Genomic DNA, 288,358 nt, shown 5'->3' with positions numbered 1-288,358 from the left:
TCAGGACCTCAGAACTGTGAGGCGCTAACATCACACTGTGGGAGGGGTTTCACCACCAAACCAGCCATACAGAGCCCCCTGATGATCCGTTTGAGAAAAGGAATAGATTTCTCATGGGAAATAGGGTATCAGCTACTGATTGTGAAGAAGTGAAAATAAGAAGTTTTAAATCAGGATGATACCATTTATTGGCTAACTAAAAATGAATAAAAATAAGCAAGCTTTCGGCCTTGCAGCCTTCGTTGGGCTTATATCCTGTTAGTTTGCAGGCTGGTGGTACAGACAGCTTATATACATGCAACATCAAAAGGGAAAACAGATATTTTTTTCAAGCATAAATACATGTCATTAAGATGCCTTAATTCAAACCGACCATCTGAATGTGGTTAGAGGTTATTAGCTAAGATAAGGATCCTTGTTTACGCCCTGCTCACAGACCTGGGATTAGGATTGACCCAGAGGTATCGTAAATTCTTAGTTCACAAGTTCAGCTAGAATGGCTGAGAAAGTTTAAATATCAACAGTCTCATACAGGGCCGGCAGAGGCTGGAGAGGCTCCAGCCTCAGGGCGCAGTGTAGGAGGGGGCGCACAATTCATTCAGTTGTCATTCCCAATTGTATTTAAAGCAGAAAGAAATAGGAAAAGGGGATACATGGCAGTGACTGCAAGTCAGATAACTAGAGATTAAAGCGGAATATAACCCTGCATTTCAACGTTGCTCTAAAACATTATTTACAGTATATTATATGCAACCAGCAATTTTTTTCAGTTTTGTTGTTCTTCTATATTATACTATTAATTAAAAGCCCTTATTTGCAAAAATAACAGTAATATATCCTCATGACATCCACAGTAAAAAAGTTGATTCCCTAAGGTAACTATTTTTATGTTTTTGTTTTGTTTTTTAAATGTCACTTGTTTATACTATTGTTTTATTTTGGTAACTATGGGGGAGGGGAGGAGGTAAGGGGTTAATGTTTGGGTGATTTATTTATTTGTATATAACTTAATGTATGTGTATTTTAACTTTTTGGTCATTAGATGTCCCCTCACGTATTCCTGTGTACTGTGAGCAGTACACAGGAAGTTTGTGTGTTTACTTTCATTTTGTTAATATCCACCAGCATCTCACTGATGCTGGGATCATTGATTACAAGCACTTTGATGGGCTCTGGGAACATATTTTCCCAATCACCCATCAGTGTACCAACGGCAGCGTTGAGCATGCACGAGGGCCCCTTAAGCTAAGATGAAGTCTCAAGGGGTATAGATACTGTATACTGTCGCAACCCTGATAAGTGGTTAAGGTCCATACACACCAGATTTAAGTTCGTGTACAGTGGCCCCAATACCTTGGTGAGATATCGGGCATGCCAGATCATCTCAGCCGAATGCAGCCTGTTAGTTGTTTGCCCTGCATCATATGTCCACTGCTTTGCAGAATGTCACAACATGTTGCTAGTCTGCAGGCTAGGGACATGTCTGGACAACCTCAGTCACGCCCTGTCACCGAATGGATAGTGTCCCAATCCCTGCCAGCTGACCATAGTCAGAAATGTGTACGAGTCTTTAGAGTGTATGTGCCATGGGAGAGCTACAGAAGCAGCTATTGTAGACCTCCTAGAGAATGGTGTTCACCTAACCATGTTATTCTATGCTACCTACTTTAAAGAGGCATCAAAACAACATATAGAAGTGTGCTAAATCATTCAGGATACACAACTTATAATGATCCTGGTTTTAGCATCGGAAACACTTCCTCTATATGTGTTGCTTATATTGCTGTATATAGGTATTTAACCCCGCCCTCCCAGTGATGTTCACCTAGGCTATGATGCCCCTAAGCCTTCTCCTCCTCCCAGTGCACTCTGGGAGACCAGGTGTTATTTCTGCTTACTTCAGAAGACCCAGCAAACAAACATTCAACAGTGATGTGTCTTGTGGGCAGTAAAGATGTTGCCATCTGTGATAAATTGAAAAATCGGAGAGAGGAAAGATTTTACAACTGGAAAACAATGAGTAAATAATTTCTAAAGTAATATTGCAAAAAAAATAACCAATTGTTTTTATTATTTTATATCCATAAAAGATCCTCTGTAATGAGTACTTTACCTGTAAATAAGTGTGTAGATCAGGAGAATCAGTGAAGTGCTGGCACAGCTGATCTACATGCTTACCTCAAGATACTAAGAGTTACAGATTACCCAGCAAGCTCATGGTGAACCAGAACTCCTAGGAGTGTGTAAGGGGCTACAAAGGACCAAACATCCCTCTTACTAAAATGTTAAGCAGAACAAAAGTTTGCCACCTTAAAGGAGTTATCAGGGGATGACGTCAGGGTGACCTCCAGGTCGGCCTGAGCGGCGCTGTCAATCAACGCCACATGGGACGGAGCGGACTCCACAGGCGCATTAGTTCTCCGGGACGGAGCTGTGGGGAACGGCTGCGGGGAGAGCTGCGGCGAGGAACATGCTGGGAGCTTGGGGCTGGAGGAAGCCCCCAGTAAGTAGCACTTATTTTATTAATTTTCCCTGATGACTCCTTTAAAACAGAAGGTATTTGCGATAATTGAGGTTGGAGTGAGCATATGATGTCTCCCACAATGCATCACTGCTGAATATGCAACTCATACTTATGTTGTCCCTGTAAGCTAACCACACCTCCAGATCCACTGGAAATGCAATGATGTGTCAGTTTGTTAACTGTACAGAGCCGCAGTAATCCAACATGTATACAGACTGTTTCAGATGGGGTAGGACTTGAAACACCCAGAGCCAGCAAACTCATGGTGAACCAGAACTCCTAGGAGTGTGTAAGGGGCTACAAAGGACCAAAAAGCCCTCTTACTAAAATGTTAAAGCACCACTATCGCGAAAAAAGTAAGCAGGTAAAATCTGACAGAACCAAGGTTTTGGGACAGTCCATCTCTTCATGGGAGATTCTCAGGGTTTTCTTTTTCAACAGCATTTCCTGAGCAGCAGGATAGTAAGATACCAGCCAGCCTCCCTACTCACTTGCACACTATTTTGTCAGTTAGACTTTGCAACTGCTGTTCAGGAAATGCTGTTGAAAACAAAGAAAACCTTGAGAATCCTCCATGAGGAGATGGATTGGCCCAAAAGCTGTTGGTTCTGTCAGCTTTTAACTACCTACTTTTTTCGCGATAGTGGTCCTTTAGGCAAAACAAGTTTGCCTTCTTAAAACAGAAGGTATATTTCAGCATTGGGGCACAGCTCTGTTGCATACATGTATCGTTTGCAGGGATATATTTTAACATTTTCCCTGACATTTGTCAGGTAAAATGCTCCTCTGCAATGTAGTCATTTTATCCTTATTCTTTTTTTTTTTTTTTTTTTTTTTTTTTTAAGCAAGCACTGGGAAAATAACACTAGTTTTCAAACGTAGAGAAACCATTGCATCAAGTGTATCTGTACAGGCATGTGAGCACAAATAAACACTCCATACCAGGATCGGGATTATTGCATGCATGCTGTATACAGAGAAAACATACAGATCTGTATTGTGTGTTAATCATTTGTGCTTGTTCATCTCTTCTCTTCTGCTACATACTGAAATGTCTGTTTTTACAGTCATACAGTATATCATCCATAGTGAAGAGACTGGTAGATTGATGATCTGCCTCAATAAAATTCTGCATGCAGATCCATCATAAAACCTTGATATAAACTAGACACTGACAATGATTATAGCTGATTAATGGGTTTTGTAGGTGTTTCAACCTCATGGCTTAGTTGTGTCACATTTACTCCTTATTGTGTTGAAGGAAAAGAATAACTTAATGTCAGTTATGAATATTACAATTGCATGACTCAATCAGATCTAAAAAAAAAATAAAAAAATTTAGCAGCCTGAGAATGCAGTCTACCTTTAGAATTGCTCTAGTTTTCACCCTGACATCCTCTTTGTGCAGCTACCGTAGCTGGAATGCTAGTTAAAGTTTTTTTGATTTCCAGTATTCTTATGCCATGAATGTCCTTATATCTGAGTGTGTCCCCTGTCCCGATATGGGCAGATGTCTACCTGAAGTTGCAAATGTATCACTTACAGGATACCCGAAGTGACATGTGACATGAGATAGACATGGGTACGTACAGTGCCTAGCACACAAATAACTATGCTGTGTTCCTTTTTTTCTTTCTCTGTCTGAAACAGTTAAATATCAGGTATGTAAGTGGCTGACTCAGTCCTGACTCAGACCAGAAGTGACTACAGTGTGACCTCCACTGTTAAGAAATTCCCCTTTTTATCTCTTTATTGCTCTCAGAAGCCATTTTTTGCTAGGAAAGTGTTGGAATTTCTTATCAGTGAGAGTCACACTGTAGTCACTTCCTGTCTGAGTGAGGACTGAATCAGCCACTTACATATCTGATATTTAACTCTTTCGGGCAGAGAAAGAAAAAAAGGAACACAGCATAGTTATTTGTGTGCTAGGCACTGTACATACTCATGTCTATCTCATCATGTCACATGTCACTTCGGTTATCCTTTAGGGCTCGTTTCCACTTGTGCGGTGCGCGTCTGCGAGACCCGCACCGGCACTGAGCGTGTGTGTGCGGGATCGCAGGCGAATCCCATCAGCCGTGCCATGCACGGCTATGGGATTCGCTGCCTCCCAAGCGAATTCTGCGGGGGGGTTCCAGCCGAATCGCTACTGCAAGCGATTCGGCCGGCGGCACCATAGTCCCCTATGGCAGAGTTTCCCCGCGCGATTTGCCTGCAGAGAAACTCTGCGGAATCGCGGCGGTTTCCGCATAAGTGAAAACAGGCCCTTAAAGGAATACTTAAGTGTCCTAAAAAAAATGACTTGTACTCACCCGGGCTCCCCTCAGCCCCCTGCAGCTGAACGGTGCCCTCGCCGTGTCCCTCCGATGCAGCTGGACTCGCCGGCGGCCACTTCCGGTTTCGCCGTCACCGGCTGACAGGCTGGGAACGCGGCTGATTAGCCGCGTTCCCGGCCGCAATAGCGCCTTCTTTAATGCTATTGCGGCCGGGAACGCGGCTAATCAGCCGCGTTCCCAGCCTGTCGGCCGGTGACGGCCAAACCGGAAGTGGCCGCCGGCGAGTCCAGCTGCATCGGAGAGACACGGCGAGGGCACCGTTCAGCTGCAGGGGGCTGAGGGGAGCCCCGGGTGAGTACAAGTCATTTTTTTTAGGACACTTAAGTTTTCCTTTAATGCAGTGTTCATACTGCATTAAAAATAAAGTTCAGTTTAGCAGAACCATATGAGACAGGTCGACACATGCAAAGCCATAGGATCCATTCACATTAGTCCAGAATGGATCCGTTCGGAATGGAAGTATAGGATTAGCAAAACGCAAGTATGGGACGTGTACATTCTCAGTAACCTGGTCACCGTGTACATATTGTTAATTCTCACCTGTCACCATCCTATTCAGGTCTTCCGCTGTTGCTGCCTCCGCCACTTGGCCCTCTGCACCGGAGAAGAGTCGGTATACAGATTGGAGCCCAAGCAGAAGCATTGAGGCTCTCCACTGGATTGCAACAAACAAATGAGAATCTTCCCTGGTTTGAGTGATCTGTTGCAATTCAATGAGGAGCCTCTGTACTTCTGCTGGGGCTCCAACCTGTATACCAGCACTGCTCCCGTGCAGCAGATCCAAGCAATGGCGGAAAAACGTTAAAAACGTCAACTACTTTAAAAATAAATCTAAAAGTGTGATTAGGTGACATTTTTGTCAGTCGGAGGAGGTCCATACTGTTCTCTAGAGTGGTGAAATCAGGGCAGAAGTGGAAAACACCTTGAGGTCTTACTGCACTAAAATGTATCACTCCCACGTGAAGGTACATGACAGGATATAAGGGGTGTATGTGGGAGGGTTACTCTGAAATATTCTGAAAAACCATTATTAAAGGGGCCTTCCAGATTCCAGAATAATCTCTAGTTGCTAGAAATGTAATGTCAATTTTAAGCAATGCTATGGAGCATGGAATTGTCCGAATCAAGGGAACTAGTTCGTGTTTTTTGGGGGGGAGGGGGGGGGGAGGGGGGGTGGGGTGTTCTGGACTGATTCAATTCCAAGCTGTGTAGTATTGCAGAAAATGACCATAAAATGTCCAGCAACTAGAGATTATTAGCATCTCATTGACTATCCCTTTCTAGTTGCCAGAAATTCTATGGTTTATACCTAGGATTATCTGACACGTTAAAGATACCTTAGCGCTGGATAAAAATTAAAAATGCTGGGAGAAGGCATTTGTACTGTGCTGTCCTCATGCCCAACACTCTCTTCATTCTCCCTTCGTTTACACAGTATTTTTAAAAGGACACTAAACTGATTTTTGCTTTGGAAATATACAGTGGGTTGCAAAAGTATTCAGCCCCCTTGAAGTTTTCCACATTTTGTCACATTACTGCCACAAACATGCATCAATTTTATTGGAATTCCACGTGAAAAATCAATACAAAGTGGTTTACACGTCAGAAAAGGAATGGAAATCATACATGATTCCAAACATTTTTTACAAATAAATAACTGCAAAGTGGGGTGTGCGTAATTATTCGGCCCCCTGAGTCAATACTATGTAGAACCACCATTTGTTGCAATTACAGCTGCCAGTCTTTTGGGGTATGTCTCTACCAGCTTTGCACATCTAGAGACTTAAATCCTTGCCCATTCTTCTTTGCAAAACAGCTCCAGCTCAGTCAGATTAGATGGACAGCGTTTGTGAACAGCAGTTTTCAGATCTTGCCACAGATTCTCGATTGGATTTAGATCTGGACTTTGACTGGGCCATTCTAACACATAGATATGTTTTGTTTTAAACCATTCCATTGTTGCCCTGGCTTTATGTTTAGGGTCATTGTCCTGCTGGAAGGTGAACCTCCTCCCCAGTCTCAAGTCTTTTGCAGTCTCCAAGAGGTTTTGTTCCAAGTTTGCCCTGTATTTGGCTCCATCCATCTTCCCATCAACTCTGACCAGTTTCTGTCTCCCTGCTGAAGAGATGCACCCCCGAGCATGATGCTGCCACCACCATATTTGACAGTGGGGATGGTGTGTTCAGAGTGATGTGCAGTGTTAGTTTTCTGCCACACATAGCGTTTTGCATTTTGGCCAAAAAGTTCCATTTTGGTCTCATCTGACCAGAGCACCTTCTTCCACATGGTTACTGTGTCCCCCACATGGCTTGTGGCAAACTGCAAACGGGACTTCTTATCCCTTTCTGTTAACAATGCCTTTCTTCTTGCCACTCTTCCATAAAGGCCAACTTTGTATAGTGCATGACTAATAGTTGTCCTATGCACAGAGTCTCCCACCTGAGCTGTAGATCTCTGCAGCTCGTCCAGAGTCATCATGGTCCTCTTGACTGCATTTCTGATCAGCGCTTTCCTTGTTCGGCCTGTGAGTTTAGGTGGATGGCCTTATCTTGGTAGGTGTACAGTTGTGCCATACTCCTTCTATTTCAGAATGATCGCTTGAACAGTGCTCCGTGGGATGTTCAAGGCTTTGGAAATCTTTTTGTAGCCTAAGCCTGCTTTAAATTTCTCAATAACTTGATCCCTGGCCTGTCTTGTGTGTTCTTTGGACTTCACGGTGTTGTTGCTCCCAATATTCTCTTAGACAACCTCTGAGGCCCTCACAGAGCAGCTGTATTTGTACTGACATTAGATTACACACAGGTGCACTCTATTTAGTTATTAGCACTCATCAGGCAATGTCTATAGGCAACTGACTGCACTCAGATCAAAGGGGGCCGAATAATTATGCACACACCACTTTGCTGTTATTTATTTGTAAAAAAAATGTTTGGAATCATGTATGATTTTCATTCCAGTTCTCATGTGTACATCACTTTGTGTTGGTCTTTCATGTGGAATTCCAATAAAATTGTTTCATGTTTGTGGCAGTAATGTGACAAAATGTGGAAAACTTCAAGGGGGCCGAATACTTTTGCAACCCACTGTAGATTATCCAGAAGAAGAGCTTGTCCCTGTAGTTCTTGTTGCATTAATAAGTAATTACATATAGGGTTAGCCTTAACCTTTTTTCACCCTAAAGGGGAGTAGTCACCTAGAATGGTTTTCTGATCTGTCCCAAGGCTTAAAGAGAAACTCTGACCAAGAATTGAACTTTATCACAATCAGTAGCTGATACCCCCTTTTACATAAGAAATATTTTCCTTTTCACAAACAGACCATCAGGGGTCGCTGGATGACTGATATTGTGGTGAAACCCCTCCCACAAGAAGCTCTGAGTACCGAGGTACTTCTGGCAGTTTCCTGTCTGTGAACCTTGTAACATTGTGGGAAATAGCTGTTTACAGCTGTCTCCAACTGCCAAAACCGCAAGCAGCAGCTACATCACTTGCCAGCAGTAAAAATGTCACCATGTAATGTCAGAATATAAATCGGGGATTTAAAATATTTTACAATGGGCAAACACTGACTAAATCATTTATACATAATTATTGTAAAAATTAAGCACTTTTTAAATTACGGTACATTATTTTCACTGGAGTTTCTCTTTAAAGGCCGGGGGTACAATGATCACTGTAGCTTAAAGGACAACTGAAGTGAGAGGTGTATGGAGGCTACCATATTTATTTTCTTTTAAGCAATACCAGTTACCTGGCTGTCCTGCTGATCCTCTGCCTCTAATACCTTTAAATGAGAACTGAAGTCAGAAGAATATAGAGGCAGCCATATTCATTTACTTTTTAACAATACCAGTTGTCTGGCAGTCCTGCTGAGATATCTGGCTGCAGTGGTGTCTGAATGATACCAGAAACAAGCATGCAGCTAATCTTGTCAGATCTGAGAATGATGTCAGAAACCCCTGATCTGCTGCATGCTTGTTCAGGGGCTATGGCTAATATATATGTATTAGGCAGATCTGGTATTGCTTAAAAGGAAAGAAACATGGCAGCCTGCATATCCCTCTTGCTTCAATCGTCCTTTAACCATAGACCCGGATCAATATACAATATCCAGATCAGATGTTTTTCACATTATTGTCAGATCTGACAAGATTAGCTGCATGCTTGTTTCTGGTGTCATTCAGGACTATTGCAGCCAAATAGACCAGCAGGACAGCCAGGCAACTGGTATTGTTTAAAAGGAAATGAATATGGAAGTCTCCATATTCCTCTCACTTCAGTTGTCCTTTAAGATGGTTATTCCCCTTAAAGGGATACTGTAGGGGGTCGGGGGAAAATGAGTTGAAGTTACCTGGGGCTTCTAATGGTCCCTCACAGACATCCTGTGCCCGCGCAGCCACTCCCCAATGCTCCGGCCCCACCTCCGGTTCACTTCTGGAATTTCAGACTTTAAAGTCTGAAAACCAGTGCGCCTGCGTTGCCGTGCCCTCGATCCCGCTGATGTCATCAAGAGCGCACGGCGCAGGCTCAGTATGGTCTGTGTCTGCGCAGTACACTCCTGGTGACATCAGCGGGAGCGAGGACATGGGCATGCAGGCGCTGTGGTTTTCAGACTTTAAAGTCAGAAATTCCAGAAGTGAACTGGAGGCGGGGCTGGAGCATTGGTGAGTGGCTGTGCCAACACAGGATGTCTGCGGGGGACCATTAGAAGCCCCGGGTTAGTTCAGCTCATTTTCCCCCGACCCCCCTACAGTATCCCTTTAAAGTGAGATTCTTTAGTCAGTGCCATGTCTGTTGAATATTGCCGATGTTATCTAAATAAGAACCACTACTTTGCAAAAAATTTAATTAACACTACCCTTGCAGTATTCTCTCTTTTTTTTTTTCAAAATGTTCTATTTTATTTGTCTAATATAAATTGGCATGTATCCCTGGACAAAATATATCAGTAAGATGAGCCTTGAAAATCAATCGTAAGCTTAGTTTAACATTAAAACAGCAAATAAATAAAAATATATTCGCGCAATGACTTGGTCATGTCTCATGATTTTGCCCCGCTCTATAAAACGATGCGGCTCAAAGGCAAATTTAAAGATGTCAGGCAAACCAGGAAAACAGTGGAGATTTCAAAGATGTCTAGTTAGCATGTTCTCATGGATATAAAGCTAAAGAAGGTCCGTTATCGGCAAGATGGAGTATCTGTCCCCAAGTAGACAGCAACAAACTTAAAGGACACCTGAACTGAAAAGGGATATGGGAGTTCATGGCATCTCGGCGCGGGGCGAGCTGAATGGTGGCTCTCCCTGCTGCCGCTAAACTCTCCAGCGGCATTAAGGGCCCTTTTCCACTAGCAATCGCTAGCGTTCACGCTGAACGCTAGCGATTGCTGAATCGCAAAAAGCAGGAAAGTCCCGGCGATTGCGTTCACGATTTTGCTATGCTGTAGTGTTCATAGCAAAATCGCGGCAAATATCGCTCCGCAGCGTAATCGCGTTTGAGCCAAAAACGAATCGCGGTAGTGGAAATAACCTACCGCGATTCCGATGTTATTTAGCAAACCGTAGCGATTTAAAAAATCACTAGCGGTTTGTGATTTTGCGATTCAGCATCGCAAACGCCGCTAGTGGAAAAGGGCCCTAAATGCTATTCCCCCTCCGAGTTGTCACAACTCAGAGGGAGATGGAATTCGGGGTCTGGCAACCAGAGCCCCGAATTACCAATATGCGGGGCGCGCAGCATAGCATTGCTGCTATGACGTCTCCCAGCTTTGGTGCTCAGTGCCGTGCTCCTAAATCAGTGATCTGCAAACTTGGCTCTCCAGTTGTTGAGGAACTACAAGTCCCACAATGCATTTGCCTTTATGAATCATGACTGTGACTGTCAGACTCCTGCAATGCATTGTGGGACTTGTAGTTCCTTAACAGCTGGAGAGCCAAGTTTGCATATCACTGTCCTAAATGAACTGCTTTGGGGATATGGAGGCTCTCATATTTATTTCCTTTTAAACAATATCAGTTGCCTGGCTTTACTGCTGATATTTCTGGCTGCAGTAGTAACTGAATCACACTTCTGAAACAAGCATGCAGCTAATCCAGTGAGACGTCAGTCAGAAATTGTTGCATGCTTACGGCTAAAAGTATTAGAGGCGGAGGATCAGCAGCACAGCCAGGCAACTGCTATTGTTTAAAAGGAAATATATATTACTGCCTCCATATCAGTCTCATTCCAGGTGGCCTTTAAGCGCACCTCCCTGCCAGGAGATTATTTTTTTAAAAATGTGTAATAATTATGTAGTACTGGCATCTTCTGCAGCATTGTACATAGTCATGCCGCTATTTCTCGGAGGGGCTTACAATCAAATCCTTACCTTAGTCCAGTGATAGGCAAACTTGGCTCTCCAGCTGTTAAGGAGCTACAAGTCCCACAATGCATTTGCCTTTATGAATCATGACTGTAGCTGTCAGACTACTGAAATGCATTATGGAACTTGTAGTTCCTTAACAGCTGGAGTGCCAAGTTTGCCTATCACTGCATTAGTCCTATGCCCATCATAGCCTTTCTGTACACCTTCCATTTATTTCTCTTTTTCAATCCCCCTTTTAGTCCCCCCATCCATGCAACTGGAATTTGCTGTCTCTACATACATTTCCTCTTTGTACCGTATGTAGGCTACATACTATATGCATCACCTCTAGCACCTGAGCTCTGGTACACAGGGCTAAGTGTGGTTAGATCCTCGAACATGAAAGCAATATCTGTTCCTCTTAGATAACAGAAGCCAGGGGGAAGGAAGTCAGAAATATATTAAAGGATAATGGGGTATATGCAATATACTGTATTAAGCAAAATTATATGCATAATGTCTTACACATGATGAGTAGAGCATAATGCATTGCATGTAGTATATTGCATTCTGCTCTACTCATTGTGCGGTAAAACTTAATGCACGTAATTCTGCTTAATATAGTTTACTAGCGGACCCAAGCCTGTTTAAAAACAGACTCTAGGGTCTGTTTCTCACTGCGCCGCCCGCAGCATGTTACTGCGCGTGCGCGCACACCCGCCACGCGCGCACACCCGGCCTCCCGCTCAAACGCCCGTCCGGCTCCCTGGCCCCATCCTCCTGTCTCTGTGAGGCTGGGTCCGTGCTGCGCACATGCACAGTAGCAAAAAGCATGGACCCAGCAACACAGGGACATGCGTGATGCAGGGACACGGGTTTTATTATAGAGGATTGCATACAGTCCAATGTGCTTTACGTATGCATCATTTAAAGTCACTGAAAAGGCAAATTTTATTAACAGAACTCTAGTTTTTCCAAGTCCCACAGACTACTATCTTCTGTATCTGGAAGGCTTGGAAGCTTTCGCTTTAATGAAGGCCTGTTGAAATATGCAGCGTTGCTTGTGCCCTACTGGTTAGATTGTCAGGAGATCATTAAGAAATACATTTTTTTAAACCTGAGATTATATTTTAGCTGGGAGGAGGGCGCCTTTGATATGGTAGTGATGCATTGTGTCACAGGTTAGTAAGGGGACACTTTGCCACTAATGGTCAGCTTTCTTTTCACAGAAATGTATAAGGTATTTGTTAATGGCGTGATTATTCACTGGAAAGGGCAAAAAAAGTGTTATGAGAAATTATAATACCAATCTGTCAGTATAACAAATGGAAGTTTACCCCTCAGACATATTTTATGTGCTGCAGGCGACACAAATCCTAAGCATCACTGAATGCATAAAAACGCCAACATCTGGCCATATATATACATTTGTATATATATTTGGACTCCTGTATATCCATACACACACTATCCACAAGGTTTAGTCCACTATACTAAATACAAAAATAAAAAATACACTGTTTAGATGTGTGTGTGTGTGTGTGTGTGTGTGTGTGTGTGCGTGTGTGTGTGTGTGCGTGTGTGTGTGTGTATATATATATGTATATATATATATATATATATATATATATATATATATATATATATATATATATATATATATATATATATATATATATATATTTGTGTATTACATATGTGCATCATGTATGTGTACATGCGCAAACACACACACACACGTTTCTATCATTAGCAGCTAATGATAAATAAGAATCACACACGTAAGCAAGAATGGAGTTTGATTCCAGACAGGACTGATATAAATCTGTTCAAACATATTCAGCGCAACTCAACCACATCTATTTCTGTGACAAATAGAAGTAATATCCACATGCACTAAATATATCAGCTTGGAAGAATGCACATGTTCAAATTGAGGTCACTGAGGCAGAGAAATTAGTAAGATCGATTAATATAGAGACAAATGGCTTGCTGCTTTGTGCTGAGTTAGCACTAAAGGTCAGAGAAGGGCTACTTGGTACTTGCAGAAAAAACAATAACCAGAATAAATCACTATGATTTATTCCCGGTGTGACTAAATATAGAATATCATTGGGGTCACTGGTGAATGAGTAGTGCAGCAGCCTTTAATCTGTTGTGACGCAACTGTTTTTACGACTTTACGCATTAACGTGATGTCTGCTGATGTCACGGTGATTGACCTTCTCATTCTTATGGTTTGGCTTTAAGCAGCACAGGAAGTGTTTTGTGGCTAGCTTCCTTTTTTCTAATTTCTGGTTTTCCACTTAAAAAGTTGAGATTTTTTTCTAAATATGAAAATACAATGGCCCGCTTTCATCTACCGATTATCATAGATTTATAAAGTGCCAACATATACTGTGGCGTTGTACAAAGTAAGAAACAAAAATGGCGTACATAATAATACAGACAATGTTATACACCGATATACAAAATTGGTAGCAAAATACAGATTCCATACAAAATACAGCATTTGGTAATCACAGTGACTAAAGTAGGATGATGAATAAGACTTATAACAAATTCCAAGACACAAAAGGGGGGGGGGGAGAGCCCTACCCTTGCGAGATTACAATCTAAAGGCATAGCGGGGAACAAGAGGTGGGGTAGTATACAATATTCATACCTAGAGGCAGTGTGTTTTTAGTAGGAGTGCAACTTAGCCTTAGGACAAAGGGAGAATAGCCTAAGGTAGAGCTTATGCTTTTCGGAAAAGGAAACAGTAAATTCGGGCGCCTGAGGCAAGTGGACAAAAAGGGCGCAGCCATTCACTCCCATAATAAATATCGTTTAATGGGCGCCCAACAGGAAAAAAGGGCGCCGGAGAAAAATAAAGTTTTACAAGCGGCACCCGGAGACTTTTACTGTTTTATAACTGCTTCTCATGATTACACATTATTTATTTAATGATTTATAATTTTTTAAACATTATTTTTAAACGAAAAACAGTACAATCTTTTTTTTAAAACATTATTTTTAAACGAAAAACAGCACAATCTTTTTTTCAAACGTTATTAATGCTTATCACAGGGGGGTCTTAGGTTTAGGCACCACCAGGGGGGTCTTAGGTTTAGGCACCACCAGGGGGGTCTTAGGGTTAGGCACCACCAGGGGGGTCTTAGGGCTAGGCACCACCAGGGGGGTCTTAGGGCTAGGCACCACCAGGGGGGTCTTAGGTTTAGGCACCACCAGGGGGGTCTTAGGGTTAGGCACCACCTGGGGGGTCTTAGGGTTAGGCACCACCTGGGGGGTCTTAGGTTTAGGCACCACCTGGGGGGTCTTAGGGTTAGGCACCACCTGGGGGGTCTTAGGGTTAGGCACCACCTGGGGGGTCTTAGGTTTAGGCACCACCAGGGGGGTCTTAGGTTTAGGCACCACCAGGGGGATCTAGGGGTTAGGGGTAGGTACAGGGAGGGTTCTGTGTGAGAGTAGGGTTAGGTATAGCTTTAGTAAAATTCGTATTAATCTTTTATAAAACGTTATTATACATTTCACTTTTCAAACAGGGAAGATTAACGTTTTTACAATTGCCGATTTCATATACATTATTTAATGATTTATAACTTTATAAAACATTATTTTTAAACGAAATATAGCACAATTTTTTTTTAAACGTTATTCATGCTTATCATTTAAAACCCTGCGCCCTTTCTTCCCGACACCCTTTTTTAACGTACGCTTCGGAAAAAGTGAGTTGTGAGGGAGTGTTTAAAGATATATCAAAGGTTGGTGAAATGTGGAAGGGTATTCCACGGGAGAGGTGAAGATCTACACAAATGGGAGTTTAAAATTGTGTCTCTTCCATTCTGAAAAATAGGTTCCAATCAGGGCAATTAGTGATGATCTCTGTAGTGATGGGCATAAGCCCTTTAAGGAATGTAGAATGCTGTGTAATGAAGAGCACACTTATGCTGGGAATACACGGTTAGATTCTGAGCCATTTAGATGGCTCAATAGATAATTTCCGACATGTCCAATCTCTCGCCCGATCGTTTCCGTGCTTGATTTTGCATGCAGAACAATGGGAAAAGATAAGAAAAACAAATGGAAGATAAGAGAATCGGGCGCAAAATTGGGCGGGATAATCGATCGGGCAGGATAATCGAGCCTCAAAAACGTACCATGTATTCCCAGCATTAGTCACAAGGGGCGGTGATAAGTAGAAAATTAGGACACCTCTGTGTACTTCTCAGAGACATGGGCCTATATGCAATTACGATAACTTTTTCTCCTGAGTTTTCTTCTGGGCAATAATTTTTAATCTTCTCTTTAAAACAACTTTCAGCACTTTGCAATTGAAAAACTACCAAAAATAATAATAATAAGTAAAAGGGTACTGTCAAAATTATTTTTAATATTTTCTTGTTTGCTGGTGGTTCAAAATGTATTATACTTACAAGGTTTAAATGTATGACCTAGGTCAGGAGACAATTCAGGAAAAAATTATTTTTACATGGGACAATTAACTTTTCTCCTGAGTTTTCTCCCAGGAGAGAATGTATCATCATTTTTAAAAGATAACTTTTAAACAGTTAAAGAGGGGGATCACAGTTGGGTCCCCCGAAAAAGGACGTGGTTTTACCGCAGAATATTTTGGTTGTTAGTGTGCATTTTCATCACTGTCAGGCGACAGTCAGCTGACAGCAGCTGATTGTGAGCTATTGGAACGTGGTGTGCGATAAAGTAGTGCCTGCTGCAAAAAAATGCAAAAAGAATTCCCCTCTGTAGGAACCACGCAAATGTGAGCCAGCCATTGGTGAGCTGTCACATGGAACATTTTTGCATGCGAGAAAACTGCCTGTGATTTTCCCCAAGTGTGATCCCTGTCTACTAAAACTAGCTAAAAAAGTTATATCAAACTTATTTTCAATCATTTCTTTTTTGATGGGAGCTAAGCCATACCTCCAATGGCTGAAATATCTGGTACTCCTCTACCATTACTGGATGACCACTTTACTGCTTGTTTTACCAAGAGGTTAAAGCATATCTGTGAAGATCCAACTCAACCAAGTCATAGCATTTTCACCCTCAGAGTGGCTTGCAAAAGTATTCGGCCCTCTTGAAGTTTTCCACATTTTGTCACATTACTGCCACAAACATGAATTCATTTTATTGGAATTCCACGTGAAAGACCAATACAAAGTGGTGTACATGTGAGAAGTGGAACGAAAATCATACATGATTCCAAACATTTTTTTACAAATAAATAACTGCAAAGTGGTGTGTGCGTAATTATTCAGCCCCCTGAGTCAATACTTTGTAGAACCACCTTTTGCTGCAATTACAGCTGCCAGTCTTTTAGGGTATGTCTCTACCAGCTTTGCATTTTTAGAGACTGAAATCCTTGCCCATTCTTCTTTGCAAAACAGCTCCAGCTCAGTCAGATTAGATGGACAGTGTTTGTGAACAGCAGTTTTCAGATCTTGCCACAGATTCTCGATTGGATTTAGATCTGGACTTTGACTGGGCCATTCTAACACATGGATATGTTTTGTGGTAAACCATTCCATTGTTGCCCTGGCTTTTTGTTTAGGGTCGTTGTCCTGCTGGAAGGTGAACCTCCGCCCCAGTCTCCAGTCTTTTGCAGTGTCCAAGAGGTTTTCTTCTAAGATTGCCCTGTATTTGGCTCCATCCATCTTCCCATCAACTCTGACAAGCTTCCCTGTCCCTGCTGAAAAGAAGCACCCCCACCTGCCACCACCATATTTGACAGTGGGGATGGTGTGTTTTGCGTGATGTGCAGTGGTCTTATCTGACCAGAGCACCTTCTTCCACATGTTTGCTGTGTCCCCCTTTATCCCTGACCTGTCTGGTGTGTTCTTTGGACTTCATGGTGTTGTTGCTCCCAATATTCTCTTAGACAACCTCTGAGGCCGTCACAGAGCAGCTATATTTGTACTGACATTAGATTACACACAGGTGCACTCTATTTAGTCATTAGCACTCATCAGGCAATGTCTCTGGGCAACTGACTGCACTCAGACCAAAGGGGGCTGAATACTTACGCACACCCCACTTTGCAGTTATTTATTTATAAAAATGTTTGGAATCGTGTATGATTTTCGTTTCACTTCTCACGTGTTCACCACTTTGTATTGGTCTTTCACGTGGAATTCCAATAAAATTGTGTAATGATCCGCTCAGCTGTCTGCACAGACAGACAGCTGTTTGACCATTCCTTAGGTCTGAGGGCTGCAGGTCTCTGGAAAAGAGACCTGTCTTTGCTTTGCAAGTTTCAGACCTGTTCCGCTGCTGAGGAATTTGCATACATTCGTTATGCAAATCGCCTACCTGCCTCCTTTGAAGGCTGGCAGTATAAATACCATGTTCTCCCAGAATCCTTTGCTGGTCATCTTCATGGTTTGTTACTGATGAACTCTCCTAGAGTATCAGCCCTGTTTGTTTGTTAAAGAGTATCTTAGAGTAATTCCTTGGGACTGCACTAGGCATCCCTTCTAGTGCAGTCAGGTTGTATTATCTGTTTTGTCTGTGCGATTGCACGGTTGCCAGCGGTTGGCGATTGTGAATCGCTCTGTCTTGGGTTTGTCTTGTCGCCAGCGGCGGTCGACAGGAAATCATTCTGTGCTCTGTCTGGGAGTGTAGGCCAGAGCTGTGGTTGCTACTGCTAGCTCCATCTGTTTGTCTGTCTTGCCGTGTGGATCGCACTCGCTCCTGCTAGGCCTATTTCTGTACTCGGATCACACTTGCTCTGGTGGAAAAGAGCAGTGGATCCTGCTAGCTCTGTTCTTGTACTTGGTTCACACTTGCTCTGGTGGAAAAGAGCAGTGGATCCTGCTACCTCTGTTTCTGTACTTGGTTCACACTTACTCTGGTGGAAAAGAGCAGTGGATCCTGTTAACTCTGTTTCTGTACTTGGTTCACACTCGCGGAGAGAGCAGTGGATCCTTCCTGTCCTGTCCCTGAACCCGGATCGCACTCGCTCTGGCGGAAGAGCAGTGGATCTTATCTGACCTATTCCTGTTTCTGTTCGTTTGTCTGTCTGGAGCAAACGCTTGCGGTTGCCTGAGGTAAGGCAGTCGTTTAGCAAGCGTTCCTGTTATTTGTTCGTTTGTGTCATTTCTTAGTCAGGGTGGCGTGCTTGTCTCTGTTGCCCTTATCGTGCGGAGACAGCGCCGTAAACGCGTTCGCTGTTGCGAATGAGTGCGGTGTTCGCGTTTAGCTAGCGTTTGTTATTTTATTTATATTCTCATTGTTGTTTGCTGTGCCTTTGCTACTCTCGTGCTCAGTCTTGTGTCACTTCTGGCAATCGCCTTTCTCGCGATTGCGTTCATACTTTGTTTCTGCTGATGTGTGCTCACCGTCGCTGGGTGGCGACTAGTTTGGTGGACACACATTTATTCTGTCTCTGTGCTCTTTCTCTTTTAGGGTTATCCAGCCCTACATTGCCTTTATTCGTACAATTCCCATCTGGCATCTGTGGCCGTGCGGAGGCTGTGCTCGTCTGCACTCCACAGCTCCATCTGCCGTTGGGAATTGCCCTCTACTGGTGCATTGCATCCAAGCTGGGTACTTTATAATTATACGCTTGTGGAGGATTTCCGCTGTGTCAGCGCACTTCTTGTGTGCTGACCACGGAAATAGAAACCCGCAAACGTTCCAAATTGATTGTTTGTGGCAGTAATGTGACAAAATGTGGAAAACTTCAAGGGGGCCGAATACTTTTGCAAGCCACTGTAGGTGCCCGCCCCCAATTAGTTGGTGTGGGTGTGTATAGATTGTTCTGTATGAATAGGTTTTGGTGTTCAGACTAGTGAGCACTTGAGAAAGGGCAGACAGCCCGAAACGTTGTGCTTTCTTGCTGCTGTATAACCGCTGTTGAAAAGCAAATGAAAAAGCTGAAATTTATCACAGAAGGGTCGAGTCCAGATTGGATTGTGTGAAAGTCTGTATTGCAGGCCCGTGGACTTTTCTTTGTTATATGCTGAACATAAGTGTAAAGCAATTTACAGTACATTTTTAGTCTCTGAGACATGTTCTTCTTATACACATGTATCTTAAGTTTTACAATTTTCACAATAGTGGTCCTTTAACGACTGTCTTGGCTGCAGATTACCTAGCGTTCTACTTAAACATTTCTCAATATTTGTTACAGAAAATGTGAACTAGCAGTATGTTGAAATCTTTTTATTTGCCTTATCCGAATTTGTAAATGTTAATAAGCATCATTTTCAGATCTTCAAGGAGTCTATGTTTGTTGAATGACAGCCCAGCTCTGCAGTCGTCAAGAGGTGAGAGACTGTCCTGATATTAACTTAATTAGGATCTGGGATCTTGTACATGCCACAAAAATGTGTTTTGTTTTGCTTTTTTCTTTTTACTTGTCCCTACATTTTTACTATCCATCAAGCAAAACTTAAATAGTCGTTATTATTTGTAAAAAAAAAAAATGTAAACCCTGTTTCCTGCAGTTTTTACTACTATTTGTTAATAAACGTGTTAATGAGTAATGCAATTAAAAGTATACTTTATAAATACACATTTACTACCATATTACACTGTTTCCTACCGATTGTTTTCTTTCATATAAATAAAAATAAAACTTTGAAAATAGTCTTTTTGGAATATGCAAACCTTTTTTTTTCCTGTAACGTTATGTTTATAGAATGCGGTAAAATACCAAATTTTAATCTAAACCCCTTGAGCATAATTTGGCTTTTTACTTTAGCCTGGTGCAGTTCCGTTTTTTACCACATGAGGGCAATGTCTGTATGTAAACCAAATTGTACAGACTATTGACAGAAGTCAAACTTATCTTTGTATGTCAGAGATTGTATGTACAGTACATGATTGAGTTTAATTACCGATTAGTTCCATTCCCGCAGCAATCTTTATGAAAACATAAACATTTAAAGGTACATCATGATAGAGCTATCCATACATAAACATTGTGATTGTTATGTCTACTCTACATGGTTTCATAATAATACACAATTTCAGAATATTATCAGTTATAATATTGTAGTAAGTGATCCATAATAAATGTATTTAATGGACATTGACCCGTATCATATTTACTTTTCTCCAAGTTTATATTTTCAAACCTTATGAAATGCCTTTAAAGCTTCCAGCAAGCAAGAAAATACTCAAAATAATTTTGATATTACCTTACAGTATTACCTACTTTGTAATACTTTAATTGCTAGGTGCTGAAAAGTTCATTTTAGATGATGGAAAAATTTATCTCCCCCAGTGTTGGACTGGGAGGTGGAAAAACTGAGGAAATCCACCTGCTGGCCAAGCAGCAGAAACCCTGTGTTATCACTCCCAATAGAAAGCTATAGCAAGTCTTCAGTGTGAGTAGCAACACCTGATTACTGCTGCTTGGCCAGCAAGTGGATTTCCTCAGCTTTCCCACCTCCCAGTCCGACACTGATCTTCCAAGAGATAAAATTCACATTTTCTCCTAGGTGAATTCTCACATCTTACCAATAAAATGCCCTTTTAGCCACTAGCAAGCAAAAAAATACAAGAATAATTTTGACAGTACCTTTTTACCTACTTTTTAGTACTTTTTCAATTGCACTGCTGAAAAGTTATTTTCAACAGAAGATGAAAAATTATCTCCTAGAAAAAAAATTAGGAGTAAAAGCGAATTGGATTGCGTCCTTTGTGTTAAACAGTGTTGTTAAACAGTCATCTTCACTAACACACAAAAAACACTACCAGGCTCATTCAGTAAGGGATTGAGTAACAGGCTATAATAATTGCCACTTAGAATTAATCTTTCTTGTTGGCTGACTTCTGCAAATTGCAAGCATGTTACTATCAGCTGCTGCACTTTGTTTTTAAAGCCACCATAGTATTTAATTAGGAAGTATTTACTTATAGCTTTTTATCACTACATGGTGTCAGAGAAGCACAATTAAATTGTTCTTGGAGAAAAATATATATTTTTTAATTGTTTTGTGGTGTCCAGGGGTATAAGAACAAGTAATAAAGTTACAAGTTAAATAGGTTATCACCAGGGTTCAAAAAATGAGCCCAGTGTGGATAATCAGGACCCAGGTCCAGGGATAAACTGGTCTAAAGTGCTAATGCCTAGCCTAGTAAGGGCGGAGGGAGGCACACAAGACGCTCTTTACTCCATTGCTGCCTCCATATGCTGTCCTGGGATATGTATGTATAACACTTTTAGACTTTTAGTATTGCTTATCCTTATATGCACTGCCCATTATTTCCATTTGCAAATTGTCATGTTTTTTTCTCTTGAGCATATTTAAAAATATTCATCCTTTTGCACGCATGGTTTCTTGTACTAATTACTTTAGGCATTAGCACTTTAGACCAGTTTATCCCTGGACCTGGGTCCTGATTATCCATACTGGGCTCATTTTTTGAACCCTGGTGATAACTTACTGTATGCAGCAACCAGGGTTACTTGTTACAATAGGAGGTGAGGCATTTTTGATTGTCATTTTCTACATAATATTGTACTGTGGAGTGTTGCTGTATGCATGATTTTAATTGTTTGTTTTTTATGGTGTATTAACAGAGTGTTTGAATAAAGATTTGTTACATTTTGAGATGGTGATGCAACCTCTTTTTCTCAGGGTTTCTTTCTCTTCTCGTTTTCACTATAATAATAATAATAATGGCAGTATTTGTATAGCGCCTTTCTCCTGTCTGACTCAAAGCGATTGCGAGGCAGCCACTAGAGCGCACTCAGTAGGCAGTAGCAGTGTTAAGGAGACTTGCCCAAGAAACTCCTTACTGAATAGGTGCTGGCTTACTGAACAGGCAGAGCCGAGATTTGAACCTAGGTCTCCTGTGTCAGAGGCAGAGCTCTTAACCATTACACTATCCAGCCACTATCCTGTCCCCAGTGATGGGCAGAGTGGTGCACAGCTGTGGCAATCACTTACGGATCACCTGGGTGCCAGTTGGCTTCACTCCTTTAGCTCCGATGTGTGCCGGGACTCGATGTGGGTCAGGTGACAAGTTGGCGAGCCATACAAGGATGCAGTAAATCCGAGGGGAGCTTCAGGAGTGAAGACCGGTGCCCTGAAAATTCGTAAGTAGCTTCTGCTCCGCAAATATAGGAAGGAACACTCCCCTCTACCCTGCCAGGCATGCCAGTTGGTTGAGACTGCTGGATGCCTAAGTTCCGGTTTACCGGAACTTTACTGTATTTACCTGCTCCAGCACTGCATTGGATCTCCTCCTTCTGGAAGCCACAAACTCTATGCTGCATTCCCAGATCACTTGACATACATCAGTCAGCGGTATGCAAGCACAGAGCATGTTGCTGCCGAGAAGAAGACAAGACCCAACTCGGTGCTGGAGCAGGTAAATACATGGCCATTTCTACAGTTCTTTTCTGCCCAAAGCACATTCAACTACTGTGTAGTCGCATACTCTGTGTAGAGGTCCCCGTGTTAGCATATGTCCTAACTCTGGCCCTCCAACACGCATAGTACAAACATGCAAGCCTTCCTAGGAATTAGGAGCACATATCCTAATGTCCTCTCCTGGGACAGATAGAGCATCAAACTAATCCCCCAAGGGAGTTACCAAAATATATACCTCTGTACCATATGCACACAACAGCATAAGTTGTGTGTATGCTGACAATGGTCAGCACTGGATAAATCTTAGCCACAAGGCTCAAATACAAGCAAAACACAGACTCCAGACTCCTCACCCCGAGCTAGGACATTTAAATATTCTAATATGTTGTATGGAGGTGCTAGAGGGGGTGTGGCAATTAAAACCCTCTGCCCGCATGCAAATTCTTGTGTGAAGGTATTTGCTTAAGAATTTGCATGTGAGTGTGTAGGATATACTGTATATACACATCAAAGTACTGTGTATAGATGTGTTTATTCCCAATGTATGTGCCTTTAAGTGACCTTTATTATCATATGCTTAAAGGACATCCAAGGTGAAAATAAACTGTTGAGAAAAACAATTGTATCCATACTCCTCCTCCTAAAAATGATTTTTTTTTAGATATCCCACAGTTTTATTTTATATTTAAATCTAGTTTTTAAGTTTTTACTGTGTCATTGTCTCTGCTCAATGACACCTTCATTGAAATATACCAGAGCTCAAATGTATGAATAATTGACCATTTTTATCTCTTTTCTACTCTCAGAAGCCATTTACTGACAGAAAAGTCTTTTATGGCTGTAACTACTTTTCTGTGAGGGCTATGCTATAATCTTACCCAGTCCCGACCCAGACACAAACTGCATACTTGATGTTTAACTCTTTCAGGCAGAGGAAAAAAAAAGGAACACAGCATAGTTATTTGTGTGCTTGGCACACAAATACACATACATACTCATGTCAGGTCACCTCGGTTGTCCTTTAACTACTTGCCAACCGTGTCACGCCGATGGGCGTGGCCGCGCCAGCAGCCCCAGGATCGTCTAATGCCGATTGGGGGAAGGTCCTGCTGGCCTGTTTTGCAGGAGATTGCGCATCCCTACTTGAATGACGGAGCTCCGCTCCGCCTTCAGCCTCCCAGCGGCGCTGTACAGCGCTGCGATCTAAGGCAGCGCTGTACTGGGGACAGCTGTGTGACACGGCTGTCCCCTCCAGAGGCAGGGAAGTGATCGTCTGTCATAGGCTGAAGCCTATGACAGCTGATCATGGGGATTGGCGGGGGGGGGGGGGGGGGGGAAAGAGAAGAAGCCGAGAAATACAATACAATACAATACAATACAATAACATTTGTAAAGCGCTTGTCTCTCATAGGACTCAAAGTGCAGAGAAATAAATTAATCAAAAATATATTACAAAAATAACGAGAAGTATTTGTTAAAAAGAAAAATAAACATTGGGACAGCGATCAGACCCCACCAACAGAAAGCTCTGTTGGTGGGGAGAAAAGGGGGGGGGGAAGGATCACTTGTGTGCTGACATGTACGGCCCTGCAGCAAGGCCTTAAAGCTGCAGTGACCTAAGTGAAAAATGGCCTGGTCTTTAGGGGGGTTTAACACTGCGGTCCTCAGGTGGTTAAAGGTGCCCATTAATGGTACAATTTTTTCCATCAGATGCAAGCTTTTGACCCAATTTGAACGATCGTAACTAATTGGAAGGTAATTATCAATTGTTCCCATTAACAGAACAATTTAGGAAGGTAATTCGATCATAAAATCCAACTTTCGGATCGATAATTTTTCCTTTTCCAGTCGACCAAAGAATCGTATCACATTGATTTGCACCACAAATGGCACAGTTTTCTATACAGTTTGATCATAAACAGTGAGTTGAAAGATCAAATCTGAAGGAAAAATTGTACCATTATTGGGCACCTTTACTTAGATTACACCGGCATATTTTAAAAGCCTTTCTTTTTATTTGTAAAAAAAAAAAAAAAAATACAGCTTATTCAAGTAGATGACAAAAAGAAACAAATTAGCATGGTATAATTTGACAAAACCTAATATAACTGGGCTACAATTTTCAAAAAATACCATCCAGCAAAAAATACAAAATATACATATTTGTTTCTTACAAATTTTTATACGTTTCATTGATCCCCCATATGCTTCTATAACTGAGTTAGGAAGGATGTCTGCCGCTACAATATTACATAGAAAAGCAAAGGATGAGAGACCGAAATGGCAGAAAAGAGAAAGTAAATCATGTTTTATCTATTTTATTTAATAGGCTTAATATTAAAAATAAATGTTTATCAGGAAAATATTAACTATCAAACATGGAAACATAATTATCTATAGTGTTTAACCTGCTACTTTGGTTAGCAAGCTTCAAGTACAAAACTTACTAGTCTGATGCTTTGTGGTAAACATGACATAGAGTCACAAGTGTGGCTATCTGCCAGCAAGTCTAAAGGCCAGCAAGTCTAAAGGCAACTACCCACCTGGTGATACTTGCGGCGATGTTACCCGACGTCGGGCAACATCGTTGAACATAAGCATGTTTAATGATGTTGCCCCACGGTGATTGCGCATTGTGAAGCAATGGACTCGGCGGAACAGGTAGATCCCCAATGACTCCCACGCAAAGTACTGCATTTGCTTGAAGTCTTGTCACACCCGTCGTGTAACATTGCGCATACCCGCCGGCCAGAGGATGGATCCGGTGGAGTGCTCTTCGTCGGGGAGACATCGCTGGATCCATCTCCCTGCATCGTAAGGTGAGTTCGTAGCTTAAAGCTAATGGGAATTCGTTATTAAAGAGACTGTAACATCAAAAACATCCCCTGGGGCGTACTCACCTCGGATGGGGGAAGCCTCGGGATCCTTATGAGGCTTCCCACACCGTCCTCTGTCCCACGGGGGTCTCGCTGCAGCCCTCCGAACAGCCGGCAACAGACCCGACTGTAAATTCAATATTTACCTTTGCTGGCTCCAGCGGGGGCGCTGTGGCTGCTTTCGGCTCCAAAGTAGACGAAAATACCCGATCTCAGTCGGGTCCGCTCTACTGCGCAGGCAACGGAAACTTGCGCCTGCGCAGTAGAGCAGACCCGACGGCGATCGGGTATTTCCGCCTACTTCGGAGCCGACAGCCGTCAGAGCGCCTGCTCATGAGCCGGGAAGGTAAATATTGACGTCACCGCTGTACGGAGGGCTGCAGCAAGACCCCTGAGGGACGGAGGACGGCGTGGGAAGCCTCATTAGGATCCGGAGGCTTCCCCCACCCGAGGTGAGTACCCCCCAGTGGACGTTTTGACGTTACAGTTCCTCTTTAAATAAAAAAAAGTCAGATACTCACCTAAGGAGAGGGAAGACTCGGGTCCTAATGAGCCTTCCCTCTCCTCTCGCGGTGCCCTCGCTGCTGCGCTGGCTCCCCCCGTTCAAGGAGGACTCGGCTCCCAAGGCTTCAGAAGTCTTCGGGAGCCGAGTCCTCCCGAAGACAGGCGGCTCTATACTGCGCATGTGCAAGTGCGTCATAGAGGGAGCTCGCACATGCGCAGCTTAGAGCGGCCCGTCTTCGGGAGCACTCGGGCTCCCAAAGCATTTCCGAAGCCTCCCTTCGGCGGGGAAACAGCGGTATTTGACCGAAACGGTCGAATACCGCTACAGGGGAGCCAGCGCAACAACGGGGACCAGGAGAGGAGAGGGAATGGTCTATGGGACCCAGAGCGTCCCTCCCCTTAAGTGAATATCTGACTTTTTTTATTTATATATGGGTTCTCATTCACTTTAAGGGCTACTGTTATGGTAGTACCTTGTTTACTGCAACAGTAAAGCAACAATCTATTCTTTTACCAAAACATTTCCAGGTGGTGCACCAAAAGCAGCAACCTTTATTTGTAATATTTCATGTCTAATTTTTATATTTGTTTTTGGCACTAAACTGAATAAATAAAACCGCTATACCAAAGTTATACCTTCCCTCAAAAGCTCCTTGCATGAAAGTGCTGAATGTTCCTGAAAATTCTAAATGATGATAATGTTCATGATTTTCAGAATAACAGGGAAAAGGAAGTAAAACAAAGCTACTTCCTGAAAAAAACTCATTCCATTTCCTATTATCTTTTGCCATGTTTCCTCTTACATGTGAAATGTGTGCAAAGTGGTGCTGGGAGCATTGTTTCTCTCAGATCCTGTTTGTCTTATTGCAGTATTTCACTCTGTAGAGGTCAGCCATGCCAGGATCAATATTTTCTGTCAATGCTTTCAAGATTCTGTGAGCTCCACTCAGACATTATGAATGTTAAAAATGTCAGCCCCTCAGAGGGACTCTCAGTAAACATCAGTGTTCTGCTCTAGGAAGGACATGTACATCAAATTCCCATAGAAAACACAGTGCGTTGTAGAGGATGTAGTTGTGCTCCATGTGTTCATTTTTTTAAAATGCTTTTCATACTTTGTTAGCATGGACCAAGCTACAGTGAAAACCGATATTTTAGCGGTTCTGCCAGCATTGTTCCCTCATATACAGTGAGCCTACTGCTATGGGAGATGAAACTGGTAATGGCAGAATTGGAAACTAGGGCTCAAAACATTTGAGAGACCATTTACACTAAGGAAGATACTGAGCACATTATTCAATTTATATTTTTTCCCACCTAAAATGAACAAGATAATTTTGATACTACTTTTTCACAGTTTTTTTTTTTTTTTTTTTTTGGTACTTCCTCAACTGCTGAAAAGTTATTTTAAACAGGAGATGAAAAATGATCTTCCAGGAGAAAAGTTAATTGAACAGGAGTCATAAACTTTTATTAAATTCACTTTGTCTCCTGAGTTATCTCACAGGAGATGTTTTCCAGCTTTATCAATAAAATGCCCTTTAAAGATGAGATTGGAATTAGAATCCCTGGCATCCAAACTTACCCCAATGCTTCTGATTCCCCTCTCCCCATCCCCCACCGCATGCATACATACAGACCCCTTTCCCCATGGCACCTTCTCCCCACCTTGCAGGGTAGCATTGGGGGCAGTGTAATATTTACCTGCGCCAGCGCGGTTTCCTCAATTCTTCACAGCAGCCACATGTTTTAGCAGTATTAGAGCTTGTGGCTGCCAGAAAGTACTGGGTAGACCCAATGCAGTGCTGCAGCAGGTAAGTATGCCACTTCTCAACTGCATTGCTCTACAGGAGGAGGAACAGGACCCAGTAGCCCCTTGGTATCCCTCTCGTCTCCCATGTACATGGGAAATGGGGGATACACTTAGCAAGGAAATACTCAAAATAAGTTAAGTTTTTTTTACCTACTTTTTAGTACAATTCAGTTGAAAAGCTGTTTTATAGATTAGATAATAAATTATCTTCTGGAAGAAAATTTAGGAGAATATGTCATTGAGTCCTATTTGTAAATATTACACATTCCTAAAGATTTATCTGTCATTTTTGTCATTATTACAGTGATGGAAAAGTAGCCTAAAATAACTGTTCAACCAGGTTAAAACGTTCATCCCTTTTTATTTTTCAAATTCGATTACCGGTATATCCAGTGACAAAAATATTTTGTCCAAAAATTCTGAAATATTTGTAACCACTCTGAAAGTTATAAAAGTATTTTCAGTCCATGTAGATGGAAATTTGGTCTCCAAGAAATCAAGCTACTTTTCAACTAGACTACACTAAACTGTTTTAGTGTATGATGCTTAGGGGTTTGGTTTTTTTTTTGTTTTGTTTTTTGTTTAAACCATCTAGCTAAACTAAGAATATAGGACTCAAAAGATGAGGCAGTAACCTCAACTAAAGTTTATATATTAAAATGCTGACTGTAACCTTTGTCTTCTGATACAGCTGTGAGCTATTCCCAGTCTTCTTCCTGCAAAAGCAACTAATGTTGAAAGTACAGGCGCATCTAGATAGATTCAGGATCAAGAAGGTACCTGATCTGGATGGCATCCATCCCGGTGTACTACAGGAGTTGAGGTAAGTTATCGATAGACCAAAGTCACTATAGGTTCTTTTAAGAGAGTAATTTCCTTATGAGTGGCTTACAACTGATATTTTTCCATTACTGAAGGTAAAAAAATTATATTGGCACAGAATAATCTGATTTCCGTAATTCAACATGGGTTTACTTTTGTCTGACCAACAGACTAGGGGAGAATGCATGTGAAAAGACAGAGAACTGGCTAAGGAACAAAAAAGAAATGGCAAATGAAACATGGTGAAAAGGTCAACTCCTAGCAGTAGAGTTCTCCTAGCAGCATCTGATTGGTCAATGTTCAAGCTACATAAATTTTGCATCAACCCAGAATTATTTCCATCTTATCAACCATATCTATCTGGAAGTAATCTTAGCCCTGGCAAACTAGACCTAAATGCCAATGGTGTACACCGTTTGTCTGTATTATTTTGTACCCTATGTTTGTTTCTGACTTTGTACAGCGTCATGGAATAAGTTGGCGCTATATAGATCAATAATAGTAATAAAAGAGGAAATTAATCTAAAATCTTGTGAAAGTGAATGGGAACCACATTTAAAAAAATGAGACAGATACTTACCCAAGGAGAGGGAAGGCTCTGGGTCCTATAGAGCCTTCCGGCTCCTCTCCTGGTCCCCTCGATCCAGTGGTGGCTCGCCCGGTAGCAGTATTTGACTAAATTAAATAAATACTGCTTTACCCGGCCGAAGGAGGCTTCAGATATCTTCATGGAGCCAGAGTGCTCCTGAAGAAGGGCGGCCCTGTACTGCGCAAGCACGCTCTCTTGCACGCTCACGTGTGTGCAATATGGAGCTGCACGTCTTTGGGAGGACACGGCTCCGGAAGACTTCCAAATACCCTTTGGGAGGGGGGGATTGAAACGGGGGGGGGGGGGAGCCAGTACAGGATAGAGAGCACCGAGAGAGGAGACAGAAGGCTCTATACAACCCAGAGCCTTCCCTCTCCTTAGGTAAGTATTTGCTTCATTTTTTTAAAATGCGGTTCCCATTCACTTTAATGAAAACTGGAGAAAGTGCAGCTTAACTTGAGCAGAAGCCTAAAAAATTTAGATAATTTATTCTATCTGCATTTCTCAGAACTTTGCACAACAACTAGCTGGAACAAATCCTTTCATGGGTTTCCCATAATGAACTATCAGAAAACTGCTAGTTCATCTTGCAACAGCAATAAATAAAGTATCCAGTTCAGAATTACCTGTATGAGGATCACGCGGATAACAGCATCATTCTGTTGTGTCAAGATAAGAACAGCACATAACATTCTGACTCAGCATTCCTGAAGCAAGATGATGTGCCCAGTGTTTACAGCAAAGATCACTCACTTTCAGTCCTGGTACAGCATGCAGTGGTCAGCAATTTCCTAGCCAGGATCTCTGTATGTGAACAGATGGCCCTCTATTCCAAGGAAACTCCAGACCAGTAGCCCAACTGACACGTGCTCAGTGTTTTTATTCACTCCATAATCTTGTCCTGGGTAAATATGGCACAAAGTAAACCGGCATGTTTCATTTAATTGCCTGTTAGGCTCCCTGCACACTGCAAATCCGATTTGCGATTAGGATTTTCCCTGAATGCTATCAACAGAAAAACACAGCATGCAGTAACGATTAAAAATCAGAAATCGGAATCGCATGTAAAAAAAACAATCAAAAATTGGAATTGCATGCAGTGTGCAGGGGGCCTTACACAGAGATTTGATTTTTCTTTAGTACTTGGTTTTAACAGTATTTCAGGCGCTGTACGGCTTCACACTTATTAAAATGTATGTGCACTTTGCAAATGTGTGAATAAGAATTTCATTTTCGCATGTGGGAAAAAAGTACTCCTTGCAGCATAAACTTGCATGTCACATACAAATTCCCACCGACTTTCATTAACTGTAGTAAAAAATTGTGTGTTGGGGGCGTGGCGAGCTAGCCTGACGGATGGACGCTGCCTGAGCTAGCTCTGCACTGCCACGCTGCATCGGCTCAGATTAAACATATTTAGAGGCGACCTTTCTTACTTAACTTTATACCCCCGGATAGCTGAACACCTCAAGACCACAATGCCCCATAAACATCAGGAGGAGATTGACGAAGAAGCACCCCAGGGACTCCCACAGCGGACCCGAGGCTCAAACAAGATGGCGGGCGCAGCAAGTACAGGGGCGCGGAAATCTCGCAACACAAAAGCAGCCACTCCAGAATCCGAAGACGAAACTGCATCACAAACATCTCAAGCCGAAATACCTGACCGTGATGCCACATTACTCCATAAAATCAAGTCGCTGCTGCAACGCGAGCTCCACAGAGAACTGGACTCAGCTACCCACAAGTTAGCAACGCACTTCTCCCGCGAGCTCACTAAAATAGGCTCCCGAGTAGAAGACGTGGAGGAGAGACTTGATAACGCCACTACAGTTCTCGAGGCACACGACCAAGACATAGCTACCACGAAAGTGGACGTAGCCAAAATGAAAGCTGACCTTGCGGAAGCGCAACTTCGCCAAGAAGATGCGGAAAACAGGGCCCGCAGAGGCAATCTCCGGATCAGAGGCCTCCCGGAGTCCATTGAAGACATCAACTCCACCGCCACTGCCCTTTTCCAGGAGCTGGTACCCTCCATTCCAGTCGAACGCCTAGAATTCGACAGAATTCATAGAGCACTTGGCCCAAAACGCCCTGACGGCTTGCCGCGCGACATTGTCATTGCCTTCACTTTCTATAAGACGAAGGAGGCCATCTTGAAGGCCGCATGGGAAAAGAGGGACCTCGAATTCCAATCTCACCCCTACAAGATCTTCCCCGATGTGGCGCAAATCACCCTCCTAAAGCGGAAAGCTATGAAACCCTTCACCAACGTTCTCATCTCCCAGGGTATCAAGTATAAGTGGGGCCACCCATTCAAACTTATCTTCACCTACAATGGCCGAACCCATAGCGCAATCACCACGGAGGACGCGCAACGGCTATTTGAAAAACTCAAGCTTATTCTCCCAGCGGCGAAACCTACCCGCTCTGGACCCGGAGGATCTCAGAGCCCACGGCAATCATCCCCACCACAGTCGGAATGGAAGAGAGTCCCGGCGCAGAAGTCGCCAGTTCGCGATGCTTCGCCGCCCCATAGCGGGAGTCCCTGAGCTGTAACCCCCGCTTGCCTCCGCAACATCTCCTTCTACGAAGGTGCAGTCTAAGAAGAGCAATAGAACGATCATCCGGCAGTATGCTTAACTGTAAGTACATTACTATCTTCTCCTGCACCCTATAATAGCTAACTCCATGCAGGGGATTTCCTCCGGACTCCCCGAGTTTATCCTTACAGTCTGATGGACTGAGGATCCCACTATGTTATGTAGCCCTTATTATCCCGGCCCCGGATGGCGCACTACAACTACCTTTACGGAAGATTGCACATCGTGAAGATTGCTTCCCCCAGAGCCCACAGCAGACATTCCTTTCACCCTATGGCCCTGTTACAGACCTTTACCCCGTATAGCCACATTTTGCCGCCTCCTTTCCTGTGAAGCCAAGGCGCCAACCACAACACCCCGAACTTTGTCTATGGCTCTACTTGACTTTGTGGAAGATTGCACACCCTGAAGCGCACGACACCACCGGTCTATCATAACCTGGCAGGTTGTGGCTCTTTCCCTATATGAGGTCCCAACTCGAGAAACACTCTATGGACAGGACCTAAAATGGCATCTCTAAGCCATCAAAGTTCAGGAAGGCTAGGCTGTATTGAAATACATGATAGAGGGTAGTTAGCCTGGGTTAACTTATGTTACCTCCCTCAAAGTTCCGTTATATGCTGTTTTAAACCAACACTTAGAGGCCTTTGTTTTATGTCTCATGTTTTATGTTTCATTACTGTGACTCTTTGAATTGTATGTTTATAGATCGTGCCTATTTTGTAGATTGCACTGTAGGAATAGGGGGGCGTCCTGTGGTGGCGTCCGGCGCTGGGCCGCCCAGTACGGCAGAATCGGCCTCGGGCCGCCTTGCTCTTGGCGCCACTGCAGACCGCACCCTAAGGGGAGGCGGAAGGCCGTGCCGGCCGCATGTCACTCCAGGCTCGGCACCATCTTGTCTGTTCATTATAGATACCATAATAAGCCTGGCGCCATTGCTGAACATTATCGTGGGTGATTGTTTAAACATGTGTTTATGCCCTGTCATGGTCTTCATTTAGCAACAAATCCTCCCGCATATTTGGAGCACTGGGCCACCCCTAGACTCTAAAACCTGCCCCCACCCATCAGGCACGCTAGCGCCTATACCCGGCCTATCAACTTAAGATATACTTTAAGCCATACCGCTTAGTCCTGCAGACCGTAGCACGAGACGTTACGACCCTTTGGGCACTTGTGGCAAGTTCAGCCACGTGTCCTTTCGCTCCTGGCGTCATCCTGGCTACTGTCTCCGAGATAGGACACCAACGATATACACATATGGGTGGCACATACCATGCAATGGGGGCCGAGCACTGTAAACCCTTTAGCCACCTGAAAGGTAATCTATTAGTTTACACATACAGCCCACTAGGGCCCTTATCATAATTGCTACCCCCGCAATTGGCCCTACGTTCCCGTCATCCCTGCTCATAGCAATACGCAGCTACCTGGGAAGAGTCGGTGACGCTTTGCCCCCCGAGGGAGGCGAATAGCCGCATTGGCCGCTTCGGGCTCTGCACTACCCTATTACACTGCTGCGGAAGATACAGATTCCGTCCATTACTTATCAAAAGAATCCCCTTGGAATCCCCCACTGACCGAGACTAGCCGCTAATGTCACCCACTATATCATAACCCTCTCAGCCTAAGCAGTATGTAGATCAGGCCAAACCATCTTATGGCATCAGTCCCCAAGGGGGATTCCCTGGTAAAAGTACCACATACCCCTCCACCTATGCGCGCCTACTTGAGGGCTGTAGAAGGTGTCACCACCCCTGCTATCTAGAAAGCCTCCATTAAGCTGATGGTAAAGCATGGTGTCCTTGTTTCTCCTGGGTTACACAACACCCCTTATAAGCTTTAAATGACTCTAAGCCACGGGCACCACAACAACTTGCCCACAGGCTTCCCAAATTGCTTTCAGGAAATACCCAATGTGCTTCTTTTTTATAAGTAACCTGTGAGAATCAAATGGCCTCCTTCAAATACGGCCAGATTGAACGGCTAGATTGAACGGGTTTTCTACATGCCTCCTGCAACCCCACCTTAAGTCACATATAGATCCTGCCTCTGAGATCCCCTTTAGCGCCCAAGGTATCAGCTCTCCAATGTGCCTCTTTGCATTGGGAATGCTAATGCACTCCCACCCCCATTACCCAGCCATGCAGCTGGCAGTTACGACCCCCACTATGACTCCCAGTCGTGACCTACAGTCATTTTGGGAGATCTTCCTATGTCTCTCTGTTTGTTTCCCGGTCCTGGCCGTTTCTGTCTCCCCTCTTCCCCCTTCACCCTTATTTCTCTTTCCTCTCTATCCCTCCACATTTGAGTCCACGGGAGTTCCTTGGAATAACATCTACCTAACCCTACAAGAAACCAAATATGGCGTCTAATCCACTTCGTTTTATCTCACATAATGTCCAGGGATTCGGAGTACCACAAAAACGTTCCAAAGCATTTCAATACTATAAATCCTGCAGAGCAGATATTGTCCTACTGCAGGAAACCAGATTGTCCGTCTCTTCCTGCCCGAAATTCATGAGTAAACATTACCCCGAATTCTATACCGCCTGTGCCCAAGATAAAACTAAAGGAGTCCTCACATGTTTTAAAAAAGGCCTCCCATTTCACTGCGAGAAAAAGAGAGCAGATCCGGAAGGTAGGTACTTGTTAATAATTGGTCAATTATATGATCAGGACATAACGATAGTAAATTACTATGCCCCTAACTCACGTCAAGAACAGTTTTTTAGCCATCTACTGCATGTACTCTCTCACCACAAAAAAGGAACTGCAATAGTAGCAGGTGACACAAACGTGGCTTTAGATTACAACTTGGATAGGTACCGACCAGACACCCAATCTCAATCCACACTGACACCTCCACGCCCTACGGGCTCTAAAATAACGCAACAACTCCTGAAATACACATTAATAGACATATGGAGGGAACTCCACCCATTTTCCCGAGACTATACCTTCTACTCTAATGCTCACAATAGTTTCAGCCGAATTGATCACTTTTTTGTACCCCAGTCAATCATCCCAAATGTTACAGAAACCAAAATCCTCACGGTATCATGGTCTGACCACTCCCCGGTTTCTTTGACCTGCCTATCCTTTGTACCGAGAGGGACTAATCACCCTTGGAGACTCAATGACTCTCTCCTCTCCCAACAAGTGCACATAGACCAGATCAGGCAACACATCATGCACTTCTTCTCTGAAAACCAAGGGTCAGTAGCCTCCCCATACATTCTGTGGGAAGCACATAAGGCAACAATGAGAGGCCATCTCATAAGTATAGCATCCTCCCTTAAGCGGGAAAGGCTCCTTAAGGTCAAAAAAGCGCAGGCTAACCTAGAACTCCTGGAGGCCCGATGGAAATCTAACCCCACCATACCCAATAGGACTTTGAGAAATAAAGCTAGAACTGAATTAGACCTTTTGCTCAGCGAACAAGTAGAAAAACAACTCCGCTGGAGACGGCAGTTTTACTACTTTTACGCCAACAAGCCACTAACCCCTTTAGCCCGAAGACTTAAAAATAAGCCTCCTGTTACGCCTATCCACAGAATTCGTACACAGTCAGGCACGGTTACAGCTAACCCCAAAACAGTCACAGACATATTCTCCTCCTTTCTCACCAAGTTATACACACAATCATCATCCTTCCCTAGGGAGACAGCTGATAATCTTTTTTCTACTCTTCCGTTGCCCTCCCTTCCACAGTCTAGCATAGAGGCCCTTAATTTAGAGATTTCAACCTCAGACGTTCTATTGGCAATCAAGTCACTAAAACCAAACAAAACACCGGGCCCGGATGGATTCTCGGGCACATATTACCGTAAATACGCAGACCTATTAGCTCCCACGCTAGCACAATGTTTTAATGCCCTACGTGCTGGCATAACACCTCCAACTTCTATGTTGCAAGCCACAGTCTCGATCCCAAAGACCGAGCAATCAATCCTACAAGCCCACCAATTCCGTCCCATTTCACTTATCAATGCAGATCTTAAAATTTTAGGGAAAATCTTGGCGCAAAGGCTGAACTCTTTCCTTCCTCAGATAATACACAAAGACCAAGTAGGATTTGTGCCGGGTAGACAAGCCAGCGACAATACCAGAAGAGCAGCACACCTCATCCATTTCTTACGTTCCCGCAATATACCAGGGTTATGCCTATCGTTAGATGTATATAAAGCTTTCGATACCCTTTCATGGGACTACCTGGAATATACCCTGACTAGATGGGGTTTTGGTCCCCACTTCCTAAACTGGATTAAGATGCTCTACTCCTCACCTACCGCTAATGTTAGGTACACAGGCCATACCTCCAAATACTTTCAAATACAAAGGGGCACCAGGCAGGGATGCCCCCTTTCGCCCTTGCTTTTCATCCTAGCCCTAGAGCCGTTAGCTATAGCTATTAGGCAACAGGAAAACATCTCAGGCGTGGAATGTGCTGGAATCCATCATAAGACCCTGATGTTTGCTGACGACATGCTAATTGCTGTTACCCAACCCTTAATCTCTATCCCAAACCTACTAGCACTTCTAAAAGGGTTCTCACATATCTCAGGCCTCACGATCAACACCCAGAAATCCCTGACAATGAACATAAACTTAACCCCAACCCTCCAGGAAGAAATCTCTTCAATTTTAAATTTTCAGTGGGCCAACTCCATACCCTACCTAGGTATTATCTTGACCCCTAAGACAGACTCACTATTTGAGCACAATTACCCTCCGCTTCTCAAACAAATCACTACGCTAATGACAAACTGGTCTCACCTACCACTGTCCATGTTCGGTAGAATAAATACTATTAAGATGTCCATCTTACCAAAGATTTTATACTTATTTCGGACACTACCCATTGCTGTCCCACCCCATTTTTTGAGGTTACTACAAAACAGAATACTAGCTTTTATATGGGCTGGTAAAAGATCCAGAATTAACAAATCTACTCTACTAGCCCACAGATTAGACGGAGGTTTGGGAGTTCCTGACCTCCTTCTGTACTACAGAGCAGCAGTGGCAGCGCGCCTCCTGTCTCTTTACAAGATGCAGGATGCCCCACTTTGGAACTTTCTAGACATGCCCGACAGCCATCCCCTTAAACTACATACCCTCCTTTGGATTCCAAAACACCTTAGGCCGCAACATTTAAGTCCTTTTCTCTCCTCAGACTTGGCCACCTGGGACTCGTTTAGATACTCAGGAGGACTGCAATCCTCACACCTTCCTTTATGTCCAATCATACATAACCCCCTTTTCCCTCCGGGTCACGAGAACCCAGACTCCTTCAAGTGGTGGTTGGACCACCAATTCCTTCTAGTCAAGGATTTCCTTACAGGCAGAGGCCCCCTTTCGTGGGCAGATATTAAAGAAAAGCACGACCCCCCGCCACAGGAATACTTTAGGTTCCTACAGATAAAACATTGGATCTCTGCTCTCACACGAAACAAGGAGTTTCCACTGTTAACCTCTTTTTTTGAGGGTATGTGCCTTAGAAATCCATCCGGCCCCGGCTCCATATCTGTAATTTATTCTAAACTTTCCCGACTAGAATCCACCAGATTGCATCCTTACATTACAGGCTGGGAAAGAGAACTGGGGCTGCACAAGGAAAGCGAGGACTGGGCTGACTGTTGGTCCCGTATCTGTAGCTGCTCCACAAATGTATACGCTATAGAATCTGCATATAAAGTGTTAACTAGGTGGTACCTTGTCCCTTCAAGGTTACACAAACTCTCATCAGCTATTGACTCTAAATGTTTCAGAGGCTGTGGAAGGGAGGGCACCATGTACCATATCTGGTGGCAATGCCCACGTATCATACGTTTCTGGAGTAGGATTTTTGGCCTCATGCAGTCTCTCTTCCATATCACCATACGTAAAGACCCGTGGCTAGCCCTCTTCCACGGCAAAATTGATGGCCTCACGACCAACCAAAATAAACTTGCCTCCTTCCTTTTCCTATCTGCTAAAATGACAATAGCAAAGAACTGGAAGAAAACACCTTCAAATTTCTTGGAGGTCAAAGCACGTATGTCAGAATTCATGGTAAACGAAAAGCTAACAAGCATACTGCGTAACACACACAATAAATTCCTCCAGATATGGCAACCCTGGATTGACCTGGAGTACCCGGATATAGACGCAAACCTGTTCACAACATATTAGGTTCCACTGGACTCCCTTGGACTCTACCCTCTTCTCTCTCCCCTTTCTCTTCTTCTTTTTTCTCCATTTTTCTCGGTATCTTTCCTTTCCCGCTCTTGGTCAGGAGACGGGAAACAGAGGGTGAATGGGCAGTTCAGCCCCTTTCTCCCTCACTTTTAGCCCTGTCTGCGAAGGCGGGCCCCCGGTTCTGGTCACTGTGGGGCTCCTAAGGATCGTACATTATGTTATGTTCTATGTTTACTGTTTAAAGCTAAGGTTGTGCGTGCTTTATATCTTGGTTTGCCCTTCCTGGTATATGATGCCTATGGCTGCCGGAGGGTTCGCGGGCCAAGGTGTATTGCTTATACCGTGTATGTACAACTGTTCTTTTTGTTTCTAATGTTGTATTTCTTAAAAATCAATAAAAATATTGAAACCAAAAATTGTGTGTTAAAATTTGCATGTGAATACAAATTTTAGCGTGAAAGAAAAACAGTTTTTTGCAATGATAAATTTGAACCCTTCTTAAGTCTTCTGTAACCTCCTGCTCTCCACTAAGCGTATCCTCCTCCATGGTGCCTAACCCTAACGGCCACCATTTAAATGTTGCCTAACCCCAACCAATCTTCAAATTTAAAGGCAACTTATCTGTATTAGATATTTTTTCCCAACTGAAACCCTAGTCTAACTTACCCCTAAGAGACCCCAAAACCCTAACCATATACTCTGCTGACCTTTTTGGCACCAAAATATTTTGAAACTTGCAAACCAGTATTGGGTACCCAAATAAAGCTGTACCAACATAGGTCAAATAAATGAATCGTAAAACAGAAATGGAAACCGAGAGCCCAATATAGTGTAGTATTTCAGTATTTCAAAGAAAGTACAGTCGTATTAGATATACTCACAAACATGGGTCACCATTAAGGTGGGTGGCTGGTTGGGAAATTATCATCTGACCCCACTCAGATTTAAGAAGTTGCTCTCTGTAGACAGGAAAAAGGTGGGTAACACTCCCTCCACCGAGGGTGGGCTAGAGTATGTATAAATATTTATACAGAGGCGCCAAAGTAGGATAAAAAAGTAAAAAAAAAATGCTTAAAAATGGGGAAGTTGTGGTGGACTTGCCTCCCTAGTAGACAGACATGAATTTGTTATTTTTACGGTATATAAAAAAATAACCTTTATTAGATGCTCCACTTTACAGCGCGTTTCGCAGGTACAGTCCTGCTACATGAGGAAAATAACGGAGAAAGCTCGGGGAAAGAAATGCCAGAGAACAAATGGCTAAGGACCAATATACATAATTCCACCCTACATAATTTTACAAATTTATTGGTTAAATTGTAGATAATTAGATAATTTGGATATGGGCTACCAGAAAAAAAGAGGTGTACAGCACAAGTAACACATACTGTTTAGCATTATTCGAAAACGTATGCATTTTAAATGGCAGTTTATATATGCCTTCTTGTCTAGAGGTAAAATGAACCAATAATTCCTTGCTGATTGGGTGATGTACATATATGATTTTCTACGGAAGATAACATTAATTCCCATGCCTACCATGTGATCTATATATGTTTCTTGTGCTGTATACCTCCTTTTTTTCTGGTAGCCCATGTCCAAATTAGTGTGGAATTATGTATATGGGTCCTTAGCCATTTATTCTCTGGAATTTCTTTCCCCCAGCTTTCTCCATTATTTGCCTGATGAAGCAGGACTGTACCCGTGAAAATGTTGCAAAGTGGAGCATCTAATACATTTCTTTTTTTATGTAAAAATAACAAATTCATGTCTGTTTACGAGGGAGGCAAGTCCACCATAACTTCCACTTAAACGTTTTTAGACATTTCTATTCTAGTTTGGTGCCTCTGTTTAAATATTTATACATAAACAAACTAATGTTCCTCACTATTTGCCTTGTAATCCATCAGTGTCCTCTTTATCTATGCTGATTATTACTCTGCAACAACTTTTTGTGCATAGTTGTAAGCATCATGAAAGGGTTAAAGTTTATGGAGAAATAGACAAATAAGAGGCACCCACACTCGCGACTGCTGCAGACTTAGGCACTTGTTATTGACCGGAGGAAGCGGGCCACTACCTGTGAAATGTGTTGTCTTTTGTGCATCATTAAAATGTATCTACCCAATTGGTTTGTTCATGTATGAAAGTAAGACAAAATCTAATCCTATATTTTATGCCTTAGAGCACAGGTGTCGAACTCCAGGCCTGGAGGGCCAGATCCATGCCAGTGTTTAGGATGGACTGAGAAAGAAAGGAATGTGTTCTACCTGATGGACCACACCTTTCCTGATTCAGACCCATCAATTCTTTTGAGCTGTATCAAAAATGTGTGAGGATCTCGGCCCTCGTAGGACCGGTTTGACATACCTGCCTTAGAGAATAGAATATTTTTGGGCACCTCCTACAGTTTCTTTTAGCAATGGAGAAGGTTTAGGCATAGGGTAAAATTGGGTAGGAGGTTAGTGTTAGGTGTCTGGAAGAGGCCAGTATAGGGAGATAGGCATTTTAGGATTTTTGAAAAGGTTATCCGTTGTGGTTACCCAGTCAATGTGAGAGAAGCAACACTGACACTATTGAAAATAGATTTGACATGCATGTCTTGATGTTTCAGAAAATCGAACAGTAGTATAATGCAGGGCTTGTCCGTTTTCAATGTGGGATGCAATGAGGGTGTGCTGGTTTACCTCTAGACTAAATCTCCAGAAGCAGCATATATACAGAACAGTGAGCTTCTTGGGCGCTTTGCTAAAAGTTATTGTCTTTACTGATTGATACCTGACATAGGATTGGTTTTAAATGTCTGAATTTGTGACATGTTTTCTTTAAAAATGTGTTGCTGAGTCAGGATATTTAAGGTCACAGAGCTGGATAACCGCTATCTTTGAACAGGATGTTCCTCTTGCTTTCACGAGTCTGACATGTCAAGAGGCATCTAAAGCTGAGTCTTGTATTTTAATGAAGGAATATGAAAGTTTCCACTACTTTTACATTCAGAAACACTTATCAGTAAGAAGAGTGTACTAGAATGCACTTACAAGACCTTGAGATTAAGAATGAATAAAGTTTTACCAAATATTGCAACCTCCTCCTCCAGCCCCCACTATTCTAAGCTAGGAAGGATGTAGCAGAGCAATATTGCTTTGACAGTCATTGTTATCAGTGTTCACGTGTTACAGTTTGCTTTGTTTGAGTGTTGGCAGTGCTCTCTATAACAGTAACGGGTTCATTTTGGTCAAACATAAAGGAGGGCAGAGTAGGGTCTGAATTAATCATTGTTAAAAATGGTAAAGGACAACTGACCTGAGATTAATAAGGAGGCTGCCAAATGTATTTCCTTTTAAACAGTACCAGTTGACTGTCTGGCATACTGCTGATCTTTCATGCATCAGTAGTGTTGGAATCATGCACCTGAAATAAGCATGCAGCGTATGTAGTCAAGCTTAAGTCAAACACCCTGATTGGCATGCTTGTTCAGGGCTTGTGACAAAGTATTAGAGGCACAGGATCAGAAGGACAGCTGGGCATTGGGCAATGTGCATTGTTTAAAAGGAAATCGATATTGCAGCCTCTTAGGTCAGTTCTCCATTAAAGTAAATCTTAAATTAAAAAAAAACCGTTGCATGGGGCTTCATGCAGCCCCTTGCATTCATCCTGTGCCCATTCCATCCTCCCGCGACCCTCCAGTCATCAGCGGCGACCCCCTCAAAGCTGGCCGGCCACACATCTCATCGTGCCCCTGTGCACAGCAGTGTTCTGCGCATGGGCAATACAGGAAAATTGGCTTTTTTACTTTTTTTTTTTTAAGACTTAGAGGAACTCCAGTGAAAATAATGTAGTAAAAAAAGTGCTTCATTTTTTACCATAATTATGTATAAATGATTTAGTCAGTGTTTGTTCATTGTAAAATCTTTCCTCTCCCCGATTTACATTCTGACATTTATTACATGGTGACATTTTACTGTGGGCAGGTTATGTAGCTGCTCCTCGCTGTTTTTGGCTGTTAGAGACAGCTGTAAACAGCTAATTCCTGTCTGTGAACATTGTTACATTGTGGCAGTTTGCCCAGAGTACCACGGTACTCAGAGCTTCTTGTGGGAGGGGTTTCAGCACAAAATCAGTCATACAGCGCCCCCTGATGGTCTGTTTGTGAAAAGCATTATTTTTCTCATGTAAAAGGGGGTATCAGCTACTGATTGGGATAAAGTTCAATTCTAGGTTGGAGTTTCTCTTTAAGTATCCCTGTGATACTGCATCTTGTTTTCAGCACACCCATGGATGAATACCTTATGGAGTGTAGCTTACTGAATGCTGCCCTTTTCGGATGGAATTTAACAGTCTGTTTACCTCAGACTTCATTGAAAGTGGCCTGCACCAGAAAATACAAGCATGTGATTTATGCTCTTTGAAAGCTCTATTAGTGACATCTTTTTTCTGGATCCTGCATTTTTTTACCACAGAAACAATATAGCGCTATTATCGTTTTGGTTTTTTTTTGTTTTGTTTTGTTTTTTCAGAAGGAATTACTGAATCATTTTGGGCTGAATTTTTACAATACAGCAGGTCTCTGAAAAAAATGGAAAACGGACATACAGTATCTGAATAAAAAAATGATTTTTTTTTTCATTTTTATGTCATACATTTCATTGAATTCCACTAATCTATGCAGCCAAAATGTTCCACGCATCCATGGATAAGATACCTCAGGGGGTGTAGTTTATTGAATGGGGTCATTTTGGAATTTTACTACTTCCTTACCTCAGAGCTCACTTCAGAAATCAAACATTGTCACTTTTGTTCACTATAAAGCTAAATTACATGTTTTTTTCACAGTCCCTACAATGTACCTAACATGTAAAAAATTTGCATTTGTTTTGCATATCTGCATAGGAAATACACGGTTAAATACATTTCGAGAAGATTTTATGCAAAATAATTAAATACTCTTGGTTCAAAATTTCAGATAATATACATTTTTGAACCAGTTTTTTGCATAATTTCTCTTAAAAAGCAAAGAAAATTCCAGCATCAATATAATTAAGTAAACAAATATGGGTAAAAAGGTTCGCATTTGAGTGGTGCACATGAGGTGATAAGTCATTCAAATGCAGCCCATGTGGTGAGCGCTGGCTTTATTTCCTGCTGTCCATATTGAATGTAAGTTGCACATTTCTGCTTAGCTGCTGCCAGGGTTAGGACATATGCTTTTAACTTAGGTCAGATAATGTAGGACATCTGCTCCGGAGAATTACCTCAACGTTGGTGCAGATGTCCAGTAAGTTGTATTTTGCATGCAAACTATAATCGAAGCTAAACTTTCTCCATAAACCAATATTGCATTGTTTGGATGCGGGTGTGCATTTTAGTCCAGGAGGGGCGGTGTACGCCACAGCGATTAACTATTTAGGTCAGGGATGCGCAGCCTTTTACCCATATTTTGAATTCAAAAAAAGGAGACAGCACTCGAGTAGCTTCTTCAAGTAATCTGTATTAGAACTATACGGTTACAGAGCAGATAGGAGACACGACATGTTTCGGGCGTAGCCCTTCCTCAGGTGTGCCACACCCAGTAAGCATCACCTTAATATACCCCACCCACAGGAAGTCACATGGCCATCTGGTCACATGACGTGAACAACACAACAAACAGAAATTCCAAAAATATTCAAACAAGTTCAAACTAAATAATCAACAAGATATAATTCATATCAAGGGGAACTACACAAAGAGTGTCTACCCCAGAGTAATTCTGAGGATAGCGCACCTCCCAATAATTTCATTATTCATAGTACATCTTCAAATATATTGATTCACATATTCACATATTGTTCCTGTATCGAAATTCCTGGTCACAGTCAGATACGATACCTAAAAGAGAACAGATTAGAGAAAGCACTTCAGACTGAGGCATTCATTGAGCCCATTGGGGTCTACACAGTTAAATTTCCTGATCCATCTGGCTTCACATTGCAATAACATTTTCTTTCCATCACCTCCCCTAGCCAGGAGAGGTACACAATCTATGACAAACCACCGCAGTTGTGCTGCCGTGTGGCGTTTCTCCAAAAAATGGCGTGAAACCGAGGTCTCCTACTCCTTTTTCCCTAGTGCAAGGTTTGAGATATCCCTTTTATGTTCTTGAATACGTTTCTTTACCTCCCTCTCCATCTTCCTGATGTAAACATACCCGCAGGGGCACTTGAGTCCATATATCACATATGTACTCAAGCAGGAAAACCTGCCCCTGACTGGTATCTTCACACCGGTAGACGGGTGGGAGACAAAGTTACCCTTCAGTATTGCGTTACAGCTCAGGCAGGGTACTGTTCCTCTCCTTGACTCAGGGATCACACTTTTCACCATGGGTTTAATATCGGATTTACTCACCCAATTCCTGATCGATCTTCCCCTGCGGTACACAAAAACCGGCGGGTCCCGGAACAGTCGCCCAAACTCGGGGTCCTGACCCAAGATCGGCCAGAATCTGCGCACCGCCGAGCGGATCCGATCTGACAGAAAGCCATAGTTACAGACAAAAGGTAGTGTATTATATTTGTTCTTAGCTTTAGGGAGCAAGGGAGCAACAAACTTTGTCTGTCCACTTCTCGCACCTACCTGCTGACCTTTTGAAGGACATGTTCATCGTAACCCTTTTCTACCATTTTTTAAATTTTTTTCAGATTTCTTGATGAGTTCTATATACAATGTCAGGGCACTAGCATGGGTTCCCCTGTGGCCCCTTCCTTTGCTAATCTGTTCCTTGCTGGTCTGGAGAAGGACATGTTCATCTCCCATGAGAAATACAAAGACTGTTTGGTAGCCTTCTACCGATTTGTCGACGATATTCTCATCCTCTGGGATGGGTCTCGGGAACTGTTTGAGGAAATGGTAGATGAGGCCAATATGGCACATCGTACCATTAAATTTACTGCGTAATGTTCAATGGAACGCATTAATTACCTTGACGTTACCATTTACATTGAGGATGGTCAGTTGCGTACGAAATTGTTTCAAAAGCCGACGGAGCGCAACAATTTGTTGCGTACGGACAGCTTTTGCACGTCGACAGTAAAGAAAGGCATCCCTAAAGGACAATTCCTTAGGGCACGGCGTATATCCTCTAAGCTAGAGGATTACGACCAGGCGTCAGAAAGTTTATTTTAAAAAAATGGTAGAAAAGGGTTACGATGAACATGTCCTTCAAAAGGTCAGCAGGGAGGTGCGAGAAGTGGACAGACAAAGTTTGTTGCTCCCTATAGCTAAGAACAAATCTAATAGACTACCTTTTGTCTGTAACTATGGCTTTCTGTCAGATCGGATCCGCTTGGTGGTGCGCAGATTCTGGCCGATCTTGGGTCAGGACCCCGAGTTTGGGCGACTGTTCCAGGACCCGCCGGTTTTTGCGCACCGCAGGGGAAGATCGATCAGGGGTGAGTAAATCCGATATTAAACCCATGGTGAAAAGTGTGAGGAACAGTACCCTGTCTGAGCTGTAACTGCTGTAACGCAAAACTGAAGGGTAACTTCAGAAGCTACTTGAGTGCTGTCTCCTTTTTTTTAATTCAAAGTAGAAGTGTGGCAGGAGTGGTGTACCTGCGGGAGCTCAGCACTGGCTTCCAGGCCTGGAGAAGAATAGGCCTGTGACAGGTGTGAGGAAAGTGTGATTTTCTACTGATTTTACCCATATTTGTTTTCATAATTTTTTAACTACCAGGCTAGCAGCTCCCATTGTGCTTTCCTGTTTGCATGGTAAGTATTTAGTTATGCATATGTTTTGCATCTGTTTGATTACTGAGTGTGTATTTGAGCTGTACAAGTGGTGTACATGAGGTAATAAGTCATTGAAATGCAGCCCATGTGGTGAACGCTGGTTTTATTTTCTGCGATATAATTAACCTATTGGGGTCCGCCGTAGGTTGAATCAAGTCCGGCAGGTGGTGGTACCGTTCTGACCGGACGTTGATTCAACGTCCGCGCTAAAGAACCGCTCCCAACGCGATCGCGCGCACCCGAGAGGGGAGATTAAGCTGTCATATGACAGCTGGCATCTCCCCTAGTGATCAACAGCCATCGCGTATGGTTACTGATCACGTGATCACTACGATCGCCGTCGGATCGTAGTGATCACTTTGACAGCGGCGGCAGGGGGGAAAAGAAGAGGATCCACTCGCCTCCCTGCTGTTCCAGGGACGATCGGCACCCCCCTCCGCTCTGGCCGGCATCTCTGCTCCGTCTGACGTCAGCGCCGGGTCCCGGCTTGATGACGTCATCAAGGCGCCACCCGACCTGAGCGTCATTTGGAGCGGAGATGCCGGCTAGAGAGGAGGTGGCTTCTGCGGCTCATCACTGGAGCCCTGGAAGGTGAGTGATGGCTTCCAGCTCCACAGGGGACACCTGCCTCCATGGGGGACACACAGCCCAGCACACCACAGATGGGATCCGGCTGCCCAACCCCTCCAAACGCGCGAACCCCCCTCCACCGCAAAATGCCCTGGTCCTTAAGGGGGGTTAGGCGGCCGGTCCCTAAGTGGTATAGAAAAAAAAAAACCTATTTGTTCTGGATAGACTAAAAACTGATATTTAACCACTTCAGCCTGCAGGCTATTTTACCTTAAGGCTACTTACACACCAAGATGTTGCGTTTTAGGGGATGGTATGGTCGCATAACGTGCCCCTAACGCAACGTATGGTGTTGAAGTTGGACGTCAGATTGAGCTGCGTTATGCAGCTCTCAAAGCAGCCGCTCCAGGTTAGTGATAGGAAGTCCGGATCTTTTTAAGGATTCGGATCATTTGAATCGGATCATTGAAAAGATCCAGGTCTTTAAACCAAATCATTTGAATCATTTTATTAGGGAAGCAGACTGGGTGAAATGACTAGCAGGACAGGCGTTTCCCTGCACTGTGCATTCTGTATGTTCCTGTTTCTTCCAGTCAGATATCCACTGTTAACCGAATCTTTCATTGTGATGATCTGGATGATTCGCCTCACAAAAAAGATCCGGATCAAATGAACGATTCGTTCATGATCCGGACAACACTACAGTCCTACCACGAGTCTCTGCAGTGCAGTGGATATTAATTAGCCATGTGGCTGGCTGCGGAGGAGGAGAGGAGACCTCCTCCTCCAACATTACTGAGCATGTGCAAGCAGTCTAACGCTGCTTAGCCCACTATAATGTACAGCATGCAGCACTTTGTTTAAACGTGCTGCGTTACTATATAACATGGGCACTGTGAACAGCACAATTGATTTTACAGTGCTGTGAGTTAGGCTGCGTTACTGGCTGCTGTAACGTGGGACTTTAACGTCCCACTGTGAAACCAGCCTAAAGTGATCCTTAAGTCTAGGAAAAAAATGAGATTTACTCACCTGGGGCTTCCCTCAGCCCCCTGCAGCCGATCGGCTTCAGGGGGCTGAGGGAAGCCCCAGGTGAGTAAATCTCATTTTTTTCCTAGACTTAAGGATCACTTTAATGCCAAAAGTCATTTTTACCTGTCAATGCTCTTTCCATTCATTTGGCCATAACTGTATCTCTGCTTCTCACACATGAATGATCTATATCTTGTTTTTTTGCAACAAATATGGATTTTTGTGGGCAATACTTGTTTTCAGTAATTACTTTATCTTCTATGCATTTTATAGGCAAAAAACAAAAAAGAAAGAAAGAAAGAAAAAATAAGCTATTTCGCGAATTCCTTCCTCTATAGTTTTAAAATAAGCAATGCTACTATAAAATAAAAAGAACCTATTTTATTTTCCCATTAGTCGCGGCTAACACAACATTTAAATTATGTTTTCTAGTACAATGTATGGTGGCAAAATAATATTTTAAATTAAAGATGTATTTTTTATTTTGTGGGTTTTTTGTGTCAGGTAAATTGCAAGCCATTATGTACATAAATAACCGTAATATACCCTCATGACATACATATTAACAAAAAGTTGAGTCCCTAAAGCAACTATTAATGGATTCTTTTTAACTGTTTTCTGATTTTGTTTTTTTATGTGTTTGTTTGGTAACTAGGGTGGGTGGCTTTGGAAGGGATTAATTGTATTTTTTTTAGTATTAAAATGTGTGATATGTGCAATTTAACTTTTCACTAGTAGATGGCACTAGAAACACTACCCTGGTTTACCAGGAAGTGTTTAACTTTTTCTTTTTTTTTCTTTTGTTTCGTTACGTCTTTATGAATAGACATGGCCTCGCCCCTGATCGGGGTCATGTCCATTCGCTGAAGGCACTGCGATTAGTTTGAGAAACCCTCGGTTCCTTTCCCAAATCGCCGCTATGTAAATGCCGCCGGGTAATAGCAGGGGTCGTGTGGACATGCGTGCACACTCGCCGCTATAACACTGGACATGTATACACATCTAGTTAGACTAGAAAGGTGTCTATCTGGATGACAATAGTCGTCCAGATAGACTGAAGTGGTTAATTGGCTGGGTACCACGGTAGTTAGAATCTGTGCCGCATCTGCAGCTCTCTAACTCTGATGCGGTGTAGATTCTGCACCGCGGCTTTCTGCGGTCCTGAGCTGACCTCTTCCTGCCGCGCCCGCAGACTCTGTTGTCATGAGACAACCGAGCTTCCTCCTATGGGTAAGGTGACAGTTTCATTGGCTCCTTATAGGTGATTACTGTGAGCCAATCACAGTGATCACGGATGGCAAAAGGAAAAAAAGGCTCTGGTCCTTTAAGGGAACCTGAGGTGAGAGGGATATTGAGGCTCACATGGTTTTTCCTTTTAAATAATGCATATTTCCTGGCTGTCCTGCTGCCTTTAATACTTTAAGCCATAGACCCAACACAAGCTTGTTTCAGGTGTGATTTAGACCCTACTGACCAGAAAGATCAGCTGGACTGCTAGGCAACTGGTATTGTTTAAAAGAAAATAAATAGAGCAACTTCAATAGGTCTTGCACCTCGGGTTCCTTTTAAAGAAGCCAAAGCCTGCTGTGCCTAATCAGTTAAACTCAAACAGAAGCATCTCAAAACTATGAAAAATGCTCTGGACTTTAAAGGGGTTTTATATGTCGGTCCTGAAGGGGTGAACCTGTTTCAGACTCTGCTTTTTTCTAAATCAATATAAAATATTTGACTGATTAAACAGACTGATTACTATACAGTGGCTTGCAAAAGTATTCAGCCCCATTGAAGTTTTCCACATTTTGTCACATTACTGCCACAAACATGCATCAATTTTATTGGAATTCCACGTGAAAGACCAATACAAAGAGGTGTACATGCGAGAAGTGGATCGAAAATCATACATCATTCCAAAAATTTTTTTTACAAATAAATAACTGCAAAGTGGGGTGTGCGTAATTATTCGGCCCCCTGAGTCAATACTTTGTAGAACCACCTTTTGCCGCAATTACAGCTGCCAGTCTTTTAGGGTATGTCTCTACCAGTTTTGCACATCTAGAGACTGAAATCCTTGCCCATTCTTCTTTGCAAAGCAGCTCCAGCTCAGTCAGATTAGATGGACAGCGTTTGTGAACAGCAGTTTTCAGATCTTGCCACAGATTCTCGATTTGATTTAGATCTGGACTTTGACTGGGCCATTCTAACACACATAGATATGTTTTGTTTTAATTTTTTGTTTTGTTCCATTGTTGCCCTGGCTTTATGTTTAGGGTCATTGTCCTGCTGGAAGGTGAACCTCCGCCCCAGTCTCAAGTCTTTTGCAGTTTTCAAGTGGTTTTCTTCCAAGTTTGCCCTGTATTTGGCTCCATCCATCTTCCCATCAACTCTGACCAGCTTCCCTGTCCCTGCTGAAGAGATGCACCCCCCGAGCATGATGCTGCTGCCACCACCATATTTGACAGTGGGGATGGTGTGTTCAGAGTGATGTGCAGTATTAGTTTTCCGCCACACATAGCGTTTTGCATTTTGGCCAAAAAGTTCCATTTGGTCTCATTTGACCAGAGCACCTTCTTCCACATGGTTGCTGTGTCCCCCACATGGCTTGTGGCAAACTGCAAATGGGACTTCTTATGCTTTCTGTTAACAATGCCTTTCTTCTTGCCACTCTTCCATAAAGGCCAACTTTGTTTAGTGCATGACTAATAGTTGTCCTATGGACAGAGTCTCCCACCTGAGCTGTAGATCTCTGCAGCTCGTCCAAAGTCACCATGGGCCTCTTGACTTCATTTCTGATCAGCGCTCTCCTTGTTCGGCCTGTGAGTTTAGGTGGATGGCCTTGTCTTGGTAGGTTTACAGTTGTGCCATACTCCTTCCATTTCTAAATGATCGCTTGAACAGTGCTCCGTGGAATGTTCAAGGCTTTGGAAATCTTTTTGTAGCCTAAGCCTGCTTTAAATTTCTCAGTAACTTTATCCCTGACCTGTCTGGTGTGTTCTTTGGACTTCACGGTGTTGTTGCTCCCAATATTCTCTTAGACAACCTCTGAGGCCCTCACAGAGCAGCTGTATTTGTACTGACATTAGATTACACACAGGTGCAATCTATTTAGTCATTAGCACTCATCAGGCAATGTCTATAGGCAACTGACTGCACTCAGATCAAAGGGGGCCGAATAATTATGCACACACCACTTTGCAGTTATTTATTTGTAAAAAAAATGTTTGGAATCACGTATGATTTTCATTCCACTTCTCACTGTGCAGCACTTTGTATTTGTCTTTCATGTGGAATTCCCAAAAAATTGATTGATGTTTGTGGCAGTAATATGACAAAATGTGGAAAACTTTAAGGGGGCCGAGTACTTTTGCAACCCACTGTATATCACGCAGCTAGCATATTACAATACATGCAACAGGAGTATGATAACTCATTTTTTGGTGGCTCATATGTTTTCCTCTTCTATCCAAGTAATCAACAGGATCTGATGAGTCTGCAGGAAGCTCTTTTGTTTTCACAGTTCCTACCAAAAATCTGTGCTCCTTCTATAGGACTGAGTGTTATGAAAACAACTGCAAGTACATGCTGACAGATGCATTACTTACTGATCTTAAGCCTGCCTGTCTCTTATGCAATGAAAGTTTCTCATGATCTGTTCTGCTATACAGTACATTCAACTGATGCAAAGTACTTGTGATGCGGTGTGGCAGGTGCTCTGACTGAAGTCAGACTGAATTATCTAAATGCTTGTTTCAGGTATATGATTCAGCCACTACTGCAGCCAAAGAGATCAGCAGGACTGCCAGGCAACTGGTACTGCTTAAAAAGAAACATCCATATCCCTCTCAGTTTAAGTGCACTTTAATGATTACCGTATTTTTCGGACCATAAGATGCACTTTTTCTCCCCCAAACATGGGGGTAAAAAGTGCCTGCGTCTTATGGTCCGAATGCTGCCTGGCACCAGGTGTCCCCCATTTGGAATTACCTCAGTGATGCCGCCTCTGTATCCCTGCGGCTGTCTTTTCCTTTCCCCATCTCTCTATCGGCATCTGTGGGGGCAGTGTACAGGATGCCTGCAGGTTCGTAATACCCTATGTCCCCGGCGGCTGTCCCATCCCTGCGACTGTCCAATCCCTCTAGACTTGTCAGTCCTGCCTCCCCCCGTCCACCTCTGTCCCATCCTCCTCTTTCCCCGTCTCACTAAGGCATCTATGGCGAGGGTGCAGTCTGTGACTTACCGATGAACACCACAGTGCAGTGATAACCAGCGGTAATCCTTAGGGATCAAACCGCTGCGGGGTCTGTCCACGCTGTCAAAGTCTGTTTCCCTTCACTTCCGCCTACGTCAACAATGCGGAAGTGAAAGGAAATAGACTTTGACAGCGTGCACGGACACTGTGGCGGCTTGAACTCGAAGGATTACCGCTGGTTAGCTCTGCACTGTGGCGTTCATCGGTACGCCACAGACTGCACCCTCGCCATAGATGCTTTAGCGAGACGGGGAAAAAGGAGGACAGGACAGAGGCGGACGGGGGGGAGGCAGGACCGACAAGTCTAGAGGGATGGGACAGCCACCGGGGACCAGGGCCTCCACCAGAAATTTTGGGGCCCCTCACACATAATCAGGCCTGGGGCCCCACCCTCCCAGGGCCCACCCACTGGTTGCTGGGCCCACCCCGTAGCTACCCCACCCCCATGTCCGTGCGCAAAGTGCGCTGCGGCGAATAATGTTCATGGCTCCGACACTGAAGAAAGTGGCATGCACAGCGTGATGCGGAAAAAAGTGGCATATTGTGGGTAGAGACAAAATACAGGTAGTCCCTGGTTAACAAATGAGATGGGGACTTTTATGTCCATTTTTATCCTTTCTCCGTTCTCTTTTTCCCCCCCCCCTTTTCTTCTTGTGCCTCTTTTGTCCCCCTCTGTCTCACCTCAGTTTGTGCCTCTTTTGTGTCCCTCTGTGTGACCTCAGGTTCCTGTCTCATCTCTTTTCTCCCTGTGCCTCTTTTGTCTGCCTCTGTTCCCCCTGTGCCTCTTTTATCCCCGTGTTACCTCTTGTCCCCTTCTGTCTCCGCTCGTCCCCCTGCCCTAGCCAGGTATAGGTGCCCCCCAGTATAGGTATCCTGGCATAAGTGCCACCAGTATCAGTAGCCAGGTATAGGTTTCCCCATTATAAGTAGCCAGCTATAGGTAGTGCCCCATTATAGGTAGCCTGGTGAGGATGCCCCCAGTATAGGTAGCCTGGTTATAGCTAGTGCCCCAGTATAGGCCAGCAAGATACAAGTGCCCCAGTATAGGCCAGCAAGATACAGGTGCTCCAGTAGAGGTATTCAACTATACGTGGTTCCCTGGTTTAGGTAGCCTGGTATAGTTGCCCCCAGTATAGGTAGCCAGGTATGGGTGGTGCCCCAGTATAGGTTAGCCAGGTACAGGTGCCCCCTGTATAGGTAGCAAGCTATAGCCACCCCAGTATAAGTAGCCAAGTATAGGTGGTGTCCCAGTATAGGTAGCCAGGTACAGGTGGCGCCCTCAGTAAAGGTAGCCAAGTATAGGTGGTGCCCCAGTACAGGTAGCTAGGTATAGGTGGTTCCTGCACCAGTTTAGGTAGCCAGGTATAGGTGATGGCCCAATATAGGTATCCTGTAGCCAGATATAGGTGGTGCCCCAGTATAGAAAGTCCGCTGTAGCTGGCTCACTCATCTGATCCCCACGTGCTGGAACGCGATGTGATGGTTAGTGAACCACAGGCCTGCAACCTGCACATGTGTCCCTTCCAGCGCTTTGTGCACAGCGCAGGGCCCGCAGAAGCCCTGGGCCCCTCACTGCAGTGTCAGTGTCCCCCCCCCTCCCTGATGACTGCCCTGCCGGGGACACTGGGTATTACGATCCTGCAGGCATCCTGTACACTGCCCCCACAGATGCCGATTAGAGAGATGGGAACGAAGAAGAAAGCAGTAAGAGGCGGGGGAACACATGAGTACAGGGGGCACCTAAAAGCATATGGGGCACTTTAAAGGACATAGGGACATCTAAGAGCACGTAGGGGGGGCACTTTAGAAAACACAGGGGGCACTTTTAAGTACACTAAGAGCGCACAGGGGAACTTTAAAGGACACAAGGGGTACCGAAGAGCACACAAGGTGGCATTTTAGAGGACAAAGGAGGCACCTGAGGATAGAGGGGGCGTTTAAAAGGAATCTGGGGGGCAGAGTAGGACACGAGAAGGAGGAGGGCACAAATGACACAAGAGGTGCAAGGGGGACATATTAATTAAGGAGGGGAGAAGTTACACAAGACACCACTGCACCATGGACGCACCAGTTTTAGTATTTTTTTTCCTGGTTTTTGCCTTCTAAACCTGGGTGCGTCTTATGGTCCGAAAAATACGGTACTTTCTTGTTTGTTTTATTGCTATAAATTGGGCTTTTTTGTGGGTGATATTTGTTTTCAGTAATTACTGAATTAAAGGAAAAACTGGGAAAACTATTCTCAAATTCCACCCCCTATACTTTTAAAATAAACAATGCTGCTGTAGATAAAACCCACACACTTTATTTGCCTATTTGTTCTGGCTATCAAAATATTTAAATTGCGTTCCTGTAACGATTGGTGTCAACACGCAGAGAGAATCTGATTATTGGTGATCTGCAGATTCACCAGTAATACAGATATACACCAGATTATGAATGATCTGCAGAATCACTAATAATCTAGGTATGTCTAACCTCTGGACACCTGAGATATGAGTGTACAATGTAACAGTAGCACTTTGAGAGAGAACCGCCAGAGGAACTGGAGGTATGAAGAAGAAGGGATTTCACCTCAGACTGTGGGTGAATCCCTAGGCCAAAGGCTCCCTAGGAGAGGGGCCTAGGCTTAGTTGCAGGAAGCCCTGCTGCTAATATAAACAGGCTTGCCCTAACTAGGTGTGAGGGCCTATTCTCTATGCCCTGGAACCGGGTTAAGGTATAACATAGAAATGACACAGTATCCTAGTCTTGGGTGTGAGGTCCGTAGTCACAACACCCTGGAACTGGTCTAAAGCATAACATAGAAGTGACACAGTATCCTAGTCTTGGGTGTGAGGTCCGTAGTCACAACACCCTGGAACTGGTCTAAAGCATAACATAGAAGTGACACAGTATCCTAGTCTTGGGTGTGAGGTCCGTAGTCACAACACCCTGGAACTGGTCTAAAGCATAACATAGAACTGACACAGTATCCTAGTCTTGGGTGTGAGGTCCGTAGTCACAACACCCTGGTCTAACTGATCTAAAGCATAACATAGAATAAGCATGAGAAAGTATTCTAGCTCAGTATGGATTCCCAGGTCCTTCCTGGTTCAACCACACTGTAGGATCCTACTGAGGTCTGTGTGCTAACACATAAGCATTTGCAACGGCAGACTATGTGAGACTGAGGGACGAGTGGTTATATAGTGCAGCGCTGGCCAGCGCCGCCCAGTCCCTTCCAGCCAATTCGCATACAAACTTGGATCAGCTGACCAAGGGAGTCAGCTGATCCCTCGCTGCTTCCCATAAAGCTTCTGTCTCGCCGCGAGCGCGTGTATTCCTCAGCCTATGTGCACAGGAAGGCTGCACCAGGTCAGACACATGTCGCCGCGCATAAACCGCCGGATTGGACGCGGAAACGGCCGCCACGCCGTCAGAGCACGCGGCAGCCATTCCGCAATCCTTTACAGTTCCTAGCACAATGTATGACAGCAATGTTTTTGTTTTCTCGCTGTAGCCTATCAATAATTACATGGTCTTATTTGCAGAAATAACAGTTATATACCTTCATGAAATACAAATGTAAAAAATGGGTTGCTAAGGTAACAAATTATGTATTCTCTTTTTCACCCCTTTACCCCCATAGGTGCGGATATCTCCATCCCTTTTTCCATCCTTTCACCCCCAGGGACGGAGATATCCACACCTCCCGCACTCCTGCCGCTGCCCACGCTCCTGCTCGCTCGTGCGCATGCTCTCGTGCACGCCGCCGCCTGCTCGCCCGGAGATCAATGAACGGGAAAAACTTTCCCGTTCGTTGATCTAAGCCCCCCACAATGATCGGCTGCTTCTATGAGAAGCAGCAATCATTGTGAGAAAAAAAAACGTTTCCCAGCCTCATAAGACTTCCTACAAGCATACTTCCTAATCTTGCAGGTCGCATAAACAAAAAGTTACTGTGGCCATCTTGTGGCCAAATAGTAAAACTACACCCTAAAGCATTTTTCATATACAAATACATTCGTTTTACACTAAAAAGTAACTCATTACCTCCCACACTCCTCAATTTTTATTTTTTATGTAATTAAAAAAAAATTACAATAAAAAAAATACATAAATAGTTACCTTAGGGACTGAACCTTTTAAATATTTGTCAAGAGGGTATAACACTGTTACTTTATAAACTATGGGCTTTTAATAAGGGATGGACGCAAAACAGAAAAACATGCACCTTTATTTCCAAATAAAATATTGGCACCAAACATTGTGATAGGGACATAATTTAAACGGTTTTATAACCGGGACAAATGGGCAAATACATTTCATGGGTTTTAGTTACAGTAGCATGCATTATTAAAAAAACTATAATGGCCGAAAACTGAAAAATAATAATTTTGTTCCCACATTTTTTCCTATTTTCCCTTTAAAAAACATTTAGAATAAAATAATACTTGGCATAATGTCCCACCTAAAGAAAGCCTAATTGGTGGCGAAAAAAAACAAGATATAGTTCATTGAATTGCGATAAGTAATGATAAAGTTATAGACAAATGAATGGAAGGAGCGCTGAAAGGTGAAAATTGCTCTGGTGCTCAAGGGGTAAAACCCCTCAGTTGTGAAGTGGTTAAATTCTGTTGGGTTGTTTTCTTTTTACAAGTTTTTTATTTTGGTACAAAATATGTGAAAATGATTTAATTCACTTTGTAACTAAAAATAATCCACAGGACATATATATGCCTCAACCCTAAATATCTATTCTACAACTTATAACTATTAAAATAACACAATTGTTTCAGTTGATAGCTAGCTAGGCATTTACCAGGTCATTACCTCTGAAGTGTGCATGTGACTTTCTACAGGCCAATTTTTTGCACAAAGTATTTTAGAGCCATTTTTTGTTTGCATAGGCCCAAAAAAAAGGTTACAAATGTCACCTTTATGGAAAGCCATCAACCAGGGCTATTTAAAAAGTTTGTGTTGTGAGCTACCGTTTTGTTTACCTGAAACTTTATCAATTGTAATCATAATTTTGAAAATGAAATTTTTTTATTTTTTTTTTGAAGTATGGTTTGAGTTTCTACCTATTTATTTTTTGTTTGACATTGGTCTAAGCTGAAAGATGCACCAATTTATTCTATAATGCATTTCAATTAACCAGTTAACAGCAGCCCATTGGCAGCATAATTGGCGCGCGTGCGTGTGCATTCATGTGAATATGCAGGACCCCACGCAACACCCACAGGTTTATTCCAATCGTCAAGTTACTGTAATGCAAAACAATTGTTTAAAAATGTTCATTTTGAACTGAAAAGTGCAAAAATAGGAAGTTTTTAAATAGTCCGTTTTGCATTAATCAGTTAAAATGAGGTCACATATACCTTGTTTAATAAAAAACTGGATATACAGCAATCCATTATTTTCAAGGTGTGCCTATGGGTTTTTTTGCAGGCCATTTTTTTTTATTTTTTAGCACTTATTGTTACAGCGCTATTCTGTTTGCATAGCCCCAGAAGAGTCAGGATTTTAGAAAAAGAGGCAAAATGTTCCCATTATGGAAAGTTAACAACCAGGGCTATTCAAAAGTGGGTGTTTTGTAAGCTATACTGTCTGCAATCTTCTGCCCCCCCCCCCAGAGGTGCAGTGACAGCGCTTGGGGTGTCAGCACTGCCCCTCATTTCTATGGGAGGCCTACAAGGGGCACCACTGTTGAGATGCAAAGAATTTTGCATAGGCCAACTCTTGCAGGGCATAGCCATGATCATTGCTCGTCAATGCAGCCAATCACTTGCCATGGAGACCATTTGGTTGCCATGGTGACCACCTGGTTGACATGGTGACTGTTATGTTGCCATGATGACCATTTGGTTGCCCTGGTGACCATTCCTTTGTCAGGGCAACTATTCCATTGCCATTGTGACCACTTGGTTGTCGTGGTGAGTATTCCGTTGCCATGACCATAACAACCATTAAATTGCCAAGGTGATCACTTGGTTGCCATTGACGTTCTGTTGCCAGGGCGACTGTCCATTGCCATGGCAACTGTCCATTGCCATGGCAACCATTCTGTTGCCATGGTGACCCCTTGGTTGCCATGGTGACATTACGTTGCCATGGCGACTTGGTTTTTATGACAACCATTTGGTTGTCGTGGCAACCACTTAGTTGCTATGGTGATGGTACCATTCCATTGCCATGGTGAACATTTTCATTACCATGGAGACTATTCTGTTGCCATGACAACCATTCCATTGCCATGACAACTTTTGGTCGCCATGACAACCATTTGGTCGCCATGGCAACAGTTTTGTTGCCATGGCGACCATTCCATTGCCATGGCAACTATTTAGTTGCCGTGGTGACCATTGTGTTGCTATGGCGACCATTCTGTTGCAATGACGACTTGGTTGCCATGACAACCATTTGGTTGCCATGGCCACCATTCCGATGCCACGACCGCTTGATTGGCAACCATTTGTCATGGTAATGTTCGGTTGCCATGGCAACTTGGTTGCCATGATGACTTGGTTGCTATGATGACCACTAGGTTTCCATTGCAACCATTTTGTTGCCATGATGACCCCTTAATTGCCATAGCAACCATTTGTTTGCTATTCACGACCAGATGGTTGCCATGGCAACCATTCCTTTGTCATGTTGACTACTAGGTTGCCATGGTGGTCATTCACTTGTCATGGCAGCGGTTTTGCTGCCATGATTACCAAAAGGTTGCAATGGTGCCCATTATGTTTCCATTACAGCTGTTCAGTTGTCATTGCGACCTCTTGGTTGTAATGTTGATGATTCCATTGCCATGGCGACCACAGGTCCCTACCACGGTTGCCGCACCAGATTTACATGCCTTTTACTTATGTACATAGATTATATTGGGTTTTTTAAAGAGAATAAAGCTTGCTACACTATGAGAGCTCTGTCTGCTCGCGAGCCTTCTTAGATTGTTCTCCTGGGATGGCTGTGTAGCTCAAGAAGATAGGATGTGCAATTAGCAGAGACAGACTGTGTCTGATTTGGAAGCCTGGTACACTCATGCTTTGTCACGAATCACAATCAGCCCAGCGGCCACTTTTACTCTGATCTAGGAAGTGGATTATTGCGATCTGTCTAGCAGATAATTTGAGTAAGCACAATACCTCACGAGCTGTGCAGGTGGGGGTACTTGGCAAATTGTACTGTGCTATGTTTGATTTCTATAGTTTTCCTTGACTATTATTGAACTGAAAGGGCACCCAGCAATACTAACTGTAGGAAAATGTCCTAACTGTGTGGTAAAAGCGCACCAACTTCCTGCCTTTTAGTGCTGTTATTTTGGGTCCGTGCTACTGCACAGACGTGAGCTGTCAGCAATGCTATGTGATGCACCAGCATTGAATTCAGCTGTAATTTGTTGTGTTTTTGCCCTCCTGTTGCTGCAGACTACTCGCCTTCCACCTCTCTCGTTCACTAGCCTTTTTTTTACCAGAACAGCCCTTATCGCTTAAAGTTTGCCACTCTCTAAACACCTGCAATACCGTTTGGGTGAGAAAATCCTCAGTTGTAGTTTTAGAGATGTTAGCATTAGTGATGAGCGTAATGACCTAATTACGATTCTTGATTATGGCCATAATTGAAAATTTGTAATTTTGCGTAATTACGCAAAATTTTGCGGTTATGTGGAATTTCGTAATTACGATCATTTTTTGTAATTACAATCGTTTTCAAACGGAAACGAATCGGAATTTCATGTTTAACGTGGAAATTCAGCCGTTCTCAAAGATTGTATTCCAGTCCAGAGCCTCCTGATACATTTAAAGTGACAACACATGCAGGGACCATTGCATTATCAGATATTGCAAGGCCCAAAACCAAGTGTCTAAGCATGCATGACTGCTAAGTGCACCTTTACAAAGAGCACCTGTCTTAGAAGTGACTGCAGGTAGAGCCTCCTGATACATGTAAAGTGACAGCACATGCAGGGGCGTTTGCATTATCAGTAATTGCAATCAATGAGTGACTTTCCTGAGTTTAGTAATTACTTACATTTGAATAATTACTATCAAAAACAAAATGATGTCCATTTTTGTAATTAAAATGAATGTTTCAATAGAAAACACAAAACTACAAAATTTTGCGTTAAATGCGAATTTCACCGAAACATGACATTAAGTGATGGAAATTTTGCTTACGGAATTTATTCATTTACTAAGGCTGGAGAACAATCTAGAAATATGTGATTTTTTTTTTTAAATGTATCTGAAATCAGGCGGAAGGGGTTTTCAACACTAATCTGGGTCGTAACAGAACACAGAGTGAATTGACAAGTTACTGGATGGTGTAAGCAGTGGCTGCACAGTGTAATGGTTAAGGGCTCTGCCTCTGACACAGGCGACCTAGTTCCGAATCTCAACTCTTTTTTGTTCAGTAAGGAGTCATTGGGCAAGACTCCCTAACACTGTTACTGCCTATTGAGTGTGCCCTAGTGGCTGCAGTTCTGGCTCTTTGAGTCTGCCAGGTGAAAAGTGTAATATAAATTTAATTTGTCTTGTCTTGACAAAATGTAAGAGAATTAGGGCTGGTTCTCATTAGGAGCAATTGCGATGCACTTGCCGATCTCCAAAGCGCTAGTGAAGTTTTACCCTATGAGGGTGTTCCCACAGCACAGGCGTTGTACTGCATGTAGCATTGCACAGAAAACTGCATTGCAAAATCGCAATCGCCAAGTACTTAGTGATTTGCAGTGTGAACTAAGCCTAGTTTATGCTACTGTAGTCACATGCACTGTGTGGGTTAGTGGAATTGTCTGTCTGTCATGGGAGCTTTGTAATGAACATAATAGTCTTTTCGTAGGAGTCACAATATAAATTGAAATACTGTACAAATTGTAGCTATTTATCTAAATCCTATAGTTAGGTTTGTGAAATGTGTTATCCTGAAATCACAGAACTTCAGTCCATCTATGATATGACAGATGGACTCAACGTCAGCAGCTTCTTTCTCTCTCTCTGCTCATTTAGGATATCCTGCTATTGAGCTGGTCTAGAGGTGTACCTCTTCAAAATCAAATGGAGATGCTTTACAAGCTTTCCTGTGAGGGACCAGGAAACATGTCACATGAACAGTTTTTAACCCTGTACAGGAAAGAGAGGTGGGCCTGGTATCAGGAAAAAATATTTAAAGGGTTAGCGAACACTAAGAGATGCAGTGCAATGTCACACTACCAGGACTGGCTTATGAATGATTGTTTATATTTCGTTTAACATGATGGAAAGGATTTTTGTTCTTTTATGCTTTGTATGTCTGCTTCCAATTTTTGCAATCTCCAGCAAGCCAACGGTAAGATAAGTCTCTTTTTTTTTTCTTTTGAGTGTCTTAACTAATTACAGTAAATTGTGATATGGTAAATGTATTCATATACAATGTATGACAAATCCTGATACAGTGAACTACTTGATCAGCTATTGATGCACTTATTTTAAATAGTATACCTCTGTATTCTGTGATACATTGTTTGCATTAAATCACTCTAAGGCTCCCTGCACACTGCATGCGATTCCCATTCCGATTTTTAATCCGTTTTTACATCCGTTTCCGATTCCGATTTTTAATCATTACTGCATGCTGCGTTTTTTTCCTCCGTTTTTCTGTTGATTGCATTCAGGGAAAATCGGAATTGCAGTGTGCAGGGAGCCTTATGCTGTCATTCCATCAATTAGTGTCACACAAACTGAGCAGTGTAATGAAAGAATATAATAAAATATTATAAAATGTAACAGCTATTATTCACTGCATATACAAAACTGCTGGGAATTTAATAATAGACTGTCTGATGGAACTTGCTGTCATTATCTGGCAGCATTGTACCTTAAAGGGGCACTACAGTGAAAAACTTTAAAATATGTACAAACATATACAAATAAGAAGTAATTTTTTTCCAGAGTAAAATGAGCCATAAATTACTTTTCTACTATGTTGCTGTCACTTACAGTAGGTTGTAGAAATCTGACAGAAGTGAAAGGTTTTGGACTAGTCCATCTCTTTATAGGGGTTTCTCAGGGATATATTTATTTAAAAAAAACTTAGTGAATGGCAGTTGCTCTGTCCAACTGCCAAAAAACTGTGTAGCTAGTAGGGAAGCTGGCCGGCATCTTTGTATAAAACCTTTTTAGGGAATATCTTTATAAAGAATAAAAGCCTTGCTGAGAATCCCCTATGATGATATAGACTAGTCCAAAACCTGTCGCTTCTGTCAGATTTCTACTGCCTACTGTACGTGACAGCAACATAGGAGAAAAGTAATTTATGGCTCATTTTACTCTGGAAAAAACGTACTTCTTATTTGTCTAAAAAAAAATTTTAATTTTACAATTTTTCGTCGTAGTGCCCCTTTAATGGGAGCAATACTGCACGTTTCAGCTTACAGGGCTTGCCAACATTCAATGTATGAGAAATATATTAAGCTAGACCTCTCAGTACCTGCATGTAATCTCTGATTAACCATAGTATAATGAAAATGTACGACAGTAATGGTAGTGGAAATCCTGTTTTAAAAATTGCTCATTTGGGATCTAAATTTGTATTACTAATATCAACTGTGTGGAGTTACATACTTTAACACAGATGGCAATGGAAATTTGTTCCTCAATAGTTTGTAGTGAGTGGTATTACACTGGTGAAAGGGGAGCAGTAGGAGATCCAGATCACACCAGGAGTACTTCTTCAACTGCTGTATTAGTTCTTCATTTGTGCCATGCTAGTACTAGTGATCACTTCTATTGTGTGCTTTGAATAGTGGTGATCCTTAACAAACTACCCCTCTGCTTACACCTCTCTGACAGTGTGGCTGTCCTTAGCAGAGTTTGGTGCTGCAGATGCTATATAAAGCTCCCACTGTGGCCCATAACTTCTTAACTATGCCACTGGGCACTGATTAATTGTCCTTAAGTGGCCTATTGTAAAGCAGCAGTAGATTGACACTATATAGCCAGCCGCTGCTTATTGCATCATTGCATAACAAACCAATAAGCCTATTTATAGAAAAAAAAAGCTGATTTTTTTGTTTTTGTTTTTGTTTTTTGCCATTGCTTAACACCAAGCCAGGAGCACCAACGTTCTTCATCCCATTGCTGACTCTCTATTGGGTTGATTGGACTATATAATGTTAAAAGTGCCATGAAACTTGATTGACCAAGAAAAGAGTAGGAAAATATCCTACTCTCCCACTGCAAGAAACTACCATAACTAGCAGCTGGGGGTTGGCCAAAGGGTGAACCCTGAGTGGAAGGAACTTGTGGTCACGGCCAATCCATAGCAATAGCCATAGCAGCCATAGCAACTGCTATGGGGCCCTGTAGCAGAGGGGGCCCAGGTCGTACTTGATGTGTTCTATTAATTTTCCTTTGTTTCTCCACCCTCTGCCTTGCCTCTTAGACCAAGGACTATGCACAGTGTACATTGCATGGAAATGGAAATTGCCCAGTCAACTCATATCCATAGGGTAGAGGCAGGTGGCTCTGTGGCCTCACATTTAAGGTGGCAAACCTATTACTGCGAAGAAATGGGATGCAGTACTAGTGATGAGTCTCATCACATCGTTACAAATAGAATTCAAACATTTTTTTCTATAATACTTCTTTTTGGCAGAAATAATGTGCACTGACAGTTTGCATTTTTAACATCCCTCATAATGCAGGTGTGAAATGTCTAGGTGCTTGGCTGAAGGTGTCTAGATATGCACGATGGTGTTTTTATTCATACCTAGGCGTTGTAAGGACAACACACACCTTCAGTCACGCACTTGTTGCAATAAATGCGCAATAGCCATTTCCTAGGAATGTAGAGGATAGTGATGTATTTCCCAACTTGGGAAAAGTCAATGTCACCTTTACAGGTCTTTCGTAAGGTACCGTGTATTTTAATTTTATTTTGAGGAAAATTCTAATATGTGCTCAGTAATAGTACATGACAGATGTTATTCCCATTGAAGGCTCAGTCCAGTGAGAATTCTTCTAATCGAATTCTCATTTGAACATCTTTACCTTGATTGGTTGTGTGCAATGTCTGATTGCACACATGGGGCTTGATTAACAAAAGCATGATAACTGATAGCACGGCTGTGCTATGCAGTTGCCACGCGATGTGACGTGCACAAAGGTTTGCGCACGTAAAGGCTTATGCCCGCATGCTAAACGAATGTTTGGATGCCGTTACGCGAATGCGCGTCATCGCGTGCAAACCTTCGTTAGCACGCGGGCGTAAGCTTTTATGCGCACAAACCTTCGCATGCGTCCTATCGCGTGGTAACTGCATAGCACGGCTGTGTTATCAGTTATCATGCTTTTGTAAATCAAGCCCATAGGCTGGCATCCTGTTACCTTGTGGACTGATTATCATGTTGTTCCAGCTTGTCATGGTATCACCTAGCTAGACTGTGTACAATAATTGCAGTATGCTGCACTGTGCTGGCAATGCATTGCAGCGGCCACCTTGAAGTCCACTTTGAATTACACCTGTGCTTAGAAATCAATGGAGACTGCCATCTTGACACATGTTTAACAATACGCTACTTTCATGGCTGTAACACTAATCCTTGGCTAGAATGCCTGACTTGTTAAAGGACCACTATTGTGAAAATCGTAAAATTTAAAGGATACCCGAACTGAAATGTGACATGATGAGATAGACATGTATTTGTACAGTGCCTAGCACACAAATAACTATGCTGTGTTCCTTTTTTTTCTTTCTCTGCCTGAAAGAGTTAAATATCAGGTATGTAAGTGGCTGACTCAGTCCTGGCCGGAAGTGACTACAGTGTGACCCTCACTGATAAGAAATTCCTCTTTTTATCTCTTTCTTGCTCTCAGAAGCAATTTTCTGCTAGGAAATTGTTTTATAGTTGGAATTTCTTATCAGTGAGGGTAACACTGTAGTCACTTCCTGTCTGAGTCAGGACTGAGTCAGCCACTTACATACCTGATATTGAACTTTTTCAGGCAGAGAAAGAAAAAAAGGAACACAGCAGAGTTATTTGTGTGCTAGGCACTGTACATACACATGTCTGTCTCATCATGTCACATGTCATTTCGGGTATCCTTTAAAATACATATAAACACATACAAATAAGAAGTACCTTTCTTCCAGAGTAAAATGAGCCATACATTACTTTTCTCCTATGTTGCTGTCACTTACAGTAGGTAGTAGAAATCTGACCGAACGAACAGGTTTTGGACTAGCCCATCTCCTTCTGGGACTAGCCCATCTCCTTCTCAAGGTTTTGATTTTTTTTCAAAAGCACTAAGTGAATGGCAGTTACTCAATGGCAGCTGCCAAAAAAGTGCGGCGAGCATGGAGGCTGGCCTGCATCATTGTATAAATGCTGTGTGGGAGAAGCATAGCCCCACTACCTCCCCAAAGCCTTATTAAAGTGGACCTGAACTCTAGCACAGGACACCAGGAAAACATAACAGAAATGCACCCTGTATGTATTTAACGAGTTTAGCCTGTGTAATTCCCCCTCATTTGTGTCTAATCACTAGTTTTAATTTGAGCTCCCTCCTGTGTCACATGACTGCCTATGGCAGATAAGCAGATAAGCCCATTTAAAAGTACAGGCTGTAAACAATATGTCTGCTTACATGAATCAGGAAGTAGAAACTGTGCAGATTTATTTTAGGATTTGTATCGGCTGTAACAAAGAAATGTTTTTATTTAAAAGTTATTATGCTGTTGCGTATCTCTTAGAGCAGAGAGGAGTTCTGAGTTCAGGTCCACTTTAACTTTTTAATGAACCATGTAGGTTAGATGGGCAGGATGGCAGAGCTTGTAAGTGTGGAGCTCTTCACCTTGGCCAATACCAAACCACATTGCTTCCAATCCTACATCAGCATTCTTATGTAGGGTCCAAAGAGCATGGGGAGTAGTGATGATTGTAATGTGCTAATTACAATTTTGCATAATTTTTGTAATTACAATTGTGATCATAATTAAAAAAGATAAGTAATGGGGGGTCTTTCAAGAGACTCCTTACATATTTTCTATAAAGGGTTAAACTGAAAGAGACTCTGTAACAAAAATTGCATCCTGTTTTCTACCATCCTACAAGTTCCAAAACCTATTCTAATGTGCTCTGGCTTACTGCAGCACTTTCTACTATCACCATCTCTGTGATAAATCAGCTTATCTTTCCCCTGTCGGACTTGTCGCCCTGTGTCTGGAAGGCTGCCAAGTTCTTCAGTGTTGTGGTTCTGCTATGCACGCCCCCTCCAGGCCCCTCTATGCACACTGCCTGTGTGTTATTTAGATTAGGGCAGCTTCTCTCTGCTCTCTTATCTTTTACAAACTGGACAAATCATCCTCTGAGCTGGCTGGGCTTTCACATATTGAGGAATTACAGACACAGGCAGAGCTATTTGCAGGAAGAAACGGTCAGCCTGTCACTTCAGTGCATGAGAGCTGCAGGGGGAAAGAAACACAAAAATGATCTCTTGAGATTCAAAAGGAAGGCTGTATACAGCCTGCTTGTGTATGGATGTATTTTCTATGTGTGGACATACTGTACATCAACCTACTTCCTGTTTTGGTGGCCATTTTGTTTGTTTATAAACAAACTTTTAAAAACTATTTTTAACCACTTTTAATGCGGCGGGGAGCGGCAAAATTGTGACAGAGGGGAATAGGAGATGTCCCCAGATGCACTGGTATGTTTACTTTTGTGCGATTTTAACAATACAGATTGTATAGAACCAAAAAGAAAAGATCATCTGTGTGGGCCATAATACAAACTCCATTAACCACTTCACCACTGAGGGGTTTTACCCCTTGAACACCAGAGCAATTTTCACCTTTCAGCGCTCCATCCATTCATTCGTCTATAACTTTATTATTACTTATCGCAATGAAATGAACTATATCTTGTTTTTTTCGCCACCAATTAGGCTTTCTTTAGGTGGGACATTATGCCAAGAATTATTTTATTCTTAATGTGTTTTAATGGGAAAATAGGAAAAAATCTGGAAAAAATTATTATTTTTCAGTTTTCGGCCATTATAGTTTTTAAATAATGCATGCTACTGTAATTAAAACCCATGAAATGTATTTGCCCATTTGCCCTGGTTATAAAACCGTTTAAATTATGTCCCTATCACAATGTTTGGCGCCAATATTTTATTTGGAAATAAAGGTGCATTTTTTTCAGTTTTGCGTCCATCCCTAATTACAAGCCCGTAGTTTATAAAGTAACAGTGTTATACCCTCTTGACATAAATATTTAAAAAGTTCAGTCCCTAAGGTAACTATTTTGTTTATTTTTTTATTGTATTTATTTTTATTTTTTTTTAAATAACAAAAAAAAAAATTGGGAAGTGTGGGAGGTAATGAGTTAATTTATTGTGTAATACAATGTATTTGTATGTGTAAATTACTTTAGGGTGTAGTTTACTATTTGGCCACAAGATGGCCACAGTGAGTCTGTTTACATGCGACCTGTAAGCGTCCGGAAGGACGCTTACAGGAAGCAGTAGGAGGCTGGGAGAATCACAATGATCGCGCCGTTTCTAATAGAAGCAGCGGATCATTGCGGGGGCTTAGATCAACGAACGGGAATGGATTTTCCCGTTCATCGATCTCCGGGCGAGCGGGCGGCGGCGTGCACGAGCGGCAGGTGCGCGCGCACGAGCGGCGGTAGTGCGGAAGGTACGGATTTTTTTTCCCGTCCCTGGGGGTTAAAGGATGGAAAAAGGGACGGAGAAATTCGTACCGCCGGGGGTAAAGTGGTTAAGCACGAATGAAGCTTCATGAACATAATCTTTATTATAAACACTGAGACACAAAAAAGATAAAAAACATTTAAAAATTGGGTAACACCCACTGGGGGACTCTGATACAATGGTCAAATAGCATAACAAATGACAATAAGTACAAAGACTCCAATCAGGCACTAGGCAGAAATGGCCAATCAATAATAAATGCTGGCACTAATGTTCCAGTGTAAAAATGACAACTGAAGCAACAAAGTAGTGATAACAATGAGCTAAACAGCAAAAAATTATTTGGCTAAACATGATAAAAGACCTCTCACAGAATATGCTACAATAAGTCTATCTGTCACGGATAGATACTGCCACAAAAACGCTGTAAGTCAAAAAAGTGTGCAAATAGGATGATATAGAAAATTACCTGCCAGTGCTGGTACCAATCAAATGTCCCCAAGTGTACCCCTCCACGCGTATCGCGGCAACGCCGCTTTCTGAAGAGGTGCCGATACCGTCTGCAGTGCGCATTAATATAGTGTACAAATGGTCTCCGGGGGAAAGGTCACTTCCGGGTTACGCATGCATGGCCACGCATGTACGCAATGACGCCGCTCGTCTTATTCAGAGCTAGCGGTGCGCCTGCGCATATCAAAGAGTAGTCGGAGACTATAGCTGAATCATATAGAAGCACTGATTCGCATATATGAATACCAAAATATCAATATAAATATAAATTTAACACATCAATAAGTTAATGGCCAACTTGATAATATCCTAAAGAGTACTTATAGATACAAAGAGAATAAATAAATACCATAAATATTTAAAGGGAAATAGTTGTAAAAATTCCATCTAGTGGTCATAATAAATAGTACTTTTTAAACAACATCAGACAATGTGAAAAAATGCATAGATAGACTGCACAAATATGCAGATAAGTGTCAAGGGTGCAAGACAATATAAAAGTGCAAAATGCATAATAAAGTGCAAATGAATGATCTTCTCATGTGTTCCAAATAAATCCATGGCCAAAATTTCTTTGTGTATTGGTGTGACGGTGCTGGTACCTAAATGTAGTCATATTCAACTACAAGTGAATATAAAAAGTAAATATATTAGTATAGGAATTTTATTACCATAGACTAAGGAAAAGGAGGAACCTAAGGAAAGTAAATATCATCACACGTGATATTTCCACATAAAACATATCCTGAAGATGGAACTGTACTTACTCAGCCCACTTCTGGAAGAGTGCTAAAAGTGCAATGCTGGTCCCCTCACCAAAGACCAAGCATATATCACACCAATAAAGCGATGAAGTGCAATAGTGCAAACAGTGCATATCAATCAGATGTTTAAAAGAACTATATACTACTTGCCTTATCAAATGCTAGGGATCATCAAAAAATGTATAAGAATATTTCAAGTGGAGTCCAAGAAGGTTTCAATAATCTGAATAGAAAATAAACATACAGAAACACATACAATTAGAGCATCCCAAAACCTCAAACACACAATGTGGTGTCTTCAACTACATGATTTTGACAGTAAGAAGGGGAGAATCAAAACAGGGGACGCACTAACATTCTGTCATATAATCACAATAACAACTCATCAACTCGCACGTAGTGAGAAGGAGCTATTCTCCAAATACATAAAACAGACTCTTACTGCGGTAAAAAGCAGCCAAAAGAGAACTCCTCGTTAAGTCCATGAGGACTAAGGGTGCCCATATCGTGGATCCATCTCAATTCGCATCTGAGTAGCCTGGTAACAGAGTCACCCCCCCTTATTCCTTGTTTAACATGTTGTAGGCCTAGAAACCTCCAACCTTTAAGGGAAGAGTTATGGCTAAGGAGGGCGTGTAGAGCAACTGGTGTTAGGCGTTTCCCATCATCATAATCTCTTTTGGCAAGTTTTATTGTAGATATATGCTTTTGCAGTCGTAGTTTTAGTGGATTTTTAGTCTGTCCAATGTACTGCTTGGAACAAGGATACTGCAACATATAGATGACCGATGCAGTTTTGCAATTGATGAAATCCTAAATTGTATATCTTTTCTGGTTGACAGAACTTACCACTTCCTTCGTTGGAATCATAAAGCTGCAAACCGAACAGTTGCCACACGGGAAACTTCTTTAACAATACAGATTCTCTTGAAGCTAAAACACTCAATTGTTGCAATATTTTCCTAATGTTGATAAATATTTTCAAGCTTCTTCTCTTGGATCCCCTTCTTGATCCACTGCTTTTTCTGGTTGTGACTCTGCCTTCTGTGATTGTAGAAATCTTGCTAGAAGCCTTTTTCCGGTTTCTTAGACGTCTTATTCTAAGTTGCTAGAAGGAATTTGCAATCTTGCCTGTAGTCACCTTTCCCCCTAAGTCAGGTCAGGTCGAATTGAATTCTGACCATTCCTCCTGTGTCGGGTCAACTTGCTTTCTGTCTTCCTTGTTGATTGCCAGCAGCATCTATTCTCTTCAAGCTCCAGCGCTCAGCTGATGTAACCCCACCAACCCTGCTTCTGTTTATAGACGTAGGGGGAACATGCAAGGCCAGATCATCCACAAGGCAATTCTAGGCAGTTGCCTATAGGGCCTGGAGATTGTAGGGGCCTGGTGGATACTAGCCCCCCACCACCACCACCACCAAATTCTACAAAAAAAAAGGCTAGATGACCACCGGTGGTGGGCAGAAACTGCAATCTTGCTTAGAGCCCCATTTCATCTTCATCCATTTCTGGTACCATGCAGCAGGGCAATCTGTCAGACTCGGGGTTACTTCAATTGCAATGGGAAAGTCGAGTAAACTCTGGCCAGGATTATTTTATCCATCTGTTTTTGAAATTATGATTTTCAAACGATTTTACTGAAAATGTTGTCAGGGAAAATGTTAATAAACTTCCTTGCATGCTACTAGCTTGTGATTAGCGATGGCAAGGAATCAAATAGAGTCCCCAATAAAAAATATAAAATATCTGAACCATCCAAATTTTGTAATTTTTTTGTTTGTTTCTGTAACTTTGGGACTGCCAGTGGCGTACCTACTGGGGATGCAACCCCATCGGCTGCAGGGGGGCCCGGGGCCATTCTGGGGCCCGCCAGCCGTGTGTGGGGGAGGCGCTGTCCCTCGATTGTGGGACCCCCCAGCCAGGTGTGGTACTGGCCACGGCGTCTAATAGACGTCGGGCCAGTTCATTGCCCGCAGCCCCACAGTCTCCCGGGAGGCAGAGCAGGGCTACGGCAAGATGGCTGCCGAAGCCCTGCACTGGAGACTACTTATGTCTCCAGTACAGGGCTTCGGGAGCCATCTTGCCGTAGCCTTGCACTCTGCCTGTCAGCACGGGAGATGTGCTGCAGAAGGATCGTTGGGGAGCTGCGAGCCAGATGCCGGGAGAGGAGACTTCTGTCAGGTGAGTGAATTGTTGTTTTTTATTCACAGGTGAAATTGTTTTTTGTTTTTTTTGGTAACTGCTGCCCACATTTCTATTTTCTGGTGCCTGCTGCCCACATTACGATTTTCTGGTAACTGCTGCCCACATTGTGATTTTCTGGTGCCTGCTGCCCACATTTCTATTTTCTGGTGTCTGCTGCCCACATTGCGATTTTCTGGTGCTTGCTGCCCACATTGCGATTTTCTGGTGCCTGCTGCCCACATTGCGATTTTCTGGTGCTTGCTGCCCACATTGCGATTTTCTGGTGCCTGCTGCCCACATTGCGATTTTCTGGTGCTTGCTGCCCACATTTCTATTTTCTGGTGTCTGCTGCCCACATTGCGATTTTCTGGTGCTTGCTGCCCACATTGCGATTTTCTGGTGCTTGCCTGCCCACATTGGATTTTCTGGTGTCTGCTGCCCACATTGCGGTTTTCTGGTAACTGCTGCCCACATTGCGATTTTCTGATGAATGCTGCCCACATTGCTATTTTCTGGTGTCTGCTGCCCACATTGCAATTTTCTGGTAACTGCTGCCCACATTACGATTATTTTCTGATGACTGCTGCCCACATTATGATTATTTTATGGTGACTGCTGCCCACTTTTTACGAATATTTTATGGTAAAATGCTGCCCACTTTACGATTATTTTATGCGGAAATACTGCTCACTTTACGATTATTTTATAGGGAAATGCTGCCCAATTTGCAATTAATTTCTGGTGAAATGCTGCCCAATTTATGATTAATTTCTGGTGAAATGCTGCCCACTTTACGATTATTTTATGGTGAAATACTGCCCATTTTACCATTAATTTCTGGTAAAACATTGCTGCATTAGGATTATTTTATAGTGAAACGCTGCCCCATTACGATTATTTGGCGCCTATGGGGGGGCCCCATCCTCATTTTCGCAGGGGGGCTCAGTGATTTCTAGTTACGCCCCTGGTGACTGCAATTCTGTTTTTTTTTTTATGTCATTTTACCACTTCCGCTTTGTTAAATAATGACATCACCACCCTGGAGAGCTATTATTTTCTGTGTTCTGTTCCTTCTGGAAGCTGCCAGAAATAACAATCCTACAGCCATGAGTGTACTAATGCAAGCTAATGCAAGCTAGAGTGTCAAAGCTAAGCCATTATTAGCATGCAACAAAAACACCCACATTTGATATAACTCTGGCTTATAGTAATCTAAGATCCAAGGTCCTGACTCCCAACCATGCGTCTCTATGAATATACAATGTATGAAAAATCCTTATGTAGTAAACTTCCAATATAGTAAACTACCTGGCCAGGTCCTATGGAGTTTATTATAAAGTGTTTCTAATTTCAATATTTTTCAGTGTTTATTTATTTTTTTTTATTTTTTTTTAACAAATCATTTTATTGAATTTTTTATAACGTACAAAACATGGCCACAGGCCAACAACTTAACATCTAATACAGTGAAATATGCATTTAGCTAGAAGTCAGCTACAGTCAAGAGTGCGGCAGAACCAGTTCCGCAGTTGGCTTTCCCAGGATGCAACCTAACATATGGATATGAGGTAAACAGAAGTGGAGTATCATAGCATCAGTTCTTGAGGTAGCCTGAGTTTAGCTGGAGGTTGCTGCTTCATCTTATACATTAGGTTATTAGATTAGAGGTTAGAAGAATAAGAAGAGAAGAAAAGAAGAAGATAGGAAGAAGAGAGAACTATTGGATCACCCCCCCGCCCAAAACCCCCCCACCCCCCCACGATAGAGGAGGCTGTTATAGTCCCTCGGTTATAGGATCATCCTTAAAGATAAGGGCTATATGGCTTTTTTAGGACGGAGTCTCCGAAGTGGTATCTGTATTGTTGATCCATGGGGACCAAATTTTGTCAAATTTGGATGGGCAATTCCTATTGAGATAAGTCATTTTGTATAGGGTCAGAGCTTGATTGATGGATTTTTTGAGAAGGTTTATTGAGGGGCCTACATTTCCCTTCCAGACCCTGAGGATTTCTTTGCGGGCATACATGGTAACTATTTTAATTAGATACTGTGTGTGTTTATTAAGTGAGGTTTCCCCGAGGATGCCTAGTAAGGCTAGTTTTGGTGCCTGCACTAATTGGGTGGATAGGATGGTGTTCAGTATCTGAAATACTTCGGCCCAAAATTGAAAAATAACTGGACAGAACCAAAATACATGTATAAACGTGCCGTCCACTTGGTTGCATTTGGGGCACGTGGCTGTATTAGCAACGGAAATGTTATGCATACGTACAGGGGTCAGGTAAGTCCTGTGCAGGAATTTGAGTTGAACTAATCTGTCCCTAGAACATATGGGTAATTTAATATATTCCTCTAATATGTCTTCCCAGTCTTGGTCATCGATGTTAGGGAGATCAGCGTCCCATTTGGATTTGCATTTAGTCCATCCTTTCGTTTCAGTGTTCAGTAGTTCATAATATATTACTGATAAGGGCTTGGGGAGACATTTACTCATCAAAGTAGTTTCCAGGTGGCAGGACCCTAAGTTGGGTATTCTGTCCCCCGGAAACTGAGGCAAAAGCGTGACGGATTTGGAGGTACCGAAAGTACATATTGTTTTTAAGTGAGTACCTTTGCTTGAGTTGGTTAAACGAATAGAGTTTCCCATCTCCTGTTATGTGGTGCAATGCCTTAATACCATGTTGAGCCCATAACAGCGGGTCGGGTATTTCCATAAAGTGAGGTAAATTGGGATTATCCCATAGGGGAGCATGCGGAGATTGTAGCCTACCCCCGCCTACATGATTGATCATATCTCCCCAAACCCTTGCAGTTGTCGCCATTGGAATAGTAGTTCTGTCATCGTTTGTAGTTCCTCTAAAAACTAGCAGAGTCAGTCTCTCGTAGGAGCCTAGTCTAGCTGCCTCGACTGTAACCGCTGGATTGTATGTGTCCTGCGCGAACCACCACCGGACAGAGACCAACACCGCCGCGCAGTAGTATAGGTATAGATCTGGAAGGGCCAAGCCCCCATGCTCCATTGGTAGTTGAAGAGTGGATAGGGCTATCCTAGGAGGGTGATTGTGCCATATAAATGAGGTTATGGAGGAATGTAGGATACGGAAGAATTTTTTAGGAATTATCGTGGGAGTTTGGCGGAAGATATATAGAAATTTAGGGAGGTAAATCATTTTGAAAATATTAATGCGTCCGATCAATGAAAGGGGGAGATTTTTCCAGACCGCGATTTTCTGCTTAAAGTTGTGTAGTATGGGCAGTACGTTTAATGTGTAAAAGTCTGAGACCTGAGCTGTTATCCTAACCCCCAAGTATTTGAACTCTTTGACCCATTTAAGGGGGGAGTCAAACTCATTGATGGAAAACTGATCTAGCTGCATTATAACTGATTTATCTTTGTTGATACGGAGCCCTGAATATATACCGAATGTCTGTATTATCTCTAGGGCAGTTGTTAAAGAGGAGTCAGGGTCTCCAAGGTATAGCAGGGTGTCGTCCGCGTATAGCGAGATACGTTCTTCTATGGAACCTACTTGTATACCTTGGATTGCTGCAGAGGATCGTATCTGGATGGCCATTGGTTCTATGGCTAGAGCGAATAGGTAGGGTGACAAGGGGCACCCCTGACGGGTACCCCTGTGTAACCTGAAAGCATCGGAGATCACATCTCCCGTTTTTATACGTGCTATAGGGGAGTGGTATAGAGCTTTAATTAGTGATATGAATCTTGGTCCAAAGCCATATTGTTCCAATAGATGCCAAAGGTACGGCCATTCCATGGAATCAAAGGCTTTCTCGGTGTCGAGAGAAGCCACGACCCGTTTACCAGAGCCTGTGTCTGGGATGGAAATATTTGTAAAGAGCCGGCGTATATTAATATCCGTGCCCTTGTGGGGCATAAATCCAGATTGATCGCAGTGTATCAGGGAGGTAATGATTGGGTTTAATCTGTTGGCTAATATTTTTGCTAAGATTTTGGCGTCCACATTTAGAAGGGAAATTGGTCTATACGAGCTACACTCATGTGGGTCTTTTTGTGTCTTTGGTATAACAATTATAATAGCTTCAGAGAAGGAGCTAGGAAGGGTGGCGCCGCCAGATACCTTATTAAATAAGTTACAAAGTTTAGGGGCCAGGGTTTCATTATATACATGGTAGAATTCCGAGGGTAGACCATCCGGACCTGGGGATTTCTGTGGCTTAAGGCCGGATATTGCCATTCGGACCTCATCGATGGCAACATCTTTCTCTAGGATTCGTACATCTTCTGGCGCTAAGGAAGGGGTGTCTATTGTTCCTAAGTATTCTAGCAGTTCATATGTGGTGTAATGTGCTCTTGAGGAGTATAATTTTTGGTAATATTTTACGAAGGTATTGTTGACTTCCTCGGGATCAGTTAGTATAATGTTATGGTCGCCCATAATGGCCGGAACAGCTGAGCTACCATTTGTTTCTTTGGCTAACCATGCCAGTGTTTTACTGTTTTTTTCCCCCTGTTCGAAGATGCGTTGGGATTGGTGTAGTAGAGAACCCTTGGTCAGAGAGATCATTTCTAGTCGCCATTGTCGCATATACTGATACCAGTTTTGCCAGTCCTCTGTTTTAGATGTTCTAGTATACTGAGCCTCAGCTATTGTCATTTTATGTTCTAATAGACAAATTTTTTCTCGTGCGTTATCTTTGTATTGTTTAATGGCAGATGTATAGTGTCCCCGTATGACTGCTTTAGCAGCGTCCCAAACCACCCCTTCGGGGGCCGTATTTGCATTGGTGTCCCAGTACTCAGCGATGTTGGTCTCTATCCGGAGTCGGACCTCCTGATTATTGATAAAGAATCTAGAGACTCGCCAAAGTCGGTCTTTAGGTTTAGGGCTAGTGGTGAGTGATACCAGTATGGGAGCGTGGTCCGAAATACCGACTGGTAGAATTTCAATTTTTTGCACCTGTGATAGCAGGAGATTTGAGCCAAAGGCTGCATCAATTCTGGACATGGAGTTGTGTACTACTGAGTAGCAGGTATATTTGATCTGAGTTGGAAATTTCCATCTCCAAATGTCCGAAAGTTGATACCCCTCTGCCCATATGCCAAGTTCTTTCTCGTTGCGTCGGGAAGGTGTGGATCTGTCTAGTTGTGGATTAAGAGTCATGTTGAAGTCTCCCATAATTAATATCCTGTCACAGTGCCACTTTGCTGCCCTTGTCATTACTTCGTATAGAAGTTGTTTTTCAGAAGGAGGGGGTACATATATAGCGATTAGCACATATTCCAGACCATATAGCTGAAAATTGAGTAGGATGAACCTACCTTTATCATCAACCCAGGAGTTTAGAACTTGTAGAGGTAAGGTTTTTTGTATCAATATCGAGACCCCTCTGGAGTATGTAGAATACACTGCGTGGTAATGGTGACTCACCCATGGTCTTTTCAGAGCCCTAAGTTTGTCCCCAACCAAATGGGTCTCTAGTAATATACATATTTGAGGGTCATAGGTTTTGAGAAACTTAAAAACCAGTGACCTTTTGATCTTAGATCCCAACCCCCTGACATTCCATGATATGCAATTAAGTGTTGCCATCATAAGTGTTAATGCGGGTTCCACTTACGCGTCTCGTCGACCTACTAGGTAAAGTCTTTTGACATACCGTATGACCCATCATCCATCCCTGGTGTAGTAGATGTGGTATCTCGTAGCTTATGGAGCAGGGGGGCGGGGAGGAGGGCGATCCAACAGAGGAGGGGTAAAAGAGGAAGAAAAGGAAGAGAGAAAAACAGCAGTAGGAATACATAACATGGCAATAAAACATCAACATCCTAACAGTCTCCCACCCTACGACCTGTGTAAGAACCATCCACAGGACGTCTATGACCCAACTAACTGAAGATAAACTATTAATGAACAACCCCTAGCGGGGAGAAGAACCAGTGGCTGCAGTAGCATCAGAGCAGAGCCGCTGCCCAGCATCTCCCAATCAATTTGACTGGGGGAAATTAACTTGAACGGTAGTGAGATGGGTACAACTACTATTTTGGGGCCTCCTGAGTGTTCCCTCCTCCCCCCCCCCCTTTTTTCCCCCCATCCAGCTGCTGAGGGTACAACCGGTGAAGCATTTGCCTCATGGTGTAGATAGGATACATGGGATTAGATCTTCTTTCTGTGGGGGGGGGGGGGGGGGGGTCTCTGCGTCGTACTTCCATGACTAGAGCAATTACGCTGCCACTAGTACTGCCTGACAGAGCGACTAATTTTATTGACTCCTACTTGAGATACAGCCCTTATATTTCAATTAGCTGTGGATAATTATTTATCTGGTTTGGCCACCTATATACCCCCGCGCATACCCAGTACCCGCTTCCTCCCATCCTCTCCAACCCCGAAGAGAGCATTCTGTGATTTTGAATGTGGCCTCTGCAGTATAAGTTTATGGAATCTCTTCTGTGTCGCTGCCGGACCGAGGGACACCACCCACGGGCAACTACAGTTGGCTAAGGAGCAATAGCTTGTAACATTATAATAAGTAGCATGGCCAGAATGGCCCTGTTTAGCAGTTCCCTTCCGTGCCGTGTCGCTTGAAACAATGGTAGTATTTGATAATATGGACAGCTTTTTCATTCCTGGGGCAACACCGCCACCTAGTGGGGAAGTGAGTATATCTCAGTTATAGCAGGGTACTTGTGTGTGGAGTATCAAATTTTTAGCAGCGGCAATGCTCCCCGATCAGCAGCAGCACAGATTTTAGCCAAGTCAAGCCAGTTCTCAGTATTAAGGGGGGTATTGCTTACTGTGTATTCAACCTCCAGGGTTGGGTGTATGTTCATATGGGCTAGTGGAGGGGCGATATGGAAAGAAAGACGGTCTCTACAGGGGAGAGGCGTGTCCGTGGATTAGCTGCTGGCGCCTAGAAAAGACAGGGATAGTAGCCCCCATACATATATATGGAATGGGAAACCCCAGGACGCCTAGGCAACCCCAGCCCAAGAACATTGAGAACTAGAGTTCTTTCATAACATCATATCCCCGTCTCCTCACGGAGGAGAAGCCTATGTTTCACATATACATGGTATATACACTCTATTGTAAGGACTCATATCTCGCTATCCTGTCCATGTAGAAAAGGCTTGGCAGCTAGCTTTACATACACATTGATTAAGTAAGCAAGGTCTGTTTTGGTAGCGGTTTGGGCAACATGCAGTCAGCATTACATATTTATATATGGACAGTTTAAGCACCAGCCCAGCGAAATGCATTTCCAGCGTTAAGCGTCACATTATAGCGGGCGCAGTGCAGCACAGGGGATACAAGAAGCCAGTCTCCATAGGATTCCACGTAGCAGCCCAAAGCAATATGAGCTGAAGCGCCAGGCAGGAACGTAGCGGGAGAGCACACGGCATGACTCTTGCAGCGGTGTTTAGTGTCAAGAGCTGTTGGCCGGTTGGCGGTAAAGTACAGTCAGTATAGGCAGCAATGTTTTAGCAATCTTATAGCAGCATGGAAGCTAAAGTCTGCAAGCAAAGTGCTGTGTAGCAGTCCAAAGCTGACAGCAAAAAAGCATCAGTCTACTCACGTGCCAGGGGGGAATAGGTATCAGGAGGCTCACCAAGTTGTACGTTGAAGTAGCAGGCAGTGTTCATTCTGTCGGTTTAGACTCAAGCCAGGTCCAGACCTCCTCTGGAGTTTCAAAAAACAGGACTTTTCCTCCCTCCTGAATCCGCAGTTTCGCCGGGAACAGCATCGCGTAGGTGATGTGTTTTTCCCGCAGTTTTTCTTTCACTTTTTGGAACGAGCGCCTCTGCTTCTGTGTTTCTGCTGTATAGTCAGGGAAAATCATGAGGCGGACATTTTGAAACATAAGGTCTCCCACTTTTCGTGCAGCTGCCAGAATGGCATCCCTGTCTCTGTAGTTCAGGAGCTTAAAAATAACTGGTCTCGGTGGGGCTCCAGGCGGGTTCTTTCGGGTGGCCACCCTATGGGCACGCTCCACAACAAAAAATGCTGAGAAAGTATCCTCCGGCAGGAGCTGTTTCAGGAGGGTTTCAACAAACTCCACAGTGTTGGTGCCTTCTGCGCCTTCTGGCAGTCCCACGATCCGTAGATTGTTTCTTCTGTTCCTATTTTCAGCGTCGATGGCCCTTTCCTCCATCTGTGTGAGACGCCTTTGCACTCCTGGAATAGCTACCCGGTGGGATTGCAGTGTGTTTTCCACGTCGGAGGTTCGTCTTTCTAGTTCGGTGGTGCGCTCCCTCATCGTTGTCATATCGCTTCTTAGGAGACCCAGATTCACTTCAACGTGCTCTATTTTTTTTGTCAGGGTCGTTTGGCACGTTCTGATCGCCTCCAGTATTTCGGCTGGGCCGGGTAAGGGTTGTTCCTCCTCCGCATGGTCCGCTATGGCTTCCTCCTCTTTATTCTGTCTCCCCCTTCCTGTGCCTCGTGGTGGAATTGGTGTAGGAGGCAGTTTTTCTGGGGAGACAGATTTCTCCGCTTTGTCCTTGTCCCCTTTGGCTTTGGGTGGCATGCTGTCGGGGTATGGCCGGTATCGCTGTAGTGCTTTCTGCGTTTTGGCGGGCCCCGGAGCGGGATCCCAGCTCTGCTCTGCGTCGGACACCGGAGGGGATTCCTCTCTCTCGCTCTGCAGCGGGGGGTCACTCCGCGGCTCCAGGGTGATCTTTCTGGTCTAGGCAACGTTGTGACTCGATTAGTGCCTAAGATAAGCAGCTACCGTAGAGATTGTAAGCTGTATCTTATTGCTGGGCAGCGGAGCTCCGAGTCCCACGTCTTTCTACTCCGCCATCTTGGCCACCTCCTCAGTGTTTATTTTAAAGTACAATAAAACCTTGAGAGTAACTTGGTTTATGAGCGCTTTGCAAGACCAGTAATTCAATTTTGACTTGGTAACCCAGCAAAGTCTTGATATACAAACAAAGGACCGATATGTGTGTCACGTCATCACAACTAAGTCAATGGTTCTTCTCACTTTGACCAGACATTGGCATAAGATAGCCCCCGTATCAGTAATAGGTAGCCTTTGTCTTTTTTCCCCTCACAGATATCAGTATTAGGTCACCTTTGTGCCTCCCACCCCAAGATTACTATGCCCCTACTAGATCCCAGTACTGGATAAACCTTTGTGCCCACCTGTAATTAGGATTAGTTGGCATCTGTGACCACTAGATACATAGAGTAGAGCATGGAGCCAGCACTGTGAGCAGGTACTAAATAATGCTCCCTGTGCTATGCTGCCTATCTAGGGGTCTACCTAATCCTAATTTCAGGTGGGCACAAAGATTTATCCAATACTGTATATGGGGAAAGCGAAAAGGCTACTCAATACTAGTATCTGGTCTCTTGGAAGGGAAGAGCTTAAGGGTTACCTAATGCTGATATTTGTTTTGGAAGCAGAGGGGGCAAAGCAGTGGTGTAACTACAATTCATGGGGCCCTCTAGCAAAACTTTGATGCCCCCCCCCCCCCCCCAATGTTCACGCCTCTTCCCTTGCCTCCCCTTGGTGCCCTTCACAGCCTTGGCTGTGAAGGGCATAATCTAACAAGGTTCATAAAACAAGTGTAGCCACACAAACACCTTATCTGAATTATAGCCCCCTGTACTGGAGGAAGGGAAGGTTAGTAGTCGGGCCTTCACAGCTCTGGCACCCGCTCCAATCGCAAGGGCTGCTCCCCTCTAGTTACACCCTTGGGGCAAAGGCTACCGAATACTGGTAACCTGGGGTGGAAGAGGAGCTATCCAGGGTTTAGTTAATTCATCTGAAGAAGAACTGACAACCTTTGGTGATGTGAAAATGTATGCATTATTATGATTTACACAGTAATATTGACGGTTTTTTTTAGTAACCCACTTAAGGACCAGCTAACGCCCATAGGCGTCAGCAGGTCTTAAGTAGGTTACCATGGAAACGGCCGCTCGATCGAGCGGCCTTTCCATGTCAGTTCACGGAGGGTGTCTCCGTGAACAGCCGGAGAGCCGCCGATCGCGGCTCGCCGGCAAAATGTAAACACGCGGGGAAGAAATTCCCGCTGTTTACATCATACGGCGCTGCGCCGTAAGGCAGATTGGCGATCCCGGCCTCTGATTGGCCGGGGATCGCCGGCATATGATAGGCTGAAGCCTATCCCACACACAGGGGGAGGGAGATGGAGGGTGAGGGACGGAGCGCCGAAAACGCTGCAGAGGGGGGCTTTGAAGAGCCCCCCCCGCAAAGCGCAGCAAGCCGGCGGCGATCAGACCCCCCTAGGAGGACATCCACCTAGTGGGGAAAAAAGGGGGTAAGTCTGATCGCCCTGGCTCTATCCTGATCTGTGCTGCGGGCTGGAGAGTCCACGTACCACAGATCAGGCAAACCACCCCTGGTCCTTATTTTCAATGTGAGCTGAATACTCAAGAAGTACATTGAAATTGCATGTAATTATGATTTTTTTTTTTCTACAGGTAAAAAACAGGTGTGATGTAAAGAACCTTGTTTCAACCAACACAGAGTGCACGTCGTGTGCGTTGAACTTTGCAGTTAATTGTTCTGAAGGCTCAAAAAAACTCAGTCGCGGAAGCGGAATAAGAGATTGTCGGTAATTAAGTGAATCATTTCTAATGGACCACTATCCTAAATGAGAGATCATGAACCAGATACATTTTAGTGCTGATACATAGAGTGCTGGAGTTACCAGCAATATGTTTTTTTGAAATTTTTCCACATAAAGGGAAAAAAACATACCTTTATATAATCAATCCAGTCTCTGCACTCACATTGGTGACATGGGTTGCACTATGGCTTTGTAAGGGAGCATAATCAGCCTCAGCTAATTTACTGACACCCCCCCAGCCTACATTGACCAGTTAGAGACTAGATTGTCAATGAGATGGTAATGATTCTGACTTGCATGCAAATTTAAAGAGCAAATTGTATACCCCTTGGGACTGGGCCAGTCAAAATCAGTAGAAAGTGTATTTGATTGACCCAATACCAAACTGCGCTACATTTACATGCAAGCTAGAATAATTATTAGTATTGCATTGACCCTCTTTAGACCACAAAACCCATTATGTTAAAGGACTACTTGAAACTAAATTTCTGCTATGATTAAAAAAAAAAATCTGTGTATTAGAGAGATTTTAAATTGTCTTTCAGAGTGTGTTTAGCAATAAGTAGATTCTTTATGCCATGGCATAGAATTTAAAAGGTAACGAAGCTACATAAAATTACAGAAATCACAGTATTTTCTGACATATCCTTGAAATATTTCTTATTGCCTAGATATGGAATGATTAGAGCCCAAATAAAACCCTATTTTCTAGGTATCCCCTGGTAACCGCCTCTTACTCCTTTTTACTTCCTGGATGCCGGCATATATGTGCAACAGAGGAAGACCAGCCAAAGTGTTGTCCTGGCTTCTGGGGACCTGACTGTTTGGGTAAGCTGTGAATATGGGAATATCTTCTTGGGATAAGTAGGCATGCTGAACCAGGGAAGATTTATTCATATTAGTGCTGGAATTTGACATATATTTGTGAGCTGATTAGAACGGCACTGCAAACTTTGCAAAGGGAATTTGAGCTGTGTAAAATTTAAAGCTATAGGCTTGCTATACACCAGCGGTTCTGGCAGGGGCGTACCTAGAAATCCCCGGGCCCCCCTGTAAAAAAAAAGTCTCAGCACTTCACCCCCCAGGGCCCGCTAAGGGACTTTTGTGGGGCAGGAGGGGTCGCAGCATAAGAGGAGAGTGTGACCGCAGATCGGTGGGGAGGGGGAACATTCCCCCCCCCCCCTCCCTCACCTCGGGCTCTCCTCTCAGCGCTCCCCTCCTGCAATCATTGGTGGCAGCGGCAGGGGCAGGCTGAACATAGTACCTCCTTCTCGACGGAGGTCTTCCGATCTCTAAGAGCAACTTCCTGTTTACACAGGAAGTTGCATGAAGCTCTTAGAGATCGGAAGACCTTGCGGCGGCAGGAGTCGCATCCCCTATTGTTACGCCAGTGGGTTCTGGATGCTAGCCTGGCTGCAGGGGCATAAAGAAATAATTTGCATATTCAGTAGTAGTGCATTGTGGGTAACCACAAATGTTCACTTATAGCTGAATTATTGCATGTTTCCTTCTGTTTTAACTACTTTAGGACTGCGCTGATTGAAATCTACACTGTTTTGATGGCTATCTGGCTGCCAGGGCGTAGATTTCAATAAACTGACCCCGTGGTACGTTCTGGCCGCTTTCGTCGCTCCCAACAACCTCACTGCTGTCTCCCCTCCGCAGCTCACTTGCTCTGCCATCTCTATAATGGCAGAGCCCTGATTGGTTCCTGACCCTGTCTATAAACGTAAGCAGCTCCCATTGGCTTATATTGATAGGCAGGGTCAGGAGCCAATGAAAGCAGCTCCTGACCGGCTCACGGGAACTCTGCTGTCATAGAGGCGGCAGAGTGGGTGGCCCAGGTTCCCAACATGTGGCGGTGATGGGGATTGCTTCGGGTATGTGCGGCGATTCATTGTTATTCGTCGGTGTTCCGCCGTTTCTGTTCCAGCAGTCCTTAAGGGGGCAGAGACCGCTGGTACTTAAGTGGTTAAGAAGGCAAATCACACCAAGCAAGGGAATTTGGAAAACTCTCAAAGTTAGTAAGTGTTGTGCAGCAGAGACAAGAGATTTATGACTCAAACAACTGTTATTAAATAGCAGTGTGCATACTTTGCAGTGTCTGTTTTTGTTTGTAAATGTTATGGGGCCTATTTTAAAAGAATGAATTGTTACATTTTACTTCCTTTTATTTTATTTTAGACTCCTGGGCTCATATGCAATTAACTTTTTCTCCTGAGTTTTTCCCTAGGAGATAATTTTTCATCTTCATTTAAAATAACTTTTCAGCACTCTGCAATTGAAAAAGTACCAAAAAGTAGTTCAATAAGTACTATCAAACTTATTTTCAGCATTTTCTTGCTTGTTGTGGGTTTAAAAGGCATATTATTGACTGGGTGTGAAAATATTACCTAGTAGAAAACTCCGGAGAAAAGGTGAATTGCATATGGGCTCCGGGCCCTTATACAATTAACATTTTCTACGGAGTTTTCTCCTCTGAGATAATGTTTTATCTTTTCTTCTAAATATGTTTTCAGTACTTTGAAATTGAAAAAGTACTAAAAAGTACTATTATGAGTCTTTTCTTGCTTTCGTGTGGCTTAAAATGCCATTGTGCAAATTATGATTACTTCTCTCACTCAACATAATCCCCTTGTTAAGCTTGGAGGTGTAATCTCCACAGTCAGCATACAACACATAAGCTGACGTGAAGGAGGTACACACACCAGCACAAGGGATCAGGATATCCCCAGTTTAGTGGAGGAGAGGACTGACTCTAATAGGAGATTGTGGTGCACAGAGCCGGTGCAGATCCGAATAGCCACAAACAACACTTTCGTAATAACGTCTCAGCGCAAGTAGCGCTGAGCGCATAAACCAGGACTGAGGAGATCAGAACAAGTAGACAGAATGAACGCTTGCTAGCTAGCGGCTACTTAGCGACAGCAAGCGTCCAAAACCAGACAGACTGGAATGAGACAGCCAATGCGTTGCGGCGATGGCGTGCCTCACAAAGACAGGACAGGATAGTCAGAAAATAGCAGGATCGAGACAGATGAACGTAACACAGATAAATATACAATAAGTATGTTTTCCTAGCGTATTACAATTACAGCTATCAATGAAACTCTTCGTAAGGTCTGACTAACATATGTATATATCGGCAATGAACCGATATATGACATAAGCAGGAACGCTGACTAGGGCTGGAGTAATACAGGGAACAGGACTCAGAAGGATTCGCTATCTCTTCGCAGAGATGAACGCAATCCACAAACAGAACCAGGAACAGGATAACTAGCTCAGCACGGGTGTTCACGGTACGCGCAAACTACCAAAACGTGCTGGAAAACTGACTAACTGAACACAGGAAATAAACAGTTCGTGTACGTATATATCAGCGACACTGATATATTAACGTAACACGAATACAAGGAAAATAACAAAATGCGCAAGTATGCGTATATATTGGCGATGAACCAATATATGACACAAGACAAGCAAGTAGCAACTTCTAGAACAAGAGCAGAACTAGGAGGACTCGCTGACCCCTTCGCAGGAGTCAGCGCAGTCCACACGGACCAGGAACGAGGTGGGGCACGAGCAGAGTAACAGATACAATCTGAGACTATGGTAGCCCATGAGGCATTGCAGGAAGCAGTTCTTTATACTGAGGTCATCCAATGGGAGCAGACCTGCAGATTCCCACACAAGTGAATGGTAATTAATCACAGGCTGATAGCAGGAAAAGGCAGACAATGATATGCAGCCTGCAGGAAAGGGACCGCCCCTCCACTGCAGCAGACAATGTTTGTTTACACAAAAGCATATTAACCACTTCACCACTGAGGGGTTTTACCCCCTGACCACCAGAGCAATTTTCACCTTTCAGCGCTCCTTCCATTCATTCGTCTATAACTTTATCATTACTTATCGCAATGAAATGAACTATATCTTGTTTTTTCCGCCACCAATTAGGCTTTCTTTAGGTGGGACATTATGCCAAGAATTTTTTTTTTCTAAATGTGTTTTAATGGGAAAATAGGAAAAATGTGGGGGAAAAAAAATTATTTTTCAGTTTTCGGCCATTATAGTTTTTAAATAATGCATGCTACTGTAATTAAAACCCATGAAATTTATGTGCCCTTTTGTCCCGGTTATAAAACCGTTTAAATTATGTCCCTATCACAATGTTTGGCGCCAATATTTCATTTGGAAATAAAGGTGCATTTTTTTCAGTTTTGCGTCCATCCCTAATTACAAGCCCATAGTTTATAAAGTAACAGTGTTATACCCTCTTGACTTAAATATTTAAAAAGTTCAGTCCCTAAGGTAACTAATTATGTATTTTTTTTAATTGTAAATTTTTGAATTTTTTTTTAATTACAAAAAAAAAAAAAATGGGGAGTGTGGGAGGTAATGAGTTAATTTTGTGTGTAAAAGTCATTTATTTGTATGTGAAAAATGTGTAGGGCGTAGTTTACTATTTGGCCACAAGATGGCCACAGTAACTTTTTGCTTTATTGCGACCTCCAAGCCTCCTTCCGGAAGCTTGGAGGAAGAATAAGGAGGCTGGACACGTGAGTTTCTTCTCACAATGATCGCGCTGCCCATAGGAGAGCAGCGGGTCATTGTGGGGCTTAGATCAACGAACGGGAATGGATTTTCCCGTTCATTGATCTCCGGGCGAGCGGGCGGCGGCGGTTTTACTAGCGGCGGGCGGCGTGTTTACGAGCGGGAGCGCGGACAGCGTCGGGAACGCGGAAAGTACGTGTTTCTCCGTCCCTGGTTTTTAAAGGATGGAAAAAGGGGCGGAGAAATACGTACGCGCGGGGGTAAAGTGGTTAAACTGTCATAAACTTCAGAGCGACTGCAGATGGAATCAGCAACTAGTTTAAGTGCAAACCAAACTATGCAAGCAAATGCATGTAATGACATTAGAACTGCTTGGTTTGCAATACCACTGCAGTCAGCAGTAAACGCTGCAGAAGCGATCATAACACCCCTCCTTTTGTTTAAACATTTATCAAAGCCTTTTACAAGGTTTTCAGTCTCTTTGTTGTGGTAGCTTCACATCCTCAACTATGAGTTGGAGGAATTCAGTGTGGTGCCTTCATGTTAATGCTACTGAGCAAACGGTTACTGACATTCTGCAGTCATGTGACAAGCGGTGCAGGGATGGAGGAGGTTAACCTGACAAATGCAAGTTACATTACACAGAAAGCCCTTTTCTGGCAGATGTTAGCAAAATGTGGTTACTTTCTGGATGATTCTCATACATCTCCTTAACCTTCTGGGGACCGGATCCCTTAAGGACCAGAGCATTTTAGATGCGGGGGGATAGGTGCGTTTAGAGGGTCAGGCAGCCGGATCCCTAGTGTATATAGCTATTCATCTGTGTCCGCAGTATAGACAGGTGTCCCTCGTATTGCCATCAGCCTTTACTCACCTCCCAGGCTCCAGCGATGAGTAGCTCTAGCCTCCTCGGCTCTGGCAAGCATCCCCTTCTCGCACTGCCGCTAAGTTCCAGGTCGCGGCTTGTTGACGTCATCAAGCCGCGACCCAACACTCAAGGCAGAGTGAGCGGGGATGCCGGCCAGAGCAGAGGGGAATGCCGATCGCTGGAGGAACGTTAGAAAGGTGAATCCCCGTCCTCTTCTTCCCCTCCTACTGCCACTGCTTTCGCTGATCACTATGATTGGCCCGGCGATCATAAAGATCATGTGATCAGTAGCCAATTGCCATGGCTCCTGATCACTGAGGGGAGATGTCAGCTGTCATTTAATCTCCACTGTTGGATGTGCGCGATCGCGTGGGGAGCGCTACAAGCAGGCAACGTAAATCGTACGCCACATCAGAGTTAGGCAGCCACAAGTGAGGAGTAGGATTCATGCTGCTCGGTCACTAGAAGATTAAGCTTTTTACAAGCCTGAGACATAGTAGCTGTGTATGACAGCATTATTAAGTGATCTTATATCTGCTGCAGTGGCATACCTAGGGAATTTGACACCCGGTTCTGATTATTTACAGACACCCCTGCCCCCCCCCCCCAAAAAAAAAATTGATGGGAGGGTTTACGGGGTGTCGCTGCAGATTTGGGGATTTTAGGGGAAAAGACTTCAAGATGTGGATGGAGCTAACCATTATGAAACTTAACACTCTATGCAGTGCTGCAGAATATGTCAGTGCTGTATAAATACACAGTAATAATATATGATAGGACATTAAACTATGACTATGGTATGATTAGATTGTGAGCTTCTCTGAGGACAGTCAGAAAAGGGGTACATACGAAAGAGGGGGTGCATAGGAGGAGTGGGGGATAAAAAGATAGAAACACAAGACTGAGAGCCTGGGGGAAGAGGAGAAATGGCAGGAAGACCTCTCACCAGGACTGAAGACTTCACCAGTGCTGATTGGCATGGACATGCTGTTAAAAGAAGCCAATAAAATCTGAAAAGAGTAAAGGGTCATGGGGGAAGATAACTGGGTGGGACAGGGAGGCTGCAATCCTAGCTAATCTAAATTGCGTGTTGCTTGCTTCTCTGCTCACTACAGAAGTTGTCTGTCAGCATCTGTATCACTGGTTTATGCAACAGCAGATTGCGCTGAATTATTGAATAATTACTCTGATCAGGCTAAATAATCAATAGTCCAGGGCACTCTGGTATTACAGCAGCCAGTGCACATGGCCACTAATGACAGGCAACTTCTGAAGCACTAAACACATCCTGCCACCTCTCCCTGCTAATGTCCCAGCTGCAGCACAACAATCATTCTCTCCACTCACCCTGCTGCTCTGCACATTCACTCACTGCAGGCTGTGTGTAGAGAGTGAGGAGAGACATTGTCCATGGGACAGGAAAAGAGAGGGGTGCTACATATAGTGCAGGAAGTACAGTCCCCTGCATTGTCTGCTGGTATTTTCCTGAATGTTGCCCAAACTATGAGAAAAGGTCCCAGGTGGAAGAACACAGTGGCTGAGCACCACAGCGGCACCCCTAGCCATGGCTACTCCCTGTGCTGGTGGGAGCACTTGCAGTAATATGGTAGATGCGCCACTGATCTCCTCATTTGCTATAATCTGAGTACAGACAGGAAGAGAGCGATAAGACCTACAGTGCAGATATCAGGAAAAGGGCAACTGTTAAAGGACAACTGAAGTGATAGTGATATGGAAGCTGCTATATTTATTTCCTTATAAACAACACACATTGCCTTCCTATCCTGCTGATCATCTGCTTCTAAGGCTCTGTTCCCACTTGAGAGGAGAATGGACTTCTTTTTTTTTTTTTGTCCGTTCCCCGCTCATTGCTAAGTGGAGAGTGAGTGGCTCCTATGTTATACATTGGAGCCTTTCACACTTGTCACGCTACAATGGATCTGCGGGATCCGATGCAGTAATTGGACTGCACTTCTGTGCAGTCTGCGATAATCCTGGGCCAGGTGGATGCGTTCTCCATTTAGCATATGGGGGAATGCATCTTCCCTGGGCTACAGCCACATCACTGCGGACCATCAGAGCGGTCATTATGCTGTCCGCTCTCGTTGGCCGCACGTGATGTGGAAGCAAGTGGGAGCACAACCTAATACATCCAATACTTTTAGCTATAGACACTGAACAAGCATGCAGATCAGATGTTTGAAGTTTGACTGAATTTGGCACATGCTTGTTTCAGGTGAGTGATTTAGACACTATTGATGAAGGATCAGCAGGGTGCCAGGCAACTGCAATTGTTTAAATGAAACCAATATGGCAGCCTCCATATACCTCTCACTTCAGTTGTCTTTTTAAACATGCGGAATATGTGTACAGACTGCTGTTTATAGGTAAGGAATTCCAAGCAATAAGTAGCTTGGGAGAGGCCAGCTTTCCTCAGAGAAGCAAAAATAAATGTTAGCAAAGGGGTGGAATTTCAGGTTAAATTATCTGAATTGATCTAAAACAGTGCTTAAAATTATTAAAGAAAAAAATCGTTAGTGAATTTCTGATTCCACATTTGCACCTAAACATTCTGTTTAGAAAATGAAGGACAGCTTCTGAGCCTACAGCCTGAGACATTGTCACTGCTGTCAGCTCCGGAGTTCAGTGAAGAATAATGGCATGTGTGCTTATCACACAGAGCCGCGGGCCAGCTTTGAAAACACCAGTGGCAATCAGTTCCTTCCTGTGCCTGAGAAATGAGCTGATTAGCAAATATTTTCAGGTTGTGGATGTGATGACAAAGTGTATTCATCTATATCATATGTATTTCCTGGGCAGATAGCACTTTTACAATCAGTAACTTGGTGAGAGGAGCTTAACCCTAAACAATGCACTAATAAGCAATACTGATATTCTGAATGGGGAATAGCACTCTATACCAATCAGTAACATTCACTGTCTGTGTCACTCCAAGATAACGCGTCAGCATCCCCAAATAGTAATATTTTCAGCAAAAAGGCATTTTCTTTGTAGTACATGAAACAATTTTGCCCACAAGTTCTCTTGTGTGACCTACAGCCCAGAGAAACCGTCATGTGATCCACTAGATGTTGATTATTCACAGCACTTGTATTTGTAGGCAGAGCACATACAGCCTGTTATTTTCAAAAAGTCAACAAAATAGACTGAATTTAAAATGTTATGTAATATGGTGTATGGCCACTGCAGTGGTGAGTGCCTGGTTTCCCAGTGGCCCAGGATGACACTGTTTGCATGGGCTTTGTATGTTCTCTCTGTGTTTGAGTGGGTTTCTAACAGGGACTCTGAATTGCACCTAGATTCCAAAAACACACAGATAAGTTAATTGGCTTCCCCCAAATTTAGCCTTAAAGAGAGTCTGAAGCGAGAATAAATCTCGCTTCAGACCTCATAGATAGAAGGGGCATGTGTGCCCCTGCTAAAACGCCGCTATCCCGCGGCTTAACGGGGGTCCCTTCACCCTCAAATCCCCTCCGTACAGCCGGGGAGCGCTTCCGCATTGGGACAGGGCTAACCGCCGCAGCCCTGCCTCCCGCGCGTCTATCAGACGCGTACCTCCGCCTCTCCCCCGCCCCTCTCAGTCTTCCTTCACTGAGAGGGGCGGGGGAGAGGCGGCGATGCGCGTCTGATAGATGCGACTAGAGGCAGGGCTGCAGCCGTTAGCCCTGCCTCCGGGAAGAGAATATCTACGACCAAGTTGACGACCAAGTCTTGCGGGGGTGGGTTTGGGGGTGAAGGGACCCCCGTTTAGCCGCGGGATAGCGGCGTTTTAGCAGGGGCACACATGCCCCTGCTAACTATGAGCTCTGAAGAGAGATTTATTCTCGCTTCAGAGTCTCTTTAAAGTGGACTCAAATTAAAAAATAAAATCTATTTTCTAACTTATAATAATAAATAGCAGCCTTTTTTGACAAATATAAAATATTTTACATTTATTGGAGGAACCTCTCCTTTCCTTTCATATTGCCGGGACAGAATCCGGCAGACTGGTGGAGGAGATAAAAAACAAAACACAGGCTGCTAATGATGATGTCACAGGGGAGGTGATCTCAGCTTGTGTGAGCTAAAACCTCCTACTAAGCTCAGAAGTAATGGCTGCCACCTGTATAACGCTTGTTATAAAAAGAGAAGAGTAAAAAGCATGCACTGAAATGCTCATAGGCTTGAAGGAGTGTTTATTTATCTCTGTATGTGTCAGAGTGGTGCAACTAAATATTTTGAATTAAAAAAATGTTTGGGTTGGGTCCGCTTTAAAGGAAAGCTGAGATAAACCAATAAAAGCATTTATACTTACCAGGGGCTTCCTTCAGCCCCCTTTTGGCCATGGGCTCCCTCGCTGTCGTCCCAGTATACTCCGATCTGCCGCTGGCCAGTAGGGATGATCTGTAAAATGCACTTTTGCTGAGCCTATACGAATTTATGTAAATTTGTATGCAAATATATGCAGCTTGAAAATGAACCAAACAAGTCCTACCCAGGTTTAACTTGATTGGTCCGTTTTCAAGCTGCATGTATTTGCATACAAATGTACATAATTTACATAGACTCAAAAATATTTGAATAGAATTGATCACCCCTACTGGCCAGCATGTTCTCTTCTTCCAGTCATCACCAGTCCTGCTGTACTGTGTGACCAGGCTGGGCATGAGCCCTCATTGTGCAGCCGTCGCCAGAAGTAATCTGCACCAGCGCAGTTCTATTCCCTTGATGTCCTCCCAGGAGCCAACGCCCCAAAGGGGGCTGAAGGAAGCCCCAGGTAAGTATAAATGCTTGTACACTTTAATGTGGCCATACACAAGGTAATTTTCCTGTTTTTCTTGATTAAAAATAATTCTATAGAAAACTTGAAAATTAACGCGAAAAAAGATTTTTTTCCCACATTTTTTGATAAATATCTGATGTGTTGGAAAAATCAATGGGAAAATACATTTGAAAATGTTTTTTTTCATTTTCAGAAAAATCATAGGCGTTTAGTATATTGTTTAGATTTTTTCAAATTTTCTGATTAATTTGAAAAATTGATCAGATTTCTCTGGTTGACAAAACAAATACAAGGAATTGATACATGGCCAAGGGATAAGGTTGTAAAGTCCTCCGGGGGACAGCTAGTGACAAGACTGTATACTCTGTAAAGTGCTGTGAAAGATGTCAGCATACTAAATAAATACAAAATAAATATGCAAAAGCAAAGCATGCATTTGTATTGCCCTACAGAAATGTTAAAGAACACCTGAATGGAGAGGGATATGGAGTCTTCCATATTTATTTCCTTTTAAACAATACAAGTTGCCTGGTTGTCCTGCTGATCTTTTATGCGTCAGTAGTGTCTGAGTCACAGACCTGGAACAGGCATGCAGCAAATGCAGTCAGACTTCAGTCATATGTCTGATCTGCATTCTTCAGGGTCTATGCTAAAAGTATTAGAGGCAGAGGATCAGCAGGACAGCCAGGCAATGTACATTTTTTAACCACTTTGGTACCAGCAGTCTCTGGCCCCTTAAGGACCAGAGACTGCTGGTACAAAAAACGGAGCCTACTAACATTACGCCACACAGATCCGCTGCTACTACTGATCGGTAGGGGTGGGTTCATGCAAAGCGGTAATTGAAAATCTACTCTCTGGCAGGAATAAGAAGCCATAAACAGGGTGTAGATTTCAATTACTGTGGTTTGGAAGCGGGTTCAAAGGAAATCAATATGGTAGCCTCCATATTCCTCTCACTTCAGGTGTCCTTTAACCGTGTGAAAGGATCAGCTATTGAGGGTGACCTATGACACCGACATATGGTGGGACTGCCATATAATTAAAGAATTGTAGAAAAAGCTAAGAAATGCAGTATCTTTGGTAACTTAAAGAACCCAGTCTAGTAAATATACTCTTCTTTAAGGGTATGTGTGACAAGAAATAAACGTGGGTACAGAGCCAATCTTCCTGGTTTAAATTTCCAATTGGGTAATCATTTACATAATGTGTATAACATCTGAACATAAAGTACTTCCTTTACAAGAAAATAAACTTACCCAAGCTATGTGGGGTTTGGAAACTCTAATTGTAGATGATAGATTATAGAGAAGTAGATATGACTGGTAGGATACCATACATTTTTTTCTTCTTTTTTTCTTTCTATTTTTTTAATACAAGGCAGTTATTTATTAGCGATAGGCCCAGAGCCAGTTCTAGACATTTTGCTGCCTGTGGCAAACCTGTGAGAATGCGCCGCCTCCTCCCCCACCCCATTTGGAATGATTGCACAGTACACAACAATTTGCACCGCACGTTATACTTGCGGTGCGACCAAAAAAACACCTTTTGGATAGGTAGCTAGGTGGCCAGGTATAAGTGCTTCCTGTATAGGAAGCCAGGTATAGGTACCCCCAGTACAGGCAGTCAAGTATAGTTGCCCACAGTATAGGTAGCCAGGTATAGTTGCCCACAATATAGGTTAGCCAGGTAGGTGCCTCAGTATAGGTAACCAGGTATAGGTGCCCCAACTATAGGTAGCCAAGTATAGTTGCCCCCAGTATAGGTAGCCAGTATAGTTAGCCCCAGTATAGGTAGCCAATATACTGTATAGGTAGACAGTATAGTTGCCCAAAGTATAGTTTAGCCAGGTAGGTTCCCCGGTAGGTAGCCAGCCAGCTCAACACAATAACACACTGGCTGCGAGTCTGTAACAAACAAGCTGCTCACCCTCGTCCTCCATTCCTTCTCAGTCAGGACAGCAATGCCACCTCCTCCCGCATGGACCATGCAAGTCTATGGAGACTTGTTCACTTCATACGATGCGGCGCATTGTGCCTGAAGTATCCCAGACGCCGTGATGCTGACACAAAGGCTGTGGCGCGTTACTGCATGAACCCTGCCTATGCAATAATGCAAGTCAATTGGCAACACAGGCAGTGTGCGCGATGTGAGCGTGGTGCCATGCGGTGCACATGTGAGGAACGACGGGAATCCCAGTAACGTACTTCCTACCCATCAGCGGTAGTCTGTGTAAACTTTCATCCAAAACAATCACTATCAACCATTTTGGGCAACAGAAGTTGAACATGTGTGCATAGCGTTAGACTTTAGGCTTGCAGTACATTTTTGCAGTGAAAAGAAATGGGCATACATCTGAATTTCATTTGAATGTATTTAATGCCAGCACCAGCTCTAAGCTACACAGTTTTAGTTCTTGCTCACTGAATTTAAAATGGATTTATTTGATTAAAAAAAAAATAATCTTGCCACAGGTGACTGAATAAGGCTGCAATCACAGAATCGCTTATTGACTAACCTTTCAGCAACCCCCGCTATTTTTCTTTGACTCAAGTAATGACTCAATAGTCATTGCGATGCAAATAATTCCAAGTTGATGCAGGATTATGCAAGCTCTGTATGCAGATTTATGCAGCTTAAAAATGGATTCATTGAATTCCGCCAAGATAGAATTTGACTGTTCTGTTTTAAATTTGCATAACCTTGCATCAACTTGGAATGATCTGCATCTTGTTGCCCATCTCTAGTGATGGCCGCAGTCTATAGTGGTATAACAGCAGACAATGGTTTAGAATATGAAGTGCAGTCACAGGGGTGTAACTAGGCGGGAGCAGCCCCTGCGACTGCAGGGAGCCCAGAGGTTTGGGAGGGCCTCAACTAATGACCTTCCCTTTCTCTGTTACTCCTCCAGATCAGGGTTTTTTCTGGCTACACGCTATGGGTCTGAAGATCCTGATGGCCATACTTGTTTTATATCCCTTGTATAATAACCTTCCATGTTTTTAGGGTCACCAAGGGAAGGGTTGTTAAAGGATACCTGAAGTGACGTGACCTGATGAGATAGTCTATCTCATCATGTCACATGTCACTTCAGTATCCTTTAGAATTAAGGGGACCCCTTTAAAGTTTTGCTGGGGGGGGGCATGATTTGTAGTTCCAGGGGTGGAACTACAGGGTTTTTTATGTCCCCACTGGAGCTGCTGGGAGATATAGCAGTAAATCGGGCCCAGTGTGTATGGTAACATTCAGCTGAGTGAGCTGAAAAATTGTGACTTACAACCTAAACCTGTTAAACACTGATCTCCAGAGGTGAAGGTTACCAGGCATTGCAACTGTGTGCAGGAGTGTGAGGCTGACACTTATAATCAGACCCATCACACAGAGGAAATGGTGGATGTTAACACTCTACAAGAACTTCCTGACTTTCATTTTTCACCATTCCTCCTTTGCCTGACATATATTTCAAGTGGCACTATTCAAAGAAATCTTTGTTCCCTGTGGACGAGAAACAGAACAATGGCTCTGTCATTGCCCTATTAGTCTTATGAAAGCGTTCTCACTGTGTAAGCACTTTCACCTGTATTGTCCAAACAGCAGACACACAGTTTGACCATAGACTCAGCAGTTATTTTCCTTGTCAGCACTATTCTGTTTGTCCTTAACATTTGTTGTGTTGGAGAAGACCTATAGGACAAATATTATGATAAAAATTACATCATTTACCATGTTATTGAGTGTTACCAGATGAAAATATAATAAATAATAATAATTGCTGTTTCATTAAGTGTTCCTCTTATTTGGCTGTCCCCTACAATCCAAGACCTCTTCATCTTCTGACAGATCCAACATCACAGGTCATGTGATGTAGGTGTCATGTTTGTCATGTGATTTTTATTTTATTTTATTTTTTAATGACCTGCCAGGGTGTAAAAGTGCTAATTGGTTGCAGCACTCTCCAGAGAGAGGTAACAGATTTGGGGTACTTACAAATATGTGTTAGGATTTAGGCCTTTTTACATTTACCATGTTGCATTTAACGCTGCATCCTGTCTCAAAAGTAGTGATAGCCCTGCGGGACTTTCACATTGTATACGGTGCAGCGTCTTGCAGTCGGTCCCGTCGTGCCACTGCAAGAGTAATGTTTGTGATGGACAGTTAGTTTTGACTGCATGTGACCTAGCCATGAAATAATTTCTGTATTACCCATACAGTGGCTCTGAAATTATATTACTTATTGCAGTTGCATTTAAATATGTTTCTCCATTGCTTGTCATCTGCTATAAAGAAAACATGAACTGAAAATAAATTGATGAACAAACACTTACCATATATTTATCCTCCTATTCCCTAATTATGACTTTCTTTTAGAATTCCATTTTTTGTTTGTTTTAATCCTTTATTTTCTCAGCTGAGTGACACAGTTTTTTAGTGTTCCAGAACCACAGTGTATGAACTATTGACCTTTTTTATCTATTATATGCTCAAAAGTTGTTCTCGGACAGGCAAGAGTTTCATGGCTTATAATAAGTTATCAGTGAGTTACAGTATGCTAAAGTCAGAGGCCTAAAGAATGACTGTTATTTGCATACCTACATTTTTAACCCTTATAGTTAGAAAAAGAAAAAAGGAACACAGCCTAGTTCTATTCAGGAATGTCACTGTACATTAGGGATGAGCAAGCGGGTATCGTAACTTTAATCTCATGGTGAATCGGGCATTTCACACACTTACCAAACTTTTCTGCAAGTGATTCGCCAAATGTTCGCTTTCTTGCCCAATGATCGCAGGTAAAACTTGGGGGCAATTTGACACCAACATTTTGGTGGAAAGTGCAGACTGAGCAATTGCTGAGCAAATAATTTGCTCCCAGGTTGCACAGCAAGCCCCAGCAGCCAATGAAAAAGATAATATCACAGGAAGATATAAAGGGCGGTGGAGGGAGGGGTTTTTCTTTCCATATTGTATTGTCTGTGTGATAGAAGGAAGAGACATAAAAGGGGGCCATATGCAATTCACTTTTTCTCCCAAGTTTTCTCCTAGGTGATATTTACACACCTTAAAGGAATGCTATCAATACCCAAGTATTCTAAAATGACAATGTATAAATAATGTCTAAGTAGCTGTGTAAACATTTTCCTACTTTTCATGTTAAATATCAGAGGCAAAAGCTTTAATTTATGGAGTGTAGGATTTGGCTATATTGGGACAAATCAATTGCAGACGGGGTGTCTGCTTCAATGCACAGCCAGTGTTGCATATTAGACTAGAGTATTTTTCTCTGAAAGCAAAAACAGTATGAAAAGCTGTGACAATAAATGTTCATAACAAGTTTCCTCTGCTCTCTTCAGGCACTTCAGTCTGAAACACAGGACATAGAAGCTGCAGCTATTGGGAGCTTTCTCTCTGTTACACACAGAGTTACACACAGGGTTAACTGATCAAGTGTGAGGGGAATTTCCCCTCTCCTCATGGTTCATTCTGCCTTCAGTTTTGGCATCACTAAAGTTTGAAAGTATTTTGATAACAGTAAACAAAGAGGTTGCTAGTGAAATGTATACACCAGTACTTAGCAGCACTTTCCAAACAATTCCTATCTCAGTTGAAAAAAATATGTAAATCAATAGTGCTTCAGGGAAGATAGCTAATAGTTACGTCTGTTTAACCAACTTACAGCTATGATGTATATGCTGTATTAGAAGTGTGTGTGCTTAGTCACACATTACAGCAATTATTTTTGTATATTCCAGATTAATGTCTAAAGATATGTGACAATTAGCCATGTAATTCCATCATCTTCTTAATGTTGAGTAACTGAATTTGCATTGCTAACTATGATTTTGCAGAGTGTCCTGGTGGAGCAAAGTCTCCCTGTAATGGAAGAGGAACATGCTCAGATGGGATGGGTGGCAATGGGACCTGCACTTGTCAGGTAAGCGGTTTTCAGTGTTTTGCAATACCACCACCTACCTTTTCCTAGTAAGCCGGTTAGCTCTGTCCAGGGGCAGAAGTTTAGCAGCTGATCCATTCAACCAGCAGCTTTGTTAGTTGTTCATTGATTTGCCAGGTTCAGCGACGACATTCCAAATTCGAAGAAGCTGAACGCATCAACACTATTCATAAATAATGTGAATAGTGTTAATGTATCATTAAGGAGGCTTTGATACAAATAAAACAATGTGTAGTGGATATTAAAGAACAAGGGCTCATATGAAGGAAATTGTTTAATAAGAATTGTGAAATGCAGCAAAGGAACTTTTTCCTTTATTTTTCCAAGTGCTAGAAAAAGAGGGAGAAGGAAAGCTAGTTACTGTGGGCAACACATTTCCTCAGATTCTTTTGTTACTGAGCTACATTATTTGGCCTGGTGAAATCCTAATGCTCCTGCTACAGTTTTTATTTCCTAATATTTATTTTGGTATTTGTATGGTACTTACTGATGTAAGCTACATTAAATACAAAAGAACTTACAATGTCCAACTTGGTTTAGGAAGCGTTTGCTGGAACAGCCTGTGAGAAATGCCGAGATGATAACGTCTATGGCCCGGACTGCCGCTCCGGTAAGTTAGACATTGTTATATATCTAATGAGGAGAACTAGTAACAAAGAGAATCCTGCTGTAGGGTTTCCCATGAAAGTAACATTTCCTCCATCGTATGTTCACTAACAAAATATATAAATACAGAGGGGCTGCAGCACACAACCGGAAAACAGTGATTAGTAAAATACATGTGTGAACATGTGCAAATTGTGATGTATGTAGCTATGAGTGTTGTATTGCAATTTCACCACAAGATGGCAGTAGATTACAATACAATAAAATAAATAGACAAATTATTATCAGTAGAGTATTGTACTGTGGTAGACATCAGTGAAAGCAAGTTTTGAATCAGGATGATACCATTTATTAGCTAACTTCAAATAATAAGAGTAAGCAAGTTTTGGGCTGTGCAGCCTTTGTCAGACATTAATCGTCAGGATTTAAGTCTAATGAAGGCTGCACAGCTGAAAGCTTATTTACTAGTATTGTTTTAAGTTAGCCAATAAATGGTATCATCCTGATTCAAAACTTCTTGAAATTATTATCATAGTCTCAACCTGATTTTCCTTTTTCTTAGAGTAGCAACAGTCCAAAACTTTTTTCCTTTCCAGAAAAAAGTAATTTTTCTATTAAAATATTTTTTCAAGATGTTTTGGTGTTTTTCAGCCCATCCTACATACATAGAGGTAGTTACAACTCTTGCCCTGGACACCAGGGTCTAGGGATGGAAATGAGCCTCTTGTCCTTGACATTGTACAATAGCGCTTTGCAAGGGTGGGGGATGATTGCCCCATCTTACTGAGTACCTAGTGATGCCGATTTTTTGTTCCAACAGTCTTGGAGGGATCTATCCAAAGTGGGTTAGTGTCAGACCAATAGCGGTGGTTTTGTTTATTAACTTCACCATTTACATAAAATGGTGTACCCATATAAATGGCCCACCCTGTAGATGATTTTGAGGCCTCTGTGAAGGTGGGATGGTTGGTGGTTAGGAAACACATGGTAAGTGAGGATTGGAGAGAGATGCAACTAAAACTGATTTACAGAGCATTTATCCCTATTAAAGGACCTTTCAAACATGACCCAAATAAACTGCTATCTGTTTGTCCTAAATGCCATGATGATTCTCCAGACCTCAACCACATGCTCTGGAATTGCCCTAACATTCAGGCTTTCTGGAATTAAGTAATAGAATTTCTCAATTCAGTTCAACATAACTCTAGAACCAAAGACGTACTCTTGTGCCTATTTAATAGCCCAGGTATGTTGAACAATGAGAATGCAATACATTTATCTAAATTTGAACATCTAACTTTGTTAGCCTAAAAAAAAAAGCAACCCTAAAGCAATGGTTGGATGAGAAACTGCCTGCCATTTCCCTGGTCAGAGACTTACTCATACATATTGCTCACTTGGAACGCATTAATTTAGATAAACATAAAGAGAATACCCTTAAAAAAATACTTTAAAACCTGGACCCTATTTATTGCTAAAATGCCAGGTTGTTCATTTCGTGACCCCTTTTGCGAATACAACTTGGTACCTAAAGGGCAAAATTGGAGGATATTTGGGAATACTTGAGCTTTAATATGAAGGGAGGAGGGGCAGATTTAAGGAAAGTTAGGGTTTATAAATGTGTTTTGATTCATTTTATTGATGAAGATTTCTTGAAAGAATTCACTCTCGTACACTTTGATTAAGCTTTACAAAAAGATTTGAATACCGCTAAAGAATCTCCTTCCAAAAAAAACTTGAATATGTGGATTCACTGAATATGACATTATGTGTATCCTGCTATGTTCTGTCGCAATGTGGGAAGGCATGCACTAGACTAAAAGTATGTGGATCTATGGGATTAACTGCACAAGGGATGACATACAGTATGTACAGCCGTTGTATGACACTGTGAGAAAATTTCTCCAGCTTCAAATGTTGACAATTATAAACAATTGTACATATGTAACTTATTATGTGATAAAAGTTAACAAAAAGAAATTACAAGAAAGAAAAAAAAAAGTTATATACATGCGGTGTATATATATATATATATATATATATATATATATATATATATATATATATATATATATACAGTGGGTTGCAAAAGTATTCGGCCCCCTTGAAGTTTTCCACATTTTGTCATATTACTGCCACAAACAAGAATCAATTTTATTGGAATTCCACATGAAAGACCAACACAAAGTGGTGTACACATGAGAAGTGGAACGAAAATCATACATGATTCCAAACATTTTGTACAGATAAATAACTGCAAAGTGGTGTGTGCATAATTATTCGGCCCCCTTTGATCTGAGTGCAGTCAGTTGCCTATAGACAGTGCCTGATGAGTGCTAATGACTAAATAGAGTGCACCTGTGTGTAATCTAATGTCAGTACAAATACAGCTGCTCTGTGAGGGCCTCAGAGGTTGTCTAAGAGAATATTGGGAACAACAACACCGTGAAGTCCAAAGAACACACAAGACAGGTCCAAGACAGGTCAGGGATCAAGTTATTGAGAAATTTAAAGCAGGCTTAGGCTACAAAAAGATTTCCAAAGCCTTGAACATCCCAAGGTGCACTGTTCAAGCGATAATTCAGAAATGGAAGGAGTATGGCACAACTGTAAACCTACCAAGACAAGGCCATCCACCTAAACTCACAGGCCGAACAGGGAGAGCGCTGATCAGAAATGCAGTCAAGAGGCCCATGGTGACTCTGGACGAGCTGCAGAGATCTACAGCTCAGGTGGGGGAATCTGTCCATAGGACAACTATTAGTTGTGCACTGTACAAAGTTGGTCTTTATGGAAGAGTGGCAAGAAGAAAGGCATTGTTAAAAGAAATCATAAGAAATCCCGTTTTCAGTTTGCCACAAACCATGTGGGGGACACAACAACCATGTGGAAGAAGGTGGTCTGGTCAGATGAGACCAAAATGGAACTTTTTGGCCAAAATGCAAAACGCTATGTGTGGCGGAAAACTAACACTGCATATCACTCTGAACACACCATCCCCACTGTCAAATATGGTGGTGGCAGCATCATGCTCGGGGGGTGCATCTCTTCAGCAGGGACAGGGAAGCTGGTCAGAGTTGATGGGAAGATGGATGGAGCCAAATACAGGGAAAACTTGGAAGAAAACCTCTTGGAGACTGCAAAAGACTTGAGACTGGGGCAGAGGTTCACCTTCCAGCAGGACAACGACCCTAAACATAAAGTCAGGGCAACAATGGAATGGTTTAAAACAAAACATATCTATGTGTTAGAATGGCCCAGTCAAAGTCTAGATCTAAATCTAATCGAGAATCTGTGGCAAGATCTGAAAACTGCTGTTCACAAACGCTGTCCATCTAATCTGACTGAGCTGGATCTGTTTTGCAAAGAAGAACGGGCAAGAATTTCAGTCTCTAGATGTGCAAAGCTGGTAGAGACATACCCTAAAAGACTGGCAGCTGTAATTGCAGCAAAAGGTGGTTCTACAACGTATTGACTCAGGGGGCCGAATAATTACGCACACCCCACTTTGCAGTTATTGATTTGTAAAAAATGTTTGGAATCATGTATGATTTTCGTTCCACTTCTCCTGTGTATACCACTTTGTATTGGTCTTTCACGTGGAATTCCAATAAAATTGATGCATGTTTGTGGCAGTAATGTCACACAATGTGGAAAACTTCAAGGGGGGCGAAAACTTTTGCAACCCACTGTATATATATATATATATATATATATATATATATATATATATATATATATATATATATATATATATATATATATATATATATACATATACATATATATATATATATATATATATATATATATATAGATATATATATACATATACATACCGTATTTTTCGCCATATAAGACGCACTTTTTCTCCCTAAAAAATGGGGAGAAAAAGTCCCTGCGTCTTATATGGCAAAGGCAGGGAATCCCCGACTTATGAACGCCCGCTGTTACGAACCGCTGACCCGCCGTCATCGGAGATTCCCTGCCTGCTCTCTCCTGTGCCTCTGCTGTGTCCCCGTCCCCTGTCCCTTCTCTGTGTCCCCGCTACTTTCACTGTGGCCCCGCTACAGTTAACCTGTGTCCCCGCTGCCCGTTTAAGTGTATAGCGGCAGGCTTTGCCTCTCCCATGTCGACGCTTCTTGTCCCCATGTCCCCGCTGCCCGTGTATAGCGGCAGGCTTTGCCTCCCCCATGTTGCCGCATCCTGTCCCCATGTCCCCACTGCCCGTGTATAGCGGCAGGCTTTGCCTCCCCCACGTCGCCGCATCCTGTCCCCGTGTCCCCGCTGCCCGTGTATAGCGGCAGGCTTTGCCTCCCCCACGTCGCCGCATCATGTCCCCGTGTCCCCGCTGCCCATTTAAATGTATAGAGGCAGTCTGTTACCTCTCCAGCAGCGCCCGCAGGGACAGCCGACCTCTTCACCACCACACTTCTCGCTCTAGTGACCGCGGCTTGTACTGACGCGTCATCAGTACAAGCCAACACTAGAGCGAGAAGTGCAGCGGTGAGGAGGTCAGCTGTCCCCGCGGGCGCTGCTGGAGAGGTAAGTGACTGCCTCTATACATTTAAACGGGCAGCGGGAACACGGGGACAGGATGCGGCGACATGGGGGAGGCAAAGCCTGCCTATATACACTTAAACTGGCAGCGGGGACACAGGGACAGGAAGCGGGGACATGGGGGAGGCAAAGCCTGCTGCTATACACTATTTGAAAAAGGGAGCAGGGACACATGCTAACTGTAGCGGGGACACGGGAGAGAGAAATGGCAACACAGGGGAGGTAGAAAGAGACACCTGGGAACAGAGTGGGGACACCTGGGGGGAACAAAAGGACACCTGGGAACAGAATGACACCTGGGAACAGAGTGGGAACTCCTGGGGGAAACAGAAGGACACCTGGGTGGAACAGAAGGGGACACCTGGGGGGAACAGAATGACACATGAGGGGAAAGAAGGACACTGGGGGGACAGAAGGACACATAAGGGACACAGGAGGACACCTTTTGGGGGAGAACAAAGTACAGGACGCTCCTGGAACATGGATACACCAGGTTTAGTAAATATATATTTTTTTCCTTGGTTTTTGGCCTCTAAACTTGGGTGCGTCTTATATTCCGGAGCATCTTATAAGGCGAAAAATACGGTACATATGCTCTAAGGCCTGTTATACTAACGGAAGATGCTAGTTTGACAGCAGTGGTCACTTCCCACCATCTCACTGTGGCCATGGCAGCACCTTAGTCCAGAAACACAGCAGCCAGCATCTTCCGAAACACTGCCAGTACCCAAGCCTCTGTTCCATGACCTATGCACTGGCAGCCACTGGCAGTGGATCCCCTGGCTGCACATGCCAAGAACGTGTGAAACTGACATGAACAAAGACAGATGCAGCTACTCTGGGATTTTATTGTATAGGATATGCAGAGAGGGAGATATTGCTTGATTCACAGTTGGAAACCGACATGATTTCTTACAATGCAATGAGCTTCACAGACAGCAAACTGTCAGGGCCATGGCCCTGACCTCACACTGTGGGAGGGGTTTTACCACAATACCAGCCATACAGATGTCCCTGATGATCTATTCAAGAAAATGTAAAAATTACTCACTGGAAAGGGAGTATCAGCTACTTTAACTTATTGGGATGAAGTTCAATCCTTTAACTGTTAAAACATTATACATGTCTTAAAACCGGTGGGAAACTGAATTACTATGCAGTTATTGTTTTGTGTTTCAAGCTTGAGGACTGTGTGCTTTGTGATTACCTAAAATGCTATATCATTTTTTCCCCCTAACAGTTTGTGACTGTGTACATGGCATTTGCAACAGTGGGATCACAGGAAATGGCTTATGCTTGTGCCTGTCTGCCTATGGTGGGCCTAGATGTGATAAACGTAAGTAACCCTATAGAAAAACAGAGAAATGTTGGCCTTATTACTCACCGTGTTTCAAATAGCTGTTTGTGCTTTGTTTACAAAACTTGTGTTTCAGTAACTACAAGTATTATTTTACATGGTAGAGCACAAGTTATTTACTTACTTACTTACTTAATTCATGCTCTGGATCTAGTTTTCTATTTTGTACACATTCACAAATCTCTGATGTAAACCAAGTGTTTCAATAAGCAAAAAGTAGAACAAAAGCAGGTATTCAAAAAGCATTAATAGAATAAATATAAAATAATACAAATTATCCTGCATGCTGAGCCAAACAAAGAGCTGTTTGCCCAACTGACAGACTATGCTACACAAGTGAGAATGTTGTTTTCATCTGTCTTTAGTCATATTGCAATGACTAATCACCACAATGCCTTCATCTGCTAATGGCAACAGGCACAGCCTGTTATGTTTCTGTTATTAGCAATGGCCTGAGTTTGATTTATAGTTGTGTAGGCTGGTATTGTAGCTATTCATGGCTTCAGTTCTGTAGCCATCTAAAAATTACCGTACTACTATCAGGAGTGTCTTGTGACTTCTGCAAGCCACCCTTACTAGTCATCCGTGTGACCAATTTATTATATAGTGTTTCTTGAATGTTTTTTTTTTTTATTTTATTTGTTGTGTATCCCTAGCTATACCAGACTGTGTTGCATTGAAGTGCCGGGAAAACTCGCGATGTGTAATCTCAGATACGGGTACTATGGAGTGTAAATGCTTACCAAATTATGTGGAGAAGGGCTCAGCATGTGAACGTAAGACTTTTCTCTTTAATCTTCTGCAAACTGGAAAAAAAAGGTTTATGAAAATAATACTAACATGCTTCACTATGGTGCAACCATTACTTTGGCACATACAAGGATCATCCGGAAAGTAACAGCCGTTTTCAATTAATTAATTAAGGACATTTTTTATTTTAGACACACTATGTTTTCCCCATGTTATCACGACCTTTATTTAGTAATTTATCACATTTTTTACAAGGTTTTCAATATTTTTGTTGTAGTAGCATCACACTCCTCACATATGGGTTGGATGATGTGATAAAGTGGGGGCTTCATGTTTATGCTGCTGAACAAACAGTTACCCGTGTTCTGTTGTCATGTGACAAGTGTTGGAGGGAGAGAAGAGGTTAACCTGACTGATGCAAGTTACATAACAGAAAGAATACCTTGTGTGGCAGATAAAAGCAAACGTCTTTTAGCTTCTATGTGACCCTTTTGGATATCCTTTTTGACTACAAAAGTCTGAGATTCTCTACATGGGAGATTCAACCTGATACATAAGGGGAGTGGGGGGGGGGGGTTGCCACTCTCTTGCAAGTTACCCACCAATGTTGTAAGCCATGTAAGTTTGTATAGCTCAAGGACCTGCCAAGGCCTCCTTGGCCTTTTTCCTTTTGGCCCTGAACCTTACTATTTCTAGGTGGGCTACAGATAAAAATTTGAAAATCATGTTTTGCAGGAGAGCAGTTTATGTACCACAGACCTCATTGGTTACATGCACACTTTTTGCTTTTTATAATTGCTTACAAGTGCAATTCTAGATGCCCGCTTATCCCTCATCTACAATATCCACAATCTTGTGTATTTACTAGGCAAAAAGACTGCGTAAACAAACGTCGGGGAAAATGTTTAGAAAATGTTCCTAAAATGCAAATAAATATTATGTAGATAAGTAATATTTTTGTTTATGTATTATTAATTTGCAGACCCCCTCCTCCACCCAAGCCCTACTTCTCTTTATGATACCTTACCTATGGTACTTACCATGGAGGGTTCAAAGTAAAACAAGAAAACACAATTGCTTTGATTTAAAAAAAATGTGATCACATAATGAAAAAAAAAGTTTGTTTTTTCTTGTTTGTTTTTTTACAAAACTTAAAAACGTACATTTTCCAGTAATCTATTATTCCTTATTTTGTCTACTCTTCAACTCTTCTGTGTTCTTGTTCTGTAAGAGTCTCCTATCACTTGTCAAGGTCAAAATGGGCAGGAACCTTGACATAGGCATATTTAAGAAAAGTGAATTGAATAAAGACCTTGATGTACAGAATTGATTATCATACCAAAGTATGCTGCTCTTTCTTATAGTAATCTAGATTTTTCATTTTCAGGACCAATAATCTCACTTCTTTGTTAGCAGTGCTAGCTATGAAATATCCATATACTATTCCTACTGTAAAACTGTCTGAACCCAAAACTATTTTTTCAGCCATAAATCCATGTTTGAGGAGAGTGTGTGACGCGGCAGCTACTTGCACCTATCTAGGCCCTAACAAGCACCAGTGCACTTGCAAGCAGGGCTACCAGGGTGACGGTAAAGTGTGTTTACCAATTGACAACTGCCAAGAAAACTTTGGAAACTGCCCCACAGCATCATCCGTCTGTAAATATGATGGACCAGGACAGGTGAGATTTGTTTGTCATCTACAACTGAAAATGTAGCATCAACGCAACAGTATTTGTGGAGATATAAAGCTAGACTACTAGTTTACATGATTGTTACTTAGTCCTGGGTGTGTATGGATTCCGCAGTGAGTGTGCTGATGGCTCCTGGTTAGTGGAAAGCAATTATTAGCAGCACCGAGGGCCTTTACACTTAGAATGTAGCAGTATAAGAGTAGCTGTGACTTTCACTATTATGTTCCCAATGCGTTCAAGTACAATTTAGGAAGCATGACGCGTGCATGAATATTAAATTATTTCTGTCTGGCACGATAAGTGATTTCTCATAAAATGTTGTTTAGAGATGAAATATAATTTTGCTGCCTTAAAAAGCTTTACACAAAAGATCTGACAATTGTCATTTTGGAGGTGAAAACCACTTAAAGAGAACCCGAGGTGTGTTTAAAGAATGTTATCTGCATACAGAGGCTGGAGCTGCCTATACAGCCCAGCCTCTGTTGCTATCCCAAACCCAACTAAGGTCCCCCTGCACTCTGCAATCCCTCATAAATCACAGCCGTGTTGTGAGGCTGTGTTTACATCTGTAGTGTCAGTCTCAGCTGCTCCCCCGCCTCCTGCATAGCTCCGGTCCCTGCCCCCGTCCCTTTCCTCCAGTCAGCAGGGAGGGAAGGGATGCAGGCGGGGACTGGAGTTCTGCAGGAGGCGGGGAGAGCAGCAGACTGACACTATAGAGATAAACACAGCTAGCTCTGACAAGCTGTTTGTCAGCAGCGTGGCTGTGATTTATGAGGGATTGCAGAGTGCAGGGGGACCTTAGGGGGGTTTGGGATAGCAACAGAGGCTGGGCTGTATAGGCAGATCCAGCCTCTGTATGCAGATAATATTCTTCAAACCCAGGTCTCTTTAAGGACCAGGGCATTTTTCACTGATCTGTGCTGCGTGGGCTCTCCAGCCCGCAGCACAGATCAGGTTTGAGGCAGGGCGATCAGACTTCCCCCTTTTTTCCCCACTAGGTGGATGTCCTGCTGGGGGGGTGTGATCGCCGCCGCTCTGTGTGGCCGAGCGGGGGGGGGGGCTCCTCAAAGCCCCCCTCCGCAGCGCTATTCCCCCTTCCCTCTCCTTCCCTCCCTCTCCTGCTCACTATGGGCGGTACAGGACGGCGATCCGTCCTGTACCACCTCTGATAGGCTTCATCTGATAGGCTTTAGCCTATTAGATGCCGGCGATCCCCAGCCAATCAGAGGCCGGGGATCGCCGATTTTCTTTACGCCGCTGCTGCGACAGCAGCGCCGTAGGATGTAAACACAGGGGATTTCTTCCCCGCGTGTTTACATTTCACCTGCGAGCCGTGATCGGAGGCTCGCAGGCTGAGAGGCTGTTTCCATGGAAACCCCAAAAACAACCAGCCGCCGCCTATCGGCGTTAGGCGGTCGTTATGTGGTTAATGACAGGCTCTTTTAATGTCAGTGTAACCAGTATGTCCCCCTGCTTGACCCCAAGGGTGGAAGAAATTACACAGAAACAAACCTGCAGTGACATTTCTTTGGCAAGGCATTACATTAACATTTATCAATGATTACAAAGCATTGTGGTGTAATGCTCCTCATACTAAGATGTGTGCATTGTGATCACAACTTCGCTCAATGCAGATGATTATGCCAGGCAACAATGTAACATCCAGGTGAAAAACGGCTTTTAACCTTGGCAGTACAACAAAGATCTGGATGTCTGGATTGCTTCTTGTTTTTCATACGCACAGCTAATACAACTGCTACTGTCATTCAACTCCCTCACAAAAATATATTCCTTTATATGGTTAGGAGTCACAAGCTAGACACTTAATTCAATCTAGTTCCTGATATCCATCAGCCACTCCAAGTTTCGTTAGACTCTAACGGTTAGAGTATCATTATATTCTTTTCCTATTGCCATCAAGTTCTTCCAGAATATGAACATATGAGTTCTTCTCAGCTATAGCATGGTATTAGATCATAAGATAACATCTAAAAGAGATGTATCATTGCAAAGCAGGTCATTTGGATGCTGTGCAGCACCTGATAATATTGGTGTAATTGTGCTATTGTTCAAAAGTTCAAATGAAGACAAAGAGCCTGATTTATAAATTCCAGTAATTTCCAGTAAAATAGCACTGTAACATAGTCAGGCTGGTTCAAGGCTGCCCATATTACTTCAAAAGAGGTTAACAGTCTCCTTCAGTGCCAAGTAACTGGTCAACGAAGGTCACTGTTGAAAGCTAGCTGGAACTATAAACCTCATAGGACATTTTCTAAGACCCTCATGAGCAAAAGGGTCTCGATTTTCAAAGTCACTCCATCAAACAACACAAAATGGGATTATTAAAATATAGCTGAACTTAGAAGCTCAGCTGTGAGGTAGCTTCCTCTAAGTCCAGAGTCCACATAGACCTTTTGTTTGCAGGGTTGCAGCAGTTCTATTCACTAGAAATATATATTTTTGTTTTAACTGTCATATGAGTTTCTGTGAAATCAACTGTGCTGCTAGTCTGTTTGACCCATTTCTACCCCTAAAGTGCAAATAAACTTGTGACTGGGAAGTAGCTGATGTATCACTTTAGAAAAGGACTCATGTAATCAATGCAATCCCGGGATTACAAAAAAGATTCCCAATAGAAAAAGCTTTATTGATACATATACAAAAGGGTATATCCAAAAATAGAAAGGTATAAAAACACACAATTCTTCTATATCAAGCAGTGGGTCCTCATAGAGCCAGAGACATAAAAACACTATCTGATTTAGCTTGGTAAGTGATTATTGCTTTGTGGGTATTACATTTTTCAAGGCAACGACACATGTTCGTTTCGGGCTTTTGTAGCCATATATGCCCTTCGTCAGGCCAAGATACCCAGCTCTGTATGGCTCAATCAGGCGAGGAAAACCAAATAAAAATCAACAAGTGATATACTGGGGGCGCCTGAACATACCAGGCGTACACAATACCTTCCCAACAGCGGTGAATACGCTAGGACGTGGGAACCCACTGTTGGGAAGGTATTGTTCACAAAGCAATAATCACTTACCAAGCTAAATCAGATAGTGTTTTTATGTCTCTGGCTCTATGAGGACCCACTGCTTGATATCGAAGAATTGTGTGTTTTTATACCTTTCTATTTTTGGATATACCCTTTTGTATATGTATCAATAAAGCTTTTTCTATTGGGAATCTTTTTTGTAATCCCGAGATTGCATTGATTACATGAGTCCTTTTCTAAAGTGATACACTAGCTATAGCGGGCAAGGTGGACTGCCCTCAAAGAGGACTGTGTTTTGATCCTTCACAATATAAAGGACTTCACCCAACAACTTATTCTTTCAAAATATGGGAAGTAGCTGAGTCAGATAACCATCTAATGCCTGCAGCAACTACCAGCTCTCATTCAGTAACAACAGCTGCACATGTAAAGCAATGTAAAAAATGTGTAAGATACAAGCTGTCATCACCATTAGACTGAGATTCATTAGCTCAATCAACGCCCCCCCTTCTTGAATATAATAAATTCCACGGTTTAAAATCATAATCCATCTTCCAGTCCTGAACAAGCTTATTTGTGTGTGTTTGTTTATTTTTAGTCACACTGTGAATGTAAAGAAGGTTACAGTAACTTTCAGCCTGGAGTTGGGTGTCAGCTGGTAGATGTATGCGCAACCAAGAACACATGCAGTAAGCATGCCAACTGTACTACTGTCTCTCCTGGGCAAATTGAGTAAGTGACACTATTTGATGAGTTTCTCTGTTTCCCATTCAGTGTGATGTGTGTGTTTTTAACAGATTTGCATGTCCCTTGCCTATGTTAACAGATGCGTGTGTAAGAAGGGTTATATTGGGGACGGCACTGTATGCTATGGAAACCTCTTGGAGCGTATGAAGGAGATTAACATGGAGCCAGGACCATGGCAAGGAAAGTTGTCTGTAGCAATCAGCTTGTTTGGTGGGTCTTTACTTTGTTTATGGTCCAACATCATTATAAAAGTAATATGGTATTTAAAAGTCATTATAACATGTAGGATCATCTCAATTAGACCTGATATACTAGACCAGTGTTTCTCGAACCTGTCCTCGAGACTCCCCAGTAGTTCATGTTTTGCAGGCAGCCTCACCTATGCACAGGTGGGGTAATTAGTGTCTCAGCTACATGGAATCCACCTAGCTGGGACACTAATTACCCCACCTGTACATAGGTGAGGCTTCCTGCAAAATATGCACTCTGGGGGAGTCACAAGGACAGGTTTGACAAAACACTGTATTTGACCACTGTTTAACGTTATTAAACAAATTAAAACAGACGATTATGTCATGGAGATGCAAAGTCCCCCTTTGTGTATCTGCATTTTTAGAAACATCCTGATTGTATTTTCTAACTTTAGGAAGATGTGCAAAATTAAAGTGTACTTGGAAGCCAGGAACTGTGTGGCAAACAAAAGCTATTGATGAGCTCCGCTCATAAACATTATTCTAGACACAGTGAGCAATATGGGATGCAAACATTGCACTGTGCCAGTGCCCCCAAGCCTCAGGGGCACAGATAGGGCCCACTTGCAATTATAGCATTAGCTCTTTATAGGTGCCATAGTGATAATGATTACCCACATACGGACGTTGAATAGTGGTCATTAACAAACCTTTACTTTTTCTCTGCTCACACCTCTCTCTCACACAGTAGCTGTCCTTGCATTTGGTGGTCTGTGTCATGTGATTTCTTTACAGCTAGTGCTTAGGGGATGGGGTATATGGCTTTGTAGCTGCTCCAACTGAGTGTACATATGTTTTGTTTGCACAGTTGAAGCTTCTTTCAGGAGAAACAAATCTTCCACTCTCTCCATAATAGTCTGTGAAGTCAATGCTGTCTCTGCGTTTGACTGTGCTCTGCTCTTATAATGTCTCTTCTAATAAATTATGGGAAATCATTCTACATCTCCCATAATAAATATTTGCAGGCAGAAAAATATTGTCATCCTCCATTCCTCCATTTACTCATATGACACTTTCTCTGCAGTTGAAAGGATACGCATCCTGGAAGACACCCCCCCCCCCCCCCGGGCAGGTATTAGGCTCCCTGCACACTGCATGCGATTCCGATTTTTAATTATTTTTTACAGCCGATTCCGATTTTTAATCGTTACTGCATTCTGCGATTTTTCCTCTGTTGTCTGTTGATTGCATTCAGGGGAAATCGGAATTGCGAATCGGAATTGCAAAACGGATTTGCAGCGTGCAGGGAGCCTTAGGGCGTACACTCGCTGCTGAAGGCATAGATTGCAGCTTCTCCATTCATTTCTAAGGGATGTCTGTGCACAGTGAAGAACCATGGGATTGCTCAAGTCCGCTCTTATCAGCTGAACGACAGACTGTACACACGCCCAATTTGATGATGAACGACCGGTCATTTAGACGTCGAAACAACGGGTCGTTTGTACAAATCCGACATGTGTATGTACCTTAAATCTACATTAGGAAATACTCTGCAGATATATTGCAACAATGTGTTGGGTACATAGATATATAAAGTGTCAGCTACACAATGGGTAGTGAAAGTCCTGATTAGATCTGTTTCTGCTTATCTGTAGATGTTTATTCGTGGCAGCTGTCTTCCCTGGGCCCATTCACAGTCTTGGTGCCCATAAACAAAGGCATCAAAGCAAAAGATGTAAGTATGCCTATGTATTTATTCAGTTTAAAAATTGAGCTCTGTGGCCCTGAACCTTTTTCTACTGATTTTTTTTTTCTACAGAAACCATATAAGGTGGATATTCTTACTTCAGCTAGACTGTCTTGAAAACAATTTATTTTGACAAGTGGGTTAATCGAAAAGGCAATCTAGATTGGGTTAAGCATTGTGTTACTTTGAGCAGTGCAACATCATGTAGATGCCTCATGAGCATCAGAGCTGTCAGTGTAGTGTATCAAGTTGTACTCCCTGCTGAGGGAAAGATGATGTTAAAGTTCATGACATTCCATTAACAGAAGTTTGCCTTCTTAAAACAGAAGGTATTTGCTATTATTTGGGTTGGAGTGAGCATATGATGTCTCCCACAATGCATCCTTGCTGAATATGCTAATCATCCCTTTGTTGTTCCTGTAAGCTAAACACACTTTGCTCCCTGCTCAGACCTCTGTTAGACAGCAGCAGTTCATAGGAAGCAGGTTCATGTCATGGGTGTTTTGGGTCATGTGATGATGCAAACCATCACATGACACAAAGTGCCAGAGCTCTGGTCTAGCAGAGGTTGAGTTATTTAGATGCTGAATATAAAACTGTCATAATGGCTGGCCTGCTGCATACATCGCATAAACATCTCCCACCGAAATTCAAAAGCAGTAAGATCTTTAACGATACCATAGTGACTTGGAGAGAGCTATGCAAGATATTCCATATGCCTTATTTGATTTCCAAGTACATGCCATTGTGGGGGTTACCTGAGTTTCCAGCAAGCTTAGCTCATGGAGGCTTCTTCGAATGGAGGGATAAGGGGATACAAAGGCTAGGGCAGCTGCTGGACCTAAAGTCGGGTAGTTTATTATCTTTTCTGGGTATTAGGTCTAAGTTCAATATCCCTCGCCATCATTCCTATACTACGGCCAATTGAGATCTTTTGTAGAAAGCAAGGGGGCTCAATATAAAAAAAATCCACCTAAAATTGCCTAGATGAGTTTTTGGCCCCGCATGTTCCCAAAATTTCTTTGTCTACAATCCAGATAGATCTTCAACAGCATTCTGCCTCTAAACAAGCAATGAACAACCTGTCTAATTGGTCCAAATATTTGCCGGATAATGACCTTCCAACTAAGATCCTGTAAGGTTACAAAATAATCCACAAACTTATTATTGGGGAAAGCTGGAGGGAATCTCACCTCAAATTTATACATAAGGCAAAATATGCATTTAATATTAAATATAAACATCCTCCGGCCCATTATAGTCCAAAATGTCCTAAATGCTCTTACCCTGATGCGGACATATTCCATTGTGTGTGGAGTTGTCCAGTGATAGTAGACTTTTGAAATAAAGTGTTAAATTATATCAAACAAATGTGCAAAGTCCAATTGGAATTATTACCATTACTGTTTAACAAATGGATATATTAATGTGCCCCCTCAACCTGGGACGTGAAAGAGGAACCTTTACATTTATTTCAGCTGGATAGAATGGTTGCAATGAGCCACAAAGATAAAAAACCCAAAGTCATTCTTTAAGAAATGGAAGTTATTTATTCTGATGACTCATTCTCAACAGGAAATCAAAGATCTGATGGAACACTTTAAATATACGAAATGGTATTTAACGGAACATCTACTGGGCACACTGGGGAAATTAGACATTTCATGAAGTCTTTCAACACAATAGATAAGGTTAATTGGTCGGGAATGACAAGGGGAGGGGGAGGAACTCAGGGTGGGTTTGGGTTAATCTTGATATGTATGTTCATATCAGTTATATGTACGAATTATTATAAGAAGTTTTCCTTAATATTATTACTTTGGGATATAAAACTGTACACTCTTGATATGTGGATTTACCCAATGGGGTGGTTAATCTGTTAAAATTCAAATACATTTTGTTAAAAAAAACATGACATAATGTAATCGCGTCTTTTAATTATGTAGATCAGGACTAATATACATCAACATACTTCAAACTAATGGGGGGCCGGAGTATACATAATACTGTATGATGTAGAAAACATTACATTGAACCTAGGTAGTGTAAACTATTACCTGTTTACACGTGCAGCCCTTTTGTCTCCCATTTAACCAAAGCAGATAATACGCCCCGAATACAGCATGTGCAGATAGTAAAAAACCTTTTTTAGCCAGACAGTGAAGCATACTCAGGAAGCAACTTGTTGTCTAATTGGATAGCAGTGTCACCTGATACGGAATTGGATTGGAAGCTAACGAATGACTGCTCGCTGGCTTCCCTGTGGATTGATGGTACCAGCAGTGCTATTCTATATGCGAGACATCAATATTTTAAGATGCAGTGGAACGCAATTTGTGAGTGGGGGGCCAGAGAAAAAGCCTCATGGGGCTGCATTTGGCCCGCGGGCCTTAGTTTGAGGACCACTGATGTAGATCATCAGGCCAAAAACAGATGTGATATTAGAGTATGATAGAGGGACTTGTGTAATACCTGTATCCTATTAGTGTTTTTTAATTGTATACAGTACAGCACCACAGTGAATGCTTGTCCTATATTAACCACCTTACCCCCCGCGGTACGGATTTCTCCGTCCCTTTTTCCATCCCTATAAAACCAAGGGACGGGGAAATCCGTACATCCTGCGCTACCGCCGCTGTCCGCGCTCCCGCCGCTCGTGCACGCCGCTGCCCGCTCGCCCAGAGATCAATGAACGGGAAAATCCATTCCCGTTTGTTGATCTAAGCCCCCGCATGGATCTGCTGCTTCTATGAGAAACAGCGCGATCATTGTGATTTTCCCAGCCTCATAGTGCTTCCTGTAAGCGTCATTCCGGACGCTTACAGGTCGCATGAACAAAGACTCACTGTGGCCATCTTGTGGCCAAATAGTAAAACTACACTCTAAAGCATTTTACATATACAAATACATTAGTTTTACACTATAAAATTAACTCATTACCTCCCACACTACCCAATTTTTTTTTTGTAATTAAAAAAAAAAAAAATACAATAAAAAAAACGTAAATAGTTACCTTAGGGACTGAACTTTTTCAATATTTATGTCAAGAGGGTATAACACTGTTACTTTATAAAATATGAGCTTGTAATTAGCAATGGATGCAAAACTGAAAAAAATGCACCTTTATTTCCAAATAAAATATTGGCGCCAAACATTGTGATCGGGACATAATTTAAACAGTTTTATAACCGGGAGAAATGGGCAAATACATTTCATGGGTTTTAATTACAGTAGCATGCATTATTTAAAAACTATAATGGCGAAAACTGAAAAATAATAATTTTTTTCCCCACATTTTTTCCTATTTTCCCATTAAAACACATTTATAATAAAATAATTCTTGGCATAATGTCCCACCTAAGGTAAGCCTAATTGGTGGCGAAAAAAACAAGATATAGTTCATTTCATTGCGATAAGTAATAATAAAGTTAGAGACGAATGAATGGAAGGAGCGCTGAAAGGTGAAAATTTCTCTGGTGTTTCAGGGGTAAATCCCCTCGGTGGGGAAGTGGTTAAACCAAAATAGGAATAATAATTATAATTCCAAAAGAAGGACTGTTCCTCCAAAAGAGAGACATTCGTGAGCCATGTATTACTCTGCAAAGCATGCAGAATGTCTATCATTGTACCAACAGATTGACTGATGGTAGGGCACCACATGGGCTGTCTGGTGTGGTGATCCAGTCACAGTTGTGACCATTGTGACCCCAGGACATCTGTGGAGTATGTGGAGAAACTCTACCCAACCACAGAGAAAATATATGATCGCCATGCTTGGTGTCCTACATTTGAATTCGAGACTCTGGATCCAGTAATGGATGTAACTTGGGAAATATCTTTATTTAATGATTTGTGGAGTTCTTCTTTAGGTAGAATGGTGTATTTTCTATATCACATTTTTGTGAAAACAGAGCCCTTTTTGAGATAAATTAGGCTTTTTCATGAACAGGTGTGAGCAGCACGGTGGGTAGTGGTTAGCGCACTAGTCTTGCAGCACTGAGTCCCCGGTTTAAATCCCAGCCTGGGCACGGTCTGCATGGAGTTTGTATGTACTCCCTGTGTTTGTGTGGGTTTCCTCTGGGTACCCCGGTTTTCTCCCACATCCCTAAATTGGCCCTAGACTACGATACATGCACTACACGATACATACATAGACAAATGACTATGGTAGGGACTAGACTGTGAGCTCCTCTGAGGAACAGTTAAGTGATAAGACAATATACACTGTACAGCGCTGCCTAATATTTCGGCGCTATATGAATACTTAGATAAATTAAATAAATAAAAAATAGCCAAGTGTAGCGTACGTAAAATCTGCTCTGAGGGCTCCTTCCCACTAATGCTACTTTTTATCTGCTTTTGAAAACGCTGCTTTTTAGAAATGTATGAATTTGCAAATTGCACATAGATGACCCATTATATCCTTCCAGTAATGCATAGTAAGGCAGTGCATTTTATAAACCTGCTGCTGCATGCATTTGCATTTGCTAAAGGCATGTCTTCCATACTATTGATATACCATATAAAGATATGTGCACAGGTGTGCTGTGCCATATGATTTATAGAATGAAAATTCACAGAATTGTAACTTATCTGTTTCAGGTAAAGAATGCTTTCACAAACAAAGAGAATACATTGTACTTTATAAAGCTCCACATGATTGCTGGCCAGCTAAATGCCGAAGACTTCAACAGCACCGATTTGATTTATACATTGACTGGAAAATCAGGGGAAGTGATCAGTGGAGAGGCGGTAAGCTTTTTAAACAGTCATGGAGGAGTACATAATTTGGTACACTGCAATTCGTGCAATGGTTGTATGCATGAGAAATGGCATGTCTTGGCCAATTAAATGCGGTTCTAGAGATGCTACCTGATTACACAGCTGCTCCGCAATACCTATGTGGCTGAATGACAAATGATTGAATGAAACAACTTTGGAATTCAAGTAACTTTGGACAAGGATGCTCTGCAGAAAGGGGGAGGGGAGAGGTTTTGGGACAATATTCCTTGGGGGTGGAAACCCACACTGGCAATCTCTGAATTCCCTTGGGAATACCAGCCCCCATGGAGGAAAAGGGGTTAACAGTACTTGGAAAGAGGGTGCTCTTTTTTTGAATGTGTATTAAAGCATGTTCTCTCATTTTAGTGGCTGGATAGTATTCTGGTTAAAGACTCTGCCTTTGAGATGGGAGACCAGGGTTCGAATCCGGGCTAGGATCAGTACCTATTCAGTAAGCAGTCCTTGGGCAAGACTTCCTAACACTGCAGGGTGGCCCCTCTTGCGCGCCCTTAGTGGCTGCAGCTCTTGAGCGCTTTGAGTCCAACGGGAGAAAAGCGATATACAAATGTTAGGATTATTATTATTATTATTATTATTATTATTATTATTACATTTTAAAAGCTTCACTATGTGACTTGAAGAAAATAGATTAAAGCTTATGGAGGCTAATGAACCAAAAACCACCACAATCTGATACTGCTTTGGTTTAAAAAGAAAAATAAGTTTTCCCACAAAGACTTTAAAATACATTTTCTCAAAAACTGCAAGGTATTTTTGAAATCATTTTGGACATATTCTCACAACTGGCTCTAATATACATAGAACATTTGGTTAATATAGCATGTCTGGGAGCTTCAAAATTAGTCCGGAGAGTCGATGCCATATACTTCAATACAAAAAACAACAGCCAAACCTGAAATTTACCCAGGCCAGAACGGGATTCGAAACCGTGTTTTAATAATTTCACTCTTCTCTAATAAAGACGTACTTATCTATTTTAAACATAAATGAAGAGGTGAGTAGAAGGGCAGTGATGTTTCAGTGTGGCCACAAGTATATGCAGATATTAGAAAAACCGTTAGCTGTTTTTTTAAGTTCCTTCCCCCTTTAGCAGCATAATATTGTTGCACAAGTTTCCTCCTGAGTGCGTTAGAAATCGCAAAATATTAATGAAAGTGATCTGATTCACAGAGCATATTTATCTAAAATTTTGTATAGAAATTGTTTTTTTTTTAATGATCTTTTGTACAATTTAAAAGTATCTACAGTATGTTAACTTTCGTATAAATAAATAATTAACTTCATTGCCCTTTTAATTGTTTTGTAGGATAATGAGTTAAAAATAAGGATTCGTGGAAGCAAAAAAAGGGGGAAGTTTCTAGTAAAAAATCTAATTGCCTCTAATGGAATCTTGCACATCATTGATAAAGCCATGGATTTTGTGGAGCCAACATTAGAGAGCAATACAAAGGTAAGTTATACATAATTTTACAATCTCTTCACTCACATTGCCGTGCCACACTGCACAATTAGGCAGGTGATTTAATCTCCACCCTTCTGTATAATTACCTTGCCGTGGTGTCTCAATGAAGCAATGACTTGTGTAGGGCCACCCAAGATGAGCAGGTCATTGCATAGAGATCAGACTAAAGACAATCCGCTGGAAAAGGTACTGGCAGTCCACTCCAGTTAACGTCTGCCAAGAAAACCAGATGAACAGAAGCAACCATGATTATGTCGATATGGCATCTGAAGATGAGTCCTCCGGGCCTGAAGATGCCCAACAAGCTACTGGGGAAGAGCAGGAGACAAGTAATAGAGCAAGCATTACTGATAGTGATGGATTAAAGCCAAGAGGACATTTACAGTAAATGCTGAGGTGCACAGAAATATTAAAAGTACAGTCTGATGCTGCAAAAGACAATATATTGTCTGGAATATAAGAACTATGAATCAAGGAAAGTCCAACCTGATCAAAGATGAGATGACAAGGCTTAACATTGACATCCTGGGAATTTGTGAACTAAAATGAACTGGCACTGGTCATTTCACATCAGAAATACATCAGATTTTCTATTGCGGACAGGATACTCACAGAAGGAATGGAGTAGCCATCATCATCATCAATAAAATGATATTAACATCAGTCCTTCGTTATATTCCAAAAATTAATAGTCACTGACAACATTATCTCACTTAGATTTCCATGAGATTAAGCTAGTTTGGAGGGAAAGCTGTGGCAGGTTTGGACAAGATACTAATGGATAGAGATTTCACTTTACCAACAAAGGGCAGGATAGTTAACCACTTCACCACTGAGGGGTTTTACCCCCTGACCACCAGAGCAATTTTCACCTTTCAGCGCTCCTTCCATTCATTCGTCTATAACTTTATCATTACTTATCGCAATGAAATGAACTATATCTTGTTTTTTCCGCCACCAATTAGGCTTTCTTTAGGTGGGACATTATGCCAAGAATTATTTTTTTCTAAATGTGTTTTAATGGGAAAATAGGAAAAATGTGGGGGAAAAAAAAATTATTTTTCAGTTTTCGGCCATTATAGTTTTTAAATAATGCATGCTACTGTAATTAAAACCCATGAAATTTATGTGCCCTTTTGTCCCGGTTATAAAACCGTTTAAATTATGTCCCTATCACAATGTTTGGCGCCAATATTTCATTTGGAAATAAAGGTGCATTTTTTTCAGTTTTGCGTCCATCCCTAATTACAAGCCCATAGTTTATAAAGTAACAGTGTTATACCCTCTTGACTTAAATATTTAAAAAGTTCAGTCCCTAAGGTAACTAATTATGTATTTTTTTTAATTGTAAATTTTTTAATTTTTTGGGGGAGTGTGGGAGGTAATGAGTTAATTTTTTGTGTAAAAGTCATTTATTTGTATGTGAAAAATGTGTAGGGTGTAGTTTACTATTTGGCCACAAGATGGCCACAGTAACTTTTTGCTTTATTGCGACCTCCAAGCCTCCTTCCGGAAGCTTGGAGGAAGAATAAGGAGGCTGGACACGTGAGTTTCTTCTCACAATGATCGCGCTGCCCATAGGAGAGCAGCGGGTCATTGTGGGGCTTAGATCAACGAACGGGAATGGATTTTCCCGTTCATTGATCTCCGGGCGAGCGGGCGGCGGCGGTTTTACTAGCGGCGGGCGGCGTGTTTACGAGCGGGAGCGCGGACAGCGTCGGGAACGCGGAAAGTACGTGTTTCTCCGTCCCTGGTTTTTAAAGGATGGAAAAAGGGGCGGAGAAATACGTACGCGCGGGGGTAAAGTGGTTAAAACTATGGTCTTCTCAATAGCAACATTTGGCTCCAAAATTCAGACTATAAATAAGGCCATGCATTGAAAAATGGATGCTTTTGAACTGTGGATATGGAGAAAGCTACTAAGAGGCTACTATTATTAAAACCAGGGCTGTGGAGTCGGTACAAAAATCTTCCGACTCCAACTCCTCAGTTTATGAAACCACCAACTCCGACTCCGGGTACCCACAATGGTTCCAACTCTGGCTCCTCGACTCTGACTCCTTAGTCTAATACTTACCAGGGCTGTGGATTTTGTACAAAATCATACGACTCCGACTCCTCAGTTTGTGAAATCTCCGACTCCGGGTACCCAAAATTGCTTCGACTCCAACTCCTCGACTACGACTCCAACTCCGACTCCACAGCCCTGATTAAAACTCAAATACTTGAGTCACATTACTATAAATTACTGAATCTGAGAGAGCCTAAGCACTTTGAGTCCTATGGGAGAAAAGTGCTATAGAAATATTATTGTTATTGTTATATTGAGAAGACAGGATTCTTTATCTTTGATGCTTCGAAAATTGGAGGGTAAAAGAAGATGATTATGACAGAGGCTAAGTTGGATAGACAGCATATGTGAAGCTATGAACCTGCCTATGCAATAACTGAAATAAGCAGTGATTGACAGACATCTGGCGTGCAGACGCACATATGGTCAGGAAGAGAAGGAATCCACTAAACCAATGAGGAAGAAGAGGATTATCTTAGATGTGTAACATTTTGTTTGACCACAAATGTAGTGCTTACACCAGAAGTGGCATAGCTATGGAACTATGTGCCCCAGAGCAAATATTACATTGGGCCCCTCAAGCACTCTATACATAACAATTGATATGGAGCACCAAAAGCTACCAAGGACAGCTGCAGTGTCAGGGAAGTGTTAGGGGGTGCGGCGGAGGAACAGTGTGTTACTGATCACCACTATACAAAGCACATATATAAAGGTAGGCCATGTTGCACTAATGAAGAGGTAATACAACAGTTGAAGGAAGGCCACTAGTGGGTCCCTCTGGCTCAGGAGGCCTGTTGCGATGATTGCAGCCTCTGCATCCTATACTGCTACACAGATGTGTGCCAGGCTTCTAACCTTTTGTGTCACCTGCCTGCATATATTTATTTTTATTTATTTAAGTATTTATATAGCGCTGACATATTATGCAGCGCTGTACAGAGTACTGAGTCTTGTCACTAACTGTCCCTCAGAGGGGCTCACAATCTAGTCCCTACGATATTCATATATATCATGTAATGCATGTATCATAGTCTAGGGCCAATTTTAGGGGAAGCCAATTATCTTATCTGTATGTTTTTGGGATGTGGGAGGAAACCGGAGTGCCCGGAGGAAACCCACGCAGACACTGGGAGAACATACAAACTCCTTGCAGATGTTGACCTGGCTGGGATTGGAACTGAGAACCCAGCGCTGCAAGGCGAGTGTGCTAACCACTACGCCACCGTGCAGCAATTCAGGCAACAGACCTATTAATCTGAAGCCTGTCAGAAGTGATTTACAACAAAGGAAATAGATCATGCTGAGATCCTAACAACACTTCAAAAAGTAAAATTACCCAAAATATCACAGAGCGAATTAGACAATCTTAACAGTCAAATATCAATAGAAGAAATATTAGAAACAATCAAAAATTTACACAATAATAAGTCACCAGGCCCTGATGGTCTCAGCGCAGAATACTATAAAATATTACAAAAGGAACTTGCCCCCCATATGCAAAAAGTATTTAATTTAATCTTACCAACGAGACAAATGCCAAATTCAGCCAACAATGCATACATAAAAGTATTACCAAAACAGGGAAAAGACCCACTTCAACCAGAGTCATATCGACCCATCTCCTTGATAAATCAAGATCTGAACATTTTAACAAAAATCATGGCAGACAGACTAGCAAATCTCCTCCCTCAGTTAGTAGGGAAATACCAGTCTGGCTTTGTCAAGGGCAGATCAGCAGTAGCAAACATCGAAAGGTACTGACAGTCCTGGACTATGTCAAACTATATCCTAAAACATCAAAAAATTATTCAATACTACTGTTAGACGCTGAAAAAGCCTTTGATAACGTCAACTGGGAATGGTTAAAGGCAGTACTTAGACAGATGGGCTTTTCCGGGCTCTTCTTGACATTAATAGAAGCTCTACAACTAGCACCAACAGCTCAATTATACACTCCTGGCTTTCTCTCCCAAAGGATAGCCTTACAGAAAGGAACGAGACAAGGATGCCCACTATCCCTATTATTATTCAACATAGTTTTGGAGCCCATGGCCAAAATCCTGGAGGCTAGAATACAGGGAATCACAATAGGCTCATATACAGTTACACAAACACTATTCGCTGATGACATACTACTATTCATGTCAAAACCACAATCACAACTGACAGAAGTTTTCCGTATAATAGAAGAAGTAGGAAAAGTAAGTGGGTTCAAAGTAAACAAAACCAAAAGTGAACTGCTCTTTCTCAGTAATAACCCAGACACAGTAAGCTCTCTTAAAGAATCTGGTATTAATATATCTAACAAAGTAAGATATTTGGGAATTCAAATATCCAGGACTTCCAACTCAGTGTATGACCTAAATTACCCACCCCTGATGCATAAAATCACTCAACAACTCAAAACTTCCTATTAACTTGATGGGACGAGCAGCATTAGTAAAGTCTATTACCTTTGGAAAGCTACTATACCCATTACAAACCATACCAATACTGTTAAAACACACAGAGGTCAAGAAAATAGAAGCAGCAGTCTCAAGATTCTTATGGGCAGGGAAGAAACACAGGGTAGCACTACATAAATTAATGATGCCAAAGAATGGGGCGGGAATAGGTTTACCCAATATCAGAAATTATAATCTAGCATGCCTTTTTCGACATGCAAGAGATTGGATCTGCAAAAATAGTTTCTTTTCAAACACTGAGCTGGAAGAATCCTTTGCAGAACCTTGGTCATTAGCAGCCATTTTACATACCTCTTACGCAAAACTCCCACAAAAGATTAAGCACAGCATAATTTTGAGAGACACATGGGCAACTTGGAAAGAAGTTAGAAAACGTTTTGGGTTATCATATCAGCTATCTAAGTACACGCCTCTTTGGGGACATCCAGGTTTTCAGGCTAGCATGTCTCATGAGGGATTTGGAGTATGGGAAGATAAAGGCATACAACAAATGGGTCATCTCTTTAATCTGTCAACAGGTAAATGGAAAACCTTTAGAGAACTCAGGTCTGAATATCATCTCCCTAAACATCATTTTTTTATTTTATGCACAAGTAAAATCATATGCTTCATCATTGGTAAAGGACTTATCACAAGAACAGATACCAAATGAATTTGACACTTTCATCAAGCCAGGACTACATAGGCTTTCCCTGTCGGCAATGCAAACAACCCTTCTAAAACGACAACAAGAAAAATACGCGAAAAACAACTTGAAATCCTGGAACAAAGACATAACAGACCCAGAGTTAATGGCGCAAATCATAGAAGGAAACAACCTATACCGCCAAATTATAAATAATGAAAACTGGAGAGACTCGCATTTCAGACTGATACATAGAGCAAAATATGCCTTTGATATCAAATACAAAAGCCCCCTATCAACTATACGCCTTACTGCCCTAAATGTCAGCTCCCAAAAGCCAACCTATACCATTGCATATGGGAATGCAACACTATCAGATCTTTCTGGCTCCAAGTCAAAGACTATATTCAACAAATATGCAACAAAGAAATCGAGATCTCACCACAACTGTTTCTCTTCCATTATGAAAATCAACATTCAGGTGCAGAGGTAGAAAACGCCACTACTCCCCAAAAACTTCCTCTATTGGGTCACCTGATTTTAGCAGCTAGCAAAAAGGTAATATATAACAAGTGGATATACCCTAGCAAGCCAACAATGTGGGACACAGAACAAGAACTATTACAGCTACTTAACTACGACAGACTAGATGCACTAACACATAAAGAGAAAACAGCTAAAATCTTCTTTAAAAAGTGGATGAAGTTCATAGAATTTGCCTATTCAAAAGAGGACATTCAACTTCTGGTCACTCCATTTAAATATACAGAATGGTATGCAACAATGGACCTATTGGGTAAACTGGGTAAGCTAAAGGTAACTTAGAAATACCTTGGCCCTCTTTGAATTGGACTGGAAAAAAACAAAACAAAACAAAACAAAAAAAATCTTTCTTTTGCCAGATAAAACATCTAAAATGTTTGGTATTGTAAATGAAAAAAAATAAATAAATAAAAAAACCAGCATAGAAAGTTGGAACAGCAGACAAAAAGAGAGGGGGGAGGGAGGGGTTGGGGGTGGGGATCCAGAGGGTTAAAAACATAATACATGTACAATGTCAAGAATATTATAAACGTAAAAGTAAGATTGGTACAAAGGGGGTCCCGGAATGGAGGTTTGAAACACCTGATGACCCACTCTCAGATTATTGACACTGTATTCCAAATATACTGTATGTGTTATAGCTTTCTTTAATAAAATATGTGTGAAAAAAAAAAAAAGAAGTGATTTACATTAATCAACCATGTAATATTTTATAGCCTTTTTTGCTATAGGTTCTCCCAAGATGGAAGCTAATGAAGAACCAGCAGTAAACCCAGTCTGGATTGATTAGAAATGTTTTGGTTTTTTGAATTGTGTGACTGAATTTTGCAAACCTTGCCACCTGGATCATACCGGCGCATATAGAGGAATACAGAAAATTCTATAATTTGTGTGACTGCAGTCATGTACATACACACACAGCAAGATCTACGAACTTTTTTATATGATTTCTCGGTTTTTTCTTGACACGAATCAAGTAGTGATGTTCGCTAAGTGTAAGCAGCTACTTGTAATCGGAATTTAAATTAGATAGTGCAGGGGGGGGGGGGGGTAACTTACCTATGCTGCCACCTATAGCTGATGCATTCCACTTGCGGATCATGTAACTCCACTACCTCCTCCTTCAAACCTGGAAGGCGGAAGTAGTGTTGCTATTTGGACCGCGAGCATAGGTGGCGGCATAGGTAAGTTAACCCCCCTCTGCCGCCGGCGACACTGTCTAATTTAAATTTCCATTACGTAGCAAACATCACTAGCAAAAGCACAGAGCCACAGTGGAACAGTTACATTTTATTGACTGTTCATTTATTGTCCACATTAGTGGCTGGTCAGTAAATGTGAAGTAGAAAATGCATTTTCCAACCCCAGAATGTTTTATTTGCAGGAGACGATCATGGAGATCCTGCAGGAAAATGGCAGATACAACCGGTTCAGGTCTTTGCTGGAGGTAGCATGTTTGTCTTTCTCCTAAAGCTGCTAGCTAAAGCTCTACTACTTTGCCTACTATGTACATTGTCTTCCACAGCAATCTAATCTGGGTCCTGATCTGGAGAAGGATGGGCCTTACACCATATTTGTTCCCAACAACAATGCCCTCTCTGAAATGGAAAATGGAACTCTGGAGTATCTGCTATCCAAACAGGTTGACAATTTTATTAAAATGCCCACTCTCTGTATAGCTATTCTAGCACAGAAAGTATAATATTTACATTAACCTGTGATCTCATATTGAAGTTTTCATAGGGAGATGTTCTAGCTTTACTTCATTAATATCAACAGTTAATGTGTCAGACATGTTATATACATCTGGAAAAATGCATATACTGTACAAATGACTACAGCAAATGTTTTACCTGTTTTTTTCTCCCCAAATACAATGAATCATAATGGGAGCATGGGCAGGCCAAGTAATCTGCAAACTTTTCATGGCCCAAGGCAATAAATTAGGGGTACTCTATAATCTAACTGGGATTCAGTGTGGGAGGTATGAGAAAAGAAAGTATAATCAGGTTTATTCATAATCAGAACTCTAACGTGTCCATTAAAAACTATCTTCTCCCCTTTCAGAAGATTAGGGAACTATTAAAAACAAACTTACACCAATACTAAACTGATGAGATAAACAATTGACTCTATAGTGTTATACCTAAATAGGACTTTCCTGTAGCTCTCTAGTATAGTGTTGCAAAACCTGGGTATGGCTTGCCTCTTCCAGCACCCATGTCCCCTGTGGTCATCTGCAGCTAATAGCAAAGATGCTCCCATTCATAACTTTGCTAGTAGCTTTACAATGTGGTGTGAAAAGGTTCCAGTTTGTTTTATGAAACACAACAGTTTGTCCACATAATTGTAAAGTGAGAAAGTCTAAGTTCCTTTTATCACAGGTTTATTTTTAAAGGTGGCTAAACACACAGTTCAGCAGGACTGACATTTGGATGAAATCTACAATTGATTCCCCTAACATAATCTGTAATGTTTGACTTATTCCAATTCCGAATTGGTTAAAAAAAGAAGTCCAGAGGGATATGTAAAATCTTCATTGTATTGAGCGGTGGTTTTGTACTGCCCTTTACAGAGATCTAGGTTTGACCAATACATACAGTATCCTGGACAGTTGTCCACTATAATAACATATAGATTGTGCTATTGCTAGGTCAACATGGAGGACACAGGGCACTGCTAATTTAACTGGTTTTGTGTAGCACAGCCTAGTATTAAATTAAATTATCATAGTTGTTAACGTAACTGATTTTCCTTTTGCTTGTTTTCTTCTGTTTTTATTCCTAGGGGTTCTGGAAACTTCTGGAACTTCTGAGATACCATATTGTCTCATCTGCTGAGGTTAGCATCCTTTTTTTAAGCAACAAATGTATGGAAAAGCAATGATGATGAAACATAACTTAAATTCATTTGGCTGGCTAGGTGTACCCTACAACCTTTTTTTTGAGTGTAAATATATACAAATCATAGTGTGCTTGGAATTATTCCATGGGGCCTCTTTTGCAGTTGATGCCACAAGAATCTGCCTTGTTTGCCCCCTGAATCAAATGGGAGAATTCTGTGTACTATATAGAAATGCTTCTTCCAACTATCTTAATGTACACCTGAAGTGAGGCCAAAAACCCACTAGGAGTGATTTTCTGAGCGCTTTGCGATTTGAAAACTCTTGCTAATGTAATGCTATGGGTGTGATCTCACCGGAGTGATGTGATTTTATAAAAATCCCCCATAGCATTGCATTAACAAGAGCTTTTTCAAATCACTAGCAATTAGAAATCGCTCCTAGTGGGTTTCTGGCCTGACAGCGATATGGATGCTGACCTTTATTTCCCTTTAAACAATGCAAATTGCCTGGCTGTCTTGTTGATCCTCTGCCTCTAATACCTTTTGCCATAGACCCAGGGCCAGCCCGCTCATGAGGCGGGGTGAAACATTTGCCTCAGGCGGCACATCTGGGGGGGCGGCACCCGCCTGTCCGTGGGTGGGGGGCCGGCCGCCGAGCTGGAGGAGTAGCGGGCAGAAAGGGGGTATTGGGCCTAGCGGTGGGGAGGGGGGTCGTACCCCCCCTCCCTCGCCTGGGTCCCCCGATTTGCGCTCCCCTCCAGCTGTAAATAGTTATAGGTACCAGTAATAGGTACCAGTGTATAGATTAAGAGGCAACGGGCGGGGATCACTCACCTTTTCCGCGTTCCAGCGAGCGCTCCACTGACGTCACTTCCTGCAATGCCGCCCACTGTATTGTAAGTGGACGGCGTTGCAGGAAGTGACGTCAGTGGAGCGCACTTTGGAACACGGAAAAGGTGAGTGATCCCCACCCGTTGCCTCTTAATCTATACGCTGCTATTCAACTATTTACAGCTGGAGGGGAGCGCAGATCGGGGGACCCAGGCAAGGGAGGGGAGGTCCGACCCACTGGGGGTGGCGATTGTTTTACATTTTGGCTCAGGCGGCAAAAAGTTTAGGGCCAGCCCTGGATAGACCCTGAACAAGCATGCAGATCAGGTTTTTTGACTGAAGTCTGACTAGTTTAGCCTCATGCATGTGTGTGTGTGATTCAGACACTACTGATGCATTAAAGATCAGCAGTATGGCAGCCTCCATATCCCTCTCGCTTTAGGTGTCCCTTAAAATGAAAAAAAATGTTGTCTTCAGTATTCCCCATAAAGAGATGATACTGTATATTTTCATTACTGCTTGTCCATTTAGCTTCTGTTGCAGTGATTTACATGGCTCTGTGCCCATTAAAATGCAGTAGCTCAATGCCACAATTACTAAACATTTACACAACCATGCACAGCTCAATTCACTACAGTGGGTAATATTGAGTCAATATTGATACACATGAAAGTAAACATTTCTGCTTCACAATGCTTTGAATAAAGGTTTCATTTTCTCTTTGACTTTCTACAGCTGGATGTAGCAAACATTATATCATCCACCCAGATTATGAGTATGGCAAATCAGATGATTCAGTTCAACACCACAAGTATTGTAAGTAGTGGAGTTTTGCTATTCTAGACTTATCCTTTAGCAACTACTCTTTAAAGTTCTGTAGTGAAAATAATGTAATGAATAAAATTGCTTTTTTTTTTTATTTAGTCAGTATTTGCCCATTGTAAAAAATGTCCTCACCCAGATTTACCTTCTGAAATGTATCACCGGTGCAACATCTTTAGTCTTGTCAGGTGATCTATGTGGAATGTTTGTTTTCTGAGAGTTTTGAAGCCAGTGAATAATGCCTGGTCTCCCAGAAAGCTTTAAGAGAAGAATTCTGCATAGCTAAAGAGTTTAGGATAAACATCACTGTGAGGGTGGGGCTACATACCAATATACTCTACTATGTCACTTCAGTGCCTCTGTAAGTTCTATGGTGTATTTTAACCCTTAAAAACCACAGGGCCGGATCACAACATATCCATGTAGTACAGATATACTGTACCGCTCTGCTAGTCCCTGGCAGTGTCTGCTGTATTCACTGCGGTAAAGTTGGTAAGAATAGAGTAGTGGAATAAACTCACAAAGGTGGGTCGCACTCCTGCAACCAGCAACAGAGCCTATGGGAAATTACCCGTTCCGGTTCAGGATCCCAGATCCGCAAGGCAGGTGCTGGTCGGTCGCTCTCCTTAGATTTTGGACATGTAGTGTACAATATACTACCTCGAAGTGTTGGACTATAACTAAGAAAACTTGTAGGAAGTGCCCAAAATGTATCTTAACTTTAAATTATGAGGTAAAGGAGTAATTAGATCTTACCTCCAACAATGAACAAACCACATGGGTAGAAATAATTTTAATGATGCACAATAAACACAACGCGTTTCACGGGTACTGGGCCGCTCCCTTAGGTCAATAAAAAGTACCTAAGTCAGTAGCAGTCGAGAGTGTGGGCGCCTCTTTTCCTAAAAGAGGTGTCGCGAGTGTGGGCGCCTCTTTTCCTAAAAGAGGTGTCGCGAGTGTGGGCGCCTCTTTTCCTAAAAGAGGTGTCGCGAGTGTGGGCGACTCTTTTCCTAAAAGAGGTGTCGCGAGTGTGGGCGCCTCTTTTCCTAAAAGAGGTGTCGCGAGTGTGGGCGCCTCTTTTCCTAAAAGAGGTGTCGCGAGTGTGGGCGACTCTTTTCCTAAAAGAGGTGTCGCGAGTGTGGGCGACTCTTTTCCTAAAAGAGGTGTCGCTAGTGTGGGCGACTCTTTTCCTAAAAGAGGTGTCGCGAGTGTGGGCGACTCTTTTCCTAAAAGAGGTGTCGCGAGTGTGGGCGACTCTTTTCCTAAAAGAGATGTCGCGAGTGTGGGCGACTCTTTTACTAAAAGAAGCACCCATACTTGTGACTGTTACTGATTTAGGCTTTTTTATTTAACCTGAGGGAGCGGACTTGTCCCCCTGAAATGCGTTATCTTTTTTGTGCATCATTAAAATTATTTCTACCTAATGTGGTTTGTGCATTGTTGGAGGTAAGATCTAATTACTCCTATACCTCATGATTTAAAGTTAAGATATATTTTGTGCGCCTCCTACAATTTTTCTTAGCAAAAGAGGTACTGGTTTGTATTGTGTGGGCAAATTTTCTGTAGGCGAAGAATCCCTATTGATTTTCATCTCCTCTTTAAAACTAACTTTTGTTTGATGATGTAAATTTGATCTGGCCTACTCTCTGATGTATAGCACATAGTCCAAAGCAGCACAATTATTATTTTAAGCACCATTTTCAGAAACCAGTCAGTACCGGATGTGTATAGTAACACTGTGTGTGTGTGTATACATATATATATATATATATATATATATATATATATATATATATATATATATATATATATATATATATATATCTCCTATATATCCTCCTATAGGTGCATTTATCATAGCAGTTTGAGGAATTTTCATCAGCGTAGCAAATATTACATTAGTATACATGTGATTTTATCTACGTGTCCATCTGAGCCAACTTCATCTTTCTGTAAAAGGGACAAATTCTTGTGAATGGAGAAGAGGTAGAAGAAGCGGATGTTGCTGCTAAGAATGGCCGGATCTACACTCTGGATGGCGTTCTAATCCCACCTTCTATAATGCCCATTCTACCACACAGATGTGATGAGAAAAGTTATAAGCTGAAACTTGTAAGTACATAAACCTTCTTTAGTACTGTGTGTCCATTCAAATGTTTAAAGGACAACTGACCGGAGAGGGATATGGAGGCGGCCATATTTATTTCCTTTATTATTATTAATTTATAAAGTGTCAACATGTTCCGTAGTGCTGTACAAAGTACATGGGATACATAATAATAGAGACAATGGTATAAACCAATATACGAAGTACAGAGTTGGTACAAAATACAGAATTGGTAATTACAGTGACAAAAGTAATATGAATAAATATGTAACAAATTTCAAGACACAAAAGGGTTAGAGAGCCCTGCCCTTGTGAGCTTGCAATCTAAGGGAATATTGGGGGGGGGGGGGGCAAGAGGTGGGGTAGTATACAATATTCACACCTAGAGGCAGTGTGTTTTAGGTTATCTGGTAGGAAGTACAACCTGGCAGAGGTCAAAGGGGAGCTGACCTAAGGTAGAGCTTACATTTGAGGAAAAAGTGAGTTTTGAGGGCAGGTTTAAAGGGAACCAGAGAGGATCAATTATACATACCTGGGGCTTCCTCCAGCCCCATACACACGGATCGCTCCCACGCCGCCGTCCTCCGCTGCCTGGAGCCGCTGATACCGGGTCCTGTCATTACCACCAGTCGGCGGGCGGACGCGGCCAATTCTCCGCATCACAGGGGGCTCCCTCCATACAGTTACGCGTGTGGCTGCATACTGCGCAGCTGCATGCGTACAGGTATGGAGGGAGCCCCTGTGATGCGGGCAATTGGTCGCGTCCGCCGGAAGTGACGGGCCCGGTACCGGCGTATCCAGGAAGCGGAGGATGGCGGCGTGGGAGCGATCCAGGCTTATGGGGCTGGAAGAAGCCCCAGGTATGTATGAAATCTTTTTCTATTTTTACAATGAATTCCTCTCTGGTTCCCTTTAAAGATATCAAAGGCTGGGGAGTAACAGATGTGTTGTGGCAGGGGATTTACAGAGGAGGGGTCAAGCATTTTTTCACTTTACACCTCCTCTGCCATATTGTAGCTTTCCAAATAACGGTGTTTTAACACTGCTCAGTGTCCTCTCACCTTGCTGGCAGTGCCAAGGATTCTAATGCCTCTGTTTAATGAGGGCTGCCATTTTGATTTTTGGAAATCCTGGGAATTACCTACACAACTGATGTGACATCTGACAGCTGCTGTAGACACTAATGGTTTATGTCTGCCTCTGCTGCTTCCTTGACAGAAGTCCGGAGCTGCATGGTACCATGTCTCAGCATCAGAGATTAGAAAACAGTATTTTTTACTGTAGGACATTTTTAGTACCTACGAATGCTTGCCTAGCTTTAACCACTTACCTACAGCATGGCTATCCCATATGAGGAACTTGTAAAATACTGTAGCCAGTGGATCAGCACTACACTTACCCAGCTAACATTTTCGAAAGAAAGTCAACAAAGGCAGTTTCCTAATTTTTTTCATGTCAGGTGAAGTATGGTTACTGCCCTCCAGATGAATAATCCCATGTTTCTTTGCCCTAGGGATCGTGCACCTCCTGTACTATGGTCCTAACTAGAGTTGGGCCGAACCTCCGATTTTAGGTTCGCGAACCGGGTTCGCGAACTTTCGCGGAAGGTTCGGTTCGCGTTAAAGTTCGCGAACCGCAATAGACTTCAATGGGGATGCGAACTTTGAAAAAAAAAAAAATTATGCTGGCCACAAAAGTGATGGAAAAGATGTTTCAAGGGGTCTAACACCTGGAGGGGGGCATGGCGGAGTGGGATACACGCCAAAAGTCACCGGGAAAAATCTGGATTTGACGCAAAGCAGCGTTTTAAGGGCAGAAATCACATTGAATGCTAAATGACAGGCCTAAAGTGCTTTAAAACATCTTGCATGTGTATACATCAATCAGGGAGTGTAATTAAGGTACTGCTTCACACTGACACACCAAACTCCACTGAACAGAACAGGTATGCAGTGGTGGGTTCACAGAACAGGTATGCAGTGGCAGGATCAATGAACAGGTATGCAGTGGCAGGATCACTGAACAGGTATGCAGTGGCAGGATCAATGAACAGGTATGCAGTGGCAGGATCAATGAACAGGTATGCAGTGGCAGGATCAATGAACAGGTATGCAGTGGCAGGATCACTGAACAGGTATGCAGTGGCAGGATCAATGAACAGGTATGCAGTGGCAGGATCAATGAACAGGTATGCAGTGGCAGGATCAATGAACAGGTATGCAGTGGCAGGATCAATGAACAGGTATGCAGTGGCAGGATCAATGAACAGGTATGCAGTGGCAGGATCAATGAACAGGTATGCAGTGGCAGGATCACTGAACAGGTATGCAGTGGCAGGATCAATGAACAGGTATGCAGTGGCAGGATCAATGAACAGGTATGCAGTGGCAGGATCAATGAACAGGTATGCAGCCAGGGACAAGCTAAGGCTAACTAATCTTTCCCTATGAGAGACTGCAGTAGCTCGCCCTACTCTAACTAATGCAGGCACACGAGTGGCCACGGCCGCCGCTGCCTGCCTATATAAGGGGGGGTGGGGCTCCAGGGGCTAGTGTAGCCTAATTGGCTACACTGGGCCTGCTGACTGTGATGTAGAGGGTCAAAGTTGACCCTCAGTGCATTATGGGGCGAACCGCAATGGGGCGAACTTTTCCGCAATAAAGTTCGCGTGCGGTACCCGCACGCGAACCACCTAGGTTCGCGCGAACCAGGTTCGCCGGCGAACCGTTCGGCCCAACTCTAGTCCTAACCAGCAAATGTCCTGAAGGGTCTACACCCTCAGTAAGAATATACCTTGCTACTCTTCATCTACATACTAAATGTGCATGATAAGTATTCAGATTGTGAACTGATGCAGGGTATCCTTCCTGTCATTCCAGACACTCTTCACACAGATGTGTCCCTTCAGATATACTGTTATGGGGAGTGACTATCCTAGGATTGGCTGTGCTAGATACTGCAACACCACTGTTCCAGTAAGTGTGCTACTCTGTGTTCACCAACAAAAATATACCAGTATCCATCAACACTAACTACCGTGTTTCCCCGAAAATAAGACACTGTCTTATATTAATTCTTGCTCTAAAAGATGTGCTAGGGCTTATTTTCAGAGGATGTCTTAGTTTTCCTATACAAAATGTAAATACTGTATGCTATGCTGAAACACGTGCAACATGCAAAGAGCTTGTGGTTTGCAGATATTGGCTGTCACTTTCAAGAAATTGATTCTGATGATCATGTGAGAGTGTATTTCTTGCAGGCAGAGAACTCTGTCAGGCTCCCCAGAGCATAGGATAAGCTGTGTGTGTGTCCTGGGAAGAGGTGAAGTGCTGCTGATGCTTATCACGACAGATGAGGAGGGATGGCTCCAACAAAAACACAAATTGCCTGACACACATATACAGGACTGTAGAACTCACATTATACTGCTGCTCTGCTGTATCCAGGCTTTGTATTCAGCGTGACTTGCTGGTGCCATGTGGGCTTCTAGCTAGGGCTTAAATTCGTGTGATGTCTTACATTTCAAGCATTCTTGAAATTCCTGCTAGGTCTTATACTCAGGGGATGTCTTACTTTAGGGGAAACATGGTAGTTCTGTTCTCAGAATGTTCACTGATATGGAACACTACTGGCTTAACACTTATTTTTTTATGCCACAATGGCAATGTGTTCATTGTATTGGCCAGACCACTGATGTATGACATGTTCCCTTTTATGTTTCACTCACTGTTATATATAGGTGCCCAAGTGTTGCAAAGGTTTCTATGGTCCTGATTGCAAGCCCTGCCCAGGTGGATTTATTTACCCATGCACTGGGAATGGACAGGTAAGTGCATACCGGTATACTGTATATTGTGCAGCACTCATCATGTGAACAAGGCCCAAAGGAATCTTGAAGTGAGAGATCTGTAAAGACTGCCATCTATTTCTATTTAAAAAAAATGCTGAGAACAAACTTTGCTGCATATGAGAGCATGTTTAAAGGGAACCTGAGGTGAGAGTGATATGGAGACTGTCATATTTATTTCCTTGTAAACATTGCCAGTTGCCTGGCAGCCTTGTTGATCTTCTTCACCACCTGTCAGCTTCTCCCATGCACCGGCCAGGTGTTTGTTAGTGCTGGGCACTGGCAGTGGAGAGTCATTTGTTGCATTGAGCCACACTTGAGCGGGCCGCGGCCATGGTCGGGAAGACATTATGCTTTTTACTTGCTGCAGGTAGCCGCATGTCCATATTCTGACATGTGAGGCTATAAACGTTTCCAATTGGCTGGCTGCATTAAATTGCACTGGAAAGTTGCTCAGTGGCCAGCAGATACGAGGTTGACTTCACCTCACATTTATTTTCACATTTATTTCAGTGATCATCTGCATTGTTATCAAAATCTGTTGACCTGAAACATCTGCCAGTTTGTGGCCAACAATAGAGACTTTAAATTCTGTATTACTTTAACTCCCATGTTTCAGTGCATGGATGGCATGGAGGGGAATGGAACGTGTATTTGTGATGAAGCATTCACTGGATCTGACTGTCGCCGCTGTCTGGACAGCACCATGTATGGACCACGATGTGATAACAGTAAGATCTGTGCTCCGTAATTGAAAATATAATGAAATGCCAACCTGGTAGAAGAGTGCGGTTCTCTTCTGATAACGTCTATTGGGTAGGCTTAGGACGCCAAAAGCCAAAATATCCTAGTGGGAGTTTTATAGAGCAATATAGAAAAACAAATTGGTGTTTTCATCTCCTGGCATCAGCCACAAAACTCAAGTATCTGATCTAAAAGCAAATAACTTATAAGTAATGAGGAAATATCCTATGATTTTGAGTTTATTTTGCAGTAACCAAGCAGCTTGGGGTGACCCACAAGGAGAGTATAGGGAACTAAAAGAGACTGAAAAGCCCTCCTACTATAAAGCAATGCTTAGTTTACTTGGGTACTGTGTTGTACGGGTCCAAGCCCTATCCCATAGAGCCATATCAATCCCTGCCATGCACTGATGAGGACCAAAAGTCCGAAACAGACTGTCTGCATGTGGGGTTGATGCGGCTCTGTAAAATTTAAATCTATAGGCTTGCTATACACAAGGGGTTCTGGATGCTAGCCTGGCTTACAGGGACACAGAGATAATTTGCATGTTCAGTAGCGGTGCATTTTGCACTGGGCTTAAAGGGAACCTAAACTGAGAAGGATGTGGATTTTTCCTTTTAAAATAATACCACGCCTGACTCTCCTGCTGATCCTGTGCCTCTAATACATTTAGCCACAGCCCCTCAACAAGCATGCAGATCAGGTGCTCTGACTGAAGTCAGACTGGATTAGCTGCATGCTTGTTTCAGGTGTGAGATTCAGCCACTACTGCAGCCAAAGAGATCAGCAGGACTGACAAGCAACTGGTATTGTTTAGAAGGAAACATCCATACCCTCTCAGTTTAGGTTCCCTTTAAGGAAATGTGCTTCACCCATCAAAGTATGGCAATTCAGTAGAATACTGACCGACCTTATGATCGCCATATGCAAAAGATGGAAATGTAATGACAAGTCATTAATTTCAGCAATTTTACCAGATTGCCGGATGAAAGATTGTACCACCAGCCAGAAAAATGGCATTGTTCAAGTCACTTGTCCAACATTTAAAGACACACCTCAAACAGCCAAAGAAAAATATCGCAATGAATGACGTATACATTCTTCTTAAATCATTTGCACTCTGGTGTTTTTGTTTGATGATGTCGTCAGGGGTAATAGCTGCTAATAACTTTTGCATGTTAGGAAAGTTTTAATTTTTTTGTAAGATGCGTGAAATCTCTGAGCAATAATTAGACGAGTAGAGCTGCACATAAGACCTCTTTAACCTCCCCGGTGTTCAATTTCTGCAGGATTTTTGTGCTAAAAGAGGTACACATTTTTTAAAGGACATCCAAGGTGACATGATGAGATAGACATATGTATGTACAGTGCCAAGTACACAAATAACTATGCTGTGTTCCTTTTTTTCTTTCTCTATCTGAAAGAGTTAAAACTCCAGTATGCAAGTGACCGTTTCTATAGCGTAACCCTCCCTGACAAGGAATTATAGCCATAAAACCCTTTCCTAGCAGTAAATGGCTTCTGAGAGCAAGAAAGAGATAAAAGGGGTCAATAGTTCATAGATTTTAGCTCTGGCATTCTTCAATGAAGGGGCGACAGGGGGCCGTACACCCTGAATGCACTGAATGGTCTTAATTGACCTCTCTGTCCGGTGAGTGGTACCCTGAAGCAAGGTTTCTTTATAGATTGTACAACAATTGTGGTTGGGAAGTCTAAAGGTGGCCACTAACTGTCCAATTTCTAGCGAAAAATCGTTTGAGCGATCAGAAATTCTGATCAGATTGGTTGTAAATAATCTCCATCAGTGGACACAATCGATTATGAACGAGTGAAAAAAAAATGTCGCCCGAATGAATTTTCGTCGAAAGAAAATTTGGATTTTCTTGGTGGTCATGATAGATAGGAAGCAAAGATTGGTTAGTTGATGGTGTAGTGAACGATTTTTCGTCCGATCAGAATTTCTGATTGCTCGAACGATTTTTCGCTAGAAATTGGACAGTTAGTGGCCACCTTAAGAGAGTGCAGCTTTTTATTTTATGCATTCTTCAATGAATGTGTCAATCGGAAGAGGCCATGAACAGTAAAAACTTAAAATGAAGGAAGTGATGAACATAAAAGAATGGATGGAGATCGCTGCCGGGAATGGCAGAGAGGATGTTGAGAACGTGCTCAGAGGGAGGCTGCGAGTTGCCAGCGAGGGATCCCGCATGCCAGTGGCACCCCAGGTGAGTATTGGTAATTGCTGGACTAGCCTGACTCATCCATACTCTTCCTAGCTAGTTTTTATGGATGAGTCAGGCTTGCCCTTAACGCTAGGAAGATTAACTATAACATGCATGCCAAGGGTCAAAGGCTCTTTCAGTATGTGCAGTATTGTTTGATTTTCATTTATTGGGTATGATCAGCTTTAATCAGTTTAGCTGATTTTGTTTGACGCAATCACATATATAACAAAAATATCTGCTTATTAATGCAAGCTAATCTCCCTTGGATTTAGAATGCCGATGTCTCCATGGAAGGTGTGATAATCATGTAGAAAGTGATGGAAGCTGCTTGCCTGGCACTTGCACGACTGGTTATACTGGGAAGTTCTGTGATACGAAGACCATGCCATGTGGACCATTAGTAAAGTACTGCCATGCTCATGCTGAGTGTGAATACAGCAAAGTCATACCTAGGTACATCACAGTACTCTACAGAAGAAGCATCAATAATCATCGAAACTTAAACAAGCAATATCAGCAAAGGCAATGTAAAACGAATAGACGCCACCTTGAGGCTTTCAATGTTATTCTTAATATCAAAATAACACCGGTGAAGGATAATGTTGTCATTTATAATTTTTTTTAATGGCTTGACATTAGAGACCCCTATACCTTTGTAGCTATAAATTATCTCTGCATTGACCTAGTATTTACCTTAATAATAAACACCAGTCACTTTGGTAGTATGTACAAAAAAGATGCAGACTGGGCTGCAGATGGCTGTACGGCCTGGAACCCACTACAAAGCGCAAATCGATATCGCAATCGCTAGCGTTTTAATAAGCATTTTGTAAAGGATTTCATGAGCATTTTTTGTTCTATCAGTTATAATTATAGTAATCCTCCTATGCCTTTTTCATTATCATACCCCATTATCCATCATCTCCCCACCCCCGTTAGGTTGCTCCTGTAATGGTGGCAAAGTCCAATAGGAAAAGGTCTCACCTAGCTGTGGAAGCTGGAAGGACCCGTACGGGTTTACCAGCGGTCAGACTTTTGTCCCTCTTGGTCAGAGACCAGACTTGCGAACAGTGGGTCCTGGACGGTGATCATTGTTCCAGGTGGTTGCAGAGTCTACATGGTGCAGATACGCTAAGAGGTGAGTTCAAGAGTGCCCTGCTGGTACGTGTGGGTGTCCGTGGCAATGTGTGAAGGTTAGAATGACAGGGAGTGGACAGAACGGAGTTACCTGCAAGGGTTTTTACTGCAATGCGTTTTGCAGTGGGGAGGTCACCCTTGCTTTATTAAGCATACATACATGCATGCTTGATAAACCAGAAAGCAAGATGAGACCTTTCCTATTGGGCTTTGCCCGCATAATACCGTCTATTACAATGTGCACTTTTCGCTTCCCTTTGTCTCCTTCCCCATTTGCTTTGTCTCTGATGTGCTGGTCCTCTCATTATATTGCCTTTTCCCGCTGAAACCATTACTGTTCCTAATTTGTAGTGTTCCTCTTTTATAGTGCTTCCTTTTATAGCTCTCATTATGGTGCCCCTGCTATAATGCCTCTATCACAGTATGGACTATGGAGTACATCACTCCACCCTAATAGACAATGCACCTACCAAGCAACTAGCACATATCTACTGTCCACACCACTATATCCTCTGCCATACATCCTCATCTCACTGCCGTAATGTGTCTGCAGCACTCTCTCACAGCCAGTCTATATATTATCTCTCTAGACGCCAAGATTCTATTTTTAATGCCATTTTTTTCTTTTGTGGGCGAACTTTGTACTGTAAATGTTCGAGTATATTCGGTAGTTGACCTTTGGATGACTAATGTTAATCTGTATATGTAGTGGAGAAACCGCGCCACTTTAAATATCAACTGCTCCAGTGGACTAGATGTTCCTCCAACACCCTAAATACCAAAAGATTAATTATATGAAATGTCCACAGCGCTAGAGAAAATGTAAACCAATTTTATTGTATTACAATAAAAATCAATGGTACCAATCTGACCTTAAACTGAAATAGCACCTGTCCCCTTAAAACACATGCAACCACAATCACAGCACTCTCTCCAACTCACTGCAGTGAGCACATTAGATATGTAAAAAAAAAAAAAAAAAAAAAAAAAAAGAGGATCCCGGAAAAAAGTCAAAAAGGTCCACTGATGAAAAAAAATTCACTAAATAAAGTGTTGGAATAAAAATCCTGATTTGGTAGGAATACATAAAAGTTATCCTCGAGATGCATGCATTACATGGAACAAATCCATAATAAACTGAAGCAGTAGATTAGTGCACAAGTTCATGCAGGCAGTCAGCTTGGATCTACAAGTTGGATACTATGACTCCAAAGGGCCTCAGTTGTGATTTTGAAATGTTAATGTTAATCTGTGTTTGTTTTAGCTGTGTGTGTAAACCAGGATATGAAGGTGATGGCTACCACTGTACTGAAACAAATCCTTGCCTTGCTGCTGGTAAAAAGCTCTGCAATGCAAATGTGAGTTTATTCCCATACTGTTCCTTTTCTTTTGAAACCTATTGCTTTTAAAATATTTGCATGTGCATGTTTTTGTTTAGAATTCAATGCATTTGCTTAGCTACAGTGCAGTATATGCATACATGTATACCTCTTCTTACCTCTCCTGTCATCATACATTGGTTAACTGCCCAACCTTGAGTGATCCTCACAATTTGTCATTATTTTCTACTTATTACATTTTTACTAGTTACTTTTAGAGGTACAAATTGAAAAAAAAAGGCAAAATGTCTCTCTTACTGACATGAATGCTTTTATTGGTGTAATAGAATGTCTGTAATGTGTGCTGTGCCAATAATCATGTATGGCAGGCTGAGTGCATTCCAATGGGAGCAGGAAGCCACAAGTGCGTGTGCCGGACAGGATGGACGGGAGATGGAGTGGACTGCACAGAGATCAATAACTGTCTGCTGTCTAATAAAGGAGGGTGCCATGCCAATGCTACGTGTGTGTATATTGGACCTGGTCAGGTAAGCAAGTATGAGTAAACTTATGTGTTATGCCAATATTAACTATGTAATGTACCATCATATCTACCTAAGAAGAAGATTCATCTATTAGAAGAAGAAAACAAAATAGAAATATAAAATATAATTTTGTCTTTCATTTTCCCATGCTGGCATTACTTCAAGTAGTTGTACCTTTTTATGTGTGAATGAATGTATAGACCAAATGTGGTACAAATGTAGCTCACTGGGCATACTCAGTCTTTATTTACAAATCTATTGCCATCCTCTATTTTAATAGCCCCATAACTCAACTTTTGTATCCAATCATCATGTCTAAATAAATCTGTTTGTTTTTGATATTCCACCATGATAGTTACCTAAAAGGGTAGATTAACTGATAGCTGTGAAGAGTTAGCTTGACCTCTCTGCCCCACCAGTGGCAGGTCTGGGCTCCCTGGGGCACAATGCTAAAGAGTACCTACAGGTTCTCAATGAGATGCTAATTATTCTGACTTGCATGAAAATGTTATGCAAATGTATATACGACTTAACTCTGGGCCAGTCCTATTCAGCAGAAAGTGCACTTGATTGGCCCAATTCTAAACTGCACGACATTTGCATGTAGGCCAGAATTATTTGCATCTTATTGTCCATCTCTAGTCAACACAGTTGGTTGCTTGGATTTCTGTCTCAGGCTCCAAGATGACAATTCTTTGGTCTGCATGTTTGGCAGCAGTTAATTAGCCGAAGTAAAGTGGAGCAAAGTACTAATCTGTGAGAAAAAAGTATGTAATTGTAATCAAGGTGAGGTCAGGAAAGGTACTCTTAGTGCAGTTGTAACAGGGCCGAGGCACAGGCTGGAGAGGCTCCAGCCTCAGGGCGCAGTGTAGGAGGGGGCGCAGAATTAATTCAGCTGTCATTCCTAATTGTGTTTAAAGCAGAAAGAAATAAGAAAAGAAGATACATGGAAGTGACTACAAGCCAGATAACTAGAGATTAAGGTGTTGGGGGCCCTGGGGTGCCTCTTAGTCTAATAGCAATCAGTGTGTGACGGCTGGGGGGGAGGGATGGAGGGGCGCACTTTGGCGTCTCAGCCTTGGGTGCTGAGTTGTAACATAGGCAGGATGTCAAGGTAATTGAAACAACCCTTTTTTTTTTTTTTCAAAAGAAAGTGACATTGCTCACAAGGAATTCACCAACATCACAGTCCCTTTGTGTAGACCAGCAGATGGTGTTGGAACTCACTTAATGCTGGATCAATGCAAAATTATTTTGTTTCAGGCTTGATTGGTCACTAAAATATACCAGTAAATTCTAAACATTACAATAGCAGCAGTGTTTGAATCGCGCATCTGAAACAAGCATGCTGCTAATCTTGTCAGATTGGTGTCAGAAACACCTGATCTGCTGCATGCTTTAGCGTCTGTGGCTAAAAGCATTATGCTTGGGCATACACGGGTCGATAATTCTTATCAATCAAGCCGGTGATGGCTCGATTGATAATTTCTCTAATTGCCATCCGGGACAATCCGAGATCCGGTCCCGCCCAGGATCTGGGGAAACATAACCCCAAGAAGATTAAAAGCCCCCGCCCTCCCTCAAACCTCAGTTTATCTGTGTTTCCGTGATGGAAACACCCAGGAAGGCAAGCTCCGTGTGCATTATTTTTTATCTACTCACCGCAGGGTGAGTTCATGACGGGAGGTGAGGCAGCTTGGGCGGAACAGAGGGGACGCCGGCTGCAGACCTCCACACGCGGCGGGTAACGGCTTCCGTGTGGTGTATGGCCGTTACACCGCTCGTCCCTTCTCAGAGGCCGGCTCTGCAAGGCGCATCCGCGCTCTGATCGGCCCCCGGAAGTGAGGTAGTACGGGGGCCGGAAGTGGGCGGGCCGTGAGACCCAGGAAGCATTCAAGCAGACTCCTGGCGTCTCCATTGCACCTGCAATCTTCCGCAGCGTGGAAGCGTGGAAGGATGTCTCAGCAGAAGGGAGAGCAGCCGCAGCAGCAGCCACAGCGGGAGTCAGATTCTGCGGGTCCTGCTCCTAAACCCTCATCGCAGGTGCAGCCATCGGGTACAAGTGGGGTAAGCCTCCAGTGGAGGATGAGGCTTACTTTTCATACCATGTGTTTTATGAATGATGGCATTTTCAGGTCTTTTTGTCTTTGCTTGTTTCTTTTTAGACAAAGACTGATCCAAAATCTTCTGCTCAGACCAAGACTTATAAAAGATGTGGCTTATGTAGCAGTAAGATTGCATTAGATGCCCCTAGGAACTTATGTCAGGGATGTACTGATGCCATTGTAGCTTCTCATTCCACGGATATACTAAAGGGTGTTATGGAAGCTGTAAATAAGAATATGCAGGAAACATTGGACAAATTTAAAGAATCATTCGTCCCCCCTGCTAGTGAGCCCCTTCCAGGGTCCTCTTCAGATTTATTTTCCCAACCTTCCGCCTTGGATATTTTGGGGGGCGAGGAGGAGGATGTTGAGGCAGAGGAGGAGGAGGAGGGGGTTTCTATTTCTCAGGAGGAAAGGGAACAGTTTCAGTCAGAGGATTCAGATAAGGAGGAGACTATTAAGACTCCAAGGTTCTTGTTCACTCCCGATGAATCTTCTGAGCTGCTTAAGGCTGTCTACACTACGGAACAGATTAAGGAATCTGTTCCAGATTTAACCCCTCAGGATCAAGTCTATTCGGGTTTGGGACAGACTAAAGGCAGAGTTTTTCCCATACATAAAACTCTCCAGGAAATTATTACCTCCCAATGGCAGAATCCTGAGAGGCCTCTATTTATTCCCAAATCTGCAAAGAGAAAATACCCTTTTGAACAAACAGATATTGATAAATGGACAAAGTGTCCAAAGTTGGATGCCTCCTTGTCCAAATATTCCAAGGACTCCGACCTGTCTTTTGAAGACGCAGGAGTTCTTAAGGACGTGATGGACAAAAAGGTTGATTCCCTTCTTAAAAAAGCCTGGGAGTCAGCAGCGTTTGGTTTCATCCCAGGTATTTCAGCCACCTGTATTGCCAGGAACCTTAGAATTTGGATGGATAATCTCATCGATCAAATTTCTAAGGGTGTTCCACTTAAGGATTATGCAGCTTCGCTGCCGGTTGTCCTTAGGGCAGTCGCGTTTTTAGCGGATGCGGTTACTGAACTCATTCGGGTTTCAGCGCGTACTACAGCGCTTGTCAACTCGGCCAGAAGGGCTATATGGCTGAAAGCCTGGGAAGGGGACCAGACATCAAAGAATAGACTTTGTTCTATTCCTTTTGAGGGAAACCTTTTGTTCGGATCAGGGTTAGATGAGGTTTTGTCTCGCTCAGCAGAAAAAGGCAAACAGTTCCCAAATAAGAGGAAGACGTTTAGGGGGAAGAGACCTTTGGTTCCCAACAAACAAACGGTGGAGCAATCAAAAAATAAGAATGTGCAGAGAAAATGGTCCTTTCCGAAGGGGAGAGGCAGAGGGGGATTCACTCTTGGTAAGACTGAACCCCCCAAAAGCAATAAATGACTTTTTACCGGTGGGGGGAAGACTGATTTATTTTCGGTTAGAGTGGGAGAAATTGAATCCCGATCCTTTTGTGTTACGAATTATAAAGCAGGGCTATCGTCTTCAGTTTTCCAGTCTTCCCCCTCAAAGGAGGTTTTTGAACCCGATTCCAAGAGACCCAGAAAAGGCCAGGGGTTTGGAAGTGGAGATTCAAAAACTTTTAGAAAAAAGAGTAATTTTGATAGTTCCCCAGGAAGAAGAATTCCAGGGATACTACTCCCACGTGTTTCTGGTGAAGAAAACCAGCGGGGAGTTCAGGTTTATCCTGAATCTAAAATCTCTCAATCCGTTTCTGGTGTACAAAAAGTTTCGGATGGAGAGCATCTACTCTGTGAGAGCTCTCTTACAGGGCAAGGAATTTTTCGTCTCAATAGACCTCCGAGACGCTTATCTGCACATTCCTATGTTTCCTCCACATCAAAGATTTTTGAGGTTCGCAATAAAGGACCACTCCCACATACGGCACTTTCAGTTCCAGACTATGCCCTTTGGAATAGCATCAGCACCTCGAATTTTTACGAAGGTACTAGCGGAAGTCATGAAAGAAATGAGGCTCCAGGGGATATCAATTGTTCCATATCTGGACGACCTACTTATTTTTGCAGAGACAAAGGACTTAGTCATATCCCACAGGGACATTGCAATCAGAATGTTAACAGAGGTGGGATGGATAGTGAATTACGAAAAATCATCCCTGACTCCTGTTCAGGAGATTACTTTTCTGGGGTACAAAATAAATTCTATAGACAGAAAGATTTACTTACCTTCAGGGAAGATCGCAAAGATTCAAGCAGAGGTAAGCAATTTGCTTACAAGGGAGATGTGCCCTCTTCGTCTGATCATGCGAGTGCTAGGTCTATTTTCATCAGCAATTCCGGCGGTCACTTGGGCTCAAGCTCATGGCAGGGAGCTTCAGGCATTACTACTAGCCAATTGGGACAAATCCCAACAGACTCTAGATCTCCCAATTTTCATCCCAGAGACAGTAAAGGTCAGTCTATCTTGGTGGCTGAAGAATCAAAATCTAGATCAGGGGAGGTTTTGGAGGCAGTACGATCCGATAAAAATCTTTACGGATGCAAGTTCATGGGGCTGGGGGGCGACTTCCATGGGTCATCATGTCCAGGGAAGTTGGCCCTGCTCGATAAGAAAAAGGTCATCCAATTTCAGGGAACTTCTGGCAGTTCAAAGGGCCCTTCTATCTTTTCACTCTCAGATAGAAGGGAATCACGTCTTGGTTTTTTCGGACAATGTCACGACCGTGGCTTACCTATCAAAGCAAGGAGGCACGAGATCCAGGGATCTAATGCTTCTGTCGTCGGAAATTTTTTGCTGGATAGAACCTCGGATTCTGTCCTTGTCTGCGGTTCACATAAGGGGTGTCCTCAATGTGGAAGCAGACTTCTTGAGCCGTCAGCAGGTCAGTCAAGCGGAATGGGAACTTCATCCGGAAGCTTTCCAGTTAGTGACAGACAAATTCGGAATTCCGGAGATAGATCTTTTCGCTTCCCCGGAGAACGCGAAGGTAAAACGGTTTTTCTCCCTTCACAAAAGCCAGGGTTCTATGGGATTGGATGCCCTAAATCTCCCTTGGGGGTTCAGGTTGAGTTATGCGTTTCCCCCGATTGCCCTCCTTCCACAGGTTCTGGTGAAGTTTCAGGGCGAGTCGGGGAAACTAATCCTCATAGCTCCCCAATGGCCAAAGCGACCATGGTACGCAACTATACTAAAGATGGCGGTGGAACCTCCCTTTCCACTACCCGTTCGTCCGGATTTACTGATCCAGGGTCCCCTGGTTCATCCCAGGCCTCAGTTATTCAGACTGGCCGCCTGGATCCTGAGAGGGTGATTCTGAGAGACAAAGGTCTTTCTGAGAAGGTTATTGACACGCTTTTAAAGTGTAGAAAGCCAGTAACTCAGAAGATCTATCGCAAAGTATGGAAAGTATACTCATCATGGTGTCGGGTTCGTTCTAAAGAGCAGCACTTGACCAGTTCTGTCTTAGATTTTCTTCAAGATGGATTTGATATGAAGTTAGCTCCTAGTACTCTTAAGGTCCAGTGTTCGGCGTTGTCGATCCTATTGGACAGACATTTAGCACAGGAGGGATTGGTAAAGAATTTCTTTAAAGCACTACAAAGATCGACTCCAGTTAAACAAAAGATATTTCCAGAATGGAATTTATCTTTAGTTTTGAACAGTCTCATTAAGGCTCCCTTCGAGCCTCTGGAGGATATTGACATAAAGTTTCTGACCCTTAAACTGGCTTTTCTAATTGCGATTACGTCGGCTAGACGTTTGAGCGATCTCCATGCATTATCCATTAAAGATCCTTTTTTGATCATATGTCCAGATAATGTCAGGTTAAGATTAGATCCGGCCTACCTGCCTAAGGTAGCATCAGAATTTCACAGATCTCAGGAAATTATTCTTCCATCCTTCTGTTCAAATCCCTCGGGAGAAAAGGTGAAGGGTTTTCACTGCTTGGATGTCAGGAGGTGTCTTTTGATTTACCTCAATAGATCCAGGGAATTCCGTAGATCTAGCAGCCTTTTAGTACTATTTTCAGGGAAGAATAGGGGTCTTCAGGCATCCAAACAGACTATAGCCAGATGGGTGAGACAAGCTATTTCCCTAGCATACGAAAGTAGTAATTGTCCAGCACCAGTCAACATTAAAGCCCATTCGACCAGGTCATTATCCACATCATGGGCAGAAAGAGCAGGGGCCACCATTCAGCAGATATGCCAGGCGGCAACATGGTCGAGCACGTCAACTTTTATCAAGCACTACAGAGTGGATGTGCTGTCTCAGCAGGACCAGTCGTTTGGCAGAAAGGTGCTACAGGCGGTGGTCCCTCCCTAGGTGAGCCTTTAAGATTCTTAAAGGACTTTCTTGTCTATCTCTCGGATTGTCCCGGATGGCAATTAGAGAAAGACTCCTATTAGACCTACCGGTAATGGAGTTTCTAATTGCCATCCGGGACAACGCTTAGTACCCTTCCCTTTCCTGACTCGCACCTTTTTCGCTATTTAGAGTTAATTCCACAGAGGGATTATAGGGGTCACTATTTGGTGTATAGATTTTTTATCTCCTTCATCTTGGTGTTTCTAGTCATAGGTACTTTTTAGACGCACTGAGGTTTGAGGGAGGGCGGGGGCTTTTAATCTTCTTGGGGTTATGTTTCCCCAGATCCTGGGCGGGACCGGATCTCGGATTGTCCCGGATGGCAATTAGAAACTCCATTACCGGTAGGTCTAATAGGAGTCTTTCCGACATGTCCGATCACCACGCGGATCGATTCCCCACTCGATACCTGCGGGCGGACAATAGCGGAAATCGAGAGGAAGATAAGGAAGCGCCCGCGGGGACGAGTTGGAATCGATCCGGGCGGCCGCGGGGAGGCGCCGGGAGTCAATCCTGCGGCTAATCGAGCAGCCGGATCTAACCGTGTATTCCCAGCATTAGAGGCAAAGGATAAGCAGGACAGCTGGGCAACTGGTATGGATTAAAATTAAATAAGGCCTCTTTTCCACGGGCAGTTGATAGGCAGTGAAATGCCTCTCAAACTATCACAACTGCTTGCTGTTACTTGGTAACTGCTCACTGCTGCCTGGTAACTGCACACTGCGGCCTGGTAACTGCTTGCTGAGAACACAGTTCAACAGCTTGTAGAAAAGAGGCCTAAATGTTAGCCTCTATATCCCTCTCATTTTGGCTTACCTTTAAATGGTTTGTTTGGGTCAGCCTTATGCTACAAACTGTACCTGATGGAGAATATTATTGAACGGTCGGATCAAATCTGCAAACACAGCCAACTTGTGTGGCCATCAGATTCTTTACAAATTACAATCCCTGGTTCGGTTTTCTGTTTAGAAAAATGTTCTCCTTTAAAAAGGACAATGCCAAGAATCCTTCCTAGATGCCGTCAAATCAAATGTAGTTCTAACTTCTTACTGAAAGAGCTATGCTGTGGAGACTATTATGCTTGACTATCCCTACATCAGCCACCCAATCATGCATAAAGAAGATCTTGCTATAAAAAAAACAAACGCATCTACTTGGTTTGGCTATTGCAGTAAGCATAATAAAATGTTGTTATTGTTGACTACGCTGATATTTTAGTGCATCATCCCTATAGAATTAACTTATTTTCCTTCTTAAAACTGCTGATGTCTCAGTATGTCTATTATGACTAGGAATGGTCAATGATATGCAAATTGAGCTGAGTTGTTACAAAACTATGCAATTTCTGTATTCAAATTCATGCAGCTTTAAATGGCCAATTTGAATTCCACCTTTGCGTTATTTGTGAGTGCTCCATTTTTAAGCTATATACATTTAATTATAGAATTTATGTAATCCTGCATCAACCTTGAATTTTTTTGCATCTCATTGACCATCCCTAGTTATGACTGTTACAAATGTTTTTGTTCTCTTCACATCCACAGAGTGATTGTGAGTGCAACCCAGGATTCAGGGGTGATGGCATTGACTGTGAGCCTATCAACACTTGCCTAGGAGAATCGGAAAAGTGTCACCTTTTGGTAAGTTTCTTCAACGACACAGAGGGTACGTTTTAACTACAGTTCCACTTTGATGACTGCTCGAGGGTTAAAGCAGTAGGATCAGCCATACTATGCCAGGGAAAAAAACACATACCGTATATAAGTAGATAAATACTTGATCTACTTACATAACACATGTATTGTACTGTCCACGTTTTGATTTCAGTGAATGTTATATAGTAAATGATGAGAATTCTGTTCCTGGTGGGGGCCATGTCTTTTGCCCACAGTAAAGGCTAACTCGTGATGTCATTTCTGCCCTTTACTTTTTTTCTTGTCTCCTCCAATCACTGAGTCACCTCAGCCTTGCTTGTAAACACAAGTGAGTACAGGATCAGGTTTCAGATAAGCAGCAGGCAGGGAAATAAAGGGAAGAGGAGGAATATATTATAGATAAAAAGAACCCCCAGCATGCAATTCTTTGGCACCGACTACTAAAGAGCCAGTGCTCCTAAGGTATATGATAACTCCAAATCATAACAGCAGAAAATGTTTTGAAAGTTTTGAATGCAGGATTAGCATCTTTATCACTTAATACACTCAGACCTGTTGCTGTTGAAATTAGATTTTTATGGTGAAGATACCGCTTTAAAGGGCCTATATTTATTGAGAGTTGATCTAAAAAAGATCACAACTTTTTATTTCTTCACTATTGAAATCCTTTACAACCCCATATTTATAAAACCACAAACAGGTTAGCTTTCCTTTAAGAACTGAGGAACCATATGTCCCCTAAAGTTGTCATCTGAAGCCTTATTCACTTGCATTATGCTGGGTTTACACCATACAATTTTCTGTTAGATTCTTCTGTTAGATGTTTCTGTTAGATTTCTGTTAGAATGCATAATTAGATTATTTTCTGTAGAGAATGGTCATTATCTCTGGTGCATTGTCTTCTGTTTATCTCCTACTGAGTATAACAATGCCTACTGTATATTCCTGCGTATAAGACTACTTTTTAACCCTTGAAAATCTTCTGAAAAGTTGGGGGTCGTCTTATACGCCGGGTGTCATTGATGCCGGGTGATACCTCCCATCCTGTTACCGCCTCTCAGAACTCGCTGCTGAGGACTGCAGTGAAGTTGCGCAGGCGCACATGTGTGAGATCTGAGAGGCAGGTAAATAGGATACGAGGGTGGGCCAGACAGGGGAAAGAGGCATGTTCTATGGGCACAGCGCGATCTATTCTTGCATACCGTTCTGATAAACAGGTAGACAAGGAGAGCTGACCGACCCACTTAGGGAGAGTTGACCAATCCAACCAGTCAATTGACTATATACTGTTATATACTGGCTACCACAGACAGTACAACACCAGTATCTGTTCATACATAGCACCAGTATTCGATTTTTTTTTAATTGTTATTTGGTGTGTGTTGGAAGATGGGTAGTCTTATACGGCAAGTATATCCCAAACTCTATTTTAACTGGAAAAGTTGGGGGGGTCGTCTTATATGCCCAGTCGTCTTCTACGCCGGAATATACGGTAATTGCTCGGCAGATAGATCATAAGATAAATTTCCAACATGTTGAACTTTATCTATCTGGCAGGTAAATCTAACAGAAAATTGTATGGTGTAAACCCAGCATTACATTGCAAAGGTTTTTTTTTTTTTGGTTTTTTTTACAGTTTGTGACTGTAATGCTGGGCATACACGGATAGATTCTTCTTTTCAATCGAGCCGCTGATGGCTCGATTGATAATTTCTGACAGGTCCGATTGCCCGCCGGATTGATTCCCAGCTCGATACCTGCGGGCGGAAAATAGCGGAAAACGAGCAGAAGATAAGGAAGCGCCCGCGGGGAAGAGCAGGAATCAATCCAGGCGCGCGTGGGGATGCAGTGGGAGTCGATCCGGCGGCTAATCGAGCTGCAGAATCTATCAGTGTATGCCCAGCATTAGTGTGCTATTCTTGTTCTGTTTTCAGCCTGTACACATCTTAACTTTTTGACGTCTGCTACAAATTACCCATGTTACCCATCTATTGTCTTTTTTTTTCAGGCCACGTGCCAGAAGGTAGCCTCAGGGTTCTGGGAGTGCGTGTGTAATGAAGGTTATCAAGGTGATGGGAAAATATGCTACGGCAATATTGCCGATGTAAGTTTCCTCAACATCAGATAAAACAAGTACAGGAGAGTCGATTGTTTGCTAATAATAAGTGCTGCTTATCAGCATCACTGCTTATTCCAAGTATTGTCTGTTCTAATCAGCCCCGTTTCTTGCCCCGTGCGGAGCGTGCCGCCGCCCGGGGCGCTGTTGGGAGGGGGGCGCTATAATGGAGGGGGGAGCCGGAGCCGCGGGGAGGGCAGCCCGACCTCTCCCTCCCTCTCCTCTCCCGGACGCCCTCCGTGCTTCCCCCTCAGATGCAGAGTCCGTGAGCAGCAGGGAAGCGCTGTTTACAACTCACCGGCTGCCTGGCTCCAAGCGCTGCTCTCTCGCCGCTGGTCTCCTCTCTCTCTCTGTATACGTACTGATACACGCTGCTTCCTGTAGCCGGAAGCAGCGTGTATCAGTATGTATACAGAGAGAGGAGACCAGCGGCGAGAGAGCAGCGCTTGGAGCCAGGCAGCCGGTGAGTTGTAAACAGCGCTTCCCTGCTGCTCACGGACTCTGCATCTGAGGGGGGAGCACGGAGGGCGCCCGGGAGAGGAGAGGGAGGGAGAGGTCGGGCTGCCCTCCCTGCGGCTCCCCCCTCCATTATTGGGGGCATCTACCTATCTAACCTATTCTGGGGGCACCTACCTAATCTAACCTACGCTGGGGGGCAGCTGCTAATCTAACCTACGCTGGGGGCACCTACCTATCTAACCTACACTGGGGGGCACCTACCTAATCTAACCTACACTGGGGGGCAGCTACCTATCTAACCTATACTGGGGGCAGCTACCTAATCTAACCTACGCTGGGGGGCAGCTACTTATCTAACCTATACTGGGGGCAGCTACCTAATCTAACCTACGCTGGGGGGCAGTTACCTATCTAACCTACACTGGGGGGCACCTACCTAATCTAACCTACGCTGGGGGGCAGCTACCTATCTAACCTACACTGGGGGGCAGCTACCTATCTAACCTACACTGGGGGGCAGCTACCTAATATAACCAACACTGGGGGGGCAGCTACCTATCTAACCTACACTGGGGGGCAGCTACCTAATCTAACCTATACTGGGGGGCAGCTACCTATCTAACCTATACTGGGGGGCACCTACCTAACCTATACTGGGGGGCACCTACCTAACCTATACTGGGGGGGCAGCTACCTTATCTAACCTATTCTGGGGGGCACCTGTCTAATCTAGCCTATACTAGGGGGCACCTACCTAATCTAACCTATACTGAGAGGCACCTACCTATCTAACCTAGGGGGGGGGCGCAATTTTTACACCCTCGCCCTGGGTGCATTTTAGCCTAGAAACTGCACTGGTTCTAATACATTCCTGTCACTGTGTTGTAGGTGCTTTCAACACTGCAAGAAGCCGCAGGATTTAACAAATGGATTGAAGTAAGTTGTAGATCTTAAATAAATTCTATATATGTCCAGTTACTTATTACTCAGGTGGTGAGTCACAATTTAAGGAAATTATTTTAACGATATAACGATCGCAAATGTCAGCTACCATTCGATCTTTACTTTTAGGATCAATATCTTAAGCTGGCCATACAGTTGTACTTGTATTATCTTAACCTCCCTGTTGTTTTGATTACGCGCAGCCGCACAGCTGCACATGGTTTTTTAAACCTAATTTTTTTTTTAATCATGTAGCTAGCCTAGCGCTAGCTACATGATAACCCCCTTCCTTCCGATTCCCACCCACCCTTCCAATCGCCGCCGGCGCCTATGCCCGACAGGACAACGGTACTTCCTTCAGGGCTTTCTCCGTCGCCATGGCGACGAACGGAATGACAGCATCGACGTCGTGACCCTCAGCGCTGCCTGGCACTGATTGGCCAGGTTGCGCACGGGGTCTGTGGGGGGGGGGAGCCCTCTTTCGCGTTGGGTAGCGGCGGATCGGCGGCGAGTGGCGGCGATCGCAGCAAACACGCAGCTAGCAAAGTGCTAGCTGCGTGTTTGAAAAAAACAATTATTCAAATCGGCCCAGCAGGGCCTGAGCGGTGACCTCCGGCGTCTCTGGGCGAGCTCAGCTCGTCCAGAACGCTAGGGAGGTTAAGATGTGTACGCACTCTATACAAAACTCTGCTGAGGTGGACCTTCATGACTGTCTTGACTAAAAATCTTTAACCTTTCTCAAATAGATCACAGTTATGGGGGGGGGGGGGGGCGCCTGTATGGATCATATTTTAGTGAAACCCCTCCACAAGTGTGAAATTCAACCTTGTTGCATTGTGGGTAATAAGAGATTTTTCCAGCCGCCAAGAAAGCAATATCTCCCTCTGTGGATAGAACGCTCAGTAAACGAACATTCCGTGCAGATCACCTGGCAGAACTAAAGTGGTCACCACCAATGTTAAATTTCACAATAAAAATCAGAAAGAGGAAAGATTATACAATGGCCAAACGGTGACTAAATAATCTATAAATGAATATTGTTAAAAATAAACAATTTTATTCATTATTTTCAATACAGGTACTTTTGGTCTTTTTTGTGAATATTTACCTACAATTCACTAAACTGCGGTATGCAGAATAAAGTCTGGAAAGTCCTACCATGCAAGGAGTAGAGCAGTATGTACTTTGCATTACCCTCTACTCATCATGTATAGGAGCTTACGCATGATATTTTGATTACCACAGTTTAGTGCTTCTACCCCAATGATAGTTTAAAAAGGTATAAATTCTAAGTCCTCTTTTGGCATAACCTTGGTCATGAAGAATTGAGCTTTGATTCATGAAATGAGTGGAGTGGACAGCTGTCTTCAATTTAAATTCTACATCTGTTAAAGACATTAAAACTCATTTTTAGGTTGAGGGCATATTCACAGTGGGATGTTGCATTGTAATGCGATGTCAAAGTCGCAACACAGAGATTTCAGAGGCAGAAGGGAGGAGGGAGGTGGAGAGAGGACCTAATTTGTCACAGGCTGAGGGCTGGAGATGCTATCAGCTTGCCTGTGTGTGATATGACAAACAAAACATGGCTGCTGTCATTGTATCACAGGAATAAATAAGCATAAACTGTTGAAGCTGTTTGCAGCTAGATTTGCTGTTTAAACTATCTAAACTTTAGATAAGATATATAGACAAGTTACTTGGTATAGTTAGTTTTTCATCTCCGATCCACTTTAATTAAACCTAAACCTGTCTATGTTTTTTACAGAGCTCATCTCTAAAATCTATGTTTTCTCAAGCGTCCAATGTCACTGTGCTAGTCCCATCACAAAAAGCATTGGAGAGCATGCAAGAAGAAGAAAAATCCTTCTGGACAAATAAGGAGCATGTGCCACAGTTGCTTAAGTAAGCCCATTACCTTCACCACATACAAAATCACACTTTGCACATTGTCGGCATTGCAAACAGCAGAAAAGCCTCCTGCACTAAATCTTTGCATACTCCAAACTGCCTATATGCATTATGGGTAGGGAAAGGGGAGATACTGCTGCTGTACTAGCTATAGTGCTAGTATATTTCAAATGCATTGCAGATACACGAAAGCCCTAGCTTACCCTCATGTATTTGTCATTGAACAGATCAGCTGAATATGGTAGGGAAGTTTCAGTGATTCCTGTGTAGGCCAAGAACACCTAAACGAGCTGTAGAGAGAGACCAGGAGCCCAATGGTGCAGTATGTTTAGGTATAAGAAAGAATGAAAGTGTGTGCAGTTATATACTCACAAAGGTGGGTTGTAGATCCTGCAACCGCCGTATAGGCCTGTGTGAAATTAATCGCCCCCACTTGGTTCTTTATGTCCTGCTGGATACTGGATGGTCTCTCTCCTATAGTTCTATACATTTTCCAGATAAACTGCAACGCTATCACCTCCAAGGGAGGTTAGAATGATATTTGGGTAAGGTGGAGGTTCCCAATGCTTATATTTCTGTTGGCGTTAAAAATAACAAAATGTAAAGAGAGGTAAGTGCTTACCTCTCCAGAAGATAAGAACACCAGTACAACTGGAGAAATATTTATTCAGAAACACAATTTAGACAACAAGTTTCACGGGTCATGGCCTGCTTCCTCAGATCAATACAAAATGCCTTAATAGCATTGGGAGTAGAGTATAGATGCCTCTGTTAGTCTAAGTTGCTGAATAGGGTGCTAGGTCATTACTCCCTTCCCATGTGTGATGCAGCCAGAGAAACTCTCTTAAAAAAAGTCCGTCATGTGACCCAGAGATCCCTGCAGAAACAGAATACAACTTGGTGTGTCTGAACCTTCATCTCTTGGTTTGGCTGGCAAGTAGAGATGGCTTGAACCTCCGATTTTCGGTTCACGAACCTCGAACGCGAACTTCCGCAAAAGTTCGGTTCGCACGAACTTTTGCGAACCGCAATAGACTTCAATGGGGAGGCGAAATTTGAAAACTAGAAACATTTATGCTGGCCAGCAAAGTGATGGAAAAGATGTTTCAAGGGATCTGAGTTTTTTCAGTGACTACAAGAGGGATTTTTTTTTTTCAAAAAGACCTACTAGTTTTTGAGAAAATCGATTTTAAAATTCTCCTTCTGATCGTGGGAAAATTAAACGCCTGCTGACTTTAGCGGTTAATAGCAAAGCCCCTTTAGAAGCTAGAAACACCAAAATTGCTGGGAATGTTAAGAAGAACAGTGGGAACAAGAGAACAAAATTTTTTTTCAAAAAGACCTTATACTTTTTGAGAAAATCGATTTTAAAATTTCAAAGAAAAAAGAGCCATTTCATTAAAAAAGATCTGATTCATTAAAAAGAACCGGATCATTCATGAACCATTAGTATAGCTTAGAAAGCGTCCTGTGCAGGACTTATAGCTGCCGGCTCCCGCTGTCTCTCCCCACCTGCCTTCACCTGTCACCCTCTCCTAGGCTGGCACCCGGTGCACCCATGGGCACCCATTTTGTGACCCTAGGCTATGACCTCTTTGGCCTAGGGGCCCCAAACTCACCAGTCCTGAGCCCTCCAAAAGTCCCTACAATGCTAGAAAATTTGCCACTGCTGAGCCATCGTCCTTTGAAAAGATTTGAGATTTTTGAAAGTGAAATAGGGAGCCCAATGAAAGCCAATGGCAAAATTCAGCACATTTGCACCCCCATAACTCTGGTTTGCAGAGATGTAGGGAACCCAACGTTGGAGTGCAAGTACAACAATATGCCTTCTACCTGCATGTGGCATGTCGTGAGCTTCAGACTTTGCTAACGGACATGGCAGGGATTTACATTCGTCACCAGTACCATTGCAAAAATAAACAGGTTTTTGTGACCACAGGATATGATGTCTTTGGGGTAGGGGCCCGAAACTCACCAGCCCTGAGCCCCCTTAAACTCCATACAAAGCCTGAAAATTTGGAGTCGCTCAGCCATACCGTTCGGCAGAAACCTGCGCTTTTGTACCCTCAAAACCTAGGCCCCAATGAAAGCCTATGGGAGATTTTAGCATTTTTGCACACCCATAACTCTGGTTTGCAGAGATGTAGGGTGTAATGTCTGATTGCGCTGCCTGGAAGCTCCCTTCCACACTGAGTAGCACGCATGCTCAGTGTGAAGGTAATGATGCTGCTGGAGATAAAATACGAAATATCTCCGCTCCCACACCTCTTACACTCCCCAAATTTTGAGGGTAGGGAGGGGACCCCCAGAACGACCTTTATGCCAAATTGCAGCCCCCGAGACCCGCTGGTTCAGGAGATAGATTAGAGAAATCTATCTCGGGAACCAGCGGGTCTCGGGGGCTGCAATTTGGTATAGAGGTAGTTCGGGAGGTCCCCTCTCTACCCTGAAAATTTGGGGAGTGTAAGAGGTGTGGAAGCGGAGATATTTAGTATTTTACCTCCAGCAGCATCATTCTATAGGAAATGTGGCCGCAGTCTCCTACTGCGCATGCGGGGCAGCGCAAATCCACAGGCAGCGTAATCAGACACAACAAGGGAACTACGGTGACCATACGTCCCGCTTTACCCGGGACGCGTCCCGCCTTCGGGGGGCGCTGTCCCAGGCTGCATGAGGTCCCGGGAAACGTCCCGCTTTTAGCAGCGGGACGTCCCGGCCTCGGGACTCTGGCCACCGTACAGTGAACTAGCCGCAGCGTCTACTAGACGCTGCGCTAGTTCATTCCCCGCATCCCCGCTCCAGCCTGCAATGTCCTCCTCCGGCAGGCACAGGCAGAGCAGGGCTACGGGAAGATGGCGTCCGGAGGCGGAGCCCTGTATTGGAGACTATTTGTCTCCAGTACAGGGCTCCGCCTCCGGACGCCATCTTGCCGTAGCCCTGCTCTGCCTGTGAGAGGCTGAGCGGGAGATTGAAGATCGTCCAGGCCAGGGGGAGCTGCACACACCAGAGGCCGGCTGCGTGAGGGGACGTCTTCTGCCAGGTGAGTAAATGCTTTTTCTTGCAGATGAAGTGTTTGCTCACATTTTGTACTGACATATTTGCCCAAATTGTGTTCATTTTGTACTGACATGTTTGCCCGCATTGCGTTTATCTTGTACTGACATGTTTGCCCGCAGTGCGTTTATCTTGTACTGACATGTTTGCCCGCAGTGTGTTTATCTTGTACTGACATGTTTGCCCTCAGTGCGTTTATCTTGTACTGACATGTTTGCCCGCAGTGCATTTATCTTGTACTGGCATGTTTGCCCGCAGTGCGTTTATCTTGTACTGACATGTTTGCCTGCAGTGCGTTTATCTTGTACTGACATGTTTGCCCGCAGTGCGTTTATCTTGTACTGACATGTTTGCCCGCAGTGCGTTTATCTTGTACTGACATGTTTGCCCGCAGTGCGTTTATCTTGTACTGACATGTTTGCCCGCAGTGCGTTTATCTTGTACTGACATGTTTGCCCGCAGTGCGTTTATCTTGTACTGACATGCTTGCCCGCCGTGCGTTCATTTTGTATTAACATGTTGCCCGCAGTGCGTTTATTTTGTACTGACATGTTTGCCCCCATTGCGTTTATTTTGTACTGACATGTTTGCCCCCATTGCGTTTATTTTATGCTGATATGTTGCCCTCAATGCGTTTATTTTGTGCTGAAATGTTGCCCGCAGTGCGTTTATCTTGTACTGACATGTTTGCCCGCAGTGCGTTTATCTTGTAAAGACATGTTTGCCCGCAGTGCGTTTATCTTGTACTGACATGTTTGCCCGCAGTGCGTTTATCTTGTACTGACATGTTTGCCCGCAGTGCGTTTATCTTGTACTGACATGCTTGCCCGCCGTGCGTTCATTTTGTATTAACATGTTGCCCGCAGTGCGTTTATTTTGTACTGACATGTTTGCCCCCATTGCGTTTATTTTGTACTGACATGTTTGCCCCCATTGCTTTTATTTTATGCTGATATGTTGCCCGCAATGCGTTTATTTTGTGCTGAAATGTTGCCCGCAATGCGTTTATTATGTGCTGAAATGTTGCCCATTGCGTTTATTTTGTGGTTTCTGGGGTAACTGTTGCTGCATTTATTATTTAATGGTCATAGTTGGCTGTGTTTGCTGCTTTGGGGTTATGGCATACTATTAACCACTTGAGGACCTAGGGCTTTCTACCCCTTAAGGACCGGCCACTTTTTTTCCATTCAGACCACTGCAGCTTTCACGGTTTATTGCTCGCTCATACAACCTACCACCTAAATGAATTTTGGCTCCTTTTCTTGTCACTAATAAAGCTTTCTTTTGGTGCTATTTGATTGCTCCTGCGATTTTTACTTTTTATTATATTCATCAAAAAAGACATGAATTTTGGCAAAAAAATGATTTTTTTTAACTTTCTGTGCTGACATTTTTCAAATAAAGTAAAATTTCTGTATACATGCAGCGCGAAAAATGTGGACAAACATGTTTTTGATAAAAAAAACCCCATTCAGTGTATATTTATTGGTTTGGGTAAAAGTTATAGCGTTTACAAACTATGGTGCAAAAAGTGAATTTTCCCATTTTCAAGCATCTCTGACTTTTCTGACCCCCTGTCATGTTTCATGAGGGGCTAGAATTCCAGGATAGTATAAATACCCCCCAAATGACCCCATTTTGGAAAGAAGACATCCCAAAGTATTCACTGAGAGGCATAGTGAGTTCATAGAAGATATTATTTTTTGTCACAAGTAAGCGGAAAATGACACTTTGTGAGAAAAAAAAAAAAAAAAAAGTTTCCATTTCTTCTAACTTGCGACAAAAAAAAATGAAATCTGCCACGGACTCACCATGCCCCTCTCTGAATACCTTGAAGGGTCTACTTTCCAAAATGGGGTCATTTGTGGGGTGTGTTTACTGTCCTGACATTTTGGTGGGTGCTAAATTGTAAGCACCCCTGTAAAGCCTAAAGGTGCTCATTGGACTTTGGACCCCTTAGCGCAGTTAGGCTGCAAAAAAGTGCCACACATGTGGTATTGCCGTACTCAGGAGAAGTAGTATAATGTGTTTTGGGGTGTATTTTTACACATACCCATGCTGGGTGGGAGAAATATCTCTGTAAATGACAATTTGTTAATTTTTATAACACACAATTGTCCATTTACAGAGATCTTTCTCCCACTCAGCATGGGTATGTGTAAAAATACACCACAAAACACATTATACTACTTCTCCTGAGTACGGCGATACCACATGTGTGGCACTTTTTTGCACCCTAACTGCGCTAAAGGGCCCAAAGTCCAATGAGTACCTTTAGGATTTCACAGGTCATTTTGAGAAATTTCGTTTCAAGACTACTCCTCACGGTTTAGGGCCCCTAAAATGCCAGGGCAGTATAGGAACCCCACAAATGACCCCATTTTAGAAAGAAGACACCCCAAGGTATTCCGTTAGGAGTATGGTGAGTTCATAGAAGATTTTATTTTTTGTCAAAAGTTAGCGGAAAATGACACTTTGTGAAAAAACACAATTAAAATCAATTTCCGCTAACTTGTGACAAAAAATAAAATCTTCTATGAACTCGCCATACTACTAACGGAATACCTTGGGGTGTCTTCTTTCTAAAATGGGGTCATTTGTGGGGTTCCTATACTGCCCTGGCATTTTAGGGGCCCTAAACCGTGAGGAGTAGTCTTGAAACGAAATTTCTCAAAATGACCTGTGAAATCCTAAAGGTACTCATTGGACTTTGGGCCCTTTAGCGCAGTTAGGGTGCAAAAAAGTGTCACACATGTGGTATCGCCGTACTCGGGAGAAGTAGTATAATGTGTTTTGGGGTGTATTTTTACACATACCCATGCTGGGTGGGAGAAATACCTCTGTAAATGGACAATTGTGTGTAAAAAAATCAAAAGATTGTCATTTACAGAGGTATTTCTCCCACCCAGCATGGGTATGTGTAAAAATACACCCCAAAACACATAATACTACTTCTCCCGAGTACGGCGATACCACATGTGTGGCACTTTTTTGCACCCTAACTGCACTAAGGGGCCCAAAGTCCAATGAGTAACTTTAGGATTTCACAGGTCATTTTTGTTTCAAGACTACTCCTCGCGGTTTAGGGCCCCTAAAATGCCAGGGCAGTATAGGAACCCCACTAATGACCCCATTTTAGAAAGAAGACACCCCAAGGTATTCCGTTAGGAGTATGGTGAGTTCATAGAAGTTTTTATTTTTTTGTCACAAGTTAGCGGACATTGATTTTAATAGTTTTTTTTCACAAAGTGTCATTTTCCGCTAACTTGTGACAAAAAATAAAATCTTCTATGAACTCACCATACTCCGTACGGAATACCTTTGGGTGTCTTCTTTCTAGAATGGGGTCATTTGTGGGGTTCCTATACTGCCCTGGCATTTTAGGGGCCCTAAACCGTGAGGAGTAGTCTTGAAACCAAATGTCGCAAAATGACCTGTGAAATCCTAAAGGTACTCATTGGACTTTGGGCCCCTTAGCGTACTTAGGGTGTAAAAAAGTGCCACACATGTGGTACCGCCGTACTCAGGAGAAGTAGTATAATGCGTTTTGGGGTGTATTTTTACACATACCCATGCTAAGTGGGAGAAATATCTCTGTAAATGACAATTGTTTAATTTTTTTACACACAATTGTCCATTTACATAGAAATTTCTCCCACCCAGTATGGGTATGTGTAAAAATACACCCCAAAACACATTATACTACTTTTCCGGAGTACGGCGGTACCACATGTGACACTTTTTTGCAGCCTAGGTGCGCTAAGGGGCCCAACGTCCTATTCACAGATCATTTTGAAGCATTTGTTTTCTAGACTACTCCTCGCGGTTTAGGGGCCCTAAAATGCCAGGGCAGTATAGGAACCCCACAAGTGACCCCATTTTAGAAAGAAGACACCCCAAGGTATTCTGTTAGGTGTATGGCGAGTTCATAGAAGATTTTATTTTTTGTCACAAGTTAGTGAAAAATGACACTTTGTGAAAAAAAACCAATAAAAATTAATTTCCGCTAACTTTTGACAAAAAATAAAATCTTCTATGAACTCGTCATACACCTAACAAAATACCTTGGGGTGTCTTTTTTTCTAAAATGGGGTCACTTGTGGGGTTCCTATACCGCCCTGGCATTTTACAGGCCCAAAACCGTGAGTAGTCTGGAAACCAAATGTCTCAAAATGACTGTTCAGGGGTATAAGCATCTGCAAATTTTGATGACAGGTGGTCTATGAGGGGGCGAATTTTGTGGAACCGGTCATAAGCAGGGTGGCCTTTTAGATGATAGGTTGTATTGGGCCTGATCTGATGGATAGGAGTGCTAGGGGGGTGACAGGAGGTGATTGATGGGTGTCTCAGGGGGTGGTTAGAGGGGAAAATAGATGCAATCAATGCACTGGGGAGGTGATCGGAAGGGGGTCTGAGGGGGATCTGAGGGTTTGGCCGAGTGATCAGGAGCCCACACGGGGCAAATTGGGGCCTGATCTGATGGGTAGGTGTGCTAGGGGGTGACAGGAGGTGATTGATGGGTGTCTCAAGGTGTGATTAGAGGGGGGAATAGATGCAAGCAATGCACTGGCGAGGTGATCAGGGCTGGGGTCTGAGGGCATTCTGAGGGTGTGGGCGGGTGATTGAGTGCCCTAGGGGCAGATAGGGGTCTAATCTGATAGGTAGCAGTGACAGGGGGTGATTGATGGGTAATTAGTGGGTGTTTAGGGTAGAGAATAGATGGAAACACTGCGCTTGGGTGGTGATCTGATGTCGGATCTGCGGGCGATCTATTGGTGTGGGTGGGTGATCAGTTTGCCCGCAAGGGGCAGGTTAGGGGCTGATTGATGGGTGGCAGTGACAGCGGGTGATTGATGGGTGGCAGTGACAGGGGGTGATTGATGGGTGGCAGTGACAGGGGGTGATTGATGGGTGATAGGTGATTGGCAGGTGATTGACAGGTGATCAGTGGGTTATTACAGGGAAGGACAGATGTAAATATTGCACTGGCGAATTGATAAGGGGGGGGTCTGAGGGCAATCTGAGCGTGTAGGCGGGTGATTGGGTGCCCGCAAGGGGCAGATTAGGGTCTGATCTGATGGGTAACAGTGACAGGTGGTGATAGGGGGTGATTGATGGGTAATTAGTGGGTGTTTAGAGGAGAGAATAGATGTAAACGCTGCGCTTGGGTGGTGATCTGATGTCGGATCTGCGGGCGATCTATTTGTGTGGGTGGGTGATCAGATTGCCCGCAAGGGGCAGGTTAGGGGCTGATTGTTGGGTGGCAGTGACAGGGGGTGATTGATGAGTGATAGGTGATTGGCAGGTTATTGACAGGTGATCAGTGGGTTATTACAGGGAAGGACAGATGTAATTAATGCACTGGCGAATTGATAAGGGGGGGGGGGGGGGTCTGAGGGCAATCTGAGCGTGTGGGCGGGTGATTGGGTGCCCGCAAGGGGCAGATTAGGGTCTGATCTGATAGGTAACAGTGACAGGGGGTGATTGATGGGTGATTGATGGGTAATTAGTGGGTGTTTAGAGAAGATAACAGATGTAAACGATACATTTGGGAGGTAATCTGACGGCGGGTTTGCGGGCGATCTAATGGTGTGGGTGGGTGATCAGATTGCCCGCAAGGGGCAGGTTAGGGGCTGATTGATGGGTGGCAGTGACAGGGGGTGATTGATGGGTGATTGACAGGTGATTGACAGGTGATTGACAGGTGATCAGGGGGATAGATGCATACAGTAAACAGGGGGGGGTGGTCTGGGGGGGGGGGTCTGGGGAGAATCTGAGGGGTGGGGGGTGATCAGGAGGGGGCAGGGAGCAGGGGGGGGGATAAAAAAAATAGCGTTGACAGATAGTGACAGGGAGTGATTGATGGGTGATTAGGGGGGTGATTGGGTGCAAACAGGGGTCTGGGGGGTGGGCAGGGGGGGGTCTGATGGGTGCTGTGGGCGATCTGGGGCAAGGGGGGTAAAAAATCAGTGTGCTTGGTGCAGACTAGGGTGGCTGCAGCCTGCCCTGGTGGTCCCTCGGACACTGGGACCACCAGGGCAGGAGGCAGCCTGTATAATACACTTTGTAAACATTACAAAGTGTATTATACACTTTGTATGCGGCGATCGTCGGGTTAACATCCCGCCGGCGCTTCCGTATGGCCGGCGGGATGTTGCGGCGGGTGAGCGGCGCCAGGCGGAGGCGGAGGATCGCGTCACGGATGACGCGATCGCTCCGCCCATGCCCCTACAAGGACCGCCGCCATTTGTCAATACGGCGGTCCTTGCGGGGTGCACTTCCCGGCCGCCAATTGTACATACGGCGGTCGGGAAGTGGTTAAATAGCATCACACGGTTTCTGCACATCTATGATGTGAATCCACGTTTGACCACATCACGGCGTAAACACTGCTTTCTTATGCCTCGCTGTTGCATCATTACGTTAGCTCCGCTCATAGAATGTCATGGCCACGCCCATTTTTCGCGTGCGCTGCAGACACCACATTTTTCACCGCATCCCCTGTTTTTCGCCGCGGCGCGTGGAGTCGCCCCCCCCCCCCCCCCCAATTCCCCCCGTCCCAGGTTGAGCCTTCAAAAATCTGGTCGCTCTAAGGGAACCCAACGTTGGAGTGCAAGTACAACAATATGTCTTCTACCTGCATGCGACATGTCGTGAGCTTCAGACTTTGCTAACGGCCATGGCGGCGATTTACGTTCGTCACCTCCATCATTGCCAAATAAACAAGCTTTTGTGACCCTAGGCTATGACCTCTTTGGCCTAGGGGCCCCAAACTCACCAGTCCCGAGCCCCCTAACAGTCCCTACAATGCTAGAAAATTTGCCACTGCTGAGCCATCGTCCTTTGAAAAGATTGAGATTTTTGAAAGTGAAATAGGGAGCCCAATGAAAGCCAACAGCAAAATTCAGCACTTTTGCACCCCTATAACTCTGGTTGGTTATCACCCCCTGACTTTAGCAGTTAATAGCAAAGGCCCCTTACATCCTAGCAACACCACATTTGCAGGATATGTTCAAAAGATAGCCGGAAACAATATTTAAAAAACAAACATTTTTATTTTTATGTGCTGAGTGTGGGAAATCTGGAAAGAAAATGACGTGGGGTCCCCCCAACTGAGCTCTCTGTAGCCCCTTGTCCCCCATGCAGGCAGGGATAGCCAGAATGCGGAGCCCTGGCCACGTGGGGCTTCACACCCTGAGCTATACCAGCCTGCATGGTCCATGGTATGGGAGGGCTCCGGGGTAGAGGGGCGTCCAAGCCTTCCCCTCTCCCCCCGAGCCCTTGTCCAATCCATGTACAAGGGGCTCTTTCCCACCTCCGGTGCCCCGGGAGGAGGTGGGGGGGGGGGTTCATGGTGGCATCTGGGAGTCCCCTTTAAGAAGGGGACCCCAGATGCCCACCACCCTCCCAGGAGAAAGGGTTAAATGAAATATAAAAACGACTAAAAAAAATCCTTTAATGTTCTTAATTAACCAGAAATACCAGTACCTTTAAAACAAGTTTCCCACGCCAATAACCTTGGTAAATAATTCCACGAATACAGTATACTCTTATCTTGCTATCTTCAATTAAGTTGATTGAAGATCTCCGCCGCCCCCCACATAGCAGAGAATGCGTCCTTTGGGATGCATAGCTGCCGGCTCCTGCTGTCTCTCCCCACCTGCCTTCACCTGTCATCCTCACCTAGGCTGGCACCCGGTGCACCGGGTGCCAGCCTAGGTGAGGGTTGACAGGTGAAGGCAGATAGGGAGAGACAGCGGGAGTCGGCAGCTATACGTCCTGCGCAGGACGCATTCTAAGCTGTACTAATGGTTCATGAATGATCCGGTTCTTTTTAATGAATCAGCTCTTTTTTAATGAAACGGCTCTTTTTTAATGAAACGGCTCTTTTTTCTTTGAAACTTTAAAATCGATTTTCTCAAAAAGTATAAGGTCTTTGTTCCCACTGTTCTTCTTAACATTTCCAGCAATTTTGGTGTTTCTAGCTTTTAAAGGGGCTTTGCTATTAACCGCTAAAGTCGTTTGGGGTTAATTTTCCCACGGTCAGAAGGAGAATTTACATTGAAGCTTTAAAATCGATTTTCTCAAAAACTATAAGGTCTTTTTGAAAAAAAAAAATTTCCTCTTGTAGTCACTGCCCTCCTCTACATACCCTGCAAATTTAGTGTTTTTACTATGTAAGGGGACTTTGCTATTAACCGCTAAAGTCGGCAGGCATTAAAGTCTATGGGAAAAATGCGACCACAAACTTTTTTTTAAAAAAAGTGTGGTTCACCGCGAACACGAACCACGGAAGTTTGGCAGCGAACCGTTCGGGCCATCTCTACTGGCCAACTTTGTAAATTCAAAATGTTCTGGTTTTATTTCTGTGTAATAAAGGTAATATAGAACTGTAGTATAAAAGAGTGAAATTAATCCTTTCCACCTTGCAGACATTTTGCAAAAAAAAGTATCAGTTTCCTTGAAATGTAATTTTTCATGCTACTTGCAGGGAAATGCACTGAAGCCAATGTGGGGTGCAAAATCATCCCCCAGCAGAGAATTGGAACCAGTCTTAAAGAGAACCCGGGGCGGGTGTCAAAAAATAAAAAACAAACATGCTGCCTGATCAAACATGTTGCCAGTTCGGAAAGCATCCATTCCCTCCTCTCCCCGCCATTCGTAGCTGCTGCAAAAAATCACTTTCAGTTTTGTGACCTTTGGGGTCACAAAGCTGGATGGAGAAGCAGCATCTGTGATCTCACATCGCTGATTGATGTGGAGGGGGCGGGGAGCAAGCAGAGGAGAGCCTGTTAGAAGGCTCTGATAGACGGGGAAGGGGCGTTTTGCAGGAATTCCTTATTCCTCATAAGTCTGTCGACATTCCGTGGGGGGGGGGGCTAGCAGGGCACAGGGGGTACTAAGAGCGGTGAGCAGGGCACACAGAGCCATGTCCTTCAGATGGGAACATGCCTTTGTGTCCCTTTTTTTGATTTTAGGCCACGGGTACTCTTTTTAAAGGGAATCTGAAGTGAGAGAGACATGGAGAATTACATATTTATCTCCTTTTAAACAATGCAAATTGCCTGGCAGTCCTTCCAATCCTCTACCTCTAATATTTATTGCCATAGACCCTAAACAAGCATGCAAATCAGGTGTTTCTGATAGAAGTCTAACCCCATTAGCTGCATGCTTGTTTCAGGTGTGTGATTCAGGCACTACTGCAGCCAAAGAGATCAGTTCCCTTTTAAACCCTCTTCGGCCCAGAAGGTCTACACTTTATATGGGATCCAGAAGTAGTACACTAGCATAAGAAAAAACAAAACTCCCAAATAAAGATATCCAGTCTTACATGCAGTTGTAAGGGGAAAAAAGAAAACTACTTTTGTAATATTTCATATCATCTTCATTTTTCATAAAAAAATATTACATTTTAGTCTAAAAATATATAAAATATTTTAAGAACACAATGCGGACTCAGATAATAATCTGTGGAATTACCATAATCTCTATGGAATTCCTGTAATCTTCCCATTGTAAGATTTGTTTACTTACGATTTTTCCTTCCCTGAAGGTATCACATATTATCAGGTGTCTACAGATCTGATGACATAAGGAACTTGTCTTCGTCCGACATGTTGGCCACATCTCTGAATAATAACTTTCTTACGTTGTCAAAGGATAGTGAGGTAAATTGTTGGAGCACATTTGAATGTTAATGGCAAGAAACCAAAACAGTAGTGTCTGTTACAATGCAACATCCCTTTGCACAGGTATTCATTTGCTTACTGTTTGGCCATTTTGATAATAATGTTACAGAGCTCATATTTCTAAACCATAAAAAAATTAAGTTTTTTTTCCACAATTTTCATTTGGTTTATTTACTGTATATTCTGGCGTATAAGACTACGTTTAACCCTTGAAAATCTTCTGAAAAGTCAGGAGTCGTCCTATACGCCAGGTGTCATTGATGCCGGGTGATACGCCCTCTCCTGTTATCACGTCTCAGATCTTGCTGCTGAGGACTGTAGTGAAGCGGCACAGGCGCACATGTGCGACATATGAGAGGCAGAGAAGGAGGTAAATAGGATACAAGGGTGAGCCAGAAGGGGGAAAGAGGCGTGTTTTATGGGCACAGCACAATCTATTCTTCCATACAGCTCTGATAAACAGGGAGAGAGCTGTATGGAGAGGGAGATTTGAACAATCCAACCAGTCAATCGCCTATATACTGGGTACCACATACAGTACAGCACCAGTATCTGTTTATCCATAGCGCAAGTATATGATCATGGGCGTCCGCAGAAAATTTTCCGGGGGGGTGGGGGCAAAAATGGGTGGGGGGGGTCATAGTCATGCTATGTGCACCGCGCTGAAAAATAGGCGTGGCCATGAACCACTATGTGGGTGTGGTCACAGGTGGAGCCAAATTTATATGAACTTAGCAATGGTGGGACATTAGACTAGGGCTATGGTAAAGGTTAGATTGTGAGTGCCTCCGACATAGGTGCCCCCCAGTTTAGGTAGTGACAGAGAAACTTAAGCCACACCCCAGATTTTGCAGGAGTGGGTGGGAGAGGGTGACAATGGGCAGGAGGGAGGTTGCCAGTGGGTAGAAGGAGGGTGAGAGAGAGAGAGACAGCAAAAAAGCAGAGAGAGAGAGCAGAAAGGCAGAAAGAGAGAGAGACAGCAGAAAGACAGAGAGATAAAGACAGCAGAAAGACAGAGAGATATTGACAGCAGAAAGACAGAGCGAGAGAGACAGCAGAAAGGCAGAGAGAGCAGAAAGGCAGAGAGAGCAGAAAGGCAGAGAGAGAGCAGAAAGGCAGCGAGAGAGAGTGAGACAGCAGAAAGGCAGAGAGATAGAGCGACAGCAGAAAGGCAGAGAGAGAGAGAGAGCAGAAAGGCAGAGAGAAAGAGAGAGTGAGAGACAGCAGAAAGGCAGAGAGAGAGAGAGCAAGCAGAAAGGCAGAGAGAGAGAGAGACAGCAGAAAGGCAGAGAGAGCAGAAAGGCAGAGAGAGAGAGAGAGCAGAAAGGCAGAGAGAGAGAGTGAGAGACAGCAGAAAGGCAGAGAGATAGAGCGACAGCAGAAAGACAGAGAGAGAGCGACAGCAGAAAGACAGAGAGAGAGAGACAGCAGAAAGACAGAGAGAGAGAGACAGCAGAAAGACAGAGAGAGAGAGACAGCAGAAAGACAGAGAGAGAGAGAGAGAGCAGAAAGGCAGAGAGAGAGAGCAGAAAGGCAGAGAGAGAGAGCGAGCATAAAGGCAGAGAGAGAGAGAGAGTGAGAGACAGAGCAACAGCAGAAAGGCAGAGAGAGAGAGAGCAAGCAGAAAGGCAGAGAGAGAGAGAGCAAGCAGAAAGGCAGAGATAGAGAGAGAGACAGCAGAAAGGCAGAGAGAGAAGGCAGAGAGAGACAGCAGAGGGAGGAGAGAGGGCACAGAACGGGAGGGAGAGACAGCAGAAATGCAAAGAGAGAGACAGCATAGAAGCAGAGAGAGAAAGAGAGCAGAAAGGGTGAGAGAGAGACAGCATAGACGCAGAGAGAGAGCGGAGAGAGAGAGAGAGCACAGAAAGGCAGAGAGAGAGAGCAGAAAGGCAGAGAGAGAGACCGCAGAGAGAGAGAGAGTTGAGAGGCAGAGAAAGAGAGACAGCAGAAAGGCAGAGAGAAAGAGACAGCAGAAAGAAAGAAACAGCAGAAAGGCAGAGAGAGAGAGTGACAGCAGAAAGGGACATCAGAAAGGCAGAGAGAGTATAGTTACCCCCAGTATAGCTAGCATAGTTGCCCCCAGTACAGTTAGTATAGTTGCCCCCAGTATAGCTAGTATAGTTGCCCCCAGTGTAGGTAGTGTAGTTGCCACAGTATTAGTATAGTTGCCCCCAGGATAACTACTATAGTTGCCCCCAGTGTAGGTAGTATAGTCATCCCCTGTATAGCTAGTATATTTGCCCCATATTAGTATAGTTGCCCCCAGTGTAGGTAGTATAGTCGCCCCCAGTATAGCATAGTTGCCCCCAGTATGGGGGAAGCCTGGAAGGAGGGACAGCGGCAGGGAAGGGGGGCCAGACTCCCTCACCTTCCTCACCTGGATCCCCTCTCTCTGGCGCTTCCCCCCTCCAAATTAGCAGTGGCAAACAGAATCGAGCATCAGTGGGCGGAGAGGAACTGCCCACCCTCTTCCTGCATTCCAGGCGATGGCGCGCAGCGTCATTGTCACGTGACACTGGTCTCCGACTTCTCCGCCGCTCACTGTGCTTCCGCTAATCAGGAAGCACAGATCGGTGAAGAAGGCGGTGACCAGTGTCACGTGACGATGGCACTGCATACCATTGCCTGGAACGCAGGAAAAAGGTGAGTAATTCCTCTCCGCCCGCTGATGCCCACTTCTGTTTGCCGCTTCTAATTTGGAGGGGGGAAGCGCCAGAAGGAGGAGATCCAGGTGAGGGAGGTGGGGGGGTCTGGAACCCCTCCAAGCCGCTGTCCCCACTGCCCCTCCTTTTGTGTTGCTTCCTCCTCCTGCGGGTTCGAGTGGCTGGGGGGGGGGGAGCAGCTGGCCGGGGGGGGGGGGGTTGGAGGGCGCATGCCCCATTTTGCCCAATGTGCAGATGCCCATGTATATGATGTTTTTTTTTAATTATTTGTTGTACATTGGAAGAGTGGTAGTCTTATACGGTGAGTATATCCCAAACTCTCTATATTTTAACTGGATACGTTGAGGGGTCGTCATATACGCCGGAATATACGGTATTTGTAAGACTTTCCAATGTATGGTACAGTGGAAATGCTGATAGCATATGCTCACTTGGTGGAAAAATCTAATAATAAAAATTTAATAATACATCTTTACATGATTCAGGTAATTTTTAACAGCATATTTTAAGTCTGCACTGTGGATAAATTCAGAGGCTGTCATTACTGACTGTGTTTGTTTTTTTATAGCTTATAAAGTCTTGACACTCGTTTTGATTTATTTATTTTTTTATCCATGACTCAGATATCCTAATTTGGGTTTTGCAGAATCTTCACACATTAATACTTTTTAGTTTGCATGCGGTGTTATACATATTTAAATGTGTACATGCATTTTTAAGCTGAATCTTGAAGAAACAGCTTGGTACTCTTTTTCGCGCTGTCTCCCCGCTGTCACCCATCTCAGCTCACTCGCACTGCAAGTCTCTATGACTTTGATTTCATTGGCTCCTGGCCGTGTCTATCAATGTAAGCAACTCCCATAGGCTTACATTAATAGACATGGTCAGGAGCCAATGAAAGTGACTCCTGACCGGCTCACAGGAATTCTGTCATCATAGAGAAGGCAGAGTGGGTGGCCCAGGTCCCTGACGTGCGGTGGTGAGGGCGGTTGCTGCGGGTATGTGCGGGAGGGCGGTTGCTGCGGGTATGTGCGGAGATTCGTCGGAATTCTGTATTTTCTGTACCAGCAGTCTCTGGTCCTTAAAGGAGTTATCAGACAATGTAAAAAAAAAAGCTTTACTCACCTGGGGCTTTCTCCATCCCCTTGCAGCCGACTGTCCCACACTGACCGCTCCACTCTCCGCCGCCATCCCGGTCTCCGGCCGACCCAGAGGTCATCCTTACTGCGCCTGCGTGAAGCGCCGCTGTCAATCATGGCCACGTGGTCCACGGCGTACTGTGCAGGCATATTGTGCAGAAAACCAGAACAATTTTGCTATCTAAAAACTAGTAAAGCCAAAAGTGTCCAGACAACTATGCAGGGAAAAGTTCACTTATTTTGAGAATGGACTTGCTAAAAAGAAATGTAAAGATGTTTTTTATTTTTTTCAGAATGTTACTATTGGCGGTGCAAAGTTTGTTGTTGGCGATATAGTAGCTACAAATGGAGTAGTGCATCTTATTGACAAGGTAAGTACCAATAATGCTACATTCAGGTGCCGATCTGTAGTTTAGCCTACCAGACAGCATAGGGATATCCCCCAGAAGTAGTGAGCATGGATTAAATGAGCCAGTAAACACAGCCAGCCACTAATTCCAATAATCAGGACTCTGATGGAAGCCATGCAACATTTTCTTACCCTTGCGGCCAAATTGTGGCTTCAGAAACTGACTTACAGCAAGAAGAAAGTCATGAAACATTAACAGACTCAGGGCCTTTTTCCACTACCCTGCGATTGGTGATTTGATTTTGATCGCAAATCGCAAAGGTACATTAAACTAATGGAAACTGCAGCAGCAATTTCCATTAGTGCGATCCAATTGCGATGCGATTTTGGTCAAAACGCGATCATCGTCCTGCCGCGTTTTGGATTTGATTGGTCTTTACTATACTGAGTATAGTAGCTCAATCGCAATCGCATTGAAATTGAAACGCAATTGCGATCACATTTCATAGTGGAAATGAGCCCTTAGGCCTCTTGCACACTGCAAGTGATTCCGATTCAGATTCCGCTTTTTAATCAGTTTTTACATCCGACTCAGATTCCGATTTGCAGTTTGCTCCCTGCACACTGCAAATCGGAATCTGAATCGGATGAAAAAACTGATTAAAAAGCGGAATCTGAATCGGAATCACTTGCAGTGTGCAAGAGGCCTTAAGCTGTAAGTGTACCAGATTTACGCCCTACATTAAATGTACATTACCGCCACCGCATAAAGAAGGACTGCGCTGGTGAAGCTTCTAAAACACGCAGACTTTATTCTTCCAAAGAGTTACAGGAAAGCAGACTTTACATGAAGCAAGTGGCGCATCGAGCTTAAAAAAGTCAGCCCATAGTCATAGCTGATAGTCATAGTCACAATTATGACTAAGGGATGATTTTTTTCAGCCCAACATCTGTCAGTTGCTTATTGTGATGTCTGTTTTCCTATAACTTTTTGGAAGAATACATTTTGCTGTTTTGCAGCAAATGGGCACAAACATGGCACTAACCAAGCATGATGGAATTTTCTATTTATGATGATAGTAGGGGCGCCAGCTTCACAGAGCCCATCTCTCCTCTTCAATATGTGTTGCTCCCCATTTGCAGCCTCCCTTTTCCATTAGCAGCCTCCTCTTCATATGCAGCAACTCCTTTCCTATGTCCAGCTGCCCAAGGATCGGTCCTTTGTGGCTGTTCCAGAAATCCAGCCCTGAGGACATGCTATGTTTGTGAACTCTTATTTTTATACATGAAATGCTTGCTAAAATAAATGTAATGCCCATTTAGTAGATACTTGTGGAATGTGTGTAAGCTCTCACGTAGCACATTGTCAAGGAAATAAAACTGCTAAACAATGATCACATGTTTTACAGGTGTTGACCCCTAATCAATTCACCGCTGGTGGACTGCCGGGCTTTATGACCAGACTGGATGAGATGCCAGATTACTCAATCTTCCGAGGATATGTCATTGTAAGAACTAAGTAGAAATTGTGTTATTTGTGGATCAAAAGGGCAGACTAGCAAAGCAAAGAGGCAGTGGTGCCAATCTGAGACACCAAGATTTTATTTTACTATCCTGTATACAAGTTACATTTTCCTCTATTCTTATTTCATCTATTTTTTATTTCAAGGGGTACAAAACTATGCATCTTTCATTTTAGGAATACAAGCTGGATAAGATCATTGAAGAGTCCGACTCATACACTGTATTTGTCCCACACAATGATGCCATCAATACGTACATTCGCAGCAAAGGCCGAACCACTTTGGTTTGTATTCTCTGCTTGCAGTTAATAACAAAGGACTGTATTGTGTTGGATATATGCTACATTAGAATTGGATATTTTTAAAGGTAATTGAAATGGTGGTCTTCTTTATGGACACATTAGTTGAAGAAGTACTCTGGTTTGAACAACCAGATAAAAACAATTTGGATACACACATCTCAACTGTGTCATCTATCTGCCAAACTGCATGGGTGCCAGTTGATATGCCTGTTTCCGATTTGCAACTTCCTAAATCCTAATGTCAGCGAACTCCTGTTTGGGCCACACTGTGTGCTCATTCGCATGGATTATGCAATCAGCAGGCGGGAGACACTGGAAAAGAAGGCTTTGAATAGTGGGGTGCAGAAAGCAACAAACTGAATAATCAAACAATGGTGGGATTAGAAATGATTTATAGATAGTATGAAACTATTGTAACTAGGGGTAATTTATCAAAGCAGGACTTCTCTGCGCACAGCACATAATGCCTGAGTTGGGTGCTGCTATAGCTACAAAGCTATAGTCTGCAGGGCTAATACTTGGGATTGCCACCAGACCCCAAATTATGAATCAGGGAATAGTATTAATCACCGCCGGGAATTTAAGCTGCAGCTGTATTTAAATTGCACCCGAATTGCACTGGCGGACGGTAAACGGCAGCCTGAACTGCTCGGCAAATGCACAGTTCAGCCGTCCATCTGAAAGGGGTCTAACCCTTGCTGATAAGTAATTACAGCCATACAACTTTTTTTTTGCAGAGAACAAGTTCATGTATTTTAGCTCTGGGACACTTTAAAGACTGCCATTGAGCAGAGCCTATAAAACCTTAAATCTACTTTATAAATGTTTAAAGGGGCACTTTAGTGAAAATAATGCTTTTCCATTAACCCCTTATCAGTTTTTTTTAATATGGAGAGCATATATTTCTCGATAGACCTTGTAGATGATAACACTAATTCTGCTTTTCAAGAGAGCTGAGCTGCATCATTACCATGCTCTATGAGACGGACTTCACTGATAGTAGCAGACACTCCAGCTGATTTATAACAGCTGGCTCACACACTACAGAGAGCCGGGCTGTTTTCACATGTAACTAGCTAAGTAAGTAACTTATTAGCAACCTGTTTTATCTATTTACTTAGCTAGTTACAAGTGAAAACAGCACGGCAATTGTTTATCTCATCTGTTTTGTTTTGTTTTTTGTTTTGTTTTTTACCTTGGGTGCACCTTAAAGTGGAATATAACCCTGCATTTCAACTTTGCTCTAAAACATTATTTACAGTATATTATATGCAACCAGCATTTTTTTTTTTACTAGACCAGCATTGGAAGGGTTACACAGGGCTTTAAAGTTCCTTTAGATTTCTGCAGACGCATCCGAAGCTGAAATAGATACCTTTTGTTTACATAAATGTATCTAAGTGTTAAATGTGACTCATCTCTCTGACTGAGAAGGAGCTTGGAGGACAGCCAAAGAGTGTGTAACTGTTTATCAATAGATACATGTAACTAAATAGAATGTATCTATCTGAACTTCTGCATATCTCTCCAGGACCTTTAAACCTCTGTGTTTAACCCTTCCAATGCTGGTCTAGTAAAAAAAAAATGCTTTTTGCATATAATATGCTGTAAATAATATTTTAGAGCAAAGTTGAAATGCAGGGTTATATTCCGCTTTAAGTGATGTGTCTATGTAACTGCTTAGTCCTACACTGGATAAGTATATTCAATTAAAAAATATTTCAAACTAATACTGTGAAACTATAGTAGGCAGAAAGAAAAATAAGTGGAGGATGATTACAGTAAGAAGTATTCTAGTTCCATTCCTGACTGAGGGATATATGGGATGTACAGAGCCCTGGAATAACTGTTCTGTCACTGATACTCAGGATGAAGAAACAATGCGCTATCATATTATCCTGGGCCTGCAGCTGATGAAGAATGATATGATGAATGGCATGCATCGGGAAAGCATGCTGGGCTCTTCATTTCAGCTTGGCTTTTTTATGCGCAATGGTGATGTAAGTATACAGTAACATACTACTTTGTTGTAATGCATACTGTCTATTTATCTTAGCCTCACCTTTATTGACTATTTTGACTTATTAATACATCAGTTTTAAATTCCAATGAACTAGTACAACTATGTTAACAGTTTTTTTTATGAGCAAGTCACTTGTTCTCTAAGTTATCTAGCTGATGACCGATGAATAAGCAGCTCCCAAATCTTATTGTCTGCTGCAAATGTCAGATTCATCAACAAAGGAGAAGTACGGTAGTCCAGACACCATCCTCACGGCTTTATTGCAATTCTTCTCTGCCTGGAAACAGAATGTATGTGCACCTGTGACACCTCTCTGCATCTTCAACACCATAGAAGGCATCCTAAAGACTGAAAGGAAGCGGCCTTAACCATAGTGGGCACTGCCTTATGTCTGACACAGGTTCTTTTCAAAGTTGAGGCATATCTATCGGTTTAGCAGCTTCTGCAACCACATGGGGCCCATGGATTTTGGGAGCCTCAACTACTTGCCTTCTCTTCATTACAAGAGTCTACCCCATCCTCCAGGATGTGGTGTTATAGCCTCCTTTGTTCTGGGTGAGGGGGTTCATGATGGATGAGATTTCAGTCTATGGGAGTCACCATTAGTGGAGGAGGAGATGGGTGTGGACGATGAGGGGGCCCTTGTCAAAGTTTTGTTGGGAGTGCCCATGATTTGTCAGCAGCTAATACTGATAAATTATGATAAAAATTACTGATCTTTTACTACCACCTAATCTAACCCTGTTTACACATGAGCCATCCCTCCACCGATGCCTAATCCTAGCAAAGAAATGAACAGCGCTACTTAAAAACAGATACGTGCCTACCTGCAAAAGAGTGCAAGCCCCACTTATGGGATAAAATACACACTGAGCATACACATGACCTGTCTACCACTTGGAGGGAGGGACAAGTACTTAACAAGTTGCATGCAAGCTGTTATAGGAAACTAACATCCTCCAAGTGGTAGACAGGTCATGTGTATGCTCAGTGTGTATTTTATCCCATAAGTGGGGCTTGCACTCTTTTGCAGGTAAGCACTCATCTGTTTTTAAGTAGCGCTGTTCATTTCTTTGCTATGTTTTAATTTATTTCTGGTCAGCTGCTCCCACTTAACAGTTTTGCCTTTGGTGTATATGCAGAGCCTCTGTTTGGGTTCAAGGTGCGTTTGTAGTTTCTGGGGGGGGGGGCTCAGCGCATCTCTGAGCAGAGGCCATTTAGAGGCGGCCTGGTGATGCGCTGATCCCAATTTTTTGATGCCTAATCCTAACCAATCCCCCTGCCCCAAAATTTGCAGATATTTACACCTAACCATAACCAATTCTCACATGAGGGCTTTCCCTACTGATGCCTAACCCCAACTGAGCCCACACCTCAACCCATCCGCAATTTTGTCTGATATCCACGCCTCCTTCTCTGCTAAATTTATTGGGTACCAGCCTCGTAAGATCCATATTCATCACGAGCTGCCGGCCCCTAAATTACCACCTTGGTGCTAGAATAGCCGCAATTACCATTTTACCGCAGCGCCACATGGGCCTAAAGTACCTGCTTGGCTATATACTGTTAGAATGTTCTCTGGAAAAATACCCTAATGAAGATTAGTGTCTGTAGTGTTGTGCAAGGCTCTTCTGCAGGCGTTATGGTGATAACTTTTCCTCTCTCTTTTAAAGCTTTATGTGAACGATGCACCACTGAACTACACAAACGCAGCCACTGACAAGGGAGTTATTCACGGGATAGGAAAAGTTTTGGAAATCCAGAAGAACAGATGCGATATTAATGATACAAGTAGCATTGTGGTAAGGATTGTAACATAAACTATACTATATTATAATATCTATAGCATTACATGCTACAGCAATGTCACCCAGCAGACTGTAGACCAAGTATCTCAATGCTTAAAGGAGAACTGTAGTGAAAATAACATAATGAATAAAATTACCTATTTTTATTACAATATTCATTTAAATGTATTTAGTCAGTATTTGCCCATTGTAAACATTTTTCCTAAATTCAATTTACATTCTGAAATGTGGCCTCTTTAGTCCTGTCAGGTGATCTCTGCAGAATTATCGTTTATTGGGAGTTCTAAAACAGGAGAAAGTGTGTTGGGTCTTCCAGAATACTCGGGTGGGAGGGATTCTGCATATGTAATCAGCCAAGGCTAATCATCACTGAGAGGGTGGGGTTTTATACTAATATATAACAATATATAGATTTAGGAAGTGTTTCTGATGCTAAAACCAGGAAAATTATCATGAAGTGGTTATCCTAAATAATTTACTGCATTCTACTATATGTCACTCACTCACTACAGTGCCTCTTTAATAGTGGTTCAATAAAGAAAAGCTGCAAGGAACAGCAGTGCACTTCACTTATTTCCACTTCACTCATCCAATCAGGTCGTTAGGGATAATAACATGTTAGAAAGCCTCTGCTACTTATGATATATTGCCCATGATTGATGCTGTAGCCACGGAAACCAGGACACTGATGAGAAAGACAGATCCTGTCCATCTCTTTTGCAGAATGATGAGTCTCTTGCTCCCATGTGCTCTCTGCATAAGCTGTGCTTCTTCCACCACCGCTCCCTTACCATTACTCCCACCGTCACGTCACCCTGGCTGGTGACCTGTCTCACTCGCCCCTAAAAGTGGTACTGCCGCCATGTGCCCTTAATGCATCCTACCACTGAGGCCTATGTCAGAAATAGACTTGTTACAGCAACATATCACTCTTAAATCTTCAGTACTTCAGAGTACACATAGGTCCTGATTTACTAAGGTAAAATAGCAGTGGAGAGCCTTTATTTTAGAAATGATTTGCTATTTTATTTTAGAATTTGTCTGCTATGAGGTTTCAACCCTATTCTGGGTCATATTAAATCACGCAGTGGACTGTTATGCGGTTAGTGAAATGCTGGTCATGCAGTTGTAGTCACATCCAGCATCTTTAGTGAAGCATTTTATAATAGATCTATGTAGTCCTGGATTTATCAGAAAAAGTTCTCATTCCAGGGGCCATATGCAGTTCACTTTTTCAGTTTCTTCTCCTAGGAGTTAGTTTTTCATCTTAAATTTAAAATAACTTTTCATAACATTGCAATGGAAAAAATACCAAGCGGTAGGTGAAAAAGTACTATGAAATTATTTTGATTATTTGTTTTCTTACTAATAGTTTAAAAGACATTTTATTGACAATTTTGAAAATATCACATAGGAGAAAACTTAGGAGAAAAAGTGAATTGCATATGGGCCCAGGTGTGTGTATGCAAGTCAGTGTGTGTATGCAAGTCAAGTTTGACTTGCATACACACACCTGGGCCCATATGCAATTCACTTTTTCTTGCAAACTTAATAACAGAAAGTGTTTAATATAATCTAGCCCAAGTTTTCTGGATCACACAGGTTTGCCAAAGTTGTCTAACATAATAGTAATAAGTCATTGTTTCCATGATGTGGGTACACATCACTCATGTCAACCAGCCAAATATCGAGAAGCAAGAGAGCAAGACAAGGCATACTAAAGAACTGTTCATCAGAGAAAGATCAGTAAACATAAAATACAAAATGGAAAAAAAAGAAATGCAGCAACAATGTACTTGTCAGAAATGTGCTAACTATATAACAAAAGCAGTTTAAAACAGATCTATTCCTGAGATTTCATATCTGTATGAGCAACCTGGTTTCATATGTAGTAACAATGGCAGTCATTTTTTACCAGGAAACCGTATGGTTCATTAGCAACAAGCATCCTTGGAACTTTCACCAGGGGATTTTGCCTAGGCAATGCAAGACATTATTCCTCACTGAAGCACTGTGGGAGAATTCTCCCTCCATCTGGAACATGTAGGCTATACAAGCATAATTAGAGATCAGCAGATAGATGCATTGTGCTTCACATCAGGAGGAAGAAGAAACCAGTCCAAGGCGTTGGAGTGAAACCAGTACATCTGCTTCATTATGGAAAGAAAGCACTTGATGATTAAAATTTAAGATTTTATCAAGAGATTACAGATGGTTAAACGTCTCATAGCTGGTGGGGTTTTTAGCTTTTCCTGATACAACATAAGTCCAGCTTATGGCAGAAATGTAAACGTTACAGCAGACTGTGTGGTATTAACCTGAGGCGATATGTGACATGAGATAAACGTGTATTTACAGTGCAAAACATATTAATAACCAGATTGTTTTACTTGTTTGCTGCCTGAAAGAGTTAATTTCTAGACATGAAAGTGACAACTTCTGTCTCGTGGGTACATTGTCGGTAATATAGTAAACATCACTGATAAGCAAGTTACATCCATCAAAAGTTTTCCTGGCACAATACAACTTCTGAGCAGAGGGAGAGATGAAATACATGAACTATTGACCTTTTCTAACTCTGTGATGCTTAATAGGCTGCCACTGATTAGAGACACTAAAGCATTCAACCTACTTTGTAAATGTTTAAATATCAAAGAAATCCCTCGGATACTTAAAAAAAGTCATTTTTAGGAGTAAAGCCCCGTCTACACGGGGAGATGTTGGGGAGATGTTGTGGCGATCGGCGGCCTGTTGCGCGTCCCCGCTCGCCGCGCGTGCGCCGCATTCGATTCCCCGCTCGTGCCCGCTCGTCCCCGCCGGCGCCGCTTATCTCCCGCACGATTCCCTGCCATTGTCCCCTCGCGGGGATCGAGCAGGGAATCGGCGGTGCGGAGATCCGTCCTGTCGGATCTTATCAATCGAGCCGCATCAGCGGCTCGATTGATAAGGAGCATCGCGGCCACATCTACTCGTGTAGATGCGGCTTAAGAGGATAAATATAATTGTTTATCTCATCAGTTTATTTTCACCTCGGGTTCCCTTTACTGTCCACTGGTGGGGCCACATTACCATTCATACACCTAGTTTTAAGAAAGCCGGGTTCCAAAATGATTCATCTTTCATGTAGTGGTGCTCTAATCTGAACACCCATTGCAGACTCATTGCTTAATACTCAAGGCCTAAACATAGTTGTAAATTACTCACATAGCCACTTTTCATGAGATTATCCAGGTCCTGGTTACTGCCTGTTAGTTATTATAAGATTTGTAACAAATGTTGCTTGCCTCTGTTTATATAACTCTCTCTTTGAACAAAGGATTATTGGGTGCCTTTAATCTTAGTGGGCTGTCATCTCTTCCTCTTGGGCTGCCCAGTTTTGCTATTAATGTGACAAATAAATAGAGACAATGCTTGCATCAGCTGGAAAGTTTATAAATCAGGATATTAATAACTGAAGTGGTTTCTTACAGTGATTTCAAGTAAGAGCCGTATGATCCAGTTAGTCATGGGGCAGATATACTTACATCGAGCCAATGTACGTTGATTCGAGTAACACCTTTAATGAGTAGCTGTACATAGTTAATTGTAAGCTTGCAAAACCTTAAGTTTCTTCTTCAGGCATTATACAGTACCGGATTGATTCTGATCTGTTTCTGTATCATGACTGAAAAAAAAACTGTTTAAAGAGAACCCGAGGTGTGTTTAAAGAATGTTATCAGCATACAGAGGCTGGATCTGCCTATACAGCCCAGCCTCTGTTGCTATGCCAAACCCCACTAAGGTCCCCCTGCACTCTGCAATCCCTCATAAATCACAGCCATGCTCTGAGGCTGTGTTTACATCTGTAGTGTCAGTCTCAGCTGCTCCCCCGCCTCCTGCATAGCTCCGGTCCCTGCCCCCGTCCCTTCCCTCCAATCAGCAGGGAGGGAAGGGATGCAGGCGGGGACTGGAGTTCTGCAGGAGGCGGGGAGAGCAGCAGACTGACACTATAGAGATAAACACAGCCAGCTCTGACAAGCTGTTTGTCAGCAGCGTGGCTGTGATTTATGAGGGATTGCAGAGTGCAGGGGGACCTTAGGGGGGTTTGGGATAGCAACAGAGGCTGGGCTGTATAGGCAGATCCAGCCTCTGTATGCAGATAATATTCTTCAAACCCACCTCGGGTTCTCTTTAAAGCTTGCAATAAACTATGTACAGTTAGTCCTTAAAGCGGTTTAAAACCCTGACATAAAATTTAATAAAAATAAAGTTTTCCTACTTTTTATATGCCATACGGTTATCATATTTGCATTTGTGCATAAGTATTATTATTCATTTACAAGTTATAGCTTCCCCAAAGTACAAAGTGTGTCACATTCCACACTTGATACATTTAAGTAAACACAAGATTACATTGTTTAACCTTCGGATGTGGCAGCTCTGTTGGCAGGGGAGCTTAACCCTTTGAATGATGTTCTAGTAAAAAAAAAATGCTGGTTGTATATAATATGCTGTGAATATTCTATTAGAGCAAAGAAGAAATTCTTGGTTATATTCCGCTTTAAAGAGAATCTGTATTGTTAAAATCGCTCAAAAGTAAACATACCAGTGCGTTAGGGGACATCTCCTATTACCCTCTGTCACAATTTCGCCGCTCCTCGCCGCATTAAAAGTGGTTAAAAACAGTTTTAAAAAGTTTGTTTGTAAACAAACAAAATGGCCACCAAAACAGGAAGTAGGTTGATGTACAGTATGTCCACACATAGAAAATACATCCATACATAAGCAGGCTGTATACAGCATTCCTTTTGAATCTCAAGAGATCATTTGTGTGTTTCTTTCCCCCATGCACTGAAGTTTCAGGCTGCTCTTTTCTTCCTGCAAACAGCTCTGCCCTTGTTTGTAATTCCTCAGTATGTGAAAGCCCAGCCAGCTCAGAGGACGATTTATCCAGCTGATTAGAGCAGCTTCTCTCTTCTCTCTTATCTAAATAACACACAGGCAGTGTGCATAGAGGGGCCAGAAAGGTGAGTTCATAGCAGAACCACAACACTGAAGAACTTGGCAGCCTTCCAGACACAGGCCGACAAGTCTGACAGGGGAAAAATACATTGATTTATTACAGAGACTGTCATAGTAGAAAGTGCTGCAGTTAGCCAGAACACATTAGAATAGCTTTTGGAACATGTAGGATGATAAAAAACAGGATGCAATTTTTGTTACGGAGTCTCTTTAAAGTCATAGCTGAAGTGATTTCATGTATTACTATTCTGTGCTTTTCATCTAGCATTGCAAGAATAATGCTACAGAGGTGCTTTGATGATATGTATTTTGATCTAGTGTAGACACCGACTGTACTCTTTTGCTGAAGTGTTAAAAAATAGAAAAAATGACTCCCAAATATTGACTGAATTAAGATACAGTACTATAGTATATTTTATGTGCTAGTCTGGAGTATCACAATTTCTGATGTAGTAAACTTCTAAAATAGTAAACCACTTTGCCCCGGTCCCTTGGAGTTTACTATAAAGGTATTCTACTGTAAAACCCTGTAAAACCCATTAAAAATGTTTTGAAAAGCTGTGTGGCCTGGAGGGAAACTCAATGACCAGTGGCATAGCTAAGGAGCTGTGGGCCCCGATGCAAGTTTTACATTGAGCCCCCCAAGCACTCTGTACACACACAACAATTGATAATGTGCACCAAAACCTGCCAATGGCAACTACAGTGTCAGAGGTGCAAGAAGGGGATGGGGAACAGTTTGTTAATGATTACTACTACTCAAAGTATTTATAGAAGTGATTATTATGAGCACACGGCCAATAGAGAAGTAATACTGTAGTTGAGGGAGGGCCCTTCGGGGCCCCTCTGGCCCAAGGGCCCCATTGCAGTCGCAACCTCTATTGCTATGCCCCTGTCAATGACACATAACCTCACCTACTGGTTATGTGGTCCTACATGGTAATATCTGTCTCAGCATTGTATGTGTATTCCTCTACAAGATTGTAGGGAGATTTGCTAGGACCAGCCAGAATGGTTACATGAGATGTTGGTATGTATGGTCCTTGTACCATCCCCAAACAAGCACACGAGCTTTTCTGCCAGCTGCAGATAGTCATTTTAAACAAAACACAAATAGGAGTTTAGCCAGCACTTTCTTTATATACCAAATTTTTCCTATTTCTTTTTCAATTTGAGAATTGCAATACATTTTTTATGACTGATTGTAACACTTGAAAAATCTGACCACTATATGACACGCACGCACGCACGCGCACACACACACACACACACACACACACACACACACACACACACACACACACTCAATTTCTTCTTCAGTTATGAAAAATATTATTGAAAACTCATAAATCATGAAACTGTCAAACAATCCTACAATATTCAATTCTCATAAAAATTGATCAGAAAAATCAGCCAAATTCAATCAGATTTTTCACTCCGATATAAAAAAAAGGATTTTTCTCTATAGTACAATGTGTTTTAATCAATTTGCCGTAAAAGTTAAACTTTTTATTGCATCACGTGTGGACACCCTTATCAGCTTATTTGTTTGCCTAACTACAGTGAATATATATACTGATTCCATAATCTACAGTTGTAAACCATTTGAAACAGCCCTGCATTTCACAGTATTTGGTATTTTTTTTTCAGAGTAAATGTGGGGACTGTGCACTGACATCAGCATGTGAAGGGGATATGAAACCAGTGGTAAGTCTATTGTGTTTGCTGTCCAATCAGAACTACTTGTGATGCAAAACCCAGAACATCCTGGTGGAGTCAAAGCGCCAGAGCTGCAGCCACTAGGGCGAGCTTTAGGAAGTAGTAGTGTCAGGGAGTCTTGCCCAAGGACTACGTACTGAATAGGTGCTGGCTTACTGAACAGGAAGAGCCAAGATTTGAACCCTGGCCTCCTGTGTCAGAGGCAGAACCCTTAACCAGTACACTATCCACTTCATGCTTAAAGAGGAACTGTCGCAAAATCTTAAAATTTAAAACACATACAAATAAGAAGTACATTTCTTCCAGAGTAAAATAACTTTACATTACTTTTCTCCTATGTTGCTGTCACTTACAGTAGGCAGTAGAAATCTGATATTACCGACAGGTTTTGGGTTAGTCCATCTCTTCATGGGGGATTCTCAGCATGGCCTTTATTCTTTATAAAGACATTTCCTGAAAAAGATTTATACAATGATGCTGGCCAGCCTCCCTGCTCACTGCACACTTCTTTGGCAGTTGGACGGAGCAACAGCCATTCACTAAGTGCTTTTAAAAATAAAGAAGACCCTGAAAACCCCCAAGGAGAAGATGGGCTAATCCAAAATCTATCGGTAATGTCAGATTTCTACTACTTACTGTAAGTGACAGCAACATAGGAGAAAAGTAAATTATGGCTCATTTGACTCTGAAAGAAATGTACTTCTTATTCGTATATGTTTACATGTATTTTACATTTTAAGATTTTCGCGACAGAGGTCTTTTAAACACAGCACTTCTGTCAGGATATTCCCAGCCAGGTACAAATGTATGAAGTGTCCTTACCCTCACCAGCTAAATGAGAAGCTGGTGCTAGGTCCTATATCACTAAAGCAGCCGGTTTCAACCTGGAGGAACCGTGCAAATAACGTTTGGATCTCAAGGAACCCCTGCAAACAATTTTTTTTTTTATTTCGAGGAACCCCTGCATTTATTTTGCAGGAGGCCTGGTATATAAAAGTATGTGTGGCTGTTTATTTCACTCCCTCCATTACACTGCCACTCATTATACTGTCTCCTGAGCCACCAATGTAGTGCTTCTTGTTACAGTACCACCTATTATAGAGTGCTCTATTATATGGGGGAAATGCCAAGGAACCCCTTCTGAGTACTCAAGGAACCCTGGGGTTTAAAGAGAAACTCCGACCAAGAATTGAACTTTATCCCAATCAGTAGCTGATACCCACTTTTACATGAAAAATATAATGATTTTCACAAACAGACCATCAGGGGGCGCTGTATGACTGATTTTGTGCTGAAACCCCTCCCACAAGAGGCTCTGGTACCGTACGGTACTCTGGGCAAACTGCCACAATGTAACAATGACACACACAGGAAATGGCTGTTTATAGCTGTCTGTTAAAGCCAGAACAGCTACATAATCTGCCCACAGTAACAATGTCACCATGTAATACATGTCAGAATGTGAATCTGGGAGAGGAAAGATTTTACAATGAGCAAACTCTGACTAAATCATTTATACATAATTATTGTAAAAATTAAGCACCTTTTTATATTAAATTATTTTCACTGGAGTTCCTCTTTAAGAGCTGAGAAAGCTTGTACTAAAGAATGATGCAGATAGCATATAATTTCATGTTGATTGGTTCATTTTTTTCTTAGCAATTTCCATTCACTTCTATGAAAAATCGACCAGAAAAACGATCAAAAATAATATCGGACATGACAGAAATGATCTATCGAACTATCTATCTAACACAAAATTGTATGGTGTGTACCTAGCATTACACAGTATCAAACAGAAGTCTGGCACTACCATTCATAGTGCTTTTCATCTTTTTAAGGCATTAAATGCAGTTACATGCATTTGCCTTTACAAGGTGTTGTCAAGGGGAAGTGTTTGAGGAGGAGTGGGTGCCAGATGATGAAAGCCTGATGGCTGTTTCACATAGTGTTGTGCTTCTTCCGAGGCTGAGGTAGCCATGGAAGAAGTGCCAGGTGAAGAAAGCCAGATGTCCATTCTGTGCAGTGTCCCGCTTCTTTGGAGGCTGAGGCAGCCTCAGAAGAAGCGCCAGGTGATGAAAGCCTGATGGACATTTTGCACAGTAGCCTGCTTCTGCTAAGGCTGTGCGAAACAGCTGTCGGGCTTTCATCACCTGGAACCCACTGCTCCAACAGCACTACCCTCGACAACACCCAGTAAGGGAAAATCCATGTATCTGCATTTATGCCTTAAAAGAAGTTAAAAGCACTCATAAATGGTAATGCTACTGTGGGATATAGCCGAAATTATAAGTTGTAATGTAAAACAATATTTTTCGTTTATAGCTTGTAAACGAAAATGTAGTGCTAAATAGGGTGAATAAACATAATTTAATAATTTGTATATATGACATATATTGTGCTGTAACTATACCTAACCCTACGCTCACACAGAACCCTCCCTGTACTTATCCCTAACCCCTAGACCCCCTTGGTGGTGCCTAACCCTAACCACCCCGTGGTGGTGCCTAACCCTAAGACTCCCCTAGTGGTGTCTAACCCTAACCACCCCCCTGGTGGTGCCTAACCCTAACCACTTCCCTGGTGGTGCCTAACCCTAAGACTCCCCTGGTGGTGCCTAACCCTAAGACCCCCCTGGTGGTGCCTAAACCTGATCACCCCCCTGGTGGTGCCTAACCCTGACCACCCCCCTGGTGGTGCCTAACCCTAACCACCCCCTGGTGGTGCCTAACCCTAACCACCCCCTGCCTAACCCTAACCACCCCCCTGGTGGTGCCTAACCCTTACCACCCCCCTGGTGGTGCCTAACCCTAACCACCCCCCTGGTGGTGCCTAACCCTATCCACCCCCCTGGTTATTGCCTAACCCTAACCACCCCCCTGGTGGTGCCTAACCCTAAATCTCCCCTGGTGGTGCCTAACCCTAACCACCCCCCTGGTGGTGTCTAACCCTAACCAACCCCCTGGTGGTTCCTAACCCTAAATCTCCCCTGGTGGTGCCTAACCATAAATCTCCCCTGGTGGTGCCTAATAGAGTTGGGCCGAACCTCCGATTTTAGGTTCGCGAACTTCCGCAAAAGGTTCGGTTCGCGAAAAAGTTCGCGAACCGCAATAGACTTCAATGGGGAGGCGAACTTTGAAAGTTTTCAAAAATTCTATCAGCTGGAAAAATGATAGAAAACATGTTTCAAAAGGTCTAATACCTGGAGCCACACCTAATTGAGTGAAATACACATCACTGCTGGAGGACCCACCCACCCTCCTCCAAGCAAGGTCCTTTATACCATTTCACTCAGTTGTCTGCCTACACTAATTAGTTATGGGACAGCTGCTACACACTCTGCTAGGAAGATTTTAATCTCCCACCTCCCTCCTCCCACCTCCCTCCTCCCACCTCCCTCCTCCTCCCACCTCCCTCCTCCCACCTCCCACCTCCCTCCTCCCTCCACCTCCCTCCTCCCACCTCCCACCTCGCTTCAGTAGGAGACCTTAGGCAAGTCTTCCTAACACTGCTATCTTGTCTAATTTTTCTCTTGACAACTGTTGAACACAAAAGAGAAGGCCATGTCTGGCTAAATATCTGTAAGCAGTGGCTGCATGGTGTAATGGATAAGGGCGCTGCCTCTGACAAAGGAGACCAGAGTTCAAATCTCAGCTCTGTCTGTTCAGTAAACCAGCACCTATTCAGTAGGAGACCTTAGGCAAGTCTTCCTAACACTGCTACTGCCTATAGAGCATGCCCTAGTGGCTGCAGCTCTGGTGCTTTGAGTCTGCCAGGAGAAAAGTGTGATATAAATGTTATTTGTCTTGTCTACTTTTTCTCTTGTATTGAGCATAAATGGTAAATTTTAGGCCAGCTTCATATGGTACAGTGGTTAGTGTGCTTGTCCACCACACAGTGAGACCCAGGTTCAAATCCCAGCCAATGTGAGTTGGCTTTTATGCTAAAAATCCTTAAAGGGAACCTAAACGGAGAAGGATATGGATTTTTCCTTTTAAAATAATACCAGTTGCCTGAATCGCCTGCTGATCCTGTGTCTCTAATACTTTTAGCCACAGCCCCTGAACAAGCATGCAGATCAGGTGCTCTGACTGAAGTCAGACTGGATTAGCTGCATGCTTGTTTCAGGGTGTGATTCAGCCACTATTGCAGTCACAAAGATCAGCTGGACTGCCAGGCAACTGGTATTGTTTACAGGAAACAGCCATATCACTCTCAGTTAAGGTTCCCTTTAAAGGAGAACTGTAGTGAAAGGTATATGGAGGCTACCATATTGATTTCCTTTTAAGCAATACCAGTTACCTGGCTATCCTGCAGATCCTCTGCCTCCAATACTTTTAGCCATAGACCCTGAACAAGCATGCAGCAGATCTGGTGTTTGACATTTTTGTAAGATCTGACAAGATTAGCTGCATGCTTGTTTCTGGTGTGATTCACACTACTGCAGCCAAATAGATCAGCAGGGCTGCCAGGCAACTGGTATAGCTTAAAAGGAAATCAATATGGCAGCCTCCATATACTTCTCACTGCAGTTCTCCTTTAAGCAACCTAATGGTTCTATTGCATTGAGCATAAATGGTACATTTTAGGCTAGCTTCACTTACTACTGTAGTGGTACAGTGCTTAGGGTGACGTGCCCACCACACAGTGAGATCTGGGTTCGATTCCCAGCTATGGTATGCTCTATACTGGTTTTTAAAATAGTATAATTCCCTGGCAGAAGAGACCCTCCTCCCTCCGGTAGGAGGGAATAGGTAGAAGGGTAGGAGGGAGGTGGGTAGGAGGGAGGTGGGAGGCCGGAGGCCAATTAAAATCTCCCTAGCAGAGTGTGTAGCAGCTGTCCCATAACTAATTAGTGTAGGCAGACAACTGAGTCAAATGGTATAAAGGACCTAGCTTGAAGGGAGGGTGGGCAGGTTCTCTAGCACTGAGAGCAGTGTGTTGGACAAAAACATGTCTGCTGACAGTGATATGGAGGGTCAAAATTTTGCTCAATAGAGCATTATGGGGCGAATCGAACTTCCGCAAAAGTTCGCCTGATGCAGGCGAACGCGAACCCCCAAAGTTCGCTTGGAACCGTTCGCAGGCGAACCGTTCAGCCCAACTCTAGTGCCTAACCCTAACCATCCCCCTGGTGGTGCCTAACCCTAACCATCCCCACTGCACAAACAACCTTACACACATATAAACAGTAATATACTTAATCCGTAAAATACTTCACTATAAATAACATGAATAGAATAATTTATGTATTTGTAATAGAATAAATAGCTTTAAAATCACGTACACATTAATAATATTATAAATAGAAAAAGGTGTGTATATATATATATGTGTGTGTGTGTGTGTGTGTGTGTGTGTGTGTGTGTGTGTGTGTGTGTGTGTGTATATATGTATATATATATATATATATATATATATATATATATATATATATATATATATATATATATATATATATATTAGAATAGATAGCCTTACAATCACGAACGCATTAAAAATCTTAAAATAACTGTAATATTAAAAGCGATATATTAGTAAGTTAATAAAACTATAATCGACGCAGTATAGGTGTAAAAAATAAAGTTAATACCGAAAGCCATATATCTCTAATGGAACAAGGTTGAAAACGATATTTAAGCATTATACGTATGAAAACGAATTTTTAATGATAAAATAAGTGTAAACGAAAATTTACTTGTTACAGCCCTGAAAGCGAAATTTTAAAACGGAAAAATAAGTAGAAGCTCCTATAAGCGAAATTTAAAAACGAAAAAATAAGTAAACCACAAAGTTAAAACGAACTTGTAAACGATATTTTTAATAAACCTTATTCTGTAACTTTTGTTAACACGATTCCTGCAACTGCTATTTCTCGGGCGCCCAAATTTCCTGTCGGGCGCCCAATAGCCGATATTTTGCATTGCAGTCTATGACGGCGCCCTTTTTTTCCATTAGCCATATGCGCCCTTTTTTAGTGCTTCTGATTAGGTAAAGGATTTAATGCATTTAGGTGCAAATCATAGCCATTAAATGGAAGGCTTTTGTGTTCAGAGAGGTTTTTGAATTTCTCTGCATTTCTGCTGCATTTTGGTAGCATTGTTACCGTGTGTACTTGTGTATAAGCCACATTTTTTGGACCAAAAAAGTGGTCCAAAAGTGGGGAGGTCATCTTATACACAGGACACCATGCCAATGTCCCCTCCGCAGTATCGCCCTCTACACAATGATTAATCAATAGGGCTCATATGTAGCCATGAGGGTTTCCCCTGCCCCCCTCCAGAGCGGAGTAGTTTTTAAATTCCGTGCTGCGGGGATTCCTCTATAGCAGGTCTGATGCCGGCTCATCTCTATGACCGAAGTGACACTAGATGGCGTCATAGAGATGAGCCGGCATCATACCTGCTATAGAGGAATCCCCGCAGCACGGACGGACTTTAGAAAGTAAGTGGAGGAAGCACGCTTCGCTGCTTTTAACTTTGCATACAGTGAGAGCGGCATTCGGATCAGCACACTGCTGACATTTACATGCCACTCTGCTCTGACAGGGGAAGGGGGAGACACAGCTGACACTGTCAGTGCAACTAAACCACAGTGCGTATGCTGGGGAGGCACTCGGGGACACCGCTGTAATTTAAATACTACTCCGCTCTGGAGGGGGGCAGGGGAAATCCTCATGGCTACATATGTGCCCTATTGATTCATCATTGAGTAAAGGGGATAATCTGGCTAAAATGCATGTTTTATTTACATACCTACTGCTCTGCTTTGGAGAGGGGACAGAACAGTCATGGCTGCATATGTGCCCCATACATTCATCATTGTGTAGAGGGGGATACTCTGGCTAAAATGCATGTTTTATTTACATACTGCTCTGCCCTGGAGAGGGGATGGGGACACAGTCATGGCTACATATGTGCCCTAATCACACAGCACTATGTAGTAGAGTGGGATACTTTGGCGGAGACGCACACAACTATAATTTCCGTTTTGCTTTGGAAGGGGAGCAGGGGCACAGTCATGGCCGCATATCCTCCTAAACCACACCACATATGCTGGATTGGGTACTTGTTGTGTAGTGTATGGCAAATGGAACAATGACCTTAGACCTTTGCATTGCCTCCCCCGGCTTATACACGAGTCAATCATTTTTCCCACGGCTTTTAGGCAAAAGTTGGGGGGTCGGCTTATACATGGGTTGGCTTATACAAGAGTATATATGGTAGTTTAGTGACATTGTGTGACCTTAATGCTGGCCAAACACAGAATGAAACATTAATTGGAGAACACGGGAGCTGGCACTGCAGACTTCCTTAGTCCTGATGCTGGGCATGATATCAGGGCACCTGATATGGACCAATAGCTGCAGTGTGCTCTTGGAATCGACAATAGTCAGGGATCAATGTGAGAAGGGAAGGAGAAAGACATTTCAGGAACTGCTGCAATCGTTTTTTTAGGTTTATTATATTCAGAAAAATGGTATACAAAGTCTTCGGCTGCGTAAACATTTAAAACTGATATCACCCATCGAGGATTAGGATCTGATCCCCTTGGGCGATATTAGTGGGCCAGGCGTGCCAGCTGTGTCAGCTGTGTAGCTGATGATGCACTGTGTTGCTATGTGGGGAAGGGGGGTGGGGGGACGAGCGGCACATGCGTGAAGTCATGTGGCAGTCGGGAGCGGCGCAAACAATTGGATCACCGGGGGGATTGACATCAATGTGGTTGACTAGATCCACCTGACAGATTGCTTGTGAATTGGGGGTTGCTGGCTGCCATACACATGCCCAATTGTCAGCTGAGGCAGCCGATAGTGACGTCAGGCGTGTGCATGAGGCTTATACAGCACGTTTCACATACCGTTGCAAGAGACAGTGGGTGCTGGTTGTGGCTGATGAGACTGTGAGGGCTGTTTTACTGCAGCAAGGGGGGGGGGGGGGGAGTGCTTCTTCCCAGGTTGTGTACATACCCGCCACTGAAAACAGGAGGACTGCATTGTTTGGCAACTGGACTCTTCTACATTGCATAGTGCTGCCATTCTAGCAGTGTGGGCAGTGGGCTTAATGCAGAAGGGGAGAGATTTGCCAGCTCACCAGTGCTGTATTTCCACGCTTTTCCCATGCTGTGCTACTCCATTGCAAAGGGTTGAAAAGAGTGGGCACAAAAAAGGGCTAGGCCAAGAGCTTCAGGTGCACCAGCACCGATTTGTGCCTGCCCCAGTATAGATAGCATATGTAAACCCAGCATTAGGAAGACCCCCTGCCCAATTTAGATAATGTAACGCCAGTCTTAGGTAGGTTCCTTCCTCCCCAATATAGGTAGCCAAATGTGCCTCCAGTTTTCAGTAGGTTGCCCCCCAGTATAGGTAGACAGATGAGCCCCCAAACGCACTCACGCTGCAGGGCAGAGTGACAGGAGGGGGCCCATGGAGAAGGATGAGAGGAAGGTTATATTCCCGGCGCCCTCGCAGAACTGCGCCTAGAGGCTGGAGCCTATCCAGCCTCTGTCTCAGCCTGGCCGTGGGCATAGAAATAAAATGAATGTGTCGGATATGATACTTTACATCCAGTATGCTTTAGTTCATCTGTCTGCCTTTCCGGAGTTTAGCTTTAAAGTGAACCTGTGATCAGAATCATTTATTTCGCCAAGCATCACTGGGTCATGCCCGGAATTGGGTTTGGAACATACATAGCTCAGCACGTACATACAGTAGCTCAAAATTGGGTATGGAACATACATAGCTTAGCACACCATAAATACAATATACAGTACAATGCATAACAATAACAGTCTGCGGAGACAAAACACTAAAGTGTGACTCTGCGGAGGTGCAGTGCAGTTACAGTGCCCCACAGACAGATTGTCTATGGCAGGACCTAGACCGTGAACCTGAGGAGGGGGTGGAGTTCAGGAGATTGACGGAGGAGGGGAAGAAAGAGTTCCTGTGCCTCGCAGTACTAGTGGAGATGGCACAAAACCTCCGACCTGATGGGAGCCAACTGAAGTAGCGGTGATGAACGGTTCACCCTTTCACCCTTACTGAGCGGTTTCTGCTGGCCATCTGTCATATCCCTAGTTATGTGATATTAATGTCAGGATTGGTGGGCACTATCTTTCGAGACAGTTGGCCAATTGAAAATATTTTGTGGGGTACTTGTTATTGCACCTTCTCTGGCTATGAACCCATCTCTAAAACAGGTGAAAAAACACGACTCAGAATTCAAAGAGCCATTGGGAATATGTTGCCAAATTCATAATCATCTTGTTTTGCAGCGCACTGGGAAGAAGGCTTGCATTTACTCAAAGTACAGCACTTCGGGAAAGAAATTCATATTTATTGGATGCCAGTCAAACTGTATTAAAACTGTAATTGTAAGTACATCTTATCTTTCTCACTATATCAAGATTTCTTTCATCATTGTAATGCGTATTAACCTACAGGTGAGGCAGGTTTGTTGTTACCCTTTAAGGGCTCGTTCACACTAAGGGCGTTTTTGCACTTTTTTCAAGCGCAGGCGATTTTCAAAATCACCCGAAAAACGCTGGTGCAATGACTCCCTATTAGAGAATTCACATCTGAGCAGTTCTCTTCTGATCCGGTCAGCAAAGCGGTGCCTGTACCATTTTTGAGGCAATTTTGCCTCAATGGAAGGTATAGGAAAAACGCAAACACTCACAAAATTGCTTTGTGCAGCGATTGCGCTCTTGTTTTTTAGAATAAATACATTTTATTTATTATTTTCCGGGTCAAAGTTCACTTCCTGACTTGCGTCAGAGAGCGTATTTAACCACCCTGGCGTTCTGATTAAATCGCCAGGGTGGCTGCGGGAGGGGTTTTTTTAAATAAAAAAAAAACTATTTCATGCAGCCAACTGAAAGTTGGCTGCATGAAAGCCCACTAGAGGGCGCTCCGGAGGCGTTCTTCCGATCGCCTCCGGCGGCCAGAAGTAACACGGAAGGCCGCAATAAGCGGCCTTCCGTGTTTCGCTTACCTCGTCGCCATGGCGACGAGCGGAGTGACGTCATGGACGTCAGCCGACGTCCTGACGTCAGCCGCCTCCGATCCAGCCCTTAGCGCTGGCCGGAACTGTTTGTTCCGGCTACGCTGGGCTCGGGCGGCTGGGGGGACCCTCTTTCGCCGCTGCACGCGGCGGAACGCCGCGCTGCAGCGGCGATCAGGCAGCACACGCGGCTGGCAAAGTGCCGGCTGCGTGTGCTGCTTTTTATTTCATTAAAATCGGCCCAGCAGGGCCTGAGCGGCAGCCTCTGGCGGTGTTGGACGAGCTGAGCTCGTCCAGACCGCTCAGCAGGTTAAAAAACGCACTGGAAAAGCGATTAGAAAAGCACTTTTACAAAAAATGCAGCGCGCAGTGGAGTGCCGGGAGGAGGGAAAAAGAACGCCACGCAAAACACTTGCGTTTGCAATTACGGTTTAGATGTCGACTAGGCCTAAGTGTTTTAAGTGTAATCCCAGTCACACAACTGAGCTTGTGCAGCTTTTAGTGAGGCCAACATGAAATTCAGTAGCCTTTTATTTCTTATAATTGTTTTTTTTTTTTTTTTTTTATAAATTCACCTGATTGTGCTTACATAATCCCCTTGTGAAAAGATCCCCCCCACATTGATCTGCTTAGGAAAGCATACATAGACAAGTTAACACTACAGAACTCAAAACTGCATGATGAGTTTCCATGCAAGACAGAAGTCAGTGAAGAGGCACAGGATTGGAGAGGATGCATTCTGCAGTGTCTTCTTGTGTGCTAGTACAGTACATACTCCATCTTCAGTTTATAACTGAAATGCAGGCTCCTGAGGTCTGCCATACACCGTTCCTTCTATAATCTTGCTTGAATCTGCCTGCAGCTGTTTTACTGCCTCAGAATAACTTTTGATTGATTCCAGCGGCTGGTTGCTTGATATCACGATTGGGACTAGCAGTATTTCCAAACTGGTCGAGAGGTGCCTGTTGTGCATCAATTTTGTAGGCTGGATGAATTGCTACTCCCAAATCAAAGGCAGGTGGCTATAGCTCCCAATCACCCCCTTTATTTTAGAAGGATAGTCCCTCTTTGAGAACTAAAGCCCTCTGTCCCTCTTTCTTCCTCATTTTGCCCTCCTATGTACAGATTAATGTAAATATATGTATTTTCTACTGAAAAATTGTATTCTCTAAATGTTATATCTATCATTTAAATTGATATATTTCTTATTTTAAAATGTTAAAATGAAGAACTAATGATGGAAGAGAGGACCAGTGTGGTCTGAATTATACAACTTTGTCTTTTGTTTCTGAATTCTTTCCAGTATCATTGACTAGGGGTGTTATTAGGGGTGGGGCAGGGTTGTGTCATAGTGCCCCTCTTTCTTATCTCAAAAAGTTGGAAGGTGTCTTCCTTTAAGTGGTCAGGATACAATATAATGTGTTATTACCAAAGATAACCATCTTGTTTCCTTTCAATGCATGTGGATCTGTACAGGAAGTGAGCTTTATACAGCAGTAGTGAGGTCCGGCTATTTCTACACATATGTGGCCCACGTGCATTATGCACCGAGATGTCATTCTCTTAGTAATAAGATCATTTCTCTACCTGGGAAACTAGCATAATAACAAATGGACTTGCGATCTTTGATGCACAAAATGCTTGTAAGCCTTACAGACTGTGTTGTTTCATGCAGACCAAGGAGTGCTGTTCTGGTTTCTATGGCCAGCAGTGTCTGTCCTGCCCAGGTGAAGCTGGAAAGCCATGCTTTGGGAATGGAATATGCCTAGATGGTGTTAATGGCACTGGAGTATGTCAGTGTGAAGCAGGCTTCCATGGAACGGCGTGTGAAAGCTGTGTCGCAGGGAAATATGGAACTCACTGTGATCAAGGTAACATGTTCTTCTTTAACTACTTACGGACCGCGCTAATTGAAATCTACGCCCTGTTTTGATGGCTGTCTGGCTGCCAGGGCATAGATTTCAATTCACCGCCACTGCGCACAGCCACCGTTTTCATCGCTCCCGCCTATCTTGCCACTGAATCCATGCCGTCTCCCACCACAGCTCACTCGCTCTGCCTTTATCTATGATGGCAGAGTTCCTGTGAGCGGGTCAGGAGCTGATTTCATTGGCTCCTGGCCCTGTCTTTCAATGTAAGCAACTCCCATTGACTTACATTGAAAAACAGGGCCAGGAGCCATTGAAAGCAGCTCCTGGCCGGCTCACAGGAACTCTGCCGTCATAAAGATGGCAGAGTGGGTGGCCCAGGTTCCCGACGTGCGGCGGGTATGTGTGGCAATTCGTCGGGATTGCACCGTTTCTGTACCAGCGGTGTCTGGTCCTTAAAGGGGTTCTCTGGGGGGTTGTTGAAAATAAAAACACACTTACCTAGGGCTTCTATCAGCCCCCTGTAGCTGTAATGTCCCGCGCCGTCCTCCTCCGATCACCTGTTCCCCGCTGCCGGCATCGGGCAATTATTCGTCTAACAAGACGAATAATGCGCGCTCCGGCTAGTGTCATCAGGAGCTTACTGCGCAGGCACAGTATGAAGTTTTCTTGTACTGCGCATGCCCAGTAAGCTTCCGATGAGGCGCGTGGGAGCGAGCATGCATGCGGCCATCGCCGCGCAGCCGCAGTTGAATGGGATGCTGCACTAGACCGGGCCGGCGGCGGGGAATGGCGGATCGTTGGTGGGCAGAGTGGGACATTACAGCAGCTACAGGGGGCTGATAGAAACCCCAGGTAAGTGTCTGTTTTTATTTTCAACAACCCCCCTGAGAACCCCTTTAAGGGGCAGAAACTGCTGGTATTTAAGTGGTTAAAAGGGCACTATGGCGAAAAATTGTAAAATGTAAAGTATGTGCAAACATATATAAATAAGAAGTAAGTTTTTCTTCAGAGTAAAATGAGCTATAAATTACTTATCTCCTATGTTGCTGTCACTTACAGTAGGTAGTAGAAATCTGACAGAAGTGACAGGTTTTGGACTAGTCCTTCTCTTCATAGAGGATTTTCAGGCATTTATTTATTTTCAAAAGCACTTATTGAATGGCAGTTGCTCTGTCTAACTGCCACAACTGTGTAGCGAGCAGGGAAGCTGGCCAGCATCATTGTTTAAATTCTTTTTAGGGAATATCTCTATAAAGAATAAAAGCCTAGCTGAGAATCCCTATGAAGAGATGGACTAGTCCAAAACCTGTCGCTTCTGTCATATTTCTAGTACCTGACAGCAACATATGAGAAAAGTAATTTCTGGCTCACTTTACTCTGGAAAAAACGTACTTCTTATTTGTCTGTTTGCACATATTTTACATTTTACAATTTTTCGCCATAGTGCCTCTATAATTCCCATATCAATATAGAGGACTTGTGCTCTAAACATGCATCAAACCCACACATAGGAAGGTACAAGTACAAGTGTGAAAATGTGGTGTTGGCTATAAGCAACCTGGTATATATACACCGTATTTTTCAGAATTTAAGATGCACATTTTCTTCCCCAAAACTTCAAAAAACTTCAAAACAATTATTTTAACAAAAGCGGTAAAAATGTAAGCGTTTCTTTTATATTGTAAGTATATTTGCAGACTGTTTGCAAGTTGTGATCTTGCAAGATGTCCACAAGCATGTGTACAATATAAACAAAAAAATTAAACATTTTTTTTTCTTTATTGTTTGCTGCTATGGGCTGTAGTGCTGGCCATAGTTTTTTTATGCTTAGAATTCTTTATATTGGATACAAAACAGATAATTGTAATGAAACCAATAAAAAAAATGAATTTTCCACCTGATGTGATGGCACTGCGTGCGCCCAACACCAAGGGGTGCATGCAGCATCATCAGAGGGACACGCCGGGGTACATGATCGCTAGGGGACAGGAAGCGGATGAAGAAGGAAGAAGAGGAGATCACCACTAAGATGATGGGAATCCGCTTGGTGCCGCGAGGTGTCAGCGAGGGATCCTGCATGCCAGCGACGCCGGAGGTGAGTAATAGCAATTACTGGACGAGCCTGACTCGTCCTTAAAGAAAACCTGAAGTGAAGATTAAAAGTCAAAATAAGTATACACACGTCATACTTACCTTCCATGTAGTCTACTCCTCAGTGTCTTTCTCCTGTCCCGCATCCTGTTTGTTCACTGTGATCAAGGGAATTTTCTGTCCTCCATTTTGAAAATGGCCATTACCCATAACAGCTTTCTGGTCAGCACACAGTTAAACTGTAACATCGCCCACTTGAGCCATAGGGAAACATGGACATTACCTGGTACATCTGTTTTCCTCTCAGCTATAACTGACAGCAACTGATATTTTACTGACAGCAACTGATATATTTCAGATCTGACAAAATATTGTCAGAACTGGAAGGGATTATTGTCAGAAGAAAATGGTGAGCTTCTGAGAGGAACTGATGGTAAGGTAACTATGTAATGTTCATTTGAAGTTACCTCATGTGTTTATTTTAAATATTTTTACTCAGTACAGGTTCTCTTTAAGGATTCCAGTTATTTTTTTAGGACGAGCCAAGCTCGTCCTTAACACTAGGAAGGTTAAAGGACACCTGAAGTTAGAAGGACATGGAGGCTGCCATGTTTATTTCTTTGCCTGGCTGTCCTGCTGATCCTCTTCCACTAATACTTTTAGCCATAGACCTTGAATAAGATTATGCAGATCAGGGGTTTCTGCCTGAAGTCTGACCATATTAGCTGAATGCGTTTTTCAGGTGTGTAATTCAGATGCTGCGGATTCCAGCAAGATCAGCAGGGCTGCTGGCAACTGGTATTGTTTAAAAAGAAATAAACATGGCAGCCTATGCAAATCAACATGCAGCATATGTATCTATTAGTACGTCACAACATTTTACAGAGGACATTGGCCAATTCACTCTACTTAGGCCTTTTTCTCACCAGAGGCTGAAGGCAATCAATTCACTGTTGGCTGCTCCCAAGCGCCGACCAACCGATTGCTAGCAGTACGGGGTGAAGAGATCCCCATGGGGTCACATTTGAGCGCAGCCGCACATAACCTGTGTGTGTCTAACGATGACATGTATGATTTTACAAACGCTGCCATTCAGCTACATTTTAATTGCAACTAAATGGCTTGCAGAATGATGCTGAACATCCTGACAAGGGTGCTGTATATCAATTCATCTGGATTTTTAAGGCCATATATCCAACATACCACAGTTTTGAGACTAAGCTAGTTTACATACTAGAATGTTTTGTCTTTATGTGGTTGGCTAGTCTGCATTGCGAAGTTAAGAAAAGGTGGGGGGAATAGGCTGTGCGTCCCTAAACACATGCTGCAATTGAATGGTTAATCGCACAGGCATACACCGCCTCTGCCAGACTGAAAAATGCATGCCCTGCATCCAAGACAAGTGCTAACATTTATTAAACTAGGAGGAACTTTAGCTTCCAATATGGTTTGCATGCAAAGTATATTATACTAGACACTTGCGCCACGATGAGGCAAACCTCCGGGCAAGTGACCTAACCTAAATTTAAAACCTTGGGAGCAGCTAAGCAAAAAAAGTGTAACGTACATTTGGTTGAACAGCGAGGAGAACGCCAGCGCATACCACTAAGGCTGCCTCTGAAATTACCACCAGCTCAGTGTGCAGCACCTAAATAGATTTTCTGCACACTTCACATTCAATTCAGATGCAAATCATTAGCAAATCTGCTACCACTTATCATGCAAACAGGAAACTCAGGAGGAGGGGCTGGGAGCAGCTAACCTGACAGTTACATAGTTACAAAGTTAAGGAAAGGTGGGGGGAAAGGCTGTGCATCCCTAAACACATACACTTTGCATGCAAACCATATTGGAAGCTAAAGTTCCTCCTAGTTTAATAAATGTTAGCACTTGTCTTGGATGCAGGGCATGCATTTTTCAGTCTGACAGAGGTGGTGTATGCCTGTGCGATTCACCATTCAATTACAACATGTGTTTAGGGATGCGCAGCCTTTCCCCCTACCTTTCCTTAACTTTGTGACTATGTAACTGTCAGGTTAGCTGCTCCCAGCCCCTCCTCCTGAGTTTCCTGTTTGCATGATAAGTGGTAGCAGATTTGCTAATGATTTGCATCTGAATTGAATGTGAAGTGTGCAGAAAATCTATTTAGGTGCTGCACACTGAGCTGGTGGTCATTTCAGAGGCAGCCTTAGTGGTATGCGCTGGCGTTCTCCTCGCTAGTCGGCATTGCGACCTACAGCAACAGGAATAGAAAACTGCCAAAGGCTCTAACTGGAGAGACATACCCTAGTCTTTGTCTCTCTTTGGAGAGATGTGCCATATTTATTTTCTTTGTGGTCTTTGTATCTGGGTGAGAAAGGGAGGCAGTTCCTTACCAGCAGGGACATAGACAGCTGGAAAAAAACTTTTTCCACTTAATATAAAGCTATAATACAACTTTAAGTTGGAGTTGTACATTAAGAAAAACACTGTTGATTTCATAATATATAATATTTTATATCTTCTGTTATATATTTTGCTGTGTTGTTTAGACTGTCCCTGTGTCAATGGAAAATGCAATGAAGGGATAACTGGTGATGGTTCATGTGTGTGCAATGTTGGCTGGAGAGGAGTTAAGTGTGAAACTGGTAAGTTTACATGCAGCTTCGTAATCTACTGTGAACTAAATAAGTGAATGTCTGAATAACTTCTGTTGTGTCTCTGTAAAAATAGCACTCCTCTTGTAGAGGGGTGGGCAAAGTACAGCCCGCAGCCCTACAGGTACGGCCTACCGGGCCCATTCGGCTGTTCCTTCTGGCCTGCCAATGCAGGGCTGGATACACTGCTGAAGATACTGCCCCCAGTAGGTGAACTGACGTTGCAGCACCCCACAGACACCATGCAAATTCAGCGGCTGTACCTCTGCAGTTCCAAGTTGCGGGAATCTGAGTAGATTCTCAGTAGAAGGGCTACAGGAAAATGGAATCTGAAGCCTGGCACTGTGTGTGTGTGTGTGTGTGTGTATATACTATATATATATACTATATATATATATATATATATATATATATATCTGTATGTGTGTGTGTGTATGTATGTGTATATATATATATATATATATATATATATATATATATATATATATATATATATATATATGTACAGAGGGGCTGCAGCACACAACAGGAAAACAGTGACAGGGGCTCTTGGTTACGCCTTAACGTGCTTAAGCTCACCAACTGCGCCAAAGTGTCCCCAATCTGGTGAGTCCTACTCTACCATGCAAAATGCCAGTTTTTATAAGCAGTCTAGTGGGAACTAAACCAAAAACCCTAAAATGTCAACTAGATGGGAAAAAAGGAAATTAAAAACACCTCACCCTTCACCTAGCTACCAAACGAACTCCTTTTTTCCCATCTAGTTGACATTTTAGGGTTTTTGGTTTAGTTCCCACTAGACTGCTTATAAAAACTGGCATTTTGCATGGTAGAGTAGGACTCACCAGATTGGGGACACTTTGGCGCAGTTGGTGAGCTGAAGCGCGTTAAAGCATAACCAAGAGCCCCTGTCACTGTTTTCCTGTTGTGTGCTGCAGCCCCTCTGTACTTATATATTTCTTATGGAGTCTGGGGACCTCCAGCGCTGCGTGCATGCTTTGCATAGAATTGCATAAAAAAATTTTTTGTGCTGCTCACCCCTTGGTAATTTATATATTTATATATATATATATATATATATATATATATATATATATATATATATATAGTGTCTCCAATACTGAGCTCAATCCGATTGGACTGGTTGGGAGATTTTCATTAGTGGTCCCAAGCGATCCTTTCCAATTGTTTATATGAAGAATTGTTCATAAACGGTCTGGACAGTGAGGGAGGAGTTATTAGTACTTGGTTTGCTAATAGTTTGGATCTGATGGGGATGGAGGAATTATTAGGTCTTGGTTTGCTAATAGTTTGGATTGTACAGTGAGGGAGGAGTTATTAGCACTTGGTTTGCTTAGAGCAGGGGTCCCCAAACTTTTTCGGTCAAGGGCCGGGTCAAGATACTTCAGACTGCTGGGGGGCCAGAGTATACATAAAATGTAGAAAACATTACATTGAGCCTAGGTAGCGTAAACTATTACCTGTTAACATGTGCAGCCCTTATGTCTCCCATTTAACCAAATCTGATAGTATGCCCCCCAACACAGCATGTGCAGATAGTATGTCCTGCAACACAGAGGAGAACTCCTCCGGAGCAGCCATTCATGTGGCGCCCGAAGAACATCTTTGCTACAGACAGTGAAGCATACCCAGGTGACAACCTGCAGTCCAATTGGACCCATGTGGATGGGTGTTGCCAGCACTGCTACTCTATATGGGGTTGCAGATATTTTAAAGATGCAGTGGACCGCACCTGTAAGTAATAGATTTTGAGAGTGGGGGGCCGGTGAAAAAGCCTCAGGGGGCCGCATTCGGCCCGCGGGCCTTAGTTTGAGGACCACTGGCTTAGAGTCTGAATTGAGGGGGGATGGGGAGGAGGAGATATTATTGGCACTTGGTTTGCTAAGAGGTTTGATTGGACAGGGAGGGAGGTGATATTAGCGCTTGGTTTGCTGAGTGAGGGAGCAGCTATTAGTCTTGATTCGCTGGCGGTGAGTGTGGCGCTAGTCTAGTTTAGGGGCACAGCAGGAAACCTCATAGGGAAATTCCACTAACGTAAGTGGGTAGACAGCAATACCTACACAGGATTTGTACTGATCAAGTGTGGATGTTTCATTCTCTGTGGAGGTCTCTCCATGAGGCAAATGCCAAGCTATAATTTTATAACTTGTAAAGGATGTGCATTTGATAAAATACCATGTTTAAATCTCTTTAATGCAAAAAAAAAGCTATATCATGTATTGTTTATAGATCCCATTTATTTTACATCAGTATTTGCATCTTGTTTTTGCTTTACTTTTCAGCAATCACGGATGATAAATGCAATAAAGCCTGCCACACCAGTGCAAAGTATGTATTCTATTTCCTTTTCACATCCCATTACTGTAGTCAGTAAATTGTAGAGGACATTCAGTCCTTGGGTCTCGGGTCTGAATGCCAGGAGGATAATATCTCTTTCTATTTGGATTGGGTTTATACATTCTTGCAGTAACGCTGTTCATCTGAATGCCTCAGTTTACTTTCTTAGTGTTACACTACTGGACAGGTGACCAGTGGATGATCATAGTTTGCAGTACATACTGAGACCAGAAATATCATGCAGTAATGTTTATTGTGAAAGAGACTCTATATACAAAATGCATGCAAGGATACAAAATTACTGTGTGCTCACCAATTCCCAGTGAGTAATCAGTGGCTATTTTGAGCCAATAATCATTTTGATATGCAGTTTTTACTTTGTTGGTTTTGACATCCAGTTTTCAGTTTTAACTCACTTTTTTCAGGATATGCTGAATTTTAATTGCTCAGGCTGGCCTTTTCTACATTTAACCTGTTATTAGATGTTTTGACCTAGTCATAGGAAAAAAATATTTAGTTTTACCTCCACATGGTGTTTGTGTTTTATCATAAGCTATGATACTGAGAGTAACAGACTGTTTTGTGAGGTGACTCAGACTCTCTTGTATATTCCTAGCTGCCTCCAGAAGGCGGATGGCACTGCTTACTGCCAGTGTGCCTCTGGGTTTGAAGGAAATGGCACTGTCTGCACAGGTAATTTTAAATTCCATTAACAATTTACCAGTGGATAAAGGAAAATATTAAAAATGTAACATTGAAAAGGTTCTGCCATGTACAACTATCATATCCTAAGAACTGAAGATCCAGTAAGTGGCTTGGTGCTGAGCCTTGCAGGCCTGGAATTATTATTGTTTGGCAAAGGAAACATCATGATAACTTTGTAACAGCTGAAGTAGTGTGAACATTAGTCAGTAAAGTGTAACCGTTAATGCATAGGATTCACTGCAAGTTTCATGTGAGTTCTTTGCATCACCTGTTGAAGTGCAGCTATGAGGCTAAGTTGACACTGAATCTATTGTGAGGTGTATGATGTGACACATCATAACAGATTTCTGAATTAACGTTTTGCTGCATTGCCTGCGTCACAATGCTAGATACTCCCCCCGCCTCTCATTTGTAATGTAGGTGTGATGAGTGCATTAACCGGTAGGGCACAGCTTGGCTCGTGTTATTACCACATAACACTATGTACCATAGACCCAGCATGACGTGTGAATGGGCCCAATTGTGTGACCAGTGCAGCGTGTTGCTGTGTGAATATAACTAAAGTAGTTCATAAAGAAAAATATCACCACACTGCTAGTCCACAATACTATTGCCTTCTCAAGTAGCATGAATCTCAATGGTTCATGTATATATACACGTAAACCTTTGAGATTTGAGCTATAAGAGGAGACTATGGTAGTGTGGGTAAGCAATACGGTGACTTTTCTTTTTATGGCCCCTATTCAATTTACTTTTTCTCCTAAGTTTTCTTCTAGGTGATATTTTTATACCTTATCAACTAAATGCCTTTTAAGCCACCAGCAAGCAATAAAATACACAGAATAATTTTGCCAGTGTATTTTCACCTACTTTTTTTTTATTACTATTATTATTATTATTTTATTTAAGAAGAAGCAAAACAAAATACAAAACAGCGGTTCACGATTGCAAATACTTATGAAGAAAAGCAGCCATCGCTATGGACAAACAGCAAGTTAACAGCAGAAAATATAGTAATAAGACAAAGCAGTCCGTAAAAAAAATCAGTGAAAACAGCAAGATTAACCAAATAGTTCAGGCGCTCATTGGTCGCCTTATGACTATTGGAGGGTCATTCATCACCTCCCTTTCCAAGTACCATTTAGTAAATCGAAAGGTTTCAATGATCTGCTCCTTGATGGTTGTGGATAACGTATCCATGAAACTTTTTAATTACAGACAAGTTATTTTAAAGTGTATCCAACCCAAACCTCAGGTACAAAATTATATACTTACTTATGAAGAGGGAAGCCTTATGGATATTAATGATGCTTCCCTCGCTGTCCTCTAATCCCTCCTTCACCAACTGTGGACCCTCCAAAGATTACCGACTACAGCTTGTCTGTAATCTGATCCAGGCCACTCTCCTCTTCTGGCATGTGTGCAGCCTTGCTGTGGCTGCAGGAGTACAGCCAGTACAGTTAGCCGCAGAGGCACGGCTGTGTTTGTGTGGCTGCAGCACAGCCACGTTCATGGCAGAATAGAAGTGCATTCACGATTAGCTGGAGGGTCCATGAGTGGCAACATGGGACCAGAGGACAGCGAGGGAAGCCTCATTAGGATCCAGAGGCTTCCCTCTTCTGTGTTTCTGAACTCGAGCTTTGGCTCGAGATGAAGTTATCTCATAGAAAAAAAACTTAGAAGAGAAAAGAAATTGAATAAGGGCCTATGAATTTTAATCTGCATATGGTTTGAATTGCTGCAAGCTGGCTGAAGGGGGAACTTAATGAGTGCGTTGGAAAGAGCAGTCTGCTCTACTTATTGCAATAATAACTAATGCTATAACCCACCACACTCTGTCAGTCTTTTTTCAAAAACAACTTTTATTTTCACATTCGAGAAAAGACTCCAAAAAAATAGATTTTGAAACTAGACTGATTGAATTTTACTACTGGGAAGTAAGTCCACCACTACCGCTTTTTTAATCTGTTTTTAGTGTATTTCATGCTTTATTAGCACCTCTGATATTGTGAGTTTTTTTACCCATTGAATCCACCCATGGTGGAGGAGTGCATCCCCTTTTCTACACTACAGAGAACAACTTCTTAAAGGACAACTGTAGTGAGAAGAATATGGAGGCTGCCATATTTATTTCCTTTTTAAACAATACAGTTGCAGCCCCACTAATCTATTTGGCTGCAGTAGTGTTTGAATAATACCAGAAACAAGGATGCAGCTAATCTTGTCAGATCTATCAATAATGTCAGAAACGTCTGATCTGCATATGCTAGTTCAGGGTCTATGGCTAAAAGTAATAGAAGCAGATGATCAGTAGGATAGCCAGGCAACTCATCTTCTTTAAAAGAAAATAAATATGGCAGCCTCCAGATCCCTCTCATTACAGTTGTCCTAACCTGAATGGGGTTGGGTCTAATCTCCTCACCTGCCAATACAGTGGTTGCCTTTGGGGTAACAGTTGTTTGTGAGTATTAATCCTTTCAAGCTTTTATACAACATCCCCCATTTACGGTACATACTGCACTATATGGGGCTCTATGTCTCTCCTCCCCTCATGTTGTCATACTGGCTCTTCTCCCTTAATTTTGTCATACTGGTTTCATGCTCATGCAATGTTGTAAGGAGGCTTGGTGACATCATCATCTGGAAAAATATAATTTCTATTAACGTCACAACAATAGCAGAACAAATCTTTCTTTTTTCACAAATGTAGCACTAACCAATCAAGACTGAATTTTTAATTTGTGCTGATTGTATGGGGGCAGCTTAAAGGAGCTCCTGGAGTTAGTTACAGGGATAGTGTTAAAACTATGGCTTATTAACAGTGATGTGCAAATAAACTTCTTTGTATTTCAGCTATTGATGCTTGCGCAGCTAGTAACGGTGGCTGTTCAGTAAATGCTGACTGCAAAAGGACTACCCCAGGAAACAGGAGATGTATTTGTAAACAGGGCTACACCGGAGATGGGATTGTATGCCTGGGTATGTATGTACACCAATGCAAGCATTCATGTTGTACTGTACTGAATCAGTTCCCGACTTCCAAATAATAAGAATGTTGCGCATTATTATTACAAATTTACTATAGTAAAAAAAAAAAGGGAGATTGAACTAGGGCTTTAAAAGCTTTCCATGAGTCTGAGACTAAAACCTACCACTTCTTTCACCAAAATATATATAAAGTCTGCATGGCATAGAATGTAATGTACTTCTTATTACAGATTTGCAGCCTATTATGAAAACATATGATCATGTCTTTTCTGAAATGACTAAGCAATCAGCATCTGGTTTCTAAGATAAAAGTCCTCTCTCTTTACCTCTGGATGTTTCCATTAGCTGCTAGACTTATCATGTGACTCTCCTCAATACTTAAATGGAACCTGGAGTGAGAGCAATACGTAGGCTACCATAATAATTCTCTAGTAATAAACAATGCCAGTTGCCAGGATGAGTATGCAGATGAGATGCTTTGACTCTGGTCTGACTCCGCTGGCTGCATGCTTGTTGCTAGTGTGTGACTCGCCTAAAACTAAGCAGGACAGCCAGGCTGTCATAAGGGCTCTTTCACATTAGGGCAGATTTTCTGCGTTTCAACGCAAAGGATAAAGTTTGCGTTACCCAAGGTGAAATGAAAGTCCATAGACTTTCATTTTAGCTTTCACATATATCGCAGCCTTTTTGTGCGTTGCGTTCCACTGCACCCAGGCGCAGTTTTTTGGCCAACGCTAGCTTTATGCGTTACAATGTTAGTCAATGTAAAACGCACACTATGCGCGTTTTTAATCCGTTAACGCAGGCAATCAGTCCCAGAATGCAACAGAGGAACAATGTAGAAAGTTGACAACTAAAAGAAAAACAAATTACCTGTGTTTTTCTATGTGCAGTAACGCATTGAAAACGGATTAAAAACGCACACTCACTTCAGTGCAACGCATATCAAAACGCAGTAAAAGGCATACAACAAAACGTATGCTTTGAGCGTTCTCCAACGCAAGCTCTGATGTGAAAGAGCCCTTAGTAAATGAAGATGTATTCCTCTCACTTCAGGTTCCCTTTCAGCAGTTAGCATGTTACTCACAGCAAAGACCAGCTCTCAGGTTTCCACAAGATATTTGTATTAGGAAAAATTGAAATAAGCTGTGTTTTATCAGTTTGTCCGTATCCAGTCCAGTCTTAATCTTGTTAAACTTTTTTCCCCCAGACATTGATCCATGTGTGGTGAATAATGGTGGATGTGATCAAAATGCAGAATGTACTAAAACTGGTCCAAATAAGGTAAATGCGTTTCCCAGTATCACATCCTTCCAGTATTTCTATCCTTTCGGTTTTTTAAAAGTGTGCCCACTAACTGCACATTTTATCTGTAATCTGACAGGCATAAGTTACTTAAGGGCGCCAGAAAATTTGGGCGCGTAATAAAATATCGGTATGAAATTCCGACATTTAACTATTTCCAAACCTAACCCTACTCTCAAACAGAAACCTACCCCCCCCCACCCCCCCGATGTCTAACCCTTAAACCTTGCCCCCCCCCCACCCCCACCGCACAAACTAGCTACCTAACCCTTACCCCCCACCCCACAAACTACAAACTACCTAATTAAACCTAAATAGCCCCCACCCCCGCACACACTACCTACCTAATGCCCAAAACTAACACACACACACACCCCACACACCCATGCGCACTACCTGCCTAAACCTAAACTCTCCCCTGAACTCACTACCTACCTAACTAAACCCCCCTCCCCCACTCACACTATTGACCTAACACCTGAAACTAAGGCCCCCCCCCCCCCCCCACTACCTAAACGCCATACCCCCCCCCCCCCCCCCCCCCAGCCGCACGAACAAAAATTTTAAATATCGATCGGACACTGCATTAGATCAGCTTTTGGGGGCCTGTTATTTACCGGGTTCCCAAATACTGGTATATTGTATTGGCGCATATGACAGCGCCCAATAATTAGTCCACTTGCCACATGTGCCCTTTTTTCCTGTTCCATCTTTCAGCTCCATAAATCTCCTAACAGCTACAAAAACTAATGGGCAAATTTCCCCACACATCCTATCATGGCACCAGCTGGAATACAGGGAATTTCAGCAAAACAAACCTCTATTACTTTTTAAAGGTTTTTGCTGGAGCTATCCAGTACTATAGCATAGCAGTATATTGGAATGACAAGAAAATTCACAGATTTAATTTTGTAGGGTTACAGGATGTTTAATTGCAGTTTATATTTATGTATCCATTTTTATAGTGAAATTAATATTTCATTCATTCATTCAGGCTGCCTGTAGCTGCTTGCAAGGGTATAGTGGAGATGGTATAAAATGCAGTCCCATCAATCCATGTTTAAATGTGAGTATGCATAAAGTTTTACTTTTTTGCATTTGTGATTCTTAAAGCCCTGGTTTATGCTTATGTCTTTTTAAAGTGTACCAGAACTGGGAAAAAAAATCAACCAATTAATGGTCTGAGTACTGAATTTATGTGGAAGCTGTAACCGCTTCCTGTGAGTTCCTTATACTGGAGACAAAAAGCACTGGGTCATGGCCCTGAACACTTCCGCAATAGATGATTTATAGCAGCTCTCCTGTTACTTTGCCACATTCTCTCCCCTGCTCTTCAGGAAATGAAAGTCTTGGTAGGGGGTAAGTTAGTCTTCTATTCCAAGAAAACACCAGAAATAGGCTGTCCTAAGCTCCACATTCTGGGAGAAACTTTGTGAGCTCTCCAAAGGAACTTTGTAGTCCACAACCATTCTACAATTCCAAAAATCACTGAAGAACAAAATATGCCCTTTTTATGAAGGAAAGTGACTAATGTTGTCCATCACTACTTTAGTTTCAATAATGTTTTATTTAGCAAAAAGAGGTATGTATAAAAGTAGACAATTAGTGCAAAAGTAGTTACTCATGCAGGGATTCATAGATAACAGTAGCACACAAGTCAAGAGCATATAAAACGCTGTATAAGTCCACAATATCTATAAACGAAACTATATATCATAAGAGAGGGGAGGGGAGATGGAAATGGGGAAGGGGTGGCTCATGGGTGGGTCACACTTCTGCCAATTGAGCTGGCAAACAAAGAACATAAGGAGCAAAACAAAAATAGTCAAGCTACTCCAGAGGCGGTGCGCAGACAGTGGATATAGTCTTCCTCCAGGGCCAAAGAGTCCATCACTACTTTAGACCCAAACCATAAGAGAGAACGTTCTAATGAAGATATTCTCACTCATCACTAAGCAAAGTTCCAAGCATGTTATTTTTTCCATTTCTTTGTTTTTGTTTTTTTTCTGTTTCTTTGGGTTTTGGATGATCAAGCCCCTGTAAATGAAATTCAGTAGATCATTTTTATTTGTACATTTCAGATCTTTGTGTGACTTTTCAGGTACTCTGAGGTCTTCATTGATTCACCACACTGTATTTTGTGATTACTGTAAAACTGTCATTTCCTGACTTGATTTTCTCACAGTTAAATTAAGGGAAAAAAAAATATTATATAATGTTTATCATTCATTACATCTTTCCTGCCTTTAAAGAAAAATGGCGGTTGCAGTGAGTATGCCACATGTAACCATACCGGACCGGATCAACGCACATGTACATGCAAGTCCACTTACGTAGGAGATGGAATAATTTGCAAGGGAAAAATCTCTGAGGTATGTTATTTCTACACTGATAGTGCAGCTTATCCGTTTGGAAAGAGATGTTTGTTTTACCTGTGCCACATACATAAATACTGCCCAGCTACAATCTGCTGTAATAAGCTTCTCTTCTCGCCAACGTATCACATAGTGGAGTATTAACAAGAAACAAACACAGATACTCAGCTCATATAATTCTTATATAAAAGTCTACATTGAATTCTATCTTATTTTCTAGAAAAAGTATGTCTTGTAAAACCTATATTACAAGCAAATGCAACCAAAAGAAATAATATTGAAGCATTCTATGTGGCTCAGTTATCAGGATGGGGACTGAGAAAACTGGACCAAAAGTGGAGCAGTTGCACAGACCATCTAATCAGATTCCAGATGCAAACCTGCTTACTCATTTGCTATATGTGTTGCCCAAAATGATCACTAGGGATTGTTTTGAGAGACAATTCAGAAAAAAAAAATCTTGTACACACATGCTGCAAGGCTCCTGGATGAGCAGTGTGTTCTGCTCTGTAGCGAGGGAAGGGGGAAATGCACAAACAGTGTCTATCTGTGAGAACCTCCTTTTGAATTTCCCACTGGAATAAAAGGTATTGATTAAAGGAATACTATCGATACCAAAGTGTTCTAAAATGACAATGTACAAATAATGTCTAAGTAGCTGTGTAAACATTTTCCTACTTTTCATGTTAAATATCAGAGGCAAAAGCTGTAATTTATTGAGGGTAGGATTTAGCTATATTGGGACAAATCAATTGCAGAAGGGGTGTCTGCTTCAATGCACAGCCAGAGTTGCATATCAGACTACAGAAAGCAAATATCAAACATATCAAACTCTGAAAGCAAAAACAATATTAAAAAGCTGTGGCAATTAGTTACATTTCCTCTGCTCTCTTCAGACACTTCAGTCAAACAGAGCTCCTAACAGCTGCAGCTCCTGTGTCCTGTCTCTCTCTGTCACACACAGAGCTACACAGAGTTAATTGATCAAGTGTGAGGGGAATTTCCCCTCTCCTCATGGCTCAGTCAGCCATCAGTTTTGGCGTCCGTAAACTTTGAATGTATTTTGCTAACAGTAAACAAAGAAGTTGCTACTAAAATGTATACACCGGTACTTAGCAGCACTTCCCAAACAATTCCTGTGTCAATTGAAAAAATTGTGTGAATTGATAGTATTCCTTTAAAAGTGAATCGTAGGAGGATCGCTAAAGAGGAGGCAAACAACTTGGGGGAGGGGGGGGGGGGGGTGTTACCTGCTCACACTTGAAATCACCAACTGGGATGATCAGGAAAGATTGTTTCAAAAGGAGAATATAATATCTGAAGTGTGTAACAAGGATTATGGTTTCTGTGGGCATCCATGTGATAAATCATGAGTGACTTCATGTGTTATCACATGGCAGTAATTTAGCCTATATTCCTGGCTCCCTAGCCTGTATTCCTTGCTTTCATACCAAACATGATTGCCTGTATTTCTTCACATGACAGTAATGTAGCCTATATTCTTGGCTTTCATGCCAGACACATCTATTGCCTTCAGTGTTACACTCTGATCACTTCCTTTTCTATCTGCTGTGTTGTCCGCTGTCCAGATTGCATTACAGGGAAGCCTGTGTCAGGCTTGATACAGTCTGTCCGCTGGTGGTAAGGCTGCATGCTTTCCAGCCTTCCTACTATTTCCTACAATTGCACCAGTGACTGAGTGCATGTTGTCTGCCTGCCCATCTGACTAAACATTGGAGGCTGGATAATAGTCAATTGGGCAGATGGACAGGGTCATGTCTCACAAACCCATGCCTCTTGCCTGTCCAGTTTGAATACAGTGTATAACCAAGTGGGAGGGCAGGCATGGGATGCTGTGGAGTTTGGCATTGAGTCAGTCCACCTACCTACCTAAATATAAGGCTCCCTCCAATGTAGCAAAAATCTATTAACCCTTCGCACTCTCGCATGCAAATGTTCAAACAAATGCATCCACAGATTCACTCATCCAGGCACCACTGTTATCTCTACAGCTAAGTTAAAAGCGGGGGTCTTAGTTCACAGAAGAATGCATTCTTATGCTTAGTCACCTACACTGCGCAGAAGTACCCAGGTAAACATAGGTGTCCTAACTCTGGCCCTGTAACATGCATAGTGCAGACATGCAAACACATTCATTGCATCAAACCTATCTAGGGATTAGGAGAACACATCCTGACGTCCTCTCCTGGGACAGACAGTGCATCTTACCAATCGCACAAGGGAGCTAACGTAATGTATCCATGCGCACCATGCACATACACCAGCATAAGCTGTGTGCATGCAGACTAACACATACAGGGGAAGGAGGGAGTGCACTGAATTAAAACCCTAGCCACAGGGGTCAGTAACAAGAAAAAAATACATATATCCAGGCACATCGCCTCTAGTTAGGACATTAAATAAGTTATTAAGGAAAGAGAGGTGCTGTAGGGGGTGTGGCCAGAAAACAGCAAAAATCTATTAACCCTTCGCACTCTCGAATGCAAATGTTCAAACAAATGCATCCACAGATTCACTCATCCAGGCACCACTGTCATCCCTACAGCTAAGTTAAAAGCCGGGGTCTTAGTTCACAGAAGAATGCATTCTTATGCCTAGTCACCTATACTGCGGAGAAGTACCCAGGTTAACAAGGGAGGTGCTGAAGGGGGTGTGGCCAGAAAACAGCAAAAATCTATTATGAATGTTTGCATGTCTGCACTATGTATGTTACAGGGCCAGAGTTAGGACACCTATGTTTACCTGGGTACTTCTGCGCAGTATAGGTGACTAAGCATAAGAATGCATTCTTTTGTGAACTAAGACCCCGGCTTTTAACTTAGATGTAGGGGTAACAGTGGTGCCTGGATGAGTGAATCTGTGGATGCATTTGTTTGAACATTTGCAAGCGAGCGTGCGAAGGGTTAATAGATTTTTGCTGTTTTCTGGCCACACCCCCTTCAGCACCTCCCTTTCCTTAATAACTTATTTAATGTCCTAACTAGAGGCGATGTGCCTGGATACATGTATTTTTTTCCCTCCAATGTAGAGTCTGGTGTTTGACCAAGTGGGAAGGAGAAGAACTGGCTACCACCACTTATGCCAACAGGAAGTACCGGCAGTAAAAAATGTGCCACCTCACAAAGTAATGGCCAGTGGTGTAACTTTGGGCATGTCATCAACAGGAAGACCAGAAGGAGAACCTAGTATTAAACTCAACATTTGTAACTAAGGAAAGCTAGGGAGCTGACATAATGCTGCACTAAAGAAGCATAAACTGACCACCTCCACCAGATCCTTAATGAGGAAGTAAGATATTTGTCTATACCATTCCTCCCACTCTTCATGCAGCCATACATGGGCCTGGTGAGGTATACAGACATTCTATCAGCCCAAGTGATTTGGGCTTTGTAAATACTTTTTAATAGACACTTCAATAAATGATCATTTTTATTTGATGGTGCTGGCCCATTTGCAACTGCTACAGTAATATTAGATACTTAAATGGCCACTAAAGTGTCAAATTTAAAGTACATGTAAACATGTGTACAAGATATATATATTTGACCAAGAGTAAAAATGCACTATAAATTACTTTTTTCCCTACATTGCTGTTCCTTACAGTAGGTATTATCCATCTGATTTTTGGCTAGTCCATCTCCTCATGGGCATTCTCTGGAATTTCTTTATTTTCAAGAGCATTTACTGAATGGCAGTTGCTCAGTTTCACTAAGAAGGCTAGCATCCTTGTATAGGTACTTTCCAGAGGTGCTTTTGAAAAGAAGGAAGAAATGCTGAGACTCCCCCATGAGGAGATGGACTAGTCCAAAACCTGTCAGATTTCTTCTACCTTTGACATGTGACAGAAGTATAGGAATAAAAGGCTATTTATGGCTTATTTTACACTAGGAGAAATGTACATCTTGTATGTATGTGTTTACATGCATTTTACATTTTACAATTGTTTACGAGAGTTGCCCATTAAGATTTAATACAGATATGATTAATGTATAGTCATAAAAACAAAAACTTTCTTTTTTTTTTATTCAAATGATACATTTTAATGTATCAAGTTAAACATAAATGTGTTTTATTTTAGGAGTTACAGAAAAGCTCCAAAGCATCCAATTTTTACTATTTGCTACAGGTAATGTATGTCACACTAATAGTTGTATTTAATTTTCATGTCTGCATAGCACAAATAAATTATACAGCACTTTATGAAGTCCATAGATAGAACCATTGACATCAGTCCCTTTTACTAAAGTCTTGGACACTCGCTTAATGGTCCTTGGTCGAGACGGCCGGTTGGGGTCACCTCTGCTGAGAATCTAGTGTGTGTACAGTGGCCCCCTATCCCTCTCAGTGCCTCAGTGAGTGATCTGACTGGTGGATTGTCTTGGATGAGGGCATTGTTCATCCCAATTAACAAAAAACACCTGTCATGCTCAACTCTGCATAATCTTCCTATTGAACTTCACAGTTTTGCAGGAGCCACAAGGCCAAAACAACCAAGTACTCAATTAACCAACAGACAGCATTGCCACTCAATTGGGTAGTGGAAAATGTAAATATAAAAACTTGATTCAATTATGAAAAATACATGTTCCAAAGTTGCACTTAAAATGCAGGAGATGCTCCACATAGAGCTCACCTAACACACCTGTACTTAGTCCAACACACACCACACCTATAGGGACCGATATCTAGTAACCTAGCTGGCTTCTTCAGAGTGGGGGAGACAGCAGGGTGTAGGGTTTCAGTGTTGCCATAAAGCCCACAGCTGTATATCCACAATACCATATGGAGTCACGTGACCTCTGGAGTGATAAGCCCAGTAGTCCTGTCTCCACCAAAATTCGATAGATCTCTAATTTCTGAGATTTCACAGGGTTTTTGTGGCTATGATATCCAGATAATACAGACAGCAGTGTTACAGACTTGGAGGGCAGCGCTACCCCATACAGATGTCCGCTACAAAAGCCATAATCATCCAGGTCTGGAGAAACTTGAGCCAGGCCACAGGAACGCTCCTACAGTTGTTGCAAGATAAGCCCCACCCACCCATGCATTCTGCCTGCCTTACACAGGCTTCATCGGGGGGTTGTTTCCTACTCCTCTTACCCACTCCATGCTGCTTTGTTTTGTGCACACCATGGTGTCCCCCCCCCCCCCCCCCATAGCAACAGAACCTGTCAGTCTGCAGACTAGTGACATATCTGTACAGACTCCTACCCGAACTGTCACCTGAGAGATCAAGTCCCAATCCAGACCAGGTAGAGAGTCCTTTTGCGTGTGTACAAGGCTTTAATGTGTTGCCACTAGAAACCAATGCAGGAAGAGTGGAGTTCACAGGATGTTTACTAGGCAGTCTGTACTTTACAAAGCGTAATGTGCTGGTTTCTTGCTTGGAAATAAATATTTTACTTCTAAGAGGGTGTTGTTAAATTCTGTTTATCACCTGTAGACAAATGTTGTTAGTGAGCTTTCCACGCCTGGCCCTTTCACCGTGTTTGTGCCCAGCAATGATGCTTTGAAGAATGAAGCAAGGGTAAGTGTAAACACAACATAGAAGTGACATATCTCCTTATTTACAATATTTTTGTATTTGTAAGGATATTGCTTTGCATTAATTTGTTATTTTACTGAATGTGCAGACAAAAGATTGGACTACAAAAGGGATGATGGAGCAAATTGTCTTATATCACGTGATCTCCTGTGCAGAGCTCACCAAGGAGGACCTCTCAAAAATGACATCCGTCACTACTCTGCAGGGCGAAACAATACAAATATCCTACTCCCAGGTAATAAACACCAAATGTTTTATTTGCTTCCTTGACAGCCAATCTAAATGTCTTAGGGCCCTTACACACCAAATGCGTCACGTTACAGCAGCGGTAGAAAAAACTCCCCAAAACTCGCATGTGGTAAAACGCACAGCTGAATAAATTTGGATGGCAATTCCCCCTCTATATATATATGCTCACGTGCCCCATAAAAGGCTCAAGCTTCACAAAAGGCGCATGCGCACTACAATTAAAAGTCGCATTATTTTCAGGTGAACTTGCATTGCCATTTGTTAACATTAGTACGTCATGATACATGTTGACACATAATGCACAGAAATTGTGCGATGGGTCGCAACACACCATTTTGTCGCATTGAAATGCAGTAGGTGTGGGCTGCAAACAGAGGAAAACTTGCATCCCTATGGCAAAAAGTTGCGTTGTGTTAGTGCGTCAGTGTCAATGCGATTGGCCTTTCTCTCCCACACATAGCAACAAATTGCTAGAGGCTGGTGGCATGTCTGAACAACCTTAGCCCCGCACTGTCACCCAAGGGATTGAGTCCAGATCATCACCGGGCAACAAGCCTTGTACGTGTAGTCAACCAGGTGTGACAATGTGACGCAAAGTAGTAAATATGAACTGCTTTACAGTAGAAATCTCAGTTTGCCAACAGGAAACTAATCTGGCAGCAGACCTCTTAAATCTCGATAGATAGCTGCAGGTAAACACAGGTACGCAGGGGGTTTAGGACTTGAAAAGATGAATAAAATTTATATGCAAGATTAATACTAATCAGCATGCTTTGAGACTTAGAATCCTACAAAACTCTAATACTGAACATGGCTGTGTGCTGTGTAGCATAGCCCGAACATGCTTGCGTCTCCAACCAACACCGACCGGTTTGTGAGCACCTACGCTACAGCAGAAGAAATTAAAATATGAAAAGCAAGTGTCAGTAAAGGTTAAATACAATTTAGAAAACCATTTGCAGTTTTTATTTTGGAATTTTAAAGTGATCCTGAGCCAAAGGTTGGGATCAAAAGGGAAGCTTCAGGATCCTATTGAAGCACCCCTCACTGATTTCATCCTCCGCCCCCCCCCCCCCCCCCCTCCCCCGTTGCAGAGTGCGGCCCCCTCCACATTGGGCTGCGCAATAGCAATGGGCGGGCAGGCTGGTTCGGCTATTGCGCAGACACTCTGGAGGAAGAAGAGGTGCGCAGCCCCGATATGGTTAGCAACAATGCATTGTCGCTAATCTTCTGGGGGGCCACGCTCAGCGATGGGGGACATCACAGCAGGAAGGGAAGCCTCAATAGGATCCTGAGGCTTCCCTCTCTTTAGGTAAGTATCTAATTTTGTACCCGGGCTTCAGCTTTGTATGAACATTTTAGTTTTCTTTATTGTTGTCTGAATAGTATTATTACACAGGTTTTTGTTACTCTTTTGCTGCAAACCCGGTCTTTCTTTCTGTTTCTAGAACACCGTAGTACTGAATGGAGGACCCAAAATTCTGGCAAGTGAAGACATGATTGTCCTGACTAATGGTGTAGTGCACTTCATTGACGGTGTCCTTGCCCCTAAGAAGATGCAAGAGCGATCTAGCCCCACATTTGTAAGTGTGCTAGTTATCCCTGCATCATTAAACACATAACATTTTCATGACAAATGCTGAAAAAAAAAGCATTTGTGTTGCATTGAGGATGAACTTGATATTCTGATGAAATGTGATAGGACATACTGTAGGTACAACCCACAAGTCTAAAAAGAAAAACTCCAACTGATTACATTCATGCAATGTAACAGATAGCTGCAGGCCTTGGTTTCTTTAGCCTAGGTATTCACTAATAGTAGCAGAGTAGCAGCAACAGCCTATTAAATATTGCTAGTGATTTCCCAGTGTTTGATACCTGGTTACATCTGGAACTCCCTTCCTAAATCAGATCAATGCTCTTATGTTCAAACATGATCTAAAAACTCACATTTTTCAAGCAAGTTTATTATTTGTTATAGGTAATTTTAGCTGGTTATTGAACTATTAAAGGAAGGGGGGGGGGGGGGAGAGTCATCTGACCTTGGCCACATCTCTTGGCCACTTCCCACATCGGCCCGGCCAATTTAGAAACTGCCCACTTTGGCCATAACATATATACTGTATAGACTGACAAGACACAGAACATTTATATCACGCTCTTCTCCTGGCGGACTCAAAGCGCCAGAGCTGCAGCCACTAGGACGCGCTCTATAGGCAGTAGCAGTATTAGGAAGGCTTGCCCAAGGTGACTGGCTGCATAACCTGAGTTTCTACTAAAATATCATGTTATATTGGTGCTCCTCTGCAGGTCCACTCGGTAAGTTTTTGTGAGAAATTGCCCCTGCAATAAAGCAGTCTCTAACATTACGAGAGGAAAGTCCCCAGACCTAAGCCTTGTACACATATTGCATGAAATGGGGCTATAATGACCACCTCTGTCACGAATGTAGCATGAACATCCTAGCAGATTGATCCGGCTGAGAGCATTGTTTACCCCACTCACCCTCGTAGCCACATAATGTCACTTGCTTGCCAGTGCCACTCCATCATCCCTCTACCCCCACACATAGCAACAGAACACCTTACTAGCCTACAGGTTATCAACGCATCTGTACAGCCTTGGCCCCTCAATGTCACCCAAGGGATGGAGTCCCAATTATTGCCAGGTGATATGCCTCGTATGTGTGTACTAGGCTTTAGTAGCTGATTTTTAGGCCCCATTATCCTTTATTATCTTTAATGCATCACAGCAAAATTAGATCTTTTTTGTGCTTGCAAGACTTAGCAAGTCAAAGCAGCAGGTGGCGCTCTAAACAAATATCACTTTATTTGCAATGTTTAACATTGTCACAATTAAATGCTTTCAAACTAAATAAAAACATCAACAAAATGAAAAACAATATGCGTACGTTCCCTTTACTGGGATATTTTTTTCACTTTCCTCTTTAAATGGGATTAGTCAGTGATGTCCCATTAGCTAACTATTCATTGTGCAAATTCTCACCTGAACAATATTAGCTCATATTCCAAGTGATTTTTTAGAATTTCCGTACAAGTTAGTCAGTTAAGCTATATACCCACCTGGAGATTTTCCCGACGACCGGCAATTTTTACATAACATCGCCAGATCGGTACAGAAGCATGATTGCGAATGTCTCATATCATCATGCGATGACTAAAGTCCAACACGGCGGATCTTTAAGATCCCCAACGACACTGTGCAAAGTTCCGCGATCGCTGGAAGTCCCGCTTGTGCCGGCGTGTACGTCGCATGACCTTGCCCTTAACCCGCCGACAGGAAGAGGCGTTGCTAGCAACAGTCGTCAAGTTGACGTCGCAGGACCCATCAATTGGTTAGTACGCAGCTTTAGAGAGTTAACAAAGCCGGTCAGGAAGTGATCATTGTTACGGCTGACAGATAGTACAGTATGTGGGTATGATGACTCAGACACATTACTTATTCAGTGACACAGTTGTGGTTCACATTATTAGGAATGATCAGTGAAGTGCAAATAATTCCAACTTGATGCAGCGTTATGGAAATTTTGTATGCAGATTTATGCAGCTTGAAAATGGACCAATTAAGCCCCACCAAATTTTAATTTGATTGGTCCATTTTCAAGCTGCATATATTTGTATACATAATTTGCATTATCCTGCATCAAGTTGAAATTATTAGCACCTTATTGACCATCCTACACGTTAGAGGCGCCAAAACAGGATAAAATAGGTTAAAAACCGTCTAAAAAAAGAGGGGGTGGGTGGATCCACTTCCCTCAGTACAAATGACCAGGCTAAAATCAGCCGTAAATGATACAAGAAATATTTAGTCTCAAAAATTTGTCTCCAAATACAGTGCAACGCGTTTCATGGGCAAAACTCCCGCTTCATCAGGCAATTGAGACAGGAGAACACGAAACAGAGCGCCTCTGTAGAGCCCCTACAGAGGCGCTCTGGCTCTATACTGACCCACATTCGTGTTCTCCTGTCTCAATTGCCTGATGAAGCGGGAGTTTTGCCCATAAAACGCGTTGCACTGTATTTGGAGACGAATTTTTGAGAATAAATATTTCTTGTATCATTTACGGCTGATTTTAGCCTGGTCATTTATACTGAGGGAAGTGGATCCACCCACCCCCTCTTTTTTTAGACGGTTTTTAACCTATTTTATCCTGTTTTGGCTCCTCTATTAATTATTTTCATACATATCTTGTCCACCCTTGGTGGAGGGGTGTATCCCCACTTTTTCCTTCCTATAGAGAGTGACTTTTTAAATCTGAGTGGGGTCAGGTAACAATTCTCCCCACCTGCTATTACAAGTGGTCGCCTGCGTGGTGACCCACACTTGTGAGTATAATTTCTATCAATTACATTTTCCACATTGGCTGAACATACTACACCAGATTCGGCTCTCGGTTTTGTTCCTTTTTTTCTATCTTTCAAGCATCCTACACGTTAGTTACATAATGTGTAATCAAAGTTTTACATAAGTTGTCTTTATAGAGTTTGTGAAGCTGCAGGCCGTCTTTTAGTTGTGTTTTATATAATCATTAACAGTAATGGCTTTATTAAAATATATTTGTATTTCTTTTTTTAGGACACTCTCAAAAATGTTGCAGAATCAAATGGATACAGTTCAATGTTTAAATTGTTACAGGTACAGTATTAATCATGGGCTAAAAATCTGTAAATCCATTATTTACAAAGAGGTATTGCCCAGAGTCCAGCCTTTTCCTCAGTTTTAAACTGTTACTTCCCATTGCTATTGACCATTACATAAATGTTCTTTTAACAGTCCTACTTAGTTTATACAAATAGAGAAAGTGGCTTTTGTTTTGCAAAATGATCATTTGTGATGGTTTTAATCAACAGTGGACACTACAGACTGTGATAACTCCTGCATGCTGGGCTTGGCCAAGTAGCATGTACTGTACTATAGAAAGGGGAGAGGGAGGAGTAGCAGCCTGCTTTGCCACTGTGCAAGAACAAAGCATGCCACTGCGTGCAGGGACAAAGAGTGTCTCTGCTTGCAGGGACAAAGAGTGTCTCTGCTTGCAGGGACAAAGAGTGTCTCTGCTTGCAGGGACAAAGAGTGGCACTGCTTGCAGGGACAAAGCGTGCCACTGTGTGCAGGGACAAAGCGTGCCACTGTGTGCAGGGACAAAGCGTGCCACTGTGTGCAGGGACAAAGCGTGCCACTGTGTGCAGGGACAAAGCGTGCCACTGTGTGCAGGGACAAAGCGTGCCACTGTGTGCAGGGACAAAGAGTGTCTCTGCTTGCAGGGACAAAGAGTGTCTCTGCTTGCAGGGACAAAGAGTGTCTCTGCTTGCAGGGACAAAGAGTGTCTCTGCTTGCAGGGACAAAGAGTGTCTCTGCTTGCAGGGACAAAGAGTGTCTCTGCTTGCAGGGACAAAGAGTGTCTCTGCTTGCAGGGACAAAGAGTGGCACTGCTTGCAGGGACAAAGAGTGGCATTGCGTGCAGGGACAAAGCGTGCCACTGTGTGCAGGGACAAAGCGTGCCACTGTGTGCAGGGACAAAGAGTGTCTCTGCTTGCAGGGACAAAGAGCGTCTCTGCTTGCAGGGACAAAGAGCGTCTCTGCTTGCAGGGACAAAGAGTGGCACTGCTTGCAGGGACAAAGAGTGCCACTGTGTGCAGGGACAAAACATGCCACTGTGCAAGAACACAGCATGCCACTGTGTGCAGGGACAAAACATGCCACTGTGTGCAGGGAAAAAAGCAATCAGCCAACAAACTGTTGTCTTCTCACATAATACTAGACACAAAACACAGAAGATGCCTTTACAGACCTCAAACTATTGGAATCAACAATAATTTTGGCAACCAAAATTCTAATGTCTATATGGATCTTTACTGTACATAGTTACAGTACATAGTTATTTGGGTTGAAAAGAAGTAACTATGTAAAGATCCATATAGACATTAGAATTTTGGTTGCCAAAATGATTGTTGATTCCAATAGTTTGAGGTCTGTAAAGGCATCTTCTGTGTTTTGTGTCTAATATTATGTGAGAAGACAACAGTTTGTTGGCTGATTGCTTTTTTCCCTGCGCTGCGCTAAATTTGTCTATCGAGTTCAACCAGAGATAACTTTAGAGCTAGTCTTGCTTTATTGCAATGCAGTGAAGAGGCTGTGGAATCCAGAAAACGTGGACTGGTATTTTTTTCCATTATTATTTTGTAATTGTTGTTCAGTTTCTAGAAAACTTTATATTATTTACCATTGTGTTATGTGCCATGGGCGCACAAATCCTGCTTTCCATGGACTCCACAATGTGAGAGCTGAAAGTGAGGCAGGAAACATTACGATTCAAAGCTCTTGTAGAGGTGACATCTAGCACTTTGGCAGCCCTGAAGGTGTAATGCATCTGCTGATGGAGGACATAGGTTGGCTCTCTGGTCGTGGAGACAGGTGCAGTAGTAACCTCTAGATCTTTTTTTCACAGTTTTTCTTTTCGGCTGATTTCTGTATGGTTTGTGTAACTAGAAATACACGTTACACAAGCTGGCATTCCTAAGTAAGTGAAAATAAAGGAGACTGCCTATTAAATCCTTGTTGCCTACTCCTACAGCATTTTCTGATGTTGATGGTGATTAACAATGTTGCAGTCATGCTACAGTTTCCCGTGGAAGGCAGGAGCTGTGCTGCTGCTTTTCTCTAGATCTTGTAGTGTGTTGAAACACAGGAGTAGAGAGGGCTGGTTATAACCAGCAACTTCCTCAGTAAACCAGCCTGATAACCTCAGGGGGTGAAAGAGTTGCATAATATCTTACCAGACTAAAACCTTTCTGGCTGAAGCTAGGAAAAAGCTAGAATCAGACCAACATCCTTCTGGTGATATGAATTATATCTTATATGTTTTTAATGTTTATAGTCTACATTTCTCCAAAGACCCACCCTAAACAAATATTATTACTGTTAGTTTTGTTACTATTATTCACTTATACAGCACTGACACAGGGAGGGTGATACACTAAGATGACGTAAAAAAATAATAGTATTCGCAGATTAACAAAGCAAAAGCTGGCAGTGGTGCATGCCCACACTGTCCGCAATGGCTGATGTGTGCGAATTTACTGTCAATATTGGCAATGGCTAAAGCGTTATCTATGTAGTTATAGTGTGCAGAGGTGTATTTTATACATTTTCCAACCTTTTGTTTGAAAACTTTTTGTAAATGTGGTAAATTAACTTTAAAAAAGAAAAGTATACACCTCCCCTCTGGATACAGATAATAATGAGAACAGCCGACATTGGTGAAGGGGAAAGTGAGGCATTCACACAGCAGGGCACAGAGCTGTGCTCATACCCGGTTCTGTTAAGTTTCCCAGAGCTGCTCCATGCTCTGTACACATGCTGCTGCTACATCTAAAGTCAACTGTAGCAGGGAAAGAAAGGGGGAGGTGCTGAGAGCTGCAGGATGCCTGCAGGCATTCTAGTGTCTCAACTTGTGCCTGTCCCCGGACACTGCACCAGCTCTGGTCTGAGGGGGGATTCTGGGCAGCTGTAATCCCCCCCCCCCCCACGTTTGCCTATGTATATATTCACATATACTGTATATTACACAGCTGTACTGTGTCTTTTCTAATGGGTAGACAAGTAGCACAGGAGGAGCACCACAAAACTGAACAACAGTCAGTGTGCCACGGTCTTCGTCCCAGTGTCCCTTGGGACGCACCAACACCAACTTTCTCCAAAGGGACCGGCACCACTTTAAGCAGAGTAGTATTTAAGCTCTTTTATTGCATACAAAGTGGCAATACAATGACAGTCGCTGTTTCGGGCCTAGCCCTTTATCAAATTGCAGTAGGTACTGCAATTTGATAAAGGGCTAGGCCCGAAACAGCGAGTTCTTTTCTAATGGGTGACAACACAGTCAGTGGGCCATATAAACAAAGCATTGAGTGAACTGAGAACAAACTTACCTGGAAGTCTCCCCGACAACCAATCCAGCCAATCCTCTCTGCAGACTCTGTGTGTTCGTGTACCTCAATCAATCCACCAAAATATCAAAGTGTAATTTCCAAATTATTTTATACCTTTTAGAGGAGCACAATAGTAAAGGTATTTCACCAAATGCAACAAAACTATTATTATTATTACCAATATTGTGTACCGTATTTATATAGCACAGATATTTTAAAGAGTACATTGGCTTGTCAAACTAAAAATGTTTCTGTAACTCACAGATACATGCAGAGTCTTCAGCCACAATTGCCTCGGGTCTACTTTTCCTCACACTACACTTTATTTCACACTTTTGTTTTCATCCCATGTGACACCCCTGGTGATTAGCGTAGGGCAGCAGGCTGCAGAGGAGCCTTGATTGAAGGCTTTTCTGCTGTACATACAATTGCTGAGTCTAAATTTAATTGCAGTTAGAGAAGTAAACAACAGTTATATGTGCTAGCTACAGGACATTATTGCATTGCACGTAATGAATAATCCTCTCAGTTGTGCTCCAACAGCGCTATTATAAATTAGTTCAGCAGCTTACACACTGGTTTATTCATAACAAAAATCGGTTGAGGCTCTTCTTGAGGGAAAAAAAAAACTTTGCAAAAACTATATATTTAAACCTTAAACAATGTGCTGACAAAACGGCTTCCTTGTACCATTTGTTCCTAAAACAATGTTCACCATATATGTCATCCCTCCATCCCCCACAACAGGTTATGATATCATTATGGTAATTCTGTATTTGCTTGCAGGACACAGAATTGGTGAAATCCATTGATGATCCCATACATCGACCAGTAACCTTGTTCCTGCCAACAGACGAGGCCTTGAGAGATCTGCCTCAGGAACAAAGTACTTTTCTCTTCAATAACCAGAACAAGGATAAACTGACACAGTACTTGAAATACCACATTATCAGAGATGCCAAGGTAAGGCACAAATACTGTATTTTTTGGAGTATAAGACTCACTTTTCTCCCCCAATAGTGGGGAAAAAAGTCACTGCGTCTTATAGTCCAAATGCAGGGAGTTCCTGACTTGTGAACCTCTAACCACCGCAATGTCGGGGACTCCCTGTACTGTGCCCATGCAAAGGTGAGAGAGGGGGACAAACGGAGGACACAGTGGGACACAAAGGGGCATAGAGGAGGACACAAGGGGGACACAAAGGGGCATAGAGGAGGACAGAGGCGGACACATGAAGGAAATGGGAGGACACAAGGGGACAGAGGGCACAGGAAGACAAAAAAGGTACAAGGGGGCGTGGAAATGCAAAGGGGACATAATCCACAAGATGCCCCTTCACCACGCATGCACCAGGATTAGTATATATATTTATTTTCCCTGGTTTTTGTCCTCTAAACCTAGGTGCATCTTACGGTCAGGAGCATCTTATAGTGCGAAAAATACAGTACTTTTGTTTTCATTTGAAAATAGACAGTCCCCTACATACAAAGACTCCAGTTACAATGTTTCAGAGATACAATAAATGTTGTCTTCATGTAAAAATGTAAACAATAATGTTTCATTACATATTTTTTGACTCAATTTACAAACGTCTTACATATTTTTGGACTAGCTTACAAAAAAATTTAACTTAACCACTTCGGTACCAGCCACCTCTGCCCCCTTAAGGACCAGAGTCTGCTGGTACAGTAAAACGCCGCTTCCCGACGAATTGCCACAAAAATCTGCTGCTTCTGCCGGTCATGCCGTTCTGTCCCCACCACAGGCTGCTCTCTCTGCCGAGCCGGTTTCATTGACTCTCGACCCTATCAATCAATGTAAGCCAATGGGATTGGCTTACAGTGATGACAGGGCCAGGAGCCAATGAAAACTGCTCCTGACCGTCTCACAGTGCTCTTCCGTCATAGAGACGGCAGGGTGAGCGAATTGCTGCGGGGTTAAATCAGTGAGATTGGCGGCAACAGCTGGAGGGGCACGGTTAATGGGACGTGGAAGCTACGTCCAGTCAGGGCCGCAGCTCCACCTGCTGGTCGTAGATTCAACCTACGTCTGTCCGGAACCAGGTAAAAGCCATCTCCTGGAATGGAATCGGTTTGTAAGTAGGGCACTGCCTGTATAATGTCAATGCCTTGTTGTGAAATTGTATACACCAGAGGGAAGAGGGAGCATTTGGTCTGCAGTTCTGATCAACACAACTCCTAAAAAAAAAAAGTATTGATTGTGAATAAAAATGGTGACACATTCCACAACTAAAAGATTTAGTTACACAATCAGATGTAAAAAGAAAATCCCACATGGAGTAATAACATTGGGAAGGGATGTGCCACTCTGTTACACAATACAATCGTACAATAATCAAAGAACTGTGAATACAGTCTATTAAATCCACAAATGCAAGTTAAAACTGCACCATGCAAATCAGAAACCATATTTACACATTACCTGAAACCACTAGTGCGTTCTCTGGCCCCAAGATTGTTGGACTGATGCAAGGTAGAAAATGGTCCTGTGATCTAAAGTATGACCATAACATTCTGTATTTATGATTATTATTTATTTATTTTACAGTGTCACAACTTATCAGGAAATTAACTTTTAATAACCAGCATTACAGTATAGTGTTTATATGATATGTTGTTTTATTTAACTTCATAATTAAATGTTAAATACCTTTAGGATGTGATTTGGACACTCACTAGTTTCTATTAATGTCCCTATCCAGGCACAAGGGTGGCGTCACAGCTTGTTAGGGCTGGTTCACATTAGCGTTCCCTGTCCGGATCCGCCTGATCGGATCCGGACCGTATACTGTACAAACGGAACGTGCGTTCCGCATAGCAATGCAAAGTCTATGCGGACGTTCACATGCGTACGTTCCGTACAGAACGGAGCCGGATCGGATCCGGACTTCGGACACTTTTCCAACATGCGCTATTTTTCGGGTCCGGATCATCTGGCCCACGCACCCGGACCGGAGCCTGACTGCACCATCCGGAAATAGAAACCAATGGGGAACGGAAAGCACAGAACACACAGGATACAAACACCTGACGTTCTACCCCACTTCCTATGTGTATTCTAGCGGCCATTTCGGATGGGGACACATGGGCAGCAGTGGAGCAGCAGTGATTAACGTGCTGGAGCTGTTTGGCAGTATGTCGGAGGGTGGAGGTGAGGCCTAAACAGCGGAGGACCTGATTCTACAGGTGCACCAGGTGCACCTTCTGCTGACCCCAACAATTTTATTAGTAATTTCGCTGTTTTTACCACACAGATCCGGATGGCAGCCTAATACATTCCTGATGCAAACGGATCCGGATCCGGTCCGTTTGCATGCCAAAACGCAAGTGTGAACGGGGCCTAAGGAGATTTGTAGAGGAGCCAGTTAAGCCAAGGCGCCAGTCTCATGTTGGGGTTATTAGGATGGTCATAATAAGTAAAGGTAAAGTTCAATATTGGGCAGTAAAAAGAGGCAAATTAGTGTTAGGGAAAGGGCACGGAACAAGGTAAGTGGATGGAATAGTCAGGACAGGTAAGTCGGAGGGGGGGGGGGGGGGTGGAGGTATTTACAGATATTGGGCTTTGCAATATAACCTAAATCCCCTCCACCAAAATTACCCAGAATAGGAGAATAGGTGTGGTGCAAGTGTATGGATGTTCAGAAGTTGGTGACAGTCGCACATTGTAGGTTTCAGATGCATATTGATGGATGCTAACAGTCCCACTAGCACAAAGGAGGAGTTTGATCCTTGAAGATTGATATGTCACATATATGTAATGTTCAGCAAGAAAAAACATACTGTAAATAGATCCCGAGAGGCTGCTTGTAAAATCTGCTTTGGATAAAAGTGATCATTTATATCAATTTACCTGTCCAGAATGCCTTTGATTTTGATTTTAGCACTGGTTTTCAAAATGCATTTTTTTTCAACAGATTTCAGCAAATGACCTCATTATTAAGGGATCAGTAAAGACGCTTCAAGGTTCTGACCTCAGTGTGCAATGTGGAGATAAGGACTCCAAAATTGTAAGTAGATCACCTGTATTCTTGCAGTTCTTCTGGAAATGGAATTCTGGGTTGCTAGAAAACTCTCCATACACATTTCTGATTGGACTCAAAAGCTTGTAAAATATATTTCAACGTTTTAAATTTACGTGAATCTGAAATACCTTTAATTATTGGATATGCCATTTTTTTGTTTAAATTACGCAAGTTGACCACAATACCACGATGATTGTGGATGCTTGAGAGTGGAGGAACATAAAGCAGTATTTATTTATAAATTTGGTCAATGTTTAACTATTCAAACATTTTACCTCACCCTGATTTACATTCTTAAATGTATTAGTGATGCTGATATCTTTACTCCTGGCAAAGTGAATCAATGTGGGATTTTTTTTTCTCCTTCTGTGTAGTGAGCAGGAGCGTAAGTTGTTCTTCCATACTGCTCTGGGGCAGAAGGCTGCATAACATTATTGGCATCACAGCCTAGGCTAAACATCACTTGGATAACAAGGATACATATCAATATACAGCAAAACATAGTGTTTTTTGATGCTAAAACCATGTTGATCAAAAAGATATGACATACAGGAAACCTTATCAGCACCAAAGTTCTGTAGGTATTGTAAAGCTGTATAAAGTTTGTGCCCCCTGTAGTCCAGGGTCCCTTGGGTTCCACCCGGTCCTCTTTGTTGCACCGCTGTGGGACCATGCACGATCCTGGCTGCGCTGACTATCTGATCGCGCTGCTGTGGGTGAGAGCATTATGCCCAAGCACAGTTCCAGTTTTTGTGGACTGCACTTCACACTAAAAAACTATGCATTGCACTTTATTCTTACAGCGTAAAAGTGCGTACGAGAGATAATGGCGCTGGAGACTTGGGCGCAGGACACAGCCGGTATATGGCTGATCCTGCTACCGCACAAGTCCCGGCCGTATTAAATACTACTCCCCCTCCAGGCCGCCATGGATAGTGGGGAATGAAATAATTATTATGTTTTAAAAGTTACTCCCTGTACCTGCTATAGCTGTAATTCCTATTACGGCTTATGGTGGCGCCGGCTGCGCCCAAATCTCCTGCGCTGGTTTCAGCGTGTTCGCCCTGTAGTTCCCCATGATTGCAGGCATCAATGAGATGCCTGCATCATTTCCGAAGTAAGGCCCAGTGCACACTAAAACCGCTAGCAGATCCTCAAAACGCTAGAGGTTTTTGAAGCAGATTTCAGAGCATTTCTAGGCATGTTTAGAGATGTTTTCTAAACATGCCTAGCAATTTTGGGAGCGTTTTTGTGTAGCAGATTACAAATATTGTTACAGTAAAAGCTGTTACTGAACAGCTTCTGTAACAAAAACGCCTGGAAAATTGCTCTGATCTAGCGCTTTTCCAGAGTGGTTTGAGCTTTTCCTATACTTTACATTGAGGCAGAAACGCTTCTGCAAACCGCAAAAGTGCTGCAAGACCTACGTTAGCGGTTTGCTAAAAACCTCAAACCACTGGTGTGCACAATCCCATTGAAATACATTAGCCAATCGTTTTCACAGGCGGAAGCGGTTTGCGGATCGCTTCAAAAACCGCTCGGTGTGCACCAGGCCTAACACAGCCATGCATTACTTCCGATTTGCGTATTTATTGTACGCAATAGGAAATAATGTGCGAGGACATCTTGTGGCCAAATAGTAATTACACCTACAGACATTAGGGAATATTTTTTTTTTTAATATGTATGTCAAGAGGGTATATTGTTGTTAAATGATGTGCTTGCAATTAGTGATGGATGTAAAACTGAAAAAAAGCACATTTATATTTCTAAATAAAATATTGTCACCATACATTGTACTTTGGTTATAATTTAAACATTGCAATGACCGGGATGAATGGGCAAATAAAATGTATGGCTTTTATCCAAAGTTTTATGTTTTATTTTAAAACTATACTGGCTGAAAACTGAGAAATAATATTTGTTTCCTTTTTTTCTTATTATTCCCATTAACCACTTCCCGACCGCCGTATATACAATTGGCGGCCGGGAAGTGGACCCCGCAAGGACCGCCGTATTGACAATTGGCGGCGGTCCTTGTAGGGGCATGGGCGGAGCGATCGCGTCATCAGTGACGCGATCCTCCGCCTGGCGCCGCTCACCCGCCGCAACATCCCGCCGGCCATACGGAAGCGCCGGCGGGATGTTAACCCGACGATCGCCGCATACAAAGTGTATAATACACTTTGTAATGTTTACAAAGTGTATTATACAGGCTGCCTCCTGCCCTGGTGGTCCCAGAGTCCGAGGGACCACCAGGGCAGGCTGCAGCCACCCTAGTCTGCACCCAAGCACACTGATTTCTCCCCCCCCTGCCCCAGATCGCCCACAGCACCCCTCAGACCCCCCCTGCCCACCCCCCAGACCCCTGTTTGCACCCAATCACCCCCCTAATCACCCATAAATCACTCCCTGTCACTATCTAAAAACGCTATTTTTTTTTATCCCCCCCCTGCCCCCTGCTCCCTCCTGATCACCCCCCCCCACCCCTCAGATTCTCCCCAGACCCCCCCCCCAGACCCCCCCACCCCATGTACTGTATGCATCTATCCCCCCTGATCACCTGTCAATCACCTGTCAATCACCCATCAATCACCCCCTGTCACTGCCACCCATCAATCAGCCCCTGACCTGCCCCTTGCGGGCAATCTGATCACCCACCCACACCAATAGATCGCCCGCAGATCCGACATCAGATCACCTCCCAAATCCATCGTTTACATCTATTCTCTCCTCTAAACACCCACTAATTACCCATCAATCACCCATCAATCACCCCCTATCACCACCTGTCACTGTTACCCATCAGATCAGACTCTAATCTGCCCCTTGCGGGCACCCAATCACCCGCCTACACGCTCAGATTGCCCTCAGACCCCCCCTTATCAATTCCCCAGGGCATTATTTACATCTGTCCTTCCCTGTAATAACCCACTGATCACCTGTCAATCACCCCCTGTCACTGCCACCCATCAATCACCCCCTGTCACTGCCACCCATCAATCAGCCCCTAACCTGCCCCTTGCGGGCAATCTGATCACCCACCCACACCAATAGATCGCCCGCAGATCCGACATCAGATCACCACCCAAGCGCAGCGTTTACATCTATTCTCTCCTCTAAACACCCACTAATTACCCATCAATCACCCATCAATCACCCCCTATCACCACCTGTCACTGTTACCCATCAGATCAGACTCTAATCTGCTCCTTGCGGGCACCCAATCACCTGCCTACACGCTCAGATTGCCCTCAGACCCCCCCTTATCAATTCGCCAGGGCATTATTTACATCTGTCCTTCCCTGTAATAACCCACTGATCACCTGTCAATCACCCCCTGTCACTGCCACCCATCAATCACCCCCTGTCACTGCCACCCATCAATCAGCCCCTAACCTGCCCCTTGCGGGCAATCTGATCACCCACCCACACCAATAGATCGCCCGCAGATCCGACATCAGATCACCACCCAAGCGCAGCGTTTACATCTATTGTCTCCTCTAAACACCCACTAATTACCCACTAATTACCAATCAATCACCCCCTATCACCACCTGTCACTGTTACCCATCAGATCAGACCCTAATCTGCCCCTTGCGGGCACCCAATCACCCGCCTACACGCTCAGATTGCCCTCAGACCCCCCCTTATCAATTCGCCAGTGCATTAGTTACATCTGTTCTTCCCTGTAATAACCCACTGATCACCTGTCAATCACCTATCAATCACCCATCAATCACCCCTGTCACTGCCACCCATCAATCACCCCCTGTCACTGCCACCCATCAATCACCCCCTGTCACTGCCACCCATCAATCACCCGCTGTCACTGCCACCCATCAATCAGCCCCTAACCTGCCCCTTGCGGGCAATCTGATCACCCACCCACACCAATAGATCGCCCGCAGATCCGACGTCCAATCACCTCCCAAGTGCAGTGTTTACATCTCTTCTCTACCCTAAACACCCACTAATTACCCATCAATCACCCCCTGTCACTGCTACCTATTAGATTAGACCCCCTATCTGCCCCTAGGGCACTCAATCACCCGCCCACACCCTCAGAATGCTCTCAGACCCCAGCCCTGATCACCTCGCCAGTGCATTGCTTGCATCTATTCCCCCCTCTAATCACACCTTGAGACACCCATCACCTCCTGTCACCCCCTAACACACCTACCCATCAGATCAGGCCCTAATTTGCCCCGTGTGGGCTCCTGATCACTCGGCCAAACCCTCAGATCCCCCTCAGACCCCCTTCCGATCACCTCCCCAGTGCATTGATTGCATCTATTTTCCCCTCTAACCACCCCCTGAGACACCCATCAATCACCTCCTGTCACCCCCCTAGCACTCCTATCCATCAGATCAGGCCCAATACAACCTGTCATCTAAAAGGCCACCCTGCTTATGACCGGTTCCACAAAATTCGCCCCCTCATAGACCACCTGTCATCAAAATTTGCAGATGCTTATACCCCTGAACAGTCATTTTGAGACATTTGGTTTCCAGACTACTCACGGTTTTGGGCCCGTAAAATGCCAGGGCGGTATAGGAACCCCACAAGTGACCCCATTTTAGAAAAAAAGACACCCCAAGGTATTATGTTAGGTGTATGACGAGTTCATAGAAGATTTTATTTTTTGTCAAAAGTTAGCGGAACTTGATTTTTATTGGTTTTTTTTCACAAAGTGTCATTTTTCACTAACTTGTGACAAAAAATAAAATCTTCTATGAACTCGCCATACACCTAACGGAATACCTTGGGGTGTCTTCTTTCTAAAATGGGGTCACTTGTGGGGTTCCTATACTGCCCTGGCATTTTAGGGGCCCTAAACCGCGAGGAGTAGTCTAGAAAACAAATGCCTCAAAATGACCTGTGAATAGGACGTTGGGCCCCTTAGCGCACCTAGGCTGCAAAAAAGTGTCACACATGTGGTACCGCCGTACTCAGGAAAAGTAGTATAATGTGTTTTGGGGTGTATTTTTACACATACCCATGCTGGGTGGGAGAAATTTCTATGTAAATGGACAATTGTGTGTAAAAAACATCAAACAATTGTCATTTACAGAGATATTTCTCCCACTTAGCATGGGTATGTGTAAAAATACACCCCAAAACACATTATACTACTTCTCCTGAGTACGGCGGTACCACATGTGTGGCACTTTTTTACACCCTAAGTACGCTAAGGGGCCCAAAGTCCAATGAGTACCTTTAGGATTTCACAGGTCATTTTGCAACATTTGGTTTCAAGACTACTCCTCACGGTTTAGGGCCCCTAAAATGCCAGCGCAGTATAGGAACCCCACTAATGACCCCATTTTAGAAAGAAGACACCCCAAGGTATTCCGTACGGAGTATGGTGAGTTCATAGAAGATTTTATTTTTTGTCCCAAGTTAGCGGAAAATGACACTTTGTGAAAAAAAACAATTAATATCAATTTCCGCTAACTTGTGACAAAAAAATAAAATCTTCTATGAACTCACCATACTCCTAACGGAATACCTTGGGGTGTCTTCTTTCTAAAATGGGGTCATTAGTGGGGTTCCTATACTGCGCTGGCATTTTAGGGGCCCTAAACCGTGAGGAGTAGTCTTGAAACAAAAATGACCTGTGAAATCCTAAAGGTACTCATTGGACTTTGGGCCCCTTAGCGCAGTTAGGGTGCAAAAAAGTGCCACACATGTGGTATCGCCGTACTCGGAAGAAGTAGTACAATGTGTTTTGGGGTGTATTTTTACACATACCCATGCTGGGTGGGAGAAATACCGCTGTAAATGGACAATTGTGTGTAAAAAAATCAAAAGATTGTCATTTACAGAGGTATTTCTCCCACCCAGCATGGGTATGTGTAAAAATACACCCCAAAACACGTTGTACTACTTCTCCCGAGTATGGCGATACCACGTGTGGCACTTTTTTGCACCCTAACTGCGCTAAAGGGCCCAAAGTCCAATGAGTACCTTTAGGATTTCACAGGTCATTTTCAGAAATTTCGTTTCAAGACTACTCCTCACGGTTTAGGGCCCCTAAAATGCCAGGGCAGTATAGGAACCCCACAAATGACCCCATTTTAGAAAGAAGACACCCCAAGGTATTCCGTTAGGAGTATGGCGAGTTCATAGAAGATTTTATTTTTTGTCACAAGTTAGCGGAAATTGATTTTAATTGTGTTTTTTCACAAAGTGTCATTTTCAGCTAACTTTTGACAAAAAATAAAATCTTCTATGAACTCACCATACTCCTAACGGAATACCTTGGGGTGTCTTCTTTCTAAAATGGGGTCATTTGTGGGGTTCCTATACTGCCCTGGCATTTTAGGAGCCCTAAACCGTGAGGAGTAGTCTTGAAACGAAATTACTCAAAATGATCTGTGAAATCCTAAAGGTACTCATTGGACTTTGGGCCCTTTAGCGCAGTTAGGGTGCAAAAAAGTGCCACACATGTGGTATCGCCGTACTCAGGAGAAGTAGAATAATGTGTTTTGGGGTGTAATTTTACACATACCCATGCTGAGTGGGAGAAAGATCTCTGTAAATGGACAATTGTGTGTAAAAAAAATTAACAAATTGTCATTTACAGAGATATTTCTCCCACCCAGCATGGGTATGTGTAAAAATACACCCCAAAACACATTATACTACTTCTCCTGAGTACGGCAATACCACATGTGTGGCACTTTTTTGCAGCCTAACTGCGCTAAGGGGTCCAAAGTCCAATGAGCACCTTTAGGCTTTACAGGGGTGCTTACAATTTAGCACCCCCCAAAATGTCAGGACAGTAAACACACCCCACAAATGACCCCATTTTGGAAAGTAGACCCTTCAAGGTATTCAGAGAGGGGCATGGTGAGTCCGTGGCAGATTTCATTTTTTTTTTGTCGCAAGTTAGAAGAAATGGAAACTTTTTTTTTTTCTCACAAAGTGTCATTTTCCGCTTACTTGTGACAAAAAATAATATCTTCTATGAACTCACTATGCCTCTCAGTGAATACTTTGGGATGTCTTCTTTCCAAAATGGGGTCATTTGGGGGGTATTTATACTATCCTGGAATTCTAGCCCCTCATGAAACATGACAGGGGGTCAGAAAAGTCATAGATGCTTGAAAATGAGAAAATTCACTTTTTGCACCATAGTTTGTAAACGCTATAACTTTTACCCAAACCAATAAATATACACTGAATGGTTTTTTTTTTATCAAAAACATGTTTGTCCACATTTTTCGCGCTGCATGTATACATACATTTTACTTTATTTGAAAAATGTCAGCACAGAAAGTTAAAAAAAATCATTTTTTTGCCAAAATTCATGTCTTTTTTGATGAATATAATAAAAAGTAAAAATCGCAGGAGCAATCAAATAGCACCAAAAGAAAGCTTTATTAGTGACAAGAAAAGGAGCCAAAATTCATTTAGGTGGTAGGTTGTATGAGCGAGCAATAAACCGTGAAAGCTGCAGTGGTCTGAATGGAAAAAAAGTGGCCGGTCCTTAAGGGGTAGAAAGCCCTAGGTCCTCAAGTGGTTAAAATGCATTTAGAATAAAATAATACTTAGCATAATGTACCCCCAAAGAAAGCCTAATTGACGGCGAAAAAAACAAGGTTTAGATCATTTTGTTGTGATAAGTAGTGATAAAGTTATTGGTGAATAAAAGGGAGCATGGCTAAAATGGGAAAATTCCTCCCGCCCATAAGGTGAAAACAAAGTGGTTAAGAGATAGACTTCGTATAATTTTGCCGACACCAACTCTAAGTTTGGGTATCCAATAATTGATTCTGACTCCACAACTCCAACTCCAAAGCCCTAAATTTTAAAGCTAATGTGATGCCCTTGGTGCTGCGCTGGCTCCCCCGTTCGCATCCGCCGCCGCGGGGACATTCGGAAGTCTTCGGGAGCCGAGTCCTCCCGAAGACAGACCGCGCACACGTGAGTGCGTCATAGAGGGCGCTCACGTGTGCGCAGTGTACAGTGGCCCAAGTGCTCCTGAAGCATTTCTGAAGCCTCCTTTCGGCGGGGGAACAGCTGTATTTGACCGAAACGGTCGAATACCGCTACGGGGGAGCCAGCACAACGACGAGGACCGGGAGAGGAGAGGGAATGCTCTATGGGACTCAGAGCGTCCCTCTCCTTAGGTGAGTATCTGACTTTTTAATTTAAATATGGGTTCCTATTAGCTTTAAGCTCTATTTTCAGATAAAACAAACATTTACAGTACTTGTCTGTAGGTATGTTTATTTGTATATAGTAATAACATAAGTTCATAATGTATAAAAATTGATTTATAATACATCATTTTGCAAAGATATGCATTACTCACCAAGATAAATAATATGACTGCTATTCTAGTATCCACCCATTTACAATCGCTGAGTGTATAACTATATATGTGTTTCCTTTACACAGGGGGAAATCTTTCTTGATAAAAGACAATGCAGGATAACCCAGCGGCAGCTTGCGTTTGACGGAGGACTAGCCTATGGCATTGATTGCCTCCTCACGCCTCTGACCCTGGGAGGCCGCTGTGACAGCCTAGTGACGTTTGATATGACTGTAAGTTTACCTTTACTCTTCTACTGACCTGCATGACAACACTTTGGACCTGATTTAATAAGGCATCTCCAATGAGGTCTATTGAAAATGATCCAGCAAAACTGGACTGGATTCATTAAAGGCTGTATGCTATAAAGTGATTAGGACTTGTCAAATTTACAAGCTGGGTGTAGCAATAGCCATAGATGCCATAGCAGCTGCTATGGAGCCCTGGAGAGAAGGGGCCCAGGTGGTTCTTAAGGTATTCACCATTAATTTTTTTGTGTTTCTCCACCCTCTGACTTTGTCTCAGTGCCCATGAACTATGTGCAGTATTGACTGCATGAGAATGTAAATTGCCCAGTTAACTCATATCCAAAGGGCAGAGGCAGGTGGCATTGCTTAGGAGTGCCTTCACCTGAAGGCCCCATGAAAGTTTTGCTATGGGGCCCTAGGATCTCTAGCTACATCACTGTTTACAAGTCCTATTAGATCACAGTAAGTGCTGCTGAGATGGGTGTGTAATCGCACCACAGTTTACTTACTTAATCCTTCAGCAGCCCTCACTGTGTTCCAATATGGCCCAGGTAAAGGTCGCTGTTTCTTGTGATGTGACAGTAGACAGTTTAAAAAAAAATGTCAGGCTTGCTGGATCGTTTGTTTTAATACTGCATATGCTTGTTGATCTCTTTAGGGTATTTATCTTGTTGGTTGCTTTGGCACTTGTCTGTGTATCCACTTGTCTGTCTTATAAGTCCAATAACAGCAAAGTAGATTTTTAGTTTGCATAACATAAGTATATTATTGTGTGTTCTGAACAGGGTGAGTGTGGCCTGTGCTTCAGTGTTCCAAAATGCCCATCGGGAAGCAAACCTAAGGTAAGGCAGCCATGTTATGTCACGTGTCTCCTGTATTTGTAATACCACTTAGTCGCTGACGGTAGATAAAATGAATGTTAATGCTACAAGCATGTCACACTACGTCCGCTGACGGTCCATTTTTTCTGCAACTGGGAAACTGACCTATCAGCATAGCCTATCTGCTCAGACTTGTAGACATGTCTGTTGTTTGTTATTTGTGTAAAGATGTCCATTGACGGTATGTTTAAAGAATCTAATCATTGTATTTAAGCCAGTTGTGATTGTGTATGCCATGCCAATTGACTATTTCAGTAAGGAAAGAATACCAGCTTGTTTGTTTTCATAAAAGGAACCAGAATGCAAAGCCACATCCTGCGCAACTTTTCTTTTTTGCAAACGTGGTAAGTCATGCCACTCTTTTGCAAATGTAGTGGGTTTGCAAGATAGCTGGTTCTGATGAATATTTGCATGATAGATTGGCTGTTTAATGTAGACAGAAATGATCCACTGAAAATGCTAGATAGCTGTGTGTATTCAATATTCGCCAGGTATAGAAGGATATGATTATTATTCACCGGTCTCCATCTGATACATGTTGGTCATTTGTCTTGCAGGGTACAAAGACAAAGTGTCAGTTTGAGGTGAGCTCTAGGAGAACTATACAGGGCTGTCGCCAGGAGTGCGCCATGGTGCTGTGGATGACCAAGTGCTGCAGAGGATACTATGGGAGAGATTGTCAAGGTCTGTATTAGAGTCACTACATAACACTGATCCCACTTTGTACTTTTATGATATTTTACATACGGTAAGTATCAAAACAAAGGAAAGCAATTGTTCATTGCATTTGATAGTTGAATAAACATGAAGGCTGATATATGTTACATAATACCAAATTACTTGATTCATATAAGCCCAGCAGACCAAACTGACAAAGAAAACCATTTATGTTTATACACGGCACCATGACATTATTCTTTGAGTGCCATTTATTTGTGGAGTCTTACATAATGAGAGACTGGGAAGGCTGCATGAAATAAAAAATGTCTCATCTTAAAAGTCACCAATGGTTATCAGTAATAACATACGATAACTGTAGTCATAGCACATGCTATAGATTTCAGTTTGTCTAAGGGGCTGAATACCGGTCAGCTGTATAATAAAAAATGGTGTTTGTAGAGGAAAGTTTAGCTGTGCTTATCTGTAGTCGATGGTTAGCCAATACAACATGGGCCTTATTCCTTTATCATAAATGTTTAAAGCAGACAGGATAGTCCTCAGGTTTCTTTTGCCAGTATGGTGCAGGGTCTGGGACATAATTGCAAATCTTTAGTAAAGCCCCCATTCCATTGGTGACCCTCACAGACTGGAGTCCAATCTTGCAAAGATTATATAACAAGTGTGGTCATCATGATCTTACACCTAGAAATAAGTATAGGTGTAGCCATAGAAACCCCTGATCTGGAGGATGGACCGCTGTATCGAAGGGAGGGAAGGTTTGTAGTTGGGGCCTCTCCCTAGCTCTGGGCCCTGTAAAGTTATGCACCTCTGCAGAGCTCATATATAACCCATACAAAGTTCACAGTAGAGTTTAAAGCCTTTTTTGTTTTGGAGATGGAACGGGGGGAGGATAGAGCAAGAATTTAATCTGTTTCCTGTTGCTCTTATCGGTGTCACAAGGAACAGGAAGAGGGGAGACAGTCCTCGTGCATGTGTACAAGGCTCTGGGCTTAATAGTTTGGGTATCCCTCCTTGCCAGAATTCTGTCACCTCTTTTGACCCAGGAGGCCAGCTTTGTGGAACAGTGCTACTGTTTACCTAGTGAAATTAGCAATTTTTTTTGTTTTTTTATCTTTTGCATGATAACCTTATTATGTGACTTTTTTAACCAGTATTGCAGTATCTTTCTCATTGAAATGGTAATCACAGAAATTGCACAGGAAAGCTTCCTGTTCTAGTTTGACAGCAGTAAAGAGATACAGCTTATTCGCATAGCTCTCTCCTATTAATTAAGTTATGGTATGGCTGAGCAAGCTCAATTTGTGATTTATCAGCTTTCTCCATCACTGACTCCTAGAAGAAATGCAGTGTCTGTCGTGATATTTAATAGATTGTCATATGCTCTTTAGTGACTGAATGGCTGAAACGCTGAAGGTTATTTATCTCCTGTGTCTCTTGTTAAGCGGTCTGGTAACTGAACTTGCTCTGCATTGTTTGTCAGCTTGTCCCGGGACCCCGGAGAATCCATGTAATAAACATGGCACATGTGATGATGGATACACTGGCACTGGGGAATGTAAATGCAGCTCTGAATTCAATGGGACGGCATGTGAGCTGTGCATGCCAGGGAGATACGGATCAGGCTGCAAACGTATGTCAACATTTTCTTTCTATTTGCCTATTTCCCTATGACTGTAACTTATCATTTTGTTATAAAAAAAATTCCACATTTGTTTAATTTCTGTGTAAAGCAAACGACTAAATGAATATCCATGTGACATAATGAGATAGACATGTGTATGTACAGTGACAAGCACACGGATAAATATGCAGTATTCCTTTTCTTCTTTCACTGTCTGAAAAAGTTTATACTCAGCTATGCAACAAAAATTGTTCTCCAGTTGGGACCTGGTTGGACTACAGTATACTGTCCCTCGCTGATAAAGAACTACAGCCATAAAATACTTTCCAGGCAGACAGCTGGGCTTCTGAGAGCTGGTTATAGATAAAGAGGGTCAATAGTTCATATAGTTTAGCACTCTGAAACACGGGACAGACTGTCATTGAGCTGACAAAGAACCAATAAAACTACTGTTTTAAAGTTTTTATACACAACATAAAACTGAGAGATATCTAAAAGTCGTTTTTAGGAGTAGAAGAAAAGCTACAATTGTTTATCGCATTTGTTTATTTTCACTTAAGGTGCACTTATGTAAGTTCTGGGTAAACATTTTCTGCTAAGCTAACCGTTTCCTATAATTTTTCAGGTTACCTAAACCATACACAAGCTTGTGAAACCTATTCTTTTCTTATCCTGTGGTACACACCTTGATTTCTGTAGGATACTACTTTTCATACTTTCCACTCACTGTAGTGTTTCATTTTCCTCATACTGCAGTTGAAGTACAGCCATGTCTCTTAAAGGAATCATCAGGCAAAAAAAAAAAAAAAAAAAAGCTTTACTCACCTGGGGCTTTCTCCAGCCCCTTGTAGCCCACTGTCCCACGCCAACCGCTCCGCTCTCCGCCACCGTCCCAGGTCTCCGCACACGGTGCAGAGGCCGCACTCCGAGGTCGTCCTTACTGCGCCTGTGCCAAAGGCCGCTGTCAATCAAGTCCACGTTATACGTGGCTTACTGCACAGGGGCAGAACTACTGCACCTGCGCAGTAAGAGCCGCGTACAACATGGGCTTGATTGACAGCAGCAGTTGGCGCAGGCATAGTAAGGATTAAGCCTGGTACACCAATTTACATCCTCCATATAGTATGAGGGTTTACCTACACAATCTGCTTACAGTATTCAATATTTGTTGACCTCCTACTAGATGGAATTGGTAAAATTGGTCAGTGATTGGCTAATCATAATTGAAAGTGTGTAGCAAGCTTTGCACTTTCATTTTTGCATGTTTAATGACAGAAATATTTCACCCATCTTAGGCCTGGTACACACCTTCATTTTTGATTAGAAAATTTTACTAGTTCCATGTCCATCAGGGTCAATAGACTTTGAATACTATGAACAAATTGTGTGGGTATACTGATAAACACACCAAGGGGCGCTGCTAATACGATGAGTATCTTAAAAGGTAGGGGGTTCTAGTGACACACCTCACATTAACCCAATCACAATAGATATATAGCTTCCACCCGCTGCTTCCTTATCTGGTGGGGTATCCCCTTAATTCCCACCTAAAACTGATCGATTGTAAATAATGAAATAGGAGCGCTGGGTATATAGTAAGTGTGTCATTTATTCGTAAAAGAAGAGAACCATATAAAAATATTGCACATCTATACGTCACTTATAACTGCAGTCTCCATACACACCAAAGTATACTGGTTCCTCAGAATCACTATTTTATCTAGAAATCTGTGTGCACACATAGGATACAAAAATAGTACTGAGAGTTTGTAATGATAATTATAAAATTGCTAATAATAAGTGCTTCATGGTTTTCCACAAGTTGCCAACATTATTCTCAATGTTACTATTATGAGACCACGGGATCCAACAGTCACAATAGACAACCCGTTTGTTGGTATTGCTGTGTATGAAAAAAGGGAGAAGCTCACCCTCCTATGGACCGTCGTAGGCGAATCCTGTAAGTCCGCGTTCAGATTTTTGTATTATAATTCCGCTGTTGGCTCCAGCATACGCTCACACCGTGCGCTCGCAACCAGCTGCACAACGCCGGTCTCCAGGGGTAGTCGTTAGCGTAGTCCGAGAGTAGACTTCCGGTTGGATGGTGGATTAGCGTGACGTCACTTCCGTCCGCGTTCCAGCCAGCAATTCAGTCCACTTCCTTGCGTTATGTGTGGGTATACTCTTATATTACGTGGAGGTGGTAAAATTGGTCAGTGATTGGTCAATCAAAATTGAAGGTGTGTACCAGGCATAACTGTTTTGTCTCCATCCAGTAAATTAATCTCTCTGGCCTGTGGATGATTTTTCATATGGTGTTAGAAAGTCTCACAACTGATGGTTTTACAAGCTGAAGATAATAGAGGTGCCTCAGTGCCTGGAGGGATGGTTCTAGGTAAAATGGGGCTCTCTACAAAAATGTATGTGGTACCCCTAATATTTTATACTGTACTGTGAGTGAAGGGCCATCTCATGCATATGTGCAAGCCAGTGGCGTAACTTCAATATGCTGGGCCCCCCAACAGAATCCTAAGACATCACATACAATGGTTTTGAACTGCAGGGTATTCTGCTGTGTGTTCTCTGGCATTCAGTCATGTGTGTCTGATTTGAACCCAGATTCAATGGTGGTTGTTCAACAAACGAACCACAAGGTTGTCTGAACATGTATGTGAATGAGCTCAGAATGTATCTACTACTGTTCTATGTGCCCCTGCATGCCAATGAAGAGTGATGTGCTTAACTACTTAAGGACCACCTCACGCCAAAGGGCGTGAACGCAGCGGCAGCCCCAGGACCGCCTAACGCCAATTGGCGTCAAGTCCTGGGGCTGCAGTTTCCCAGGGAATAGTTCCCTGCCCATTCACGGAACGGAGCTCCGTGATTAGCCTGTTAGCCGCCGATCGCGCCTAGCAGGTTGCTTGTAAACGTAAGGGGAAAGAAATCCCCTTTGTTTACAAGCGTATAGCGAAGCGGTCTCCAGCAGCGCTGTACGAGATTGACGATCCCCGGCCTCTGATTGGCCGGGGAGCGCCGTCCTCTCATAGGCTGATGCCTATGAGAGGCGGAACAGGACAGATTGCCATCTTGTTCCAAATCAAGCACCGGAGGGGAGGAGGGAAGGGGAGGGAGGGAGCCTCATAGAGGCCGAAGAAAAAAAACCAAAACAAAGTGCTGCAGCGATCGGACACCTCTTGCGGCATGTCCCCTTAGGGACAAAAAAAAGGAGGTGAGTCCGATCGCTGGGCTCCTTAGCTGGGCTGTGCAGGTAGCTGAAAAGCCTGCACAGCCCAGCACAACATAAAATGGCCTGGTCTTTAGGGGGAGTTAGCGCTGTGGTCATCAAGTGGTTAATAGTTAAACAGGAGGAGTCCTTCATGTCGTCTTCAAATTCATTTTATTTATGAAAGCAAATAGTGTTCGTGCAATGTAAGTTGTCAGTGAAGGAATTGTGATGTGTCTTGCAGTGTGTGATTGTACGGAGAACGGGCTGTGCGATGAGGGCATCACTGGTACTGGCGCGTGTGCCTGTAACAAAGGATGGATTGGAAACCGCTGTGAAACCAAAATAGGTTAGTTTTGAATATTCCTTCTATTAATATGTAGTTCTAATACAATAGGCTCTGTTGAACAGGTGATGACTGTAGATATTAAGCTTATATCTCTCCCTTGTATTCCTGATAGATCTGCCTCCTGTGTGCACCCCTCCGTGTTCCAGCAATGCAGTGTGCCAGAAAGACAATGTCTGTGAATGCAATCCCTTTTATGAAGGTGATGGGAGAACATGTACAGGTAACACATTACCATTTCTTTATTTATTACACTAGTTGACCTTAGCCCGTTTAAAAACAGGCTCTGGGTCTCTTTACGCCGCCACTGCCTCCAATCAGTGCACATGCGAGTGCACACCTGCCTGCCCGGCTCCCTGGCCCCATCCTTCTGTCCCAACGGCTGTCTGTGCTGCACATGCGCAGTAGCGCAAACGCACAGAGACACAGACAGGATGACGCAGGGACACTTAAGGTGCCCATACATGGTACAATTTTTTTCATCCAATCTTCCCATTTCTATGTAGTATGAGGGTAAATTAAGTGAATATACTGAAAGATAATTTAGGCAGTTCCCTTATATTACATAGCAATGGTAAGATTGGATGAAAAAAAATGTACCATGTATGGGCATCATTAGGGATTATTATATAGGAAATAACAATCCATTTTTGCTGTATTATGCTTGGCTCTTGAGGTTGGAAAATGATTCAAAAGGGCAGGCCGGAACTTGTAGCTAAAAAGACACAGGAGAGATTCCATAAGGTCCAGTAGTGGCTGAAATTAAAGACTTGCTGAAGAAATGCTGCCTCCCTCTTTACTGCTCAGGGTACTCTTAGGTTTATACTTTACTAACTACTCACTGATTAGGGCAACACCAACTTTAAGAGTTTCCTTTGAACAACAATTAGACATGTCCCCCCAAACATCAATTAGCCACCATGCCCCTCAAATAACAATTAGGCAGCATTATCCCAAATATAATTGGGTAGCCATTACCCGGAATGAACATAATTCGGCAACATGCATACCCAAACATAGTTAGGTAGCATTTCCCTCCAAACAACATAATTAGGTATATACCCCCAATCATAATTAGGCACCTACATGTTCTGCCCCACCACAAACACATAATTTCCGCAATTTGAATGGCCTAAATGGGCTTGGAACTGCAGTACAGCTTGCTTCCTCTCCCATCTGGCTGCACATTTGTATGTCTCATAGTCACAACTGGCAAAGTAGGGAGAGCAATAGATGCCAGGCAACCTTTCCCAAACTCTCATCATTACAGTACAAAACAAGTCTTTATAAAGAAATGGCACTTTGTAGTTCACAGGGAGTGAACCTAATCAATCCCCAAGACGCATTGTCCTCCAAGGGGGTTCAGTTGTATCAGGAATGTAGCATCAAACAGGGTGTTCAGAATCCTCAAAAATACATTTTGTGCTACTTTACAGCTAATACAACCTCTCATTACCAATCAGGGCCGGGCCGAGGCATAGGCTGGAGAGGCTCCTGCCTCAGGGCGCAGTGTAGGAGGGGGGCGCACAATTCATTCAGCTGTCATTCCTAATTGTGTATGAAGCAGAAAGAAATAAGAAAAGGGCATACATAGCAGTGACTGCAAGCCAGATAACTAGATATTAACGTGTTGGGGAGGTTGTGGGCCCTGTGGCCCTCTTAGTCTAATAGCAATCAGTGTGTGACGGCTGGGGTGGGAGGGATGGAGGGGCATACTTTGGTGTCTCAGCCTTGGGTGCTGGAGGACCTTGTCCCTGCTCTGTTACCAATGAATGTAATAAGGTGCTCATTACCAATGAATGTAATAACCGTTGTTGATTAGCGATGAGAACATAGCCCTTCCCTGGAGGCAGAAGTTAAGATTAGCAGTTTTCCATTAACTAGCAGCTGTATTCATTATTGAGTGATTTGCTAGACCCACCTTCCGCCCCAGAGGTAAGCTAATAAGTATGCTAGGAGAATTTTTCACCCTTTGCTGCTGTTGATATTGAACAATGTGTTCAGCCTTCATGTTCCCTAATGTTTAGCTTCCTTCTCATATAATTGCCCTTCCTCCTTTTATCAGATACTTCCTTGTATGACCATCAAACTGAATTTCAACTTCATCTATTTCAGAGTTTTTCATCCTCTCTCATCCTCTCTCAGTAATATTTAACTGATGTTCCACATAAATCAAAGATTTAAGCTGGCCGTACATCGGTTAATATTTCTGGTTGATGTTATCTCCTTTTGTTTTGCAATTAGCAAGTGACTCTATCATCTCATTAGATAAACTTCTAATGAGTATGAGAAAGTTTACCAATCAAAAGTAAAATCAGATGCGGTGGCAAATTTTCTTCAAGATAGTGAAGGAGGCAGTGACAAGTGTTTGACGGCGGCTTATCTGTGCACTGCACTGAGCAGTATAGTGCTAGCAGGGGCAGAGGTTCCATAGGGCATTTCAGCATGGAGATGTCAGCAGAAATCTGATTGAGATGGAGTGAGACATCAGTCACTAATCACTAGCATCTGCCTCGTCAACCTTTAGGAAATGTATGTGTATAGTTACCATTAATATCCTAAAGAATCTATTTCTGAAAAGATGTCCAAAGAACCACTAAGTGGAGTCTGAGATTTTAGATGAGAAGCACAGGACCCATTTACAGAGCTCCTCTATTACTCTCAGCCACTTTTCTATATCTAGAATATTTAATAAACCCTGGAAAATCTATTATTCCTCAACACCTGCCAGGTTATAGAAACCCAAGTCTCCCTGTAGTATTTGTAAATGCAGCTGAAACCATTTCATCCTCTTCCTTACTATCCTATCAATAAACTCGTCACCTGTGTTAAAACTGGAAAGCAGTGCTGGATTTCTGGAAAAGCCACAAAGGCCCAGGTCTTGGGTGGTTGCTGGCCAAATGGGTGATTTGGCATGGAAAGGGGCAAGGTTGCTGAAAATGGGAAGCAACACATAGAAGGGGGGAAGGTGCTGCCCAGTGGAGCTGGACATGGTTGTTGCACTTGGAAGAGAGGGCTGCACGTAGAATAGGAGAGAAGCTGTCCCAATTGTAAAAGAACCACAAGAAAGTTGGCCTTGGGTTGGAAAAAGAGCAAATCAAGTCTTACCAGACAAGTCCACAATTTAAATATTGAATGGTTTGTTTAATAAATCCCCTACGAAATGCAAGAACTTAGCAATCTCAACAAATACAGGATTTTCCTTCATTTTATAAAATCCCTCCTTGGCATTGTAATGAAATGAGGCATGCTTCTGTTCCTTCTAGTGGTGAATCGCTGTCAGGCAAATAATGGTGGCTGTGACAAGAATGCCAAGTGCTCACAAAGTGGTGTACAAGTGACCTGCAGCTGCTTGAAGGGATACAGTGGAGATGGAACTGTCTGTACACCTATTAACCTCTGTGCTGATGGACTGAATGGGGGATGCCATGAACATGCCATCTGCACCGTGACTGGACCGGTACGTCTGCTCATTCTACACTATGATGATTATTGTTATGTTTATTTTCTACTTGTAGTCAAAGGAAATCATGAAACTTCATCTTCCAGCCAAAACATTTACTTACTGATTAAAGCAGTTTCTGCCTATGTCCCCATGGGAAATATTGTCTGAGTTGGGTGTAAAGTGAAATCCTCTTATCTGGGAAACAGACAGGACTACAAATATGACTACATTTCTAAATCATCCACTGGCAATGTTGTTCACTTCGGTTGCCACCTCATTGACCAGACCTTGCTGGAAGATTTGTTGGGCCTCGATTCATCATTGTGTTTAAGATAACTTTTTCCAGTTTGTTAAATTACCGAATTCGAAGTTTATCGATTCTAGTTGTATTCATCAAGGTTTTTCCACATTCGGTGTGAATTCGATAACAATTCGGTAACGTGTCGATATTTCCATTTTATAGCAGTAATTTAACACAAGGCCATAAGATTCCCATGGAATTGTGGGTAAAAGGCAGTCCTTTGAACACTACGTAGGAATATTCTGAATAGGGCTTAACACCTGGACCCGGATACTGGAAGTGGCTTGGGACAATCCCACAATTTCGCCAGCTGCGGCTTGATAGGAGCCTTTTTTAAAAAAAATATAGTGCAGCTAGCAATTTAGTTAACCCTGGCACTGCCTGTTTTCTCTAACAAGATGATTCAAGAGAAATGCAGATATCCTGGTATAGCAAATAAATCTATTCTCTTGCAAATTGATACGATTGTAGACCTTATTCTTGCCCTTCTGCACCTTTGAATCACTCTCAGCTGATACATAACCACTTCAAATGGCTCCATCTTCTCTGTCAGCAATGATCTGACAGGAATAACGACAGAGCAGTGAAGGAGATAACTAATCCTAAAGGTAACGCTAAACCACGCCCACTTTCTTTTTCATGAATTGCACTTTCTTCCGTTTTAACGCATCACTAATGAATGATTACCGAATTATTACCGCTCGCTAACAGCTGTAGATAAATTTGATGAATCCTGAAATCAACTTAACGAATTCGGTATTTTACCGAACTGTCGTTAACCAATTCGATAAGTTTTGATGAATCGAGGCCTTGGTGTGTTATTCTTAGGTGGTGCTAAATGGAGTATCCTTCCTTATTCTTATTGTAGTGTTCCCCTTGTACTTGTATGCAATTCTGCATTGCATAGCCTTCACTACACTGTCTTTGCTTTCTAATAGGAGAAACGTAAATGTGACTGCAAGGACCAGTACATTGGTGATGGTGAGGACTGTGAGCTAAGGAAGTCGCCCATTGACAGGTGTAAGCAGGATAATGGGCAGTGCCATGCTGACGCACTATGTGCTGACTTGCACTTTCTAGGTAAGGAATACTGAGATATTGTCACTATCAGACATACATCTGTAATATAATGTTAATATGAAATACACAACAGCAGTTAAAAAAAAAAAGTCATTTTACTAGACCACTACACTCAAACCAGTGGGCAAGCGGCTATCAAAGTGCGTTAATACATAAGTATTTATAGCACTTACACTGTACGTGTTCATAGACTTGCCAGTGCTCTTCCTGAAAACAAAATGACAATATGAGTGCAGCCAGTACTGTATTGTTCAAAGCAAATGGACAGCAGATGGGCTTGGTGACTCTGCCAGCTGCCCTCACTGCTTCTGTTTGCAGGTTATGAGCATGCCTAGCAGATTGACATTTTCTTCTTTGCCGGGTTATGATTGGGTGATAGCGCACTTTGCATGTGTGGTGAATGAAGCCTTCAGGTAAATCTCTCTCCTGATTCTCCTTTGCAATATAAGCTCTCCTCAGATACCATGGCATTGGTCCTATGGCTTTACATGTATTGGTGGATATGTGTAACTAATATCTATGCTGTTCATTGCAATTGGAGACCACCTGGTGGGAGTGACCTGGAGTTCCTCATTAGTTTTAAATTGTTATTTTCCATTTGTCCCACTCTGTTGGCCTCTCCCATTTTTTTACTGTTTTACCTGCCAAGATATCTATACATTTCCTTCTCCAGTGTTGTTATTGCTTACAGCTCTGCCACCCTGCATGGTGAGGAAGGTGGCACCGCTATTTACTGGTTTTGCAGTTTTTGTCACCACTTTGCACTACCTTGTAAGATGCACATCCACTATAAACCACTTCTTATGCTGTCTGACATGACTGTGGCATATTGCTATGGTGCCTGTGTGGTTATAAATACCTGCTTGTTCATCATCACTGCCATATAATGAAGTCTACTGTTTGCAACTAGCATGGCTGCAACTTACAATACTTCGCAGGGTGATTATCAGGGGTATAACCATTATGTATGGCAGTCTATATATATTTGCTTTGTTAGAAAGAGGCCAGGGAGCCATTGGTGATTGGAGACCATTGCGGTCAGCATTTCCCAGCATGTTAAAGATCTTCTGCATGTCAGCCTTCATCCCACACCTGGTGTTTATTCTTTGTTTGCTCATCGCTTTAATACAAGTCTATTATCCTCAGACATTGCAGGCAGTACTTGGTAGGTGCGCATCAACTCAAACGCCAGGGGTTACTGACAGTATGAAGGCTACAATAGAACTCACCTGGATGTTTGCTGTTGAGATTAAACGTCATTTTCCTGCCATAGGAATGCCTGGTAATGCCTGTTTTAGAACACCGGTGTGGATCCTACCTAGATATTTTTTCTGGCTCCAGTGACGTGCAAATCCTCCTTTAGAAATAGTTGTATGCATTAGTTTAGCTTCCTTTTCATGTCAGGCCAGGCTGGACATTGCAGTTACAAACAATGCAGTTTGTAAATAGACAAAAAGGAAAGTATTTTCTAATGTGATCGTTTTCCACAGATGCAAAGGTCGGAGTGTTCCATTTACGGTCACCCAAAGGACAGTACAAATACAATTACAGCGAAGCCATTCAAGCTTGCCAAGAAGAAGATGCCACAATAGCCACCTATAACCAGCTGGCTTATGCTCAACAGGTGACTGTCAATAACATTTACATTTTTTAATCTCCTTCCTGTTTTCCTTCAAACTTTTAATTAGCGTTATGTTATCTTTTTGCTGTGCATTGCAGGCTAACTACCATTTATGTTCAGCCAGCTGGCTGAGTGACGCTAAGGTGGGATATCCTACTTCATACTCCAACCCCAACTGTGGATCCGGCCATGTGGGCATTGTGAACTATGGCGTCCGTGTGAATTTGTCTGAAACGTGGGATGTGTTTTGTTACAGATATAAAGGTAATTGTTAAATGCCCACACATTCTACAATGACATCAGACTCATTAATGCCTCGTATCCTTATTATTAGTATTTACTGGATTTATATAGTGCCAAGTTATTATACAGTACAGGTTTGCGCGCGTAATAGTAAAGGTTTGCGGACATTAACTCTCCCGTTCACCCGCTAACATATGGGTTAGCATGTGAACGGGAAAGTTAATGCGCACAAACCTTTACTATTACGCACACAAACCTGTAAGTGCGCTAACCTGTGTGCTAAGTTTAACACGGCCGTTATAGTATTTTTCACGGCTTTGTGAATAGAGGCCCATGTGTGTCTGTATGTGTGAAAACATGCATGTTTTATCACAGAAGCTAATGTAATTGATAGGGGAAATGTGTGTAGCGCTTCACTGCTGTCTGTTTTTATCTGCATGTGGAAAACACATTCAAGTGTGCACTAGCCAACTGAATAACATTGGCTCTCAGTTTACCTGTGCAGAATCTTCCTGATGCTTCTAATTCCAACACCGTGAATGTAATTTTCTGATATAAAAGTGTTCAAAAATATTTTTCCTGCTTGATGCTAGACATTTTACATCATTATTACATACTAGTAAAAAACCCCGCCCAGCAATGTGAGCACAGATGTGTCCCGCTCGCTTATCCTCCACCGCAGTATATGCACACAGGGAGATGCTGCTTGCTTGGCAGTTGGAAAAAGCTGTTATTTCCCACAGTGCAATGAGGTTCACAGACAGCAAACTGTCAGGTCTGGAAGCACGGGACACACACACAGGGACAGGACACAGAGACACAAGGGTTTTATTATATAGGATTTGAAAACCTGCCCTGTCAGTGTGTGTGATCAGATAGTTAATTGTCTATTTTTCTATATTTCCACTTTGTAGTGTGCACAGGTGCCTCAGAACTACAATACAGATAAATATTTGCAACCTAGAGCTTGCAATGTCATGACATTGCTGAAGTAACAGAAGCAAAAAAGGCAAGGCAGGGAGCACCAATGCAATGTTAAAAAGTGGTGTGCCACAAACCCTACCCCAGTGTCTCTTGGGGCCAGCAAAGTACAAAGTAAAGATGGGTTGGCACCACCAAGGAGTATTATAGCTCTTTTATTGTAGCATAGGCTGCCGCTACCTATGCTACAATAAAAAAGCTATAATGTTCTTGGTGGTGCCGACCCATCTTTATTTTGTAGTAACAAAAGCACACATACATGTTGTAGAACCTAAAGGCTGTATAAACATGCAATAAGAATACACAGTTTCCTAACACCTAGGTTCTCAACGTGTGGTACGCGTACCCCAGGGGGTACTTCTGATGGTTCCAGGGGGTACTCGGGCTTGATGTACTTGACCAAGAATAACAAATTTAGAGTTTTAGAAAATGACAAATCTTATTTTAAAAACACCAAATTAGTGTTTTAAGTAATTAAAAGCAATAGTAAATGCTTGGAAATTGTTCAAAACCAATTATCATATACTACAATTAAATATATATTGATCAAGGGGTACTTGTGATAATGTTTACTATGCTAGGGGTTACTTGGTGAGTACGGGGTTTTAAAAGGGGTACATACCAATAAAATGTTGAGAAACACTGTCCTAACACACACACACACAACACGCCCCCCCCAATAAACTCAGCTATCCCTAGCTCACATTAGTCGCAGGAATTTACAGATTTTTGCAGTGCACTGGGATGCAATGATCACAAAGGTAGAGGAAATAAACTGCAAATCACTCCATAGGCCTAACTTTGCTCAGCCAATACCGCCTATTTAGCTGATAGCACCAGAAGTAATGGCTGTTGCTACATTCAACAAGATTTGCAGTTGGCTAAAAGATCCATACACCAAATTAGATTTCAATTTTTTTTTCAAGCACATTGAGTTAGTGTTGCTTCTCTAAAATAAATTGCTGGCTGATGCCGAATAATCTGTCTGCATTCATCATTTCACTCATCCAGCTGCTGAAGCAGGGACAGATGACCCCGTATCTTCAGGCAATAGCGTACATCTTAGGTAGTATCATTAGTCTAAAGAGCCGGCAGCCTGCTTCTAGTAGAGGGAAGTTCCAGGTCTATGGCCAATTTATGTGACCGTTAAATTTAAACTATGTTCTATTGCACCCTTGTTTGACAAATAAATCTCTCCTAGTGCTCTGTAACACATTTTTATATATTTTGGCATTTTCAGATGTTCAGTGTACCTGCAATCCCGGCTACGTGGGAGATGGCTACGCCTGTAATGGAAATCTACTTCAAGTCCTCATGGCTTTCCCCGAGTTCTCCAGTTTCCTTACGGTATGCTGAGAATCCTACTGAGAAACTTAGCTGCTTGGGCTGGCTTGTTTTACCTGGTTGTACGGCTTGTGTTTTTCCTGTTTGTACGGCTTGTCTTTTTCCTGTTTGTACGGCTTGTCTTTTTCCTGTTTGTACGGCTTGTCTTTTTCCTGTTTGTACGGCTTGTCTTTTTCCTGTTTGTACTTCTTGCGGTTTTCCTGTTTGTTCTGCTTGCGTCTTCCCTGGTTATATGGCTTGCATTTTCTCTGGTTGCTCTGCATGCGTTTTTCCTGGTTGGTACTGCCTGCGGTTTCCCTGCTTGGTACTACCTGTGGTTTAACTATTTGGGACTGCCTGCGGTTTCCCTGGTTGCCCTGCCTGCAGTTTCCCCGACTGCACGGCCTGCGTTTTCCTGGTTGCATGTTCTGTGGTTTTCCTGGTTGTGCTACCTGCGGTTTCCCTGGTTGTTACTACCTGCGGTTTCCTCTGGTTGCGCTGCCTGCGGTTTCCCCTGGTTGCGCTGCCTGCCTTTTCTCTGGTTGCGCGGCCTGCCTTTTCTCTGGTTGCACTGCCTGCATTTTCCCTGGTTGCACTGCCTGCATTTTCCCTGGTTGCACTACCTGCATTTTCCCTGGTTGCACTACCTGCATTTTCCTTGGTTGCACTACCTGCATTTTCCTTGGTTGCAGGGCTTGCAGTTTCCCTGGTTGCACTGCCTGCGTTTTCCTTGGTTGCAGGACTTGCAGTTTGCCTGGTTGCACTGCCTGCATTTTCCCTGGTTGCAGTTTCCCTGGTTGCAGTGCCTGCGTTTTCCCTGGTTGCACTGCCTGCGGTTTCCCTGGTTGGTATTGGCTGCGGTTTCCCTGGTTGCAGGGCTTGCGGCTTCCTTGGTTGTACTGCTTGCATTTTCCCTGGTTGTACAGCTTGCATTTTCCATGGTTGTACTGCTTGCATTTTCCCTGGTTGTACAGCTTGCATTTTCCATGGTTGTACCGTTTGTGGTAACCTGGTTGTTAGCATGCTGACCTAACATTGAGATCACGCTTATGACAGATCAATCAGTACTGGATTACCAAACTACATTATCATTTTGAGTAAGAAAGTTCTCTCTAACTATGAATAAATACATCTGTGCGTTGTCATGAAAACAGAAGTAGAACTAGCAAAAGAAAAATTATGGCATCATGTTTATAAAGAGATAATATGATCCTTAATTATATAATCATCTTGAAGTGAAATAAGAGGATCATTAATTATTCATCATTAATTCAAGCATTAATTAAAATGAACAACTATGAAGCAAGCCTTCCCATACAGTTTGTCAAAGATGGCAGTCCCTTCTCTATGGCTGGGTTTACAGTGGGCAGCAGGAATGCAGTGCAATGCGTCACACACAATGAAGCATACAGTCAAGGAAAAGCATGCTTCACTGTACTGTACTGATAACATTGGCGTTATGTGGTAAATGCTCTGCGTGCAGTGCAATGGGATACCGCACCGCAATGGCTGAACTGTTGACTTAAGCCACATTCACAGTGAAAACTTATGGTGCATCCTAACAGATATATTGTAGTGCAGAACGTCGCATTGCAATGCAACACTCTGCACTACAATGCGGCCATTAGGATGCACCGCAAGTTTCCACTATGAACGTGTCCTGAATCCAAGGACCGCTTCACACTCTGAAAGCAAATTGCTATTTTGCGTCACCATTTTCCTGCCATTTGATTTCTGTGCAACAGAATGAGAATCACAGCGCAGTTGCCTCCAGGGCGCTGTATGCAGCACGTTTGCGATTTATGCACATCAAAAACGCTGCAGTGAGAATGATCCTATAGGCATAAATTAGCAGCAGCAATTTGCTGATCACCGGCAATCAGCAAAGTGCTGAAAAAGCGCTTAAGTGTGAACCTGCCCTTACAGATTTCTCCGCACTGTAGTCTGGTTTTCTGAGTGGTCTGTCTGCTTTATAACAGTACTCAATGTTTGCGCAATCTGTGTTTTGCTGTAATCGATTAATTGATGCATGTCCACATTATTATCTGTGCTTTCCTGCGCTAATGGTACATTCTGAGCCGTGGACGCGTCTGGTTAATAAGAAAAGTTGATGTTATCATTTTCTAACATAAATCTTTTCTTGCAGGAGGTCAGAAAATATTCCAATACGTCAGTGAAAGGCAAAGAATTTATAAACTACCTCAGTGACTTGTCTATTCAAGCAACCCTTTTTGCTCCAAGCAACGATGGCCTGAATGAAAATGTGGTAATTGAACATCTTATGACAGATTAGTAACCAATCACAAACCTGATCTTGTAAAAGTCGTATATATCTCTACCTTCTTTCTTTTAAGGGGCCCATACACCTAACGATTTTCCCGCCGATATACAGCCGTTTCGATCACAGTGATCGAAACGGCTGTGAAATCGCCGCGCACACCGCTGACAGAACGATGGATTTCCGTCCGAAATCCGTCGATCCATCCATGCGGAAGATTTTTTTCGATCGCCGGCGGGTCGGTAGTGCGTCGATAGCGGCGTTCGGATGCCCGACGACTGACGCAATACTGCGGCAATACATTACCTGTTCCGCCGGCGCGAGTCCCGCTGTCACCGCTGCTCCATCTCCGCGCTGGTCTGGTCTTCGGCATGCTTCACTTCTTCCTGCCCGGCAGAAAGTTTAAACAGTAGAGCGCCCTCTACTGTTTAACCACTTCCCGACCGCCTAACGCACAGAGGCGGCCGGGAAGTGGAGCCCTGAAGGACCGGCTCACCCACAGGGGCGGCGGTCCTTCTAAGGGCATGGGCAGAGCGATCGCGTCATCCGTGACGCGATCCTCCGCCGGCGCCTGTCACCGCTCGCCCGCCGCAACATCCCGCCGGCTATACGGAAGCGGCGGCGGGATGTTAACCCCGCGATCGCCGCATACAAAGTGTATAATACACTTTGTAATGTTTACAAAGTGTATTATACAGGCTGCCTCCTGCCCTGGTGGTCCCAGTGTCCGAGGGACCACCAGGGCAGGCTGCAGCCACCCTAGTCTGCACCCAAGCACACTGATTTCTCCCCCCCCTGCCCCAGATCGCCCACAGCACCCATCAGACCCCCCCCGCCCACCCCCCAGACCCTTGTTTGCACCCAATCACCCCCCTAATCACCCATCAATCACTCCCTGTCACTATCTGTCAACGCTATTTTTTTTTTTATCCCCCCTCCTGCTCCCTGCCCCCTCCTGATCACCCCCCACCCCTCAGATTCTCCCCAGACCACCCCCCCCCCTGTTTACTGTATGCATCTATCCCCCTGATCACCTGTCAATCACCCGTCAATCACCCCCTGTCACTGCCACCCATCAATCAGCCCCTAACCTGCCCCTTGTGGGCAATCTGATCACCCCCCCACACCAATAGATCGCCCACAGATCCGACATCAGATCACCTCCCAAATCTATTGTTTACATCTATTCTCTCCTCTAAACACCCACTAATTACCCATCAATCACCCATCAATCACCCCCTATCACCACCTGTCACTTTTACCTATCAGATCAGACCCTAATCTGCCCCTTGCGGGCACCCAATCACCCGCCCACACGCTCAGATTGCCCTCTGACCCCCCCCTTATCAATTCACCAGTGCATTAATTACATCTGTTCTTCCCTTTAATAACCCACTGATCACCTGTCAATCACCTATCTCCCATCAATCACCCGCTGTCACTGCCACCCATCAATCAGCCCCTAACCTGCCCCTTGCGGGCAATCTGATCACCCACCCACACCATTAGATCGCCCCCAAAAACCCGCCGTCAGATTACCTCCCAAATGTATCGTTTACATCTGTTATCTTCTCTAAACACCCACTAATTACCCATCAATCACCCCCTATCACCACCTGTCACTGTTACCTATCAGATCAGACCCTAATCTGCCCCTTGCGGGCACCCAATCACCCGCCCACACGCTCAGATTGCCCTCAGACCCCCCCCCCCTTATCAATTCGCCAGTGCATTAATTACATCTGTCCTTCCCTGTAATAACCCACTGATCACCTGTCAATCACCTATCACCCATCAATCACCCCCTGTCACTGCCACCCAACAATCAGCCCCTAACCTGCCCCTTGCGGGCAATCTGATCACCCACCCACACCAATAGATCGCCCGCAGATCCGACATCAGATCACCACCCAAGCGCAGCGTTTACATCTATTCTCTCCTCTAAACACCCACTAATTACCCATCAATCACCCCCTATCACCACCTGTCACTGTTACCCATCAGATCAGACCCTAATCTGCCCCTTGCGGGCACCCAATCACCCGCCTACACGCTCAGATTGCCCTCAGACCCCCCCTTATCAATTCGCCAGTGCAATATTTACATCTGTCCTTCCCTGTAATAACCCACTGATCACCTGTCAATCACCTGCCAATCACCTATCACCCATCAATCACCCCCTGTCACTGCCACCCATCAATCACCCGCTGTCACTGCCACCCATCAATCAGCCCCTAACCTGCCCCTTGCGGGCAAACTGATCACCCACCCACACCAATAGATCGCCTGCAGATCCGACATCAGATCACCACCCAAGCGCAGTGTTTCCATCTATTCTCTACCCTAAACACCCACTAATTACCCATCAATCACCCCCTGTCACTGCTACCTATCAGATTAGACCCCTATCTGCCCCTAGGGCACTCAATCACCCGCCTACACCCTCAGAATGCCCTCAGACCCCAGCCCTGATCACCTCGCCAGTGCATTGCTTGCATCTATTCCCCCCTCTAATCACACCTTGAGACACCCATCAATCACCTCCTGTCACCCCCTAGCACACCTACCCATCAGATCAGGCCCCAATTTGCCCCGTGTGGGCTCCTGATCACTCGGCCAAACCCTCAGATCCCCCTCAGACCCCCTTCCGATCACCTCCCCAGTGCATTGATTGCATCTATTTTCCCCTCTAACCACCCCCTGAGACACCCATCAATCACCTCCTGTCACCCCCCTAGCACTCCTATCCATCAGATCAGGCCCAATACAACCTGTCATCTAAAAGGCCACCCTGCTTATGACCGGTTCCACAAAATTCGCCCCCTCATAGACCACCTGTCATCAAAATTTGCAGATGCTTATACTCCTGAACAGTCATTTTGAGACATTTGGTTTCCAGACTACTCACGGTTTTGGGCCTGTAAAATGCCAAAGCGGTATAGGAACCCCACAAGTGACCCCATTTTAGAAAAAAAGACACCCCAAGGTATTCTGTTAGGTGTATGACGAGTTCATAGAAGATTTTATTTTTTGTCAAAAGTTAGCGGAAATTAATTTTTATTGTTTTTTTTTCACAAAGTGTCATTTTTCACTAACTTGTGACAAAAAATAAAATCTTCTATGAACTCGCCATATACCTAACGGAATACCTTGGGGTGTCTTCTTTCTAAAATAGGGTCACTTGTGGGGTTCCTATACTGCCCTGGCATTTTAGGGGCCCTAAACCGCGAGGAGTAGTCTAGAAAACAAATGCTTCAAAATGATCTGTGAATAGGACGTTGGGCCCCTTAGCGCACCTAGGCTGCAAAAAAGTGTCACACATGTGGTACCGCCGTACTCAGGAAAAGTAGTATAATGTGTTTTGGGGTGTATTTTTACACATACCCATGCTGGGTGGGAGAAATTTCTATGTAAATGGACAATTGTGTGTAAAAAAATCAAACAATTGTCATTTACAGAGATATTTCTCCCACTTAGCATGGGTATGTGTAAAAATACACCCCAAAACGCATTATACTACTTCTCCTGAGTACGGCGGTACCACATGTGTGGCACTTTTTTACACCCTAAGTACGCTAAGGGGCCCAAAGTCCAATGAGTACCTTTAGGATTTCACAGGTCATTTTGCGACATTTGGTTTCAAGACTACTCCTCACGGTTTAGGGCCCCTAAAATGCCAGGGCAGTATAGGAACCCCACAAATGACCCCATTCTAGAAAGAAGACACCCAAAGGTATTCCGTACGGAGTATGGTGAGTTCATAGAAGATTTTATTTTTTGTCACAAGTTAGCGGAAAATGACACTTTGTGAAAAAAAACTATTAAAATCAATTTCCGCTAACTTGTGACAAAAAATAAAAACTTCTATGAACTCACCATACTCCTAACGGAATACCTTGGGGTGTCTTCTTTCTAAAATGGGGTCATTAGTGGGGTTCCTATACTGCCCAGGCATTTTAGGGGCCCTAAACCGCGAGGAGTAGTCTTGAAACAAAAATGACCTGTGAAATCCTAAAGGTACTCATTGGACTTTAGGCCCCTTAGTGCAGTTAGGGTGCAAAAAAGTGCCACACATGTGGTATCGCCGTACTCGGGAGAAGTAGTATAATGTGTTTTGGGGTGTATTTTTACACATACCCATGCTGGGTGGGAGAAATACCTCTGTAAATGACAATCTTTTGATTTTTTTACACACAATTGTCCATTTACAGAGGTATTTCTCCCACCCAGCATGGGTATGTGTAAAAATACACCCCAAAACACATTGTACTACTTCTCCCGAGTATGGCGATACCACATGTGTGGCACTTTTTTGCACCCTAACTGCGCTAAAGGGCCCAAAGTCCAATGAGTACCTTTAGGATTTCACAGGTCATTTTGAGAAATTTCGTTTCAAGACTACTCCTCACGGTTTAGGGCCCCTAAAATGCCAGGGCAGTATAGGAACCCCACAAATGACCCCATTTTAGAAAGAAGACACCCCAAGGTATTCCGTTAGTAGTATGGCGAGTTCATAGAAGATTTTATTTTTTGTCACAAGGTAGCGGAAATTGATTTTAATTGTGTTTTTTCACAAAGTGTCATTTTCCGCTAACTTTTGACAAAAAATAAAATCTTCTATGAACTCACCATACTCCTAACGGAATACCTTGGGGTGTCTTCTTTCTAAAATGGGGTCATTTGTGGGGTTCCTATACTGCCCTGGCATTTTAGGGGCCCTAAACCGTGAGGAGTAGTCTTGAAACGAAATTTCTCAAAATGACCTGTGAAATCCTAAAGGTACTCATTGGACTTTGGGCCCTTTAGCGCAGTTAGGGTGCAAAAAAGTGCCACATGTGGTATCGCCATACTCAGGAGAAGTAGTATAATGTGTTTTGTGGTGTATTTTTACACATACCCATGCTGAGTGGGAGAAAGATCTCTGTAAATGGACAATTGTGTGTAAAAAAAAATTAACAAATTGTCATTTACAGAGATATTTCTCCCACCCAGCATGGGTATGTGTAAAAATACACCCCAAAACACATTATACTACTTCTCCTGAGTACGGCAATACCACATGTGTGGCACTTTTTTGCAGCCTAGGTGCGCTAAGGGGTCCAAAGTCCAATGAGCACCTTTAGGCTTTACAGGGGTGCTTACAATTTAGCACCCCCCAAATTGTCAGGACAGTAAACACACCCCACAAATGACCCCATTTTGGAAAGTAGACCCTTCAAGGTATTCAGAGAGGGGCATGGTGAGTCCGTGGCAGATTTCATTTTTTTTTGTCGCAAGTTAGAAGAAATGGAAACTTTTTTTTTTTTTCTCACAAAGTGTCATTTTCCGCTTACTTGTGACAAAAAATAATATCTTCTATGAACTCACTATGCCTCTCAGTGAATACTTTGGGATGTCTTCTTTCCAAAATGGGGTCATTTGGGGGGTATTTATACTATCCTGGAATTCTAGCCCCTCATGAAACATGACAGGGGGTCAGAAAAGTCAGAGATGCTTGAAAATGGGAAAATTCACTTTTTGCACCATAGTTTGTAAACGCTATAACTTTTACCCAAACCAATAAATATACACTGAATGGGTTTTTTTTTAATCAAAAACATGTTTGTCCACATTTTTCGCGCTGCATGTATACAGAAATTTTACTTTATTTGAAAAATGTCAGCACAGAAAGTTAAAAAAAATCATTTTTTGCCAAAATTCATGTCTTTTTTGATGAATATAATAAAAAGTAAAAATCGCAGGAGCAATCAAATAGCACCAAAAGAAAGCTTTATTAGTGACAAGAAAAGGAGCCAAAATTCATTTAGGTGGTAGGTTGTATGAGCGAGCAATAAACCGTGAAAGCTGCAGTGGTCTGAATGGAAAAAAAGTGGCCGGTCCTTAAGGGGTAGAAAGCCCTAGGTCCTCAAGTGGTTAAACTTCCTGCCGGGCAGGAAGAAGTGAAGCATGTCGGAGACCAGACCAGCGTGGAGACGGAGCAGAGGTGTCCAGGGGACTTGCGCCGGCGGAGCAGGTAATGTATGCGGGGCGGGGAGCGGCGGCAGCACCACCACAGATTGTGAACGGTTTCATGCTGAAATCGGTTCACAATCTGTTTGCAGTAAAGGTGGCCATTCGATCAGAGAGGGATCTATCTGTTGGTCGAATCTGATGGCAAATAGACCAGTGTATGGCCACCTTTAGAGTTTATATATTTGTAAAACTTTTTTGGGATTTGACTTTATATCACTAGCTACTTTTTTTTCCCCCGCTTCTAGTTTCGCAAGTCGTTTTTGTTACATTCCCTATAATTCTTTAGTGCAGATGCAGTCCCCTCATTCTTTAGGACACTGAAGGCATTCCTTTTATAGTTCTTCATGTGTAAAACAGTATTATTTATCCATACTGGCCTTTTTTTAGATCTAGAATTTTTATTTCCATAAGGTATGTACATTCTACAATATTCATTCAGAATCTGTTTGAGTTAAAGGGACTCCGAGGAGTAATTAAAAACAAAATCGGAACTTACCTGGGGCTTTCTCACCAGGCCCTCTGCAGAAATCACGACTGGCGACACCGGGGCCGAGTGTCAGGCTGACACTTTCTGAACGATGACGCTCGGTTGCGGTTGCACAGTACTGTCACGCCGGCCGCCGCGATGACACGTAGCGGCCAGCGTGATGACGACGAGCGTCATCGTTCAGGAAGTGTCAGCCCGACACTCGGCCCCGGTGTTGCCGGTCGTGATTTCTGTGGAGAGACCATGAGAGGAGCCAGGGCGCCGGGGGACCTCACGACCTATGGTGGGCTGGAGAAAGCCCCAGGTAAGTTCCGATTTTGTTTTTAATTATCCCTTGGGGTCCCTTAATAAAAACTTAATTTGTTATCTATGCAAAAGAGTTTCTCTGTGTCACCTACAATGCTGTTTTCTGGAGCACTACATCAAAGAAACAGTGACAGACAGCTTCAGATATGGTTTGACTGCAGAAAGTTCAAATGGTCATTCGCTCTGCAAACCACATACTGCACGTGCAAACCGCGTATTTAAAACTATAAAACAGAGCAAACTGCAAATATGACAATATGATGCAATGCTATAAAAAAAGCAAAATAAAATAAAATGACTTTTCTTGGCTTACATTTTATTTCTTATCTGTACTACACATACAATTCATTATTTTATTTTATTTTGTTTTTTTTTTTCGCTTTAGTGTCATTTTAATTAAGTCACAAAGACAGACACTTGAGGAAGCTGCAAAATAAGCAAAGTGTGAAAAGTTATCTGCTACAAATTTACACTCTAGTGGCCAAAAGTGTTATTTAACTTATTAAAGTCTGAGGTTTTGCATCAACCTTTCCTCAGTTTCTATCTGTGCTGCTGTGTAACCACATGACACAGATTCAGGGAGGCAGCCCAGGAATGTTGTGCCTTACTCTCTGCACCAGGTGACTTGCTGATTGTTATTCTTCATGTAATGATTCATATAGTATTACAGCTAGTCCAGTCTCAGCAGAGTTGCATGAGAAACAACCCTGTCCAGGGACCATACCCAAAGGTAATGTTTACATAGTGTATCTTGAAAGATGAGGGAGTTGCTTGCAGTCTCCCAGGGTCCATGACAAGTGTCACCACTAGTAACTAGGTCACAGTCACCACCTGCATTTACTACACTAACCTGTATTTAACATTAATTGCAGTGCTGTGTGGAGCTGGATAGTCAGAATGAGGAAAAGTGCTACAGCTCACTTCCACGATATTATTGTAGCTTCCATCCAATTTATTCTATCCCTTTGCATTGTGTATCCCGAAGATCCCTATGTGCACTCTGTACAGGAGCATTCTGCCTACATCCTGTCTTAGGTGGCCATACATGATCCAAACAAACAGATTAATTTGGGGGGTTATACAATAACATTCTAAATTGTACAAAAAAAAAATAAGTAAACCTGAAATACATTGTTTTGGTTTAAAAAAAATAAAAATCAAACATATATGGTTACCTTTAAAGCCGACAAGTCCTAATCCAACTACTGTACGTGACAGTCCAAGGCTGATGTGTTGATACTGGTGGACATCACGGCTGAAATTTTATTCCCAGAAGGACTGGAGGTTTGCTCAGTGGCAGGATAGAAGCCATGGACATCACCGGTGCTTAGGAACCCATTAGGACAGTTCACACTGGCAGAGATGCGCAGCTGTTCACTCAGTTCAGCAGCAGGTGGTGCTGAAAGCTTGAGCATCACCTTTGTGTGAATGGGGTCTTAGAACATTACTGCAGACACAACTAGATATTCCTGCTTTATCAGTATGATTGGCTTAACAAGCTCATATAAATGATCTTTATGTTCTTCTGCTTGCTGAACAGACACTTTCTGGTCGTGATATAGAGTACCACATTACCAATGCCAGCATAATATATTTTGATGACCTCAATAATGGAACATCTCTACTGACACGAATAGGAGAGAACCTCATAATTTTGTATGGCTCCTCCTCCCCAAGCATAGAGAGCAAGGTAAGGAAATAAAGATATTTTACTAGGTTTACTGCATTGTGCATAACCAGAGTATGTTTTTTCAACGTCATTCTTAACTCTAAAATGTATTGGTTATCAGCCATAAATCTTGCTGTAACTATATGTAAGTGTGCATGCGTATATGAGAAAGATATATAGATTTATTTATTTTCTCAAATGTTGAAAATAACTGCCATGATAATGGTTTGGTGAAGATGGGGAGCCTTCACTAACCATTAATAGCAGTTACAGCACTGCTGCAGTGCACATTACTGACCTGAAGAAGTGGCGTTTCACTTGTGAAACGCATTGGGATCTATTATGCTCAATAGACCCATTTCATCTGACACATTGTTGGTTGATAATTTTATGGCGGTACAGGTGGTCACTTACCTTGGAAACCAATCTTCTCATCTTGACTGTACACCAGCTCATAGTAGCATATGTGACTAGGATTACATATCTAATTGATAATATATAGCTACAGCCACATGTGGGAAGAGTATTCTGTATCATGCATGGGTGGTGGGTCTTGAGCCACAGAGTCACCCTGTACACAGTTTTTTTTTTCCCTATCCGTTTATGGAACATGTGGATGAACAAGAAAACTGAATTTAAATGCTGAGTTACTTTGTGGCATGAATGTTGGCTCAAAAAGAGGAATCCTATTGCTTAACTACACTGGAGCACCAAATGTGAAAGTTGAGATTGTTTTATTGGATGTGGATACATTTGGTGCACCATATGCTAAAGACAAACTTAGCTATTCTATATAAAAGAGAGCTTTAATACGGACAGTGCACCATTTTACAAGTGATTGTTTGTCATTTATACAGAAGGTCCTCCTACATCCCTTCTTCTGACGCTTGTTCATTTTGTTTAGGACCAAGCCAGATTTGTAGGTGGAAAGCATATAATAGAATGGGACTACATTGCTTCAAATGGAATAATACACATGATATCTGAACCTCTAAAAGCCCCACCGGCACCAATAGTAAGTACATTTTTTAATGGTTCGTAATCGATTGTACCCATCAATGGAGATTATCATATTTTTCAGACTATAAGATGCACTTTTTCTCCCCCAAAAGTGGGGAGAAAAAGTTACTGCGTCTTATAGTCCGAATGTAACAGTCCTACCTACCTTGGTGCTTGTTTCCTTGTGTAGTAAATGATCCTAATAAGGTTCGCAGAGGGGTGGCAGCTGCACGATCCAGACGGTTTCTAAGCACCATAGGAGAAGGCGCTGTAATTATCCACAATGTTGATCTTGCCCAGTAGCGTGATCCCAGCTGACAAGTAAATCTTCAGCCGTTATAATGGCAGAGTCCTCAAAGGCTTCCATACTGCCTTGTTTTCTTGCGTCACCCTATGACCCCGGCGCGCGTGTGCGGCAAGTCATGAGAGAGTGCAAGTAAACAAGGCAGTACGGAAGCCTCTGAGGCCCGCCGCTCTAGCGGCTGAAGATGTGCTTTTCAGCTGGAATCACGCTGCTGTGGGGCTGAAGCTGGGCAAGTTCTAAGGACCAGCATTGTAGAGGATTACAGCGGCTGCTCCTATGCCACAGAAACACTGTGGATCTCGCTGCTGTGGGGAACGCTTGGCGAGATTGAAGATCAAAGGACCAGCCTTGTGGATGATTACAACGGCTGAATGGCTGCTGCTGTGCTGCTTAGGAACACTGTGGATCATACTGGTGCTGCTGATGTCACCCAACTGTGCACCTCATTAGGATCATTTACACAGCATGGACAACCAGACCGGACCCAGCTACTGCCACCCAGGCTGGTGAGATCTCCTTTAATGCAATTGTATTGGTTAGTTAGTGTAGCTGGGGAAGAGGGGTGGGGATAGTTTAGTGCAGTGTAGCTGGGACAGGGGGTGGGGGTGTTAGCAGGGGTTTGTGTAGTGTAGCTGGGAGGAGGGGGGGCAGCAGGGGTTAGTGAAGTGTAGTTTAGTATAGTTTTGAGTCCGCCAGGAGAAAAGCGCAATATAAATGTTATTTTTCTTGTCTTGTAGTTTGTGGAGGCAGCAGGGGTTATAGTGTAGCTTAGACAAAGACATCTTGGGGGGGGAGAAAAGGTCCATAAGACACTCCTGGACCATGGATGCACCCAGGTTTAGTATATTTTATTTTCCCTGGTTTTTGCCTTCTAAACTCAGGTGCGTATTACAGTCCAGAGAGTCTTATAGTCAGAAAAAATATGGTATTTATAACCAATCCTATTAGAATTTCTGATTGCTCAAATGTTTTTTCACAAATTTGTTGAGCAATCTGAGTGCTAACTGGAAAGACTAGGTTTAGGCGAGCAGGTCTGTTGGTTGCTATGAAGACAGGAGCAGGGAGAGTTAGACCTCCCTTTAGGAAAAGACAAGACTGATCATCCAGGAAACTCCAAATGACCAATCGGACACAATTCGTATTAGTCAAGTCTTTTTGGTGGGACCAGCAAGCATTCAGTAGTTAGGAAAGTATAATATACTCATTTCTGTAGAGCAATAAGAGCCTTTGTTAATTGTTACTTTGCATGGTATCTTTCTGGCTAGGTCCTACATGCTGGGCATGGAGCAGGCATCTTTTTTGGCATCGTCTTTGTCATTGGCTTACTGGCATTAGGAATATATGCCTACAAGAAGTTTGGCAGGAAAGATTTCCAGTTTCAGCAGTTTCACGAGGTAACATTGAAAAAGTATTTGGGAGAGAGTTTTATTTGGTGTCTGTCATTAATACCTTTAGAGTTTAGCATAGCACATTGTTTCTTATAAATGTCAGTATGTGGTAATTAAAGATGTTGTGGTACTGTAAAATGTCACACACAGCCACACTGACTACAGCAGAGGACCCCATAAATCTACACTGTTTACTGACACCAACAAAGCCACTCACTCACTAAGCTCCTTGTGACACAAGTCACATATCACTGGACCTGTGACTTCAGTACTGTAAATACCACCACACAGATATTTATCAAGCCTGGCAAGATAAGAACGCTGACAAGTCATTCTAAAACACAAACCAGTACAGCTTTCCTCTGAAATATTTACAGTGAAATACAACTACATTTCTGCCAGGATTATGTAAACTGTAAGGTAAATCTGGGAAAATGTGATAGCCCAGCCATGTACTTGCTGGAACATGTCACAGGGATAATCTGCTCTGATGTCTATTTATACTGCTGTTTATTCAAAGAGTGCCAATATATTCCAGAGTGTATTGAATTAGTCACAACAGTTTTTCTCAGAGGAGCTTCCAATCAGATGACTCTATCAAAGACAGAAATATACATACTAGGATCCATTTACTTTATGCACAAGACACATGGGTTGCCTATGTTGTGTCTTTAAAAAAAGTGTTAACTAGATAGATTTTCTGTATGTGACAGGCCATATATACTGGGGAAAAAAGGTACGGTATTTGGCATGGTGAATTTGGGAGCAAGCTCCTGATAGAGTACCATCAAAGCAATTATCAATATTTTTCTATATTGTCTTTTCATCTGTGTTTCAGTGCATCTCTCTTGCTTATCACCTAACCTTTATAGATCCTGAAATACACTGTGTAATAATGTTGCATATATGGTGCTCTTTGTGTATTTCAGGATGATGATGATAAACCCGCTGTGTCTGGCTTTGATGAGCCTCCATTACCAAACATTGCCAACCCCATGTATGAAAGTGTTACAACCTCCACCAGTCTCCCTGAGCCCAAAGCTGAGCCAATGTATCGTGCATTCTCTGTAAGTTGATTTACATTGTGTGTGTGTGTGTGTGTGTGTGTGTGTGTGTGTGTGTGTGTGTGTGTGTGTGTGTATATATATACATACACACACACCATAGTCTAATGCAGTTGGAGGGGGGGGCAATTCATTTTTCTGAGCTTTCGGGATGTGGGAGGAAAATGGAGTGCCCAAAGGAAACTAACACAAACTCCATATGTAAAAAGTGTCCTGGCCCAGATTGAACTCTAGCGCGGCAAGGCAAGAATGCTATCCTCGAGGGATGAGTGTCACAAAACGTGAAACTGTACCGGCGTGTGTGAGTGGTGGGCTGGGGCAGAGATTTTATTTACTGAACTCGCTGCGCTCCATACTCCTGACCCTTCCACTGGAACGTCCCCTGTGAAAGCAGAATCATCTGGCAGATGGAAAGCAGCTTGCAGTGCAGTGAGACAGGTACAGTGGCTTGCAAAAGTATTCGGCCCCCTTGACGGTTTCCACATTTTGTCACATTACTGCCACAAACATGAAACAACTTTATTGGAATTCAACGTGAAAGACCAATACAAAGTGGTGTACACATGAAAAGTGAAACAAAAAAATCATACAGGATTTCAAACATTTTTTTTTACAAATAAATGACTGCAAAGTGGGGTGTGCATAATTATACAGCCTCCTTTGGTCTGAGTGTAGTCATTTGCACATAGACATTGCCTGATGAGTGCTAATGACTAAATAGAGTGCACCTGTGTGTAATCTAATGTCAGTACAAATACAGCCGCTCTGTGATGGCCTCAGAGGTTGTCTAAGAGAATATTGGGAGCAACAACACCGTGAAGTCCAAAGAACACACCACACAGGTCAGGGCTAAAGTTATTGAGAAATTTAAAGCAGACTTAGGCTACAAAAAGATTTCCAAAGCCTTGAACATCCCACGGAGCACTGTTCAAGCGATCATTCAGAAATGGAAGTAGTATGGCAGAACTGTAAACCTACCGAGACAAGGCCGTCCACCTAAACTCACAGGCCAAACAAGGAGAGTGCTTATCAGAAATGCAGTCAAGAGGCCCATGGTGACTCTGGATGAGCTGCAGAGATCTACAGCTCAGGTGGGGGAATCTGTCCATAGGACAACTATTAGTCGTGCGCTGCACAAAAGTTGGCCTTTATGGAAGCGTGGCAAGAAGAAAGCCATTGTTAACAGAAAAGCGTAAGAAGTCCTGTTTGCAGTTTGCCACAAGCCATGTGGGGGACACAGCAAACGAGGAAGAAGGTGCTCTGGTTAGATGAGACTAAAATGGAACTTTTTGGCCAATGCAAACCGCTATGTGGTTCACATCACTCTGAACACACCATCCCCATTGTCAAATATGGTTGTGGCAGCATCATGCTCTGGGGGTGCTTCTGCTTCAGTAGGGACAGGGAAGCTGGTCAGAGTTGATGGGAAGATGTATGGAGCCAAATACAGGGCAATCTTGGAAGAAAACCTCTTGGAGTCTGAAAAAGACTTGAGACTGGGGCGGAGGTTCACCTTCCAGTGAGACGACCCTAAACATAAAGCCAGGGCAACAATGGAATGGTTTAAAACTAAACATATCCATGTTTTAGAATGGCCCAGTCAAAGTCCAGATCCAAATCCAATCGAGAATCTGTGTCAAGATCTGAAAACTGCTGTTCACAAACGCTGTCCATCTAATCTGACTGAGCTGGAGCTGTTTTGCAAAGAATGGGCAAGGATTTCAGTCTCTGGATGTGCAAAGCTGGTAGAGACATACCCTAAGGCCCTGTTCAGACTATGCGAGTTTGCAGAACGCAGAGATGCAAAGAAAACGCAAGTTGAAAAATGCATGCGTTTTCTTGCGTTCAAATGCGTTTTCTATTGCGTTTTTCACACAGGAAACAGTAAAGAATTATGGGAAATGCAGAGGGAAACTTGTGCAAAAAACGCAATACTACGCATTTTTGATACACGTCCAGAGACTATCCTTGTGTACGTTTCTGTGCGTACCGCACAGAACTGCATGCAGCAATGCGGACAAGAAACGTATGCGAACCAGTCTATTTGAAAAACATTACTAGCCGTTTCTATGCGGAAACTCGGCCCGTATGTGTTCTCTAAAAACGTCTAGGAACGCTCATAGTCTGAACGGGGCCTTAAAGACTGGCAGCTGTAATTGCAGCAAAAGGTGGTTCTACAAAGTAGTGACTCAGGGAGCTGAATAATTACGCACACCCCACCTTGCAGTTATTTTTTTTTTTTTTTTAATGTTTGGTGTACATGTGAGAAGTGGAACGAAAATTATACATGATTCCACTTTGTATTGGTCTTTCACGTGGAATTCCAATACAATTGATTAATGTTTGTGGTAATATGACAAATTGTGGAAAACTTCAAGGGGGACGAATACTTTTGCAAACTACTGTAAATTAACTCTCTGCCATCTGCTTGCACACATAGTTACAGTTTACTTTCTAGCAAAATTGTGCTCACTCATCCTTACTGTTTCAGGGTATAGAAATGTGGTGCAGTGATTAGTATTCCATGACCAGTTCAGGTGATCAATGTGCAGACATGCCTGTTGGGCTCTCTGCTTAGCAGCATGTTCGGTCTATTTTATGTAGTTTTTAGAAAGCAAACTTTTTTGTTTTCATTTTAGTAAGAGGGCTTTTTGGTTCATTGCAGCCCCTTACACACTCCTAGGAGTTCTGGTTCACCATGAGCTTGCTGGGCGATCTGTAGCTCTGGGTGTATCAAGTTTTACTCCATAGAGCCACAATAATTCATGCCATGCACGGATGAGGATCAACCAATCCAAAACAGTCTGTATGCATGTTGGATTAATGTGGCTCTGTTATATTAAAAAGCTGACACATTCTAGCATTGCAGTGGATCTGGAGGTGTGTTTAGCTCACAGGGACAACAATGGATAATTTGCAATAATTCAGGTTGGAGTGAGATCTAAGATGTCTCCCAGTGCATCACTTTGTTTTAAGAAAGCAAACTTTTGTTTACATAGTGTTCTGCCCCTGTGTGAATACAGTAAAAATAAGCCAAGAAAATTCCCAGGGAAGTTAAATGCAGTAAATAGGCAAACAATCTATTCTATTAATTCTGATGGTTTATACATAGGCTCCATGGTATGCCAGCTAAGGTGTTATTTCGCTGTTACTACTAATCTTCCCGTGAGTGTAGTTACCATCTAGAGAAAGCTGAGTAGCTTGCATAGAATTTCATGAGTGAAATGTTTCGTACTTGGCCAGCAGAACAGTGTGCAGGGAACTATGACGTACCAGTGGCAGAAGAGAGAGAGTGCCTATTTAAAGTGCAGCCTATTAAATTTCGGAAGGCTTCCAGGGCTCACGCAGTGAAACCTTTGCCAATTAGTCACAATGCCTAAATCATGCACAGTACAAATCATCAGAGCCAATTACATATTGACATAAGTGTTAAGTCAAAATGACATTTAGTGCTGCAGCTGATCTACAGGCCAAGTGACAAAAAGCAGTTAATATACCGGTAGTTATTTAAAAAAAACAAAAAGTATTTTTAGTCATATAAATAGGTCAGTATTGCTTTCCAAGCTGTTAGGCTAAAATCTAATAGCCAGAAATTATTATTAGAAATAGTATTAATTATATCCAGAAATCATGATCTTCAAATTTCTCTGCGTCTGTTCCCCTGCCTGACACCAGTTTCTACCCTTGCTTCTTTTGAAAATGGAGAAGTGAAAAGTCTGCTTACCTGAAGCTTCTTGAAGCCCTGTAGCCATACAATTTCTCTGTTTCCTTCTGGTCCGCTTCGTTGTGCTGCTGTGCCCCCGAAAGCTAGTCGACTAGACCAGTTGCAAGCTACTGTGCATGCACAATCCTGGCCACGTGCCTCCTCGGGCCGCATGCACAACAGAGCGGAGGAAACTTAATGATCTGTAAAATAATGGGGGGGGGGGGGGGGGCTAGAAGAAGCCCCAGGTAAGTAAAATAGAACTTGCTCCCCATCTCAGGTTTGTGTATATGGCTTAACGTATATCCTCGGGTATGGGTTGAGAAATTTAGGTCTGATTCAGTGAAGAAAGGCATATGGCTCGACTTGTGTGAGAGTCACACCTACATTTACGACTTGTAGCTGGTAAAAGGGATCTCTCTCCACCATTCCCCATTTTAATGGCCAATTTGACCACTTCCATGTAGTATGAGAGCCAGTAGATTTTGAGCACTATAAGCTGATTGTGTAGGTAGGCTCTCATACTACATGAAGTGGTAAAATTGGCCAATAAAAAAATGGATGTGTGTACATGCCCTTAAAAGGAAGTAATGTCTTTCTCCCTTTCATACATGTTTGAGAGTTATTTAAAAGGTTTAATGTGGGTGCTGGAACACATCAGGTGTGCACTGTAAGGTGTTACATAAAAAGGTACAGAGCTCTTCATGCACACTATAAGTGAGGGAACTAATGCATGGAGCGCACACTCATGTGGGAGGATAGGCCCTCATCGTCAGCAGTCCCATTAAAAAAAAAAAAGCAGCCTGGGATGTGCATGCAAAAATTAAGGAAATCTAATGGCTGCATCTATAAATCCTTTTTACAGTGTTGATAACGTAATGGTTGTGCTTAGATTTTGGACTTAATGGTTTGAGCCACGCCTGCAATAAGCATGCAGTCAGAAGAACAAGAACACAATCTACACATTTTCTGAGCCTGTAACTAATTGTCCTCCCGTCACTACAGGCTAATTTTAACGGTCTTAAGTTACTTGAGTAAGTTCATCCCATACAGCACTATAACTGCATAGCTATGGTCCGTACCATTCATGTTCTGAATTGTGTTACCATATTGAAGTATTCCTCTGTGTCAAGCTCCATGTAAAGTCCACTGACAATACAGTCAGTATGGATCGACTTGGACATAGGCCTCAATTCACTAAGCTTATCTCCTGTCTTTAATAACTCTTCTAGAGTTGTTACCATGGTGATAAGGCATGTAGTATTCAGGAAAATTTTTACCTCAGGCAAACCTAAAGTTAACTCTTCTGTCTTTAAGGTAACTCTTTAATCCTTAAAATAACTCCAGAGTTAAAGACAGGATGTTCATTAACTGCGTGTGAAAATAACTACAGAGGAGGTAAATTAACTACAGAGGAGAGTAACGTAAGGAATGAAGAGATAAGATAACTCTCTCACCTTGCCTTATTATCTCCAGCATGATCTTAGTGAATTGAGGCCATAGTGTCACTCTCTGCCCACCTTCCCCTTGCCAGACTATCCTTCTTCATGTGAAGGAAAGGTGGGTGGTACAGTTACGTCACTAGGGTGGCCACTACAACAAAGTCAAGCTCAGACAAATGTGCACAGATTTGAATTTGCACAGCGCTGGACATTGGGGAATGCCAGAACACCAAGCAGGGGCGTTGCTAGGATCCTAAAAGATCGGGGGCACTCATGGGCACCACCAGAAGGACCTGTGGCGCGCGTAGCGTGCCGTGGCAAAAATGGGTGTGGCCTGCAGTGTGTGGGCATGGCCATGGGTGGGACCAAATTAAATGAACTTAACAGTGGTGTAACCTAATAATAATAATGGGCCTGCCAATCAAAATGTTGGATGTAGCCCCCTATCCTTTATATAGTTTATCAGTGTAGGCTTAGATTAAAGATGCATACACACATTCAAGTTTGACTGGTCAATCACTGACCAATTTGACCAACTGTATGTAGTATGAGCGTTAACAGACTATAAACAGAGCTGAGATCTCATAATACCTATAAGTAGTAAAATTGGCTATTCAAAATTGTATGTGTGTACCAGGCTTTACAGTTAATACTGTAGGGATGAGGTGGCAGGGATGAGCACACAACACAGCTGGTTTACAATCAGTACAGGCCCAGAGTAACAGCTTATACTGTACATACTGGAGGTAGCAGAGATCAGCACACGCTGCAGCTAGTTTACTCTCACTACAGGCACAGAGTAACAGATGATACTGTACATACAGGTGGTAGCAGGGATCAGCACACGCTGCAGTTAGTCTACTATCAGTCCAGGCACAGAGTAACAGGTTATACTGTACATACTGGAGGTAGCAGAGCTCAGCACACACTGCAGCTAGTTTACTATCAGTACAAGCCCAAAGTAACAACTTATATTGTACATACTGGACATACTGGAGGTAGCAGAGATCAGCACACACTGCAGCTAGTTTTCTCTCACTATAGGCACAGAGTAACAGATTATACTGTACATACAGGTGGTAGCAGGGATCAGCACACGCTGCAGCTAGTCTACTATCAGCCCAGGCACAGAGTAACAGGTTATACTGTACATACTGGAGGTAGCAGAGATCAGCACACGCTGCAGCCAGTTTACTATCAGTACAAGCCCAGAGTAACAACTTATACTGGACATATTGGAGGTAGCAGAGATCAGCACAGCTACTGCAGCTAGTTTGGGCACAGAGTAACAGCTTATACTGACATACTGTACATGCAACATGGAGGTTGGGGCACAGATACATACACACAAAATGGGGAATAGAGGAGGGCCACAGACACACACACCGTGACACAAACTTTTGGGTACAGCGGAGGGGGCATAGAGGAGGGGGCACAGACAGACACACACAACGTGACACAAACACACATACAGAGACACACACACACTTGGCACAGAGGAGGAGGCACAGACAGACAGACACACACAACAAGCCAGGCAGAGTATATACATACCTCCTCCCCGTCTGGAGTCTCTGCAGTCTGCCACACACAGGGTTAACACCAGCTTCCGAGACTGCATTCTCCCGGGGTCCTGACCTCCTGGCTGGATCTGGCTGTAGCTGTTCTTCTCCCCCAACGGATGGCTCTGCAGCAGAGGCTTGTTCAATCGCTCTTCAAGCCTTTCAGTCATGCTGCAGAGCTGAGCTTCTCCCTCAATGTTCCCGCGCTGGCAGTGAGGTGGGAGGAGGGGCCATCTCTGGCTGTGTCTGTGTGAGGAGTCCAGCGCTGCTGCAGGCTGAATCCAACTCCTCACACCAGTCTGCCATGAGGGTCTACGGGGGGGGGCAGCGGGCACCAGGCAGGCAAAAGGCATCTCCTCTACATGTGCAGGGGCGGAGCTACTCAAGCTCCACGACTCCAGCCCCCTGCCTTTTAATGCAACTCCACACTCCCTGCCAGGTGCTCCGCTTCTGATTGGGGCAGGGGGCGGAAGTGGATACCGGATGCTGCCTGTCACATTTTGCAGGTGATGTCGGGAGCCGGAAGATTTTGGCGGCTGCTGTATCGAGTGAACAGCAGCCACGTTTGTTGCTAAATCATTATACATTGGGGGCACTTGTGTTGGGCGCCCCATAAAATAGATTGGGGGCACCCTAAGGCCATATTGGGGCACGTGTCCCCTAAAATAGGGCTAGCGACGCCCCTGACACCAAGTACAATCAGTGCTGCATGGGACCATGCTTCAGCATGGCAGGTTCAAGAAATGGCAAGTTAGCAACATAATTTCTGTATTCATCTCACATTGGGTCTCCATGACTACAATTCTGTATTTACTGGTCTTTAGGGCCCTTTTCCACCTGCAATAGCTAGCGTTCATGCTGAACGCTAGCGATTGCTGAATCGCAAAACCGGCGATTCCCCCGACGTTTGCGGCCGCGATTTTGCTATGCACTGCATAGCAAAATCGCGGCAATTATCGCTCCGCCGCGCGTTCGCGTTCCCGACAAAAGCGAATTGCGGTAGTGGAAATGACCTACCGCGATTCCTATGTTAAAAAGCAAACCGTAGCGATTGTAAAATCGCTAGCGGTTTGCGGTTTTGCGATTCAGCCAGCGCAAACGCGCTGGTGGAAAAGGGCCCTTAGTAACTAAGCAGGCCACAACATATTGGGAGGTAAAAGTAAAACAAATGACCATATTTTCAGAATAATGTTGATATTTTTCCTCAAAGCACACAATTCTTTTGAAAAACAATGGCCTCAATTCACTAAGCTTAACTCCTGTCTTTAATAACTCTTCTGAGCTGTTTTACAGTTATCACAAAGACAGGAGTTAAGCTTAGTGAATTGAGGCCATTATCTGTAAATAAACAGTTAGTGCCAATCTTCACTACAGGTTTGCATAAGAAAAATCTGCAAATATTTGCATGCATAATCACAACTTCCTCCTTCCTTGTAAAATATATGTGAATGTTTGCATTTCACCTGTGGAGTCATTGAGACCATTATACATGACTCAGATGTGAACTAGTGTAGCATGCGAAAAAATGTAGCAGGCTGTAAGACCTGGAACCCATTAGCAGCTCATTTCTAAGCACCAATGATTTGTAAAGCTCTTGCTAATGCAATGCTATGGAGGATTTTTTTTTTAAAAATCACATCCCTAAAGTGGAATCACACCCATTGCTAAACCTTAGCAAGAGCTTTTCAAATCACAAGCGCTTAGTAACGTACTGCTAGTGGGTTCCAGCCCTCAGTGGTTTTTTCCCAGGGTAAAAAAACTCAAATGAAAATTTGCTTTAATTAATGCATACTAACCCATGTATTTTTATTGACATGCGAATTTGGGCACAAGGAAACAAAAAGATTCACATTTAGTGGAAACTCGGTCTCAAGAGATTTAAAATACTGTATGCAAGCTTATGCATATGCCAAATAAACCCCAAGTAGCCTACTGACCACGGACTACTGAGAGATGGTTTATAAGCTACCATTAATTACAGGTCAGCATCCGCTTCATCTGATCTGGAATAATCGGGCAGGACCCATACTTGTGTAACACCAGTCAGAATGGACTGAACGTATGCATTCTGAATGGACTAATGTGAACTCATAATTTGCTTTACATAGGATCCATTCACATCCATGCCAATCCATTTTGTTTAATTACGCTAAACAAAAACATTTTGAGTAGTGTGAACCAGGCCTAAGTATTATTAGAACTGATGATCCATGTAAAAGAATGGGCTCATTCACATCTAATACAAATTTTCACATGTGGGAAAAAAGGTTTGTTGCACAGTTTTGGACGCATGTGTTTTTCACATTTCAAGCACTTATTGTCCAGAAAACTGCAAGTTTGATCCCTGACTAAAACTGACTGTGATGTATTCTGTAGTCCACCAGACAGATCTGCAACTCAGATGGAAGTACATTAAATCCAGGAGTTTATATTGAATAATCCAGGTAACATGTCTCAGGCTACAACATAAGTATGGAAGTAAAAAAAAAAAAAAAATGATGATCATCTCGCCAACCATTTCCTTTGACGTTGCCTCTGTAAAGAGACTTGAAACCTCCCTGGTAGCATATTGTTTAAAACTTGTTAGGCCTCGAACCCACTAGCAGTACGCTACTAAGCGCTTGTCATGTGAAAAGAACTTGCTAATGTAATGCTATGGGTGTGATCCTACTTGAGTAATGTGATTATGTAAAAATCCCCTATAGCATTGCATTAGCAAGAGCTTTTCAAATCACTGGCGCTCAGCAAAGGTCGCTAGAGGGTAGAGACCTTACCAGTGAATGATTTCTAAGGTCTTTTTCAAACAAATTAACTAAGAGGAATGATGATTAACTGGATCACCTCTCCAAAGACAGAAGGTGACCAGGACCTTCTCTTTATAGAAAGAGAAGACACATGGATTCATACCCTTGGCACACTGCTAAGTCAGGGCTGGATTTGTATTATTTACCACCCAAGGCCACTGTCAGCATCCGCCCCCTTTCAGTATAGTTGGTTAGATGACCTCTCCCTCCAGTATAGGTATCCTGTGGTGCCCTAGGCCATGGCCTATGCGGCTTAAGCTTAAGTCCAGCCCTGGACAGAGTAACACATAGCATGCTGGGCAACTTGTGCGTTTAACATATGCGGTGAAGCATACTTTCATCTTACTGTATAGTTGCATGGCTAACACGTAGTGTGATTTTTCAGCACAGTTGCGGTGGTATCACAGCACAATGTGAAAGGACCATTTAATTGTATATCTATGATCTCTTATCTGCACATTAGGTCTGACTACTATAACTTTATCAGACAATTTTGTGAAGACCAGTACAAGTGTACTAAAACAATTTGCTTATATTGTTACCTTTTATGACTGTTTACATGCAAAACACTTGTAGTTACACAATTTAGCAGGATTAACCGGTATCAGTGTTTTCACAGGGAAGTCACATACTTCAGAATAGGTTATTAATGAATTATTTGTCCTTTCTTTCAGGACTCTGATGAACCGTTGGTCTCTATTGGTGGTCTAATCAAATAGAAAACAGAAAATGATTTAGTTTTGTTCACAAGAACAGTGACATCAGATTTCCTTATGCAATAAGAGGAATTGAAACAAAATCAGTTGGCAAAACCATCTCGACCAATAAAATAAAGCAAAGCTATGTGATTATAAATATAGCAATCTTTCCTTGTCTACATGTACAGTTTCTGCTTCTGTATAGAAGAAGGAGCCTTGCTCTGTAAGATTTCACCAGCTTACCTGGTCTTTTTCTGTGAAATTGTAAATAAACATTTTAATAAATAATTATTTAATGTGACTTTTTATTACAGAACATCTGTTCTAAAGTAAAAAAAACACCAGACATGCACATACATTATTATAAACACACACACACACACACACACACACTAAACCTCAGCCAGGAACCGCAAAAACCCTACCTAAGGAGGCTCTAGTATGTCAATTTGCATCTCCTTTATGGAAGTCCAGTGCTGCCCACTCTGGAACAGGTGACCTTTTTTTGGGCAGATAGATGGCTCAATTTCCGGCAGGTCCAATCTGGTTTCAATAGTTTCTCGTTAATCGATTTTCTGAGCCCTTCTATACGAATTGATCAGAAAAACGATCGAAAATCAGATTGGACCTGTCAGAAATGATCTATCAAGCCATGTATCTGCTGAAAAAACTCATTGTGCATTTCCAGGATTACTCCCACTCCTCCTAATGTGTGTGAGCACACTCTCAAGGCACAGAAAGCCATAAGGCCCTATTCACCTTTACCTACAATGGATATAGGAGGGTGAAGAAGCAGCTGGTATTGTAATTTCTTAGTATAAGTGGTATAGGTGGTATCACTCAACCCAGGAAATGGAAGGTTAAGACCTTCCCACAGAGATCCTGGGGAGCAATTCCAATAAGATGGAATTATATTACAATACATGTTGTGATTTCATTAGGCCTAGACATGTGTTTATTTGATAATTTGGGTGTTGGTATAGCTTCTATTGTTGACCTTGTGTTATTTTTGATACTGTAATATCTAAATATGTGTGCCAACAATATATAAAATCTACTACAAAATTTACTATGTAAATATAACCACAATATGATAGAGCAAACTAAGGAAATTAACCCAGACTCACTCATTATAACAATAGAAACCATCAATACTATTCTTTCCTTCAAAACTCAATGAATAACACACCTACTACCATATCATACTGGCTGAATTGTGCCCACTCAACGTTCCATCAGAATCAAGAACAATTAATAAAGTTCTCTACGTCTCCAAATTATTATCCACAATATTCTTCTATTCTGTTATTGATTGTTTGCCACCATTGATCGACCGTCTGCATATATAAATGACTGTTTGTTATACTTGAACACATACTCTGTGAAACATCCAACTTTATGATATATGTTATACAATGTAAATTGATACACTGTCACTGCTTATGTCAAATTTAAAACTTTGACTGTTAAAAAATGTTTAAAATGTTTTTCTCAATAAAAATTATTGAAACCGGATATAGGAGGGTGGAATTGGGTTTTAAAAACACATTTAAACAATTTTATATTGATGTAATGCTTTCTACAAATACCGGTATTCAACAAACACATGCAGATAGCCTATATCCCATTACAAAAGCATGCCCAATAATACTGTCCTTGCTTAACCTATTCTAGTTTCTGGACGTAGTTTCTACGTCCAGGAACCATGCGCGCTCCCGCAGCCAATCGCGCGCTCCCGGCCCGCAGTTCGTTAGCTAGGCAATCAGTGAATCGGGCTATGGTGCCCGATCACTGATTCCTCTCCCCCGCTGAAAAAGCGACAGCTTCTCTCGGAAGCTGCACTTTTTCTGGCTGCAACGTCCCTCATGCGTCTCTAAGCATATGTTACGCTTAGAGTGACGTCATGTAAACAAACTCATGGCCGCCATCTTGTGGCCAAACAGTAAAACTACAACTAAAAGTAAAAAAAATAAAACTAAACACACATTTACATTATAAAACTATGGTTTACATCCCACCATCCCAAAAATACCCAAATAAAATGTTTAATATAAAAAAAAACAAAAAAAAAAAACATTACAATAAAAAAAACAAAAACATGTAAATATTTACCTAAGGGTCTAAACTTTTTAAATATCAATGTAAAGATGAAATATTTCTATATTTTTTTAATTTTAAACTTGTAAATAGTGATAGATGCAAAACGGAAAAAATGCACCTTTATTTCCAAATAAAATATTGTCGCCATACATTGTGATAGGGACATAATTTTAACGGTGTAATAACCAGGTCATATGGGCAAATACAATACAATACATGAGTTTTAATTATAGAGGCATGTATTATTTTAAAACTATAATGGCTGAAAACTGAGAAATAATGAATTGTTTCCGTTTTTTTCTTATTCTTCCTGTTAAAATGCATTTACAGTAAAGTGGCTCTTAGCAAAATGTACCCCCCCAAAAAAAAAGCCTAATTGGTGGCGGAAAAAACAAGATTTAGGCCTGGTGCACACCAGAGGAGTTTTTCTGAGCGTTTTGAGTTTTTAAATCTGCTGCTAATGTTATCCTATGTGTCTGTGCACACTGGAGCAATGAGGTTTTGTAAAAAAAAAACATAGCATTACATTGGGAAGAGCTTTTAGAGGTTTCAAAAGCTCTTCCCAATGTAATGCTATGGGGTTTTTTACAAAACCTCATTGCTCCAGTGTGCACAGACACATAGGATAACATTAGCAGCAGATTAAAAAACTCAAAACGCTCAGAAAAACTCCTCTGGTGTGCACCAGGCCATAGATCAGCTCATTGTGATAAGTAGTGATAAAGTTATAGGCTAATCAATGGGAGGTGAACATTGCTCAAGTGAAAACAACGGAACGCGAATGGGCTAAAGAAAACTTACAGTTAGAATATGTGGAAGCTGACATTTTATGCCTTTTGATTTAGTTATCAGGCAGGGAATAGACTTTTCCTTCATTAAAATGAGAGCGCCGTGCAATTCCCAAATGAGCCATTGGCTATAAATGGCTAGTGCTATGCAAAACGCCCACAAATATAACGTGTTCCCTGCCTTAGGGTACATTGAAACTAGATTGTGTCCATTGCAGTACACATACAACGCATTGCACAGAGCATAAATCAAGTCTAACAAAGTCAGAAAAGTAGGATTTTTTTTTTTTTTTTAAAAAGGAAGCTAGTAACGGTATACATGTTCTACCCTGTCACTGTTAGGTGGTGAATTCACGGTTAGCCACTTTTGAGGATACTTTAAGCCTCTGCAAGAAATCACACAACACATAAACTGAAATAATCATGAATTTATTATAATTTTAAGATTATTACGGACAGTTTGTACTAACCTGCCAATTTGGTACAGTACAGATTGCAATACATTCATTAACTTATAGCTGTATTTTTATCACAAACATAAATCTGGTATGGATTTTGATTGCAGTTGACAAACGAAAATATTTTGAATAAAGACTTGACATACACTTCTCTGGCCTAAAAATGAAATACAGTATAATCTAAATATACTAAAATGCAATTTTACAGCTCTTGGAACTCTATGCATACAAATTCTGTTTATCAAAATGGCATTGTGCAACTAGCATGTCATTTGCATATAATTAAAACGACAGTTTACCACAGTTTTATCTTACACAACGTAAACGTAGCTTCTGTTCCGGATTCTTTTCAAGAAACGCGTCGTGAAATGCTAGGAGATGTGGAGCTGCTGACAGTTGCCCTGCAAGAGGCCTAAGAAGTACAATATGGGGAACACCATCATCCTCTTCTGTGAGGAATACTACAGTGCCAAAAAGGCTTGTCAATGAGATGCAAATAAGTGTGAAATGATGCAGGATTAAGCAAATTTTGTATACCATATTTTCCGCCATATAAGACGCACTTTTTCTCCCTAAAAAATGGGGAGAAAAAGTCCCTGCGTCTTATATGGCAAAGGCAGGGAATCCCCAACTTACGAACGCACGCTGTTATGAACCGCTGACATCGGGGATTCCCTGCCTGCTCTCTCCTGTGCCTCTGCTTCCCTTCTCTGTGTCCTCGCTACTTTCACTGTGGCCCCGCTACAGTTAACCTGTGTCCCCGCTGCCTGTTTAAGTGTATAGAGGCAGGCCTTGCCTCCCCCATCCCGCCGCTTCCTGTCCCCATGTCCCCGCTGCCCGTTGAAGTGTATGTAGGCAGGTTTTGCCTCCCCATGTCCCCACTTCCTTTCCCAGCATCCCTGCTGCCAGTTTAAGTGTATATAGGCAAGCTTTGCCTCCCCCATGTCACCACTTCCTGTCCCCGCTGAAGTGTATAGAGGCAGGCTTTGCCTCCCCCATGTCGCCGCAGCCTGTCACAGTGTCCCCGCTGCCCGTTAAAGTGTATGGAGGCAGGCTCTTACCTCTCCAGCAGCGCCCGAGGGGATAGCCGACCTCTTCACCGCCGCACTTCTCGCTCTAGTGTTGGCTTGTACTGATGACGCGTCAGTACAAGCCAACACTAGAGCGAGAAGTGCAGCGGTGAAGAGGTCGGCTATCCCCTCGGGCGCTGCTGGAGAGGTAAGAGCCTGCCTCCATACACTTTAACGGGCAGCGGGGACACGGTGACAGGCTGCGGCGACATGGGGGAGGCAAAGCCTGCCTCTATACACTTCAGCGGGCAACGGGGGCAGGAAGTGGCGACATGGGTGAGGCAAAGCCTGCCTATATACACTATTTAAAAAAGGGAGCAGGGACACACGCTAACTGTAGCGGGGACACGGGAGAGTGAAATGGCAACACAGGGGAGGTAGAAAGAGACACCTAGGAACAGAGTGGGGACACCTGGGGGGAACGGGAGGACACCTGGGAACAAATTGAGCACTCCTGTGAGGACAGAAGGGGACACCTGGGGGGAAAGAAGGACACATGAGGGACAGTACAGGATGCTCCTGGAATATGGACGCACCAGGTTTAGTAAATATATTTTTTTCCCTGGTTTTTACCCTCTAAACCTGGGTGCGTCATATTCTGGAGCGTCTTATACGCCGAAAAAAACGGTAATTATGTAAACGAACCAATCTAATTTCACCTCAGCGGAATATTATTGCTCTATTTTCAAGCTGAATACACTTGCATAATTCTGCATAAGCACAGTGGTATTTGCACCTTACTGACAATCCCTAGTCTCCAATACCCAAATGCACGAGGAGCTCAGTTGTGCATGTGGAGGTCCATCAACATTCATCAGTTATAACCAGGATAAAGTTGTCATCTGGTTCTGGAAATGGATGGTCAGTGAGAGAGTTAATCCAGGATTATGCAAGATCTGTATGAAAATACATGCAGCTTAAAAATGGACCAATCAAATTCCACCTTCGCAGGCCACTTTTAAGCTGCATACATTTCCAGAATCTATATAATACTGCATCAACTCAGAATTACCACACTTGCATCCCTAGTTCTGGAAATAGAAACGGAGAATATAATGAAAAATTCCACAAGCAGTGGTTGCCTTCTGTGAAAATGTAGGTCCAAATAATCAGAAAATGCAAAAATAAAATATTTTCCTCAGGAGTGCTTGTTGGGCACTTCAGCCTCCTGGCAACTACCTGCAGCTAAATAGTAGCATTTGGCAACAATGCGCATGTCAGGTTTGACACGTGGTGGGTTTACTGGCAGCCAAAAACAGTCCTGTGTGGTAACTGCTCATATGTATCGCCTGTCCACTGCGCATGCCAAGAGTAAGCTAGCGCATAGCCAGTGAACAGGAGCAGATGACAGGCAGTGAATTCACAGCCTTCAACTGCCCATGGAAAGAGGTTTTAAAGTTGCTGAAATAAAACGAAAGTATGGGTTGTCATTCTCAACTCTTACAAGAAAAGGAACTATTAGTCACACAAAAGGTGAATTTATATGTATTGCTTGAAGTCACTTATTATATCCCCACGGGGGATCTTTAGAGATCACCTCAGCAGGCAGGCCCTATGGATCCATATTTAGAAAGGGTTTCAAGCAAGGATCCATTTTAAGGTTTATGTGGAAAACCCATTTGAACGCCTATTAAAAATAGTGCATATAAAACGGCTATCAGCATATCACTGCTATTAACTCAAACCTTCCAGGACGACTTTGAGGGACAGATAGGTTATAGTCTTTTATTAGATGCATTGCACCAAAGCCAATGTCTGGTCACTGCAGTAGTACAGTGTTGTGTTACTTCCATAAGTAGGAAATTTGAAGGCAAGACTATAATATGCTTAATGTAAACAAACATATATGCTGATATTCTTCAAAAGGGATTCATATACTCTCCATTAAAGCTTTTTCTCATGAAGGAGAGACCAGAAGTTCTAAGCCACTTAGCGGTCAGTAAAATGCATCACTGAATATAGACCACTTCTAGACTACACTGGTCACATAGGGGGACACCGGAACTGACATTGGCTGTTCCTTTGCCACCCCTATGTGGTCAGTGTAATGATTGTCTGTTCCCATGTCACCTTCCTGTGTTTCCCTATGTGGTCAGTGTAATGATTGTCTGTTCCCATGTCAACTTCCTGTGTTTCCCTATGTGGTTAGTGTAATGATTGGCTGTTCCTGTGTCCCCCTATGTGGTCAATGTACTTCTACCCATTTATGTAAAGTATGATATTGGCGAAATGTGGGCAGGCCTAAATCCCAATGTTGTTTTGTAGAGAAAAGTACCCCTCGTCAAATAGAAAATGAAATGATGAAACTCCTCCTATAGCAGGTTGTTGTTTTCTCATACAGACAGAGCTTTCTTCCATAGGTCTACGAATATCTCCCATAAGGTATAAAAGAAACCTCCCTTCTATGAATAGTTTGCTGATAATATATGCATGTTCAGTGAACATGAAAGGTAAGTGAATATGCCGTTTGGTGAATGCAGTGAGCACTTCCTGTAAGATAGACATGACTGCAAGCACACAACTGCAAATACAATTTTCAACAATCCTGGCTGTGCTCATAGAATTTCAGTAAGTCCTGGTCACACTTGCTCAATCAATCAGTCAAGCTAGTTCTTATAAGTGGCTGAACGTCAACAGGTGTGATCAACTGCACACATGGGTGACAGTGGTTGCGGTGATCATCCATGCAGTTGTGCATAGCTGATGCATGTCATATGACTTATGGGGTAAAATTAGCACTGTACCACTGCCCTTCTCTGGTCATCTGCTACCAGCACAAAGGAGCAGCTCCCATACCGCCTATCCCCACTTGTATGAACATACCGTTCCCCAGCTCAGGAGAATCTTGGTAAGTCAGCTTTAATGTAATCTTTAGAGCTTAGGTAGCACCTGATATGACATAGCTTGGGAGTTGCTGAGTGAGGGAGCCTACTTTGCTCATAATGTTGTCAATGTAATATGAAATAATCATACCGGCTCAGTCCTAACTGATGCATGTCATGTCCGATGTTGGCAATATGGCCACTTTAAGTGACATTTTTATTGATCAAGGATATTATAGCTTCATACTTCAGAGACAATTTAGGTCTCTTCTTCAGGCATAATAGAAAGATCAGAGCAGTCCTAAAAGTTGACACCTATAACCTACAAAGTCATCAGAAGACATCACCTGACTACGCATCTATGCTTGTGTCAGTAGTGCACTACATTTACTGATCAGTTTAAAAACTTTGGAAAGCATAAACCCCAATACTGTATTTTCCATATTGATCAGGCTAACAAATTATAGCCCTTGGCCTCTGAACTGCAAAGATTGTTTACTTCTAGATGGTCAATTGGTCTGTTTTTAACCACTTGCCGACCGCGCACACATACCGCGCGTCGGCAAAGTGGCAGCTGCAGGACCAGCGACGCAGTTCTGCGTCGCTGGCTGCAAGCTAATTATTCAGGAAGCAGCCGCTCGCGCGAGCGACTGCTTCCTGTCAATTCACGGCGGGGGGCTCCGTGAATAGCCTGCGGGCCGCCGATCGCGGCTCGCAGGCTAAATGTAAACACAAGAGGAAATAATCCGCTTTGTTTACATCCGTACAACGCTGCTAATAGTAGCAGCGTTGTACCAGATCAGCTATCCCCGGCCAATCAGCGGCCGGGGATCGCTGTCACATGACAGGCAGGAGCCTGTTAGAGGCTGCACAGGACAGATCCGTTCCTGTGCAGCCTCGGATCTCCGGGGAAGGGAGGGAGGAGAGGGAGGGGGGAATTTCGCAGCGGAGGGGGGCTTTGAGGTGCCCCCCCCCCGCAACACCCAGGAAGGCAGGAGCGATCAGACCCCCCCCAGCACATCATCCCCCTAGTGGGGAAAAAAGGGGGGCGATCTGGTCGCTCTGCCTGCACCCTGATCTGTGCTGGGGGCTGCACAGCCCAACCAGCACAGATCAGCTAAAACAGCGCTGGTCCTTAAGGGGGGTTAAAGGGTGGGTCCTCAAGTGGTTAAACATCATCAGTCAAAGCTACGAACAGCTCTATAATACAGTTATATATCTGCATATATGAATATATACAGTATTAAAAACCAGTGCCAAAGTGCAGTGCTCCAATCAAGCATACTCATGAAAATATTACTCCAGTAATATTTCTTCCAGCAGTGCAATCCATCTGCTGTGACATGAAACTACACAAGACAACTCACAGCCAATGACTGCTGCTTTCTAGAAATTCCAGCAGAGGGATAATCTTTAAAATAAATGGACTTATTGCTCTTTCACAGATACTAATGGATATGGAAATGAAGAGATGATGTCACTAACAGCAGCTCCTAGCTGCATACACGTGTACTGTAGCCAGATACAAAACCTGTTAAATGAGTCATGGCTTTACCACAAATTTATATTTCAGGTTTGCTCTGATAAAAAGCTACTGTGGCTTATTTAAAGGAATCCTGCACTGAGCTAAATGTATCTGCCATTGCAGAACTCCTTCTTAAAAAAAAGAAAAGCGGCCAATTTTGTGGTTGGCATGACAGTTACCTGCCTTATCCCTTTGATTGACAGGGATGTGTAGTACGTGACAGCACTTGTCCTTTATAGCCCATAATAAACACTACATAATATGGACTAAAAACAAGCATGCAGCAGCTTCAGCGATGGCAGCAAGGAAATGTAAAATTAATTGCCAGGCTCCAAGAAATCAAAGCCTACAAAGTTACCTCTTAAGTCTATAAAGCTTCAGAATTCCCCCTACCCACACACAATGTCCTGATCCCTGCTCTCCCTCCTTTCCACCCACCTCCACATTCAAGATGCCAAATAGAGGCTTGCTAAAGTATGAACCTGGAAGTAATAGGTCCAGAACACTTTATGACAGTATAACACCTGCAGTGTTGTCCTCAGGCTCTTTTAGCCAGATGCTCCACCCCGGCTAGTTTTGTTGAGCACCTGGCTGACATCTGCTCACCTCCTCCTCTGCTGTAAGTAGTGAAGAGCCAGCCCTGCATTCTCTTATCTTGCCCCACAGGGCAATTTTTTCATGCCACCCAGCTACTTTTTCATGCCACCCGGCTGGGAAAAAATTCTGGGGAGAACACTGATCTGTGTCCTTCCTCTCTCTGCAGCACGAGTGACACCTGGTGAACTTTCAGTCTATAGTGGGTATTTTTTTAGGGGAATGGAAAAATTACTTTACTATTGTGGAGCATATTGCACCTCAGATGGCCAAATGAGATAAAAAGTCACCCTTTCTCATGTTCAACACATAATACAGTATATGAACCATGTGCACTGGCATAAGCCACATTACAAAGCGTCCAGTCTGCCGCATTGCTGTGAACGTAGCCTAACTCTTTGTTGCCTCATCTAAAAGGAAATTAAACTTCTGCAATAAAAATCGCCAGGGAGCAACAAGACTGGTGGAAATGGGCACAGCTGCCCACAAGTGATTGGGGGGGAGGATGGGGAAGTGACACTGTCAATATTTCAGGAAAAACATTAACTTTCTGAAGAGAACCACGCAGTTTACTTGTGTGGATGAGGATGAGACAAACTAGTAGGAACAATGCTTTTTTTTTACTGTATGCTTAATGCTGGGATTACACAATGAGTTTTTTTCGGCAGATTTACATTTACATCCAGTGTTTTGATCATTTTCCCGATCGATTTCCATTCACCTCTGTGAGAAAATCGATCAGAAAAACAATGGAGATCAAATCAGACCTGCCGGAAAATATCTATCATATAGAGTCAGCCATTGCGTAAAAGAACTCATTGTGTATACCCAGCATTAAGGCTGGTTTCACAGTGGGACGTTAAAGTCCCACGTTACAGCAGCCAGTAACGCAGCCTAACTCACAGCACTGTAAAATCCATGTGCTGTTCACAGTGCCCACATTGCGTTACATAGTAACGCAGCACGTTTAAACAAAGTGCTGCATGCTGTACATTATAGTGGGCTAAGCCACGCTAGACTGTTTGCACATGCTCAGTAATGTTGGAGGAGGAGGTCTCCCCTCCTCCTCCGCGGCCAGCCACATGGCTAATTAATATTCACTGCACTGTGGTGACTCATGGTGGGACTGTAGTGTTGTCTAGATCATAAACGAATCGTTCATTTGATCCGGATCTTTTATGTGAGTCGAATCATCTGGATCATCACAATGAAAGATTCGGTTCACAGTGGATGTCTGTCTGGAAGAAACAGGAACATACAGAATGTACAGTGCAGGGAAAGTCCTGTCCTGCTAGTCATTTCACCCAGTCTGCTTCCCTAGTAAAATGATTCAAATGATTCGGTTCAAAGATCCGGATCTTTTCAATGATCCGATTCAAATGATCTGAATCCTTAAAAAGATCCGGACTTCCTATCACTAACCTGGAGCGGCTGCTTTGGGAGCTGCATAACGCAGCTCAATCTGACGTCCAACTTCAACACCACCATGCGTTGCGTTAGGGGCACGTTATGCGACCATAACGTCCCCTAAAACGCAATGTCTTGGTGGGAAAGTAGCCTAAAGCTCTGAATCTCAAGGGACAAGTCTTGCTCTGGGAGCCAGGGACAAATAAGTCATATTTTCCTTCAAATCATGCAAATTATGTGTTACATTCATTACCAAAAAGATCAGTTGAACAGTACACACAAACCTTTATATTTACGGAGCTAAAATGTGAAAACCCTAGCAAGGCTGAGCAGTGCTGCACACCAGCGATAAGCAGATTATATAACCTTATAATAAACATTTCATGTACAAATGTTCAGACATTCTCAGCTTTAAAAAACAAAAAAAACACTTTAAACGGCCATTACTTGCAAAACAAAAGTCTTATTTAAATAACCGATTTCTACCTAAACCGGACCTTAAAATGATATACTATGTAAACAAAACATTGCTTTAGTGTTACCTAGCACATATGTCACAAATGTATATACATCCCAATATCAAAAGGCTCACAAACAAACAATCACTACAATCAGGTGAAGCAATCACGCACGGTAGAGTAAAAAACAAAAACTCCTCTCTGTACCAGGATGGGAGAGCAGTACCAGCAATCTGAATACCAATGTGACATTACATGGCTGCTTTTTATAGGCTTATTTTGTTGCATTTAGCATTCACAGGCATCACATGAAAAAAAACAGCAATTATGTTACATGGATGAATAGTCTATACTAATAGCGACACAGCTGTTTGTATATGTTGATATTAAATGTGCCTTTCCACTGTAATCTGCAGCCAGTTATGATGTACTAGACTAGAACTACCATACAGTACACATCCTTGCAACCATGGTAACCGTACACCATGTTAAAAAAAAAAAAAGTCTAACAATTATCTTTATGCTCACGATTGATTCTCCATTTTCCCCAGATCTCTGCACAATATGTGAAGTAAAATGTATAAAATTGCTCTGAAAAAGACTCATTTTACTAAGACCATCTAAGAAGTACCGCTTTAACCTGGGCTATTTAGTGTGTACCTCTAAATACAATTGTATTTGCAAC

General features: G+C 43.0%; 1 protein-coding gene across 2 annotated transcripts; it reads left to right on the top strand.

Moving 5' to 3' along the window:
- The first annotated feature begins 60,745 nt into the window (after positions 1-60,745).
- STAB2 (stabilin 2) lies at positions 60,746-276,739 on the top strand. 2 transcript variants are annotated; one of them, XM_068276927.1, is made up of 70 exons: positions 60,746-60,864; positions 81,130-81,263; positions 81,991-82,106; positions 97,330-97,415; positions 97,974-98,043; positions 103,840-103,935; positions 104,613-104,732; positions 106,192-106,388; positions 109,997-110,130; positions 110,225-110,355; positions 111,992-112,071; positions 116,686-116,835; positions 118,193-118,336; positions 125,440-125,502; positions 125,581-125,697; positions 126,843-126,896; positions 128,466-128,546; positions 130,512-130,664; positions 132,173-132,204; positions 133,410-133,440; positions 133,539-133,634; positions 134,399-134,485; positions 135,126-135,237; positions 137,748-137,928; positions 139,877-139,970; positions 140,321-140,479; positions 148,470-148,565; positions 150,589-150,684; positions 152,044-152,091; positions 153,866-154,002; positions 166,616-166,730; positions 170,847-170,924; positions 172,312-172,410; positions 172,602-172,709; positions 174,596-174,727; positions 176,424-176,552; positions 183,210-183,266; positions 192,552-192,650; positions 194,955-195,150; positions 199,773-199,868; positions 202,181-202,226; positions 202,852-202,928; positions 205,794-205,919; positions 207,139-207,212; positions 208,228-208,299; positions 209,486-209,605; positions 213,708-213,755; positions 215,076-215,159; positions 215,266-215,412; positions 216,875-217,009; positions 220,026-220,085; positions 224,162-224,338; positions 227,310-227,402; positions 235,828-235,974; positions 236,775-236,831; positions 237,428-237,554; positions 239,032-239,181; positions 242,640-242,744; positions 242,857-242,964; positions 246,008-246,201; positions 247,426-247,567; positions 249,058-249,191; positions 249,287-249,452; positions 251,653-251,759; positions 253,882-254,001; positions 262,359-262,508; positions 263,392-263,502; positions 265,056-265,184; positions 266,108-266,245; positions 276,428-276,739. In XM_068276927.1, the coding sequence occupies exons 1-70, from the start codon at positions 60,766-60,768 to the stop codon at positions 276,470-276,472; spliced, it is 7,692 nt and encodes a 2,563-aa protein (XP_068133028.1). In that variant the 5' UTR covers positions 60,746-60,765; the 3' UTR covers positions 276,473-276,739. The 2 variants fall into 2 exon arrangements, with proteins under 2 accessions (XP_068133028.1, XP_068133029.1); XM_068276928.1 differs by lacking the exons at positions 132,173-132,204; positions 133,410-133,440.
- The last annotated feature ends 11,619 nt before the right edge of the window (positions 276,740-288,358 follow it).

This window comes from Hyperolius riggenbachi, chromosome 3, assembly GCF_040937935.1.
Source record: "Hyperolius riggenbachi isolate aHypRig1 chromosome 3, aHypRig1.pri, whole genome shotgun sequence".
NCBI lineage: Eukaryota > Metazoa > Chordata > Amphibia > Anura > Hyperoliidae > Hyperolius > Hyperolius riggenbachi.
Note: the sequence above shows the minus strand (reverse complement) of the source record. Positions and strands in the feature narration are given on the sequence as shown.

Bases quoted from the DNA above. Each gene is read 5' to 3' on its own strand.
- STAB2 (XM_068276927.1), top strand. From the start codon at position 60,766: ATGATTGTTTATATTTCGTTTAACATGATGGAAAGGATTTTTGTTCTT. The intron at 237,555-239,031 runs GTCTGTATTAGA...ATTGTTTGTCAG, and splicing joins CTATGGGAGAGATTGTCAAG to CTTGTCCCGGGACCCCGGAG. The intron at 247,568-249,057 runs GTAAGGAATACT...CGTTTTCCACAG, and splicing joins TGCTGACTTGCACTTTCTAG to ATGCAAAGGTCGGAGTGTTC.